We start from the raw sequence: 222909 nt of genomic DNA on the forward strand, positions 1-222909 counted from the left end.
TAGTGATGGGCACCCAGTCAGGTCCCCAGCACAGCTGCTGGCCATGCCATTGAGAAAAGTTGTTTGTTCTCTGATGTACAGCAAATTATTTGGGGGGGGCAGAGTGGTGTGGTGCCATTGGCAGTAGCTGAACCAGCACACACTAGCAAAAGACCTGATATGGTCAGTGAAAAATAAGCAGTGAGTAGTACTGAGCAGAAAATCTACTCTTTTAAGAGCTGTGTAAGGGAGGATATACTCCATACACGTACCGGGGAATGCCAGGCCGTGCTTCAATTGCACCATTTCAATAAGCTGTGTTCCATGTAAGTGCTTTATCTACATTCGGATGTTTTTTCTCTGTAGCTAATGGCCAACCCTGCTGCTGCCACATGCCAAAGGCATGACACTGTATGTGTAAACTCACTCATGATATCTTTACAGCGAGCACTCTGTAGATCTTAGTCTCTATATTACAATTCTACTACAAAGGAAACACGTGACTCATACAAGAGAGCTGCTTACTTTGCATATTGGATAGTAATTATATTGATTTGCATTGAGCTGTCCCTAAGCAGGTTTTCCCTAACACCTGAGATCCAAGTGTTTCAGCAAGACAGAGAAACAGAGAGAAGGTTAGCATTAAAGTGTCACAAACATCCTGCCTTACTCAGCACCTGACGAAACTCCCTAATTGCCATTTACACTTTTGGGGTGTATCAATCCTTTTACACAGCTCAGTGTCTAAGGACACATTACCATGGCATAAACAATCTGAGTAATTACAGGAGGATGCATTTTGCAACCAACGCCAAAGCTGATAGATCGGGATTTCTTTTACACAATGCAAAAAAGCTTAAATTACAGGACATGCAAAAAGTTTATGGACCAAAGTCTGCCCTTGGTTAGGCAACATGCAGCCATAATTGACAGTGGGAAAATGGGTGCATATGTGAGCTAGGATAGCATTAAGCCCTGTTTTAACTGACTAATGCAGTGGCCTCAGGCACTGGATCTCAAATGGTTGCTAGCAGAAGGCCAGCTCTGGTTTTGCTGTACAGTAAAATTATATGGTATTGACTCTTGCTTGTCGCTTCCAGCTGTTACATTGCCTGCAAAGACTTTCTTACACGTACCTATCAGCGTAATTTCTGTCTTCTTCAAAGACAATGCTAGAACACAGTCTCAAACAGTCCCCAGCAGAGGGGGAAGCATTTGTTCCTACTACACTCTAGGTACAGAGCATCCTACTCTCAAACATGCTAATGCTGCTGAGCCAGGAACCCCCAAGCTGATGCTCACCCAGCTTGGGAAAAATAAGGGCAGGGAATGATATTTCATTTGTGTCCTCCCTTGCCCACATTGCAAGCTTGGGAGGCTGGGGTTTGAGGAGTCATAGAGTAGGAGAAGGGCTGGAGGGACAGAGCTCCTAAATAGGGCAGGACTTCTGGAGGTGGATGAGGTGGAATTGGCATTGCGCCTGGGTGACAGCTTGGACCCTGTGGTTAAATGACTGCAAGTATATCACAGCAGGCAGAGATCACTTTGGATTCATCAACAGCACTTTCAACATGAGCTTGAAATGCAGGGAAAGGAATACATTTTATTTCCTTTGGATTAAAACAAAATGCCTGGTGAGCCCAGCAAGGCATCCTAAGCCCTGGCTGATGGATCTGGCAGTCCTTTAGATACCTCATGGTAGTGAATGACCTGAGACACCTCCTGTCTGGTGACAGAGTGACAGAGCACCTCCTGTCCACACGTCCTAGTCAGATAGGAGACCACCAGCCACGCATTCACATCCTCAGCAAAGTCCTCATTAAAGTGGACTCAAAGCATTCACTGAAGTTGCTAAGGAGAGGAAACAATCCAGTGTTCAGGGGCACCCGCTGGCAGGGCTTCATCTTGTGCACTGCTTAGGGAGAAGTGGAGAAGACCTCTCTCCCACTGCAGGATGGCAGCGAGGCCATCTCTCCTCTGATATACACACACAGAGGGATGCTGATGTGTTGGGTGGAAGCACCACATGTTGGTACATTTAGGACATACATCTGCAGCTGGCAGAATGACCCATGTGAAGAAGTAGACAGGCACCAGTGACTATAAAGCTGGGAAATACAGCTGGGAAGACAACACTGCTGAAATCAGTGACTGAAAAATAGTTAGATTAAGTGTGAGGGTCATTAAAGGTCATCATTAGCCCTAGTGTGGGGGTCATTAAAGGTCATCATTATCGCCTCCAGAGAATGAGAGGTCTGGTTCCTGGTGAACTTGGAGATTTTGCTTGTCAAGTGGTCTTCTACTGTTGCGACTAGTTGTCCTGTGATGGGTATGGGCATTGCCTGAGAGCAGCATGAGCACCCCTCCTCCTCTGACAGCAAAACTAGCTTGTTCCAAAGACATATTCAGCTGCCCCTCTTAGGTGTGAGTCAGAGAGGTCAAGCCCTGAGAGACAACTTTTAAAGCTGTTAAGATGTGTCTCAGCCATGTGTAACAGGTGACAGGGATGAATTACAGCACACCACAGTTTGGTGTGAAGCTCTGGGGCTTTCTCACATCAGATCAGTTTGTCAGGCAGCCATGCCTTGCAGGGGAAGACCTGTTGCACTGTGCTGGGAGGAATGTTTGAACCTATGTTTACTCAGCCATTGCCACTGTTAATTAATAATCTCTTTCAGGATACACCACAGGCTAATTTTTGAATAAGAGTAAACAACGAGATGTTCAGTCAATGAAAAACCATACTGCAGGGATACTACAGGTAAGATTTCAGAAGCTGTTCTCAGTCAAAAACCTAATCTGGTAAGAGCTGGAAGCATCACTCAGCTGAAGCATCCACAAAGGCAAAACAACCTCTGCTGTGCATTGGGGCATTTGTAGGGCAGAGAGGACTTGGCAGCATACAACAGCCAGGTATGTCCTCCTGGAGCAGTCCCCACACTCCCTTTAGCAGAGTGGTGGAGCTGTTGGGTCCCAAGGACAACCCCATTCCTGGGGGCTCAGCCACCAGGACTCAGGGCTGGCTCACGCATGGGGCAGCATGTTGAGGGGGCTCAGGGAGTCTCCCCACTATTTTACCCTGGAGCAGGTTTAAGCCAAAACACCAAATAGATCAGTTTTGAGAAATGCCTTATTTCTCACTAGAAAGCAACATTTTTAAAGATGACAAGGGAGTGCGGATGGCAGCATTCCTTCAGCATACATACAGCAGCTTCAACAAAGCAGACTACTGTTAATGGAAAATACCACAGTGCTGAGAATGAGTTTCCCCTCTGACCATCGAAAGGGCCATTAAACACCATCTGATGACATGTCCTGGCATTTCTCCTAGATACAAATCACAGTGGAGTTTAAAATTGCTTCACCTGGGCTGGGTGCCTCTCTCCCCTCAGGAGCAGGCATTGACGGCTTCTGCAGGGCACAATTTTCAAAGCATGCCTATGCCTGAATAAGCACATTGTACCATAGGCATTTCTTAGTCTTAGGTCTGCAAATAACTTGTAAGATAACTGGTGTTGTGTGAGGTATCAGAAGCAGCCATAGTTGTTGTTTTGTTGTTTGGGTTTTATTTATTTATTTAATAACAATATATTTGCACATATGCAAATGAAGAAGAAATGAAAAAGGATAAGCAAGCACTCAGAATGTCACCTAGTATCTATTGGGCTACAAGTGAACACCGTTCAAGATGGGCTAAGGAAATTTCCCCCCCCCTTAAAAGCTTCAAGTTATTTTTCAGCTTAGAAAGGGTGTGGGAAAATGGCCCTAGAGAGATAAAGTACCTCAAAGAGCTAAATCAGGGCTGCTGGGGCACAGCTGGTGATGCTTTAAAGCAAAAGGAGGAAGTGATTGAAGAGAGCTAAAAGCTGCCCAAAGGGAAAACCCTCACTATGGATTGTCATCTTCTGGTTTAAGTGTATGAACCAAAAGCTGCTATGCATTGAAGTGTCTGAAGCTCATGGTAGGTAAGGGTGTTTATGAAGATGTGTAGCCTAAGATTGTGGCTGTTTAATGAGGATGTAAGTGCCTAATTTTTTTATTATTTGGCACCAGTTGGTTGGTCTGAATCCATTGTATTATAGTAGAAGGGAATGAGGTGTTTACTCAAAGTGAGCATCCTCTTGAACTAGGGGAGAAGGGGAGGATATTTTACCTTGATCACAGCAGCAATGTTCGTAAACACGGGCTCATTGAGGATCTTTTTGCTGATTTTTATTGTAGAAATGATATTATTTTCCCTTTCTCTTCCCTAGTTGTGAGAAAACTTCTGTGAATGTTTTATGTACAATCAAAGCTTGCTCTGATAGTTGTGTAGTGGGCATGATGGATGCATATTAGTTAAGACTTGATTCTATCTGTAGGAGGGAAAAGTAGGGCAGTAGATATCTGAATGTAGTTATTGTTCATTACCAGTATAATGGTTTAGGAGGGATGGATCAGGCTTTTGTGCTTTGAGTGCTATTAAATAGAGAGCAGAATGCTTATCTTTCTGAAGAAAGCTTGTACTTCTTGTTGTGTGGAAAAAAAATTGATAAAATGTGGCTAACCATTGTTACATGATACAGACAAATAATGTTGGAGGAACTGAGGTACTGGGAGTTTTTGCTGCAGATGGATAGAGAATCATAGAATCATTTAGGTTAGAAAAGACTTTTAAGATAATCATGTCCAACTGTAAACCTAACACTGTCAAATCCACCACTATAGCATGTCCCTAAGCACCATGTCTACATGTCTTTTAAATGTCTCCAGGGAGGGGATTGAGTTCACCCTCAGTAAGTTTGCAGATGACACCAAGTTGGGTGGGAGTGTTGATCAGCTTGAGGGTAGGAAGGCTCTGCAGAGGGATTGTTGGGCTGCAAACAGTTGTATGAGATTCAACAAGGTGAAGCGTCAGGTCTTGCACTTGGCCTTGTGTGTCTGCACTTGTTCTACTAGCATCCACCCCTCAACAGCTCTTGTACCTGTAGGAGAGGGGAACATGGGAGGGACCTGAATGAGAAAAGCCATGAGGAAATGCCACCCAGAATTACCCTGATACAGGTGAATGTCTATTCTTTAGCTGCCTGTAGTCTTTGCTCAAGACAATCAACTAGAGCTGGCCCAGCCTGTTCCCAGCAGACCCAGCTCAAGCTGTGCCAGAAGAGGGGATCTGAGTCAAATGAGGGCTTTGTACATCCATAAAAAAAAATGGAAATTGGAGCAGCCTTGCAGTTTTATTGTGTGATAAAATGCTCAAATTGGGTGAAGCTTTCTCAGCTGTGAAGGAGTTAAGAGGAAGTGCTGGTTTCTCCAATGAATTGAAATTATTATGAGCCTTAACTGAGATTGCAATGTGGTCTTAAACCTGGTTTAAATGTTCTTTTCTTGGATGGACCTCTGGATGGCTTGTGTTGGGATTATGCCACTCAGGCTGATAGCTGGTAGGACAGCCTACAGGCAGACTGGGAACACTGCTGAATAACAGTTGACAGGAGGTTAGGCCAGGTCCTGACCAAACCACTTGAGGATCAGATAGTCACTTAGTGACACTACTGTTCTAAGCAAACTGCACATCAAGACAGATGTGCAGAAAAGATTACTGTAGCAAAGGTCTTGACATGCTGGAGGATCATAACCTTTTACTTATTACCCAAAAGTCTTTTCAGTAGAAATGTATATGGCATTACCGAAACAAAATGGGGTTGACAAATGCCGCATTAGGGTTAACTCAAGTTTGAGGCAATATGGTGTTTAATATAGCAAAAATCCCACCTGTTTTGCTTTGTGCCAAGCAGCAGAATTCTTGTCCTGGAAAGAAAGCTGAAGCACCACAAGTTTTGGCATTGTGCTGCCTAGCTTCAGGCATTTGAGCACCTTTGTGCAAAGGAAGGAAAGTTAGGCAGTTGAGAGGAACCACCACATAGCTTGGGAAGCCATCCATTGGAGAGGATGATGAGGTGAGGGTTACTTCAATGTGATGCTGAGATCCTCCAGCCTAGTGACAGGCAGCTCTGGTGCTATCTAGAAATTGCATAGTCCATATACTGCATATTGTAGAAATCTTAGCCCTGTATTAGTTTCCACAGGACCACACAGCAACCAGAAAAGCACTTATGAGTACCAGCAGTACCTGAAATGCTGACTCTGGGTTAGAATAGCACTGGAGTGTAAAACAGCTCCTGAGAATGCTTATAGACTAGCCACAGTATGAAGCCAAGCTCCCATTCATATCTCCTGTGGCACAAATACAAGTCATATTGATGGGACTTTCTTCATATCTGAAAGGTATCGATAATTTGTAGGGGCAGGGCAATTTTCAGTGGAGTGAGAGACGCCTGAGAGGCTGTTGAGTGCTGCTTCAGCCTGGGTAGGCTCTCCAGTCAAAAAGCTGGCTTTAATGATAAAAAAGCTGACTTTTTATACAAAACCAGTATAATTACAGAGCCCTATCAGTATATTGTATGTAAGACAGCAGCAGAGTAGCAGGTTCTCGGACATGCTTGGCACTGGGGCACCTTCACACAGTTTTTTGGCCTTCACAGTAACCAGAAGCTGTAACCAAAGATAGTCAGAACACTGTACACAAATACCAGAGTTCCAAGTTCCTTGGTGCTATTTCTCTGAGTCTGAAAGAGTTCTGGAGCAAATCAAGCAAAAATAAGGACAGGCATTTTAAATGGCTTTGGGGGCTTATTACTGCGGATGTTAACAAAAATTGGGTATCGAAATCCTAGCTCGTAAGGAGGAAAAAGGCTTCAACTGAGAATCTAACTATTCTGAATTTGAAACAATCAGCTACCTGATTGTTACCTTTATGTGGGAGAATGAGTTAGAAATACTAATTTTTAATGAAGTTGGACGTTCAGCTCCCAAATTTCATAGAATCATAGAATAGTTAGGGTTGGAAAGGACCTTAAGATCATCTACTTCCAACCCCCCCTGCCATGGGCAGGAACACCTCACACTAAACCATGACACCCAAGGCTCTGTCCAACCTGGCCTTGAACACCACCAGGGATGGAGAATTCACAACTTCCCTGGGCAACCTATTCCAGTGCCTCACCACCCTTACAGTAAAGAATTTCCTCCTTATATCCAATCTGAACTTCCCCTGTTTAAGTTTGAACCCATTACCCCTTGTCCTATCACTACAGTCCCCGATGAATAGTCCCTGCCCAGCATCCCTATAGGCCCCCTTCAGATACTGGAAGGCTGCTAGGAGGTCTCCATGCAGCCTTCTCTTCTCCAGATTTGCCCTTTAGCTCCTGAATACTCACACTTGTAAAGGCCTTCTCCCGTGATCTTTGAACAGGAAAATGTTTCCTGTAAAGGCTTGTATTTAGTCAGGTCTAGCAGAGTGATTCAGCCTTCTGTTATAAAACACAAGGACAGTTGTGATATTTATTCCTATGGTGAGGGGAACTGCTCTGGAGCAGTGTTTTATTTACATGGTGGTAAAAAGTCCAGTCTTTTTGCAACAGTAACCCATTTCAATCGGAAACTGTCATGTTGAATGCGTACAGTGTTTCATCTGCAAGTCAAATGCCCAAGGGAACTGTAATTTATTACTATTTTTTTTATTGGTAAGACACAAATCCTGAAGACACACTCCTATATTTACTGCTAATGAGCAGAAGCCTTGATGAAGGACACTGTGAGAGTGACTCAATGTTCCTCATCTGATGGAAGTAAATTTGTCTTGCAATGTAGATTATGCACCACATGAATGTACTTCACGTGCGTCAATAAACTTATGTTGGTATGGATTAGCCTCGAGTGGTTGGGTTGTATGCTGGGGCTGGTGGAACATAAACTGTGGCAGGGCCAACTTGCAGGGCTCAAGCCCCAGCTCACAGTCCACAGTATCACAGTATCACAGTATGCTGGAGATTGGAAGGGACCTCAAAAGATCATCTAGTCCAATCCCCCTGCCAGAGCAGGAACACCTAGATAACGTTACACAGGAATGTGTCCAGGCGGGCTTTGAATGTCTCCAGGGAAGGAGACTCCATAACCTCCCTGGACACCCTGTTCCAGTGTTCTGTCACCCTCACTGAGAAGAAGTTTCTTCTCAAGTTTAAGTGGAACCTCTTGTGTTCCAGTTTGTACCCATTACCCCTTGTCCTATCATTGTTTGCCACTGAGTAGAGCCTGGCTCCATCCTCGTGACACTCCCCCTTTATATATTTATAGACACTTATAAGGTCACCCCTCAGTCTCCTCTTCTCCAAACTATAAAGACCCAGCTCCCTCAGTCTTTCCTCATAAGGGAGATGCTCCACTCCCTTAATCATCTTGGTTGCCCTGCGCTGGACTCTCTCCAGCAGCTCCCTGTCCTTCTTGAACTGAGGGGCCCAGAACTGGACACAATATTCCAGATGGGGTCTCACCAGGGCAGAGTAGAGGGGAAGGAGGACCTCTCTCGACCTACTAACCACCGCCCTTCTAATACATCCCAGGATGCCATTGGCCTTCTTAGCCACAAGGGCACAGTGTTGGCTCATGGTCATCCTGTCGTCCACTAGGACCCCCAGGTCCCTCTCCCCTACACTGCTCTCTAGCAGGTCGTTCCCCAACCTATACTGGAACCTGGGGTTGTTCCTGCCCAGATGCAGGACTCTACACTTTCCCTTGTTATATTTCATCCCGTTATTCCCTGCCCAACTCTCCAGCCTGTCCAGGTCTCGCTGGATGGCAGCACAGCCTTCTGGCGTGTCAGCCACTCCTCCCAGCTTAGTGTCATCAGCAAACTTGCTGATAGTACACTCAATTCCCTCATCTAAATCATTGATGAATATATTAAATAATACTGGTCCCAGTACTGACCCTTGAGGCACTCCACTAGTTACAGTCCTCCAACTAGACTCAGCCCCATAGACTACAACTCTCTGGCTTCTCTCCTTCAGCCAGTTCGCAGTCCACCTCACTACCTGATCATCCAGACCACACTTCCTCAATTTAGCCGTGAGGATGCTGTGGGAGACTGTGTCAAAGGCTTTGCTGAAGTCAAGGTAGACCACATCCACCGCTCTGCCATCATCCATCCACCGTGTTATTTCCTCATAAAAGGCTAAGAGATTGGTCAAACATGATTTCCCCCTGGTGAAGCCATGTTGACTGCCCCTCATAACCCTCTTATCCTTGATATGCTTTAAGATGGCACCAAGGACAAGGTGTTCCATCACTTTCCCAGGGATGGAGGTGAGGCTGACTGGTCTATAGTTACCCGGGTCCTCCTTCTTGCCCTTTTTGAAGACTGGAGTGACATTTGCTTTCCTCCAGTCCTCAGGCACCTCTCCCGTTTCCCAAGACTTGGTAAAGATGATGGAGAGCGGTCTAGCAATGACTTCCGCCAGTTCCCTCAGCACCCGCGGGTGCATCCCATCTGGACCCATGGATTTATGGATGTCCAGATTGCTCAACTGATCTCTAACCCATTCCTCATCGACTAAGGCAAGTTGCTCGGTCGACCTGACTTCATCTAAGGTCTCAGGGGTACAGGGCTCTTCAGGACTGCCTGCAGCAGAGTAGACAGAGACAAAGAAGGCATTCAGTAACTCTGCCATCTCTGCATCTTCTGTCACCAGGGCACCCATCCCGTTCATCAGTGGGCCTACATTGCCTCTGGTGTTAGTTTTGTCTGCCATGTACTTGAAAAAGCTCTTTTTGCTGTCCTTGACCCTTCTTGCCAGGTTTAATTCTAAGGAAGCCTTAGTCCTCCTAGCTGCCTTCCTACATCCCCTAGCAGCAGCCTTATATTCCTCCCAAGTGGCCAGCCCCTCCTTCCATGACCTGTAAACTCTCCTCTTCCACTTGAGCATACCCAGCAATTCCCTATTTAGCCACGCAGGTCTCTTGGCCCTCTTCCTTGACTTCCTACGTGTCGGGATGCTCCGATCTTGAGCACGGAAAAAGCAGTCCTTGAATGTCAACCAACTATCTTGGGCCCCTTTACCTTCAAGCAGCCTTGCCCATGGGATTTCCCCTAGCAATTGCTTGAAAAGGCCAAAGTTTGCCCTGCTAAAGTCCAGGGCTGCAGTTCTACTTGGTATTCTACTAGTCCTACCACACAAGATCCTGAACTTCACCATCTCGTGGTCGCTGCAACCAAGGCAGCCCTCTACCCTTACTGCTTCAACCAGACCCTCCTTGTTAGTGAGGATGAGATCCAGCAGCGCTCCTCTCCTGGTTGGCTCATCCACCATTTGCAGGAGGAAGTTATCATCCATACACTGGAGGAACCTCCTGGACTGTGGCTCGGTTGCTGAGTGGTCCTTCCAGCAAACATCAGGGAAGTTAAAATCCCCCACGACGACCACGGCCTGTGACTGTGAGGCCGCTCTCAGCTGCCTGTAGAAGGCCTCGTCAACTTCCTCACCCTGATCTGGTGGTCTGTAACAGACACCTACAACAGTATCCCCCCTGCCAGCCTGCCGCTTAATTCTCACCCACAGACTCTCAACTCGCTCATCATCTGTCCCTGGACAGAACTCGGTGCATTGTAGTTGCTCCCGTACATAAACAGCAACCCCACCACCCTTCCTGGCTGGCCTGTCTTTCCTGAAAAGGACATAGCCCTCCATGACTATATTCCAGTCATGTGAGCTGTCCCACCACGTCTCTGTAATTGCCACCAGATCATAGTCTCCTGACTTAACACAGGTTTCCAACTCCTCCTGCTTATTTCCCATGCTGCGCGCATTGGTGTACAGACATTCCAGGGAGCGAGCTGAGCACACCGATTTCACCCTGAAAAAAAAAAAACCCAGCCATGCCCTGAAACAGTTACAGGTGTTCCAACTCTGCGCTGCTCCCTGTTGCATTACCACTCAACAGCAGCAATCCAGCATAGTTCAGAAACTCATGCAGGGTTCAAGTATAATCCTGTCTGGACCTTTGCCCAGTGCTGTTGGCTGAAAAGGGACAGTTATCACTACACTGAAGAGCAAGTATAGGTTAACTTGCTGATAGCCCACTCAAGGAACTACTGCAATGAGCCATCCTTGAACTACTGTCTTGACTTGTGCTATACGAAGACTTCCAGGAGAATATTCTAAGCCCTTCTGTGCTGTTGCAAACAACATCACTGTATTTATCAGACAACTGCAGTAAAGATCCAGATAGCTGCTCTTTTTTTTTTCCCTGGATAAAAGAGTGGTGGAGACTGTAAAAGACTTCGGAAGAGTTTCAGGACCCCAGTGACTCTGGGTTTAGAGTTTTTTTTTTGTGTGTGTGCTCTTCTCCTTTCTTTTCCTCTTACTTCAATTTATTCACAGCCAAACAAAAATGGCTTTCTTTTCCAGCTAGCCCCAGAATAAAGCACCACACTCTGGAATGATGGTTTTGTGTGTTTTGCTGGCTTTGGCTAGAGTTAATTTTCTTCATATTAGCTGGTATGGGGCTGTGTTCTGGATTTCTGCTGGAAACAGTGTAATCCAGGGATGTTTTAGTTGTTGCTGAGCAGGACTTACAGAGTCAAGGCCTTTTCTGCTCCTCATACCACTCCATCAGTGAGTTGGCTGGGGGTACACAAGGAGTTGGGAGGGGACACAGCCAGGACAGCTGACCCCAGCTGACCCAAGGGATATCCCAGAGCATATGGTGTCATGCTCAGCATAGAAACCTGGGGGAAGAAAGAAGGGTTTGATGGTGTTTGTCTTCCTAAGCAACCATTACATGTGATGAAGCCCTGCTTCCCTGGGGATGGATGAACACCTGGCTGCTGATGGGAAGCGGTGAATGAATTCCTTGCGTTGCTTTGCTTGTGTCCACAGCTTTTGCTTTACCTATTAAACTGTCTTTAACTCAACCCACAGGTTTTCTCACTTACTCTTCCGATTCTCTCTCCTATCCCACTGGGAGGGGCAGAGAGCGAGTGGCTGTGTGGGGCTGAGTTGCTGGCTGGGTTAAATCACAACAAGCGTGGAGGAGATCAAGGGTGAGACAAATATCTAAGAGTTTTCAGATTAATTATTCTTCAGTTAAGTAGCACTGATACCATGTATCTTCAAAAGTCATGTTTTACAGGCTGAATTTCTCTTTGTCCTAGGTGTGCAGTTCTTAACACTAGCACTATCTTTCAAATGTTACAAAGAAAATCCCTTTATTTGATTCAGCGAAAGAATCGATTGTGTGTATCTTTACATATTTGCAGAAGGGGCCTTTATTAAAGCCAAACTTCCATCTTCAGCCCTCAAAATAATTCTGGATTTATATGAGGCAGGCACACAAAGTGGGATCATCTGCAAGTGGTGGTGGGGAGGTGGGTGCCTGGGGAATTCACCTGTTACGGTTTTACAGGCAGGCTTATGACCATAAAAATTATTCCAACTGGAAAAGAGATTTTATTTTATGCACACACCATTAATAAGCATGTAATGCATCACAAGGGAATTTAAATGTTCCCGGGATATGGTATTGGGGCACAAGGAACAAATAGGCATAAGGAAGGGGTTTGGACAGTAGCCTGTTTTTTATTTATTTCTTCCCTCTTGCTACCTGAATTAGCACATGGGGTAATGAGGCTTTGTTGGAAAGGTGCACAGGTATTCTGTTACTCAGTGCTGAACGAGGTGTTCCTTATCCCTGATATCAGCATCAGTGTAACTGACTCTGTCATATACTGTTCCTTTGTATAAGCCTGTGTGGGGCTGATAGTATCCAAGTGCCAATGATCTCCTGTGTATTCTCACCGGATACGTAAGATATGAAAATGAAGATTTTTACCTCTCTTTAGGAGAGGCACAGAGGGTATGTTTGCAGAGTGCACTAAGGCGGTGCTATGCAGGACAAGAGTTAGCCCTGTGAGAGCCCAACAGGCTGGGCAGTGACACCACTGCTAGATTGCTTCTGCCCCCTGTCCCTAAAAGGTTGCATGACTTCACCATGGTTATCTCTGCATGGCTGTCACTTAGGTTGTAGATTTCAGCCTCTCTAAGGGCATCTACATAGAATCAACGAGGTTGGAAAAGACCTTTAAGATCAAGTACAACCACTGCCCCAGGACTGCCAAGACCACCACTAAACCATGTCACTGAGGGACTCATCTACACAGTTTCTGAACACTTCCAGGGATGGTGATTTCACCGCTGCCCTAGGCAGCCTGTTCCAATGCCTGAGCACCCTTTCAGTGAAGAAATTTTTCCTAGTATCCAATCTAAACCTCTCCTGTTGCATCTTGAGGCAGTTACCTCTTGTCCTATCACTTACCTGGGAGAAGAGACTGGCCACCTCCTTGCTCCATCCTCCTTGCATGTAGTTGTAGAGAGCAATAAGGTCCCCTTTGAGCCTCCTTTGCAGCTGAGCAGTAAGACTTAAAAATATTTAGAGGAAAGATTTCTGTTCTTCCACAACTTCTCGTATTTGTTTAAGGTAGAAAACCAGGCTACTTTCATTAGAGTAGATGAATCCGGGCTTCACCAGTTGGTATTGTAAGCAACTGAATTGAAATAGTTAACTTTTCCCTGGGACTTGCATGCTGTGGTTGACTCAAATGAAACCAGAGGAGCTGTCCACCTGCAACTGTAAGCTTCTAAACCTTGTTAGCTGGGTAGGACAGCAGATGCAGCTAGTAGGGGACAAGGAGGCAGGGACAGCCTCCACTAAGCAACTCCACAGAGCAGAAGGGGAACGCTGTGCCCTCAGTCTTCCTGACGCATTAGTGGGGACTTTGATTTATCATCCCAGTCAGTACTGGTGTGCTCTGGAAAGGCTGTCCGTGGTCTGCAAAAACCTGCTAAGCACACTGCTCTCAAGAAAGCAAGCCATGAAACAGCTCTGACCATCTTTGCACTGCTGGATGGCACACACTGATAAACTTGCCAGTGAAATTGGAGAGACTAATCTGACAGTAGCTGCTTGGAGGTGGAATGGAGGCTCAGAGCCTGTAAGAGAGGCCAGTAGTCTCAGCTCATCTACACAACTAATCTAAACAAGGTCTGAAGGATATGCTTGAGCACTGGGTGGTTATCTCAGCTCCTGGTAGAATCCTCTTAGACAACAGCTGGGCACCATTTGGGGGTACCATTTTACACACCAGGACTGGTCCAAACAAGTAGTACATGAGGCAACCAGATTCCTAGGAAAAAAACTACTCCCAGTCAGGTAGCAGAGCCTGGCCTTCATTAGTTTATTGATACAAATCTAGCCAGGGAGAGTTGCTTCTAACTTGCACAAAGATACTGGTTGTGTAAATCCATGACTCAGGCCATGCCATTAATGAACAGATAGAAAATGCTGTGCACCTATCTCTGTTCCTGCTTTGGCGGACTGTCATTAAACAGTGCTAGGCTCTGCTAATGGACTTGTGCTTTCTCCTGTTCACCTGACAGAACTGATAAGAGCAAATAGCAACACTGAGTGTTAGGAGCTATCTAGAAGGCTAATGAGTGATTAAGGAGAGGTCAATGTGGACAAATGGAGAACAACAGGAACTGGAAAACGTGAACCAGGGAGGGAAGCAAGGTCAAGGAATATGTTAGCAGAGAGGAAAGGTCACCAAACAGTTATAAACAAACCTGTTGCAGCCAGTTTTCTTCTAAGGGGTCATTAGGATGCCCAAAGGTGGATGGATATAGCACTTACCAAACAACCCGAGTCCCTTAAACCAATGGGCACATAGCACTGGTGCAATTTAAGTTCAGAACCCCAGTGCTTCACAATATCTAATCTGCTGCAAGTGGTAGGGGTTTTTCTTCAGGGTGTTTTGGTGGGTTTTGTTTAGTTGTTTGCTTGGGTTTTGCTGGTGCTTTGCTTTTCTGCACACACATCTAATCCTTGCTGTAACATAAGCATATATTGCAATTACGAAAGTGATCTTTTAATTTCCATTTTGATTACTCATTACTCCCTATCTTTTCCGGTTTTGGTGCTAACTTACCTGTACATAACAGCTGTAACGGAGGTGCCTTCTCTTTAGGCATAGACTCACCATTTACTTTTACTGTAAATAAATTGTTTGGCTGCCTGGCATTGGAACCAGGTGTTTTCATAAACACCCAAGCTGTAATGTGTTTCCAGCACATCTATATCCCAGTAGCTGCTTTATCTTCACTTACAATGTTCCGTTGGTTATTCAGGAATTACTCCCATCACCTAGAGCTCAGAAGACAGCGTAGGAAATTGTCCCATGCCCAGGCTCCCTTTGTCCTTCCTTACACTTGGCCTTCTTTTAAAAAAAATTCCAGCTCTTTCATTCATCTCTGTTCTCTTTGTACACCCCAGTCTTTTAATGCACTTGGTGCATTTATGGGAGGGAGGAGAGGGTGTGTGGGTGGAATTCCTCAGCCAAAGCTTATTCAACCTGTTTCGTACCTTTGTGCTTTATTTCATTTAGGATAAGGGTCAACAGTCAACCAGTGTTAAACGTCAGAGCCCATTAGTCAATGGGTAGCTTACACAGACAAGAATCTGCTATAAAACAAATCTCTTCACAGATAATCCATGTTTCACACATGCTTTTAAAGACCATCTATGCTTTCCTAGTAGCTCAAATGGGAATACAGAAGTCCCAACAGAGGGTATACTTATATAATCAGTATGTCAGGACTAATTTCCATGTATTCCTTTACTGCTGAATAAAATTCCTATTGCAAGGTATTAATATACAACTTTAAGCATGCACTCATGCCAGTATATTGGGATGCAGAGTTCATCACTATATGGACTGGAAAGCAGCACTGGACAGTGGTCACAAAGTCACCCATGTAAGGATGCCCACGTTCTGGTCTGTCCTGCTGTTACCCTCCTATATAATTCAAAGCTGAGCAAACTTTTCGGCATAGCTGCAAATTCTGCGAAACCGGTTTGAATCGCCTACTGCATAACCATAAAGTCTTTAACCACCCAGGACTACTCAAAGTCGCCTTTCTTTAAGCTTACCTTCACCTACCTCCCCTTCCCAATCTGTAGTTGGTATCTAATTCTCACTCACTCAGTGCATACATTACACTGTATGTAATAACTTTGCTCCCTTGTCACTTCCTGTAACACACACCCACTTTCTGGGTTGGAGTTAGCAACTAGGATGCTGGGGAGGAACTCTTCATCAGGGACTGTAGCAATAGGACAAGGGGTAATGGGTTTAAACTTAAACAGGTGAAGTTCAGGTTGGATATAAGGAAGAAGTTCTTTACTGTGAGGGTGGTGAAGTACTGGAACAGGTTGCCCAAAGACATGGTGAATGCTCCATCCCTGGTGGTGTTCAAGGCCAGGCTGGACAGAGCCTTGGGTGACATGGTCTAGTGTGAGATGTCCTTGCCCACAGCAGGAGGTTGGAAGTAGATGATCTTGAGGTCTTTTCCAACCCTAATAATTCTCTGATTCTAATTTTAAGTAATTGGGTGCCTATTGTGTAAACAACCACTCAGAAATTCTTTGCTGTCTCTAATTTATTTGCTGAAGATGATTCTGAGCTGAATCAAGGGAGAAAGAGAAAAATGGCCATCGCTTACACTACCTTAAGCACTGCCTGTGTTGCTCAGACAGCTGGGCTTCTATGAAATGTGTATGAACAAGCAGCATTTTAGCTTTCTACTTGTGATTTATTATTTCCTCACTCCTGTCCTGACCCTCAGCCTGGGCTACAGAAACTATGAGTTTCAGTGGCCTTGTTTCAATTTACAAAAATAACTACTGATAATCTTCCACTCTTCCCCACTGTCCCCTTCTTATTTCTCCTTCCTTGTGGATGTAGTAGAATTATGTAGCTGCTTTGCTTAACCAACCATCTTCTTTCTGGGAACTGTTTGATTCTCTAGGCTGTCAAATAACAGCCCCCTAGATAAGAAGTGAAGGGTAATACAACTATTACTACTTCAGGCTTAAGCATTGCCATTTTATTGTGAAGAGTTGCTTATCTTAACATACTTTAAGTATACTTTGGCAGAACTTCTGATGCAATAGATAACAGTAAACAAAGACCTAACTATTAACTGCTGGCGTCAAGAAATGCATTGAAGCTTCAGCAACTGTCTTCTGAAATACAGATGTGAAATCGTATTTCTGGCAAACCTCCTCAAATTAGTTAATTACCAAAGTTGAGAATGTGGGCTTACTTTGGAGAGGAAAATGCAGTCAGCCTGACTGTTAACACTTAACTCTGACCCATATGTGCTCAGCCTAAACCACTGCTGCTTTAGGATTTCAACACATGGGTTGCAATCATACCACCACTGACAGACTCCCATGGGATTAATATTTCACTAGAAGCTTCAATTTTGCTGCCTACATACAACATATGTAGTAAAATACATCTTGCACATGTAGCTTACTACAAACAATATTTGCAGTATGAATGTCCAAATAGTCTTTTTGTGACCATCTAACTGCCAGCATCATGCTGATGCTGTGACAGTTGTCTATTTGCCTGCAAAGCCTACACTTGACTTTCTTCAAAACATCTGGGCTCACGACCTAAACCTACATGTTTTCATACAAATGCACAGCTGTCCTTTATCAAGTGATAAAAGTAGGAAATACTCATACATTTGTGTTAAGGAATTCTGAATCAAGTTTAGCTGCACAAGGTTTTGCAACTCAGACTCAAAAATGATGGCGAGCCATTTGCGGTAGATATCAAAAGCACAACATATAACCTCTGAAAGCCAACAACAGTTTAGTATGTACAAGTGAAACTCCTTTGTAATACTTCCAAATAATTGGTTATACATGAAAAGGACACACCTGAATTTCCACTTTTCTGGAAGTGAAACATACCTTGATGTGTGTATGTGTATATGCATATATTAATCTCTTGTGCTGTTTGGAGGCTTTTTCCTTTCAACCCATTCCTTTCTTATTGAAAACTCCTATGTCTTGCTTGAAAACCAACAAAAACTCTTCCAGGTCTGTAAGAATGCTGTATTCTTCAAAAAAAGCAAGAGCTGATTGTCCCATTTGAAGTCAGGAAAACAGACACCTAAATACTGTTCTTGAGAATCTGCAACAAGAAGATGCTATCTCATCTGAGAGGTGCTTCAAAAAAATCCTCCACATACAAGCTGAATTAGAAAAATATTTTTATTTACAAGAGTAAATAATGTAGTGCAAGAAGAGTGGATTTAACCCTCAATAATGCATAGATTGGTGCAATTTATAACCTGTGATCTACATCATGTTGCAGAGGTGCAGGCATACCTGCTTTAAAGGTCAGGCCCTTCCTACAGCCACTTAATAGAAAATTTTAAATGAGACAGAAGGCATTTGCACTCCGTACTTGTTACCTATATATCCCATCTAAACTTTACCAAATAAACTGTCACTTAAATAGGTGTTTTTAAGAGTTACTGCAGAACATGAAATAAATTCTTGCCAATGTTATCAATGGAAGAATCCAAAAATAAACTGTTTACTCACTTTGTGAGGTGTCACCTGTTCACACTTAAATATTCTTCTATTTATTCACTAGGGAAGTTACTTTGTCTGATCAGTGGCTCTTGGCAGGGTCAGAAAGTGTTCTGTTGACCAGGGAACTGCTGAAACTCATGAAACTTTGCCTAAGGTTCAGCCAGCAAAACTCCTGTGTTATGATCATATTGCAAATCTTCCCATCTAAGAGTTGAGATGGAATATAAAATGCCAAAATCCGAATTGTTATCACTGCATGTACCGAAGCCTTGGCTGGTGTGCCGCAGGTGGCCACGTTTCACTTTTATGTGATTTTCATGCTTCCAACTTAGAAAAATCTTTAATTTCACTAGTATAATACACTTAAAAAAGCCAATTTCATAAGACATTAGATATGCAAGTAAAAATTCTTCATCAAAACTGGTGGGAGGTTTGCTCATTCTTTGATTAGGCAAAGACTTCGCAAGCTTTCTTCAAGTCCTCCAATGAAATACAGTATGATCATATACTGGGGACAGAAATAATTGCGTTATCTGTTTCGAGTGTTAAATTATAGGGATGGTTTTCCTCTATAGTGGAGAAATCATATCACTGAATTTCCCCACAGTTTTAACTGTTGGACTGCATTATTAATGCCACTAATAGGGTTGGTTGCCAGTTTTTAGATTTGTAGTTGTTCATATCCCATCTTCCCAATGGGACACCAACCTTAAGAAAACTACACTTCAGCTCGTAACAAGAGGATTCTGAGGGTTTGACTCCTGCTGTGCTAAATCATTTGAAAATGTAGATTCATCTTGCTGTATGAGTCTGGTGGCATCCTCATTGCTTCTCCCTGAGGAAGAAAGTTCATCTGATGATGGTTCTGCTCTTGCTCCAGGAGGATTATGGGCTTTGGAAAAACATCAAAAGAAATTACTAAAAAAGACCTCACTGCATCTAGGAAGTATATTTATAAATATTTAAATGTGTATATAAAAATCACATATAAGGATAATACACAATGGTTAGTAAATATTGAAGGAATAATAACTGTAACTTTAACTGTGTACTTTGTATATACGTAGTATGATTCCCAACTTCTATAAACTATAGCTGGTAAGAAATAAAGCAGGGTTTCATAATTAGTCAACATATTATTCACAGCTACATATCTTATGTGCTACAAAGGAATTATAGAACTTGAATAATCTTTTTACATTTAATGTTTTTTTTTGTTTGTTTGTTTTGGGGGTTATTTTAAATGCTATTCCCTACAGGTGTAGGTTCTCAACATGGAAAGTAACTTTTTCTATATTTTATTACCGAAATATGTCAGAAAGTAGTATTTTCTGAATAACCTTAAACTGCCTACTGGACCTAAGAAAATGCATTTAGTGGAAGAAATTATTTCCATAACTGGAAATACTCTTTTCACAACATCCCCATCAAGGTCCTGTCTTGCAATCTGAAGTGAAACACTTGGTTGAAGGTGGTAGTGCTTTTTAAATGATTACTTGTTATTTTTGTATGGGATGGTAGAGGTTTTTTCCCCTTTCCTGAGCAACACAGTTTTTTTTCTGATATCTCCTTCAATATGGTAAAAAAAAAATAATTGGAGTTTTAATAGACTGAAGCCTGGCATTTGGCTTTCTGTCCCTTAATATTCTTTGTCCCATCAGAAAAAAAACAGCATAAAGCAAAACTTTGTATTTTAGGACAGGAGGAGTCTGCAAGAGCTGACTGAATGTATCTACTGATTCTGTTACTGCTCTGAAGAGGCTGAACTGCCTCCTCCTAAGTTACTCCAATTTATCAGCTCTGTGTACCTCACTTTTTCCTCCCACCTTGTATCTGAATGGGTAGAGTTTATATGAAATAGGGACCACAGTCTCATTGCATATTGCAGACTGTACATGAAATCAGTCATGTAATTACACTAATGATACCGCATGCTGGGACATGGGAAATGATCTCTTATTTACAGTCACAATCTCTTGCAGTTAATGCTTTTATTAAGTCCCCTTTACCAAGGGATATGCTCCAGAAAGCAACAGCTTTAAGCATATGTCTCGCCTCATCCACCCCTTTTCAATAAGCAAAAGATGATTTGTGTGTCAAAAGTTGCTGTTCAGAGGTACCTCTACCAAATCTAGAACACCTCCTTTTATTTTAAAGATTTTACTGAAATACAAAGATAACTCCTCTTTCTTCAGTTTTACTATGACATAAAATTCAAATACTTACCAGATAAAGACTGAAAATACTGCACTGCAAATGCAACCAGAATTGATAAAAGAAAGGTTCCCATGAAGTAGACCTGTGACAATAAGATTAAAAACTTAATTACAGCAGTGCAAAACCAAGGTACTGCTCCAACTGAACTCTGCATGTACCAAAGGAGCAATACATACCAGAGTAGATTGTAAAATACTGTTCCAGAAAACTCTCACGTAAAAATAAAGCAATGCTAATGAGCACGGACTAATTGATTCTTGGTTACTATTATTCCAGCACCTACGAGAAGAAGATTGAAACAACTAATTAGTCCTTTACAATGGCGCTAGTCATCTGGGAATCCTCAGTGGGTTTGCAGCAAACCTCAGTAACCCAGGAAAACAAGCAGATATTATCATCACTAGCTCACAGATGGTGAAGTAAAAATTCATAGATACACCAGATAAACCTCATTGAGCACAGAATACCTTATCCTAGCAGTGTATTTTTTATTTTCTTGTTAGTCTACAATGGGTCTAAGCATTCAGGCTACCCTTGTCAAGCAGCCACAGTACAAAGCTGTACCAAAGACATTTACTTCTGAGTCAACAGCAGTAGGACTGAATTTAGGATTAGCTGTACAAAATTTAGTTGCCTATGCAGGACTGTGGTGTCTAAACCCCCTTTAGAGACAATGGAGTGCTACACAATGCAGTCAGAGCTCAAAGAGCACTTTAGCTGATCAACTAAAAGGTGTCTGTTCTGGGGTGAGCTGAGTGAGCAGCTTTCTCAGTTACGACTTTGCCTACTAAGGGTGTTTAGACAGCTAAATCACAGGCACCTATTTTACGCTACAATTGAATCTTTTCAACCAAGCTGAGGAGGGAGGGGTGAGGTGTCCATACAGACACATAATTTTTTTCATATAAAAATTGTATATAAAATATCAAACATATATTTTAATGTAAAATTCTGTGTTACATATTTTTATATATATAAGTATTTTTTTAAAAAAGTATGTGCCCTTCTGGACAAAAGTGTATGAGGATGGGAAAAGCCCGCAGCACTGTCCACTCTGGAATTACTCTCACTGCAAAGCAGATGGATTCAGTCCAAGTAAAGGCAGAATTGAGGCTCAATCTTACAATCCCAGATGGGCCAGCTGGTCCAGAAGCTCTAATTATCAGACTAGTAATTTCATGTGGAGTGGAGGTCATTTAGGGTACAAGTTCAGGCTAACTGCAGTGAAGAACAATTTCAGTGGGTTGGCAGGGAATCAACAAATGACATTTTGATGCTGATATCGTCTCCACTTTTTTTCTGATCACACAATACTCTGTAGCAAAACAGAAGATAACCACTTATGTTCGGTTCACAGCCTCACCTTCAGCTTTTCCTTCTTTAAATATCTGAGAGGCAATTCCACACATCCACCAAGTATCGTGTAAGTGTCCCATTCCCACTTTCTTTTCCAACACATGCTGCTCTACCCAGGTAAATGAAACCTAAGTTAAGTTCTGTACTGGAACCAGAGGTCTCTAGGTGATTTGTGCATGAACAGCGCTGGCATGTGCAGTTCAGGCAGCAGAATGTGAACCTTCTTCCCTATCTAATATTCTGTGCCACATCATCTGTGCAGGCTGGAATGTCTTTGCAGAATAAATATGAAGGACTGCTGTCATCCCAGTTACATACTTGTAAGATCTGTATTAAATTATGCTCTATTTAGCATTACAAGATTGTTTTGGACTGTATACAAATTGTCAGTGTTTAACTAAGGAACTCAAATATATATGTAATATTATATATTAAATACATTGGAAAAGACCTCCTGGATCATTAAATCCAGTCCCTGCTATTTCAGGTAATCACATATAATCTGGTCTCTTTAACAGGCATAAACTGAAATATTTCGGTAATTTAAACATTTCAAGCATGTTGACCTTAACCTGCCTTAAATCAGACAAGTGAACAAGGTTAATAATTACAGGAGTTGCTGTTCTCCACAGTAAATGCTACTCACATGGAAAACCAGAAGATGCTGATTAAAGGGAAAAAAGACTCACCTGTAATAAAGCTCCTGAAGAAGTGACATACTACTAGAATGCAATGCCTGATCAATTTCCAAGTGATCCAGAATGTAAGAAGGTATGGAGTTGCCCTCTTCTATGACCAGGGCCAAATTAAAGAAACCCTAACAATAAAAAAAACATACACACTTCTTAACCATTAAATTTTCATATATATATTTAAGGCCTACTGTAAGCATCAAGTATCTAAATAATGATAACTGTCTTCTATAAACTCATTTAGTCTAATGTGATCTTCACTGAGTAATTATGAAAGCCTTCTCTCCTAACCATAACTCAGGTAAATACTGAAAATGCAAAATAATTAGCATTCATTTGTTGTGACACTGTCTGCATAGAAGTCATCTGGAAAAAGATCTTTCTCATTTTAATTATTTTTTAAATGCAGCCACCATATCAAACTCTAATTTTTTATCTACTAGGGAAATACAGACTGAAAGTAGAAATGGATTCCTGTTTCATTCCTGTCCACCTAGCTCTATAGATAACAGCAATCTGAATAGTGAAATCGAGAGCATAAATTTTCTCCAGACAATCTAAATCCTTAATCTCGCAGTTTTGCTTGCCTGGACAAGTCTTAGGCATCTCTATGTCTCTTACAACCATGAAGGTGAGTACATGAGAAAGAATACAAAATTCCCCATCACTTTAGTTTTCATACTTTAAAAGTTCAGGCACCTCTTCTTTCCTTTGCTAGTTAACTTGTTACTGGTCTCCAGCCGGACATTGAGCCATTGGCCGCACACAAAGAGTTTTCGTCAATCGCTCAGTGTCCAGCTGGAGACCAGTAATGAGTGGTGTCCCTCAGGGATCAGTGTTGGGACAGGTCTTGTTCAACACCTCTGTGGCTGACATGGACAGCGGGATTGAGTGCACCCTCAGCAAGTTTGCCAATGACACCAAGCTGTGTGGTTCGGTTGATATGCTGGAGGGAAGGAATGCCATCCAGAGGGACCTTGACACACTTGTGAGGTGGGCTGATGCCAACCTCATGAAGTTTAACCATGCCAAGTGCAAGGTCCTACACCTGGGTCGGAGCAATCCCAGGCACAGCTGCAGGTTGGGCAGAGAAGAGATTCAGAGCAGCCCTGTGGAGAAGGACTTGGGGGTGTTGGTTGATGAGAAAATGAACATGGGCTGGCAGTGTGCACTTGCAGCCCAGAAAGCCAACTGTATCCTGGGCTGCATCAAAAGGAGTGTGACCAGCAGGTCGAAGGAGGTGATCCTGCCCCTCTACTCTGCTCTTGTGAGACCTCACCTGGAGTATTGTGTGCAGTTCTGGTGTCCTCAACATAAAAAGGACACGGAACTGTTGGAACAAGTCCAGAGAAGGGCCACGAGGATGATCAGGGGACTGGAGCACCTCCTGTATAAAGACAGGCTGAGAAAGTTGGGGCTGTTCAGCCTGGAGAAGAGAAGGCTGCATGGAGACCTCAGAGCAGCCTTCCAGTGTCTGAAGGGGGCCTATAGGGATGCTGGGGAGGGACTCTTCATTAGAGACTGTAGTGACAGGACAAGGGGAAGTTTAGATTGGATATAAGGAGGAAATTCTTTCCTGTTAGGGCGATGAGGCACTGGAGTAGGTTGCCCAGGGAGGTTGTGAATGCTCCATCCCTGGCGGTGTTCAAGGCCAGGGTGACATGGTTTAGTGTGAGGTGTCCCTGCTCATGGCAGGGGGGTTGGAACTAGATGATCTTAAGGTCCTTTCCAACCCTAACTATTCTATGATTCTATGATTCTAACAGTAATGTTTTGTGCCAGTATCCTCAAAACAGAACCCAACTATGCTACCTCTAATAAATTAACATACAAGATACTGTCTGAGGACATCTTCATAGGGACAGTGAGAACAGAATATTGCACCTAGGACACTTCAGGAAGATCTGAGGGCAGGAAATTCAGAGTTGAAACACTGCATGTGTTTGGCAACATGCTATGGGTGTTTCTTTGAGTTATAAAGCATTTTAAGATAGAATCATAGAATGATGAAGCTTTTGTTGGTGGAGTGAACAAAATTCACCCTAGGATTCACACAGTATACCAAGGGAAAGAAACCAGTAGTTTGCATCCTAAAATAGCAGAGGATATGACTGGAACATAACTCAGCAGTCTATTAATTGTTCCTCTTTGCAGCAGCAAAAATACCAAGGTCACAACAGAATCAATTGTGCCAAGGTAAGACAGCACTCAATTGAGCCATTAACTTCTAGCTTTCAAACCAGCCAAATTCTGTGACTGTCCATCTATGGTATGTTTACTTTCTGTTATCACGAAACAGCAATTACTGACTCGCATAGTATTCTGAAATAGTAATAACTTATTCTAGCAGGCTTCTTCAGTGCAGATGTAGCCAAGCAGAAAAAGCAGTCTCAGATAAATCCTCTATTGTTCTAAGCTCTGATGTATTATAAGCACATTATGACTGCAGACCCACCTGTGAATCTCCCTCTAGTGCAGCTTGTGCATACATCCGCATTGAGAGCTCAAGATCTTTAGACTGGTTCTGGTAACCGTAGTAGTAGAAATCACCCATCTTCAAATAAGCTGTGGAACAAACCAGTAGCAGATCACTGAGAGTAGTTGTGGAAATTTGGATTAGCCAACTATTAATGTGATGGAGAAGGTAATAGTAATTCTAGTCTTTCTGTCTAGTTGTCTCTGTGGCTACTTCACATCAGCCTGCCCATTGAAAATATATATTCCTGGATGAAACTTCTCACAATTTCTCTTTAATGAATGAATGATATTGCTATTTTCACAAAAAACGAGACTTTGCTAATGATAATTTTGTTAGTTTCAAACCCAACCCCACTCAGGACAACAGTAGGTACAGAATTATCCTGGTCTAGAAGAAAGCAGTGCCCAGCAAATATTTTACAAATATCTTTCTGAGATAATGTATGGCAATTAATGCTCCAAGAGGGTGGGCATTGAGCCAGACAAGAGCTAGCACGACACTGCACTATCTAGGCTGAAGGGTTTAAAATGATCCCCCCATGATCATGTGGATGCTTTCCTGACCTAAGCATTCCCCAAATGGTTTGAAACATTTTTATACCTTGCCTTGCGTATTTAGAAATCCCGCTTGTTTTTACAGTGGACCATAGCAGAGCTCTTCCAGGAAGCAAGTTGGTTACTGACCCAACAGCAGAGGCAGAATGGAAGGCCATGAACACTGTAGTGGATCGTCAAGGAGAGAGCTCCCTTCCACCATACCAACTGCATCATTTCAGCCCTGGCCTGGAGAGCTGCACTGATAAAAGTAGGCCTGGAAATTAATTCTGCCAGGGTTAGACTCTCTATCCCAGGCTCTGCACTGCGGATTTGATCCTCTGCTACCGCAGAGAGGAGTCACAGATAAAATTCCCCTTATATTACTCATGTGAGGAAGAGATAAAGTAATAAAATTCTATCCTTGTTGAACCCAGCAAGTGTTCGAATCAGTCTTACCCCATGAGTCTGAACTTCAGAAGGTCCTCTACTATTGTACCATTGGATTTGCCAAAAGGTCAGCCAAAGTGCACCTTGCCAAGGCATCTACAAACTCCTCACAAAAGCATGTGGTTTCAGGCTGTATCAATGTGATACTCAGTCTCGGCACTGCTGTGTACTTAAATTAGCAGCCTGAATTATTTTTACACTCTATTTTTCATGTGCTTTTTTTACAAAACACTTAAACCTTCTTTTTCTTTTTTTTTCTTTTTTTTAAACCAGAGAATCCTTCAGTTCCCCAAAACAAGCTGTGCCAATGCTGATAAACTCTGTACCTTAACAGAAAAACTCATAATAAATTAGATAAGGGGTACTTTAGCCTTCATTAGTTTCTCATGACTCAATTATGATATGGAAGTATATTTGCTTTTGGATTTTGCCTTTGATAAACTAACTTTTTTTTTTTCTTAAACCTTGAGTCAATTGCTCAGGCTCCTCAATATCCAGCCCATTCTCATGGCTTGGCTTTTTATTATGTCATTTTATTCATATTTTATCAATATAAAGGAAACTCTCAGAAAACCTGTGTGGAAACCCAACACTTGGAATACTTTTTCCCCCCCTGATATTCCTATCAAAACACTAAAAAGGAAATGTATGATAAGTAGAGATTTCTCTTCCCTTAACTTGTTCATTCACACAGAAATGATAACAAGCAAACAAACAAAAAAAAGGTAAAATTAATTCAGAAAGAATTCCTTATACATACCAAATGATGGTGCATTGACTTGAGAAACAGAGAAATTGTAGTATCTCCAAACACAATCAGTTGCTAGGTATTTCTTTGCTAGGTCCTGGAAAGAAAGTAATTGATCCATTCATATCACAGATAAGAGATTATAATCACATTATCATTGAGAAATGCTCCTTTTACTTGTGAAGACATTTACTTACTGGTCTTTCTTCACAGATGTGTGCTAAATTGGACTGTGACACTTCAATCCCAGTTTCAGCTGCTAAAATATAATGCAGCAAAGCTTCATGCCTAACGTTAGATAAAATAAATGAGTAAAAAACTTAACAAAAATATTTTTAGTTAAAGTTAAATAACCCCCACTAAATAAATTGATAAAAATCACTTAAGAGCAAAAATTTTGGTACAAGGTTTCAAAACAAGAGGCTGACAAGCCCATGCAACAGCTACACCTACTGGCAATGCATGGTGTAACAAACCGTTCTGGATCTCAGGGATTTGAAAAATTTCTTCCTTGCACTGATGCTAGGTTGGCTCCAGTGGGCATTTACTCTAAGTGCAAGATTGATGATAAAGTTGAATTGATATTAAAGGCCAATTACCTATTTAAATATTTCAGATAAAATATTCTTAAGACTCTTACCTCCTCCACTAAAAAAAATACATAATTAACTTAGATGCATACATATGTCAGTCACGCATCCAACTACTTTGAAATTCTTTTCCCTTTTCTTTCTATGACTGTAAAGCAAGTAATAAAACCTAATTTTGTATTTGCAGTATAGCAGTTCATTATTGCAGTACAGTGGTACACCACTGCTCATGTGTGCTCCAGAGGAGAGCATCTCTTTAACATTCTGTCCTGTATCTACTCAGTATTACGAAGACTAAACATCCAAAATTAAGAGGAAGTCTTTAAGATTGCAAGATGAAAAAAAAAAACAAAAACCACTTGGTGAACTAAAACTTCCTATTGAAGGGTCATGCTTCGAGTGATTCTCTCCACAAACTGGAAGCAAATACGGTTAAATACACATTTGACTTCACGAGTAGGTGCTTAAGCAAAGAAATTTCAAATGAAATTGCAAAAGCAATTACCCTTACAGAACTACAGGCAGCTGGGAAGTCAGTTCTTCTGATCCCTAAGTCTCAAAGGGCAATTCAGACAAATTTCTACATTTAAGGCCTTTAAATCAGCCACTGAGAATCAAACCACCAGGACTAACAGGTGTGTAGAACACATGGCTGCTGACACCAACAACCCAGGAATACATTGGCCTGCTTGGCGGTGTAATGATTTACATGTATGCAAGATATATGAAGAAATATTCAGGACCAAAGTTTTCAACATGAACATACTCCTATAACTAGAGATGACTAGGACCAGTATCTGTAACTACCCGTACACTCCTTATCACTGGCATCTTAAGTGAAACTCCAGCAGATTTTTCCTCCTAACTGCAGGGACCAGACATTCTGGGAACTTAATACCCTGTCACATGCACAGAACTTTAATGGGACTGTATGCGGTACATCAGAACATGCTACAAAAATATTAAAAGGAGTTGTTGACTGTTAAAAAGTGACGTCAAGTCTCAGTTACTCCAGAACAATCCACTGACAGTTTCTTGTAGACCTCCTAAGTTTGAAGCACTAATTGAGTACTAGCAGGGGAAGGCTGCAGGACTAAACAAGCTGTTGTCTTAATCACGTATGACAGTCTGATGCCTGCATATACAGTATCTGATACTCATGCCTACAGGTCACTGCAAAAATGGAGCATTAACCCGGAAGCTACTTTGAAACCTCTTTGTTGGCTCACTGGATATTGCAGCCTCCTACTATACTTTACAGAGAAGATAGTATTAACCATGTACAAAAAAACAACAAACACAATCCAGCAGCTTAAGTATTCACAACATGGTATTAGACAGAAGAGAGAAAGAAAAATATGTTTTTTGGAACAGAAGGAATGTTAAAAGTGAAAGGTGCTCCTCTGGCTAATCCAGTGCACATTACATGCTACGGTACTATGGGATGAAAATCACAGGCAGCAGATACACTACTTCCCTCTACAAATTCCCTCTTTTTCACTTGATTCTGAAAGAACTGTTGAATTATGCTTTGGGTCACTCCTCCTTCCTTTTATGTTAATGAGTGTTTTGCTGCTGATTTCAGTGGTGCTGCTATTTGTGCTTTTCTTTGAGGTAATGGCCCAATGTAAATTATTTTATCATGCTATAAAGTGAAAATAGAAAATGAACTTGAAGAGAACAGCAAACATACCATGAAAGTTCCAGATAAGCATTGAGAGCTTTTCTGATGACATGACCTAAGTAGCCATTCTTCTCTGCAATGTGTTTTGCCCAGCTATAGAAAAGAACAAACAACAAAAAATGAACAGCTGTGCTCCAGTAATGTTGTTCCAACTCACACTGACTCAATGAACACAAAAGGACATAGGATCACCTTCTGACTCCTTCCATAAGAGAAACTATGGGATTTCACAATAATTGCTTCATCAATCTTGCACCTGCTGACTGAATTGAGAACATTTTGTTCATTCATCTCCATGAGCATACCAGAGATACCCTATGGGTTTTTTTCCTTGGCAATATTATTTTTTTTTTTTTTTTAAGAAAACAAACCTAAGTAAGTAAGTGCTATAACTAATTACCTGCCTTTTTCTTGATGCAAAATGCCAGTTCTACCACATCATTAGCCTGGTATTTCTTGAAAATCAAATAAGCACGGCTTTGTTAGATACAACCTCTCAGAGCTGTTCTGGTAGAAGATAGTACTGGAAGTACTCAGCATTTCTCAAAATCTGCTGGTGATTTAAGTATTCATTAAATATTCATGTGGATCAAACTTTACTGTCGAAGAGCCTTTTGTCGAGGGGGTTAGCATCATGGAGTATAAGATATTTAGGCTATGGACTTAAAAATCATCAATAACCAAAATAATCCCACCAGAAATATATTCTCGTTTGACAAATGGCTTCATTCCTTACATTACAGCTTTTTCTGGATCTCTAGGAAAGTCTTCCATATTTCCTGTGATGTAATATAGAGAGCATCGTAAAGTCCCTTCTATATGTCCTCCTTGGGCAGCTTTATAGAAATAGTGTGCAGCAACTGTCTGTGAAGAAACAAGACACAATTATTAATGTTTATTGAGTTTCCTGGGACTCATTTAATGAAATTAACTACAAGAGGCAATTGGCTAATGAGGGCAAGCCAGTTTAACTACCTTTAACATACTTAGATGAAATAAACCCCATTTTTCTAGCTTTTTAACAGTTGAGGCTCAAGAACGTTTTTAAAATTGTAAATTCTGGTAATATATGGAATATCAAATAGAAAAGTGTCTAAATGCGTTAAACTAACACCTGGCAGCATACAAGTCTTGTGTGCACTGACAAAAGTAAAATTCGCTATTCACTAGTGGGAAGGTTAATAAGGGATCCTGGAGAACAGGACCTAATGCCTAAGTGAAGGCTGCAGGGCAGCAGCAATGCTCAGTATGACCAGCAGTGCACACAGTGCTCAAGCCTCTGAAACTGGTTCATAGAAGATAACACAAGCTGAGTAGGCAGGGCCAGAGCTGCAGAAGCGGGTGGGCTATGTGCCTCTCCATGTTTTACCCTCACAAACAGTAATCTGTAATATAAACCAAAGCAGCATGCAGCCTTAAACAATTTATTTCAGGAAACTTTCAACAATCCATATATGGGGGTTTTGTGAGTAAGCATGGGCTTCAGAGTATCCATCACAGCCGTAACAATGTACTTCTCCTTGCTTATGGCTTTGGTGAATAAAGAAACCAGGGCACTTTTAGGTGTATGCTTACAATCAGCCAACTCTGAAATGGGTATTTTTGTCCTTGGGGAAGGAAAATGTGTTTGCCAAATGCACACACTGGCAAGCACTGCTTCTGTTTGGCAGGCAGCAGAAATGCTCAGTCTGGAGTATATCCAGATCTCAGAACTCACTGGCCATACTGGAAACATCTTTTAGTTCCAAGTACAAGGTCTACTTGCATCTATTACAGCCTTCCTCATTACGTTTGTGCTGTTGGTTGTAAACTACCTAGTTAGTTGAATAAAGACAACCTAAGTAGACCTTTCTTATTAGAGGAAAATTAAATTTGCACATGTGAATGAGAAAATTTAATACAAGGGCTGCGCCACAGAATGACAAACCAAAATACTGCAGTTTCCCAGGACAGTATTAAATAGTTACATCTGCAAGTCTGGCTTGAAGGACTTTCACTTTTAAACCTGTACCTGCTTTGTTTCTAAATTAAGGAACAAACACACCCCTAAGTACGACCAAGATACTTGTGTAACATCTCTCTCTAAGCAGTCTGACTGAATTCCCCAGTAACAACCTAGTTTGTGATAAAAGGTATCAAAATCCAACTCAGAGCAAACACAGCAGTCTCAAGAACAAAGCAAAAAATTCTAAACTGGGTCCTAACATGGTAATGGTACTATTAAATATTTACTTACTTGATTTCTACCAGGTACTCCAGGGTAAATTCCATCTAAATAAAGGACTCCAAGGTTGTATGATGCATCTGGATTTCCCAATTCTTCAGCAACTAACCAGTGTTCAGCTGCTTTCCTGTAGTCTCTTTTAAAATTGTGGTAATACCATCCTAATCCATTCACTGCCTGGGGCAAGCCCTTAGGGAAGGAGAAGAGCGGTCTCAGGTCACACATTTGATTCTGCTTTGGGTCATTCTGCAATTCCAACCTGCTGCTCAACTTTGGGTGCTCTTGTGACCTTGCCTAGATTTTAGATGCCTGGATGCACAAGGATCCAGCCAAAATTACGCTGATCTGGGATTAAAAGATACAAAGGTTCACTGGCTTTTTTTCACTTTATTCTTCCTTGTGGCCTCATACTAAGAGCAAGGAATATGACTCCAGTGCTCTAGTGTTGTCTCAGTCTCAGCTGTGTCTGCAGCCAGATTTGTACTTGGTGACAAGAAAAAATCGTGAACTTTTAATCTGTTTTCTCTACAAAACCAAACCAGGACATCTGGTCTTGTGAACTCCTAGAACCTGGCTGACAGGATTAGCAATCAAAAACCTCTGCTTTTAAACTAGACTATTTCCATTAGAATGACTAGGAAGCAATGACCTAATGTATTCGAACAACACCATCCAGGTCTGCTTAAGAGAGTCCTACATGCTATTACTAAGTTGCATCTTTGCATCAGTAACTATGGATCAAGAGGAGAAAGTCTTCCTGGGACAGATTTTATTTTGGTTGCAATGAGTCACCATCTCCTTGCGTAAACTGGTGGGTCATATGGTGGCTGTAAGTCTGCCAGCAGTTCAAATTACTCTCTACCAATAAACACAAACATGCTATTTACTCCTATTTTATAATGTATGTTTAATAACAACCAAGAACCAGAACAATGACATAAGGTAAAAACTACATAAAAAATCTCAGTGCACAAATGTGAGTTACTTGCTTGCTACTGCTGGCTTCTCCACTAGTCTCCTTATGTAATCTCTATAGAAAGAATTGCATACTAGTGGCACTTACAAAGGCCTTGTGGAAAATTATTCCTTTCAGGTTTAAACCATTTTACTAACTTACCCATTAAAAAATGCAAAAGTAGTTAAGCTTTTCAATAATTATTATGTTATTTTTGTATAGAAAATTCGCACCAGAGCATAAAAACTGGGTTAAAGGAGAGTAATGAAATTGTTGTCTCTAGGATGCTTACTGGAATCTGTTCCTCAGATCCTGAGACAAAGGTATTTTGATCACACTGTGAAAGACAATCAATTTACTCAAGCTTTTTCCAAATGGGCAGTAGAACAGGTAGAATGATAGAACAGGCATAATTCTTTTCTGATGGTGGTCAGCAAGGAAGCCCATTTTCATTGTCAGTCTAAGAGCTAGGAAGGTATTCAAGGTCTAGGTGCTCTTTTATTTTTATACTAAGGAATAGATCATGGCTTGGGTAATCAGACTGTACTAGATCATTAAACAGATTGAGGCTCCTCTCCTCTGTGGTGCCCCTGCTATGGGAAAAACAGAACGCTTTGAGACATCCAGGTCTTCTCCCTGAAGTAGTGAAGAGCTGCTCAGGGAGAGCACATACAGTCTTTTTCCAATCACCAGCATTCCCTGGAGGGGTTTTAACTCTAAGCAGAGAGAACTGGCCATATAGCCATAAACAACCACAGCTCCAGGGGGTTGGACAGGAAGCCACCATTCTTCTGCATTCAGCTCTTGTGCTGAAGGAATGCATAATCACTTAGTGCACACTGTGGAAGTACAATCCAGAACTCAGTCTTCACTCCTTTTCATCCACTTTAAAACTTAAAGACACTGTAATTATAGCAAAGCCTGCTGGCATGGTTATTCAAAGACAGCAGTTCTCTCTACCTGGCTGTGGAGAGATCACCATGTCAAAATTTTAAGTCCTGGCAGGCACCCCTCTGAAAAACATACCCAGTACGGTCTGGAAAAAAATGCTTAGGAACATGAGGCAAAACCATACTCCTGGATCAACTATTCACTCTGTACAGTCACTTAACTATCATCAAATTCCAAAGATGTAAGTAGAAAGAAATTTTTTACTTCCATGGATATTTTGGCTGATTTTGAGTGGTCTAGTCTGCCAGTTTGGGGAAATAAAGGCTTTCACCATTCATGCTGAAGACACCAGGAGAAACAACCAGTATTTACACACAGTTATGGCAACAGGCATTTTATATAAATCAGAGTTAATTATTATTAGCATCTGGTATAGGACTTTTACAATAAAATATTTATTACATTTTACCTTGGCTGCTGCCTTCTTCATTAATTCCAAAGCAAGTTTTGTATTTTTTTTCACACCTTGGCCCTATGAAATGGATATGTGAAACAATTTATAAATACAGAAAATTTAGAGAAATTTACGAATACAGAATACCGGCTAGTGAAAATTCACATATACACATTGAAACTGCATTTTAAAATTGATACTGCTATTTACTATGTGTTATTCAGAATCTCAGTGATTCAGTCCAGGAAAAAATATTTCACCAGCTGATCCAATTGATTTTTATGGGTAAATAAAATCACAGATCTTTCACTTTCAGCAACTAAGGAAGAATAATTAGCATTCCAAGGTACATAGATTGCTCACAATTTGGCAATGAATAAGAGCTCTTATCTTTCCTGAAAAAGGATGACAGAGTGTCTCCAGAGGAAATACATAGATACATAGAATACCCATAAAAATTAATTCCAGACATGGAATTAATAGCTATGAGAGCTCAAAATTAACACAAGCAAAACTTAAGCAAGCACTTGGTAGAGAACAGCCTTCTACAGCCAAAAGATTGAGACGAAAACCTAACGGTTCTTCCCTAATATCTCTAATTTCCAGTACTGTTGAATGTGTTTTGGGTGATGCTGCTTAGCTGACTCAACTTACCTCACTCAGGTGGAGTTATGCCTGAGTTTAGCCAGTGCTGTCTACTGCTTCTAGCAGGGTACAACTAACTGTATGCAGAGGCTATTTAATTCCTACTCAAAAAAAAAAACAAACCCAAAATAACCAAAAAGTCCCAGAGGTCTAAAAAAGGCCAGTCTGAGAAAGGATCAAACTTTCACCTACACCTCTACCCCAAGGTCTATGCCCACTAGCAGGTTAGAATTTTTAGGTGACAAACCATTAGAAAAACTTAAGATCCACAATTTAGGTGGCATTTTGATCCTGCATCTGGGTAGAAACAAAGTGACTAAACTGCTTCAAACTTGCCATTTTTAAAAATGTTGTGCATATAGGATAAAAATTAATACTAGTTTCACAACCATTGATTTTCTAAAAAATCTAAAAGCATCTGTATACACTCTCACAATGAATCACTGCAGATAACTTACAAACATCCACGTCATAGGAATGATTTTTTTAAAGTGAGACTATGAAACATGACTTACCTTAAATAACACAATGGCATAATCATATATTAACACTGGATCTTCTGTTTCTATTGCACCCTTTGCATACCATTCTATTGCAGCTTCAGGATTCTTTGCCACTCCTTGTTGGCCCCAAAAAAGCATCTGAGCCAATCGTTGCTAGAAGAAAACAACATAAACTCTTATGTTACAAATGCTAGTATAGAATTGTAGGATCAGACTTGTAAAATCCATTTAAGCCTGCAAATGTGTGAAGAAACTAGGTATACATCTTCAACAGTTTGAAAACAGTTGGTTATCAGGAATATTTATAGGGCTTCCCAGTGGTGAAATGCAGTGATACTAAATCTACATCAAGGTTATTTTTTACAGCCGTCAGTACCACGGAAGTCTGGCTTGATTTAAGCAGAGAGGTAAGTGACAGAGGCAGACTTGATGTATGCAATGGCTCAGTATTACAACATATTGCTGCTGGTCTCAGATTAAGCAGGAATAACTGCACCATGTCAAACACAAAGCCAGGAAAAACAATCAGAGAAGGAGATTGCTAAGTCTTGAACAACAATTTCCTTTTGCCTTGCATCATCGGTGGTGAGGCACTTGAACAGGCTGCTGAAAGAAGTGGTAAATGCTCCATCCCTGATAGTGTTCAAGGGCAGGCTGGACAGAGCCTTGGGTGATATGGTCTAGGGTGAGGTGTCTCTGCCCATGGCAGTGGAGTTGGAACTGGATGATCTTAAGGTCCTTTCCAATCCTAACTATTCCATGATTGTTACAGCTTTTTGCATGGTCACTGGATATTATCAGACAGAAACATGGGAAATAGTTTAAGCTCATAAAAAGAAGCAATTTGGGGTGGAAGGAGAAAACGCCTGTCCACTCTCCTCCACAACTTTCCTACATAGTCTATATACTTACATGACGTGTGTATAAAACAAAGAAAGGGAAATGTATTACTTCATACCTGTGCAGCTGCGTTTCCTCTTGTTGCTTCATGTTTTAACCACATAAAGACATCACCGTTTTCTTTTGTTTGAGCTTTTAGCAGTTCATCATCCATGAGCCTTATCGTTTCAACAAATGCCTGAAGAGCAGATGAACAGAAAAAAAAATGATTACACAATGATTTCATATATCTGCCATGAAAAAGGTTATCTATTTCCTGTTTATCCCCCAAAATTTGAGATCAATTCTCAAAAATTCTCACCACCCCTCTACTGGCCAGTGCATTAAGACCCATCCTTTCATCCAGTGTAAAACCATTTACTGCTTCATTACAGCACAAAACTTGCAAGTCCACTCTACAGTGGAAAGATATGCCAAGGCATCAACAACTGAGCCCCCTTTCCCCACACCTTTGTAGTTTTAAATGCACTTAATAATGGCAAAGGAATGCTTTTAAGCTTTTTAAGACTTTTTTAGTTTCTATAGAAATCTCTCTTTAAAGATAAAAAAGGAAGCTGGCAGAAAGCTTGATGAAGACCTGCCCTACAGCACTCTTACCTAGGTGCTGCCTGCTGATTTTCAGTTCTTTAGTAAGAAAAATATCTCTGTTTTTGATAGAGTTGTGTTGCCTCCTGTTTAGCATTCTAAAATCATTTTACTGTAACTTTATCTCATCCGATAGCTATTTAACAGTTAAATCTTTCAATTAGATTATAGAAAAGTGTTAGTATGGAGAGGACAATTCCATCTTTTCCACAAACTTTATGATGTTTGGCTAAGGAAACAGCAGATCAGTTGCTTAGTAAACACAAACACATCCAATTATATTAATAATTAAAAATCTGAGCGAGGAATTAGAGCCCAAGAAAAAGACTTAGACTTTACTGAAAGACAGGCATGTGGGAATTTCTGGGGATTTGAGAGTAACTTTGATTTGTTTTCCCCCTTACTAAGGAACAGAGTAATGATACCTACTTACAATTTGGAGGATTTTGTAACACATAGAATCATAGAGTGGTTTGGATTGGAAGGGACCCTTAAAGATCATTTAGTCCAACACCCCTGCCATGGGCAGGGACATCAATCAGATGAGCTAGTATTTGTAAATCAAGGCAAAAAGGTTCTGGCCATGTAACTAATATACAAAGTCATTTGCACAGAAAATGAGCTCAGACACACTTTTAACTCTTTTACCTGTTCCCCTTTTATAGTGTGTTGATCCAATGATGTCTTTATTGCAATATTACTGTAATAAGCATATGACAGCTCCAAATCAAGTGGATAGTTATTAATGCCTTGGTAATGTTTATACCCAAGATTCATCACAGCAAGTCTCTCATTCCCCTGAGCACCAACCAAACTATACAGCAGTCCCTGGCAAAAATCAATAGACATAAACAAGAGTGAATTCAGTGCACATTTCACAAGTTTAGCACTTTGGTGGAGATTTACAGTAAACAGTGTTCATACCAGTAGCTGATAGACTAGCTATACAACGTAAACACAGTGTCCCAGTTTAAGCCACTCGCTCACTCCCTCTCTTCTTCCTCCCTCTTCTCCCAGAGGAATAGGGAGGAGAATTGAAAGAATGTAACTCCCACGGGTTGAGATAAGAACAGTCCAGTAACTAAGGTATAATGCAAATCACTACTGCTACCACCAATAATAACAATGATAAGGGAAATAACAAGGGAAGAGAATACAACCGCTCACCACCCGGTGACTGATACCCAGCCTGGCTTGAGCAGTGATCTAGCCCTTCCAGGTATCTGCCCCCAGTTTATATAGTGGGCATGATGTGTTGCAGTATGGAATACCTCTTTGGCTAGTTTGGGTCAGGTGTCCTGTCTCTGCTTCCTCCCGGCTTCCCCTCCTCCCTGGCAGAACATGAGACTCACAAAGTCCTCGGTCAGACTAAACATTACTTAGCAACAACTAAAAACATGGGTGCTATCAGCATTGTTCCCAGGCTGAAAGTCAAAAGCACAGCACTGCAGCAGCGACTAAGAAGGAGAAAAATGACTGCTACTGCTGAACCCAGGACACACAGGTACAGAAGCACAGTCCTACAGTAGTTAAAACATCTATAGAAGATGAAAATAGAAAGATTTGACAGAAAAACTAGATACTAAATACTTTTCGAGTATTGCACTTATTCTGCCACTGCTAAGTCTGCAGAAATTTTTAAAGCCACCTTATGATAGTGCTAATTATACTCAATATTAGACACTTTCTATACTCAGCAGTACCTTAACTAGTCTCACTGACGTCAGCCAGAGTTTTCTCACTGAATTCAGTGGAAACATCTGGAAGTTAACAAACAACACTTGAAAATCTTACCCTAAGGATCTGACAGGAATAGAAGGATGGGACTTGTGGCTGACAAGGTTTCAGCACAAAGCTCCCTTGAGATACCTGTTAATTAGTGCTAGACATAGTCTAGGTACCTGCACATTTGCCAAAATCATTTTCAGTGCTACTATTATTTTTCACCTGCACAGTAATAAAAACAGTGGTGTCCCACCTGTGCTGGATATTAAATTATCTTCTACAATATCTGAAGCAGATCCAATAACGGAATTACTTAGCCTCCAAAATTAGCATCAGCATTAGATATAATCCATAATTAGGGTATAAACCAGGCTTCTGTCTAAGGTTTCTTGTGTTTGAGAAAATATAGTGAGCTTGATCTCAGATTGGCCTCTCAGGGGTACTTCTGATTTAGTATCCTGTAACCAAATTAGGCAGATCTGCTATTCTTCATGAGCATTTTATATGATACCATTATATCACAATTAAATATCTGTTGGCAGTTTCAGTGTAGCCCTCTTCCAGTGATATACACACACCTTCCCTTTATTTGACCTTGCAATGGAATCATATGGAAACATTCTAGTTATTTCCAACCTGCCTAAAAGGTCTGGAGTTCACATGCTCTGCAGTCCATAAGCTGAAGCACAATCAGTTTTTCTCCAAACAAAAGTGTTTTACTTTGTTACCTTTAATCATTTGACCATTATATATATATTTGACCATTATATATATATATGTGACCATCAGTGCCACAGTTTTGCACACCGTAAAATGGGACTGCTTTCCTGACTCTACCATGCAATCTTTCCACTTTAGATTTGCCTGACATGAGACTATTTTCATACTCATCTACAGATATGGGTGACTCAAATTATACCTCATCCTACCTCCTCAGTGACTGGGAAAAGCAATATGTTCCATGCTGTTCACTTTACCACCATTTTTAGGTCTTACTAAAACATCGATTTCCTTTTTCTGCATCAGCAGGATAAGGATTCTCACCATCAGGACATCATAAAGACTTCACTGACATTGGGCTATTTAGAAGTAGTGGTATTGAGGAATCCCTTCAACCGCAGCCTGGATCTGGAAGCCATTACACAATTTTTAATTCAACTGATCATAAATTCATCCCATTTCTAAATTGCTTTTAGAAGTAATTAATTTCACAGACATAACCAAACATATTAAATATACTACCTTTGTGCGATCCACAGACACACCAAGTCCTGTTTCAAATATAACTGCAAGGAAATAGGAAGCCTTATGGTATCCACAACAACTGGACTCCACCAAGAGAGGGACAGAGGAGCCCATATTGCTCAGGCCATCAGTGCTGGACAGACCCTTTGAAACCTTATCAAATATCCTTCGACCAACTTCTAGAACTGTATCACTTCCATCTTCTAACACTAAAAATAAAACACAGGACACACAGTTACTGCAAGAGTTAAAATCCGGTACTGATTTCCCCTCCTTAATTTCTCAGGACTGAGGCAGATTCTGTTATTTCTTATGCTGAATGGTATTCTCAACGCAGACAACCAAAATTCCTAGAGATACAAGGTACTATTTAATAGTAGGAGTGAATAAAAGTCTAAAAGATCATCTCAAAGTAACCAACCACTAAAAACGTAAGGATATCTCTATTTCCTTCCATAGAATATGCCATACTTCATTTGCAGCACAACATATAAGCCACATTACACTCCATTACTCAGCTGATACCAAAAAAAATGTATAAGACATGAAATGAAGTCAAAGCATACTAACTTACATGAAATATATTGTGGAGTTTTTTAAAGGCAATAAAATAAAATATGATTACCATCTGGAGCACTGAAATCTGTGTCTTTTAATAGTTTGAGCAAAGTATGGTACTTTTCCCTGAGCTCTTTTCCCCACGTGAAGGCATCACATTTGGATTTTTCACCATATTTATGAACCAGCTTCAAATAATAGTTTTCACAGTAACCTGGAGAAAACAACATATTTAAGACATGAAAGCTGACTTGGCTGGTCTTTAAAACAAACTTCTGGCAGATAAAAAATGATGTTTCTAGGGTAAACTAAAAATTTAACTAAAAATTTCTAGCATAAACTAAGATAATTTATTGATAAAAGCTCATATAGCTAGCGCAGGCCACTTACAAATATGTATTCCTTCTACTCTCTTCCATACTCTAGTCACAATATATGCAATCAAATTCTAATTGGAAATATAAATTAGTTTTCAGCACACATTTAAGCTATGTTATTCTTTCACTGAAGTGACTGCTTTGATATAAACCTCTCAATTACTACCCATCAGGCAACTGTGGCAGAGACACTCTAGCAAAACCCAGCCATTCTGGGGAAAAGGTTTAAAATACATGTGCCTTTAGGGTTGTTTAGGATTGAAACTGAAGACGGGCAATCAAAGAGCTTACATGAAAGCTTGAAACTGTTTCTTTGTCCCTTTATGCAACTGTCTTGTTAGAGAAGAAATATGATTTAAGCTTGTATTCCATGGCATGAAAGACTTCGCAGGAACAAAACCACAGCTTTAGCTACCAGTAACAGGCCTAATCTTTTCAAACTGCTTTTTTTCTTGTTATAGCTGAATTTAAGTTTACTTTTGATGATTGTTATACAGATTCTGGCAAAAGGAAAGAAAACAGGTCTCCAAAGATAACAGTTTAAAATTTGTATGTCATAGATCAACACTCACAATTTCTTTGCGCTTTTTCACCCTGCTTTACAATATGTCTGTACGCATAAACTATTTCTTGAATGTCCATGCATCTCTCGTAGTAAAGTTCAATTTGTTCCACTGTTTCTTTGTCATGAAGAGGGTTAGAAATCTATAAAAAGGCAAATTATGGATAAATAGCATCCACAGTATCTATTGTTGTCAATGTTTAACTAGAAAGAAGTGTTACAAACAAAAACTAAAAGGAAACATTGTTTACTCCAATCAGCTTACCTAGCAAATCACATTAATGCGCCAGGCAACCTGATGTTGGCCACAAGAGGCTATGACTTTAAACATTCAGTGTAATCCAAAAAACCATGGATGAACTTCCAAAATTGACTAAGCCTGTGTGACCTTCACCACCTATTTCAATAAACCCACTAATTTATCAAGTGTGTTCAATATTGTATCATCAAAAACTCTGGGAAACAAAGCAATTCTACTTATATATAGATATATGAACATCGTTTTACACACTTCACAAAGTCTTATCTTTTAGCATGTGAAGAGGTAACTAACATTCTGAGATTTCAACAGAAAATTATCACATTTTAGTTCCCAAGTACTATTATGATTTATAGCAAGTTTATCACTTAGCAAGAGCTTCAGTTAAGAAAAAAAATACAATAAAAAGCACAGCCATAGCTGGCTGCTAACATTTAAACATTTCCAAATACTGCTTTCACTTACCTGTTCTGTTTCCAACACATTGAGACGATAGTACTTCACAGGTCCAAAGAATGCTTCAATACCATTTACATATCCACTACCTCCAAGAACAAAGTATCCAGCAGTGTCATCATAATAGAAATCTTCCCTAAAACTTGAAAACAATAAAGTTGGCAATCAAGAAGTACTATGAAAGATAAAAAGAAATATGTATCTCAAAATTTCCGTAACTGACAGCCTTAAGCTCATTGCCACTACCTTCTTTTCTCATCTGTTTTCTCTCAAAATCTACTCTGCAATTTGGTGTGGCAAGGTGTGGAGTAAATTTAACAAACCCTTTGTCTACAGACATACTAAACCAGCAAGGTGTTTTATTTTTCTGACCTGTAGGTATCTTCTGGTGTTTATACATCATTACACAACCTAAGAGATTTCAGTATCAGCTCTCCCTTGCACGTTTCTAGAATTGGCATATGAAAATTTAAGTTATTTGTCTCCTAGGGTTACTATCTACAAATTTACAATTTCTGGTTTGAAACCACAGCAGAGAAGGAAAAACACTGAAGTCTGGCCTGCAATTTACTGTAACTTACTTTCTATATTATAAGGTTTATCACGATTATTTGCACAAAAAAGAGTGAATCTTAAATTATAGTGAAATAAAACAATTAAATTAAAGAAATATTCAGTTCCTTAGAATGAAGGATAGAGCAAGAACATTTTTGGTAGAAATTTTGCTCTCTACCTAAGCAAATTAAGTAACAATTTCACCATTGAAATCGGAGCTCTCTCACAGCAACAGCAAAACTTCCCTTGACTTCAGTAAGGCCAAGACTTCGTTTGAAGATAGATCCTAATACCACTTACCTTACAATCAGACTTTAGTGAGGGTTATTAGATGCTAGGGTACTAGATCATGCAGCATGTTAATGAGCTCGTGGCATTAACAAAATTTTTTAGCTCATGCTCCATGTAAGCACAGTAAAATGCAAACTGTTTTTGAAAGCACAGAGTGGAAAAACACCCCACAGACATTTTGAAAATCATCTGGAATCTCAGTTACAAACTTGTGCTCTCCTTCTCCCATTTTCTGTATCTGAACACACACACAAATCTATTACTCAACAAAGGGGAAAATGCTGCTTACGTAAAAGACTGATGATGATGTCTTTTCAAATTCTTCCCAACACTGCTTACTTCTATCTAAAAGAACACAAAATATTAATTAAACAAGATATTACAAGATTTATTTATTAAGCCATTTCAACTCATAGCTCAGAAGATTACAGCTGCAGCTTGTTGCACCAAAGAGGAAGGTGTCACATACCCAATATACATCATAAGAGTTTAACGGAAAGCATTGGCACTAGTCTGTCATGGCCAACTGCAAGCAATCAAAAATAGCAAAAATAGCACAGATGGTGCCTACTTCAGTGTCCTGGGTTCAGCAGTAGCAGTCATTTTTCTCTGTCTTGGTAGCTGATGCAGTGCAGTGTTTTGACTTTTGGCCTCGGAACAGAGCTGATAACAATGATGTTTTGGTTTGGCCAAGGACTTTGTGAGCCTCATGCTCTGCCAGGGAGGAGGGGAAGCCAGGAGGAAGCAGAGACAGGACACCTGACCCAAACTGACCAAAGAGGTATTCCATACCACAGCACGTCATGCCCAGGAGGTAACTGGGAGTTAGCTGGAAGGGCTGGGAGATTGCAGGGTTGGAGGAGGTATCAGTCAGTGCTTGGTCGGGCTGGGGGGGGCGAGTTATCAGTTGGCTGGTGGTGAGATGATGTATTCTCTTCCCTTGTTATTTCCTTTATCATTATTATTATTGGTGGTAGCAGTAGTGATTTGTGTTATACCTTAGTTACTAAACTGTTCTTATCTCAAACCGTGGGAGTTGCATTCTTTTTGACTCTCCTCTCCGTCGCTCCGGGAGTAGGGGGAGGGCAAGAAGGGGGGGAAGTGAGTGAACGAGTTGCCTGGTTTGGTTTAAACCACGACATTCAGCTATTTCATTCCTGTGCTGAATTACAAGACATCTGTACTCTGCTGAAACTTTTATCCTTCCAAAGTGTGAAATGCTGTTTTGCTTTGATATAGCAGAGATGCTAAATCTCTCATCAAGAACTTGCAGCTTACTGGTGAAGAATGGCCGTAAAGCTAATGTAAGAGACCATGATTTAAAAAAATCTGGGTTCAACTCCTGCCTCTACAAATGTACTTTCAGTAGGCTTACAATGCCAGACTGGATAAAGGAATTCCGATGCTTGAGAAGGAAGATTAGATTTTTATACATGTTGGTATTGTAAAAAGTTGCCTAAGGACTCACAAAACAATCCTGCAAAATTGTCTCACATGCCTGGGTGTTTTTAGGGATTCATCTGCATCTTCAGATGCTCTTAAAATCTCATTAATTTCTCGATGCCTCAATTTCTCAACCTTCCCTAATTTATCTATTTTGTCTCAGATCATGCTGGACTAAATGTATCTAAATCAACAGAAGTGAAATACTCATGGAATGACTTAGGTTGGAAAAGACCTTTAAGTCCTGAGTCCAACTGTAAACCTAACACTGCTAAGTCCACCACTAAAGCACGTCCCTATGCATCACATCCGTGTCTTAAATACCTCCAGATATGGTGATTGAACAACTTCATTGGGCAGCCTGTATTCATGCTTGATAATCCTTCCAGAGAAGAATTTTATCCTAATATTCAATCTAAACTTTCCCTGGGGTAACGTGAGAGTGTTTCCTCTTGTCCCATCAGTTGTTATGTGGGAGAAGAGACCAACACTCACCTCACTACAACCTCCTTTCAGGTAGCTGTAGAGAGCAATAAGGACTCCTCCAAGCCTCCTTTTCTCCAGGTTAAACAACCCCAGTTCCCTCAGCCACTCCTCACAAGACTTGTGCTCCAGACCCTTCACCAGCTTCCTTGCTCTTTTGGACCCAAAGTGCCTAAACAAGGAGATTTTTCTGTACCTTTTGAGGATGTAGCATTTAAAAACTTATTCCAGGAAGATGTGTCATTAAGATGGAACTGAACCACAGCTTCACCTCTTCCAAGGAATGGCTCTAATTACTGAAATGTTCTCAAGTTTAGTCCTATTTCCTTTTTTTTTTTTCACAAGAGTGTCATTAAACTCTTCATGGCTCCCTTATTTTGTCCAGAAGTGGAATTTTTTTACCATATGTTTTATCTCACACCTGAATAAATTCACTCTGCTGTCTGATGGAAGAATATTTTTTCTTAATCTAATCATACAAGCAATACCCAAATTTCCAACACTCTATCAATACTGAAAGTAACTTTCACATTTGCACCTGAATCCATAGGGTCTTCCCTTTCCCATGAACTTAAATTATAACTACAATTTAAACAAGCAGAAAAAGACAGTGCTTTTCCCTGTTGCACTTTTCACCCCACTTTTCCCTTTAATAGTATATTTTATTAAAAGTAAACACATGTTTCTACCTTATTTTCTTGCAAGACAATCAACTGCTCACCATTTACATACTTAACAGTACTTAAAGGTGGGGTGCAAAGGAACAGCAGTAGCTTAGCCTGTACCTTGCTCTCTCAGTGCAGCATTGTTTCAGTCATTTACCTCATACTTTAAATTTGCTTAGCTGCTCTTGCCATTAATTAGCAATTTCTTTTTTCAATTCAGAATGTAATCTATTCCACCTTTTTCAAGGAAATGAATTTGAGAAAGAGAAGACAAAGGGGGTTGATTATTTTCACATCCTACGATCTTATAACAGCTGAAGGTTCAGACATGAAGGGATCTTGGGCAGGGATCCTGCATTTTCAGGGCTGCTTTTGGAAGGTTTTGTGAAAAAACAATTGCGATTTCTTAAAATGTAAATGCTGTATTTTATCTACTACAGAGGTATACTCCAATACTTTTTGCCTTTTAATGATAGTCAATCCTATGCCACTTTGTGAAATACACAAAACTTAGAAACTGCACATGCCTCCTGCTAGCTAACACATCTAGGCAAGAGGCATGCTATGGTACAGAAGCCCAGACTCTTGTATTTTAATATCAGAATGGTAGAAATGCCTAAGCCTCCAAGTGCAAAGTCCCTCAGAGCTATTCATACCATGCAACTTCAAGTAGATAGATAAGCGACCTGTGCCAGGAGTCCTGGTTGCATGCACAGTTAACAGTGTCTCTAGAGAACAACCATGAGCCAAGATAGCTACTCAGTATTTCTAGGCTTGGCTCTTATGCATTTGAGTGATTTCCTGAAGTTGGATGGTCTCAACAATTTCTAATTATAAATTTTCATTCTTTTGCTATGTAAGCATGTACAAATTACAGTATTTCAGCCTCAGCTATTAAGGGGTTTGTCAGAAGCATAATCAAATGAGACAAATCTCAGCCTTAATCCTGTAATTCAGTAGCATGCATACCTGTCCACCCTTAAAAGAGAGATCCAGTCGAAACCACTGCTTCAGAGGAAGACTGAAGCTAGTTTTCACTGCAAGGTCATCTCCTCTCATGAGGTGCATCTGAATATGCACATAACCTGACAGAGCAACAAAGGAAGAAAAAGTAAACAACCACCACAGAAATATGAAGATTAACAACAGGGTTCCTAAAGTATTATTTACAATGATTCTGTCTTCTTCATCCTCTTCATCACCAAGAGAGATCTGAGCACTCGCCAAGCCATCCATCAGCTCTCACAGAATCCCAGGGAAATGTGCTCCACGAGTCAGTTACACACATCTCGGATGCTAGTGCCCAGGATCCCACATGAAACCACAGACTCAAAAAAACTGTCTGAGGGCTAAACATACTAAACATAAGGGTGTCACAGTTGATCTCAAACACCAGAAAGCAGACATGACTTGCAGCAAACAGAAGAAGGGAACAGCAGATAGTAGTACCTGCTCAACACTCAACTGCTAGGATGTGAGAGTGCAATGATCACGAAGAAGATGACTATACCCTCCACTCTTGGACCTGCAGAACCTGGACATGGTCTGAGCTCTTGAGACCAGAAGAAGCTATCATGGTAATGTAGTCCAACACTGAGAATAAAACTGCCCCAAAACCTCTCCAAGGAAATCTCATATCAAGAGGACAACTTCCAGCTGAACTGCCATTTTTGTTTGTTCTTCAAAGCACCTATTATATAGTTTATAACAGATAAATTAATTAATCTAGATTGGTTATAAGACAGTGAAAATTGAAATAGCAAAAATAACAGAGAGGAAAAAAATTGCAAAGAAGGGAAGAGAAAAATGTAATGTCTTATAAAAAGCCAGGTATGCAATTTAAAAACTCTGCACACTTCCTTCCTCTCTGAGCCTGCCAGCAGCCCACAGCTGCTGAATTCCATTCTCTATCAGAGGTTAAAGAGCCGTCTTCTGGCAGGAATGTTCCTCTACTACAAGTGTTGCTAGACTAAGACAGTGCTCCCTCTTAACTTCTATTGGATCAGGGAAATAGACTGTGCTTCTTGAACACTGCCATACAGGAAAGGCCTTTTTCTGATGCTATTTCAGATTTTTAAAAATTTTCATGTAGTATGTTTATAAGACTCGAGAAGAATATTAAAATAATACTTCAGTAATAATAGCAAAGGTTGTTCATTGATATAAGACTGTTTAATCCCACTATATGTTCCTGACCTACAGGTCTATTCTCCTGACAAAGCAAACATTTTCTGTAGTTTGCCAAGACTAGAAGCTATGCCGCTGTTTCTCAGTTTTACCCTATTAATTTGGTAGCTACGTTTCTACTGAGACACTGTAGTCAAAAAGAAGAATTTTGCAAGGGATCAGTTTCACAAAATAGGTCTGATAACACATTTATAAATGTCATGTCTAGCCACCAATCTGTGAAGATTATATTAGACCCCTTCTGAAGGCTGTTAATAATATCCCTTACCTTCCTCATTTAGAAATACAGCAGGAGTACTGTACATTTCTTTTGGATCAATAAAATAGAGTATACCACACAGATCCTTTTCACAGTGGTGGAGTAAATACAGCCAGATAGAAAGAGTGAACCTGCATGAGCAAAAATAAACAAAAAATCCACTTTTAATGAGAAATCTCCCTCTATAATTTGAAAAGCATACATTTCACTTTAATTTAGCAAACCTGTTTCACACACATAATCTTCAGAACAGAACATATCCTCTTCAGTGAAAACTTTCAGAGCAACAGTACTTAAGGCTCTTGGATCTGTGATCTCCTTTTAACCACACACTTTTGTGGTAACAACATGAGAGAAGAGTACGGGAATGTTATCTGAATCAATTCCAAAATGCTGATTCAGAGCTACTGCCAGATCCCACATCAATAAAGGACTGGAAACACTACTGAGACAACTTGGAGGCAACCTCCCGCATGCAGGCTACAGTAGAAAATCCCCAAATGCATGGTTGTGTAGTCTTGATTGTCAAAGGCAGTAAAAACTAAGCTGCGTCTTCTATGCTAAATGCAAACTGTGAAAATGTGCTTGGAAGAAGTAGCTGAAAATGAATCCAGCGGCTGGGTAGTACAGATAGGTATGAATAGCTGTCACAAAGTTATCACAGGATAAATAAAGGTGGAACCTGTGCAAACTATGGAGAAGTGCAAAATAAAAGCCTGAAGACCCAACAATGTTATCTAGTTAGAAATTTCTGTGCAAAGCTGGCTGAGGCACTAAAAGCATAACTTATACTGCAGCATCTAATTCTAAGGAATTTCTCTGTGCCAGACTAAATCTGCTTCAGTGCTTTTAACAGAAACTTGACCACTTATTTCTATAACCTTTCCACAGCACTTAGGCAAGTGCTGAACATCAATAAAAACTATACCCCAGCATACAGTCAGTGAAGCAATATGACTATTACAATTTCTGATAAAAATAGTTCTCTTAGTGACTTTTAGAAGGAGATATGGTCACAAAGACTTGTATATTGATTGTTATGACCTACAGGCAAACGCTGTGTTTCCAGAAATACTGCTTATGCTTATATATCGCTCTTTTCGTCTTTCACCTCTGGCAATATAGCAAACTTTAAATGCCGCAGTCTATAGTTAATCTTCAATTGCTAGATTGCCAAGCTGAGCACAGAATTGTTCTGGACATTTCCTGGGACAGGTCTGGGACAATGCTGACTCATTTCACTTCTCCACTGCCACAGAATGCACTACAGTGCGAGCAGTCCCTTACAGTTCCAGTCCATTCTTGCTGCAGGCTGTCCACTGGTAGCTACTTCAAATGGCAGCTGTCTATCTCCAGTCCTCTTTCTTTACAAATCCCTGACTGAAGTCAAACAAGTAACTTCAGTTAGATCCACCTGCTTCTGTTGGCCTTTTGCTGCAACAGGGAACAACCACTCACATACAGAAAGCTGAGGGAAAACTCTCTTCCTCTTCTTACCAGAGCTACCCCAGGCTGTCACAACCACAGGTGACCACAACACAAAGGCAATACTGCATGTTAACACTGAAGACACCACCTGAAGGCAAGAGAGGGTGGAACCATGTGGAGCAGGTCAAGGCACACATAAATTCATGCCATGTATTCTCAACCACAGCTTGAGCACCTCAGGAGCAGAATGCAACTGTGCTGGTGAGCAAAGGGCAGTAGGTTGTGCAAACCAGGCTGTCACCTACCCTGAAGCAGCCAGGAGCTAAAAATTCCTCTGTACTTATGACTTCAGAACTATAGTTTGAGGGCTAGTAATTTGTATGCAACCTGCACTATCTGGCAAGTCTTCTTTGGCACTCTTCTTGTGGTCACAGGCCAAATACAAACCAGCAGGCAAGTTCCAGTTCCTGCGATCATTTCCTATTTCTGTGATAATGTTGCCGGGGTAACAGGATCTGGTGGAAGGGAGATATATTTATGTATCTCTATATATACTTTTTCCTCTAAAGTTGCAAAATATAACTGAAGAGTTGTGACAGTTCTGGGAAGACGAAGAAGAGTAGAAAAAGATAATCTTCACAGAATGATTCCTCTGTAACTGAATAGTGTGCAGGGGCTACAGGGTTTTACTCCTGTCCAACTAGGAGAGTTTACACAGTGATAGTGGAACGAAAGAGTGTAAGCTCAAGCTGTAAGACTTATCTAGGCAGGGGATTCTAGCACTAAGGGCTTGTCAGCTGCAACATAAACTGGAGTGTAAAATTATAGCGAAAAAGCTGCTCCACACTGCTTGCCCTTGCAAGAAACCACACTCTGTACTTGGCCTCAAAAGGATGTTTGAAATGCAGATCTCTCTGTAATGCAGAAAACCCCAGGCTAGCTAGTCATGAGAGAGCAATCTGACTACGACAGAACATCCGACTTACCCTTCTAAGTGTACCTAATCAGCTCAGTTTCACCTACTATTGGGACCCCTTACACAGCACTGCACTAGCACATACTTTAAGTATATTCCTGAGGTTCAGCTTGATCCTCTCCAAAACCAAAATCAGAGAACAGAAGGAACTGCCAACTAGTTTCCTCTTGTGCCTTTTCTCAAACTGGTAGGCAGTATTCCTTTAAATTGTGGTATAGCCTAAGAGTTTAAGTATGTTCTATAGCCTTCAATAATCAATTACAGCCTGCTTCAATTATTTGACTATACTTACATAGGATAATCAATCTGATGTTGTCTGACTGTCTCAAGTTCTTTGTTTTCAAACTGTTCAAATTTCTTTACAATTCCTGTTTTCTCCCCACTGGAAGCGTATATAAAGTTGAGAATCTGGACACCATCTGCAAAATACAATCCTTCTTAAATCTGCCAGACAACAAGCATTTATAACTAATTAATTAGCTCATACTCATACAGTCAAATATTTGAATCACATAACAGATTAAAATTAACATAAAACTTCAGTAAGTCCTTAAACACAACTTCACTCACTGCTATTAAATACAGTACAGTCTTGGACTGAATAACCTACAGAAAGTGAAGTCCATTTTCAGTTGGTATTAGGAGCAGGGAAAGAACAGACTCATTTAAATCTGAGACACTTAAAGAACCAGTTAGTAAGGAAGAAATCTTCATTTATGTTATTCACCTAAATCTCATTCTATCTTTGGTTACGTCTTCGTGACATTACTCCATAGCTCTTGGACTTTATCTCCATTTTCAGCTCTTCAGTTTATACTGTATGTATGTATAGATACCAATTCTGTTCTTAACTGATATGCATAATCCTGTAATAAATCTTATAAAGCTGCCCCTGCTAAGAAACAGGAAAAAGATTTTCAAGGCCATGACACATCATCAGATTTCCTATCTTATTTTAAAAACCAAATCCGAGTATAATGTTATTTCCTCCTGTTTCTTGTTAAACTGTTTTCATTTATAATACAATTTGATAACAGAGAAGATGCTTCACACTGTTGTCAGAGATCACATGCTGTCTCCAACAAGAAGCAACATCATTGCTTCCCTGTTTGTCTTCAGAGCATTTTACATGTTAAGGTAGCGAAAACAAATTACACAAATACCATCATGGGATTTCCTAGGAAAGACACCATTAGAAGTAAATGACCCAATTTCTTTCAGATTCTGTTTTCAATATATATTGAAGAAAAAATAAAGAATTGTCAGCAGGTGTAAAGCTAGAGACAGGCAGAGACAAAAATTATCAGAACTCAGAGAAAATCTAGAGAGTTGTGAGTTTCAGTTATTTATAGTTGGTAAGTCACATTATGTTATTTTAAACTATAAATTTTAAAATTAAAACTGCTTATACATAATGTTTTGGGGGAAAAATATGAGAGCTATAATTATTTTATTGCATTATAAAGTCTTAAGTATATGCTTCTAAGTGCATGGCCATAATCTTAAGCATCAGTAGACTACCTGTGTGAGAATTATGTATGCAAGAACTGACCTAAAGCAGTATGGACTGAACAATGCTCTCTGAAGACAAAGGAATGCTTTCCACTGGCAATCACTAGTTTTTAAATAACGCTGTTTGAATACATTAGAAAATAGAAGGCCATGCTGCTACAAATTTCCAAGCTGGCAGTGATGAAACAAGTCAGTCCTGAGGGACATGACAGCTTCAGTCATTTGCAACTCTCACCCCTCAGTTATGAGGTTTAAATGTTCAATGTTTGCCAAGTAAATCATCCTACATAACATTTACTATTTACTACTGGTATGTGCTTTTAACAGCTTACCAAGGATGTTATTTGGGTCCCATTAGTTTCCTGGGGGAAAAAAAGTGACATTATACCTACCACTTTCATGAGGGCACTGAGGTATCCTGTTTGCCTGGAGCATCCACAAATAGTCAGCACCCCACTGAAAGCAAACTTTGTGGTCCTTAAACGGGCGCTCAAAAGGTGGAACTGCTTCTAAGAAAGTGTAGTTCTTGGCAACTGCATCCTGGTAGTGTTCCTTCTGCTCAGTATCATAGCTGGTAACTGATTTGTGACTAATCCATGCGTATAATATCACACTGTGCACTATTATTGAGTTTCTGATGATATAGTCATCTCTGTAAACCATGATGCTCGGAAATTTCAAATGTACTTGTCGAGTTCTGCTGACATAAAGGTTCTTCTCATCTTTCCATCTCCTTCTATACACTGGTACACCAGTCCTGAACTCGGAAGAAGCTACTGCTTCTAAGTTGATAATACAAGGCTTAGAACACAAATACTGAACTGAAACTTCTGAACTGTTAAGAACCTTCCTTTCTAAAATGTTTAAATGAATAAAGTCCACATAACTCATGTTTGGTTCAAACTGAACTGCCGTTGTCCGCAATGTTTCCTTTCCAAAGGATAGCAGAAAATTCTGGAAAGAAAAACAAACACAAAACATGTTAACCAGAGAATCTAAGTTTACATGATTACTAATATACCTGCAGCAATAACAGAAGCACATGAAGCAATGCACAAGCAGAAGGTTTACATACCATGCATGAGCTCCAGAATATTAGGTTTCTTTCACACAGCAAGCAGATGTGCATTACTGGAGAGCTATCATCAAGGTTTTAATGGTAGCAACTCCCTTACATCAAATTCTCATAGTTACACATGCTTCTACAAACAAACTGTATTTACAGGGTGTATCCTTTCGCCCTTCCGCAAATGGAATCCGGTCTAAGATACTGACTTACACGTCATGCTATTGACACATGCTCCTAGAATCATCCCTAAAGAGTATATACTAAAAAGTACTGGCATTTATTCATTGTATTGTTGTCCACTAGTACTGCCACTACATGAAGTTTCTGTATCTTTTGTAAAAGTTAGCTAATTTTGTCACCTCTCATGCAGATACCTGTAGGACGTCGTAAGAACTAAGGCTTCCTGAGAATGAATTAATGTTCATGAAGTGTTAAGGAGATTATTATTGAAATGTTCTTATCCTGGAGACAGACTTACAAATCTGAGCAGCAAGACCAGCAGGCAGTTTTTGCCCAGCTTCTGCTCTCCGCAGCTACGTACATTATAATAAACTTTGTGAGTGTTTGGACATACACCAGGATCATCCTCCATGTTGAAGTTCTTGTACCTACGGCTTCAAACAGCTTCTTTTCTTCTTGCTCTGCAATCAGCATACGGCTTGATGCACTGCCAAGGATACTGAAGATTACTTAGCTTAGAGGGCAGTCACTAGGACCGCACTTCTGCCAGGTCCCCTGATCCATCTAAAACATTCAGAATTGCCTCTTAGGATTACCAGGAAAGCTGGTCATTAAGATTGCTTAAAATGAGAAGATATGTCTTTGGTAACTTTTAACTTTGCTAAGCTTAAACAAATTGAACTGAAATTTATCTTGGATTGATGGCTTTTCACTGTGATTCTTAAAAGCTTTGGCCAAGTTATTAGTGCATTTCTAATTATCAGCATTATGTGTCATGCACCTGGAGTACAAGACCTTCACTGTGATCCAATATGGGGATCAGTAAAAGTCCTTAATGATAAACTATTTTGCTTTTATTTAAGATAGGTTAACACTGCTTGAGAGCTGCACTCTAAAAACATAAAGCCAGCAAAACCTGTGAAGGTATAAATATGGATACTGAAAAACAATGCCTACTGAAAGGGCTAAAAAAGTAATCACAATTGGAAGTTGGTGTCCATTGGAAAAGTTACCACCATATCCTGTAACAAAACCACATACACTAACACTCATACAAAAGTTGATAAGAGAATCCTAATTTTAATATTAATTTTATTATCTTTCAGAGCTTGACTTGACAAAGATACTATTCTTTTATGCTTCCTACATAATGCTTCTTTGGTCCTAGATACCTCTAAAACCATCAAAAGTGCATAGCAGTAAAGACAAATTCTTGTAAATCTCTTCTACTTGGTAATTATCATTCGTATTCCTAACTTTTTTTTTTAATCTCACAATAAAGAGTACTTGCAAACAGCTTAATCCCTGTGATATGGAGCTGTGTCATGAGGAAGATGGTAATATGTTATGAAAGCAATGCCACATGGCTAGCACAAAATGTAGCAGTCTAGCAGGTAGACACTACAAAGCACCGTGGTACCACTGTGTGCCTACCACATACACATATTTACTGTCAAAATACACACAGGCAGCTCCCAGTTTTCTCAGGGGTTTATCCAATACAGCAATATGGGAGCTGACCTCCAGCAATGACAGCTTGGGTCTAGCACAGTTAACAAAGATACAGCAGTGTACGAATGTGGCCATGTGACTTCCAGTGAGTGGCAGAAAATTTGCGGTGGGGATCCCATGGTAGAAAGCTCTGCAATCCAAAGCCGGCTCCTTGTAGAAGCAACTCCATGATGCTCATAGAGCACTTAAGTGTGAGGTACCGTGACTGCTGATGCACAAGGTGAGCTTCAGCTCTGCTAGCCTTACTGCCTTTCCCTTAGTGCCCGTTCTGCTAAATGACTCCCATAGAGTTACTCAAGAAACTTTTCTTCCTATTCTTTGGTGCCTTGGGTATTAGTTGAGACACATGCTACAAAAATTTAAGAAGCATGTTTGGGTCTGCCATTACACCACACCTAACCTACCCTTCTGGAGGCTCATACTGCAAGGAGCATGGTGCAAAGACCCCTGAGCCATCCCACACCCTGCAGCAGAGACCACAGACCGTAACTTCTTCCAGACCACAGCTGTGTCTCCGTTACCACTTGGTTGCCTCTACACAGGGTCCCCAGAGCACTGCATAATGTGCATAGCACCTTCCCTCCGTTATCTCAGACAAGGTAGAGTTAATTGTGTATCATCTCCAACCACGAGAGCGAGGATGAAAGGATTACACAATAAGTGTGATTATGAGATTTAAATATAAAAGTTTCCCAGCACAGTAAAGAGGCCACGTATGCTGGATTCAAACTGTGACCATAAACTGGCAGAGCTCAATAAGAAAGGCTTCATTGTATGGGACAACTTAGCCACAAAAAATTTAAAAGTTCTTTTTTTTTCTTGATCTTTTTCTTAAAACCTGCTGAATCTGGAGGAGTTAGCACAAGTCACCCCATCAGACGCTGGGATGAGAATCATTGTGTGAGGCAATCACAACAACCAATAGGGAAGGGAAATTTTTCAGCAGTGTATTACATACAGAAATGATGAGAAACTGTTCCTTCACTTACTGGAAGTAAGATCTCAGCAGGACCCTCCCGGAGCTCACCCCTGCAGACATCCCACACAGCCCCTTGAAACTGCACCTGTTTGCACGAAGTCTGCAGATAACCAGAGCCCTTTCCCTGTGAACACCCACCATGCCACACTAGATCTTAAGATGCTTGAAAAGGAAACATGCCAAAAAGCTGCCCATCAGCATCAATACCCCCTACAGGCATAGAGAGTTTAACCGAGTTCGTGTTCAACAGCCTTAAGAGGAAAAAGCAGCTCAGTAGATGCTTCTAAAATGCATCTGTTTCTGTAAGCCAGAGCAGCCCCACAGTGACACGTGTAAGTAGATGTCAAAGACACCCCCCTTCTTTCAAACCCCAAATATCACGTCACTTCGGTAAAGCTTTCTAACACCTCGATTTAATGACCTCATGTCCCCCAGATCCATAACGCGGCATAACCGTGGGGCTGGAGGGGGTTAGCCGGGCCGGGCCAGGCCGGGCCGGGCCGGACAACCGCGAGGCTGGCTCCGAGCGGCAGCCTCGGCCCCCGCGCACCCCTGGGCACCGGCTCCGGCCCCGACCGACCACAACCTGCAGTCCCGCACCGCCCCCCCAATCGCGGAGCTCCACCGCGGAGCACCCACGTACCCCGCCCGCGGGGCTGGGCGCTCACCGCCAGCCGCCGCCCGACCCGGCCACTCGCCGCAGCCAGTCTTTGGCCGCGACGCGACGGGCCGGGCCAGGGCAGGTGCGGGGCCGGGCGCCACTCACCGTGAGGAACAGCAGGAGGAGCAGAAGGGAGCGGCAGCGGGGCACGGCGGGGCGCTCAGCCGGAGGGTCCATACCACCGCGGTGGCGGCGCTGCCCAGCCCGGGAGTCCGAGCCCGGCCACGCCGACAAGGACGCGGCAGGTCCGGTTTCCTGGAGGAGGGGCCACCGCAGCCAGGTGCCGAGGGCGTGGAGGGGCCGGGCCGGGCCGGGCTACACGCGGGGGCCGAGCTCTTTGCGGGGGCCGAGCTCTTTGTGGGGGCCGAGCTCCCCGGCCGTGCCGTGGGGCAGCGCAGAGGCGTGCGGACGCCGGTACAGCGGACAGTGCTGGTCGCCTGGCCCGTCGTGACACAACGAACAGCGGCGGGTGTGTCGCGGCGCCCTCTCCCCTCGCCGAGCTCCGCGGACACCGGGCTGTGCCCCGCCGGCCCGCACGGGGGCGCTGCCCGCCGCTGTTGCCGCGCCAGGCAGGGGAGGCGGAGCATCCGGTGCGTCCCGGAAGTAGGAGGCACATGGTTTCCGGGTTGTGCCCGCCGGCGATGGCGGGGCTGTACCGCACGGTCGGTATCTTCGGTGGTTTCGTGGCCGTGGTGGCGGCGGCTTTTTACCCTATCTACTTCCGGCCGCTGCTAATGCCGGAGGAGTACAGTGAGTGCCTGCGCGGCGGGAGGGGAGCGGGCCGTGAGCGGTTTGTGTCCCGCTGCGGGGCGGGACGGGAAGGGAGCGCGAGCGGGCCCGCCTGAGGGTGCCCCAGGGCTGCCGGAGGGTGAGAGTGGCCGAGAGGCTTCTGCTTGCCTGAGAGATACTTAAAAAGAAAAACAAACTCGTAGTACTCTTGTTTCAAGTTACAGGCCAGTACGTGCTCAAGGACACCCTTTAGCTGTTCACTGAAGCTGTTACGAGGGCGGAAAGGCAGTTAAAGGGTTCGATAAGGGGGCTGGAGCATCTCTCCTGTGGGCTGAAACGGAGGGAGTTGGGTTCGTTCAGCCTGGAGAGGAGACGGCTCAGGGGAGACCTTAGAGCCCAGAGTTCCCAGTGCCTCCGGGGGGCTTACAAAAAGGATGGGGACAGTGCCATAGGACAATTCATGATGGTTCTATATTTGGAGGGTAGATTCAAACTAGATACAAGGAATACGTTTTTTTACAATGAGGATGGTGAGGCATTGGAGCAGGTTGTAGATGCCCTATTCCTGGAAACAGTCAAGGTCAGATTGGACAACGCTCTTGAGCAACGTGAGAGATTTGAAGATGGCCCTGCTTATTTTGGGGGGAATGGACTAGATGACCTTTAAAGGTCTCTTCCAACCCAAACAGATCATTCTGTGACTCTTTTAAGTTGAGTTATGTTTTCCAGCTGCAATTTAAGTGTTTACCTTAAACAGTGCTAACAGTTTCTTTACCGGTTGCGATGGTTTGCTAGAGCTGCTCTCGGTCTGAAACTGGCTGTTGAGGAGAGCCCGCTTTCCTGCCAGTACCACACAAAACCCGCCAAAGCCCGTCCCTGGGCCCTGGGACGAGGGAGCTCTCGTAGTCGCCTGTAGGTTCGGGTGCGAAGCCCCGCGGCTGCCAGCGTTGGCTCCCTCCGCGCCGCGGGAACGGTAGGGGAAGCACCCGTGAGCTTGTGTTCAGTACCGCGGAAGGGAGCGGGTAAAGGTTCTGGGTAAAAGTTCTGCCTCATCCCCTTGCTTCAGCTTGTGCAAAAATCAGCAAGCTGTTGACGACAGCCTGAAGATATATGTGGTTAATCTCCTGAGACAACTGAAGCGATTTCTAGGAAGACGTAAAAAAAAGGAAAAGGTAACAAACTTACTGATCTTGGAGGGACTTTAGCCTTGCATCAAAGATGATTTAAAATTAAATTTGCAAGCAGATTTTTATTTAAGGAAGCTATGCCTGTGAAGTTGGAAACTGCCCACAAAGGTTTTCTACTCTGTGTTCCTATTGAAAAACCTTAATTTTTGCTTATGATGCACTTTTCAAGAATATAATACCAGAAGTGAGACTGCGTTAGGGGAAGGAGACAACTAGTAGATGACATCCTCTTTTGTACTTGTGTGTTATGTGAGCGTGTGTTCCCTTGTAGGTTAGGGTTTTTTTTTAGTCTTGGTTTAGCATATAAGTGATGCACAGTTAGCAAGTGCTTAAATTTTCTATTTAATACGCAAGTCTAAACTTACTGCTTGCTGCTCAAATTCTCCTTTGATCTGACCTTTACTTATTTCTTATGTGCTTTTCTTGATGCTTATCACAGTATCACAGTATGCTAGAGATTGGAAGGGACCTCGAAAGATCATCTAGTCCAATCCCCCTGCCGGAGCAGGAACACCTAGATAATGTTACACAGGAATGTGTCCAGGCGGGTTTTGAATGTCTCCAGGGAAGGAGACTTCCATTGCCTTGAGCTGTGGTGGATACTCAGTATTTCTGCATTTTGGAATGCTGGGTCTGAAGCTGGACATCATCATTAACATCACACAGTAATCTTGCAAAAGGCAAGAATTGATTTTAGTTCTCTGGAGCAACAGCTGGATCTGCCTCCCATGCCTGCCCCCCTTGCAAGTCGAATCAATTACTGTGATACGCCTGCTGGTTTCCAGTAGCATTAGGCTTGTACCTCGACAGCCTAATAACACATAGTGCCTGGCCATTCTCAGTGGGATAGGAGGCTGAAAGGTTTCAGTTTTAAGTTGAACTTAGTTCTGAGTTTCCCCTGAGAACGTGCACCCTATAGTTGTTTAAAGTTCAGTGGTCTGGGCAGAAGGCTAATTCAGAGCTTTGACTTCCTGCTTCAAAGTACCACAGGGGTGAAGTACTTAACTGGCAGGGAGGAAAAAAGGAGGTGCCTTTAGTAAAGGGAAATTACATAGTTTTTGCCATGTCTTGTCTTTCAGGTGGTTGAATCTTTAAAACAAAAAAGTCTGAGACAGGCCCATTGTAGGGAAAAATATCCCTCCAATACTTAAATTCACACAGTTTACGCGCAGTAATTTTGTAGATGCTGTCATGAAATCTGCTTGTGGTAAGATGCAAAATCTTTCAGGGCCTGAAAATGGGGGTCACTGATCTTGGAAAGAATAAATCTTGAGAGTTACCTTGAGCCTGTGAGCTCCTGAAAGTACTAGTCCTTATGTGATAAGATCATGACGTGTTTTTGCATCTTCTGTTGAACAGTAGTCATTACTTTAAGATCTTATTGTTTGTAATCTCTCAAAACAGACAAGCTGTTAGTTTCTCAGTGTATTAAGACTCCATTCCATTATGTAGGTGGATACTCAACAGACTTTTACTGTGTAGCATGTAGAATGAATAAAATGGGTGCACTCAAGATGTCTGGTATTCTCTTTCTTCTTAGTAGTGTCCTTTCTGTTCTGTTTTCCAGAGAAAGAACAGTCAATAAACCGAGCTGGGGTTGTTCAAGAGGATATTCAGCCTGCAGGTATACTTGATTCATGTGTTTGCATTGATTGTTTAAAAGACCTTCTTGAAGTAAGACTGGAATACTTACATGGATTTAAATAATACAGTAAAGAATATATTCAAAGAATATATATAATAAACTTGCCATGGATTTTTTTTTCAGGCTAATTCTTGAGTTGAAAAGTACAGATTAATGAAATTTGTTTTAAATTGGCTTAACAAGGCAAATAAGTTGCAGTAATTGCTATTTTCGCACTTTCTTCAATAGATGTCAATTTCCATACTAGAAATTAACTTCTGAACCAGAGCAACCAAGAACCGTGGTTGAGATGAGCTGTAGTTATAAAGAATACACTATTGTACCCTGGTTTGTGGAATACTGCTTTACAACTCGGCTGAAAAACAATTTATGAGCACTTTGAAGTACCTTCCAGCCTCATGGGTGGAGGGATGAGGCAGAAATCTACTACATACAAAGAAAATTTGGAATGCTAATAGCCTTTTGATCCCTGTTGCCCGTAGAAGGGCATATGAGGGGAATAAAATTAAAGTATGGCAGACTGTCCTTGGTAGTTCATTGTTTCATGGCTAATGGAACTGGCTATTCATTATGTAAGGTTAGCACATCTTGTTTAAAGACATGATGCGTCTTTAAACATGATGTGTCTTGTTTAAAGACATGATATGTCTTGATGAAATAGTTCATATCTGAGTATGTTAAAGGGTAATGTATTCCTGTTTTTAGAAAAGCCTGCCATCAGCATCAGGGGAAAACCAAATAGGATTAATGCCATGTCATTACTACACGTATCAGTTCAATCATTGGTGCAGGACTTATTTTCCAGGAAAGTGGTGAAATGCTGAAGAGGAGTAGGAAGGGTATTGCAAAATAGAAGTCAGGTAAACCTGCCTTTTTATTAAACATAAAAGAGGGCTGGACTGGCTCATTTATCCAAGATGCTGGTACTTGAGGACCAGTTCTCCTCATTATATCTTTTCCATCTAAATTTAGCTGCTGCTGAGAAGTTATGAGATCCACTAGATGAAAGTGAAATCTAGACAAGTTTAAGTACAAGGTGCAATTCTAGATGGTTGTTCCAGCAATATTAGAACACCTTACTTATGAATGTAATAAATTTTTCCATTATCTGAAGCTTAAGAGCAAGAGGAAGTTGCCTTTTAAAATATTTTTGCAAGCTTAAGCAGAGCTGTGAGTTCAGGGCAGAAATTATTTGGTTCCTTATTGTTTTGTACACCAGGCTGCAGTAGCAGACCAATTTTCTTCTATTTTTTTTTTCCTCCAACAGCCTGGTTATGAACTGCTGTTATTCTCATATTTGATTTGTAGGGTTAAAAGTATGGTCTGATCCATTTGGAAGAAAGTAATGTTGGCGGCTGGGTGTATTGCAAGGCAAAACTGAAGATGGACATCTTCAGCCATTTCTTCTTTCACTGAACTCTGTCTTTGGGTGTTGCTGGAGAAGAATTCTGAATATGTTGTGTGGGCACATGAGGAGCAACAAAGGCTACTGCTTGAAGTCCTAAGAGATAAACTCATGCTAGTTTTGACAGAGGATACTGGGACATAATGCACAGACTGTAGAGAGCTGTATGATTCTTGAGATTAGAAGTAAAATATTTGTTTCTGTGAGAAAAGGGAAGAGCATTTTTTTGTTAATATGTAGACACTTGTAGAATAAATTGTGACTAGAATAAATCATGCAGACACTGCAGTTTTCTCCCTAGTTTGAGAATTATTTTTTGTGGTTTTATTACGAAAACATGATAAAAGTATATACTGAGAGAGATCAGTGCAGAAAATGTAACAAGGTGAGTGTACATTTGTACATTAAAATTTCTTCCTTTTAAACCAGTGTGTATTTTTTTAATTTGTTTCTCAAGTAGGCGTGCAGGTTAACCTTGGCCAGGTGCTGCCCAGCCACTCTCTGGTTCCTTAGTAGGACAGGGGAGAAAATTGGATGAAAAAGCTTGTGGGTCCAGATAAACACATGTAGGTTGCTTACCAGTTACTGTTGCAGACAAAACAGACTCAACTTGGGGTAAATTAATGTAGTTTTAATGGCAATTAAAATAGATTTGGATAGTGAGAAACAAAATTTAAAATAGCACCTTCCCACTGCCTCTCTTTTTCCAGGATTGGCTTCGCTCCTAACTCCTCCGTTTCTTCCCTTCCTGGTCCCCTGAGCAGCTGATGGAGGGGGTAACTGTCAGTTCACAACAGTTCTGTTGCTTTTTCCTCCTCATGTTTTTCCCCTGCTCCTGCATAGGCTCTTCATGAGCTGCAATTCCTTCAAGAAATACCCAGCTGCTCCAGTGTGGTCTCCTCCTCAGGCCACAGTGTGGATAGCTGCTCCAACAAGGTCTTTTCCAGAGGCTACAGGGGAATACCTGCTCTGGTGCCTAGAGCACCTCCTTCCCCACCTTCTTTCCTGACTTTGTTCATACTGCTGTTTCTCACTTTTTCCCCCTCTTTCCTCTGCTTGTCTGATGTTCTCACAAAGGTGCCACCTGCTTGGCTGCTGGGCTGAGCTGTGTCATGCAGTGGGTTCTTTGAGGAGCCAGCTGGAGCTGTTTGTGTCCAGCGTGGGGCAACTCCTGCAGCCTGCCTTCCTTGTCACCAAAACCCTAACTGGTACACCTAATACAGGAGGTTAACACCAGATGTTTGGGTAAAAGAGCAGATACTTTAAAGAATCTCTTTTTAGAAACACTTTTCCACGGTGAGCATAATGATAGTTAGAACAGGCAAGCAAAGCATTGCCCCTACCAAAAATCCTTACCTAAATTCTATGTCTCTCTTAATAATTGGTTCTGAATAAACTATGTGTTTTCAGATTTCAGTGAAAATAAACAAGTCTATAATCTCTAGTTACAGTCTATAACCTAACCGGTATTGTTCTCAAGTACAGATGTAGCATGTGCATTAATTTGAGTATACTACCTTTTGATTTTTTTTTAGCACTTCATTATGTTATACAACATTTTAAGGAGCACTGCAAGATCGTATATGTTAGGAAGAATGTATGCCTTGTGAATGTTACTTATGAAGTCAGTAGTTTTTTTTTTTTGGACATCACGCATTTATTAAGGTGACAGATGAAAGACTGGATGTTCACAGTGTTCTCTGCTACTTGCGATTCTTTTTCTACCCGTCATTACTGTTCCCCTCCCACTCAAACATGCGTTTCTGCTTTGAGTTGATTTTTTTTTTTTTTTTTACCCCTCAGTCACCTGTTACCACTATGAGCGTTACAAGTTTTTTGTTTGCTTGCTGGAAAAATGAGATCAAACTTGATTTCTTTGAGTTCTCAGGTGATTTCACATGATGGCTGAAGCTGGAGGAAGTATACACATTCACTGTAGGGATAATGACAGATGTTTCACTGTATAGCACAGTCACAACTGCTAACACCGTCACAAAGCTAATTCAGTGTTTCCTGGGAAAAGAAGAAGCAATTAAATTGAGGAACAGACTGGTTTTTTAATCACTTAATTCTTTCTTCAATGAAACTATGGAAATGCGGGAGCCTTGGGTTCTGTTTTCTCAGACAAAACATAGAGATGCATCAGTTTCAGCAAAGTTGTCTAAAGTGTGTTTGCAGTGGAAATACAGTATTGCTTAAACTCGGGCTCTCCATCTATAACTGACTAGCTGCAAAACAAGGAGTTTCTGGAGAAACTGGGAATTGTTAAATAATGCTGCTTCTGTCACTTGGTGACGCATGCTTAAAAAACATACGTCATGGTAGTAGTGTGAAAGAAACCACTCTTCAGGATAAGTGATGTGACAGAGGCTATTAAACTACTGAGTTAGGAGATAAGATAATCTGTCTGTCGTTTGCTTTGTGAAGTTGAGCAATTTGCCAGGTCTGGATCTTGCCTAGAAAAATGTTGGATGGTTTCAGAACTGGTTGCTGCTGGCAGGTGCTGAGCCTTCTGCCTTCTTATTACTTAAACATTGCAAAACATTTGAGTACATGAACTCAGTAGTGTAGCATTTATAGAACCGTGCATGTTTGTCGGTCCTGATCTGTAATTCATTCCATGGCAAAAAAGCTTTTTAAGTTTTGTGATTTCCTGTACAGTATTTGCAACAGTGTGTTTTGCATCCTGAAGTGAACCTGAACTCTGGAAAGAATTGGTTTTAATGATCATCACTTCTTACTTGCTGTGTTCCACCTAGTAAAGTGGGCTGATTGCCCATGTCTTTAAACTGTTAGAGCAGTGAATGTGTTTTTCACATCTTTGACATTCTGTCTGGATAAAACTGTCAAGTCAACAAGGAACATACTGCAATAATTCTCCAGAACTATTTACACTGAAATTTTTTGTGATTGCCCTGGCATTTGCCAGCTGCCTGGAGACTTGCACAAGACTCAGATGGGAAGTTCTAATCCTGCAGCTGGCTTTCTGGGCTTCGTGACAATGCTTTGTTTTGCTCTTGGACACTGGAGGTAAGCCTCTCCTTCTCCTAGCTACCCAGTAACAGGTGAAGTTGTGCCCCGCAGGACTCTCCTTATCTTCCTCTGGAAGTAGGAGGTTTTGCTACTTCTGTAGCCTGCAACAGCTATCACTTTTCAGTGCTATCACACAAAGTTGTTAGATGTGTTTACAATGATGCATAATTCTATATAATTATTAGTCTGCCTTCTGCAGAGGAACCCATAGGGTCCATCTGTTCTGATTGTTCTGATGGAAAGGTTGAGACAAAACATTTGATAAAAATGCCTTTTTAGGATTTTTTAAAACAGCTTTTTGTAACTATTCTGTAATACAAATGCATTTTTTTCTTATTTATGCTAGTTGCAGTAAGAACAGCAAATACAACTTCAGCCTTTAGAGGACTGGAGGAAAGTTTTAACCAGTGCTTTGATGCCCCAACAGGGCATCATTGTACTAAGTTTAGGCCTGCTGTTGTATGCTGGTAAGTTATGAAATTACTAAAACTTGTGCCATGAAGAACAAGTCTGGCATTTTGGTCTAAACACAGCTTAGTTTCAGAGCATTACAGACTGTTGATGATGCAATGAAACCCTCAAGCACAAACACTTCAGAAGGAGTAAATATGGCAAAAGATACTGCAAGCTGCCAGATTATACATAGCAAGAAAAATGGGATTTTCTTGCTAAATATTGTGCATGTTTCATTGAGATTGTTCACACTGATGAGAGGACATTTTTTTCTGTCCTACTCAAAGCACATTGAAAAGACTCCAACAAACGTCATAATTGTTATTGTACATATGGCCTTCCACAAAATACAGTGAAGAAAAAGAAGCAGTGCTAGTGATTTGCGGTCTTCTAAACCAATGTAAGTCGTGTATTTTCCCCTCTTGCAGTCTAGCAATCATTAACTGCTCATTTTCTCAGTACTGTGTACAGTCCTTCTGACCTTTAGGTTAACATGCAGACACAGCAGTAAATGAAACACTGTATTGGCTTTTTCTTTGGTGCCAGGCTGCCCAAATAGTATGTTTGATAGTGGAAGGAAATTATTTTCTAGCTTCTGGGAAAGTGCTGCAGGTAGACAGTGTTTCTATGCGGACAGTGTATAATGGGAGAGAGCAAAACCAAAGTACAGGTCAAAGCATATTAAAGCTCTCATTTTTATGTATTAGCCTCTGATCCGAGGTGTATTTGTGAATATCACAGACTCTGTGGGCCTTGCAAGAAAAATGGTGCAGCGTTTAAGACACTGTCTTGGGAACAGGACGGTAGTCACTTCCCTGTTCTACCATGCTTCTATCTGATAGCAGGCAAGTAATGTGCCCTTTGAGCTTCAGTTCCGTATGTAAAATGGCAATCAGAGTACTCCCCTTACTTGCAAGGCATGATGAAGGTAAATACTGGGGGGGGGGGGATGTTTATGCTCTAGAAAACATTTGGTTCTTGTCTGAGGAGTTTTCTTCATGTTTAGGAAAAATAGGCCTGGATTTGTGTGAGAATCTTATTTTGGGTCCAAGAATTAAAAATGTTTTGAAGAATCTTTTTGAAAGGAAACAACTTCTGAAATTGCCCAGGATTTTACACTGCTGAAATATAGGCTGTGAATATGGGAATTTTATTTTTTGGGGAGTCAAACAGAAAACTCACCTGCTTTTCACAATACTGATGTTTTTCAGAAGATCTCCAAGTTGGAGTATAAGTTTCTACATGCAAATTGAAACACAACCCACTATGAATGTTACTACAGTTGCACAAAACCACAGAAAATTGGTCAGCTTCTGCTGCTGTTCCAGGTGCCTTAGCAATTTTTCGGCATTCAGCAGTTTTCAGTGTTTTGACTTGCTACTTCCCTTGTCTTCTGTAACAATGGGTCCCCTCTTCTGACCTTCGGATGCCTGAGAAATAGCTAAAAGTCTTCTAAGATTGCTGCAAGTACTGAGCAGGCGAAGATGAGTTGCAGTTAAAAGAGGTGAGGAAGATCTGAAGATACTCCAGGGAAGAGGGTATTGCCCCTGTAGCCCTGGAGGAATACCTTGGAGGTCAGGTGATAGTTATGAAGAGGAGACAGGGCATACTGGCCACTTGAATGGGCAGGAGCATGAGGGACATAGAACATAAATCCATTGGAATACAGCCTTCAGAGGCTCTGCTGCTCACAGAGCAATTTGGGATACTTCTTTCCCTCTTCCCTGTTTCCTCCACAGCAGATCACAGGTGAACATTTCTAAAGAAAGTTCCTAGCCAAGATGAGGTTATCATGAGCAGAGAAATTCATCTTAAGTAGGTAATTTCATCTAAGGAGAAATATAATTTCATCTAAGGAGAAATTATCTAACTTCCCTTCACTCTAGCCTACCTTGAGAGATCAGAAATGAGAATAACGAGTTGGAAGGGACCTTATGCTGAAAAGCGTCTTTCAGGTGACAGGGAAAGGTACCTCCTTTGCTGTCAACTTCTTCCTGTAATTTTGTACAGTGAATCTCAGCAATGCCAATCAGAGTAGAGGAGGAAGGTACTCCCATTGCCTCAGCAGAAATTCCTGTAGGAGGAGTCCTCTTCAGCCACCCATTCACTCCCAGAACTGGATGGGTCAGGCACATTTGAGGAATGTATTTATTTTTCCACCCTGGATGAAGAGGAAGGCACAGTGGATGTTAACCAGAAGCATTTGCTCCCTGGTCTATTACCTGTGACTTTTGGGGTGCCAGTGATTGTGGCAGAGCAGCTCTAGCCTTATTTCCTCCCATCTACAGATACAAGGAAGGTTCATACAAGAACTCTTGTGCCATTACTGGCTGACCAGCACCTCTAAGAGTCCTCTGAAGCGTGGAAAGCAGGTAATCCTAGTAACAGAATCTTCACTGTCTGCTTGTAGCTTCTTCTGAAATAAGCTCCATTCCCTTGTCCTTCTTATAGTCATCCTGTGAGTGGGTAACACAGGCATGCTGGATGTCACATATAACAAAGAATTTCCCATAGTTTTGTCCAAAATCCTGTGTCCCACATGAAAAACTTGTGGGGTATTACTTCTCCCTGCATTTTCTATGTGCTTTTAATATGGTTTATGTGATTTGGTGGCCTCTGCTGCCTGCTCCCTGCTACCTCTCTCTGCCTCTGGATCACAGCAGCAATGCCAGCAGCACCATTAGGTGAAGGAGCCTGTAATGAGCTGTGAGGATCTAAAGAAGTCACAGTGATCATCATCACAGTGATAAAGTAATGAAGGAAGGGCCACATCCACTTAAATTTTCAGAGGCTGGGCATCTGGGGAATTACTATATTTAGTACAATGTTGCTCCATATATATGCTATTGTAGGAAGTGACAGGGAGTTTTCAAAGAGGAGCTATATGTAGGAGAGGACCCAAGACATTCCTTGGGCAGGAATACCCTTGCCCTAAAGAAAGTGAAAGCTTAATGCCTCAAGTCTGCTCTGAATGTTAGAGATCTCGTCAGTGTGTTTCCACTGTGTTTGTATTTTGTTGATCACAAGGGTCACAAAGAATCTTTGCCAGGAAAATGTTAACTCTAATTGAATCCCCAATCCCAAATGTGAGGCAGAAGCAGTCTTTCCATTGTTCCTTCACAAATGCGCTATCTCAAAAGCAGTGGTATCACAAAATCACAGGCTCTAGACTGGAAATTACTGTTGTAGGTCATCTGGTCCATTTTGCTTCTGAAAGTGGGGCTAATTCCAGAATCTGATCAAGTTGCTAAGGATTTTTGTTTTAGGATTATGTGCTGTCTTGTAGCTAGTCCCTCAAGCTAGGATAAGTCAGCACAGGACATCATCACCTCCGGGAGCACTGCAAAATGACTGTGCATTTTGGTGCAAAGCTTGTCATACTGCACCAGGGACTATGGTGTTGATTGTCTCCAGACTTAACATCTCTGCCCTGGAGAAAAAACATCCTTGCAGTGATTAAAGAGTTCACATTTGTCCCTTTGCTGTGTGTAAGGTGGCATAATCAATGAATGCCAGATAAGCTTCTGTGCAGTCTTGAGGGGACAAATGGAGAGATCTACATGCCACTGACTGGATCTATCTATCTGGCCAGGAGGCTCCATTCAGCCTACAGTAGTTTTAGGGAAGTAGAGGGTCATGGTGAAGTTTGAGTCTTTACCTGAGTAGGGACCTGTCCAAGGAACACTCTCATTATGTGTTCATAGTGCAAAGAAAAGCTAAAGAGCTATATTTGCTTTTCCCACCATAGATGAGGGAGTGGTAACCAGCAGTTACTGCCTGGTGAGAGTACGGATAGAACAGGCTTTTGAAAAGATGCCAGGAGAGGTGAGGAGCTATTTTTGGGCAAACTGGCCAGCCATGCTCCCTTTTGAAGCCTCACTGGCAAGAGGCTTTTGGCAGCTGGAAGGTAGGCATGCAGTGGGGTACGAGTTATAATCACACCTCTCTTCACCCAGCAAAGCAAGAGCCACAGTCATGTTTGTGCAAACTCCTTTTACTCACCAGCAAAAGAATGGGGGCTTCTTACCCCAGTCCAGGACAAGAAGAGAACCATCCCCCCAAAAACACCTCGAACAGTCCAAACCATCTACTGATCTTCAGCCTAGGCAGTATTCCTGTTCCCCTAAAGGAGGGCTACTACTGTTTGGAAGTGCTCTACGCAAGCTCTTTCCAAACACTCCTCTCCCATTTCCCTCAGGCTGGAAGTCATTTTAGATTTGCCAGCTGGGACTTGGCCCTTGGGCTGATTCCAGCACCTGACCCTAGTTCTTTTGTCAGAGTGAGCTGGCTGATCCCTTGGGACATTACAGTGTGCCCTGACGCAGGTGGTGCTTGAAAAGGCACTGCCGGACTCTGCAAGGAGGTAGAAAGTGACAGCGTCAAAACTGAGTGGTGGCAAAGCAGGGATTTCCAGCTCCTTCTGATGTTTGTTTCCTGGTGAGTGAGTGGCATATTTAACAATATTCTTACTGCATGTGGTGGTAGCAAGAAGTGATATACTAGTTGCTTTGCCTATTTCTCTTGTTTTGAATTTTAGAATATCTGTGACTAAAGATAGTTACTCCTGTATCCCAGAAGACTCCCCAAAACAGCGACTAATAGCTGGATAATCACCCACTCTTAAGTGTCTGAATGTAGAATGAAACTTCTGGTTTAGTATTTTCTGTGCTGGTTATTTCCCAGTGAAAGCAAATTGCCTTTTGATATAGAATACATGGTTTGGTCTCTGGGGAGCCCTGTCTTTGTATTCTTCTTATGCATTATTATTTGAAACTGAAGATCTCAACCAGTAGCCTGAGTGAGCGCAGCTGAAGAATGCAGACTGTTCCCAGGAAAAAGGTTAAGGGGAAGAAAAATTGCATTCGGTTCTGTTATGTAACCAAGAAAATAAATTCTTTTGGAGAGGAATAGTGCTAGATATTCCTCCTCAAATGTATTGTAAATAACTAACGTAGTTAATTATAGAATTATTCACAACTGGGAACAGGGATGTTTGATTCACCTTGTTTTACAAAGAAAAAAATGGTCCTCAATCTGTCGAGTGCCAACAATTGGAGATTGTTTTTGAACACTGATAATGGAGCAGAGACTGAGGATATGAAGGATTGTCTCATGTACGTTTATGGGAACAGTAAAACAAAGACTAATGGTTTATCTGCTGTCATGGTCATAGCTTTTATTTGAAGTCTGGTTTATATTCAGAGCTCTCGCCAAACATTTGCTTTTGCCAGTTTCTGGATTATTTAACAGCTTGGATTGACAAAATAAGTTTTGGGCCTGTGATGTAAGTCAGATGCCTAAATTTGGCCTTGTATAGGGAAGAGTGAATTTTCCCAGCCTAACAAGCCAGAACTTGGCCTGTCGAAGGTGTCTGCTGTGAGGGACTACAGGATTAATGAAGTCTGACTCCTGCCTGTGGAAGCCGCTTTTGAGAGCGATCCTACTCAGTGGTTAGTAAAACAGTGCTGGCATCCTTTCAGTGTCTGTCTTCAGCAGGGTTGCCTCTTTCACAGCTACCTGTTATGGCTCTGTTTCCAGCAGCTTCCACCCAACCAGCTGGTCTCAGTGGGTCCCCCCAGCACAACGGGTTAGAAGCATTTGCTCTGTGGGTGGCTGCTTAGGTGGCTAAGCACCATGCATCCCCACAGGAGGGAGGAACCCTGAGCTGTTCTGAGGGGTGTTTCTCCAGGTGTCTCTTCATGTGTGGGCTGTTGTACACAAATTCACAAGCCCAGCACAGCTGGCACCTGTATTCTCAGTGTAAATGCTGTCCCCCCTCCATCACTCAGTGTTTTATAGGCTGGAGAACTGAAATACTCCTAAATTGTTCTACTGGTCCCATGCAGCTGATGAATTACTGAGGAAGCCTGTGCTTAGCTACAGGACTTCCAGCACACCTGCCCTTGAGGAATCCAGCTTACACTGCAAGCTGTTCTGGGCACAGCCCAGCTCTGACATCTCTGTGCTGTCCTGGGTGACACCTTGGCTGTCAGCTGTTTGCTTCCCTGCTGCCTAGTTGAGTATGCCAGTGCTGGTGTGCCTGGAGGGAATCTCCCAGCAGGCTTGTGATGCTGGGAGTACCTGGGGAGGTGGTCCTTGGGGTCTTTCCTTGCAGACACTTCAGGACACTGACTGTTTCTTCTATCCCAGTTGCTGGGTACCTGAGGTACTAGCTATCACATGCTTCATCTGAGAAATCTCTTGGCTGGTTTTGTGACCTCTCTAGGGATGTCAGCTAGAAATGCTGGATCCCAGTTTACCCTGCAGTTACGAGGCTGTACAAGCATTTGCTCCAAGACACTACTGTCCATTGTTTGTCCATTATAGTCTTTGACTCTAGTGATTTCATGAACATTTAAATATACTCTTAAGACAAATAACTCGGTCCAAAATACACTTCTGGGAGGAGGCTAAGCAAACCTTCTGTGATGATCTTCAGAGTAGTGATGTGCTTTATATGCTTTATACACATCACTTGGTATACCAGGAGGTCTAGACCTACTGACAATGATTTCTTTCCTTGCCTGCTATTTAAATGCAGTTACAGTTGCTTCTCAGATTTATCACCTGAGATGAAATAACCTCAGTGGTGATGCTGTTGTTTCTCCTCTGCAGTCTTTTCCCTGCAGTGGCTGGATTATTCTCACAGAGTTTGCTGGGTAACTAGAGTTGTAGCTCCTTAAGATAGATGGTCACACTTGTGCTTTGTCACCTGTGCTTCCTGAAGACAATGTTGGGCTCTCCTTGTTGAAAGTGACAATTCATCAATCTGCTGTGGTGTGACAGCAACTCCTCTGAACTTTCATGTGTGGGCCTTGGTAGACCTGTCCAGGCTCTGCTTACACTTTTCAAGACCCAGCAGTCCTTTGAGCAGGAAACTGGTGTGTCCTGTGGAAAATGCAGCTACTTGCATACTGAGTACGTGCCTACACAAACTGTCATAGGTTTGTTGGGGTCACATGGAGAGACCATGCCTGGGTGTCAGATCGCATGGTGAATCAGCTTGCAGCTATATTGGATTACTTGGTGGGCAGCTTGCTGCCAGGCTTTTTGTGGCCTTTCTGTTGTCTGCAGCTTGTCTCTAGGCACATCTGATCAGACCTGCAGCCAGAATGGGAGGTTGTGGAGCAGATGGATGTTACCGTACGAGTGCAGGTGCTGCCCTCAAAGAACATGGATGACAGTGAGGCATGTGCTCAAAGTGAGAAATGCAACAAGTCATCCTACCTGGGGTAGGGTAAAATGTCTCTTCAAGTCAACCCAAACTTCACATCTTCACTCTAGACTCAGTCTGCTCCCTTAAGGAACAGACCCACTTTGGAAGGATGGATGCACTGCATGCAATGATGGAAAATATAAGGTCAACAGGCCTATAGGGAATGTGACTTTCTATTTAGTAAACAAATACTTATTAAAAAAAAAATCCCGAAGAAGCCACGGTAACCTTATGATGACCTTACTGAGCTGCAGTACATACGGCTGCTTTGTGGCAAGGGTTCTGCAGGCTGCTATTTTATAGTATTAATGACCTTAGTGCACTTCAGAACAAAAGAAGGCATATTTATTTAATTTTTCATGGTTAACAAGACAGTGTTGCTGAACAGGCTGTCCTAGTATTGTCTTTGAAAATAATGTGTTTTTCTCTTTGGTTGTAAAGAACTCATAACCCTATTCCTGCCATGCTAAACTATCAGCCTCAGGCCCCAGTTCGGCAAAGCACGTATGTGCTTACTGAAATGCTACCATCAATGGCACTTGCACATCTGTTTAAAGTTAGAAATGAAAACTCGAGAATTCGACTGAATCAGGGCTTCGGTGGTAATGCTTTTAATTGTAGTGTAGTCCAATCTTTCCATTGACCAGTAGATGGGGAAAGTGAGCCTCCTTATAGTTACGGTCAAGATTTTTCTGAATGCAAAGTTAAACTGTAGCCCTCGTTGGCTCTTAGCTCAACAGTCTGGTTTGAAAGCGCTTTACCTTTGTACTGTAAGGGTAAATCACGTACTTTGACGCAATTGGACTATTTTCTTTACAAACATGTGTCGTAAACAATTGTTCTATTCCTTGAAATTCTGAGATTTAAAATTATGTTCCTTTCTTTACACAGGAATGGAAACAAATCTTTTGAAGGTTTTGCTGTGTGAAGATGTGGGAATGAGTGTTCCCTCCCCAAAACCAGCCAATAGTTAGGTGTTTACAACACTCACAGGGATGCAAATGATTCAAGTTTTAGTCTCTGGTAGTCTTCCATGTGCCTGTAGAGGGTACCAGTAACAAGATCACCTTACCTGCCTTCGGGTCATCTTCTCCAGTTCTCTCCTCCAAAAGCTGTTGTCACTTTTATATACTTATCAATGCACCAGACTTGTACAGACCACAGGAGTGACCATAGTCGCTGGCCACAGTTGCTTTCTGCCCACATTTCTGGCTTCCTGTTCACACTTCATGTGACATACTCATTCAAAGAGAAGCTGACTCTCAAAGTAAGTCAGTCCCTGCATACTGTCTGTTATAAAGAGTAAAAGCTTTTTCTTGAACACATAGGAATGTAGTTTCCCTTTAGACACAATCACACCTCTGCATGTTCTACATATTCCCTGACTGTGCTCTGCTTTGTCCTCATTCCTTGGAACTCGGCTTGGTAGTGTGAGCCCTGGAGTTGGTTGTGTTCTTGCAGGCAATATGGTGCAGGTACAAGAACTATTTGCTGCCTTACACTGGGTCAAACAACACCAGTGAAGATGGCCTTATGTAAGGTAGGAGCCTCTGCAGCTGCAGAGCCTGGTGACAGCAGGGACCTTCTGCTTGTCTTATAGATGAAATATCATTGTTTGGCTAGTTGGGTCTATCTTGCCCTTGTGGAAGCAGCTCCCACTGTTCAGCCTGGAAGAAAAGGTAATGATGTATCTATCCTAATTATATTAGCGTGGAGCAAGCTTCCTGAGATAGCTTGGTGTAAGGGTGAAGAAAACTGTATGTATATTAAATTGGATAGGTGAGGCAAATGCTTGTTAATATAAAATAAAACAGCTTGGCTAAAGATTATTAAAACAAAGCAACAACAAAACAGCCCAACAAACCCCACTCATCCTCCTCAAACTTTCAAAAGGCGGAAATGCAGTCCTACCTTCCGAGATATATATAGGGAGAGCCTCAGCTTCTGGGCTTTAACTAGTTTAGCACAGGGGTTTATGTGCCACCATCTGTCATTATCTGTTTGTGATATCCAAAACTTCACTGGGTGGGAGGAAGCATGGAGGAATTCCTGCCTGGATTAGCATGACTGTGCTTTTGCTTGAAGCCATTATGTAGTTAAAACCAAGATGGGTAATATTGAGTACAGAGGGGGACAAGGTTTAAGCTGGTGTAAACTGAGAGCAAGTCCTTTGCAGACAGCAAAAGTAACCAGACTCCACAGATGTCTAAACTGGTTAGATTCTGTCTCACCTTCTCCTAAAGTGCAGCATACAGAATATAGGCACTACCTTAACCTATTCCATACTTTGGAGGAGCAATTTGTATTACCTTTTCCTTGTGTCATTTAAAGAGTGCCGCAGTTTCTCCCTCTTTTGCAGACTTGTTAATGCCCTTGGACCTCATCTGTAACACCACCTCCTCCAAGGTGAACAGTCTGACTCAGACTGGGCTTCTCACAGCCAAATTCCTACAGCCTGCTGCAATCCTGCTGTCATGACTTTCCATTCAGTCTACTGACAGTCCTACAGCAAAAATTCCTTTTGCTCCTGCCACATCTACCTTTGCCTTTGAATGTTTTCATCGGCTTACTATGTTTTGAATGAAATTTAAATTCCTCAGTGCATTTTCAATCAGCATTTGCATTTTGTTCACTCTGCGTGTTGACCATCCAGCATCCTCTGAGTTCACCCTTGTCCTCACGGTCTTCCTATCTGTTTTCTTCATATCCTTCCCTGTTCCTGAAGAGATGTTATCCTAATAAGCTGAGCAGTGTTACTAGCTCTCAACCCCCCTACTTCCACACTCTACTTCTGACCTTCCCTCAAGAGCCAGTGATTTTTCTCTTAGTTTTCTGCTTTGTGGGTGGAAAGAACTTCTTTATAAGCTGCTCCTGGAGTAGGTATAAAGAGTGACTTAGACTGCCCAGGCTCCTCAGGAACATGGATTGTGACACAAATGCAGCGTGAGGCAGCTGGAAACACCTACAGCGTGCGGTGGTTTATACTAAGCCAGCTGTCAGTGACATGCTGGCCTCTGAGGAAAGCTGTGCGTGTTGTTAGCCAGAGGTATCTCAGGAGGATTGAGAGTCTGTCTGCTGTTTGGCTTCTCACAGACAGCAGATGTTCCACAAGAAGGTGAAACATGCAATAAATGACTGTATTTACTTGAAGCAAATCAGAGCTCAAGAAAAGACAGTGGTCCAGCCAAGTGTGTTTACTGCTGCAGGAATGCTTTTGTGCTGATGCAGCATCTGAACATTTTGAAAGCATTAACAAAGGTGGGCTAATGCCAGTGTTTGCAGACACATTTGTGGCAGGGTTTTACTGCCTGTTTTGGATACTGCCATCGATATAGCCTCCACTGACTTTTGTACTGCTATGGCTACTTGGCCAAGTATTTTCTTAGCTGCATAGATGGTTTCTGCAGCTGGTGCTGAGCTCATGTTGATGCAGCTACGTTGGTAACAGGACCTGAGCAGGCCACTGCATGGCTAGCTCAGGTGGGTACCTGTGAGCTGCAGTCACTTTAGCATAAAGATATGTTTGCCCTACTTTTAGGAGGAAAAAGAAAGTCTAAGACCTGGAATGAAGACAAAAGAGAAGTCACAAAGATGCATCTCTCCTTTCTGCAGCTTCTTCTGAGGGGAGGGAAATGGAAAAAGTCAAATACTGACTAGATTATCACTGGTGAAAATAGGTTCAGGCTAGGCTGTGTCATGTCTACCCGCTGAGTGAATGTTCAGCTTGTCTAGTACAGGGGAATGTTACGTGACCCAGAAGGGTCTCTTCATGTGCATGCATATTTCCCTCAGTGACGAACAGATTTCTGTTTGGATGCTGATTTTGAGATCCAGAGGTCACTTGTTAGTCTTCAGTGGCATACAGATGATATATCTTTAGCCAACAGAAGGGTGTTAATATAGGGATTTCATATTGTTTTTCTAGTAAAGAATGTCCTGCCAAATAAATATTACCTGGCTCTGGGTATGTGCCAGGGGTTAGGTGATGAGTGAGGAGCCAGCAGAACTGCCCCAAACAATTCCAGCAAAGCCCTAGAGACCAATAGCTCCAGGATGATTGGGGGTGGCTCTTCTTCCCAGATGTATCCCCAGGTAATTGTGGTTGATGGCTCCTCTGCGAAGGTCTGGTGGTGGTCCTCTACTTACTTTTCCACAACATGCAAAAGGGAGCTATCTCCGAAAAGTCTTGGAATGGCCAAACAGCCCATGTCATTCCAACTGGTGTACTTTATTTTCTGAGAAACTCACATTGTTCCCTTTGCTCAGCTTACTCCTGGTGGTTTTCTGCAGCCATTTCCCCCAAATGACCTTGCTTGAACCAAAGTAAAACAAAAGGCACTACCCACGTTCTGCTTTGAGCCCCTTAACTACAAAATGTTTTCAGTCTGTGGAGAGGGTTTTTTCCTCTCTCTTTTGTTCTCTCTGCTCCTTGGCTGCCCACAGTGACAGCTGTATCTGTTTGATTTGAGGAAAGCCTTCCATGTGCTGCAAGTGGCTCCTTCTGCTAATAATTTGTTCTCTGAGCCTATTGCTGCACAGTATAAATAAATCTCACTGTTTAGCACTTTCCCTTTTTGTTCTCCCTGCTGCTGGCAGTGCGTTGACCCACCCTGGGTTGGTTTTTTTTTCAGATTTATCTTTCTTTGCCCTTCCTATATGAGACAAAAATCAAAGTTTAAATTAACAAAGCTGTATTATTGGGGCATGGTTTTTTTTTTGGTTGTCTTGCATTGTACTGAAAGTTCTACATGAAACAGGAATTAAAATGCAGCTGACATCCTGGCACAATATTCAGTTTGGTCAGAGAGTAAGACTTCATCCCACTTCAAGAAGTCTAATGGTGTGTGCTGAATAGATGCAGTCTCTGTATAAAAAGCATTCAGCCATCCTGCCATGTAAACTCAGTCCTTTTATAAACTGTCTTAATTTGGGCCATTCCGCATGTGTATGCTGCTAGAATGGCCAGGATGTTTTGCACATCAGACCTAGCTTTGCAGTGGTGAATGTAGGTACTGGAAGTTCTCCAGGCATGGTAGTATGCATGCCCGGCAACCTCGAGCTCAAAGTAGGGTAAATATTTAGAGTGGCTGAGCCCAGTTTGGGCTCTGTGCTGTTTTAACTAAATTATTTCTGCCTAATTTAAAGCTGGCTTAAGCGTTTCTGCACCACACCAGAATCACTGCTGAGTACATGTACCCCTAATTGGGTATGATGAAGGCCACAGTCATGTTTTTCATGTTTCTAAGTCTGATGCTCAGAGCACTTAAGATTGTTTTTCCTGTGTGAATGTGATTGCATGTGCATTTTAATACAGGGAAAACCAGACTGTAATAGCCTAATGAAGTCCATGGGGTAGTTAAATTTGCCTACTTTCTCAGAAATCTTCATCATTCCTGTCTTCCTTAGGATGAATAAAAGGAATCTGTCAACCTAGACAGTATTCTTACTGTGTACATTTGAATCTTTTTATGGCATAAATAGGTTTCACGTAACTTAAATCAAGGTTTTTTTTGCTTCCTTTGCTCCTGATTTCTTCTAAGCAAAGGAGGACATCTCCATGCACAGGGTAAAAAAGGCTAAGAGAAACTAACCCTTTGCCATTTTCATTTTACAAATCATCTCTTGGGGTGGGGGGTAGAGGGGATGGAAGTGACAGACTTGAAGGAGGGGAAATTTGTCACCTTAACATTGCAAATGATGTGAAACCAGAATGTCCTCCCACCACAGCATGTGTTTGTGGTGGGTAGGTGGGGGAGATGCAAGGAAGAGGTGATGGTATAAAAATACCTTGTAAAAACAAATGTTTGGCTAGGGAAGAGAGTTTGTCACTTCAGTCAGACTAGAGGGGGAAACCAGACAGACCGGGGGTGGTTGGGGGGAAGAGCTTATGTCACTTCTGCAAGGTAAATAACTAGACAGTGTCGCAGAAATAGCAGTCAAATAATGAGCAGGAGAAGATCAGATATTAAACAAGTAGGTGGCCTAGAAAGTTAAGAGGAAGGAGTAAAAGCTATGGAGATCATAAGAAACAGTTAAACATGTGGCAGATACTGAGCAGAAGGGTGAAAACCCTGAGATACAGCACACAGACTTGCTGGTAGCCACTCTTCCTGTGCTTTCATGAGCTGAGAAGTGTGATTATTCTCATTTATCCTGATAATGATTCAGAACTGCCAAGTCGAATGCAGATCAGGGGCTCTATATGGTAACATGACTGCTAAATGCAGTAACGTACTGCTAGCATAGCTCTCCCTGCACGGGATGTTTCTTTCCATGTGCATATGGAACAGTTTGTACACTCCACAGGGTCCAGTACCATGCAAATGTGAGCAGACACCAACATGACCACCCACGATGGCAGCAAGGATGGAAAATGACAGTTTTCCTTGTCACGCTCAGGAGCACTTTGTATGCTGTGGTGTGAGACTGACATCTCCACATTTTGGGAGCTGTCGGGTGCGGGAGCCGATGGGAGGGAGGGTCAGGAGGCAGGACTGTGCAGTTCATGTTGGTGGTAGCAGCTGTCTGCACTGGGAGGGAAGTCTCCTTCCTATGTGTGATATTTATAGTTTTTATTTGGCTTTAATTGACTTCTGCAGTGCTCAAGAAGGCACCTAGCCCAAGGATGAGTGAGTGTGTGTGACAGAAAAAGAGAGAAGAGGTAGGGAGAGAGTAGGCTGGTGAGGTGCCCTTTACATCCAGTAATCTGTTATCCAGACATATATCACCCTGTTATACAGACAGCTTCAGAAGCCACTTTCTTTCCCACTTCTCATTCCCCTGTTGCTTTAATCTCTCGACATTTGAAAGTGGCTTGGATGGATCTCTCCATGGAGAACTTTGCTCAATCAGACAAAACCTGCCCACCTGCTTCCTCTTATTTCACTAGGAAGTGTGCCATTCTCCTGCCTTGGTGGAAACTTTTGGTGATGGCTTATTCTCCATACCCCATGGTGTAGGATCTGCAGGATATGTCAGCTGAGGTGGGGTGAGCAAAGCTCTGGTGCTGTGCAGCAGAGGTCTGTACCTCTTGCAAGGACCTAATGGCAACTCACCCCCTCTACTAACAGACTGGCTGGTGAGGCTTCAGAGGGGGACAGGACTGTGTTTAGTGCAGGACAGGTTTCAAGAGTGGCATATGCTATGGCATATGCTCGTTGGTGCCTGATTTCCAGTCAAGGATGGAAAAAGATCATCTCTTCTCCTCCTCTGACCTAAAGCATGTTGCTGAGGTCTGTTGCACAGGGTGGAACTTTCCTCTAGTAGGTGTTCGTACAAATTCAGCTGTATCTGGCTATCTTCATTTACTGGTGTGCAGTCATTTCATACTTGAATTTTACAGAACAGCAACGGGTATTTTTCCCCTTCAAAAAATTTCAAAGAAAATGCACTAACAAAACATTGTTAGAGAAACTTTGCACACTCCAGTCAGCAAACTGAAACCTGGAATACCTTTTGAGACCCTGTCTGTGCAGCTGTGTTGTTGCTTTGTCCTCAGGGCTGGCTTGGGGTAGCCGTGGGGATTAGTAGTCTGAGTTCCCTGACTTACATGCATGTAATATTAATGAAATATTTTGGTGGATATCTAGCTTTTACATTTCAGATTTGTTTCGTTGCACCAGTTGGTGGATTGAAACTGCCATCACAGCAGCTGCCTGAATATCATGTAACGCAACATGCCTTGATGCCTTGTCATATTTCAGTGTTTGCTCACAGCATGAACAGTCCCAAGCATTGTGTTGGGTTTTTTATGAAGGACCAGAGTTAGTGAAATAGAGGGGATCTTTTTTCCTGCTGTTTCTCACAAACCCTCAATTCTCATGCCTTTCCACTACACCTTCCTCCCACCAATTTAGTGATCACCATTTTTTACTAGATTTCTGGCAAGAAATGCAATATAGAAAGCCTAAGTAGGTGCTTCTGCATATGTCTTACTGAATATACTGAGGTCTTCCTTAATATAGTGAGCATATAATGCTATAGTAACTGAAGACTGGATGTTACAATAGTGAAAGCCTAGAGTTGTACAGTCAAGAACCTTTTTATGGAGATGTTAAAAGTAAAACCTAAAACTTTTCATGCAAATTCAGTACTTGTGATGAAATTCTGAGGAGAGTTTCTTATGTGTAACATGCAATTTCTGATAAAAGGGGATAGAAGTTCATTGCAGGGTGTCCAATAACCTGGTTCTTCGGTGATCTCTGAGATGTACAAGACCAAGTTCTAAGTCCTCAGAATGAATTAGAAAAAAATAGGAGTATGAATTAATCTCTCCAGTACTGTAGATAACTATCCTAACTTTTGAGTGTCTTAGCTTTCGCGGAGGGTGCAAGAACTCTCTCAGTCTTTGTTCAATTCTAAAATTCTTTTTTTTTTTTTTTTGTTAAAAAAAACCAACAAACTAAACCAAACAAACTCTGGGTTTAAAAGTTTAAGTTTTTGCAAATTAGAAACCTTGTTATTCACACAGCTAGAATAATAAAAGTTGTAGGTGTCTTGTGAACATGAGGCAAAGAAGAAAATGTGTTATTTCATTGGCTCTGCGTGAGAGCAAAGTCTGGGCTTCATTTAAAAGTAAAATGTAAATATATTTTTGCTAACTTTGGCTTGTGACGGATCAAGATTTGACATATTCTCATTTTTCCTTGGGAGCTGTTAAAGGATACAGACCAACTTGAGCGCAATCTACCTTTGACAGATGACAGCAGGATTTCATGAACAATTTCTGTCTCAAGGCAACCACCCCTTCTCCAGAACCAGCAAGTGGCAATAGCATTTTAACGGAAGGATGTCAGAGAGCAGCTTGCTTTTCTCACTTGTCATCGTTATTTGTTTCTCTCCTGGCCGAACCACCAGAAGCAGGTTAAGGATGACACAAATGAGCAACAAATCACGGGGTGGAGGACAGAGCATGTGACAATGCCCTGGCTGTGGTGCAAACATTTGAGCTACGTTTCAAAAGCCTGGATTTGTGTTCAGTAGAGTTCACGAGTGAAAAATAAGAGTCTTTGACGATAACAATCAACAAGCTCAATCTCATTAGCATCTACCCTTCAGAGAAGAGGCTGGAGCGGATCCCATCAAGCTGTGATTTGGTTCAGTGCACTAGGGAAGGTTCCTAGAAGCATTCCCCCAGCTTCTTCACACTGTGCACTGAGGGGAAAAAAACAACATTTGGCAATTTGTTGTCAATATTTGTATAACTCCTGATGCCACTAAAACTGCATATGCAGGCTTTAAACTAACAAAAACAAAGCCATGGCCAAGCTGGAGAGCTGGATTTGTTTCCATGCGCAATTAGGTTTATTTGTTTAGGTCTCATTTTATTTGCTTTCAGATGACTCAGATGATAGGAGTATTGCAATCCTTTCAAAGGGAAGTAGTGTTCTGTGTATTTTGGGCATTGGGCTAAGCCAAATGTGGAAAAAATTGGCTGCTCAATAGTATTTTCCTATCCAGAGGTTTTTCAAACTTTTGAGAGGAACTGAAGGAATGTCCCTTCCATGCCAGGCCTCCCCCCTGTCCCCCACCCCCTTCACAGTGTCTCTCCACATTATTGTAAAAGAGCACAGGAATTTTTAAACACTCCTCTGTTGTGCAACTGTTAGCAACTGCTCTTATTAATTACCTTACTATTATGCTGCATGCTTAAATTCTCGCTGGTGTCATCCATAGCGTGCTGCTGAGAGTGCCTTTTAACCCATTCCAATAAGAATATGTGGATGGTGCACTGCTCAGGATCTCCCATCCTGCTAGACCAGCTCTGAGGTTGCTGAAAATTATTTCCTGCATACATGAAGGATATTTACGTTTTGGCAAGTAGCCACGTTTTCTGCTGGGAGTTAGTCACTAACGGCAGATTATTTTCCAATGGACATGCTTGCACGCTATCGGTGTTAAGAGAATTGTCTCCAGTCTCAGTGCCATGGTGATCCTTTATCCTCCACCTTCAACCTGCAAAAAACAAAATAGGTTTTTTTCTTGTCTCTTCTTCTGTCTTACATCAGTAGGAAGCAGTGGCATTTAATTGGTGCTTTAGGCACCACTGTGTTTTGGGGGGCACTTTTTTGTTGTCTTTGTTTTCTTCTTCTGATCATTTTCCTTCTAGAAATGCCTCCTTGGGTTATGTTTCAGAAAGTGTAGACAATAAGAATAAATCCACATTTATTCCTATTTCCATGAAATAAAAAGGTTAAAGGATTTTCTGCACTCACCAGAAGTATGCGTCTGATTTATGGCCTTCCTTATTGCTCTTCCCACTCACAGTCATAAAAGAAATACAGTAACAAAGGCTAATAGACAATCTATTTTAAAGTTTGTCCTGATAAAACCAAACTGGAACTTTATTCAGTCTTAAATGTCAATTCTAAAATTTGGAATGTTTTTCTAATCAAGAACAATAAATGTAGAAAGTGTTTCTGTGGAATGGAGCTGCGACTCAGCACACTGTTGGCCTGGTGCTGCACACACACTTCAGAGGCAGATGGAGTCTGCACAACACTTAGTCCTCCCTGTGCAGTAGCTTGCTCTGTGAGACTGCTTGGCCCCAGGAGGGACTGAACAATGCTTAGGATATGTGATTTGTTGTTTTATTTTGCTTTTAAGAGGATAGGAACCCAAAATATACATATGAAAAATGACCAAATTGAGATGGGATGTAAATCTTCAAATGCAGTAAAGAAAAGAAAAATGCTATACATTTCCAAGCCTGTGCTAAAAACTAGAAGTAATAAGGTTAGAAAATGGATTGGATGGTGTCTAGAGACCTGTTCCATGCCTATGATGCTTTGTTTCTCTCCCTTTAGCTGTGGAGAACTGAGACTGTCAAAATAGATAAAACCCATATAGTGGCGTTACTTAAACAGGGTATCACTTTATAATACCTTCAGGGCATGTCAACATTGTGCCTGGAAAGTCTTCAGCTACTCTCACAATGCAGTCCAGTGCTCAGGCTGCAAATCTCCTGCCCTTTCTCTGCATGCAGCATTTTGCTATGTGCAATTCTTCAGGTCTAATCCAAAACTGAATGGAAGAACTATGGACTTCACTGGGAGCTGGGAGAGGGGGCTACATCAGGACCCGTCAGGGCTCATATTCTATGGGCTAGTGTTAAATATTCTATTCAGTTTCATTATCAAAGTATGCTGTTGATGCAGGACACTTAATTTGACTTCTGTTGACTTGTAAACATAAAATTAAATTTTTTACACTGCAAATGTGGAGCCATTCCAGATGCAGATGCTTCAAGTGCACAGGAAAACATAAAAACAGTACACTATATTATAGCTCCCTCATCATATAAGATAATTCCTACATTAAACTGATTTTTACCATGTATGGGCTCCTTTAGTTGCCATGTACAACTATCTGGTAAGACAGAGACTTTTTTTGGCATGTTATATGTACCTTTTGCTACATAAGGTAGCAGCTGGCTAGGTTGTGATTTCAGCTTAAGATGTTTTTACCCCTTCCTTCCTGCAGATGTGTAGTTGTGTGTAGGCACATACTTGCTGATGTCTGGCTCGTAATTCAAATATTGAGACTTGTGGCCTTACCAGCATTTCCTGATGTGCATTACAGGTGAGCCTGCAGGGGGAAGGAGACCCTGAGGAAGAAAATTAAGAGAAAAGGACTTTAAGATCTAAAAGCATCAGCCTTGAAGCTACAAGGCAGAGTCAGGACATGGAAGGAAGGCAGACTGAACTTTCTCTTCCAGGTGATAAGGGACCTGAAAAGTTTAGGACTAATTAAATCTTATGGCAGTGACAAGCACAGGTAAGATAGTGTACACATTAGGTTTCTGTTATCCTATCCCTCTGTTCTTTTCACTAAGACAGTGAGACAAGTCTGTATCTAAATGCATGCTCCTGTTCAATTTCAGAGTACAATAACTCATCTTGAAATATTTCTGGTGAGGTATAAGTAAATCTCATAGTCTGGATGATACGTGTATGCTTTTTCATAGTATTTTCAAGTATTACTTTTTAGCTGAGGTGGCTACCAGCCATGAAGGAGTAACTTAGGCCACTTGAATGTTAAACATATCTTAATCAGTAACGACAGCACCAAATGCTGGGAAGCATGAGGGGGAAAAAGAACGGGGGAGGGTGAACCACCAGTGGTGCTCTGAGGACTGAGTGTGGTAGTAGCCAGGAAGAGCATACTCTGCCCTGCTATCCTCTGACACTGGGTTTTTCTCCATATCTGAGGCTTGTTGCACATAATTTGACTAAGTAAAACAGAGGAGAGACTTCAGACTGTTTGGACCTACAGGTGCTGCTGTCAAAAAACACTTTTATCCTCCACACATGCAGATCAAGCCATCATCCAAATATCAATTATTTTGATAACCTATTTGATTGCTTCTTTGTGATGTTTCTACCGATACTCTTTATTACCTTATCCTGTTAATTTTGAACAGGGCTTTCAACCTGGCTATGATTAATAACCCTTATGTATATTATGATTAATAAATCATTATTTATATTATGATACACGTTTACTTACTCACTGCTGGATTTCAAAAAGTTGAAGTTGCTGTTTTTTAACTATACTCTTCAACAAAGTAACACGTATCAGGCATCTTCATTCCAGCAAATTTTTCTGTGTGGCTTTTCTTGTTATTATTCACTTCCTTATATGTATATCTATAGCTATGTGGTCACTCACCAGCAGATGGGAGCTCCCTCTGCTTGTGCTCTGAGCTGTGCCTGTAGTTAGCAAGGTGCAGAGCCCAACTCATAAACTTGCAGCTGTGGCTTAACACTTCTCCAGCGTGGCTACATAGCTTTCAGTCAGCAGAAACATCTGTCTGCAGTGTACTTTGTAAATAAACTCAGAGTGAGTCGGTGTAGTGGCTTCCTAGACAGAGGAGTATTAGTATACAATTAAGTAGTACTTGAAAGTAATGTGTTTCTGCCACAGGTAGCACAGGTTTGAGTCAGAAGTCCAGTAGAGCTAAGTGATGTCATGTATGCAGCTCAAGTGAACAAGATCACATTTGCAGCATTGAACAGTAAGGCACAAGTGAAGGTAAAACTGCAGGTTGTGAGACCACAGGGTTGCAATCTCAGACAAACCTTCATATACAGATGAGGAAAAAACGGCACCATGCAGGACAAGAAATCTTCTGACCCTTCTGAGCTGACATGCAAAGCAGAATTGCTGGAGAAAGCTGATTCATGATATTTGCCCTTTCTTCCCTCCATGACTCTACTATCACTCAGAAGAGTGGGGCAGCAGACTAAAATTGTGAAGGTAAATGGCACCATGACACCTGCCAGCCATGTGCAGAAAAGCCAGTGTGCCAGAGAGAAACACAGGTCTGTGGTACAAAACATGCTTATATGAGGGGGTGAATCTGGGGAGTATGAAACTGTGCCACTATTTGACCATGCAGGGCTGAGCTCTCACTTCCATATGAAAGGGGAAAATCCTTGTGATTGCATGTTAAGGCAAAAATCCATCATTTCCACCTTGCTTTCATTCACCTCTTGCTAGCTTTATGACTAAGAGTCTCTCTGTTGTGTCTCGTGCTTCCTCTGTCTCACGCTTTATTTCTTCTCCCCAAGCATCCCATTGAGGCACTGTGCAGAGTCTGCACACCCCTGCCAGCAGCTGTGGTACTCCTTGGGAGCATGTGCTGTGTCTCTTGCCTGCCCTTTGCACAGCCATCTGTAAATATCATCCAAGCCCACTCCTGTACCTGCTTTAATCGCCTGTGTGCTTGCTGAGGGCCCGGCTTTGCAGGGGAGCACGTGTGACAGCTTTGCATTGCTTTTAGGACTCAGATGTTCCCTCACAGTCTCAGTATTTGTCAAGGGGACAATCATCTCAAGAAGTGCTATTGCAGATTGACCCTTTACTGCAGGGTCTGTATGGGTTCAACACCTGCTGATCACATGTAGGGATGCTGGCCCAGGAGCAGTGGACCATGACCACTAGAACAGCCATTTCCAGCAAACCATAGTTGAGCAGCCACTCTTCAGTCACCCTTACCATCCCACAGATTTCCAGTTAAAAGCAAAAACTGAGCTGTCTGCAATGAAATGTACCACTTGCATAGCAATTGCTGCACTTAAGGACATTCACAGAAGTAAATGAAAGCCATGCTGGTGGCTGTTGCCCCTTTACAGCAGCTTCAAGAGCTCTTTCTGTTTTCCTCAGCTAAAATCATGCCAGGATGCTTTTGTTGCCTGACAGGCTGCTGGCAAGAGCCCTCCTTTTGGATACTGCTGATGGTGGTCCTGCTTACCACTGCTGGGCCTGGCAGCTGGGGTCTGCCCTACTGCCTCAGCCAGGAGCAAGCACCCGGGGCAGCCCTGGCTCCAGTCATCAGGCACCTTCCTATGGACAGGCTACATGGGGCAGGGCATGGCTCTGGGGAACTGGTGACCAACCCTGCTGTGGTGACACTGGGGAAGGGACTGATGGCCCCCCCAGGGGAGAATGAAATGGGGCCCTGGGCAGGGTGGGGAGCCCCAGGGGGCTGGCAGGGCCCCAAGGGACGCTGTGGCTTTCCGGTGCCAGCGTCACCCTGTGCAGGAGCCGGCAGGCACAGCACGTGCAGGCCGTGGGGCTGAGGGTGAGCACACCTGCCTGCTTCACGCCAAAGCTGCCCCAGGGCCTCCTCCAAGTCGTAGACCTCAGACTTAATCAAATACCGGGTTTTAATGCTTCTGCCAGAAGAGGGTGACTGCTGGATCTGGCTTTTTTCCTGGATAGCTAGAGAAGCCTTAGTAATGCTGATGTCTCCTGGGTGTAGCCAGACAAAACTATCATCGGGCTAGGCAGTAAACAAAGCCATTTGTTAAAGGTGAGTGCAAAACCTCAGCACCAGCCTGGCCTTCCGTCTGTAACCAAAATGTTTATCCCATTTGAATTCAAGTCTCCCTGCAAACTGGAGTAAGTTTATGCCTCAGCAGAGCACTTTCAAATGGAAACCAAAGGAGAACATCAAGCACTCAGCATCTGAAAAGTCACCTCACAGAGAGGCAGACACCTGTAAATGGGTAAAAGGGTCCCAGTGCTAAGGTTAGTTTCCAACAGATAACGAGGAACTGGGAGTGACCTGCTGCTTAACAACCGCTAAGGAAAAGATGGCATGATAGGAGAGGCTTCAGTTTATTTCAGAGGCCTGACTTTTGCCTCCGTGCTCATGGCAGTATTCTTCATTTGTGCAATGTTTCCCACAGCAATTGTTTCAACAGCAACAATGCTGTTAAGGAAGAAACGATACTGTTGATGAATTATTTGGTGTTAGCTTTCCAGTCAGAAAAGTGAAAGGAGATGTATTTGTCATACTGAGGTGATGTCACTTTGGGAAGGGAATAACGTTTTTGGACTACAAGATAATTAATGTCTGCTACCCCTGAGGGTTTGATTAAACTATCAAGTACCAAGTGACATCTTTGCCACATGACACTTCTTTGGAAACCGTAAGCACCAGAACAGCATTTCAGTGTATACTTTGGCTAACATGGAGACATTGTTCCTCCCCAGGGCTGAATTTGTCATGACTCCTGGGTGGTGAGGGACCTTTGGTCTCTTGAAATAGGTTGTTTCCTTTTTTGGAGAGACAAGAAGACACAAGCTAGGGATTAATAAATATTCTGCATTCCACAATCAGCATCATGGAAGAAACTCTATTAAATACTTTTTTTTGCTGTAGGTGTTTTAAACACAGATAACTAATGCTGGCACCAGTAAAGTTCCATGTACTGAAGGAAGTGCACTGATAAAGAGTGACAAACACCCACCTTATACCAAAGGGATGGTGAAGGAAGACAGAAACGTCAGCAAAAAGGGGAAGGACTACAGGTGAAAGAAAAAAAGAAGTCACACTAATATGGGAGAAAAGCAGACAAAGCAATTGTTAGGAAATTAATCAGGGAATTATCCCAACATACTGGAAATCTCTCTGTTCCACAGGCAAATGGGCCCTGCTGTGGTAGATAACACTGTCCTAACTTCTTACACTTCACTTCTAATAGGTAAAATCTGTCCCGATCCTCAAATATCTTCAGCTACCTTGTCCAAGTTTGTGCAAGTGCTGTGCAAGAAAAACCCATGCACGCTAGCTCTGATAGAGCAGGGAATATAGCAGGTGAAAAAAGAAAGCTAATTGTCATGGTTTAAAACCAGGCAGAGGGCTCGTTCATTCACTCTCCCCCTTCTTTCCCTCCCCCTACTCCTGGAGGGACGCAGACGAGAATCGAAAAGAATGCAACTCCCACGGGTTGAGATAAGAACAGTTTAGTAACTAAGGTATAACACAAATCACTACTGCTACCACCAATGATAATAATGATAAAGGAAATAACAAGGGAAGAGAATACATCATCTCACCACCAGCCAACTGATAACTCGCCCCCCGCAGCCCGACCAAGCACCGACCGATACCTCCTCCAACCCTGCAGTCTCCCAGCCCTTCCGGCTAACTCCCAGTTACCTCCTGGGCATGACGTGCTGTGGTATGGAATACCTCTTTGGTCAGTTTGGGTCAGGTGTCCTGTCTCTGCTTCCTCCTGGCTTCCCCTCCTCCCTGGCAGAGCATGAGGCTCACAAAGTCCTTGGCCAAACCAAAACATCGTTGTTATCAGCTCTGTTCCGGAGCTGAAAGTCAAAACTGCACCAGCTACCAAGAAGGAGAAACATGACGGCTACTGCTGAACCCAGGACACTAATTAAAACTATATATTAGAAAGTTGTTGCAATCCCATCATGGAGATTGATACAAAATTAATTTTCATTTAAAAATAAAGGGCAAACAGGTGTTTTTTATATTACTATTTTTTTCTTCCTTATAAGAAAGATACCACAAAATTTTATAATGTTCAGCTGTCTTCCCATACAATGAGCTTATTTCCTGCTCTGTAGCTTCATGACTTTTAAGGGCACCACAGGCATGATGCTTTGTTGCTCTGTAAGTTTCCCAATTGGAAGTAAGTTTGTTGAGTAAGTGAAACAATAGACATGAAAATAGTAAAGGAAGGAACATCCCCATAACTTGACTAAACTTATTGCATTCCAAGCAGGGTGAAGTGAGCAAAAAAAACCCAAACAAAATCCAATTTGAAATATTTTGTTGGACTTTGTTTTAAAACTTTCTGTGAAAAGATTCAATAGATTTTTATTTTTTTTATCCTCAACTTGTTTTGGGTGAAGCTGAGTTTTCAGGATCCAGACCTTCTACTGGCTGTAATATTTGGTTGTTGTTAGAAAACATCAGGTTCAGATTCCTGAGACTGTTTAATTCACCTGTATCAGGCAAAATGCCAGAGAAACAATTTGGGCATGCAGGGCCCAAACAGAAAGTCTTTAAAATGTTGCCCCATCATTCAGAACCTAAAGATCAAGATTTATTTCCTTCTTTTTCACATGCTGCAGCAGAAATTGTCTCCAATTTCAGTGATCTTGAATAGAAATCATTTTGCTGGCATAATGTGGAAACCAGAGAAAATACGAAATAAAAGGTGTTGAGTCAAAAGCTATAGTTAACTGACCAAGGTATTACAAAGTTGTTGTTAATGCTCTCCACTTTTATTTAAGTTCTATTAAATAATTATGTAACCTGATGCCTTTGTTTTATTTGTTTTATGGATTTGTGTGTTTCTTAACGTGCTAGGGCATGGGATTGGAAAATCTCATGGAATTTCTCATGGCTTCAAGGAAGGAAGTAATTCTTTTCTGGAGTCAAGTTCCATGTGTGACAGAAAATATTTGTATATTTTGTGAACTTACTTGTGTTGAAAAAGAAATGTATGAACTGCAGTGGTTTTAGCTAGAGATATGAACTCACACCATTAGTACCACGAACAGCAGTGAGCACCCTCCATCTTTGTTCAGCTGTCCCTGTACTTTATGTCCCTGCGCCAGTCACTTTGCCACTATATTGCATTATTCTGTAGAAACCTGATTCATAGGTCTTGGAACAGCTTCCTGAAGCAGCAATTTCTGGTAGGTCCCGGAAGACTTCAGGAAATAGAATAAAGTTCGAAGTCCCACCATTTTTTGGAGGTAGGCAGAATATAATAATATTTCTGGACTTTTTACACTTTTAAACAAAGGCTAAACATCAAGTTCAGTGTTGGCAGAAGTTCCTGCTGAGGTCTGGCAAAGATAGCTGTGATTGAAATAAGTTTTTTATGCCATACCTGTGGAGACTCAGCAACACATAAGAGGAAGTGATGGCACTGCTTTGGTGGCAGTGGTGCCCTATCTCATTCAGACAACAAGAAAACCCTTGTGGCACCTGTGGAAGGAAAATTAAAGCTCACCTGAGGAAGCACAGGTTTTCACTTTCTCTTATGACTGCTACCAGATAGAGGTGAATTGTTTGGGGAATTTGAAAGTGTAACTTGGATGCAAGACATCAAAAAGAGCAGGGAGGCATTTATGTTCACACATGACAACCTAGTCCTGTTATTTCTGTGAGTGACTTATCATGGCTTTTCCTAAAGAAAAGAGAACAGTAATTTGATTTTTGGAGACTGATTTCTGTTAAGGAGCTAAGGGATGGCAGTTTCCACCTCTGGGTATCTTATCACTAGGAAGAAGAATGTGTTAATATGCAAAGCTGTGTAGGAGTCTCTGTGATTCTCTCTAGGCAGCCTGTTAGAGAGCAGTGAAATGTTTTGGATTATTAGAGTTCTTGAAGTATGAAGGAATTATGTGAAGTAGTGAGATTTCAGTTTTATACTTTCCCTATAAACTGTATGCTTACCTTAGTAAAGCAGAAGTGAAATGCATGTTGCCAGAATATTTAAGAGCTCTGAACTTCACAGAATCAACCAGGTATTTGTTCTACACATATAGTAGACCTGAGGTGTGTCTGTGTGTCTGCTTTTGCACTGTTGAAAACATTCCCAGACTTCACAAACAGAGACTATCACCTGGTCAGTAATGTTCTCAAAGGAGGGTAGACAGTGGGATCTGAAGCTGCACAGTCTGGTTGCTATGAACTGTTACTGCTGGCAACCCTTTATGTGAGATTTATAGGTGAATGTCCTACCCACAGTTTTGGGAATTCATTTTTCTCATTCTTTATTAATAAACTGTCTTACTTTTGCTGAAGAAATTTATAGCAATATGGATTGTTATTGTTGGTACATTGAAGAACATGTAGACTTTTGAAAAAAACCCACATCTTTTATTAAGTGATGAAGAAGAGAGTGTATGTAGAGCTGGGGTGGAAGGTAAGGCTGCAAAGTATATCACATATGGGTGTTTTTTTTTATTATTGGTGAGACTTCTTGTGCCCTTTGCTGAAATATTTCCTGCTGGACACTTAAATGGAAGTGTTGTGGTCTAAATGCACCTTGTGTCTGAGTGGATCTGGCAATTCCTATGTTAAACGTTAAACCATTTCTACAATACACAAATAAAGGAGCAGTAGATTATAGAGTGCTATTAAAATTATATGAATTTCTTTCCATAATCCTTTAAAGGTGTGGAAATGAGGTTAAAGATATTCACAGAGTTCATGGTTTATTTCATCCTGATTTGTTGGATTATATTGGAAAGACAAGTTACCAAGTCAGTGTTCTAATCATTTTTTTTCCTTAGCTGTTGATAATTCCTTGATCATGTTGCTTTTGGAAACCTTTATGCTTTACTCACAGTCTGGAAGTCATTCTCAGTTTCCAAACTTTGGTCTCAGACCATCTTGCTTCTGTAAAGTGGTACCTTGCTTCAATTTGCTTCTCAGACTGATAGGTTATGTGGAAGTTCCCCTCACGTGGCATCTCACCACTGCCCTAATGTGTCCGTATTCTTGGACCGACCACCACATTGCAATATAAGAAATGGTAGAACCATTACTGAAGCGCTTAAGCAGTGCATATTGAAATACTAAATATGCTGAAGAAAGCATTTCAGCTCCTTTTTTAAAGATCTGGAATAAGAAGCAGCCATCTCCTGCTAGTACTACAATTAGGCAGGATCATAACATATTCTAAGACTAGATTTTTCAGTTGACTTGAAGTGGCTTGTGTTAGTACTTAATTTTTAAACAGTTTGGTTTAGTCTGTTTTGCTTTGTTAGTATCTTGCAACAAAGTATACTAAGTGTTCATCACAGAGCAACTAGAGATCTGGGACAGAGGGTCAGGAGGAACAGATGTGGCTTTGTAGTTGCAGGTTAGAAGTTCATTCAAGTGGGAGGGAAAATAGCTATGTGTCTCAATGGGAAACAGCAAAATAGGAAAGGGGCAGCAAGTCATACATGTCTCCAGAATACCTTGCATCTATAGGATGCAGCTTTCTCTGAAGGGTGGCTTTTCTGCTATTCTGAATTTCCAAAAGGCGCAGAAAGCATTAATCTGAAACATGAAACCAGGCCCAAGGTCCTAAGCCACACTAAAATAGCAGTGTTGTTTCATTTTCCAGCTGAGTAATTACTCCTCGGAGCCAGGGAGAAGGAGGGGCTTGGAATGCCCCTTGGAAATGACTTCCCCCACACACACCTCCACATTTTTTTGAAGACTTTCCATGCAGTGAAGTCAGTGCTTAATTCTGAGGAGCACACAAATGGTGATTAGTATACAGTATGCAAGAGGAGTACCTCTTCAGAACTGCTGGGGTCTGCTTAAAATAAAATAGAAGCAAAAGGGGAAAAGACATTTTAGATTCCAGGTTGCCAAATCACAGAGACACATTCAAGGTCCATTACAGTTGTTCTGTATCAACAGAATGGGACAGAAACACAGGCTGTTGCTCTTTATGTTACTATTCTTAGAATGGTCCATGTCAAAAGTGATAGGGTACTCTCCAAAACCAGGAAATATTAAATTTCATGATATCCACCACAAAATTGAGAAGTATTTAAGGTACTCAGCTGAGAAACACACTTTCATAATATTGTCCTTTGGCCTCTCTGTTCTTGACCACCTTCTTTCCACAAGAGTAAAAAAAAGCGTTCCTTTTCCTTCAACTTCTCCCTTGTTTATCTTCCTATTCTATAGTTACCATCACTCTTTTATCTGACTGCCTATGTTCCTGGCTTTTTTTTCTCCTCAATATAGAACTTACCTATTATAGAATCATAGAATCATAGAATGGTTTTGGTTGGAAGGGACCTTAAAGATCATCTAGTTCTAAGCCCCTGCCAAGGGCAGGGACACCTCCCACTAGACCAGGTTGCTCAAAGCCCCATCCAACCTGTCCTTAAACAGTTCCAGGGATGGGGCAGCCACAGCTTCTCAGGGCAACCTGTGCCAGTGTCTCACCACCCTCACAGTAAAGAACATCTTCCTAATATCTCGTACCCTCTTTCAGATAGAAGCCATTCTGTTTTGTCCTATCACTAGAGCTCCTTGTAAAAAGTCCTTCTCCAGCTTTCCTGTAGGACCCCTTTGGGTATTGAAAGGCTCCTCTAAGGTGTCCTTGGAGCTTTCTCTTCTCCAGGCTGAACAACCCCAAGTCTGGCTGTCTTCGTAGGAAAGGTGTTCCAGCCCTCGGATCATCTTTGTGGCCTCCTATGGACTCTCTCCAAAACGTCCATATCCCTCTTGTGTAGGGGACCCAGAGCTTAATTCCAGGTGGGGTCTCATGAGAGCAGAGGGAGAGAATCACCTCCCTTGACCTGCTGATCATGCTTCTTGTGATGCAGCCTGGGATACAGTTGGCTTTCTGGGCTGTGAGCATACACTGCTTTAAGGAAGACATTGCAGGTACCACAGGCAGGGTCACCTCTTTCTGCATCCAGCACTTGGTGGCTTATTGCATCCCTGCATATGGTTCTGTATGGGAGTATCAGGCTTATCTGTTGGTGGTAGCTTGAGTGGCAGTAAAGACGGTCTCTATTCTGTGTCCTGATGTGAACTCTGACTGCGAGGACTCCAGAAAGCTGGCAGTTGTATGCTGTTGGCACTTTCTGGTTACTCTGTTTTTAATAGTTTTGACCAGAAATGAGATGGCAATTGCAGAGATCTTCAGAGGATAGTGTTTCCTTCCTGAGGAGTGGAAAACCCACTTATTTTTCAGGGAGCATGATAGGTGGATCTCTCTGACTGAGGCACCGGCTATTTTCATCTTTGGCAGACAAATGTCTTCTGCAATGTTACCGATACAGAAAACCACAGAACTGTTTCATAGTTTATGACTCAGATTTTTTACCACTTTTCTTGAGCTTTGCCATGTGGATATGGGATGGAATCATCCAGAAGTGATGAAACAGGTAATGGTATCTGTTGGAAGATGAAGCATTTTTTCCTGTTCAGGTTAACTTGATCTTACCAGTCCTGTATATTGATGATTCTTTATAGATTCCAGGGATCTGACTTCTTAATCAAATTGCCTGGCTTGATGAGCTGTTTTGCGTAGTGAACAACTATCCTGGTTGTAATTGTGCTACACTTTTGAAAGAGTGATTTCTGTCTGTCTGATTCACTGAACCATCTCTCTACCACTGATGAGCTTCCTATCAGTGTGGGCAGTTTGGAATGTGTATGTTGATGACAGCTAACATCAGGTAGTTGGGCTGCTGGTTAAGGTATTAATGAATATTTCTGCTCTCCTAAGGTGAGTGAACTTTCCAGAGAGGAGGTTCTCTTTAGAAACAGACCTGTTTGGTAAGAAAGCTCCAAAGCACTGAGAGAGCAGTGGTGAAAGGAGAAACTTGGGCTTGATAATGTCCTGATCAAACCAGAAAAGTGGTATGCTGGTTTCACTCCATCAGCCACTTCTAAGTGTCCGATCCTATGCATAAGATTTGTAGAGCATGTACCTGTTGAGCCTGCATGCTTTCTCTGACCACTTTCAGTGAAAACCTTGCAGATATTGCTTCCTATTAGTCTTCTGTCCAGTAGAAGATTCTGGTCTAAAATGGCTGTGCAGCCACCCTCTATTTTCTATTTGCTCATTCTACGAATTGTTCTCACAGACAAAAGAGCTCTGTAGACTCAAGAAACATCTGTAATTGTGTCCTGGACAAGGCTGGCTAGTCCTTACCCAACACTCAACCTGCCAACATATCTAAGCTGTTAGTGTAATAATAAGGAATTAGTTCTTGTGCTTTATATACTAAAGCTTAGCTTTAGGTTTTGGAGAGTGGGTTGCTGTATTTGTTGGGGGGGGGTGGTTCTTTTTATTTTTTTCAAGAGCTGTGACTATTTTTGTAATGTCTGAAACTAATTTCTGTTTCTCATCATTCATAATCAATTCCAGTCCTATCAAATATTTTACAAAATGGTAGCTGCGCATTTTTTCCTACATCAACCATTAGGACTAAAAATTAAATACATATAATAGGGCCAGAATCTTAAGCCTGTGAATATCACAGTTTACAGCATCTGAAAGTTCTTGTTCTTTTTACTGACTGTATTCTCAACTACTGTTCTATTCAAGTTTCGCCAAAGCCATGTTGTTCTTGTTCTAGTTCCCATTAACAAAGCACATAGCTTTTCATTTACATTCTTGGCCTCATTTATGAAGATAATGCAAAGTTACAAAACAAATATAAGTAGTGAAGAACCTCTAGTTGAATGTCAAGTTCCACGGTAGGATACATGCTTTGGGAGTCCCGTGTAGGCAGCTTATCTGACAATCAACCAGTTCTTTTATGACTCATTTCAAACTACTGGAAAAGGTAGTAATGAGAAGCATTTCCCAAGCGATGTGAGAAAACTAATGTTTCACCGACCAAAAATCTCTGAACACTTGTTACTCAGTACCCGCAAGCAGAGGAATGTGGCCTCTAAAATATGTGTGCCTCAGAAAGGAGTCAAATGGTATTCTGGGACAGCAAACTCTTAAGACTCTGTAGGTGTAGTTTTTGACTCTTCCTGAAGAAGTTCAAGATACACTAGTTGTGAAGCCTACCTTCTCTCTTGCTTTTCCTTCTTCTGTCACCTTTTTGTGTATATAAACAAGGAATGCTGTTAGTACTGCTTCCAGAGGCAGCTCTTAGGCAAGTGAAGGAATGCCCAGTACAAACTAGTTTGCTTACCTCCAGCATGGGCTTGTAGGCGTGGGAAAAATATATGAATGGGAAATGCCATCCTGAATCTTATACCCTATTTTATTGTATTTTTGAATGTTTATGTATGAGCCTTTAAACATCATTATTGTGAGCAATGGAGTCAGAGAGTTGTTCCTTCTTATGGCATAATTCTCTTTGTCACTACTGTGCATATTACCTTCTAAAACTGGACTTAATCTGTGGCTTGGATTTGTGGGAGCTGCTTTTCTTGGCTTTGTTATGTAACCACATTTACTACTGTGCCAAATAGCCTGCTTGTTTCAATAGGATGATAATTGGTGAGAGCAGGAGGGAGGAAAGAGAGGGGCTGAAGTGCCACGTCTGCTTGGCTCTGCAGATATGGCACCTTATACCCACAAAGCATTTGCAAATGTATAGCCAGCAGTGTAGGTGGAAGTTGCACAGCATACTTTAGAAATTACTTCTTCTCAAAGCTTCAGAAATCTTGTGGGCTCAAAATCTTCATCAGCATACTGATGTTTTATAAGTTACCATCTGTCAGCTGAGACGTGGTAAATCCAATGTGAATGTTTTTAGCCCACAGAGAATGTAAGGCAAGTTGACATTGCTTTGTCTGGGGGGAAAGATGGCTAAACTAAGCCACACTACCCTGTGTTTGGCCAAATTAAAAGTGTGCAGCCAGGTATTTCCTGGGGCTCAGCTGATTTATAGTAACTTGACCCATGCTTGTGAGTCCTTCTGCACCTTCATCTGCAGCCAAATGATGTTCAGAAACCGAAATTTGGAGAGACAGCTAAATACAGACATTTTTTAATTTAGTTCAACTGCTTTGGCACCAGAAAGTGTTTCAGAATTTGCTTTGGCCAGATGCATGGAAAGAATGCTTCCCTGACAATGTAACACTGATTATTTTATGGATTTCTACACTTTGATGTAGCAAGCATACAGGAGGTACCCCCAAAAAGTCTTTCCAGTGATCTTGTGGAGAAAGATTTCAGAGAATAACTCAAGAAAATGGAGTTATGTGCTTATTTTTTGTTACCACTGGCTACTCTTTAAAAACTGCAGCGGGGATTAATGAGTTACAAGTGTACAACTCATACTACACATAGCGTTACTAAGTACAGTACTGTCTTACAGGATGTAAGGTTTGAATATCACTCTTGGGCCTTGAATACATTGTAGTTTGAAATGAACAGGAATTACCATTTCATCATGTATCAATTGACATTTTCCTTCGACAATTCAACTTGTATTCGATTGCCATATTCTTAAGGCTAGAAGGGACATTATGTTCTCCTATGCTTCTTCCACGTGACATAGCTTGCAAACACTAATTTTACAACTCCCTATTGAAAAAAGCCTAGAACCCAAGCAAGCTTGACACTGCAAGTTTGTAAAAATCCATTTTTAAGAAGAGTCAGTTGGAAAGCTCAGGCTGCACACTAACTTTAGAGGAAAGTTAATCTCATTTAGATCTGAGCTTTGTGCTTGGCCTTGACTCAATTTTTTCCAAGTAAAAGTAGTATCTGGCAAAAATACCCCAACCCCCTCACTTATTGGGTAATTTAGTTCACTAGTCATTTAAAGAACTGTAAGATATACCTGGGAGACTTCATTCCTTTGGAAGGATGCAGAGTACCTCGGATGCACAATAGCCCCTGCTACAGTGTGAAGTGCAACAGCATTATTTTGAAAAAGCAACTGATTATAAAAACTTCTGATCAAAATCAAGATACAAATAGTCCTCATCTATTCCATCTTCACTGAGGCAATGACCTATTTGGAAGAAAAAAGTTTGGATTTCACTTCTATTTTTTATTTAATGACTAAGTGTAGACACTGAAGAAGGGAATTGCCTGTTTTTACTAGCTGATTCCCTTTCCTTCCTCCTTGGCTCATGTGTCTCTCTGGTGAGTAATGGGGAGGTTGCTTCTCTGGAACACAAGGGGAAAGTTTCAGTAAATTGCAAAAGCATGTTTGTTACTTGGAAGTCTTTTGGCACATTTTTGAGCAAAGTTCATGGAAACCTTAAAACTATTCTGAAGAGAGATTTAGAGGCTACGTTATCAAAAAATAAGCACCAACGCACAGGGACCTGCTTATGTAGAGTTCATTGCAAGATCAAGAATCTAAGCTGTTGTGCAGTCAAACAGGTGTGCAGATGAGGCAGTTTCCCTGTCATGGTAATATACAACTCTCAAATATGCATGGCTGACTTAAGTACCTGATTTTATCTGAGAATTAAACTTTTCCCTAACTTCTTTCCCTGACCCTTCTCTTTTCCATGTACGTAAGATAAAAGTTCGCCCCACAGAGCAATCTAGACTCTAAAATGTTCTGCCCTCAGAGACAGCATGATGTGAAGCAAGATTAGTAATAAGCTAATATTGGAGACTGATATGTTCTTACAGAACCTTGATCTCAGAAGGACTTGTAAGTCCTCCCACCAGTAACTTGGGTTTTATTTTCTCATTTTAAGAAACCCATCAGAACCAGGGATTTTTAGGGGAAATAAACAGATCTGCAAGATGGCAAAGGGGGCTTTGAAAGGGAGAAGATGGATGTCCTCTGGCAGGCTTTGAGCTCTAGAAGAATATGCTTGCACTAGTGTTTGGCTGCCTGGATTACATTTACACCTGCAACTGCTCATGTGCTCTCTGGTTTATATGTCTGCCTTCTGGCTTTAGTAATCATATTAAAAAAAGATTTTTCTTTCCTTAAAATGACCATTAAAAATGGATATTGCACTTGTGAAAGGTGTTAACTGGGCATGCTGGGACACCTGGGACACATACATAGCACAGGAATAGTTTTTGCGTTTCACTACCACTATCTTTCCAACTCAACCAGGAGAAAACAGCTCTAATAGGAAAAGGAAGCTTCATTTTCCATAGCCCTTTATGTCTTGGCTTACCCAACAAGGAAGTCATATTAACGTCTTCTCTGATGATGACTTATATGATGCAAATAATAGACCTTTGCTGAAAATGGAACTGAAACATCTTCATTTCATACAACACATAAAATAGATACGGGTTATCATTGGCAAGGTTTTAATTAGAGGCCTGATAAGAAAACTAGTTCATATGTCAGCATCATTTTCCTGAGCTTCTCATAGTTCTTTGAACTTGTGCATTTTTACCATTCCTGTACCCACCTTGGAGAAATTTGCAGCGTGTCCCACAGGTGTGTGTCTGCATGTTTGCAATTGACTTTAAAATACCTGCCAGTATGGCTGTTGTCAGGAATTTGCTCTGCCTTCCTTTGTGCTCTTTTTGCATACTCACATGACCTGCAACATCCTGGGAGGTTTTCTCTTTCCCCCATGATTCACCTAAATTCTTTCATATTTACATGTCATGTCAGATGTATCTACATGGCATTTGACTTCTGCAATACACTGTTTTAAAAGGCAGACACACACATACTCAAATGGACAGGGAAGCTGTTGAAAACTCAGTAGATGTGACTTAAATGTCCTGTACTGGGAGAGTATAAGAACATAAACAACAATCCAGTATCTGAAATAAATTATATTAGCAAATGAAAGCCAAGGGGAGAGCTGACATAAGCAATCTGCCTCACATACAAAGTGTTAAGTTTCTAGAAATGCCCCATACGTCCTGACTATAACTACCTAACTCTGAAAACATTCATACACATGATCTGAAACAACAATTCATAAGAGTAACAACTCTGACACTGGGTGTTGCCTTAGAATTAATGACTGTCCACGATTAATGGCCCTCAACTGCGTTTGAGCCATCAGCTCCTCCCAGCTAGTCATTAATCCCTAAAAGCAATTCTCAAACTTCAGTTGTCCATTTGGTATTGGACAAGCTGAAAATACATTGTCTTCAAACATTGAAAAAGCTTGCAGCAACATAAACTTTCTCTACTGCTTGCTTGAGGTTTGTGCTAGGGAAATTTCTATGTTGGGTTTGGTCCTAAATTATGTCTTCTACATGCCTTTTGGTTCCCACAATTAATTGCAGCACAGCACCATAGGGAAAGAGAACTTCCATATGTTGTAGTAATGAGAAGCCTCTAAGAAATGTGACTAATAGAGGCAATGTGCAGCTTAAGCTGTGAATTAATAATTTATGTGAATTGCAAACAGGACTTTGCATATGGTGCATGTATGATTACAGTTGAAGCTGTTCATGCAAATAAAAGGATCTACAAAGTAGTTGCACAACTCAAGACCCAATTCACTTCAAGACCAGGTCATAGTAACTCTTATGACCTGGAAAATGCAGGGCTTGGACACTCACAATATATATTTAATTTGGGGCTGTGACTTTGGCTTTGAAGTGAGATTCTGATCTGAAGAGAAACGCCTCTAAAAAAATGGCATGCTCATTTCATAAAATCTTCTTCCTACCCCTGTACTGCAAATCATCCTTGCTAAGCTTGGGGACATAAATCCTGAGCTGAAAAGCAACAGTAAGTAATGCAGGAAGTGACAGGATTGGCATTGGAGCCGGGAGTGAGATGGAAGGAGTCACCCACATAGTTCCTTGCTTTACAACAGGAATGAGTTAAAAGCTGGGATTTCCATGTCATGGAAAATATTGTCAATTTGCAAATTGCTCTCCTTCAGCATGAAAACAGTCTGAAACGTCCTGTGGAATGGAAATTCTGTTGAAATATTCTGTAAAAAATGTGTCACAGTACAAACAGAAGACCTCCCAATCCATGAACCAAGACTAAGACACAGCTGTCCATATATAAACTAAACGACAAGAAACAGCTCATAGAATATCAAAGGTATTGTACAACATTACATGTCCTGTGAGACAGCATTGCTACACTACTGCATGAGATGTCAATAATAATATTTTAAAACCCCCTAAAAAGAAATGACTTTTCATGACAGATTTCATTTTTAAATGTTCATAGATTGTCTGGTTTTGGTTTCAGGGCAGTTTGAAGTCTTGTCAAAATCAAGTTATTTTAGCTTCGGATTAAAAAAAAAACATTCCTTTTTAATCTCTTTAAGACCAGTGCTTAGAAAAGATAAAGGCACGTGCAGAGTTGCAGTGCTAGCACCTCACACAAACCAGTGCACCAATGTTACTGAACAAAGTGCCATGTATCTGTTTTGAATTAGCTCCTGTCGGGGCGTCCATCATAATGGTGTCTGCAAGTCTGAGAATGTAATGCTACTCACTTTGCAGCCAACCTCTAACTACTAATAAGGGTTAGAGAGAAAGTTTCCTTGGAGGCGGTTCATCCCCTAATTACTTGCACAGATTTTCTAAAGCCCTTCTCAGATGAAGTTGGCATTAAGGCCTGTCAGAGACAAAGGTTTAGACCACAAGGACAACAGCAGCTCCTGTGCTCCCACAGCCATGGCTTCCAATGCCCCAGGGCCCAAAGGAGCTGGGGGGGCACTGGAGATGGATAGTGCTGTTTGTAGAGGTAGGCTTCAGTCAGGGCCAGCTGCCAGCATAGGCAAAGCAGAGCATTATTAAGGGTGACAGATGTCGGGGGCAGCCAAAGGCTCTGCAGCTTGCTTGGTCTGTTGGAGGTCCTGCTCCTTGGCTTGTCACTATGGTCTTTGGAAGGGATGACCAGCAGGGCAGGAGCTGTTGATCTTAAGGCCTCTTCCAACAGCAGGATGACTAATGAGGGCTCTCCCCTCAGTCTTTGTCTTACCTCTGCCTTTTGCCCTCCCTTCCAATGACAGAAAGAGTCTGACCTCTTACCCACAGGGAGGCAAAATGCATTTTTATCTGCTGTACTGAGAATCTGTGAGTCCCTAATGATGCAGCGACCTGTAATTCCCTTGCCTGAAGAACAGGGACTGTGGGGTAGCAAGTTTGTGAACAGGGAATTTGTGAGATGCAATTTTTTTTTCAGTGAGAGGTTTAACAATAACCATACCTGTCAGGAGACTGGGAGTATACCGAATATGGCCAAGTGTGTTTGTGCTGGGGTAGACAGTCCAAGAGTCCTTTGAGCGAACTGAATATGGCCAAGCTCTGACAGGAAAGCTCTGGCCCTTGCTAACACAGGGTGTCTTAGCTTGGACATGGCTATCTGTGGCTTGCAGACCACAGCTGGCTCACAGCTGGCCAGGCTGGAGTCCAGCTATTTACCTTGGCCATGAGTCTAGCAGATCTCTGGGACAGTTAAACAAAAGGCTGGTGAATGCTGGGTGGCAAAACCTGCTTTGGACATCTTTTGTTTCTACTCTTTTATCATGCCTACAGCCTGGGCTTTTTCCTCCCCTGTCACCAGGGCATTTACAGTTGGACCTGCAGATCACATAGATCCTAAGTAAGACATAGTCGAACAAATGAACCTCCTAACTTCACTTTGGGTTTTGCTACTGCCTTTTAAACATGGTATTTCAAAGTTTTTCACAAAGATGATAAAGAAAGTCTATAGAGGTGTCATTGTATCTGTTTTACAAATGATGAAACTGAAAGACACAAATGTTTGATAACAGACCCAAGACATCAGAATGCGCGTGAGTGTGAGAATACAGATATCATTGCACCAGAGTTTGGGTCCTAACCAGAGGATCATAGGGCAATGCTATAACCACTTCAGGCTGAGATATTAATTTATTTCTGTTTGCATATCAGACATGTCACTATTGTGATAGACAGTGGGACTACTGTGATAGTATTGTAGTTTAACTGTAATATTACAGTTAATTAGTGAAAAGGTAGTGTTCTAGAGATCTGAATGTCAGATCATGGCTTTGTACACATTTTGGTTAATAGGGTGGTGGCAGTGGTTGAGAATTGGCAGTGTCAGGCCAAGAAAGTGATGGGGAACTTTTTAAAAGGTGAATGCTTGCACTGGCAGTAAAAGTATATAAGATAAACAATAAAAAATCCTCTACCGTGAGGGAATGTATCGATTCCCAAAGATCTTTTTTTAAATACTCTCGGTGTGAGCATAGTTAAATAAAGTAACTGGCAGCAACATTCACAGCAGTTCTAATTAATCTGAAGTCAGCTCAATCTAAACAACAAAAAGTATTTGCAATCAATCTTTGCAGTGTTCAGAAGGATCTGGTAGACTCTCCCTTCTGCAGTATTCTCATCTGAGTACCAGGCCAGAAACAGTTGTGAGCTCCCTAGCAAGAGCTATGTTTTCTGTAATAACACATCATGAACATAGAAAATTACAAGATGACATGAAAGATTACAAAGTAGCATAAAATTATTTCTTTCTTGCACTTGGACGTGCAGTCAGTATATCAAGGCCAATGTGAAACAGGTGCAAGAGGGGTGAAATTGTCTTTTCAAGGTGTACAGGAAGTAGAGTGTATGCTCAAGCAACATCACTTTCGTGGTGTTGGTGGTCTGGGATTGCTGCACGAGCCCGGGGCATGATGCCATCCTGACGTGCTGCCCGTGTGAGATGAGTCAGAAATAGATAGAAGCCCTATTGCTGGAAGTGATTTTATTCAGGTTCAACTGGCCTATGTGTGGCTGTGCAATAAGGAAGTTGTGGCTGGAAAATTTCAACTAAGAACTGCTTTCCAGTGGAGAAATGAAGCTTTTAGCTAGGTATTGTAGAAACAGCAGGGTGCAAAAAACTTGACCTGAAACTGCTCAGCACTGATGCAGGACCAGGTATCCATACACCGTCCCGACAGGTCACTGTTAACCTTATGTGAAGTTGATTTTACATTGCTCCCAGGTGCTTATTGCGGTCTCTCACATCTCTGACTGAAAGCTCTGCTTAACAGCTTTGATCCAACAGTGTACAAATCCAGCAGAACTGCTTTGAGGATCTGAAGTAGTAGCTGCCCAGGCCTGGTCCTGCCCACTCACTAGACTCTCTTGGAGCATGCTACACTGTTCCCCATGGTGGTGCAGAGATGTGTCCAGGACAGCCAGAGGAAGAGGCTGGACCTGACCTACCCCCAGGGGGTAAGAGGGAGTGGGTATCTGACAAGAGAGCACAAACAGCTGCACGCTTTTGATGCCTGCAAACCCAGGCAGAGGGTCACAGAACCACCGATGTTTGTGCCGGAGGTGGGAAGGTGCCTCTCCATGTGTGTGCCCCAGCATAGCACAGCAGACACACATCACAAGCCACCCCTGCATGGGAGAGCAAAACCGGGACCCACCCCTGCTGCTGTGTGGGCTGCCCGTGCTCAGATGAAAGCAAGGTCAAGTAGCCAAATTAAGTTTGGCAAAATATTTGAAGTTCAGAAAAGCTTGCTTGATTGCAGTGAAGCCTATTCAGCTCTGAAATCAGCTATTCTTCCTCTACAAAAGATTGCTGAGTGTGCAAAGGTAGAAGGGACGAGATTGAGAGAGCACCATATGCTATATGAACAAAGTTATGACACTTTCTTAGACAAGGCTGGTGTTGGCCAGCACTTCTTTCTTGGAAAGCAAGAAATACAGTCCTTCCTCAGCTTGGCCAATTATGAGGAGGGCTATTGGAAAACCCCTACTGGAGAAGGTCCAGTGAAAGATCATGAATTTGATGAAGGGACTGGAGAATCTCTCCTATGAGAAAAGGCTGAGAGAGCTGGAACTGTCGTGTCAGGGTACGTGCCTTGGTATTGCCTCTCAGTTTAGATCAAAACAAAAGAAGAAGCAGCTATGTAAGTGGAAAAAATGTTTCTTGTGTGGCTACTCAGAACTGACTCAGCCTGCGAGACATGGGACTGCTGCCTCTGGAAAGGGACTTCTGAACCATTTTGAGATAGGGGCTAGCATGAAGTGACATAAAGGGCATTTTTGACTTCTCTGAGATGGATCACTCTGAGGTTATCTTTTGTTTTGTTTAAAGATATCTGAGGATATCTTTTGTTTTGTTTTTTGTTGACAATTCAAACAGTAGCTGTGACTGTGGTAGTTCCATGTCTACTTCCCCTCCCTTTAAATAACTGGTTAGAAAGAGACCTTTTGCAAAGTAACTGCTTTTGGTTGCATGGCTTGCCTTGTTATTTCCTTAGTATTGAAAAATCTCTTGCCCTAAATGAAATATTTTCTTACAATGAAGTGGAAGCTTATTTTACCAGAATATTATGTTCCTCCTGACTGTGACTTATCTATACATGACGCATAAACCCTCACATTTCTTTTCATTATGAATGAGCATTTTTTCTGGTTTTTATGTTATTTCATTTTCTGTGGAATCAATAACAAACATTTTCTGTCACTGTGCATCACTAGAGATGATGCTTCAGTTAAACAATAACTACATAGAGCCTTGGCTATGGAAGCTTCTTTCTTAGAACTAAGAGGAGCATGGAAATTAAGGACATGCTGTATGCCATTGATGGCTCCTGTTTTTCCTCCTGTGTGTTTGTTTTAGAGGAATTGTGTATAAAGCTCACTGCACTCAAAACCAACAAAGATGGTCTAGCGTGTATGTTTTCAATGCTATTTTAAACATGTGGTTATGGCTCTGACAGACACGGTTTCACCAGCCGCACCCTTCTCCTTTTCCCAGCTTCCTCAAACGGTTCCTCAGTGCCTGAGCAGATTCACTCCACGTGGAACAGTTGTGCAATCTTACATCATCCCTCACTCTCCACCTCCCCATTTCCCTTACCCACCAAGACAAGAGTTGCTCCAATACATTCAAGACTTAACCAGAGCATTTTTTAATCAAAGGTCCTCAAGTAGGCATTGCTATTATCTATTTACATGCTTTCTACCTATCAAATGACCTACAGTTTCATCTCTACCATGTCTGAATTTCACATTGGATAGATTTTCAGCAATACTTTTATCACTGGAAAAGATCATTGAAGGAGACAAAGCTTTGTGGGATTATTTCCTCATATGATACTTCATTTATCAGGTAGATAGTCCTTGATGATCCTTTACTTCGAATTGGAATTACCATTTCATGTATTTTAGCCACAATATGTTGAAATAAATAGTAAAAAACATTATTCTGATGGAACACTATATAGGTAAACAATTTATTTTTGCAATGTCCTGTAGAGAATTAAGAAGAAAATTAAGACGTTTACCAGTGGAGTATTAGTGTAGCTCTGCAGAAATTGCAGAATGGGCTGAAGATAGGAGTAAATTACAGGTATGAATACAGAGAGCTTTCACTGTTAGTTTCAATTATTACTGACATTTTCTGAAGTACCATAGCGTGAGGTGTCCCTGCCCATGGCAGGGGGGTTGAAACTAGATGATCTAAAGGTCCTTTCCAACCCTAACCATTCTATGATTCTATGATCATTATACCTGCTCATTAATACATGTGTTTTAATACACATTCCTGTGGCACAAGGAAGTAATTCTTCTTCATGGATGAGGAGTTGAGAAACAGAAATGAAGCAATTTATACAAAGTCACACAGGAAACGTGTGGCTAACCCTGTGTCTCTTCAATGTCAGTCTGGTGGTGCTACCACAGCAGCAGCTCTCTGCTTGCCAAAAAAATAAGTACGAGTTGTGCTGCAGCCCTGCATTCAATATTGTAACAAATCAAGATGATTATTAACTTTTAATATATTATGAATGATGCAATACATAGCCCTATACGTAGTAGTTATGAATCCTAATTTACTTTATCAGTTATGTTATTGCAAATTGCTGCTGCTGTAAACACGGGATTTTGCAGCAAAGTCTACAGACACTGACATACCATTATGGCAAGAAGTGAATGAATGGTACTTGTTCTACTTTATCCGATTCATTTCCCTCCTACCACCACAAAGCAGAAAACTGCTTAACTCCAACCTAACTCTAGACACCAGCTCTAGTTACTGTCACTGTTTTGTGACCGCCTGCTTCTGCACAGAGTCCAGACTACCTCTACCCACAATACCTCATATTTCTGTAACACCCTTGAATATGTTTCAGAAATATCTTGATGGAACATAGATGGTGACTGCTATTAAATGATGATTTTCAATGGCTTTGGACAGACTATGTTGCTAAATTCAGTTGAGAAAATATAGCTGCATATAAAACTTTTTTAGATTTAGCATCTATCATTGATATTATGTGGAAGTGCTTGTATAACAAGGACATAGACTACTCTGCAACTTGTGTGGGTCCCTTGATGTATGTCCTTTCTGTGGCAACTGTAAGACCATTATGTACAAGTGTATTGAGCTCACCATATGGCAGTCCCTCTTACAGCTCCTCTAAAACCTCTTAATCAGGTTTTAGTTTCAGTTTTCCCCTTGCCTTTCTATTTACCTGCCCAACCCACCAGGCTGTAGGATACATAAACACAACTTCTTCTTCAGAAGTTCCGGCTGTGTTAATAAGCACTCACCTGGTATTCTCTACAGTAAGATGATGGTCCATGCAAATCAGGTTTAAGATGCTTGCACAAGCATCCTGTATTAGCTTTCATGCACAAAGTGAATATTCATACTGATCCTTGAAATTCATTAGTCACCCCAAATAATTTCACATCTGGGAAAAAAAGCTGCACAATTCAGCAGTGAGGCATCCAATCTGAGTGATGCTAAGTGGACAATTTCTTCCTTTTTGATTCATTAGTTACCTTCTTGAAGAATTCTTGGTGTAAATATATAGGAATAGGGAACCAGTGAAAAAAGAAAAAACAGAGGCTTGGTAAGCTTGAAAAGTGAGGCTATCAGCAAAGAGACATATTGTAAGACAAGTAATCAGGAGGTACATGGGAAAAATACTAAGTAAGCAAATAATGGTCAGTGCTTAAAGGGTTAGCAGCATGGGTGTCCAGCACAGGTAAGCAAGGCTGGAGAAAGAATTTGGGTCCTGGAGCAACTTTTTCATGCTATGTTGTTGCTCAGAGTTAGTGCTGGGGAAGTCCCTTTTCCTTCCAAGCTCCACTAGAGAGCCAAGAAAGTACTTGCTACACAGGCACAAGGGAAACAAAACTAAAATTTGCGAACTATCAGATTTGCACTGGAAGCTTTGGTAATAACAATGATAATTCTAATAAAGTGAATGATATTTCCCCTGTATTCTTAAGGAGGTTCCAGAAAAACGTGTTGATAAGTAATGATTCAACACTGGATTCCTAATCTGTGCTTCTATTAGTTGTTGATAATTAGCATCAGAAATATGTTCTTATCTACTAGCCACAAATCCCATCTTCTCTTCCTCCTCTTTTGGGTGTGTGTTCATGAGGTTTGACTAACCTTGTTAAATAATGCAAGGTAAAATTGCAGTGTTCAATTTCATGACAAAAAGAGGGGAGAAGCTGTGGTTAGAGTTAGTCTGAAGTAAAATCCTATCACAGCTGAACAGTTTTCAGCTTAGGTAAGTAGCCAAGCAAAGACTGAGTAAGCTCCTTATTTGAAACACAGGTCTTTCTTCTCTGATCAGACTACTTCTGCTAGTCTTATACAGCAATAATCTTCTCTTCGTTATTTTGATGGCCCTGAATTTGTTTTGAGCATTTCCATGGTATGTTTTGCCTTCAGAAATACTACTCGCTTTCAAGATTTCAGTTAAATACCTGATTTCTTATCTTGCTTAGGTAGTTAGTTTATTTCTTAGATATCTCTGTTTACTTAAAGAGAAAAGAGGTTACAGTTTTCATGTGAGTTACCTAGCTGAGTGAGGACCTAACTCTGGAGTAAAATACTTCAGCTGGATTCTGTTAGTGGCCTTGTACAGATACATACAGGTGCTGAAATGAGAGTACATTTCTGCTAATTTCATGGAATAGATGATCAGAGCTAACGCAAGTGACCACTTGACAGTGGTCTAAAGGTATGACATCTATTTTGTTCAAAGTTAAAAAGAGAAATGAAAATTATCTACACCTTTCTAAACAGAAAAAGTATCAGAACACCAAGACAGAATTGGAAGTTAATTTTTGCTTTTATCTTGATGCTAAGTTCTTAAAATTTACTGATGGAAGAATCCAAAGATCAGGCAACTCCTGACTAAGAAGAGACCAAAGTCTAGTTCTTGAGTACAAGCATCTGGGTGTTGGAGTAATTTGAATTTTCCATTACCTCTGACTAGGCTGAGGCTTAAACTCCCACAAAGGAGCACGAGTGGTAAGATTACCTGGACTTGATTTGTCCATTTGTTTAATAAAATGCTAAAGAGGCATAGGGAACATGGATCAGATTCAGGGCTTGCTTGTCCTTACTTTGGAGGCTCTTCATCTGGAGCTGCCAGCCCAGAATCATCTGCATATAATAGAGGAAGAATGAGAAGCGCTAAAATGGAGCCAAAAAACTGAATAGCTGACTTTACAGCAAAGAAAGACATGTAAAAGTAAGTTTGAACCTGTAGCCTAAGTATTAATATTTTTTGCCCAACCCAAGGATACGATTAGAATGGTGAGATCTCTACGAAGTCTTCCAAAAAATTTGGTGAACAGGTTGTGATCAGCCACATTGTTAGAGGGAAATTATGCAATGTACCAAAACCTCAGGAGACCTGTGTAAATTTACTGATAGCTCCTTGCCTGTACAAGGCCAAATAAAGCCCCAGCATGTTCTCAAATCCTTGAAATCTGTCTTTTCCACTGAAAATGAAATAACCCTAAGTATAAGCCTATTGGCTAGTCAAGGACTTAAAAACTGTCTTTTCAAGAGTGATTGGGTCAAGCAGATTCTGTATTTCATCACAGGGGCAGGACAGGATCTAACCAGGATCTGACCCTCAGCAGTTAAAAAAAGGATGCTGTAGAGGCATTGCAAGCAAGACTGAATGCCAGTAGGAGATGAAGGATGACATGATAAGGGAAGCAAAGACGTATTTACATTTTTCACTCTTGAAAGTGGAAAAAAAAAAAAGAAAAAAGGGTGGTGGCGGCAGTGGGAAGCAATTTGGTATCTCTACAGGTCATCATGTGAACAAAAGATGCATCTAGCATTTCAGTTGGTGCTATGATAACTGATGACTCTATGTGGGGGTACATTACTATATACCTCATTTCCAAATTACCTAGCTTATTCAAGCAAATCTCTCCAAAACGTATCAATTAGATTAGCTCAGTGCATCCATCAACAGCATTCAAACTGTGCTGAGTTAAGGTTTTGTGGTGTCGTCTTTGCAGTATTGTTGCTCTTATAAAAATTCTTTCTGTGGTCCTTTCATATTTCCAAAATCGGCTGCATCCCAATTCTTCCAGCAGTGGACATTTTGGGTAGTTAGGGATAACTATTTCCAAAACCACATTTAATTTATTTATTACCTCATCCCAAAACTTATTTTACCCTAGGGCACAACCAAACATATGTAAATAATTATCTTGAGAATGTCCACAGCTCTAGTAAGTATGATCTTTTTCTTTAATCCCACTATTTTTCATTCTTTCTGGTGTCTGTTGAGTCCTGCAGAGACATTTCTTCTGGATAGATTCAGCTCTGAGTCCACGTGCAAATTCATTTATGTTTCAGAATATTGATTCATCTTTAGCTGTTCAAGTAATGATCTAGATCTTGGTCTATGAACTCTTACGCGCCTGTCAAACATTTTAGGGATATCAAAAAAGAAAGTAAAAAATGAAGGCACTGAGGCCCAGATTAAGTCAATTTAAATTCCACTATGCCTCCATGGCTGGTGATTCCTCTTGGCTACATATGGTTGAAGATGCAGGGCCAGCCAGGAGGAAACATTAGGCAAGAGGAGTAAATTGGAATTTAGCCAGTACAAATCAGATCTTGTGTCTCTGATTTTGATTAAAAAAAAAACCCACAAAACCTCTGAATTCCTCAGGACAGCGAGCTGTCTTACAAGCCTGAAGTTTGTTTAAATGCAGCTATTTTCATGGTATTCCTTCCAAAAGAGGGAAAGAATAAATATGAAATGTTTACTGAACTACAATGGAGCCATAGGAAGAATAAAGTCAGGCCATTCTGATTTGAAATATTTTTGTTTGAATTACTCTGATGTTTGACGTTCTGTGATGTCCCGAGTGAGTCCCGATTCTAAGGCTGTGATAAGAAGTGTTATAAAACCTCAACAAATAAACAACACAGAACCCCACAACAAAATCCTACAGTAGAGTTTGGAGAAACTTTCAGGCAGATGGGTGCTAAATCTCAGGCATTCAGATTTTCTGTTGTTCATTGCCACAGAATAGACTCTTCAAACTTCCTCTCAAGTCAGGGGAGTTGAACATTAAAAGTATGCTGGCCCCTGTTCAATGCAGTGTAAAGAACCAAACCTGTTCAGTCTAAATATTACAAGCAGCTTAATTCTCATGGAGACAAGTTCCACCTATGCTAATTTATCTATCTTATCAGGAAGCTTGGTAAATTAGCCCCAAGCAGCCATCACCAGACCATCTAAAAATTGGATATGCATAATGTAGAAAAGGTACTAAGTACTTTCAGGTCTCATTTACTTTGCTGAAGATGTGGGAGCTCAATATATTTCATATTCAGGCTCTTGACTAGGTGTAAAATCCTAATATCAGTGGAGGCAATAGCAAAGCTTCCCTGAGTTCAGTGCTGCAAGATTACCCTGACTGGGCTAATAAGAGACAGGTACTTCTTCAACACAAGAGCAGCTTCACTGCAGCAGTGTACCTGACAACAGAAGGTGACTATACAGCTGAAATGTAGGTAGCTCCTGGTAGTATTGCCATGTGGGAGCGAGTTCCCATTGGAACCATTTGTTTCAATCCTGTAAACAAGGTGATTTAATATCTGCCACTTTACATTTGTAAACTCCCCTTAGTTTTACCATAACTATAAAAAGGAATAATTTAGATGTCTGCTTTTATTATTAACTCAAATGGCAGCAGTATGCTTGGTTCCATAAAAGACTTAGGAGTCAGCATGCCCCCAGAAATATTAATCTCACAAACATGGGAAAATCACATTTAATGGAAGACATAGGAAAAAAAAAGCTTTCATAACTGATGCTTTCATAACTTTCATAACTAACTTTGATCCTGAGTTTCTGCTTATTGTGTTTGCTGGACTTTTGGGGGACAATTGTCTTCAGGAATGTGAACTACATTTGAGAGGTTTTATAAACAAAAGTATTCTGCATGGCCTTGCTCTGTGTGTGCGTGTCATTTATTGTATTTGTTGTCCATTGAAGCTAACGAGCCTATCCACAAGAGTAAACATCAGATGATAAAATTTTCCCCATTTAGACCCTAACTCACATCTCAAGATGTGTGACCAAATGTCGGACATTCCACTCAGAAGTCCAGATGAGCTCATCTCAGATAACTCACTGTGTTTCCATCTGGTTCAGATTTGAAGAAAACTATTTAGTTGGAAGAAGAAAAATACATTTTGTATCATTTTAATGCTGAACAGATTTAGTGACATACTTGCTTATTTAATCTACAGCATTGGAGAGTCTAATGAACTGAGTAAGATACATATCTTGGCTCCAGTTCTGTTCTAAGATACACCAGAGAAGCCCCAATTGACTTAAATGGAATAGCATCTTTGTTAATGAGTGCAAAATGTATTCCAATGAAAAAAAGTGTACAAGCATGGTACAAATTTAAGTATTTCAAGCTATTGGAAATTACTTAACAGTTCATCTGTATTTATGTCTTATGTGTGTGTTTTTAGAGGAACAATACTGTTTAGTCAATAAAATAGTCTGGGTTTTTTCAACCGAGGAATTCGAGCTTGTAACTCCCACTCCCAATAGCTGGAGAAATAATAGGTATGTGAATCTTCCAAATTCTGATGGGAGAGTGAAATCTGGTGTTATGCTGCACATCACACACTGCCGCTGTGTGAGCCAGACAGGTTACCTTTGATATAATACACCCCGGGCCTGGGGGATGCCAAGCACCTATTAAAGCATTCATGGCCATACACTATGTTTCAGGAAAATGGGTTTTCTCAGGACTGTTCAGATAAGCTTCCTTTCTGTTGTACACAGAGGGAAAAGTGACATTAAAAAGAGGTCTCTCCATAGCCCAACTTGAATAGGGAAATTCTGGTGACCTTATCCAGAGAAACTACCAGATACCAGCAAATGCCATAATCCTGCTTAAACTGGCATTGCCACTGGAATAAAAAAATCTCGTTCTGTCCACTGCAGCTGCTCATTCATTCCCAGTTCTGCTCCATCCTTTTTTCCTGTTGCACGTGCCTGCGAGGTCTCATGGTGAATAAGATTAAGGGAGACGCTTGGATAAAGCTGTCCTGTTGTTTGTGTGGGAAGAGACCATATAGACAAGAGATGAAGGTGGGAAAGAGAAGTATAAACTGTGTCAAGGGTGAGATCCATATTGTTGGTGGCAGTTCCATTTCATGCTGGTTAAAGTATTTCACAGTACACTTGAGGGTATGTTTTCAAGTCTGAATAAGAACTCATTGCTTCTGGCCCAAGTTTTACCTCTAGTTCAGTTGTTTGAATGTATTTTTTTTCCATGCTAAGCAATGCATATGTAAACCTACAAGTTCTACTGCTGAAAAATACAAGGGTTCAGAAAAAAGTGAGTCCAAGTTTTGTTTATGTGTTGGGTTTGTTGTACAGTTCAGGTTTCTTAAATGTTGTGCTGTCAGTTTATTTTGCTACACTTGCGTTGTCGTTAGAGTTGTGAGATAAAAGACTTGATTCTGAAGTGTCAAGACTGAAGTGCTGTTTTCAGTGCAACTGATGAAAGAAAAAATGAGAGGGCTGCTTCTTTTCCAAAACGATGCTACAATAATGAGTTGTACAGAGAGTGTTATTTGGGACTCAACTGTAAAACATCAGGAGTCTTCTGACAAATCTTTTTTTTTGTCAGAAAATGTCATTTGGTGGCAGCATTCAAACACTGAAATGTCAGCTCACCAAAATTTGGCAAAATCTCTTCTCCAGATGATATATGGAGGGAAGGAGAGACCAAGCTAAGAGAAAGAACTTGGCTTTCTCCCAGGTGTGGAAAACCAACTTTCCAACCTCAATCCAGTTAGTGAAAGCTCTCCAGAGGGTTCTCACCCTTTCCTGGGTAGTGCAGCTACTATGAAACTTCTCTGGGGTCCTTGTCACAGAGATGTGCTTTGTTTTCAGTGGAAAGGTCGCGGATTGCATTCGCATGCATACAGAAACAAATGTTGAAACAGTTTCATGAAGCAGAATTCCAGTTTTCCAGCCAGCCTTCCTTGCTATGCTTTATCATCAGCTGAACTTGGTAAAAAAGGAAGTAAAAAGTAGCCTTCTCTAAAAAGAAACAGACTCAAGGGAACATATTTGAAGCAGACATAAATGCCAAATTTCCATTGCCATAAAATGATTAAGAATGACTGAGTGGCTGAGAAGTTCTGTCCCCTTCATCATGGACAATCTGAACGTGGGAAATTATCTTATAAAGATGCCAGAGCATTTAACTGCCTCTTTATATGTTATATAAAGGCTGAAGTGTGCATTGTGCCATGTACACTGATTACAGCAATGGCACAGACAGGAAGTCAATCCAGAAGGCAGAAGCAGAGGAGATGCATTTGCTGAGCTCTTTTCAATGAAAGAAGTGGGCACAGAGATTCATGGGTGTTAATGTGATCTTCTCTTTTATGGCATGCTGACAGTCGCTGTTAATATTTACTTGGATATTTTTGGAGACTTGGGCAAAGAAGGAAAGGGAGTTAACTCTCCTTCTTTTTCCCTTTCCATTTAGCTGCAGCAAGTTCTTGTGAAGATTCCTTCACTGCCTCATTCTGAATCTTTTTCAGTTTTAACTGTCCATTTGGTAGAAGAGGAAAAAAGTGATTTTGTTATTCTTACTTAAAACTGATTCCTAGTTTCCTGGGACAACACAAGACAGAGGAGAAGGAGGAGGGAAAGCAGTACATCAAAACAGCAGCAAAGTTCTCATTTTATTTCTTCTAAACTTGCTTGGAGAAAATAAAAACATAGCAGAAACCCTTATCAGCCACTCTGGAGACCTGGCAAATTTACACTAGTGCTGGGCTGTCAAAGGCAAGCACTCTTGTTTATCTTGCTGGTTGCAGGATTGTAGCAGTGATGCAAAAGAAACAGTTTAAGACAGACTAAATAGATGGCAAGAATAGGGAAAAATTAACTGAACTGGAGAAGAAAAAGGAGATAGCAGGGAGAGGCCAGGAACAGGAGCCTGAGCCTTATAGGCTGGATATCACTCAGAAGTTAACAAAAGCTAGTAAAAATAGGGTTATCTTTTGGATCCTTCCCACTGACTGTTTGTCCATGCCATATCTAAGCATTAGGAGAACTAAAGTCCAACAATGCCATAAGTAGTTCTGAAGTCCCAGCAGACAGTGGGCATTTTGTGCCACAAAGTTGCTCACTCTTCCAGCCCTCCTGGCATCAAATTATGGACTGAAAGTGGAAATAAGCAAAAAAAGATTACCCTTTTGTTGGTTGCCAACTAAATAAAATTTCCTGCTCATCAGTTTTGGGCTGTTCCTCTCGTTTCCAAGATGTAATCCCACTCTGCTGCACTTCATTCAGCAAGCATTTTCTTCTGAACTCCTTAAACCTTTCTCCCTATAATCTGTACTGACTTTATAAACTCTTCCATGTAACAGGCACAGGGAAAAATTTTATCTGGACATGCAAGTTATCTTGTCAGTTTTGGATTAGTGGTTTTGGTCCAGTGACTTAGCCACTGTTAGTTTCTTTTAAAAATAAACTATTATTTTACAATTTCTTTTAATTCACTAAGCAAAAATTGTTCTACAGTTGGAAAAATGTCATCACCGTATTTCCTCTTTTTGCTTCTGTAAACTGCAGCACTAGAAGAAGGGGGAAGGGAGGAAATTTTTATTAGCTGTTTAAATGGTGGTCCAAACACAGACTAGCAAGTCTTCTGTTAAGAAACTACATTTTTCAAAGTTGTCTCAAGTTCTTCAGACATTAATGCTTGGGTTTATTACACTGTTTGCTTCAGTATCAATTAACTCTGAAATGAAAATAGTCACCCTCCAGTGCATATTGCCTGTTCATAGTGCAAAGAACTACTCTGGTACAAATGATATTTCATTCTAGTATTTTGCAAGCTGCACATTTATTAATTCATCTGCTGTTTCACGTAGCTGATGGAGAAGCTAACATAAAAAATGGCCCAAAGAAAGATAACATAAGAAGATGGAAGGAAAAGACAGTAGTCCTTTCAGATTCAGTTTTGCGTGCTAGAACTTCAAGCATTTAGGGGTCCTGTGACTCTTGAGTCATGCCTGTGTTCTCCGAGATACACTGGCATCCCTTCCAGCTCCACTTCTCTGCATTATTCTCCAGTTGAGTTACTCATATTAACACCACATTTCAAAACCCCACTTTCTTCCTCTACTGAGTGCTACCATGTGTATCGCCAATAAAACTTCATTAGTATAGCTGCAATGCCATGAGGTGGTCTCATGACTGGAATGTGGGCATCTGTGGCAGCAGCTTGGTCTGGGTAGGTTGACTGAAGTGAGTAGGTGCTGCACAGCACAGCAGGCACAGCCTGGTCTGCTACCAACAAAGAGGTGTTCTGAGCACTGAGCCTTACCTGAATATGCAGCTCACATCTGTGGAATTCTGAAAGAGGAGCCAGTGAGTACCTTTCACAGAACACCTGGTCACTGCATGCAACTGCCTGGGACATCTATTTGGTTGTATTAAGAAAAAGAAAAAGAATCTTGTGTGGCTTCAATTTGGATTTGCTAAGCATCTGATGCCGAACTCTGAAAGAGTCTCTAAAAATAAGAACCAGCTTTTAAATATGGAAAGGCTTGCACTTGGGGGGATGACTTTAAGTCATCCTATTTTAAACAGGAGCTCAGTCTAACAGAGGAAGAGGAGTGCTCTATGATTTTGTTACCGAATGCAACCAGAACATGGCATGAAATGATTAAAGGAGAACAGCGAGACAGTTCTCTAAAGCCTAAAGCAGTTCTAGGCATAGTTACTTAGGAACAGAAACTTAACATGGTAACTCTTAATAAAAATTGGGAACTGCTTTAGATCTACTGTTGCTTTAGATCTACTGCTGCTTTGTCCATGCACAGCATAAAGGAAAAGTACATGGAAACTGCTTAGATCTAACTGCTTTAGATCTACTGCTGCTTTGTCCATGCACAGCATAAAGGAGAAGTACATGGAAAAAAGACTAAGTTAAAACTCAACATATACAGGTGATGGATGGAAGTCAAAAAGAATAAATAGACAGTTTGTTGTTCAAGAAAGACACAGTTCTGGCTTGTGTTCACAATGGAGCAGGAATATACATTCTCTTGGCTGGACAGCAAACAGTGTCACACTGTACCATTAGCTACGCCATGCAGGACTGTGTAAATGCCTTCAGCACATCATGCCATTCACTGGAATTGAAGCACGAGTCTGATGCTGCTCAGTGTAAGAGAGGAAATGTTTGAAAAGTAACTTTCAGTTCAACAGACCTGATTACCTCAAGGTGTATTTACTATCCTGTCACTGCAAAATACCTACCTGTGTATTTACCTGGCTAGATCTCTTACTGCCTTTCTGCTCTCTTATTTCACCAGTAAAGGTGGAAGGGAAGGAGAGAAAGGGAAAAAAACACAAACCAGAAAAAAAATGAGAACCCAAAAACTGTTGCAGAAGGGAGATTATTTTTAAATGTTTTCTATGAAAATATTAACATATTTTCCTGGCTTTAGTGAGCGCATGAAACAGACCTTCTATGTTCTGGTGCTTCCTACACTAGTCAAGGGGAAGTATGGGTGGCTTTTTTTGCTTCTGGGTTTTTTATTTTTTTTGACAGGATTGTTCATTCCTCATCTTTCCATTTGAACTTCCCATGAAGAAACCTTAATATTTCCATGCAACTCCATAGTAACTAACACGTAAAATAGTAAAACCTCAACACTGACCTCACTGCTTGCTCTCTGCCCTCCAAAACTCCCAATGATATAAAGGATTCTAAGAAAACAAAGTGGGGTGTGCAGGCATGGTCCAAGAGAGGGATTAGCTCCATAAAGACATAAATCCAGGAAAGAGGCTGACCAAACGAAGGTCCAGCGGAGGAGCTGTCTCCCAGTGGCTGCTGTATCCATGCTGTTGTGAACACTACACTCTAATAACAGTACTATCTAACTTCCACTTTTTGTGTTTTCTTTGGAGAGAAAAACTGCCAAAAGGAAATTCTTTTGCCTATGGCCAAGTAATGTTATTCAAAATTCCTGCATTAGATGGGGGTTGCTAAAATCCCTTTGGAATCTCCCTTGTGCAGTGTTTCTGTACAAATACAGCATGGCACTATGTTAAATCACCACAGCTGAATGATCTCTGCAATCCATGGCACAAGGAAAACAGATTGATCATATGGATTGAATCACAATAGGAAAGACTAATACAGAATATATTTTCTTTAATTAGGAAATCTTTCTGTCTCAGGTGCTCAAAAAGTGAAGTTAATTCATGTAAACATTTTACATCTGGGTAGACTTAAAAATGCATCAGCACAGAATATGTTAAAGTTGTAGCTTCCATGGGGAAATTCTATCACTCTTAAGGGCCAAACACTGAAGCCCATAGGATTTTCCTCTGTAGAATCAGAATTGAAACAAAACAGCCCCCATCTCTCCCCTTGACAATTGACAACAGGCACTAGAGCTCCATACAGGAAAACAGAAAATGAGCACTAATGAACTTTGAAGTGAACTTGCCAAGTTTCAATACTGTCTTCAGTTAAATCTCTTCTAAGATTTTTTTCCAAGGTATTCACAGGAAATAAATAGCTTATGAAAACAGGAGTGTAATTTCAGTGGAACCATTGACATACCCAAGAGCCCAAGTCAAAACTTGTTCATATGAGTGAGAGTCTCCATAGCCATTGACAGAATAGCACATGTTTCATCAATTTGGGGGTTAGTCTGGCAAAAAGATGTGGGTACAGTTATGTGCTGTGCCCTGACTGCCTCTGAAAGTCTTCAGTACTTTTAGAGTACCTATTCAGTTTCTTTGGATGCCATGCAGAGATGACAGAGACAACTCTGAACCTTCTCATATCGAGATAATTTCCAAAGCCAAGTTTCAGATACTAAAAGATAGTCTCTGAATGAGCAATCCTTGTTTCTGGAAGCAGGATAATCTCACTAGCAAGGTGCAGGTTGCTTTCCTGCAAGGCTGACTTGCTAAGCAAGCATGGCTGTTTTTTTCCCAGTGCCTGCTTTGCTGCTACATGCTTAAGCTGAGTAGATTTATATGTCCCTGCACTGGGCTACTTAGTTGTAACTACTGGGTCTCAGTTCTTTGGGTGTAAAATGAAAGCAGTAACAGCCTCCTCCTGCCTTGCGCTCATGTAAATGGAAAAATGGTAGAAGACAGAAAAGCATGTGGGTGTTTCTTGTAAAGGTTACTAGGCGTGTATCTCAGTATCTCTTTTTCTGGCAACTTTGTGAATTTTGAACCTTACTGATGCCAACTGGCCAGGCGATTGTCATCATTTTATCCACAGTCCCACTTCTAGCCTGTTTCCCTCTTGTTAGTCACATCCAGGTTTGGAGAGCGCAACAGTCCAGAGGGATGGTGAGAAACAGGAGAAAGAAAGTCATCACAGAGCTGATGCTGGGCCTCTGTGAGCTACAGAAGGCCTGAAATGCAGCGGAAAGCTGGCTGGGTCAGAAGCTTTCCAGCCACTTCCTTTTTCTACTGCTACCACAGCAGGATGTGTGATGGGAGGCACCCGATGTTAAGACCTATCCTGAAACTCAGATGATTATCCCTTGACCACTTAATATGTTTCTACTAGTAGATCATCCTGTCAGTGCCACTCAGAGTAGTCATACTAGATGGCAGAATGTCACTGAGTAGCCTGCTAAGTTAGAAGACTGGATACACACGACTGTTTTTGTATGTGAACAGAGAAATATGCTGCCCTGCAAGGTAAGGAGGAAAAAAAATCCTGAGGTTGTTAAAGGTGCAGGCAAAACTCCTCTCGGTATCCTCTCTTCCCTTGTGTGGGTAAGATATCTCACATATATGTTCCACATGTTACTGGCTCATTTTCCTTCTCTTACTATGATCTCTTTTAAAGCAGAATTTTGGTCTTTAAAAGCAAGCCCCTGCCCTCTCACATTTAGGAAAAGTAAACAACTTCTCTAAAATCTGTCTGAATTTCTCTGCAGTGGGTTTGTGGAGTTTATATCACAGATCTGACAGTCATAGTGAAAGAGGAATATGACCTACTCTGCATATGAACCAGGAAGTCTACTCTTTTATGTAGTTAGTGAATTTCACATGAAAGATCTGAACAGCTTCCTTTTTCCACTTCAAGTTAAAAATAACAGAGCCCAGCCCAAAAGCCAGATGGATACAGAGGGACGTGGATAAAGTAGGAGACTGTCAATCCTGTGGCTCAGGAGGTCAAAGCACTGTAAGAACTTCACATGCTGATACTGTAAACCAGACCAAATGTAAGTCTTGCAAGTGCTTGACATGATACTTTTAAACATAATCTTAAAACCTTCTGCAATGTTACTCTGCCTCTCTGTCCTAATATTAGCTTTTTTAGCAATGTATTTTCCAGAAAAGTGGACTTGATGTAGGAATTGTTAATTAAATAATCTCTGTCTGGTGTTATAAAGAAACAGAACTATGTAATTTTTATTGATATCAGTTACATTTTGCTTGCCCTTCATGCCTAGTTTTGAGAGATCTCATATTGGAAGGTGAAGAGATTGTGTTTTTAGTCTGTATTTCTAGCTATCTTCTCCCTGTTGAGCCATATGGCTACAGTTTTGGGCTCCAAACTGGAGTCTGAATGTCTCTCTGGATATGTTTAAATTGTACAGTAGGTGCAAGCTGTGAAGCACCTCAAGGTGGCTGTTTTCTAGTTGTTGCTCCAGCATGTGGCTGAAGTGTGTGTTGGCTCTCACCTGCTCATAAATCCCTCCTATTGGAGGGGGGTGACAGCATCTGAGTCTCACTGAACTGTGACCTGGCATGTGGGTGTGTGGGTCAGTGTGCTTTTTGCACACATGAGTTGGGCAACCAATAGCTCATATTTGTGGGTCTTTGATGATGACTGATAATCTCATTGATTATTTTCTGCCTTTTAGCAGGAGAGTAGAGGTAAGTGGAGGGATTCAGTATATAAAACACCAACCTGAAAAGACAAGCAATTGAGTTGGCCAAGAGTTTTTACAGCTGGCATTGCTTCAGCAGCTTCTAGGCGAGTGCAGTTGTTTTTATCATTCAAGAATGATCTCAAAAACATGGAGAGAACACAAAGAGGATCCACCGCAAGGGTTAAAGAAATGGCAGATGTACAAAGACTCGAAGGAGCTCAACCTATGTATTGGGAGGGTGATAAAGTCAAGGGAGAGTCTGCAAGTCACACTCACTGGGGAAGAAACAATTCGATGATAAAAGGCTTTCCAATCCAATAAACAAAAGTACAGAACCTAGAAGATGTGATCTGAGGCCTCTGCTAAAAGCCCAACAGAAAAGAAAGTCTTTCCCAATAGCTCCACTTTGGTCCAGCTGAGATGATCATGGAGAGAACTGTTCCTTCTGCTGACTCCAGTGCAGGCAGTGCTTCCAGCCTGACAAATTATGGCCATGGCCCTGATTTGGCCCAGTGGTGATGACACACTACTGCACTGAAGAGATGCATTAGAGAAGAAGCAGGCAAGAAAATGTCTACATAGCTGGCAGGTCACCTGTGAATTGCTGAGGGATTCTTAAGAAGTCTGGATTGATTTTAGTATCATGGACTGGCCCTGGTAAAGCAGTCTTTTTAACATGTATTAGGATTGAACAAACAGGGGCAAAAAAAGCAAGGACTAAAAAGGGAAACAAATTTTATTTTGTTCCCTGGAGAAATAACTTTTTCTTCTGTCTTTCTTTTTTGGATGTTCTGATTATTGAATTTGGCAACCTAGGGTCAGAGGCAGAGACACTAAATCCCATGATACAGCTTGCTCCGACAGATAGATGTCTGACAAATTCTGAGCAATAAGGAAATTATTTCTGCTCTCATCATTCAGAAGCACCATTCCAGGTAACAGAGGGTTAGAAAATCTCAAATCTCTAACCAAACTTAGAGTAAAATGCTAAAGAATTTTCTGTCACATACCACTTGAAACTGAACACAGATCCCACCATCAAAAGTAGCATTGATCAAAGCTCAGGCAGCAGACTCCCAGTGACCACAGGAAGTGCTGGACTTACTAAACTGGCTGAAATTTGCTAGCCACAGGATGCAGTCAGAGGAACAAAGTGATCTGACTGCAAAAAGGGACAAGTAACCTTAGGATGAATAAGGCGAGGGGAGTTATTTTCTAAAATGGTAAAATATTAATGCTACTTGTCAATTGGTAAGATGTTATCTGGAAACTGTTCACTCATGTTTGAGAATTCAAACTTGTGCATGGGTAGAGCAGGCACCTGGACAAAACGGGGAAAACTGCTCTTGTAGAGCAGGCATGAAGGAGCTTGTCTTGTTTATCATAGCAAAAGAAAGGCTGGGAAGTGATACAATTGCTTTCTGGAAAAACGTCAGAGGGCTGAGCACCACAAGAGGAGAAAGGTGTGAACCAATAGCAGGAGACAGAAGATCAGTAGGGAGATAGATGGATGGATAAATGGATAGATAGATGGATGGACAGATAGATAGTCACACTCAAAGTGACTCTTCCCTGTAGCAGTCATCTCAGAAGCTCAAAAAGTTGGAAGCTGACATGAGAAAAATTTCAAATCGAGATGAAAACTTTACTTGTGATTGTAACTGTAACAATTTACCAGTTTGTAATATTCTGTCTCAGTGGAAACTTTGAACTGAAAATGCCACATTTTCTCTGAAAGATATATTTTTGTTCATTCATAGTGCTACTCTTGAATCAAGAACTGATTCATGGAAATCATACAAATCTTATTTTGCTGTGTGTCAACTAGATAATGCCCACAGTGCCTAAAACCTTTTTGCTGTCACCCTCGTTATTTACTTTAGAGCTCCTTTTAAACAGCAAGAACACTGTAAATCAGTTGCAATAAAAATAAAAATTGGGATCTATGATTTAGCACTTCTGTGAAACAAAAATCCATTGTTTTATATGTCTTTAATCTGTCTTCTTTAATGGTTTTATTTCACACATGGTGATAGCTCTGCAAAAGGCTGTTGTTAGCTCACAATAATAGACAGCCTCTAGGTTAACTTCTGGAAGTAACTTTGAAAACTAGTTTTCAGGCAATGCTCCAAGAAAAAGAGGCACATGTTGAGGAACTGACATAACTTTTTAACACCACAACCAGCATATTACTTCAGGCAAACCCAGCCAAAACAAGCTGCCAAAATCAATATTGATCTAGTCTTTCATCCAATCAACAAATGCCAGTGTTTATAAAATAGAACTTTTCTTGGTTAAAGTTCAAAGCTAAACGCCAAGGATTTTCAAAACTATTAAAATGAGAGGATTTAGGTTTCCAGAAACTCTGGCGTGCTCTCAGCCTCAGTGGGTATTCTGAGCCATCAGAAATTATCCCCCAAACCTCCACAGTTTTTATATAGAAACTAATGGTGGACTGACAGCAAGGAGAACGTGAGTGTATGTGCACGTGCATACACACACATATGTACACAAAAAGGTGCTTTACAAATCTTATGTCAAAAAAATGGCACTTCAGATTTTTCTGGATCACTGAACTTTCGTTGCAGACTAAGTTATGCAGTACGATTCAGTGGTACTTGCAGGTTCTCCTGTATGTTGATAAAATGTCTGCTCTTCCAATCCAGCAAAATAAAAACTGTGTTGGGTTCAAACTTCCAGGAGCCTGGGTTTTATAATCATAAATCCATTGAATCATTGCATAGGCATGAGATTTATTTAACCTTTTCCTTAAGATGTTTCTTTAACAAAGCCTGTCAAATATCCTGAATTTTCCATAGTAATAATATGTCCAGGGCTATGCAAACCTAGAAGAGGAAATGCTTATCTCTCTTAATGTTTATCTCTCTTAGCAAGAGATTTTCACAATTCCTGTCAAGGACTATATTCCAGAGTCTGGGCTTCATTTTGGAAGACACCCTGTAAGAGCTTTAGCTAGGTATCATGTAGATGGGTATGCCATATGGCAAAAAGCCAAATTTCCAACAAATCTTCAGCAAACTCGGTAAGTGGGAGCTGCAGTTTTGAGAGTCTCGAGTAATCATCTGTGTTCTAAATAGCACTGTCAAGGTGTTCTTCAAATATTACTGCATACTGCTGTCTAGCTCTGGCAGGCCATTTAGGTAATGATGTAGCCTCTTGCTTAGATACTGAATGATAAAATTGGGTTTATTTTCATGGCCTTTAAATTCCTCAAGCCATAGTGTAGGCTGATTTTTAACAGGCTTATATGGTACTCTGAGGCTGTTGCTCTGCTTTTCCCTTAGATTTAGGACTTTTGGTTTCCTAGCTTGAGGGTGAAGTGGTTGGAACTGATCATAATTTCAGTCTCTAAAGCATTGTAGCAGTTCCTCTTTGTGCTTCTGAATACTTAAATAGACACAACAGACAACAGTGGCTCGAATTTCCACCTACTGTGTTACATGCTAATCCTGGCTGTGGCAGGGGACCATTTTCATACTGTCTTCTTAAAACTCAGGGGTATGTTTTTGTAAACAGGAATGCTCTGATTAGGACAAAATGAATGCAAATTGCATTCGTTTCACTTTGCTTTTTTGAAGTATGCTCCCTAAAACATAACATGGTGGATTATATAGTCTAGTATCTGGTAATCAGGTTGCAAGATGAAAAAACTAGTATATTACAGAGTGGGAATCTGGTACATAAATACAAAAAGGATATTGTCTTTTTAGGTATTCTGAGAGTCCTTCTTCTATGCAGAAAAAGTAAGGATTTGTGCTGTTTACTTGTGAACATTCATAGAGAATAGGTCTAGTTCTTCCAGAAATTGTGCATTATTGTGGTCTTAAGCTATACCATGTTTTAACTTCTGGGTTTCATAGTTCTAGCATAGAATCTGTGGTAGGATGTACATTTCATGCAGCTAGTGTCACAGTTTACAAAAAAACCAACCCACTAAACCCAAATCCCAACACATTTTCTCAGAGAAACCCCCTTGCTCATAGGTGCTGGGTTATTATCAAATTTTTAAATGTAGTTTCAGAATGAGCATCCCACTCAGATGTTACCAGGCCAAGAAATACCTACTTACCTTTAGCCTTTACTTGCAGGTCAATCATGTTTTCTGTATTAGGAGTAACCTGTTCTAGGTTTAGGGCAAGCAAAGATAAGGACCTCTTACTCCTCCCCACCAGGAGAGCTAGTCCTCTGTTCAACAGTGTAGGTGCTTTGTATCAACCTCAATCCGGAACTGATCCCACAAAACCATGAAAAGATCCCAGCAGCACCTCCGATATACCAAGACCAAGTATTCAGTGGGGTAGGGGCAAACAGGCTCCTGCTCTGAACTGGTCAGAAGGGCCATTTCACAGCAAGAGAAGGCTCTCACAGCCAGCTTGGTGGATAGGGGCCAATCAAGTCTTCTGCTGTGGTTACATGTGCTGCCTGAAGATGGAATGGTTTGCATTGTGGTAGCCTCACCTAGAAGTTTCACACACTTGAAAATGATGAGAAGATGCTGCTTTCATGTCTCAGCCCTTACGGTTGTAAGGTTCCATAAGCCAGTCGGACCTGTGGGGCCTAGGAAGCAGTGGTAGGCTGGGTACATACCAGAGCCTGGCTACACCTACCAGGGGAGGAGTTTCACATTTATCTGCTAATAACCTATTATGAATTTTGGCTACCTGTTCTTATTTAGTTCAGGGCTTTTTTAAAGGGCTCCTACATAGCTTCCCTGTGATGAATTTCACTGTGATTTCTAAGACTGCACTGGGTTAACTTGTTCAGCATTTTTGCATCAACTGTGTCTGTACAGCAAAACCAGAAAACCCTACCCTCCTCAGCCTTTGTTTTTTGAAAATCCTTCTGGATCTTGCCTAGAAGTAGATGCACTGTTCACGTGTTTTCTCCTCTCAGACATGGAAGGCTGTTGTGGAGCGGCCATCCAGTGATATATTTTGTTTTCAGGGAGATGTTTAAAAGTATTTGGAATCTATTGCCAGTAAATATTCATAATATTCCCTGCAGAAAAACGTGTTCCCAGAAGTTGCCATAGGTGACATGGAAGTTCAGGAATGATAAATGTTTCTTTTTGCTGACGCGTTCACATTTTCTTCTTGCTGCTGACATTTAGACAAAGTTTTCTGCTGACATTAGAAAAAAAATAAATTAATTTCCCTGTCCAGACGTTACTGGCCAAAACATCACTTCTGTGCTTGCTTTTACATTCTTAAGTTCCCACTTGTCCTAAATGAATTCTTTTTTATTGATCTAATGATTACTAGGTTCAAATTCTCCATGATTATTCTTTCACTTTATGCTTTATATCTGTAGCTGTAGTAGGAAAGCTCAGCTGCTTCATTTTAATACTTTTAGTAATCTTCCTTTCTGTCTGCTTACCCTCACACTTACACTAGACTCTAGGTTAGTTAATGGCAGGTGGCTGCACAAATTCATATGGGTTTTTTTTCCCCATCTCTTCTGCAATCTGAATTAGCGATACTTTCCTTTGCACACAGCTCTAGAAAGTGCATCTACTCCATCTGTTTGGTGCCTTTGTTTATGTGTTGGTTTACAGCAATATGGTTGTAATTTCTTCACTGCTTGTATTATCAGAGTGTCTTATTACAGAGGAGTCTCTATTTCCCTGATCACATCTAGCATTGTCTGTCCATCAGGTTCTGGACTTGGCTTCTCTTTTAACTCTATACACAATGTTCCTCAGTTCTGTACAAAGTCAACTCAGGCCAAAACTGGAGGTTGCAGTGGTCGCAAATTAATATGTTTTGAAATGGCCTTACCTTCTAGAACTAACATCCAGTGCAATCCTTATTAGTTCCAGATTTGCACAGATTTTTAAACGCTGCTAATTCAAAACTTTTGAATTTACTTTTATTACACTCAGACAATTAAAAGCAGGCTGCACAACAAGAACAAATCTGGAACTTGTTATGACACCATTGTTGTTGTAACAGTTCTGGCAGTTTGTATTTTGAAGTGAGAAAATTGAAAGTTATTCTGAACAAAACCAATGCCTGTGAATGCTAAACTTTTAAACTCAATTTCACTGCCTTCGTTTTTTCCACCATGGAAAAATATTTCCTAAAGAAAAAACATGACAAAAAAGTAATTTCTTGAGTGTCATTATCTGTCCAGCAATCAGTAAGTAAGCAAGAAGGGCACAAGTCTGCAATAACACAGGAAAATTAAAACAAAATATGCATGCGAAATCCTAGCAGATCTGAAAAGTTAAACCAGTCTTACCTCAAATGCCAAAACAGCTGGGGAGAGGCAATGAAAACGTTCTGCAGAAAAACCTATTTGCACCTTTGTAAGTTGGAAAGATTTGTTCCATTTATTGCTGCCAAGGGAGGGAGAAGAGAGGGCACATGAGAGTTTTGCAGGAAGCATGCTTGTGATACTCCTCTAGTTTATCACTTAAAATGACAGGAACCTCTACGGGACTGTTCCTGATGTGCAAATCTCTTATGGTGGTAATACAGACCAAGAATAATACCTTGTTTTGGGTTTGTAACTTCATTCCCTACAGAAAAGTCCCTTCATTCCACAGCATGGACATCTGCTGGTTTCTGGATTCCCTGGATCTGCACCAGTAAAGTAACACTTTGCCTTGGAGCCAGATTGCCCATATCCATGCTTGAACCTTTGCAAATTCAGCTGCAGTCTGTACCAGTAAAATTGCTTAGCAGTAAGAGGACCCACATTATGCTTCATGTCTTGATATGCCAAACACTGTAATATCCTTTATTCTACTGACAATACAGGGATGGGAGGCATCATATGTAATGAACACACACTTGCCAAGAATATTGAAATATTAGAGAGGCAGAAAAAATAAGTCCCCTAATTTTAAGCCCCATCAGCTCACAGTGCCAAGTATCTTTCTCCCATATGATGCTGTTCTCTACCATAACGCACAAAAGAAGTAATATTCTACAGTGTCTTGTTTACAGCCTTGAGACCTTAAATACCTGCAAGTTAAAGGCCCTATTCCTTAAGGCTTTGTTGGAGGCTGAGATAGAGAGCTGAAAGCACATACAACATGTTAAAACTATAATACAGGAAAGACTCTTCTTTCCCCCCACAATTCCTTTTAAAATAAAATGAACAAGAATTTCTAGCAGAAAAAAGTCATCCAAAAACTTCCTCATCTTGCTTTGCTGTTCAAGCTACTCCTAGTACCCATGAGAATGAAGCAATGCAAATGAGAACTGGTTCAGCTTCATGGAGGTATAATACTTGATACACTACATTTCCCTTATAACTTGACACCTTGCATTAGGTGACAGAGAGGACTATACAAATAACAGGAAGTTTCCTGTTAAACCAGGAAGATATTTTTAATTTATTTTTTTCTCAGAAGCTCTTCAGAGAGATATGGTAGTTACAAAGCAGTGATGCTTTGCTCTGTTTTTCATCTGACCCAGCACAATGGCTGCAGGGGTTTCCTGCTTTGGAAACCAGAGCACCCCAGAACCATCTAAAAATATACATTGTTAACTGCAGAAGGTAGACAAAACCAGCATTAAAACTAAGGCAACGCTAAATGTTCAGGCAAGTGCCAGCTTCGGAGCCTTCTGAAACTGCATTTAGGTGTATCCTTAAATGATGGTCTAATGCCAAGCTCAGACAGGTACCACTGGGGACATGCTTTCCTTCCCGACACAATTCTATATTGTTCAGACACAGGAGCACAGGAAGTTTAAGAATTAGAAAGCTATGGACTGTTCCTTATGCAGCAACATTAACCATTTTCCTTTCATGAGTGAGTAGGTGCTTGTTTGTCAGCCTTAAAGGGGATATTTTACAAAACAACCCACAAAGGACAGCATCAAAAATTGCTGGGCAGAGAGACTTTACCCAAGTTGAAGAGGAAACAAAATTCACTATTCTTAATTTACAGCTGTTGTTCAGCTTTGTTCAGCATCTTGTTTCAGTGTAAAGAATACAGAAAACCAAGGAACCTGGATATGATCCTTTCATGCAATAAAATTCCTCATATTTTAAACATAAAGAGGATGTACCTTGTCAGCAGAGCCTTACCTTTCCCTTTGTTAGGGTAACCCTGCTACATTTTGAGGGAGTCTCACCAACTGAATCAATTAAATCTTTCTTGGGATTCAAATACCAACATTTGCACTGGAAGCAGCCAAGTCCCAGAATACCTGAAGGGATGAAATTTTGGCATTTTGAAATTTGTTTATACGAGTATTAGAGGAGAAAAAAAAACGCTGAGAAATTTCCCATTGAGCAGGCAAAGTGAAAGAAAAAAAATCATTCTAGAAATACCAACCCACATAATTTCCAGGGTGAAAGGTACTCTCTAGGGACCACAGCTCTGAGAAAGAAGCTGCTAGTGAGGGTAGGGAATAGTGAAATCAACGAGAATCATGCCAGAATCTGCCATGGCTTTGACACTCCAGGCAGACTTGGGGAGCCTAGAAAGCCAGCTGGACTGGAAGCCTGGAAACCCTGGGACCCCCGGCCTAGGTCAGTCAGAATTAGCAGTGAGCCTCTGTAGCCACCTCTGTGGCAGGTTGCCTGGCCAGGAGGCAAATTTTGGCTTGAGCTGAGGTTGCAAGCTGACTGCTACAGAGATGAATGCCAAAATAAAGCTAAAGCCAGAGCTTCCAAGGCTTCCTTGCCCTTGGCTCCAGTAGGATCCAATCCCTCCTCCCCCCTGCCAGCCCCTGGCCCCAGGATTGCTTATGCAGTAGGCACAGTAAATGTGTCTCTAAAATGCCAGAAGAGACAGTTGCTGTCACGCCATCATTCCTATGATTTTAACCCTACACAATAGAATAAAAACTCTTCCTGCCCATCTTAATTACCTTGCTGAGGACAAGGCTGGGATTTTCTTTCTCATAACTGGGTCATAGTACATTAACAAGTATCTATGCATCATGTGTCAGCTGGAAGGAAACTAGTAGAATAACAGTGTAAGAGCTTGCCTGAACCAGAAACCTCAATGGGTCATTTTGCTTTTGTTTTTACTACCCTATAATTTATTTTTTTTTCAATGTCACTGTTCAAAGGACGCACTTAAAGCAGGTCTACACTTTGACCTGGGAACTGAGTACAAACCAAGAGTGACTGTACTCCCGAATCTAAACTGAGAAGTTGGCACACATCTAGTTTTTTAAGATGAGACACTTGTATCCTTACAGTGAGACAACGAAAGCTGTACATCAAAACCATTATGAAACATCACACTGAAATACAGTGATCTGATTTAAGACCCAGATTAGCATAAATAGAAAACAGATGCTAAAATTGTATTTTTGTGGATCTTGATTGAAGGCTAAGCCTGTACGCTTATCTCTGAAAGTAGCCAGTATCAGTTTTTCTGAAGGTGTAATACTCTGCTTCTAATTTCATACTTTGGTAAATAAGAGAAATTTTGTCTTCACTGAGCAGTGATCAGCCTGTGAAGCAGGACTAATGCTTCTAGAGTCTCCCCCCAGCTGGTACTGTAACAGTGGAGGCAGCTGCAAAGATATTACATAATGTAACATCCATCAGTTTATTGACTGATCTTTATTCCTCCAGTACTGTATATGAACAGATATGCAAAAAAACATTGTCCTAACAAACAGAATAAATAATTAGTAGGCAATAGGAAGAGCTGAAGTTCACATGCAACCAGAGTTCTTTTTCCCCTTTCCATAAGATACATCTTAACATGGACACTGCCACCCCCACCCCCCCCTCCCCCACCCCAAGTCTCTCTCCCCCTTTCCCTGTACTCTTATAAAGCACAAAGCAGTGGGAAAACACTGTGGCTGCTTCTTGTTGACTATTGTATATTTTTGTGATAAAATGGTTTGCGGGACTATCAGGATGAACTCCAGCTGACTGCTTCCAGTCCAGCAATATTCCATATAGCCAGGAACTAACCCTTGAAGCATTTCCTTCTTTCCTTGGGCTCTGCAGTGAGGAACACTGGCTAGTTATCTGTACATCTTGAGTGTTTCTCTGTATTTCTTTAAAGCAAGACAAAGAGGCATTCAATAGGAATTTGCCTGCATTATATAGCTTCTACTTCTGTTTTCGCCATTACCATGTATCAGCTCTGTTCTTGTTCCCAAGCCAAGTTCTTTTCATATTTTCCAGATCATTCAAGTGCCTGCACCCAGTGCCCCAGCAAGGTTTAATGAACAAGTCAGTGTTACTTTTTAAGCACGCAATTATTTTTGATTCATCTCTTTTCAGATCTGTAAGGGAAACAGAGAATTAAAGAAACTAATAGAAATGAGTTCTTGCTGCCACTACCATGAGCTGGCTCTGAGCCAGAGCCTGTCTAACACTTGCAGGAACCATGAGCATGAGATGAAGGAAGATGATGGCTTTTCTGTACAGTGATTAACAATGATGGTCCACTTCCACTCTTCTCATGGAAAGAAGTCAGACAGTTCTTGCAGAAGTGCTAAACTCAAGAATATTCCGGGTCAGCCTGCAACAGGGAACCAAGATATCCTCAGACATAATTAGCTCATCCAAACTTTCCCCCACTACCAAACATGTAAAAAGTTCATAGATGGGGCTATGTTTGGTTGTCTGGTACCAACGATTGTTCTGTTGCCATCTGAAGTAGCTCAGAACAGGATTAGGTATTTTGGATGAAGATTTGGGCAGCAAAGTCCATACATTTCAAGGTTGTTTTCCATTTCTGCTGGTCTGGAATACCTACAGAGATGAAGTTTCTGCATGCCATGTCCTACCATTGTCAGTCTTTAGGAGAAAATATCTCTGTCCCTTTCATAAGAAAAGCAGAAGCTGGTTGTGTCCACTAAGTTCTGACTGAACAGTGTAACTTTTGTTGTTTCCTTTCCAGCTATGGTTTTGGTCATCTCTGTCATCTTAGCCTACAAGAATTAGGTTTTTTACCGGTATCATTGACAACTTCTTATGTCTTGCAATGGTGTACTGGAGCATGTGACCTAGCAGCAACAACCTCTGACATGACCATATCTGTAGTGGCCATGGAGGATAGGGAAGTAATTGCATGCTGTAACCTGTAAGCAACTTCAGCATCCAATAGGTGTTCTTTGGTCTTCCCTTATCTAGGGATGACACAGCAAAACCAGGATCCTAATTTTAGTCTAGTCTCCTCAGTGTAGCTTTTGTCACTTTTCTACTTGCTTACAATGACAGAAAATAATCCTTGTGTTTTGGTTTTACATCTGGAATCTGACTCTGGACATGAAGTGAATTTATCAGCGCAACTGCTATCCTTGTGCTCCTGATGACTAATATGTCAAAAGAAATGCTGATGCTAATAACACTGCATCTTCTCACACAGAATTTATGCAAGAGCTCTTTATCATTGTGTTTGCTTGCACTTGAACTTCTTCCTAGAGGATGCTAGTATGAATATTGTATCTCTTCAGGCAGTGTTGATATTAAGGCTGCTATTGGAAAATGAGTCAGCACTTTCAAAAACTGCAGTCTTGAGTTGCCGGATGCTTAACCCTCTGAGAACACTTTTGTATTGATAGCCAAGGACTCCTGGAGGTTGGGCTGGACCAGCTGGGATTGGTAGTACTTGAGATGCTGATCTAGTTTGCAACTTTTATTTCACCCTAATAGTTTCCAGTACTGCCTGTACTGTGAATGGGTGCAGATGAGCTGATAAAACACAGATTTAAACACATCTGAGAGAATTTGAGTTAAACTATAATTAAACTTGCTTTTGGATCTATTCCTTCTAATATTTTCAGAAAAGCTGTGAGCATTTCTGGCTCAGCTGGTGAAGGAAACATCCTCTCTGCTACAGGCAATCCTTAAATGCAGCCAGCTGGAGTCCCAGTCCTCCATTGCAGAGCTTGACCTGAAGATGAGGAACACACCTAGATCCTAAAGTTTTATCTTCTTCATTTGGCATTGATTTCTATTGGCATCACAAGTCCCTGATTTCATTATCATGAAAAGGCCTTTATCACACAAAACCGTGATCATAGCTCCAACCAGCACTGCATATTTTGAACTTGCATAAAGCACAGTATCTTACCAGACCTTCCACTTGCTGTCTGAAAGCATCTCCTGACATTGCCTACTTTAAGGACAGGAGCCATTGCAAGTATTTCTCTGGACTGACTGTAACAGAATAAAAAAACAGTGCAACAACTTTCTAGGAAGGGGCTTTTTTTAAAATGAAAACAAAGCCTATTGACTGGAAATGATCTGAATGTGTTTCTAGCCACTGCCAGGTCTCTTGGCAGCATGAGTTGCCAGCTTTCCTTTCCTGTTTTTTTTTCCCCTGATAACATATGTAAACAATCAGTAGTACACTTCAGAAGACTTACGTAGGACCTGTGCATAATGTGCACACGTATACAGGATGGCGAAATCTGCTCTATCAGAGGTAGGATTCATTCTGTCATAGGGCAAATTTGCATTTGTAGGATGGTAGAACAGCATGATGGTAATGGAACTTCTTGCAATTCGGGGAAACAGATGCTGAGCACGGGGTCAGATGACTGCAAGCCTCTCTGCCCAAGGCACAGCATGCCATGAAGATTGCATAGTCCTGGCTTCCCACACTCAGCCCACAGTTCATTCCCATTTGCCCCTCTTAGGCTGATGGAAGCAAAGAGGTCATTACTTCAAAAGCCAAAGTTTTGGAGAGTTTAATAGGGTCTTCACATTTTCCTCCTCCTGGCACATGAAGCCATTTGATAAAGTTGTGAGGGAACCCTGAAGCTGCTAAGTGCTAGTGAACTTCATGATGAAGATCATCATTGCTCACAGCTATTGTTTCAGGCGTCAGTAATATTTCTTCAGAGGGACTTAGTTCTAAATGAAAACTGAAACTGTGATACAATCAAATTAATCTCAAGGGGCTTTGGCTCTAAACTAGCAAAAGAAATTATACATATATTGCCAGGTAGGTCTTTCCCGTCTTCTCATCTTAAATCCTCCATCAGTTCTAGACACACTCTTAACTTGAAGTCTTTTAGACATCTTTGTGACTGCCAGACTAGCCATTTGGACCAGGGAAGGAACATGATATAAAAAGACAGAAGAGGCTGTAGAAATTACTGGTGAAAAACAGAAAAAAAAAAAAAAAAGTTTTAAAAATATGGGCAAAAGGACGCCTCAAATCCTATCCTTTTGAAATGAAATCTCAGGAATCAGGGAACAATGAAACTTGAGTTGGGTAATTAAGCCTTCTGATCTGCAAGCTGTGATCTGGGAGGCTCCAGGGCAGTCCAAGGTAGTACCAGGTTTGATCACTGAAAGACTTCAGTGGCATTGGGGAGTGTGCACAAAAATATGTTGTGTTGCTTTTCTTGTTTCCTCCACCAGTGTAAACAACACAGACGAGTGTCCTTAGAGACCCTGACCTGGTGGATTATCATTGATATTAAAGGAATTGTAAATGACACTATCAAATCAACCCCTGGCTCAAACAGATGACTCTTCATTATTTTGAGCAGTATTTAAACAGAAGTGAACACTACCATTTTGACACAGTAGGAAGTTCGTTAAGTACCCAGAAAAACCTCATTCGCTCAATTTATTGAGCAGAAAAATACATTGCATTATTACATGTAATGTGCCAGAATACTTGACACTGTCAAACATGTCAAACAGAACGAGCAAGGTGAGCACGTGGCAAAGTGATAGGCATGTTGTAAGTCATGGACAAAATGTACAGTACCACACAAAAGCAACATGTGAGTCAACTACTTCACCATTCCAGCACTTCTGTATTACAGACTGGAAAATAGAGGAATAAAGAAAAGGCTTGAGCACCCAGAGGACGTGCCATGTGTTCTTCTCTCTAAGGAGCTTTGAAAATATTTCACCCCCTAGCTGCAGGGCACACCTACTTTGTAGCTGACTGTAGGCAGCAGATGTCATGTCCACAAGGCCATGCTGCCCCCTATTCAAGTGCACTTTTCCTGGTCATTATATTTTTTCATGAATTGTAAGGCCAAGCTATCCACATGCACCCCTTCACTCTTATTTTAAAACCTAGCAAGCAGTCAGATTGCTGCTCAGCAACTCAGCAACTGCTGTTCTCAGTGGCCCACTATGCTCTATAAGGTAAGCACAAGGAAAAATCTCTAAAAGCTGGGCTGTTTCTATTTCATTTCTTCAGACTGACTCATACTCTCCAATCCCTTGTCCTTAGGGAAGATACAAGGAAATGATGTAATTCTTTTTTTTTTTTTTTTTTTGTATTTGTTTTTTCTTACATGCTTTGGACTTTCGGCATCATCTGCACTGGGACTGTTTTTTAATTAATCTGTTTGGACTGCACTAAAGTGAAAGCCTTTGCTGTCTGTCTCTGTGTACTGACTTCTAATAGGGATGTAATAGTTGAGGATAAGAAGTATTGATCTCCATGACTTAGGGGATGACCCATTAACAATTACTTAGGAGTTCTGCAAGCTTTCTTTAGAGATCAAATTTAAAAGGCTGACCAAATATAAATTTTAAAAGTCTGATATAATTTTAAAACCCATCTGTTTCAGAGATGCAATTGTGTTAACTCCTGCAGCTCTAAACTTGTCATAAACCTGGGGTGGAAGGGAAGATACTTCACATTTTTGTGTTAAATTGAGAGAAGAAAATCAGAACCCTCTAGGTGATGTTAAAAATCTGAATGCCAGTTTTACAATGAGCTCCTGGTGTTTTATCAGACTGAACTGAAACCTTATCTCTGAACACCTCTATAGACCACCTCCAGTCCAGATTAAAAACTAAATCTGACGCTATCCCCTACTGCCTAAGAGGAAACTTTTCGTTTTGCAAAAAAATTAGGTGGAAAACTTAAAAAAATATTTTCTGATCAGGAAACAAATACATTTGTGTTGTTCTAGGGCCGTAACCAGAAAAGGAGGTAAGGTGTGCTGAGACAGAGGATGTCCAGGAGGTGGAAAATGTAGGTTTGAGTCCTCTCCGACTCAGAAAGGAGCTGAGCGTGGCTGTCTCTGGAAGCTTCCTAAACTAGAATGACATTTCAAGGCATAATTGCAAAAGGCATTCTAGATGCAGGTTTTAATTAGCGTGTGTTGCGCCTGGAGTCTGGAGCCACAGCTGACTGACAACATTGTAGCTCCCCAGGGAGCAACATGTCCCAGCTCTCTGGGCAAACTTAGCCTCTCATCTGGGGATAGGAAAATTACAGTCTGAGACACTATCCTCAAATATCATTGGCAGGAATCTGGACCAAGTTGCATACTGCACAGGAGCGGATGGCAGACTTTTACAAAGAGAAATCTTTCCTGCTCCTGCCACTCATACCAAATTCAGCCCTCATGAGAGCCCCGGTGCTGTTGCACTGACACCGGTTTATCTGTTGGGTGTTGACAGCAGTAAGCTGCAAGTAGACAGACACAGCTCTGAATATGTGCAAATAAATGCACAACTGCAGGTGCCAAAGGAGCCTCCAGGTCAGAATAGGAGGCTTCCAGTGAGCTCAAGCATGTCCATGGCAGCAGAGCCCATCTGCCTGAATTTCCTGCAGTGCCCAAGTTTTTAGGTGCCACCATTCCCTTTGGCAGATAGCAAAGCAACCTGGAAGGCAGATTTTGGGTATGATTCACAAGTGTAAACATGGGTGCTCTCTATTAAGCTTAAGCAGAAGCTGTAGTTCTAACAGCACACAGTATGAACTTGTTGTGGTTTAAACCCAGCCACACAGCTCAGCTCATTTACTCACTCCCCCACCTCCCCCCCCCCACACTTTTTGCCCTCACCCTGCTCCCAGAGGGATGGGAAGGAGAATCAAAAGAATGGAACTCCCACAGGTTGAGATAAGAACAGTTTAGTAACTAAGGTGTAACACAAATCATTACTGCTACTGCCAATAATAATGACAAAGGAAATAACAAGGGAAGAGAATACAACACCTCAGCACCAGCCGACTCATAACTTGTCCCCCCAGCCCAACCACGCATCGACCAATACCTCGTCCAACCCTGCAGTCCCTAGCCCTTCTGGGTAACTCTCCGTTACATCCTGGGCATGACATGCTGTGGTATGGAATACCTCTTTGGTCTGTTTGGGTCAGGTGTCCTGTCTCTGCTTCCTCCCGGCTTCCCCTCCTCCCTGGCAGAGCATGAGGCTCACGAAGTCCTTGGCCAGACCAAACATTTGAGCAGTAACTAAAAACATCAGTGTTATCAGCACCGTTCCCAGGCTGAAAGTCAAAAACACAGGGCTGCACCACCTACTAAGGAGAAAAAAAAATGACTGCTACTGCTGAAACCAGGACAGAACTTCAGGACATAACTATTTTAAGTGACCAAATCCCTTCATGGGTCATACCCCAGTGGAAGAAATTCAAGAGTATTAGAGCAAAGCAAATAGAGTACACTACTGTAGGAACTCTCCTTCTTAGCAGTCAATTGCTTTTTCACCATCCACTTTTCATTCCTTTCTGTTGGCTTTCTGGAAACATGCATTCACTCAAAATGTGCCTGATTATTTGTTGAGAACAAATGTGAAAATCATATATACAGGAATTAACTGAAACTAGATTTTGTACTTGTACCAAAATCTAATTTGGTTTCTAGCAGCTGCACTAGAAGCTTGCCTGAACTCTGGCAACCCAGCCAAGGAACTGAAATTACACAAACGAATGTGACTAATCAAAATTAAAACATTCAGTGCAAAAAGTTATCCAGAAGGAGTAAATAAAATTCAGAGCAGCGTTTTAAGACCAAGGTACTGATTCATTAAAATAAATAAATTAGGAATCAGAAAGGTAAATTGTTAAGTGTCGAACTCTTTCTTCTGCTCTTCGAAGCCTTAATACTCCTTTACTCAGGTGGCAAACTTTGAATAGTAATGACTTGACAAAAGCTGAAAATCATCGACAAAGTCAGGATTAGCATTCGGGACTTCTGACCTCTGATCTCATGCTCAATACATCACATGTTGCATTTCCAATGTTACCTGTAATTAACTCTGGTAGAAGGGATTAAGAACAAATGGAAGGTGACTACTTTTTTCACACTTCAGATCTGATTCTTTCCAGATTTTGACAGAGGTGCTTTCAGTTATTTTTTTCCTTGAGAAATGTAGAAGCAGAAGAAGAGAGGTAGCTTTTCATGGAGCTTTAGAATGTATCAACTTGCTTTTCAAGAATAACTATCAAGGTAAATGAGCTGGAAAGAAAAAGTTCTCTTGTTCAGATGCTGAAATATATTTATGTACGGTACTCATTCCTTAAAACAGAAGTGGAAAGAGAAGTCTAAGCAAAACCAAACTTTGTGTGTGGGTGAAGTTTTAAGTATCAGCTGCTTAAAGATTCCAAATACCATAATTTTGAGTTACTACATCTGTGTCCTTTTTCCTGCAGACTGCCCAAAGTTTGTCAGCTAGGCGATGTGAACAATATTGTGAAATTTTCCAACTGAAATGGCAGAAATTACTTATTTATTTTAATATTCAATACTTAAATGAAAGAATTTTCAAGCACTTTGCTTTAATTGAAGCTGAGATGACTCCAGACTTCTGTTCTTCCCTTTATGCTTTATGCATTCTCATGAAATCCCATATGGCGCAGGACCTTCTTCAAACACAGACAATTAGACTCTTTTCGTGATTTGGCAAACCCATCATTTTCTTTTTGAAAATTGAAGTAAAACTTCCTCAGTTTACATCAGTTATTTCATCATGCAGCTTGCAAACCAGCTTTTGATATTGTTTATGTGAGGACCACAATTATTATCACTTGATAAAATAAAACCCGCTAGTCTGAGTTGCATGTAAAGTATGTATAAGTATTTCTCTGCTTGCATAATGAGCCAGCATAGCTGGTTTTGGTCTTTGCATCATTAAACACAGAGAACTTACCAGAGGTTGCTGGCCAGAAAAGCATACAAGCAGATATATGACTATTAGCATGCAAAATTGCTGGCTGTGCATCCAGCAGGAAAACATGCAGTGTCTTCCCAAAGCCACAAAAACATGTATGGTTGCCTATACATTAGCATTTTGATTCAGAGCAGTAATGCAGTTTTCAAACAAATCCCACCCCTGACCATCCTAATTTCTGGGCATTAGCTCAATACACACAGCAGTTTTGGTGCACAGAAGCCCTGAATTCCCTTTACAGGGAACTAACCCAAAAGCAGTGCACATGGAAGGCACTCCAGACTCCAGTGGGGATGTAAGAGTCCAAACCAAGCAGTGGGCCTTTGGGAAGCTCTAATCCACTTGCATGGTGAGAAGAGCCAGTCCAAGGGGTGAAGTTAAAGGTAGCCTGAAGTTCAAATCCTTGAAGGGCTTATAACGAATGTGCTGTTTCTCAGCACTAACTACTTCAATATGCTGATCTATTTCTGTTATGATGAATTACTCACTAATGTAGACATAACCAGCCCATGAAACATACCCCAAAAACCCCAACCAAGCAACCAAAGAGGTATCAAATAGATTTTTGCATAATATCTTGAGAAGTATCTCTACATGTTTTTTTATCATGCTGGTAGTTCCTATAGAGCTCTTATCACATTCTCCTGTGACATAAAAAGTACAGCTAAAATTTTACAGATGAAGGAAGATACCTTTGCTTTAAATTAACTTACAGTTCTGATGGAAAAATCCTGATATGGTAGATCTGAAAATGCGGTATCAATTTTGGTCTGCTATCCATGAACTGGACAGATGAAATAATAAACATTGTCTGATTCTTAAACTACTGTACAAAGGGGGATTTCTGGTGAGACAGACATGATTGTGGTTTCATTTTACAACTGCTAAAGCATGTGTAGGTTCTTTCAAAATTATAACACACAGTCACTCACTAGCAAAAATATCACAAGAATATAAGTTCTATTCTACACTACATACTATTCCTACAGATAAAGACAAACTGATCACTGTTCAAAAAAATGGGGATTGTGAAGATGCCATGGGTCATGATCAAATTAAGTTTGTTGTGCAGAAAAAGCTGGTTTTTTTACCTAAGCAGTAACTAGAAGAGTAATTTCTCAAGACTGAAAGTAACTGCCAACCTAACAGAGCACATGGAAGCATTTTATTTTAAACCTGAATGATAACTGGGATTTTTTAAAGAAGACTTTATTAAATTCAAAACTCCTGTCACCAGGACAGGAGCCTTCCTTTGGTTAGAAAGAAAGTTTAAGATGATGACAGCAGCATGCTGAAAAGCAAATACAGGTTAAATTGAGCTCACCCACTTCCAACTTTGGCAATGCAGCATTTACTCCCTTCTCGGCTCCTGGTGGATATTGTTTCTTGAAATGAACAACGGTGTTTCTATTTTTCTGTCTCAGTTTTTATAGTGCACATTGCTGACCTTTCAGAAAGTACCAAGAATTCCCAGAAAATCTGTAAATGTTAATGTTCTTTCCCAAGCAATATTCTCTCCCGCATGTCTACTTTACTGTGCTATTTCCAGAAAAAGCTGCTACCTGGAGTGAAACTGTTGGGTGATGACCCTGTGTTCACCCTGTATAAGTTTCAGTAGATTGTAATTTGAAGTAGCTTGAGCTGGACCTCTGGACTGAAAGGCCATGAGCCATGTGAGGACATTTGTGGAGCTCCTTCCAGTTTAGTTGTTTTGTAACAAAATTCAGCTCTTGCATTTCCAGACCACACTTCACCATGAACTAGCACCACAAGTGGGGTATGAAAAGGTACCATGGTACCCTGAACTCTTGGATGTCCCTCTCAGAACTCCCACCATATGGCCAAGTAGATAGTGGTAAAAGACAAAAATCCTAGCGATGCTACTTTGGTCTGAGATATTGGTGATACTCTGGTTTCCCCTGTCCTGTGTACTCTCATAGCTGATGCAATAAAGTATAAGGGAAAGGAGAAGATGAGCCAGCTCATGGCTTCTTTCTGGTAGCATTTGTTTTTTCTCCCTGTTGTTCAGAGCAACAGTAAGACACACCATCCTCCTGGCTCCTTCTGCTTCTCTGTGAAACAGAGGGTGAGGATGTCAACTGTCCAGTTCGCAGCATCACATGGTCCCTGGTGTGGGACCTGGCATCTTCCAGTTACCCTGTACTTCGTGTTAGTGAAAGCAGTGGCTAAAGTAAGCATGTCTGTATCTCAGGCGGTGAGAGCAAATATTAGAAAACTCTTACTTTGTTTTCTTGAGTCTTGCTATTACAACTATATTCTTTGAAAAAGCAGTGCAGAGGTGTCAAATATGACAATGATGATTTATTTTTATGACCCCTTCTGCAGTGATTAGCATATTTTTCTTTTTATTTCTGTCCTCCTGCTGTAGGCTTGCTCCCTCATTCCCATTTAATTCTCCTCCTTCCCTCTTTTCTCCCCCTTATTTTGTCTCCCTCAGGTTCTTTCATTGTCACATTGTGCTCCTTCAAATGCCACACACATTTTGTCAATGGAGCCTCTGTAGTAGCTGGAAACTGAGAAGACCCTGTACTGCTGCTTGCCAGGCAGCAGGGGAGCAGGGTTTTCTAAGTTTCCAGCTGCTTTTGAAGCAGCACTGATTGGTTTCTCTCGCTGCTGCAGAAAAGGCTGGCACACGGGAGCAACAAATTCAGCATGTCCTTCTGGACTATTTTCAATAGACCCGCAAGTGCCAGAACAGAGACTGGGAGCAATTTGATGCTGTCTGCTCAGCCATCCCTCTCTCTATTCACTGAAGAAACAGTCTCTCCCTTTGCCTTTCCACTTCTTTTTCCTTCATTTCTATGATTTTGCTCTCTGACGCATCTCTTTCTAGTCCACTACTCCAGCTTAGTTAGAGATTAAGAAAGAGGACCTTAGAGACACCATTTTCTTTTGTGCTACTTTTGCAGCAGTATTTAAGCTGAGCAAGCACAGTTCTGTCACTCAGTGATAAGCTGCTCAGCCATTAACACAGTGCAGTGGTTTAAAAGGTGCAAGTAGAACAGAGTAATGTCAGCTACTCTTGTATGTCCAACATAAGACAAAACAAAAGCTTACTAAGTTTATTAAATCAAGACAACACTCAATAATCCCTTCAGAAGATTTCTATAACAATGAAGAGTAACACCATAAACAATGGGAACAAATATATTTATACATTAAAAGTTCTGAATATCTTTTTCTCCCTCCTGAAGTTTTAAGCATGTTCAATATTCTTGGGGAACCTCCTGCGTTATATGCTTAGGAAACACTACTGTGAAGACTTATTCAATCAGGCAAATTCAAGGGGCAAAAATACAATGTTGTAAGTGGGCAGAGGAAGCAGTAAGAAGGGATGGAGGACAAAAGCAACAGAAGTCCACAATAACCATATATGTGCCCTAGGCCAGCTGCAAATCACTAAAATATTGCTTTCATAAAGCTACATAATTGTATTTTAGGAATCCATTATTTCCAAATGGTCATTTATTTGGCATTAGAAACTGGCAGATGTTACTGCAGAAGCAATTCAGAGAAAATACTTGGAAGAAGACAGGTTAGTACATCTGTAAATGAGTTCAAGCTAGATACATTAAGAAACTGAATATAAGTGGTTTAGGGGTAAAAATCAGGCCAAGGCTCCTCAACCAGGCCATAAATCTGAAGTTACAGCGGTTAATCCCAGATCAGAAATGTCACCACCTCTTGATGCAATGTGCTCAACTGGTACAGCTCAAGGTAATTGCTCAATTTCTTCAAAAGGTAAAACCTTGCCTCTGTGCAATTTGGGGTTGACCAAATACGACTTTTCTCACATGGTTGTCATTGAGGCAGCATAAAGAATAAAGCTGGCATAAACAGCCAATATGTGTATGTATTATGTGCTCTGGCTGATGCAAGATATGTTTCATTGTGCCTGATGTGGACTGAATTTGTACTGCCCAGAGATCTGGTAACTCACAGAACTGGTCTTTGCAAAAACACATTTACCTCAGAGACAAAGGGTGATGTTGATGAAGTAAAGAGGCATTATAAAAAGTAAAACTGTTACTCTGGCCTAGGTTTCCCAACAGCTCATCTCCCACCTAAGTACCTAAACAAAAAGTTTCCAGTGCAGCCTCTGGACGTCGTGTGGTTTCAACTTTAGATTCCTAAGATTTATGCCTAATTGGTCCAGACACTATAAAAATTCATTTCAACTAGGCAATTTGTTCACAAACTGGCAGATTTACAAAGCAGAAGAATACAATTTATCCAGGGCACCATTTCTTTTAAGAATGACAGATTATGTTTGATGAGGAGGGAGTATTCCATCAACAAGAGCATGCTTTATCAGGAACATGCCATGGAACTACAATTAACATAGTTGTTCCACTGCTCATGCAGTAAAGGCTTTATTTTTATCAGGAAAATTAATTTTATTAGGCAGAATGTATCTATTCTTGTATTTTACTTTTGTGAGTGAACACAGGACTTGTAAAAAATCTCCTGAATATAGAAGTCCTTTATTTATCTGCAGAACACATGAAACCAGTCCTAAATTTCCCCAGCATCATTTGAAGAGCATGTCTGAACTGTGTCCAGAAAGATGACTGAGAAACCCAGCCTATTCCCCATGCTAATCTAGTCACTGGCTGTCAGAACAAAGCCTCAAACACAGGTGCAAGCACCAAAAGGGATGATTTTCACAATGTAGCACGAGTCTATTACAGACTAGAGACACAGGACAACATACCACTTCTCTTGGAATAATTTCAGGAATGACTTTCAGTCCCTACGTGTTTGAAGACAGATTTACATCAATTACCTAGGGGTTAAAGGATCTTTATCATTTCATTTTACTACTAGTGTCCTGACAGAGCCACTTTGCCAGCTTCCCATCGCCTGCCTTCCCCTCTCCTAAATTAGAAACATCAAGTAATTTACACTTCACATACATTTTAGGACATATCTAAACTAAACACTGACTACTCTTCTGCAAGTTTTTGCTTCAAACTCAGTTCTACAACACTTGACTGTTAAAAAAGAAAAAAAATCCTTTTAGTTCTGATCTGGCACTGAAAGGCTGCCTAACTGCAGGTCAAACCTGTGTAGATAAGGTCTGTGTGAATGCTCAGGGCTAGTGCCCTCCAAGTACAAATGTGTAACTGAGCCTGGTGATGTTTTCCAAGGGAACATGCAAAGGCTGCTTTACATGTCCCTGCAGGCTCCAGAACCAGCTCTGCGGCTCTGGCTGCTGGTGCGTCCTTGTGCCAGCAAGGCAAGGGAGGTGGAGCCGGGAAGGCATGTGGGTGCAGCTACCTGGAGGTCTCTTCTTCCATGTTATGTTTCAGGCAAAGTATCTGAGAAAGCTGTCAAATATTACATGGACTGGAGAGGCTTTATGCAAAAATGCCCAGAGTGGAGCTTAGTAAAAAGCAACTGAGGATAGGACCTAACAAGATTGGGTTTACTTGCGCCAAAACCACTAATTACCAGATGAAATGTCAAAGATTATGTATGTGGAGATTATGTATGCAGAAGGGCTGTGACAGACACTGCAGCTATGTGGGGCAGGGAGTATAGCAGTCCTTCATGTATTTTTGCTAGTACACATGGCTTCTAGCTATTTGGCAGTGAGCCTCCCATAAAAAATGTTCTGGGTCCAGCTCCACCTGCCCTTTTCATAGCTTTCCAGGGCTGCTACCCATTTCTCTCACCCGATGCTGGCACTGCTGCCTATTTTAACAGTGCTGATGCTGAGACAAAACTAATAAACTCAGCTGAATTCTGCTGAGTTTGTCCCGAGCAATGCATATGTCTCTGCACTGAGCTCCATTGCTCCCCTGGTTCCATTTTGATGCAGCACTGAAACACTGGACTTAGCTCTGCAGCAGGCTAACCCAGATCAAAAAGAAAACTTGCACTTTACCTCTGTGCCTTAATATACAGCAAGGAGAGACATCTCCAGTTCTAGGCATGGAAGGTGTCATGTCTGTGTACGCATGTTCAGCCAAGGGTGCAGGACAGCACTAGTGGAAGGTTTGAAGTACCCTGCAGTAATGCCTGACATGTCACATTGGTGGTGTTGAAGAGGCTGTTCTTAGCAGAAGAAATTAATTACTCACTAGTTGTTTGGGATGAAGAGATGCTAAAACTGCTCATTTGGTTTCAATAACACAGTGACACAGTTGTACTCATCCTGTTTCCAGGAACTGTTCAGTTTATGTCAGTCGGGGCTCTCTGCACCTCACTCCAGCACATGGCATAAGCCCTGTAAAAAGAGATAACGCTCAGACAAGCTGGGATAAGTGGCAGAGATCATCTTGCTGATGTTACAGAACAGTATATCCAAGTGTTTAACATTAATAATCTGAGCCTTTGCCATTTAACTATCTTGTAGAGAGTACTCTGAAAATAGGAGAAGAGGAAACAGAAACTGAGGCACCCTTTTAGCGATGCTATGTCAATTATAAATACAATGATCACTAGGTTTGGGCTTATTGGTGACAGTTTTTCTTCCCTGCAATTTGTGTTATGGCCTGAAATCACAAAGCTGTGATCCCTGAGAATCTCCTTTGTAATGCATATCAACTTTTCGTTGTGCTCCTTTGTTCCCAATGTGACGGAGCATTGTGGTGCCTGTGTCCAGGGAGCAGGTTTGCTTTATTGTTCTTGTAAATATGTACTGCTGGGCGCAGCTCAGTGGAAGGCATTGAGTTTGTGCATGACTGACGCCGACCCGGACAACTGCTCTGACCCCCAGCAGATGGTGGTGCAGGGACTGCAATGATCTGGAAGTAATAGCATGTGCCATTTCTTTTTGTCTGGAATAGACAGCCAGACCCTGCATTTCCCTCCCCTGAGCAGCAACAGCTGTATATACAGTACGAGCTGGCGAAACCCTAACTGTCACTCCAGTCTTCCTCCTCTGCCATTAATCAGAAAACCTTGGGTGCTGAGATTTCATTGAGATTAAACACTATATGAACACCACATGACTCTTTCCAATGTTAATAAAACTGTGTGCATTGGGGCACAGATCAGTTGCTTTCCTAGAGAAAAATGAGTAATACTTAAAAATACACCACCCCCAATGTTACACTAGGTAGTGGTAGATTCGCTGTTTTTTAACCTCTACACAGAAAAGGCCAGGGTACAGGAATCAGTATTAACTAAGAATTTTAATGTTTAGACTACAAATAGCCTTTACTGTAGCTTTAGTAAGTTTTCATTGTCATTCATATTTGTTTTTATCAGGGACAAAACCAAGTGTTTCTTTGGCAGGAAGGTATAAAATGGGTGAAAGTCCACAAGTGATGTTTTTTTTTTTTTCAAGGCCATGGGAAATTTATTGCTTCAGAATTATAGCAGAGCAGTTAGTATTTAATTTTGTAAGTGAGAGGCCAGATTCTTTATAAGTCATTGTATATGGGGCATCTCATCAGAGGTCAAAAATGACAAATTATTTTGTGTTGGAGTTAATAATCATCCAATGTATGTTTGGCCTGTGCTACCAATTGCCATTAAATTGTCCTGATGGTCCAGAAGGGAACTTCCTTGGGATGGAGGGAGTAACTGATCCCTGTCCCTCCTCTCCCAACCCTAGCTGAGAAAGATATCAAAGAAAGGGGCTGAAAACCAGCTGCGCTCTGAACATTGTATTTCTGGCTGCTATAATGCTTCTGCGAGGCTTTCAGCCAGCAGGTCAAAGAAAGGCAAACCTGCAGTGCTCGAAATGAGGAACAATGGTACAGCAGGAATAATGGCAAGGAAATGCATTTCTTTTTCCACAAAACCTCTTTAGGCTTTTCCTCCACTCTATATTGGCATAAACACCTCTTGAAAATTTCACACACAAGACCCTCAATCTATAAACCCACATCCAAACTGCTAGACCATTCTCCTGAGACAGCAGACACCTTTACATTGCTTCATTCAGAGCAATCTCCTTTCTGTGCAGGGGAAACCTGACCTCAGTTTGCCCCTCTCACACTCCCCATGTTAATGAAATATTCTGGGGAGACCTGAAGTCTCCCAGGTTGCAGCACCTTGACACTGCTGTAACGTTACAGTCAACCTCTGCTGCTGGGCCACTGACTGAGATATGTATTTCTCATTACCTTTCATTCATCCTAGACTTGAGAAATGACCTCACCGAGTTTGCTGAGACCAGCTTCAGTTTGAAGCCACCATCTTCTTAAGAAAAAACAATGTTAGAAACTCCCTGTTCACCTCCAGTGTGAAACCACCTTGGGCTCATCACCCATCGGGGTGGGCCAAAGGAGAAATGATTGAATCTTTTTATATGACTTATAATGAAAATCAGTGTTCAGTTGGAATTCCTTCCAGACTTTCCTGATGTTGTTTCTAGTCACACCACCTCAAATAACAAACACTTAAGCAAAAGTATCTTTACTTTTTGACTAATCCCATTAGCTTTAACGAGTCTAATTGCATGAGTAAAATTATGCATGTACTTATCTCCTGGCAAGGTCAGTGCCAGTAATGAGCAGAAAAACAAACTGATAATGAAGCCATGAGTAATAACAATGGCTAGATAGCTAGATTTCTAGAAAAAAAAACCTGCTGTCTGGAACATTAAAAATGAAACACCACTTGTTAAGATTAAAGAAGAGAGAGTAAATTCTGAACCCAGAGTGACAATAAACAAAATTATACAGAAATTCTTTAATTAATTAGCATCCCTGACATGTCTTCAGTGACCTCCATAACATCTATAAGCTCATTACCTTAGTTATAACTTATCTGTTCAACCATTCATTTATACAAAGCTCATCCAAGCACTAATGAACTTTAGTGACATTAAAAGGTCACGTGTAATGCCCTAAAAGGAAAAAATTCAAAAGATTATTTTATTCACAAGTGTCAGCCACCCTGGATCTGAGCAATGAAATATTCTTAGGCGATTTGCAGGAATTTATTTTCATCAATTTCTGTCTGAAATAGTCTTTCTTTTTTCAGGTGAGTATTACGGAAATGAGCTACAGAACAGCAGAGGTTCAAAATGAGAGTTAGACTAAGTCCACAACAACTAGAATTTGTGCAACTGTTCTGGACAAAAGAAGTCATCCAAATAGATACCAACATGGCAGTATTACAAGATTATTTTTTAGGATTACGTGTTCTTTGACCATGCCTTCAGACTGTTTTAAAAAATACTGTGTTTCAGGAATGCATAACTTCCTCAATGTTTTATATAAAGAAACAGCCCCAAACCAAGTATTATCTTCACAGCCTGAGGCCATGGACAGTCTCTGTAAGCCACTGAACAGACAAAAATAGTTTAACTTCTTCACACAGGACCAGCACAAGACTTAGCCATCACTAAATTCTCCAAATAGTTTATGCAGTACCTAGCTTTATACTCATTGTGAAGCAATTAGTTTCCTAACTCCTCTCTTGCCATAACTAGGAAAATTCCTGTGTGCACATATTTCTATGCAAAATTACAGGTTAAGATTTCTGTCTATGCTTCCTCCCATTTGACATAGCGTGTGGTTATGACTGGGACGTAGACTTTCTTAGAACATAGTAAAAGGTTTATAATGTCAAATAGATTTTTAGTGATGGTTTTATCAAGGGGTTCTGTGCAGTTTGTCGTTTTCTTTTAGAGTAGGCCGCTGAGCTCTTTTTGGACCTTGTTAGTCTGAAATTCCCTTAAGCACTGTATCCAGCAGAAAAATGTGTATAATCAAGAGTGTGGGTTTCTCTCATGTTTTGTCAAACAAAATGAATTTCATTCCTTGAGGGCTTTTCCAAAAACACAATTTACCTGCAGGTAAAGGTGAAGCATGTCAGCATACATTTTCTCAAAGAGCCTCATGAAGGGGAGAGCAGACTAGCTAAAAAAAATCAGTCACTGAATTACAGTCTTGGGTGTAAGATGTCTCTGGCAGTTTAGATGGGAAGCTAATATATGTCATGAAAATAACAGAACTGCAACAGAACCTCTGGTTACAAAGTTTTTCTGCACAAAGACATGTTTTCATATTGATTCAGAATTGTAGCATTGCAAAATAAAACATCTGGAGCCATAGCCTAATCTCTGAATCTTCCTTTTCCTTTGTTCATTATTTGTGATAATTCATAGTCTAACTGACTAGTTAAATCTTTCCTGTCCTCTTGATGTCAGTGGGATGCAACTAATTTCCCTTGGCAAACACTGCTCAGAGTCAGTCCTACCAGGAGCAGACAGACTGAAAAGGAGCTGTATTTTGGAAGCAGGGAGATTTTTACAGTTTCTCTTGCTGCACTCCCTGTCAGTAATGACTCTGTAATCTTGGTTTAATCTCAGAACTGGTTTGGTGGGTACACACACTGAGCACGGCACAAGGTCAGGGCAGCGCAAGAGTCATGCTTCTGGCAGCACCAAGGTGTGCTCTGGTGAGCCTCCGCTCTGCTGGTGCCTGTGCCTGTGAATGCAGGGCTGGAGGTGCCTGGTGGTAGTGGGCAGGATCTGCCAACTCTGCCAACATTCTACTCTCCAGATGATTCACAGATTCACTGAAGTCTGGTGGCACCGGCAGAGGCACCCTGAGGATGGGGTGGGCACAACCCACTGCTACAGAGTACAGCTGCGTGTGGAGAGCAAGGCTAAGGGAGTAACACAGTGCCACATGTAACTGGTGGGCAGGCAACGTGCAAAAGAGGAGGAGCACTGTGCAAGAGGTTGAGAGACAGGCTCTTTGAAAAGCCCAGTAAAACTAAGAGAGATGCAGGATACTTTATGCACAAACAGAAAAAGACCTTCACCTAATGGAAAATAAGTACAGATACTTTTATGGGGTAGGGTGAGGAGCAAAAATTTAATGCAGTGCAAATTGTCTTAACAGTGTGTTTTAGAAAAGTATTTAAAAATAAGAGGTTACAGAAGTCAGTCATTAACCTGTTCACACTGCTAACCTACATAACCACATGATGTTATTACTGTTAACCTCATTTTCCCTCCTCCTCTTCCTTCCTATTGTTTGCTATACTCACTTATTGCATCTTGCCTTTACATTATAAAATGCTCTGTGAAGGGACTGTACTTGTTTGCAAGGCAACACCAGTGAGGCTCAAGCCTGACCGTACCTTTTGGGAACTACCTTACTAAGGCATACCTATACCTCAACCAGCATTAAAATACAGATTCAGACCTTCCTTTTGCGCTACCGTCCTCTCTGAGGTAATGACACAGAAGCAAAAACTACTGAACAGTACTCCTGCTGCAGACTAACTAGCCCATCCTTTTTTCCTATCATCCTCAAGACAACATTGCAAATCCTCTGAGCTATGCTGAACAACAGCATCCATTTCAAACAGCAGAGGCACTTCTGACATCAAGCTGCCCAGCTAGCAGCTTAAGCGATAACTTTTGTTGGCATGTGCACCACAGTTCAGATGTAAGGTATGTTCTGTGGGCAACTGCCTGTTTATTTTCTTTCCTAGACACGCGGTTAAACCACATTGTACATCCTGTGCTTATAAAATTCCAGCAGGCTTGTATCACAGTACCTACAACTAGAATGTGTGATTTACAGCACCAGATACAAACTGAAACATCTCAAGATAAACCTGTTGCTTATAGTGAAGATTCAGGTAACTGTGTGGTTCCACTACTTACAATGCTGTTTAAAGTCATTGGATTTTACAAGACACAATATTAATTATTTTTTATAAGAAGACAGACTCAAAAGAGAAGGGTACTCTTGGTCACCTTGTGTGTCTCTTACATGGCTGTGCTATGCGCATAAAAGACAGGGTGCTCCTACACAAATGGCTGCAGATCTGTTGTTTTCCCATTTTTGTCCAAGCCAGCGAGGCAGGAGACAGCTGCCAAACAAGGAGCCATCCAGCATGTTAACTCATGCTGTGCCCAAACGAATGAGCTTAAGGGAAGCCCAGAGCTGAGGCTGAGCTGGAGAAAGTTTGGTCTGGACTGGTTGAACAAGCTGTTGAAATCTGCCTGGTGATCACACCTCGCACCCAGTGCTCCTGCTCCTGTCTGCCCTTTTGCTGTAGAGTTCTGCTGTAGTTGCTCAAACATTGCTGGCAAGCAACCCCTTCAGTACCATTGGCAAGACAAAACTCCAGGACAAAAGATCTCCTCCTTGCCCACACAAAGGGCCTGATCCCTACCGTCGGCTCTTGCCAGGGTCCCTGTCTTTTCTCCTCTTTCTACCCAAAGATCCTTAGAAGACTGATGTGCAGACCTGGCCCTGTCCACATCTGCATGTATTGGTGAATCCAAAGAAGTAGGAGGTGATCCTGTCCCTCAGTTTATGAGAGTAAACTGGATTTCCTTCTTTAACAGCCTTCCATTTTTGAAGGCAGCTAATGACTCTGAGCACCCAGCTGGAGCCACCCAGCAAGGCGTCTGCTGGGAAGAGTGAAGCCCAACACCTGTTGAAATTACACCCTTCAAAGGAGCCTCCAAGCTGTGCTTCTCCAAACCACCTCTGAAGTGATGGGCCTGATTCAGAACCCTTCCACCAACCTCAGGAGGTCTTACATCAAACTACTGATTTGCATAGCAAACGCAACATTTTAAAAGCAGCAAACCTTGTATGTAAATGTGTTTTCCAGCTCTGGAAGTGCTTACATTCATTACAGACCAGAAAGCAGGGCTTAGTTCCCCAGGGTACCAGATGCTTTCAGTTTCCAATAAAGTCAACAGGAATTGCTCACACTTTACTATGTGAAATACAAACATAGCAGCAAGAAGATAAATTAATGCATGAACAATATTAAAAAAACCCACTGTGGTTTTATTATCTTTCCTTCCACTGGCTACTCATACAATTTCAGGCTATTGTTTTTTGTTTGACTAGTATTCCTGGCCTTCTGAACTACAGACTGTTTATCATCAAAAAGAAAAAAAAAGAAAAATCAGTGGTTATTTGCTTTATAATGTACTTTTGCTGGTGATGGAAAAGACTACAATAATTTCTGTAATTATTAATTCTTTGAAATAATATACCTGCTCCAGTATCCAATTAATCTGGTTACCAAAATGCCTTCTTTGTAAAATATTAAAAGTCTAGACACTGCAGATTATTGTGTGCTGTATTTTTAGATTTTCCAGTTTGATTCAAAACACACTAAAAGAGGGGCCCCATCAAATGACCATCTAGAGACAGTCCATGGCAAATATCCAGAAACCATTCTTAATGGAAAGGAGTGAGCATGAGCTGAGATCATTCTTCAGCCTTGGGAGGGGAAAAAAAAAAAAAAAAAGAGAAGATGTTTTTAGGAAGAGATTTCCAAATAGATTATGAGCCAGTCTCTGCAAACAATACAGAGGATTTCCAGTATGCATTGTGCTTTTGCCGAGAACTGCACCTATGAGGGAGCCAACCAAAGTCCTTTCAAACCTAATGAGGAGGTGGAAATCATGATGGGGAAAGTCCCTTAATGAGAGCAAACAATAGCTATTTGTACAGTGAGTAGAATTACAGCAAACTGTTGCCAAGTAATCTCTTAAAACATGATTTTACTCATCTGAGACATCATTCATTGAATTAATATTAGCAGTGGAGAATGTATGCAGGAGAGAAACCCAAAATCACATTTATGAGATTACTAAAATGTTATCTTTCTCTCTAATTTGGGAGACAGCAGAGGTACAGAGGTGCAGTAATAAAAATTATGTGGGTTTTGGAATCTCAGCAGATCTTTAAATCAACACTGCATTTGTGCTTGAAGTTGGATTGACGTTATACTAAAGACAGAGAAGAAGTTGAACAGACAGGGCAGAATCCTTAAAGTATTAATTTTCCAACACAGTCTTCTAATGGACAAACAGCCCCCTCACCTTGAAAACATGTTGTTAAAACAAATAAAAAATGGGGGTCTTCTTTTGCTATGTCAAAACACTGGAACACATCTGTAGATACCTTCTGTTCCCGTGCCTCAGCAGCTGATCTGCGAGGTCACCACAAGGTTTGCTGCATCGGTTGAAGTCTTAGCAGACTCAACAACTTGTGTTTGCTAAACAAATGCTTCTTGTGCTTTTGGCTGCAGACTACAAGAGGTATTATGAAAACAGGCTTCTCGTTTGGAACCGATTTTTAAAAGGTGATGGAACATTTCAGTGTAAGAAATCCATTAGTGCTAATGCCTGTGCCTCCACATCTCAGCCTCCTACTCCAGCGTTTTTGTTCGCTATTTGGAAATCAATTTATTTTCAGTTTCCCACTGTTTTCTGTATGGAGTCATGTACGAATTAATTTTTAACCTCGATAAACAGGAAGTGCTTAGTCCGTACTGCCTTGCAGAGCCACCAGACACAACACGACAGGTTTCCTCCAGTCGGTGCGGCCTGGCTTTCTCTGACTATGGCAGGGAAGTGAAGCTGCTCGATGGTCATCAGCTTGGGGTTTTGACTCAAGCGATTCGTCTAAGCAGGCACTGACAAAACTTCCACAGAAGATCCCATTTGAACTCCTGAGAGATTTTATACGAGGAAAACGAACGTCTTCGTCTCCCCCACACACCACGGCGCCTGTCGGCACAGCCCAGTTACGCGGCAGGAGCTTCTCCGCGGACCGCCAGCCGCGCATGTGCGGCGCCCACAGGCAGCACGAGGCAAGCGGCCCCACACGCGCTTCCCGCGGGGTGGGGGTGGCGGAGGGAAGAGCGGCGAGCTCCCCTCACCGGCACCGGGGCACCTCTGTTCCATCCCCCGCCGCCCCTCCTCGCCAGCGGGGTAAGCCGCAGGAGCCAGACGCGCGAGCGGGCAGAAGGAATCCCTCAATCTCCCGTCTTCACCCCCCGCCCCGCGCGCTCTGCTGTCGCGAGAGCTGCCGCTCTCACCGCTCTGCCCGCCGGCCAGCGGCGCGCGGCTCTCGCGAGAGCCGCTCGGTTCCCACGCCTCGGCTGTTGTGTCTGAGGGGAGAGCCCAGGCGCGGAGTGGGCGGTGCGCGCCGCCTCCTTCCCCCGCCCCGCGCGTGGCTCACGGGCCCGCGCACGCGCGCTCCGGGCGCGGGGAGGGGGGGCTCTCTCGCGAGAGTAGGAGTTTTGGCGAGAGTTTGTGGAAGATGGCGCCTGTTGTGACAGGGTGAGTGCGGGGGGTTCGCGGCGCCGCGCCGGCAGCCGGCTGATTCTGGGGGTGGCGGCGCACCGGTTGCTCCACGGCCGCCCGTCGGCGCCTCGGCCGCCGCTCGGGGGAAGCCAGGGCTGCCCTTCGGATGGCCCTGGGGCAGGCCCCGGGGAGCAAACCCCGGGGGGCTGGGATCCCGCCGGGTGGGCACACGGGAGGAGGCCCCCCGCGCCTCGGGTGACAGGCCGTGAGCGGCCTGGGCTCCCGTCCGGAGGCACCCTGGTGGGGAGGGCTCGGCAGGGCTCGGTGCTTCCCCTGCTCCGCTTCCCTCCGGCACGAGCACAGCGGTCGGAACTCCGTGCGGGGTCAGTGCTCCTCCTGGCTGCTCCGGACGGGTCCCTCTCTGAGGGCTTCCCGGGGAGCAGCGGAGACCAGCGAGGACGGACCCGGGGCGGGCACATGCCGTTCCCCCTTCTTTGCTATCCCAGTTCAACCTGCCGTAGAAGGGGGACTCCCGGGCTCCCTCGGCCGCATACTGGGGAGCTCTCGGACAAAGGCTTTTGCTCCTGCAGTTTGGAGAAGTTGAGCGCAGCCTTTCTGCCCTGCCTTAGCCCCTTCGTACGGCGGGGGCTAGATGGAGGCCCCCGGCCCGGCCCGGGAGCGGGGTGGCTCTGACACCGCCGAGCGCCGAGGTGGAGCGCTCCCGGTCGCGTAGAGCGCGGTCAGGCTTTCTGCCGCTGCTAGCAGGACACCGGTTCCTGCAGACTGGGGGAGTAAGGCTCCCTTTCTCTCTCCTCCCCGTGCACCATTCCCAAGGCTTTAGGGAATTCTAGCTGCCTTTCTCCAAATATTGCGTTGCAGCGAAGGGTAGCAGCCCCCCCACCCCGCTACGCCACGCTGGAGTGTAATGAATGATAGTCGCCATCCCTTTCAGCCACACTGGGTAGTACTTAATCATGGCTAGCCAGCTGCAGCGTGTGTCACTGTACTAAGTGACACCCTGTTAGCCACCTACAGCTGATGAATAATAACAGATCCACTGCTGGTATACACAATGCAGTCTCACCTGCAGTGTTACATTGCATATTGTCATCCTCACCACGTCTTGAATTCTGCTGCTTACTGTAAGTGCCGTGTCCTTAATTTTGGACTAGACTAAGCATATGTGACCTCCCTCTATGTGATGAGGGAAGGGACAGTCAAGAGATGAACGGGCTGTTTCTGTACCCCACCTGTTTGTGCAAATGAAACCCTAAGTGGTGAAAGTACTGCCTGCCCTTCTGCAACGTGGACCTTATTTTGTGATTTCACAGTGTGTCTGTGACCTTCTGTCTTCCCTGTGGGATTACATTGTCTACAGCATTGGCTCTGTGGTTAGAGAGCAACAGCCTGCTTGGGGGTGGGGTGGAGTTGGTGGTTGATGCTTTTGTTCTCATGGAGAAGGTAGCATTATGGTATTTTGTTGTTTTGTTTGGCTGCAGTAGTGTTTCCAATTCTTCACTCTTGTTTGTCGAAAACTAAACTGAAGTTTTTGCTTGATTTCTCTCCTGATAAAGGCGGCTTGTGGCTGATACACATTTTCCCAATTAAATGTTCTTCGGGCAAGCTAGTCTTACTTTGTTGTGGTTCCTGGAGTGTACTGTTTTAGAGGTTAGAGTTGAAAGAAGGGAGCAAACGCGTTTAAAGTTTGCTGCAAGTTTTAGTCTGTGCTCTAGTTAGTCTTTCCACGTTTCTGTTACTGCATTCATCTGAGTATTTGGGTTCTGTTTCCTTTTGTTTATTGATTATTACAATAATAATCAGTTTGTCAGGAGTGTTCTCATGTTTGTGATGTTACTTTTATTCTTCTCTGAGATCTGTTACAGTGTTGACAGTAACAACTGTAGATTATTTATTCATTAGGAAAAACAGCATTTTACCATGATTGGAAAAAAAAAGGTGTGTATTTTAGGTTTTTAATGTTGAATTTATTGTTCAAAACCTGTAAGTCGAATAATTCTCTGAAAAAGTAGTCTTGTTTTCTTACTGTTAAATATTTTTAACATTGGTAAAATGAAGTCTGTTAAATTTAGTTAATATTACAGTTAGATTACATTGAGGAGTCTGATTTTTTTTTTTTTATGTTCTGTGTTTGGAGTGTGGCTCTGATGCTGGGCTGTCTGTCTGTGTTAATATTAAAAATTGATGTTACTTCAGTAGCTGATTTTTTTTTTTTTTTTTTGAAATAGTAAAGGCAGTTTTCTTTATGTAAAAGCTGAATTGCACAGGAATAAAAGTTCCTGAAATTAAAAAGCTTAACTGAAGAATGTAGTATGCAAATACCATGTTGTATTTTAAGGGACAGTTTGCAGTTCTTAGGGGTGCTCAAACTTTGAGGTAAAGCATATGGTGTTTCTGCAGTCAGTGTAAGCTGAACGTAAAAGTACTACGATTTTTTTTCTGCATAAACTTTGTGCCTAAGCCTACCTGATAGTACATAGGTTTATGCTGTGTTGAAACGGAATAGTAGGAATTTACTGCAGTTATTCTGGGGGGCAGTCAAACTACATTTCCAATTTCTTGTTTGTAGCATGTGGCATACTCCTGCTACTTGCATCACACCCATATACATGGTGTGACAGAACCTGTATTGCACAGGAGCAGAGCTATAATGAGAAAGTACACAGAAACATCAAATAACTGAAAATGATTCACTAACTATTTGAACCATTATTTAAAATGAAACGGGTAATTTATGGCTGGAATAATAGGATAGTATTTTGGGGTTTTGTGGATAGTATAGTAATGTATGTGGATAGTATAGTATAAAATATATATGTATAATATATATTAATATTAGAATTAATGTATAATACTAATTATATCATATACATTATATATAATATACATATATATGTGTTATATGTATAGTATAGTTATGTGGATAGTATAGTATAATATAGTATATATGTAGATAGGATAGTATTTTGGTTTTTCTTGTGAATGATTTAGGAAAGCATCACTGTAAGATGACAAAAATAATGAAAAGGGTTTTTAATTAGAGAAGCATTTACATGAGTGCAAAACATTTTGTTTTGAATAATTACTGATACTACAGAAATGCATATAGGCCTCAGTTAGTTTGTAACTTTCTGTGCTACACCTAACACAACCATATGACACAGTTTCTATTCCAAAGAACTGAATTTTGTGTCACTTTACAGTGACATAAAATATGGAATAGTGTCTCTGTAGCCTGAGATGACTTGATCTTTAAAGTACTAGAAAGTAACGCAAGAAGCTATTGAAAAAAAAAAAACCCAAAACCAAAAAACCAGCAACCAAACCACCTTTGCAATTCCTGTGCCACCATACAAGTGATCAAAATTTTAGAAAAGATAGATAAAAATGAGAACTGCTAGGCATTGTTTTGAATGCTTGATTGCCAGTGAAAACCTCTGTCACCACAGTATAAAGGATAGTATTGGGATTATTTTTCAGGCAGGTTGAGAAGCCTTGAAAAAGACAAAATAACTGAGTGGGGTTGTCACTGCTAAGATGTTTTCCATAGGCACTGTAAAGTAGACAGTTGTTTTAGTAACACTTTTTAAAATATCAGACTATTTGAATTATGTGTCTGAATTAGTCATCCCACAGCTCTGTGGTTAAGAGGTGTTTCCTGACCCGGAATATTTAACAATATAAGGGTAAGACACAGGAGAATATCTGGCATCAGTGCAGTGAATTTTAGCATAGTGGTCTAGGTGTGCCAGCCATCTGGTCGGTTTGTTTGTCTGTTTGTTTTTAGTGAGCCCTATGGAAACATTTGTAGGTGTGTTTTGGAAGAATAAGGTGCTGCTTTGTGGAGAAGTTCAGAAATGAAAATATAACAGTTGATTGAAATATGAACCTCATCTATGTCCTGATTAGTAATCTTGGGATGAGGGCATTGACCAGTAAGTGTCTTGAATTAGAGAGTGAAGCAGATGCTGCTCAGGAGATGGGGGATGTAGGGGAGACTTGTTTGATCTGACCTTAGGCTATAAAAGCTATCTAGAGAGTAGCATTCAGAATGAACAGAACAAGGTCAGCTCTGGTTTTTGAAACATGAACGAGGATGCTTTGCTAGTTCTGATGTAAACTGCTATGGTCACAGGATAAGATTTAAGCTACTAAAAGGCTTATATTAGTGATGTGGTGGGCATTCCCAGGATATGAAAACTGGGTTAATTCTAGGACTGATACAGAACCATAGTGTGAGGGCTGATGCATCGTTTAGAGTCCCAAAGGTTAGTGACTCGCAGTAGCGGAAAGCGAACTGAAGCAATGAAAGAGTAAGACCTGTGTTTTGTCTGCACTGAGCTGATAGTGAGGTATCTATATGGAGAAAGACACAAGCTGGGGTATTAGCTTGGACAAACACAGGAGATATGAAGTAGAAAGTATATTGTGATTAATGGCAGGGAGTTAATAGTTTGATTTCAGTCCTGGCCCAGGATAAAGGGAATGAGAATAGAAAGGGGTGCAAGACAGGAATCGATTAAATGATTCATAAAATAGCACAGGTGAATGTGGAGGCTTCTTAAGGAGGATGCACTGAAAGAACAATTAGAATGATAAGGGGATGAATCATGAGACCAACGTGCCAAGGAAACCAGGGAGAATATTTCTGAAAAAGGAACACTGCTGGTAGTCTTGTGTGATTGACAGATCTAGGAAGATGAGAATTACCTGTTGATTGTGAGCCTCATTGGAGGGTTAGGCTGCAAGATGTTAGTGAGAATGGTTTCAGTGCTGCTCAAGATGTAGAAACAGGATTATATAGACTGTAGGAGTAGAATTCAAGGGAAGATCATGGGATCTTCAGGCTACAGTTTTTACTGTCACTGGAGGTTTAAACATAGAGCTTATTAAGATTTGAGTAATAGCATAACTACAGCTATTGTATAGTGTGTATGCACATGATGAGTGTTAAAGGTTGGGAAAAACTCATTTACAATCAAACGAGTAGATGGTTTTGCGTGACTAACATTTAAATCATTATCGGAGAGCATGTCAGTGTTTTGAGTCTGGCTACTGGGAAATCTTTCTGGACAGTATATCTGAAGAAGTCTTCTGAGATGCTTGCAAATATTCTTTAACCTTTTGCAGTTTCAGTAGCTGCAATTTTATGAAGTTAAGCTCTTGGTTTTAATTTTATTTACTGTTATTGTTTAGTCATTGTACTGAGTAGCTCTTTGTAATTTCTGACTTATTCTGGTTGATAGTAGCACAAGGAAACTTTGAAAATAATCTTTTTATAGCTTGATTTCTCCAGGAAAGATCTGTAGACTGTTTTATTAGGCATAGTACATGTGCTTTTTTTAATGCTAGTTAAAAGGCAGTACCCTTTGCTGATATCTCTTTGCAGTCATAATTCTTTTAAGCATGCTATTCTGTTCTATGAATTGCATAAATGATCACTAGTTTGTGAATGGGAGTTTCTTTGACTTGCTAATTTCTGCTTTGCAGTAATAATTGATTCTATGGTTGTTTTTCAGTATTTTGAGCTTAAGCAATTTCTCTCTTTACAAGTAGCTATAGGGTACTTTAGCTTCTCTTCACATTCTTTTTAAAGTCCTTGTAAAAGACCTGTGGTGCCTTCATGGGCAAAGATTTTGAAGCAAGTTTTTATAGTTAGTAACTCATTTTTGGTGAAGGGTACAGTTAAGGTGTGATATGTACCTGTTTTTTGCAGTCTTGGGGTTTGGATAAAATTGAGGAGAAAAATTGTAATTTTGAGCTTGTAAAATATTTAATACAAACGAGTGTTCTCTCTTACACAATACAAAATAATAGTTTCACATTTAGAGAGTGAATCATGGCAGCAGAATTTTAAAGTTTCAGGACATAGAATCATAGAATAGTTAGGGTTGGAAAGGACCTTAAGATCATCCAGACATCTTTTCTATGTTTGTCATACTTGCCATTCGAAATAGTTTGGACGTTAATTGCAAGCACAGTATTAACTGACCTAAATGGCACTGTAATATGCTGAATCACTGCTTCCCAAGAACATTCACAGGCAAGGTGTACTTTTAAGTGGATGTTATTTTTTTTTTGTGTTATTGCAGTACTTTAAAAATCTCAGCAATTGCAATGTCTGTCTGCTTTTACAGAATTGCTCGGTTTTCCCTGTGTATTTAGGTGAAGACAGGAAAATGGTGAACATCACGAGCTGTATTGTCAGATGAAATCTTATTTCTGTTGACAAAACTATATGCCTTTTAAGTCTACAGTATTTCAAGGCAGGTTTATAATTATAGGTGCAAAATTATGTTCTTGATCTTACTGAACTTTCACTATTTTTATGTGGCAATGCTTACAATGTTCTAATATGATACACTTGAACATAATTGCAATAATTAATCATTAAGATCATATGAGGTAAAGAAATACTATGGAATTATGGTTATTTCTTTTCAGTGTAAAAACTCAGAAGAGGAAACAGCCAATACATTTCTTTGAAGAGAAAATTATTAATAGAAAACAGCAATTTCCATATAATTAGATTCTGAGTCTTGCAAAAGTAAGCGCTAAACCTAGAGTTTGACATTACCTCATTTCCTTGGGTTCTATTGATGTTGTGGTTCTCTTTACTTGTAATTCGTGTGTGTCTGTGTATTTTGTGGTTGCTACCTTTTGTAAAAAAGATGTTAAGTACCCTTTCCAACCTAAAGAAACTCTTTCACTGTCTATTTCGATGTGACATCACTGGCCACTTTTCAGAACCCATGTATACTATTTAAAATAACTTCATTTTCTGAAAAATACTTAATACTCCTCAACTGGAGTTTAGTTAGCCAGATAGTGATATATAGCCATGTGGCTTTACGCTCTTCAGTTTGTAACTTGTAAGTTACATATCTGCAGTGGTAAACTTTTTTAGCAAGAAAAAGAAGGTATGGCTTTTGGTATGGAAAGTGTGAGAAATCTGTGGATTAACGTCGCAGTTTTGCATCCTCAGAATAGACAGAGGCTATAACTTTACAAGGATAATACTGGTTTTGTGTTCCATTTAATATTTTGTGTAATTTTTGAAAAGAGATTGATATATATAAACTCTTACCATAAGATACAGTTATTGAAATCTTTCCCTATTTTGATTAATCAGATTATTCAATGAATGGCATGCTGCTGGGGCACAATGTGTTATTTCTAAAGCAATCTGAACATTTCAGTCACTGCATGTTTCTTCAGTGAGTTTATGAGGCTCTTTTTTGGATCTGTCTTTTGTGTAGGTATATCTTTGAAAACATTCTTGTTGAATTTAAGTATATATTTCTGTAATTTATTTAAATAAATTTGTTTTTGTTGCCTCACTTGGAAAACATGAAGGCATTAAGGTAGTTGTGCATATACACACAACCATAACTTCTCCTCATTTGTTTCTTATTCAGGAGCAAGAGCTCTCCCCTTTTCGTTGTAATTATATGACTAATTTTATGAAGTGCCATTTAATAAGTATATTCAAAATCCTGAACAGTTGTAATGGGCAACAGTCTGTATTGGCAAGTGGTCATTTTTGACTGCTCTGTGTGAGATTACACGTTAATTTTTCTGCTTCTGGTAGGCGAGATTCAAGGGTATACATTGCAATGGGTCGTAGTCTTTTTGCTGTAAATCTAAGTATTTGTAGTTATTTGGGTAGCAGATTTAGCACAATTTTCCCTTTAAGAGTACAGGCACAAGCAGATGCTTCCCAGTATGTGTAAGGAAAAAATGTCTTTCTGTTGGTATTCTTGATAACACTGCTTAGTCTGTAAAACATTTCATCCGTACTCTGTTTTTTTCAAACCTGTACTTGTGGCATGTTTCCAGTGTGTGGTGCTTTGAGAGATTACCAGGAAACTTGGTATCAGAATGAAACTTGATCAGGCGGCCATGAAATTCAGACATGGTGCAGAGTGAAAAATACTCAAGGCAATATTCTGCTTTCCTTTTCCTGGTAACACTTATTTTGACTCTAAAATTTAATTTTGTCTGGGAGCAGTGGCAGAGGGTCTTGCAGGTGGTGTTTCTTCTGCAAATTGCAGATTGGGAGCTGCCAGTGTAGAAAATAAGGTTAAATTTGTTTGCTCACTAGAAGAATTTGTGAAATGGAGCTTTTATCTGATTTTGATATGGTGCGGGGGGCTCTCTGATAATGGTTTAGTGCTTTTACCAGTGCTCTTACACAAAGAGAACTTCAAAACAAAGGTCTAGAGAATCATTCTGAATTTATGCCATTGTGGAAGAGTCCTAAGGCCTGGCATAATGGAATAAATAATAATTAAACTTACTCAGTTATTTTGTTGTTGTTGTTCCAGCCATCTGCGTAAAAGCCCTTCATGTCCTGAACGTGAAAAAACAAGCCAAAACCCCAATGACTTTCCAAGGTCAAACATAGAGTCCATGGATAGGTGGGAATAGAATTAGTTTCCTGATTCGGTTCTTGTTGCTCTGTGTGGTTATGGGTCGTTTGCTTGTGCAGTTTGCTGCAGGTGGAATTGTGTCTTCTCTCCCTACTGTGACTGTGAAAGATGGTCAGAAGATACCTGATTTTGTTAGGTTTTTAATCAGTGTAACAAAAAGATATGGTAAGGAAGACTGAGAGTGACTGTATTCATGATTCATGTGTTTTGCTAATGGTGAGGGCTATTAGAATAGATGCTAAAGAGGTGCTGCTCTTATATATAGTTGAGACATAAAAGCAGTGAGTAGGGCATGACCAGTGGGTAACTGTGGCTTGAAGAAAAATGAAGCGGCGCTGCAATGTGCTGTAGCCATGTGTTTATACTACTGAAGAAATTATCCTGTATAGGTATTTATTTTTAAAATTCAGAATGTTCTACTGCTTTCCAGATCAGTCAGCCAGCTCTGGCTTCAGTAGTGAGTGTAAGAACTCAGAAAAGAAAAGCTTTAGGGAAAGACTGGTGTTACTCTGCATGTGTGTGTGTGTTTCTTTTCGTGCTGGCTTAGTTTTGTAGTAGATACATAGTGATGACTAGTAAAATCCTTAATAATGTAATATCTTCCAGAAGTGAGTGGGATACAGCAAAAAACTTTGCCAGTGCTGAGTCCTATGGTGTTATGATTTTTCTTGTGTGGTTTTTATTTGTTCATTTGTTTTCCTAATGCATTCCATTTCTTTTTATTAGTGCGTGGTTGGTATTATTTTTGGCTTTTGTTTGCTTGTGTGTTACAAATCTCTTATTAATAAGTTATGCAGAATAGTTAATCAAAATAAGTATTTGGCATCAGGCTTCCTCTTTGGAAGAGGGTTGTAGCACGCTTGATGCATTGTGACAAATGTGGCAGAGATGATACTAGCTTTGATTCCTAATCATGATGTAAAGGCTTGAGAGATCTTCATATAAGCACTAAATTTACGAGAGTGGCTTCCAGAAGTAATTGTTCTGCTGCTGATTATGAAGGCGAATGTGCCTCTTGGTTCATCTGCTAGAGTGACTCTCATAACTGACTCTTGGCTGTTGCACCTTACTGCTGTATGGTACTTAGCAGTAGACTGGTTAGACCTGTCAGTTTGCGTAGTCACGAAAGTCACATTGCATCAGTTCAGTTTTGAAACTTTATCTTTTTCAGTTAGAATGGCTTTTAAACCCAAAAGCAACAGACCTATATTTGCTAGGAATTATTAGGCAGTGATGAGTATTACATTTGTAGAGATAAGAGACTTCTTCACTTACTGGAGTTTTTCGTCTGTGCTTCTTGCGCATAGGATTCAAATTGTGGATATTGTTTAAGGTCCATTCTTAACACAGATTTTATGGTGGCACTTTTGAGACTTGCTCTGTTGTGTTCGATATTCTCCTATTTAATGCCCTGATTTTAGGCAGTTTCTTTCAGTAATACTTTCTTTTTCAGAATGGAAAATACTTCTGTACCAGTGTCCAAATTGTTTTCCTAATTAATAGTTTTTCCTTTGTGTTTTGACATTAGTTGAAAAATGTGTATAGACACTGCTTGAAATTCCTTTCCTCTGATTCTAGTTTAGATCTGGTCAGTTCTGCTTCTTCTTGTTATATATAAAGCATATTGAAGTAAAGTCGAGGTTTTTTGTTTTACATAGTTGCTTTCAGCCTTGCTCTTCCCTGAACTGTGTGAACAGCCTTCAATTAGTTTTGCTTCTACACCTCTTCATGGGGTAGTATACTGGAATACTTTGTCCCCTTTTTTTCATTGAAGTTTCTGTATAAGCCCTATTCTTTGTTCCTGGGCAGCCTGTGTTCACTTACCTTTGCCCAGAGCAGTACTTCCAGAGTACTTCCTGACAGTGTTGCGCCTTGCTTTGGGTCTGTTGTGTTCTCTTTTCTCTCCCCACCCTATGGCCCCCCCTCCCTGGTTTTTGCTATTACTAACCCTGTCAAGCTTGTGTTGTACTTAAAGCATCACCAGCATTGTCTACAGAATGGTGAAGTCACTGTTACTACTCGCCCAATGTCATAATCTAACAACTGTATGTTTTAGGTCAAGTCCAAACCCTATTCCTTACTTTTTGGAGCTTGGCCATATTGGTGTCTTTGATTGTGAGAGAGGGTGTCTAATAAGCACTGGTATGCCGCTTGTCTCCTGGCTAAAGAACAGGTGAGGATTTGAGATAAAGTAGAATCTAAAGAATTCAAAAACCGCAGGTATCTTGTGTAACAAAAGACAACACATTGATACAGAGGGATGAGGAAAATTAAGTTATATGGGGAAAGCCAAAGAAAGATCCTAACTGTTAATAATGTGAAGGCAGGAAATGTATTTTATGAGGGGTAGGAAGAAAACATAGTAGAGGATCATTTATTTTAGAGGAGTTCTGTTGGTTCTCTTCTCTTTTTTGATGTGTTTCTGTCCTTTTCATCATCTCAGAAGTATATGGGAAACTTATTATTTTGTTATCCTTTTGCTGCTTCAAGAGGGATGGATAAAATAGAATCCTGAATGAATTCAGGGACTGCAATCTGTTCTTATGGCTTTGTGGAGAGTATCTTGAAAGCAGTGAAGAAACAGAACACTTTGTTCTTACTAACATGGTGTATTTCTAAAGCAGCAGAACTGGGAGAAAGGATTGGTTTTGGAGTGATGAAAGCAAAGAAAGTAAAGCTGAGACCAAGTTTTGAAAGCCGAGTTCTGTAAATAAGCATTGCCCAAAAAAGGGGGTGTGTGTATACACATAAACATTAGGTTGTTTGTGATACAGCTTTTGTTTTACAACGTATTATTTACTATACATAAAGTTTCTCCTAACGTAAGATGGGTTAAAAGAGCATATGTAACTTTCTGCATAAAATTGTAACTTCTCTTTTTGCCTTGTTCAGTGGTTGAATTTGCTTTTCTTAATACCATTTCAGAACCTTAAAGAAATAGTATTCATATTGCGGTATTTTATTATAGGTTAAAAATTACCAGTTTGTTTGTGGTTTTCTCCTGTGTTTGTTGTTCTCATCAGAGGAGGCATCTTTAGTATTGTAGATCTTGCGGTATACTTGTCATGACCTTGTTTGCTATTGGTGTGCCACAAAAAATACATATTAAGAAGTTTAACGTAAAGATATTCTAGAAGTAGGTATGTAACACAGCACTTTTTCTTTCAAAAGGAGTGAGCCTCATTTCACTCTCAGTGATTAAGCAGCTTTGGCTAAAGCATTCCTCTCCCCTTCATTGTGCAACATAATTTAAAAAGTCAAATAGGGATGTCCTTTGGATATCAGAATTGACTAACAGTTTTAGCTGTCAAGGCTCAAATGTGTGCAACCTTTCTCCTTCGGTAAACGGAACCTTCAAACATTCAGTCTTGCAACACTGGACCATAGTTGGAGAAGCAGGAAGCAAACACTTAGGCCTTGTCCCAGATCTCCATTGCTCCTTTTGTCTGTGGCCTCTTCCTTTTTTCAGCTGCTTTGTTAATTTCTGCCTTGGAAGCCAAAAGTAACTTCATGCTGTTCTCCTGAGACTTGAGTCATTCATCAGCTTCTTCTTTGCCAAATGATCTATAATGGAATCCACTACATTTTCCTTCTGCCTGAGGCCTTTATCGCATTGTCTACTTGCTTTTGACTTTCTGTTGCAGTCCTCTTGATTCCTTATTCTGTCCATTTTATGCAGTGTCTACGGTTAATTGTAGCTGTTAGAAGCATCATTTTGGGGACTCAGAGTATATTAGGTTTTGGCACAGTATCATTCCCGTAAGTACCCTCTATTCAGCTATAACTCATGCTGCTTGTAAACATCATTTATTGGGTGGCATGCAGGTTCAGGGAGCCTTTTTTACAGAGAGGATGGACTATGTTGGTTTTCATTACAAAACCAGTCAGGGCAACTGGAGCTCTTGGGGCCTCTCTCTGCTCCTTGTGTATTGTGAAGAGTGGTGCCCTCATGGTGAATATGTTAGGTTTGTCCCAAGCTGTGCTCGGGAAGATCGATGAGATCTTCTAACTATTAGAAGTAGCGTAGTTGAGCAGCTGTTGGGTGCCTGTTGTGGCATTGTGTGTGTTGTTGATGAAGATCTTTCCTAAGGGACCTTGTGTAGTTGTCAGTCTTTGGGGAAAACTGGAAAATCCTTTCCTTGGGGAAAAATAAAAACCTTAAATAAACCAAACAAATAATCGCCACACCCCCCAAAAAAATTTTGGTCTTACTCTGTTCTCAAAAGTTGGAAACATCTGGTAGCAGGGCTGTATTGCATGTTACCAAAGTAAAACTGGTTGGGACTCTCACATGTAGAAGCTCAGTTTTCTAAAAGCAAAGAGATGACTAGTAGAGATTCACTCTGCTTTCCCTTAGTGTTTCTAGTTAGTTTTATTAATAAGCATTTGCATGATCATACTGCACTTGACAGCTGTACATATGTTCCATGTGCACCTTCAGACAGCTGTGGTGTTATGTTGCAGTGTTCAGTTCAGGGTGAGTGACTGCGGCTTCTGAGCTGCAGGCTTTTCAGATGTCACTCCAGTATGACACTGGCTTTGCTCATGTGTTAAAACTGAATTTTAGTTCAGGGGTGCGGTGAACCTTTGAGGCTGATCGTACTGATTATGCCAGGCTGCTTTGGATTCCCTTGTCCATCTAGCGTAGTCCCGTTAGATAGCAGAACTCTCCCTTTTTGTCTCTTCACTGCGCCATCTGTCTCCAAAGCACATAGTATGTGTCCTTTACTGTCTTCAGTATACTTGGACCATGAGGGGTCCAGTTATTAATAAAAGCTGTGTTCATTCCTGGCATCAACATAGGGCTCAGAAATCCCCTGAACTGAAAAGTCATACACAGGAGAATGTTCAGGGGAAGTACCATTTAAGCTTGTTAGGGTCTTACTCTTCTTCAGCTGTCTGCTAATTCTGTTGTTGGAGATTTGCAGATGGATTGCTGGAGGCTTGGCCTGAGTAAGAATAATGCCTGCATCCACTACAGTGGGAGCAGAAGGCTCTGTACTTCTGCGTGGACCGTCTTATCTGACCTTCCTCCTCATGGCCTCACTCACTTTGCAGCAGCAAAAGCTAGTGGAGGGGAGTGGATGGGCAGTAATCGGGGGTTGGGGAAGGGAACGAATTCTCTAAATACAAAAGTAGATAATATGTGTATGGAGGCACCCTAATCTTTTGTCTCTTGATTCTCTCAAATTTTGTACTACTAAAGAAACTTTGTCAGAAGAAATTTTTGAGTTAGGAAAATCAGATTTGTCTATTTCAGTATGGAATTTTTTGTCTGATTCTTTAGATTATTTTTTGTTAAGGTTAAGAAAATATTGAATGGCTTTTCTGTTTTACACATTTTCTTGCATTTAGATGTAGGGAAGTTGGTCTTTCACCCCCCCAAGGGAGTTTCCTGTGTATATGGAAAAAATACAGAAGTGAAAAATACCTCAGGCTTCCAAACCTGCCACTCACATTTCACTTCTCCCACTACCGTTCTTGTCATAGAAACAGTTCAGCAGTTCTTCCTCTGTCCCCATAGCGATATCATTTGTTTAAAGAGCTAGACGCCACCATAGCTAATACTGTAGGTAACTTGCCACACAAAGTTATTGCAACAACCTGTGAAACACTGGGGAAAAAAAAAAAACAAGTTGCAAAGGGATTTACTTTTCTAGTGTTTATCTTTAAATTGCAGAATATTTTATTAGGCTTTTCTTCGGGCTAGTAAATATAACATAATTTGATACCTCTTCCAACAGGTTTAGAGTCATAAATAAATTCAGTACTCAACTCATAGTTGTGGGGGGCTTTTTGTTTGGTTGGTTATGTTTTTTTTTTTAAATCCACTTAAGGCAGGTGCCCTAAAATTGTGTATGACTCAACAGTTAAATGGCATTCTTATCATTAGAAATTCTGGAGACCCTCTGCTTACAATCTGACTGCAGATTAAACAGTTTGTTTCTATATTTCTTATGCCTATGTGAACAGAATGTAGATATCAGATTTAAAAGACTTGCAAGATGAAATGCTGGTATTTATTCTGTATGTGTGAATGCTGTTTTGACAGTATTTAAACTTTCCCATAACCTTATAAGATAATGAAAGCACTTTCAAATTGGTGTTCTGAATTTTCTTCATTTGTTTAGACTGCATTTTGCATATGCTGTTGTCAAGTAACAGGACTTCTTTTTGGTCTCCAAGTTGTTCTATAAATGGCTGGACTAAAGAACTTGTGCTTCCTATACATTTGTGCCCTGTGTGTTGAGGAAAGTTTCTTGGACAGTATCAGGGGTTCCTTCATCCCTAATGAGCAAAGTGTATTTGTAGTATCCCTAAGGCATACGCTTACTGTCTATTCAAATAGTATATGTAGAGTGACCAGCTCTGAAACAGTGTGCAGGTTCCAGGTTCTGCTTGTCATTTTCAGTGACATCAGTGTTTTGGAAATGCCTATCGAGCTTCCAGATTTCATAAAACTCATAGCAAGTTAATTGTTAAAACTTTAACTTTTCTTCTTTTTAAACTTAGTTAGAATTGATGTATGGATTCCAAAGTTACTGCAGAGATGCTTAATCAGTTTTGTAGCATAGGCTTCATTTTTTTGTAAACTGCAAAATTAAAGCAATGAAGGAATATTAGCTGTTAATGGAGTACTGGGCCTGCTCTGTGGACATGTTAGCATGTCCCTGTTTTCCAGAATGCATTAAGGCCATGGAAGAAAAGCTACCATCTCTCTACAATGCTGAATTCAAAGCTGTAACTTCTAATATAGGTCATCCCCCAATTTTCTGCAGGATGAGACTTTTTTGTTCATTTATCTTGACTGCACAGGCATCTGCATGTTTTAATTTGGGGGTTCAGCTTATCTATCTGATTGCTGAACTGTAATGATCACATATGTCCATGATTTTCCCATTTTTCTTGGAGAGCTCAGTCTGCCTGTTTGAAGCAGCAGTAGGCAGGAATTGTGGGAAGCAAATCTCCCTACTGATTAGCCTATTCCGTATACTTCACAGCAAGTAGCCATGTGTTGGCCATCTCTTTTAAACCGGTCAAGATATGAGTGAGGCATGTTTGTAGCTGCTGACTGAAATGACTTCCAAACATTAGTTGTTTAGTACTTCAAAATAGTTTTGACAATTTACTTTCCCTTCTGGCCTGAATGTACTCGAAAGGATGAGCAGTGTTTTGAAAAGAGCTTGGGCTCAGAGCTCAGTAGTTCGGAGCCTTCGCAACACTGCTTAGGCACGCTTATCATCCAGTAAAATCCTTACACAAAAATTTATGCCAGCGCAGGCATTATTCTTGGAAATGAGTATTGTAGCAGTCCCAGGTTCAAAATCATGCAGAAGTTAAGTGCTGTTGGGTAAAATATTCTTTTAAATACTAGTTCTTAAACACTTTGAATACCTAGGTCAAGTAGAATTTGTCTCAGAAACGTTTTTGTTTTCAAGTTGGCTTCATAGTTTATAGTGTACCTCATTAAGATGCAGGGAGAAGTTTTACCAGTAATTTGCATCTGTATGGAGTTTAAACTTGACAAACCTGAAAAGCAAGCTTACTTGAATTAAGTATGATTCACACAATTTCCATTAAAAAAAAATGGACAATAATAATTGCTTTGCATTTATACTCTACAGATTTTTTTTTTCTTATGAAAAATGCCCTGTAAAAGCTATTTAGGCACAATAGGAACGTGCGAAGTACGTAAGAGAACTGTGATATTATAGTACCAGGAGAAAGTATGACAAGGTGTTAGCCTGCTGTCATCCTAGGCATGTAGTTTAATCTTTTCATATGGTTGTTGTAAGTGTATTATGATAAGAAGGAGTAAAGGTATATTTTTGTAGTGTCTGTTTGATTATCTTGTTCAGGGATCACTGACCCATTTACCACAACAGTTATTAAAAGCATTTATCATATTTGATCATAGGCTTTGTGGAGATTATATTTCTCTAGCAATTTGTTTCTAAATATTCGGGTTTTGTAATTAAAAATAGCACTAATTGAAAGCAAGGTCTAGCTTACATAATTTTAACAGAAATACCCTTCTTGCTGTACCCTGTTTTTCTCTTTTCAGTAGTCAAGTATTTGTTAAATTGGCATGTGAACTTCTGAGACTTTCATATGTGGGAATGCTCTGTTCATTATTGCAGGGGCTGTAGCTGGAGAATAAATAAATCTCTTGGAAACATAGAACTATGAATCAGTTCACCAACAGTAATTCCAGTGTTTTTAAATATTATAAAACATGTATGTTTTTATTAAAACAGAGGTTTATAAATGGCACAGGGAGTATCACCTGGTTTTGCTGTCTAGTTATGTGGCTTTAAACCTTTAAGACTAATATGTGTGTATAAATGCTTCCCAGTTGGAGACCTTTAGCACAACCACATTGAAAAAGATTCACAGTGAAGAATGGTCTCCAAATGATTTAGTTGTCCTAGAAAGCTGAAAAACAGCCTTCTAATTCTCCCTCTTTTCTGGGATCTGTGTTTATTGCTGCTGTTTTTATATTCATGGGATGATGTATTTGTAAGCTTAATTATGAAGCAGTATACTTGAGATTGATTAATTCTAGGATACTGACAGCTCATTTTGCAACTGCACCCAGTTAATGTTAATTTAACCGCATAATTCTTGGGTGATGCAATAATAAAACATCTGAAATCTAGGAAACCCTGTAATTTTGTAAACCAGGTTGGTGCCAAATACAGCTTTGTTAAAAAGTATATGTATTCACAGGTTTTGTGTCATCATTTTGATCTACTGAAGAGATGAATTTTATTGGCCAATTTGCAAATTACTATTTGCATGGAAACCTGCTTATGATCTGATAACCTATTCTTTGCTTACATACTGGTATCACTTGTGATACCAGTCACAACTGAATCTGATTATTTAAAGAGCTATTGCTCGTATGATAGGTATCTAGAATCTGTGAATGAGACACAGTTGCATAGCAATAAACTTACATAAACTCTAGCAGTTTCCTTTTAACATATATACAGAGCTGATTCCATTTTGCATTTTGAAGGATTTTAAGTATGGAAGTTGGAGGAAGAAAGGGAACAAAAGGAGAGGGTACAGACTTATTACAGTGTTTTATTATTATTGTGTTTACAAAAACACAATTATTATGTTTACAAAAAATTATTCTACAGTATAAAAAGTTGTCTCAATTGACTGAGTTGCTGGAGAAAGGAGATGATAGGGAATCATCCCCACTTCCTAAAGGTGTTTTGTAGAAGTATAAAAATGCAGTAAAGATTTTTAAAGATGGCTCTTGAAACTTCTGCTTTGGTGGGCTGAGCCCTGTATATACCATTGCATTACTGTGCATACTATTACATTATTTAAAATACATTGAAATGGGTCTAAAGTGAAGCTATGGATGTATCAGCTTTCTAATAGTGCTTTGACACCAAAGTGGGAGGTCACATTCACCTTTTGATTGTGTTGTGGTCGTGCTGGCACTCACTGGATTCATGACTGAATCAGTAAAATTCACTTTCCTTCCTTTCTTTCACCCCTCTCCTTTTCTAAAATACAGGTTTTGTTCTGGGTTAGTGGTTTCAATCTGTCTGTGGAAAGGTCTGACAAGGGCTGGAGTAGGGGGTGTAAGGGTAGGTCAGGGTAGCCAAGGGAAACTGCCCGGCACCCTGTGTTTGGTGGTGGCAAATCAGCTCAGCTGCCTGTGCAGCCACACTCCAGCTGTGAACTGGGGCAGCTGGGGCACAGACACATTGGCTTACCCTGACCTAGCAGAGAGATGGGAAAGACATTTGAGACAGTGGTGACTTGAACTGTTGCAGCAAAACTTGCCAGTCAGTCTGCTTAAACCTTAGAGATATTAGTATACTTAGCTGTCATTTTTCATTAAGCTCTGTCTGCATTTGGGTGAGAGTCTTAGAACTATCCTAAGCTAAACTTTGAGTAAGGATGTTAGTCTGCAGTAAGATCTGTTAATTATGCTTAAGACTTAGGTTTTCCAGTCATTTTCCTTACAGAATTTCTCTGTGTTTTATTTTCTTACATATAGTTCTTTCCCATGAGAGTTACAGACTTGGTAGAAAGTAACCGAAAACAAGTTTAGCTGCTCCTTCTATGTAATCTCTTTTGGCTTCTGTTAAAGTTGAATTTGCTGAGGTGACCAAACAGCTTTCTGCAACCAAACCCACTGGTTTCCTTTTGTCTCCTGCTTCCTAGTGTATTAGTGGTGTGACAGATAGATGGACTGAGTTGGCTCCCTCTGAAGGTCTGAGCTCTGCAGGTAGTGGGTGCAGGAGAAGCTGGTTGGGGCACTTGGGACAGGACATTAAGACCCTTAGAGACATATTAGTATGTTCTCCTTGTTTTCATGCTGGTAGGAAGCAGTCACTCCTGTGTTTGTGGATATAGAGCAAGGAAAAATGCATGGAAGAGTGATTAACCTGTTACTTTATTAGAGTAGTGGTTAGAAATTTTAAGCTGTCCAATGACCATCCCTGTCAAGAACCTGTTACCTCTTTAAGGGATCTTCAAAATAAGTACGTATTTGCCTTTATGGTTAGTGAGGTTAGGCTGGCTTTTTGAGTCTTCCTCCTTTGCAGTTCAGTATGGTTCTTTACCACTTCCTTGCAAAATCATTCACAATTTCTGCTTCTCTTATGTATTTTTGGCATTACGGCGAACGGTGGTAATTCAAAGGAAGCCATGAACCTGAAGTTTTTGTCCTTTCTTATTCAGTGTTTTTAAGTTGCCTTCTGCACAGAAGATGAATGCTTGTCTTACAGTGAAGGATGGAAGGTATACTTAAAGGGGGAAACTGTTCTCTGAACAGCAGAACATTGAAAGCAATATTGAGCAAATCCGCAGGTACTACAGTATAGGAGGCCTCCTATATTGGCAGGAAAGTAGGTGAAAAAGTCTTCCCTTATGTCTGATTTGTGACTTTTGTCAAATAAGCAGGCAAGAGAGGTAACAATCAGTATGTTTATTAAAGTTGATGCCTAATACAACTAAAAAAAAAAAGAATCTTATTTGCAGTAATTGGCAGATGGTAAACTAAAAAGCACTGCTTTAGTACTCAGTAACTCTGTTCTTACCTTATTTAGAAATCTAATTTCTTAAAAGGTAGCTGCTTGGCTTTTAAAGGCTTGCTGGTACTAAAATTATATTTAAGGGGGACATAGAACCACTTAGGAAATAAAAGTCAAGTTTACTTGTGAAATAATCTATTCACAGGTGATGTGCAAGGTAAGATCCAGGGGAACATTTACTGTGCTAGATGGTCAAGAAGAATCCAAATAACCATACGCTGAGCAAAGTAGTTTTTGGTGACAGTTGTGAATGTGGGATGTTAACACATGGAGATGTGCTTCAAACTGCTTTTTTTTGTGTGAGCAGTTTACCATTGTTTTAGTAGCCAATTTTGTGAAATACGTGCAGTTGTTTTCCTAACAAGTCTTTTTTGATTTGAGCGGCTGAAGATAAAACTAATGAGCCTTATGTTGCATATTCCCTATGCAGTTACAATAGCTGAGCCAAATTATATTGTGTTTTAGGGACTGAGATCCTGTTGGCATGCTGGTTTTTCAAGCTGATAACACTATCAGTTGCTAAGGTAAGTGTGTGCAAATCTGCAGTTTTCATTGGAGCCAAAGTTATTAGGGAGTTAATAAAGAAGGAATAACAGCATGTGAATATAAATGAATATTATACATGGAGTAATTTTTTATGATGTTTCTCACATTCTACACCATTCCAACATTTTAATGGCAACTTAACAGTTGATATATCTAAGTTCTTTAATATATCTTTGCTGCAAGTATCTGCAGCAAAAAGCAAAAGCAGGGAAAACACATCTGCAGATATATGTTTAGGCACTTTCTTGTTCTTAAATAAACTGTCATTACTGACTTTGTTGCCTTACTTGGTGTGTCAGAGTTGTGTGAGTTCTGTCTGGATTAAAATTATGGCCTTTTTGGACTACACCTTTGATTCTTAGCGTCATGAGCAAGTGTAGTGTTTTACTGGATGACGTTTTTTCACAAAGGTAGGTAGACTACTGTAAAGTGAATTTGGTTACTTTCTGTAAGTTGTTCAGAAGTGAGCCTATTTACGGATACTGCAAGCTGTATTTAAATTGCAGTTGTGGTTCTGTGATTTTCTTTTTATGGGGATTGGAAAAGAGAGAGGACAATAATGAAAGCGATGTGGGAGGATGAAAGCGGGTCAGAAAAGGGAGAGGGAGTTTCTGATTGAACCGGTGACTTCCAGTGAGAGGGCGTGACTAAATGAAGCAGAGCTTTTTCTATTGTATTTATGTCAGTATTATTTGATATAGTGCCAAAAGTGTATATAGGGCTGTACAGTAGAAGACTTGTTTCAAATGCGTAACATGTTCCCTGTGCTGGAGGACTTAAAGAATTTAAGTGTAGGCTGGAGCAGTGCAGGAACATGCAGTACAAAGATGTGATACTGCATGGTTGGTGGCATTCACCCTGGAGCAGGTGGGTCTTTTTTTTTTTTTCCTTATTGTTTCTCTTGAAGGGAGGGAATGTTTTGTGTATGGATGGAAAGCTTTCTGGTTTTGTGATTTTAGGGGCTGCTGTGCCCCCTACTTCCACAGAGCCACAGTGCAGTTGGACCACCCATCATTTGCTCTTTGCAGAGGAGAAAAGGGCTTAAGGAGTAGGAGAAATGCTAGCATTGTTCATGTCCCTTAGACAGTCTCAACTGGTGAGGTTGTAATTAACTTTACCTCATTTTGTCGAATGGATTAGAAAGAACATACATTGGGTCAGTGGTATTTCAAAGCAGATTGGCTGAGGTTGGCTCTTTGTACATTATGTGTGGATATGAAAACTGTATTTATTTAAAAAAATGGGTTAGCTTTTAGTTCAACTCCTAATCTTCAGGACAGAGTCTTCACAGCAATATTTATTACAGTAGACAGCCTGATGAGAATCAGGGCCTAAATGATGCTGGCAGACAAAAGTGAGAGTGAGCTGATGACTGCATGTGACTCTGTTAGTGCATGTGTTCATCCTGAATGATGAACCGGCCTGTGGCATGATGGGTGATCTGGAAACTGTCATTTTGCTGACTTCATCAGCAATAAAGGATCATGCTTGCGCACAGTTGTACCTAGAGGGAGCAACAAGGGAGATCAGTGTGATTTCTGCAGCAGTTTCTGTACCTCAGGTGTGTGATATTATAGAATGAATAAGAGCCTCTGAAATGCATCATTTACCTGTGTATTGCATTACATATGTCCTACATATGTCACTACATAAATCACAGTATGTCCACAGCAGAAAAACCCCCACTCCCAAGACAGATACGTCACTGCAATGTAATGGATCTGCATAATCTTCATTGTCATGTTGACCTTTCTTAGAATTGAATAACCGCCACAGCCGTATTTTTATTGAGGAAGTAGCACAGCAACAACTTATGTGGTTGTGCTAAGTGAAAGGAAATAGTAAAAGACTATAAAATGTTTCGGGTATGATTAGTCTAAGGATTTAAAAAACTCCTTTCTCCAAGATGCCACACAGGTAAAGCCACAGTAGTTAGTGGCGCTCACAGTGTAGGCCAGGTTGTATTAGGCTGTATGGCATTAAGTTACAACAAAATGTAAAAAGCGGTGGAAGGCAAATTGAAAATATGTGTGGAAGGTGGAGCAGAGTAGCCTGAGGAAAGTGCATCTGCTCACACGTTTCTGAGGAATGAAGGTTGTGTGGAATCGTAGGCTGTGGAGTATAGAGTGAGAGGATTGCTTCATCACTTGTCCTTTTTTTTGACAATATGAGCTTGTTTATTTGCCTTTTAGTTTGTGTTTCCAGTGTGGTGATGGATGGATAAGAAAGAAGGTACATTGGGTCAGTGGTATTTCAAAGCAGATTGGCTGAGATTGGCTCTTTGTACATTATGTGTGGATATGAAAACTGTATTTATTTAAAAAAAAAGGGTTAGTTTTTAGTTCCTTATTTTCAGGATAAAGTCTTCATAACAATGGATGTTACGGGTAGTACAGCCGTCTTTGCTGTCCTTAATGATATGACCTTTGTTTTGGAGAAGATAAAGTTTTCCTTCTAAAGGTCCTTATTTAGCAATTTGTATGGTTCATTTATTCAGTATTCACATCCATGGAAAAGATAAATGTGACATATTCTTTGAGCACAAGTAATATTAATGACTTGCTTTTAGTTCCATCCTGACTGAATTCATAGATCCAATTACTTGTGTTCTGCATTAATAACTTAAAAATTGTGTCCTGTAGGTGTTTTGGTTTTTTTTTTAACGTGTTAAACCTGTAAAAACATCACTTCTTTGAGCTGTGCATTTTTATCATTGGTAAATCATAAGGGTGCCCTGTTTTGAGCTTAATTTAAAAAATAAAGGATAGCACTGTAGAATAAATTGCACTTACAGAAACTAAATGCACCGGCTATCTCCAACAGCCAACAAACACTAAAAGTGATGTGAATCGACAGCTATATTTAATATGGATTTCATAGCCAATTGTAACAGAAACCACTGTGTGAAATTTTATGGTCTTTTTTATATGCCGGCTCATGCCAGATCATAAAGGGGCATTTTTTAAAAGGAATCCTCTTTCTGTCTGTAAACTCAGCAAATGGGATCATGTTTCTTAGTGATAGATGATCTTTTCCCTTGGAGTTGTATTCTAAAAAGTTTGTAAGAGAATATGGTTGTGTAGGTGAATGCACAGAAATGTTTTCAGTATTTGCATGTTGTCTTCACAGAAATCTGTGCACAGAAAAATAAACCTACATGAACAGCAAATCCCTTTGTTTTAAAACAGGCATCTGCTGCTTTGCTTTTACAGTTGATGTATTGTGGTGTTCTAAACGTTGAAGTATGCAAAACCCAAGTCTGATACGGAGTAGCTGAGTCTTGCCACATAGGTTGCGGTATACTGCGTAACCTATATGAAACATTTTTAACAAATGGAAGATTAAGGGATGGCTCTTGGGGAGTGTTCAGTGTGTCCTGTGCATGGACACTGTTGTATGTTATTGACTTTGATAATTTTAAGCATGTTTGAAGTCCATGAGTGCAAGCTTTCCTTAGTGCCTTTTCAGTTCCTCGCTCATTTGTCTGTACTAAGCAAATTGAAGCTGGAAATGGGCATAGGATAGAGGATTAGAAGAGAGAGGGAAAATAGAGTCCCAGCATGCTACCTGAATCCATCTCTTTCAACTTTCGTAGATGATGCCTCTGCTAATGGCTGAAAAAGAATATTTTATATTAATCCTCAAACTTTAAATGTAAACCTAGAAAACCTAGTTTCCTAAGTGAAACCTAGATTTCACTTTCCTTTATCTTAGATACAACCTCAGTAGACCAGATAAACCTAGAGAGGTCATGTACCGGTGATCTTGTAGTACACCACATTTAATGTGTTTGTAGTAACTGATCACATAGCAACTTGAAATTAATTGTTTGAAAAGTATTTTTGTTTCTTATGGTGGAAGCAGTAGGTCCTGTTATGATGAGGATTGTCTTGTCTTAAAAGCTGAATGTACGTTTGAAAAACTTTGTAGTTTTTCAGGTATGTAGCAGTTGTTTTAAAGTTGAGGGAGAATAAGAAGAAGTAGCTGTAAATTACTTGCCTTATTTTTATTTCTTTCTTTAGAAGGCTTTCTTCTCAATATTCAACTGCAAGCTCTTCACGTTCATTCACAGGTTCCAAACTATGTAAGAGGTGTAGGAGAAGGTTGCATCTGACAGTTCACTGTTTTTAGAACTGGGATTAAGTGTAGCACAGAGGTTTCTTTTGGTACTCTCCTAACTATGATAAGCCTGTAGTAGTTGAAGTGGCAGTATTTCTTCCTCCCCAATCCTGTCATACATAATGGCTTTTGGGATACCAGGTATTTGGTAGATATTAGAAATGTTGGAACTGAACTTCAGCCTCTCACCAATCTTCATTGTCACTTCATATTGTTGGAGAGCAGAGCTTGGAATTTCTTATGTTTTCTCTTTCTGAATCACACAATGTATTCTGAAACTTCTCTGGAGATTATATAAAAATCTGAAATTCTTTTCATTAGACCCCTCCTGTTTAGCATTGTTTCCCTCAGACCTCCTTTGAGGAAGTAAAAACTTTCTTTAGTCAATCTATTCTGTATTTAATTTATTATTCTTAATAGTGTCTGTCCTCTAGTAAGCCTATGTGAAGCACATTGTACTTGTCTCAAAACCCATTTATTTGACAGCTTTGTTTAAGACAAGTAGAACTTGCCACTTTGTCAGTCTCTGAGTCTTATATTGCCCTGGAGAAGTGATTGCCACATCTTATTTCTGACAATGTTGGGAGGTTTGTGGTTTAGGAGAAGGAGCTGGAAGGATTCAACTGAACAGGGTAACTTCCTTCCAAGGACATTGTCTTCTGAGCACTTGTCTGGGGATTGTTTCCAGAATCGATGCTGAGGTATTACAGTCATCCCTTGTAGCTTATTAAAGAGTTCCTATAACGTGTTCTGCAGCAAATGCTGTGATGTGTGCCTTTGCTAAATCAGTCAAAAGCACCAGCAGGTGTCCAGTTGGAAATGATTTGACGGTGGGATGTTTGGGAGTTAAATGTTTCCATTGAACAGGTAGTCTGCCTTTTCAAAATCTGGCACTTGCTTCCCATGTAGATAGCATCAGTTTTTTTTCAGTTTTCTCACTGTATTGGGTCTGGCTGGTATGGAGCTAATTTTCTTCATAACAGCTGGTCTGATGCTGTGTTCTTTGTGATTAAAACAGTGTTGATAACACACTAATGTTTTAGCTTTGGCTGAACAGTGTTTGCATAATGTCAAGGTTTCTCACTGTGTCCTGTCTGCATCCCCCCCACGGTGAATGGGGATGCACAAGATGTTGGGAGGGTACACCACCAGGCAGATGACCCAAACTATCCAAAGAGATATTCCATGGCATATAGTGTCAGTGATAAAATGGAGAGGAGGGGGGTTTAGCAAGGTTAACCCAGCGTTTGCTTTGGAACTGGCTGGGTATCTGTTTACCCTTGTGAGGTGGTGAGTGATTGGCTTGTTTTTATTTTGTTTCTCTCTTCTTCCACTTCTCTTTTGTTAAACAATTTTTATCTAGACCTACAAGTTTCTTGTTTTCCACTCATGCTTTTCACCTGTCCTATGGCAGGGCAGAGTAAGCAGCATTGTGGCTCTTAGCTGCCTACGGAGCTTAGCCCCCAACACCCATGCTGACCTCTTCATGTTTATGTAAGGAAAAAAGAAGAAAAAGAGTTCTCAACACATGGCTATTTCCTATGTTTCTGGATTCTTCAGGGTAAGGCAAGTATTTTGCTTTTATTTTCAGTGTTGAAATTTTCAAAATATCGTGAAAACTGTCACAAAAAAAAAAGGAAGACAGTAACTGTAGTATATTTTTACTAGTCTTTGTATATTCTAGAGTTAAATCAGAATGCTTTGTCTTGCCACAGGCTTTTCTGGTGCCTCATCTTCCATAGTGTTCTCAGGCCCATTCTTCTCACCTAGCAAGTCTTAATTTGCCACTCATGTCTTCCCATTCTCAGTCCTCATTCTTCCTGCTATTCCCCCCACATGGGCCTCTCCATCATGCTTGCTTTCTGCTCAGCTGTTATTCCTGCTGCATTCAAATTTGACAACTCTCATGTTTTTGCCTCTCTGGAGAGCATTATTTACAGAAAGATCCATGCTGTTCCTACTAGATGCCAAGAATTGTGTCAGTCTATAGGCCAACTGAAGATAGAATTCTTAAGGCAAATGACTGAAGTTTGCCTCTATTTGAATCTTGTTGAAGTATTTTTTAAGGCTTCTGTGTTCGGTAAATAAAGGTGAATGGAATTTATGAGGGACTGTGAAGAGGATGTTCTTGGCTGAAGGCCAATAATGGAAGAATTTGAACTTCATCTTCCACTCAGGAAGATGCTAGAGCAGTTTAGTAACTACAGATATTCAAAGTTGAGGATGGGATAGCATGTGATTTTTTATTTATAATTTTTTTTCATTGCAAATGGCACATCTCTGGTTAATTTTTATTTTTCCTTCCAAAATTGACTTGAAATGTAGAACCATTGGAAAAAAAAAAGCGCAGTTCAGCCCTTACAATTATGCTTATCTCTAGAAAGTAAGACTGTATAACAGGAAAAAAGTTTGATACTTTTAGTAAAGACAAGTAAGTTATAGATTGTGCTACATTGTAGATGCTGGAAGCAATGGACATTCACATTCCTGCCGCCATAGAAAACTATAATATAGTACCTATTGTGCCTGAGTGAGGAATTCCTAACAGGATTTGGTATTCTGATATTTTATGAAAATATTTGAAACACTCTGTATGTTGTGTCATGCTTTTACCTAGCCTGAGAATATTAAAAGCTAGAGCAAAACTAGTTAGTGTACTTGGAAGATTAATGTTAGTGCTCTTGTTCATTTCCATAGTTACTTGATGTCAGTAGAGAGGTAAAAAGAGTAAGTTTACTTCCCATTCTCTGAATGGGGAAAAGAAGTTTGAATAAAAGTTTGAACGGCAAAGTGAAATGAAAAGGGTGGGCTTGAAAAGAAGACTGATTTGGGACATGATGTGAGAGAAAAGTTATGCCTACAGTGCAAAATGGGGAAGTGAAATTAATATATGCAAGGCATCAGAAAACAAAATACATGAACATAATGGAATAAAAACTACTAGCTAGAGAAAATACTGGGAAAAGAATTACTTGAACAAGTAAAACTTGCTGCTACAGCAGGTGATTATGGTGTGACTAATGCTCAGTCAGGTTTGCAGTGCAGTGTGATAGGGAAATACTAATAAAATAGAGTTTGTCCTGAACTGAATTAGCAAGGTTTTTTTGTTTTGTGAATTAAAATGGCAACTTGATTGTATATCCAGAGTTCCAGTACAGTGCACCTGAAACAGTGCTGACTCTTGGATAGTAAAATAAAAAAAGGAACTTTGTGAGCATTCAGATATAATGATGCATAATTTATAATTAGGATTTAAAATTATATATATTTAGCTTGTTTAATAACCACTGTAAGAATAGAACTGTGATACATTACTGTATCCTTTTGTTATCCATCAATCTGCAAATTTTCAAGATGTAAACAAAGAAGAGGTCTAGAAATAGTAAATATCAAGAGAAATTCCAGAACAGTGAAATTCAGGGAAAACCTATGCAAGGAAAATAATGCAGTCTCTGTCATCTCTCACAGGTAACCTTTAAATGTCTGAATTGGCCTGTTTTTCAACATGCCAGTGAAACACAAAAGTTTGAAATAACAGCAGTCATCACTTGTACAATGTCTGTCATTTAGTACAAAACCATAGATAATGTGTTTCTTGCACTTTCAGTTGAGCTGTCCTAACATCAGAAAAAGCAAAAGGCCTCAGTCTTTTCTTCTGCAGCATCGTTACTGATAGTTTTTTTACTTCAGATTGTGTTGTCAGTAGAGGTATCTCTATCCAGTTTGCAAACATAAGGAATGAATAAACCAGGTGAACTATTAAATGGTTCGTTTTTTCATGTGTTGTTTGTATGTCTTGAGTTTTGCAACATGACTAAAAATCTGGCATCCTGAATGCAATTGCTGCTACGGAATATACCTGATTTGTAGAAGTATTACAGTGGACTGTGCCTTCTAGTCATCAGTGATGGAAGTTTAAGAATGTAAAAGAGGCTAAATGTAAACAGGGTTGATTTGTTGTTTTTTTTTTCCCTCCTGGTAACTTCTTTGCTGCTGATAGGGAATGGTTTAGGTTTTCCTGAGAATGAGGTTATAAAAAATCGGTCATTATGCTTAGTAGAAGCTAATGGAGTTCTGTGCCAGACTTCTGTTTAATCTTTTGAGTCCATTTGTGCTTTAGCCTTCACAATATCCTCTAGCAATATGTTTCACAACTTAGTTATAACCAGGTTTGTAGAGCAAGGGAAAAGAGTTTTATTCTAAAATGAAATTTTCAGATATTAGGTCTATTTTCCAGTTCCGGTGTTTGCAAGGCAGAGAACAGCCATCTCTTTTTCACATTTTGCATATTTTATATTAGTTTCCTACATCTTTGTCACTTTTCTCTTGTGTGCTCACTTTCACTAAAAGCTGAAGTGTTTTAGCCAATTGCATATGAAAACTGTTGATCATCCATATTGACTGTTGTGGTGTGTTTTATTACTCTCTGTAATTTTTTTCCCCTGTGTTTTCAGTTAACAGCAGGCAGTTTTCAGGACTGTGTTTGTGGCAGAATAATTCTGTGACATAGTAATGTTTGTGTTTCCTATTCCTTTCTTAATCTTTCTTGAATTCTAACTTGTTTAGCTGTTGCTATTGAGCTACGGGGATTTGTTTTTTTTACTGGATGTGTAAGAATGCAATGTCAACCAACCTTACTCATGTACTTATTGGATACTTATTTAAATAATTTGATTTATAGCATTCCTGTACAAAGTCACATTCTTTTTTACTAAAATAGAGTTTCCCTTATGAAGACGTCTAGTGATGGAAGTGGTTTGTGGGTCAGTTAAGAGTTCTTAGTTCTGAGGAATGTTTATGGGATCTTTGAAATTATTTTGAGGTGGTACAGGAAAGTGCTGTTCAGTGACATGAAGGCTAGGGTACATAACCATCAATTGGGCATCAAAATAACATTACTGAGGAAAAAGTAGCTGAATTTAATTCAGAGATAGTAAAAAATTGGACTTTCGGTAAATATGACTGTGTAATTTATTCCTGCTTTGCTCCTCCCCCTAATGTCTTCCAATACTAAAAGGGGGCGTACAAGAAATCCGAAGAGGGACTTTTTACATGGGTGTGTAGTGATAGGACAAGGGGGAATAGCTCTAAGATGGCAGAGAGCAGATACAAATTAGATGTTAGGAATAAATTCTTTACTATGAGAGTGGTGAGACACTGGCACAGGTTGGTCAGAGAAGTTGTAGGTGCCACATGCCTGGAAGTGCTCATGGCCAGGTTGAATGGGGCTTGGAGCAACCTCGTCTAGAGGGATGTGTCCCTGCCCATGGCAGAGGGGTTGGAATGAGATGATCTTTTGGGTCCCTTCCAACCCAAACCATTCTATGATTTTATGAATAATAAAAGATCTACCAAATCTAGTTTGCATAATGTCTTGGAAGGTTCATGTTGCTAAAGGTACCTTTTGTACAGGTTCGCAAGTTGATTACAGTGACATCACTAACTTTATTTTGAATGGAGGAGGCTAGGGAAAATTGGCATGTTGAAGTATAAAGGTGGTGCACTGAGCATCAGATGATCAGGGTTTACCCTGTGCATCTCCAAAATGACTCAGTGCTTCAGCTCTGTCTCTGAAGAATGGGGATTTTGGTGTTCTTTCCTGTGTGGTATATTCAGGATTTGACTAAAGGAAGATAGGGTGTTTATTTCTCTAAGTAATGGCTTCTTTTTTGTGTGTAGATGCCTCTATTATTAGTAAAGTTTTTTAGGCAGCAGTAACTGTACATGCAAGGGGAGCAAATCATCTATGCTCAGAGTTCTGCATGGCTAGAGTAGCCTTATGGGAGTGTAAGATTTTGTCTGGGTGTTTTTTTTTCTGTGTTAATGTGGTTTCTGATGTACTAGTGTCCTCATCTTGGATGGGATCTCTTGGCCATGGTACAAGCAAATGTGGTGTGTGGTGTGTACAGTGTCTCCTTTGCTCCAAAATAGGCACATCTTAATTTTTTTCTTGGTGAATTAAAATGTGGAGAGGGATTGAAACAAAGACTCTAGTTCTACTCCAGATCAGGCAGCTAATCTATAGGGATGTTGTAAATTATTGCTTAAAGATAATCTGTTGTCTAGTCAGTGAGTCACAGACAGGTGAATCCTCTGCCAGATTTAATGATCCTAGGTCTTCAGGGGAGAACAGTGAGGTGGGATGCACACACAAACTCATGTTGTTATCTGGGGAAAACCAGAGTCACAGGGTGTGCTTGGGAGATGACACTGGGTTGATCCTGGAAAGATAAGCAGATAGGCTTTGGGATATAACTTTCTGGCTGCCAAATGGCAAAGCTGTTTCAGTTTTCTTGTGGCCTTTCTGCATTGCAAATATGATAATGCAGTGATACATACCACAGTGGAAAACAGAAATGAAGTACCTGTCCCATAGACCTCAAAATTGAAAAAACATGAAAATGAATCTTGCAGCAAAAATTTTGGTTTCATTGTTTCATTTGAAGTTAAAATAAAGCCGAACAAGTGAACAGTATGCTAACAATAAGTACAATGTGAAAGGAGCTTCTGTCTGGTTGGAAATGTAAATTTTCATTTCATCATTTAAACTGAAAAGAAATAATTTGATTTCATCTTGCTTATCCATTTCTTCTGCATAGGAAAGACTGCCAGTATTTTAGAAGATTAATTTCTCAAGTTGTGAAAAATAACTTCAGAATTTGCTGAATGTTCTTGTCACTCTTTTCAGTGTTGTTCTGCTCAACTGCATAGTGCCGCTAGCTTTGCATTTTTACTTTGGGCATTTCTGGAGTTACTCACATGAAATTGGAATACATCAAATCATTCCACCACCAGTTGCTGTAGAGTTCAGGACAGATCCTCAGCATCAACAGTGGAATTTCTCATCACATCATTTAATGATGAAGTACTTCTTGTCCTAGAGAGCCTCCAACACTGTTGTAGGGCAATATTAGGAGAGGGGAGGGTTTTCACTATCCTGGAAGTGTAAAGGCAAAGATATGACCACTTACAAAAGAGTTTGCCAAGTCATAGAGATGTTTATGAACATCGGCAGCAGAAGCAGAGTCTTTTATGCCTCAGCTTATTTTTAGATAGAAAGGTGTTAAGCTAAATCTACCTCTATGTTTTGTCCTTTCCCTTTTTTCTTTTGTGTTTTTTTTGTTGTTGTTGTTGTTGTTTTTTAACTTCCCCCTTTTCCTTATTTAGCTGTGGTTGTACTTCCGTGCCAGGTTGGTGTACATTGCAGCATACAGCCTTTCTTTTTTTCAGGTTTTTTACCTGGTCATTTTCCTTTAATCTGAGGGTGTTTTTGTTAATGAAAATGTTTCTGTCCTGTGTAAACTCAGTGTCTTCTATAAATAAATACTTTTGTGGAAAGTCTTAACTGCGTGGAAGGAGCACCCTCTCTGTCACGAGCAGTGTTAAAGCTCTGCCTCAGAACACATTATGCCTTATGGCTAAAAAACCAAGTGTATGACAGGGTATTTCTGGATCATGCTTGGGTACATTCCACGAGGGAGATTTTCCTTAACAATTTTGTATCAGCACATATGAAATATGTTGTCATCCTTTTTGTGAGAAGTCACTAAGGACAAGCAAATTTATGAGGAATTGTCCTCATGGGAAGCATTCACTATGATTTGTCAGCTTGGAGATAAGTCTGTTGATTTCTGTATGGTGGTAATAATTGGTTTTTGTTGGCACTTCTGGTCAGTGCTGTGCCAAAGATCCCTTGGCTATTTACATAACTGTGATATCTGAACTTTTCAAAACTGATTCAGAGAGGAAGTAAATGTGACTTTAGGAAAGAAGGTCATCCAGTGTTCCAGATAAAGAAACCCCCCTCTGCTATTGTGGACAAAGCTATTGCTAGGAGGTGGTTGATACTTTAATAGTAACCTTTCCAGGAAATTACAATGAAAAGACATCAAATTTCAATACATTTTCAAAAATTGTAAAATTGGGATAGTATTTCACTGTAAAATTATGACTAAGCACTTTTAAATTAGCATCTTCTTTTTTTTTTCCAGGAAATTTGGAGAGCGACCTCAACCGAAACGGCTCACCAGGTAAGCATCAAAGAAAGTCTGTTTTTAACAGTTTTCTAAAGTTACCCATTTCATTCTCAGAAGGATTTCTAAGTTTAAAAATTTTGGCTTGCTAATAACACTTTTTAGTGCCAAAATTCGGTTGTTGTGTTACTGGTGTCACGCAGCAGGTAGAAGCAAAATGAACACAGTACTGTCAAGGAGTGATCTTAACCAGTTTTTGATGAAACCTGAACAGTCGGAGAAAGCATCAGTTAGTACCATCAAGTCAGACCATTCTGGAAAGTGTTTAGAGTGATTGAAGTACAGTGCCTGATTTGCTCCTGGTCTGCCTGGAAGTATTTACACCAGAATCTGTCAGGTAGTCACCATTGTTGTAGCACAGTCTGTGCGAATGTTTATTACTCGGTGCCACAAACTGCCGACCTAAAGTAGCCACTGAATTTATAATCCACTGCCTGCTTGAAGTACGACAGGTGTGCAATTTTTCAATAGTTCTGTGTGGTAACAGTGCTGTATAAAGACATCACTCTGGCCTGCTTGTATTTTGAATGAAATTATGATGCCTCATGTAAAGCTCAGGGTGGAGAGGAGCATTTACATTTTGTGTTGGGTCCATCTGTTTCATCATGTGCCTGGATAAGCTTCAATGTTAGCTTGTGTATTGTTAAACTTCATTTCAATGCAAAATTTATCTGTACTGACTTATAAGTAATTGAACAAACATTCCTATTTCCCATTGGCCTACCTATTTTCAGGGATATTTAAGGATACTAAATTTTAAATAATGAACTGGTTTCTGTCTTCAGCAGTAGCATCTTAGTATCACTGTGAAGTTACTGACAGAATTTATCTTCTATGATTTAAAAAGAACAACAGAAATAATGACTGTTCAGTGTAAGGTCTTTTAAATAAGTTTTCTATAACTGTAGTGACTCTAAATTTCATGTGCAGGATTTTAACTACTAGATACGCCAGGTACTCTTTCCTGTGAGTAGGCAGCTGGGAACTGCTAGCCATCCTTCAGTGGCTTGTAAACCTTTTCTGTATTGTTAGAGGCTGGAAACAAACAATGCTGAAATGGAAAAACCTTAAGACATTTTTAAGAGTGTGATTGGTTTACATAATGCTACAAAAATGTGTCTATAAACCCTTAAAGGTGTTTAGTTCAATTACTGGGAAATTATTCTGCCTTCTTGCATAAAGGCAGTCCTGTTTGTCTAATAATCTATCATCATGCAAGTTCCAGCAGAACAGCACTATTTTGTTCATACTGTGCTAGTTGGTTTTAGATGTAAACTGTGAGAGTGCTACATTCATAGAGAGTTTTAAGATTTAATAAAAGACGAATGTTTTGTAAGAATTACAATGGTTACGTATTTTCTTTATCAGTGGGAGGGGTCCGAGGGGAACATTCCTAATTCTTGTAGAAGCTTGGATTGTACAAGTCCACTGTAACAACAGACCACTAGAAAAGGCAGAATTTCATCCTCATACAGTGCTAAATAAACATTAACTAGCACCTAGTGTTTGTGTGCATGTGTTGCTGGTGTTTTTTTAAATGATAGTCAAGTCAAAAGATTTTAGTATGACAGATGTTCTTAATTTAGTATGACACTGTTCTTAATAGTATTTTGAATTGTCAGATAACAAGTTTTTAAACCACTTACATCCAACTAATAATATAATGAAATGTATAATAATGATTTCACAATGAATTATGCGTTCTGGTTTAAAAGGTATTCTTAAACAGTGGTTGTACATGAAAGTAAGCCTGCATGCTTCAAGATAGATCTTCCATTTGTGCTTTCATGGATAAACATCGATTTTTACCAATGTCAAATACACATAGATCAAGTTAGTCCAAATTAAAAACAGAAATTCAGGTCTTTGCTCTTGTATCTTGCTGTTTACAGAGATAATTTCACACACTGGTCCCTATCTTATGCAGACATGACAAATGCAAGAATTTACAAAACATCATTAACAAAGCTGGATTGTTGTTGTCCAACACCCCCCACCTACTTGCATTCATTCCCCTGTGAAACTGTCTGTGGGGATTTCTTTTGGAAAAGGCCTTGTAAACAAAATACTGTTTCCATCCAAAATATTCTATCTTTTTTTTTTTCACTGGAAATGTTTGGTTTTCTGGATCTCTCAAAGAGAACTCAACAGTTGGGTACAGTTTGGAAAAACAAACCGGCCCAAAACAAAACAAAAAAACTCAACAACAAAAAAACCCCAAACAAAACAACAACAAAAAACCCCTTTCCTCTGTTGAGTTTCATCTCTTCATATAACTTCCTTAAAATTCATGATTTGTTTCTCTGATTGATGACTTTGAAGACGAGCACATTGGTGGGCATTCAACCCACAAAAGCTCCTCCAGTGACTTAAAAGTGTTCCTGTCAGCACTCCGACACAGCTAAACCCCAGGGTGTTGAATTTGGCATGCTGCTTAATGAACAGTTAGATTATTATACAGAAGAATGATAGGGTGTATTGTTCTCTTACTTCTCTCAAGGAATCACTGTTAGTGTGTTTAAGGTAATTACAGCTTTTATATAACGTCTGTCAGTACAGTGATGTTGAACGATAGAAAATCTAATTCATTTTTTTTTTTTTACCCAGTTGTATGCAGGAAGTAGAGACTTCCTCTAGAAAACCAGATGAAATGATAAGCTGGAGAATCTTTTTTTTTTTTATTTTACTATCTAAGTTGGTTAAGGAGACAATATTCAATTAATAATCTGTGTTCTAATCAAGTATTTGTGGCATGGACTTTAAATGTGGTGTAGTCATTGGCATTGATACAATTTTACATCACAAGCATCTGTTCTGGAAAATGTAGTACTTGTAAAAATGACCACAGACCCTTACTGCTAGCTTCATGCAAGAGAGTTGCTGCTTTTTGCTATGTAGTTGTCTTAAAAACCAAAGCAAACTCATCTTGGTGCTATTAATGGTCGCCTTTTGTGAACTTCAGGTGTTGGGGTTTTTTGTCCTAAAACTTTCTTTGGATGATTATAGCTATAAACAAAACAAATGAATTTTCAAAGCTTATTTTGTCTTTTATTTTTAGGGAAGCAATGCGAAATTACCTGAAGGAGCGGGGTGATCAAACAGTGCTAATACTCCATGCAAAAGTTGCGCAGAAGTCGTATGGAAATGAAAAAAGGTAAGTTTCTATTCTTTCCTGGCTTCCTCTAGAGTTCCCAGCTAGGGAAGCTGTAGCATATGGTCTGGTGCATAGTAGGTGTAGAATTCCTCAGATCATACTATAACTTGAAGAAGTGTAAGCCAAAATGTGTTCCTGAGATCATCTGATTATGTAACAAAAGCTGCAAACCTTTGGCAATTTTATGTGGTGATGCCTCTTCTACCAACAGGTTCTTTATCTGTGCGTGAAGTTTTTCTTACATTGAATTAAAATGGCTCTAATTTTAAATCTTCCATTTTAAGTTTGGAGTAAGCAGGGTGATCAGTGATGGCTATTTGTAGGGGAGGTTTTTCTTGAGTAATTTCAAATTAATATGAAAGGGAAATTACCAGCCTCAGTAAGATATTCTTCTGAATCAGATCTGTTATTGCTTTAAAATAATAACAGGTCAATCATAACCATATTTATGGTTCTTTAACATTCTCTTGTAAAAATAAGTACAGTACAACTTACAATAATAGGTAGTTCTGTAAAGGACAGAATCTGTAAACGTGAAGTTGGATGCTTTTTAGGTAAAGGTGAATTTCCTGCAGTCTTCTCTATGTGATATTTTTATTTAATGACTAGTAGAAGCAAATAGGACGGTCCTTCAGATGCAGATTTCTAGTCCTCATGGTAAAACATAATTTTAAGTATAAACTGTATTTTTCTACCTTCAACTTCACTAAAATAAGAAGTGCAGTATTTGGTTAGTTTTCAGATACTTTTAATAGTAAAACATTTTTTCGTCACAAAAGGCCATGTATTTAGTACATTAATGGTTTTGAAGTTTTAACCTTTACTTTTACACTCACTCATGTCCTGTTACTTCGTTATGTTTTTTCACAGTTTTCTGAGTTTTGAGATTTTAGCATACTTAAACATGAAAGTGTTAGAAAACAGGAATATTAGAATTAAGCCCGCGAAGTTCTCAGTTCGTTGCTGCCAATCTAAATCACACTTCCTGATGTCTGTGAATCGTAGGTGCAGACTATATTTTCAGCTGTTCTTCAGTATTCTGTGCCTGACTGCTTGTTGTTTCAATATGTGTGGTCCTTTCTGTTAGCCCTTTCTTTTGGGCAGGGTCCAGGTTCTGCAGCTCCATGGAACTGTTAATTCAAAGTGCTTTTTAGATCTTTGTGCAATTCTTGATGAGAATCAAATGGGAAGTCAGCAAAACAGGAAGGAGGAAAGGCATGGAAGCAGACAAGTGTGCTGCATATCTGCTCTGTAACTATACAGGCTTCTTGCTCACTGCCAAACGTAAATGCAGAAGTGTTGCAATGCAAGGCCCTACTAATAGTAAATGATAACTTTAACCCTTTGCAGCCCACAAGTTTTATCATGTCAGTATAGAGGTCTCTGATCGTTATCTTGTCGGATTGTGTTGTCATTCAAGAGTTGAATAGTTGACTCATTACTGCAGATGAGTAAAGCATGTTACTCCCAAAAAGTGGGGAGTGTGCCTGCAGATAAGACAGTGATTTTCTAAACAGTGTATCTGTAACTTCAGTTAGTTTGTTCTCCAGGGGCTGCAGCAGTTCATGAGTTCAGAAACATTTTGCAGAGTTTTCCTGTGTATCATTATTTTGGAGAGCAGGTTGCATTGAAAGAAGGAGAAAATAAAAGATAAAGTAGTAATTTTGATTATTCAAAGTTCCGTTACAGTTTGGAAAACTTAAATAAGTGTTCTGAAGAATACTGAGCAAAGCTTCAAATTGTCATTTGCTAAAAGTTTCTGAAAGTGCCTATGTGTAATTGGTAGAATTGCCATAAATACATGTTGCCCTCAATATACGTGTATATTTCACTTGATTCTGTTAAAAATCACTTTGGCGTGTATGTTACCAAAGTACTAGTAATGCTCAATAAACTAGTTATTGGTTTCCCACTGCTTGAAACGATTGCTAACTGACAGTAGGCATTCTTTTACCACTTAGATTTTAGGAGGTGCATTACAGTGGCCTATCACAGCACAGCTGCATTAGTTCATGAAAGGTATCTCAGATTCACCTCTTTAAAAATGGGAGCATGTCAAATGTATCTAGAGAGTTTCAGAACTCAATAGATGACTAGGAATGAAAATGTTTGGATGTTTGTCATAGTGAACTGATTGCCATTCTGGTATGGGTGTGAAATGAAAGTTGGGAATACATACTAGGCTTTCATTATCCTGTTTAAATATTTTAGTTTTTCTTACGATTTAACACACCATTTAAACTGTCTCTGCTGCTGTTCTGCTACTTCCCAGACTGTTAGCATCAGTAATGATGGCATGGATATAATCTGGTTAAATTTTGATCCTTGAAGAATAAGTTAAATTACACTATCTTTGTAACTGAGAAGTCACATTACAAAAGGAATTGTTTCTGAAATTTGTCTTAAATTTCTTAAATTTAAAATATTTCTTACATTTAAGTTCTATGTCTTTCAACATAAAACCTAAAAAAAAACCTAAACAAGCTTCCACCTTTTGGTCTAGTCTTTAAACCTTGTTTGTTGTGAGGTCATGGAAAATATTTATCATTAGTAAATGTTGCATGGCATAATTAAAAGGTTAGCACAATAACTACCTTTCAGTGTTCTGGTGAGGCTTAATAGATGGTGAAATACTCTGTTGAAAACTCAGGGTACATGGCGCAGTCTCATGTAGTGTGGTCTGGTATAAATAGGCCTTACAGAAACGCAATTCCAGGTTGTTGCCATGTGGATGGAGACTTTATGGATTAATTTGAGAGTGTTCTTGGTACTTGCCTGTAAATAACAGTAATGAAAGGATGTCCACTTTCTTCAAGTGGACCACTGTTACTAGCCTTGCTTTTCCTAAAGTTAGTGTTGTTTAGTCTGACAAAGAAGCCAGGAGGTGAGAAGCTCAGGGGTGGACTTCAGTTGAGTTTAAGACTTTTTGCCTAATGTTTCCTGTTGGATGGCTGTCATCTTTCAAAAACATTCAGCTGATACTCAGGTGATGTTTAGTGGTAAGTGTGGATGTTTGTCTGGTGCTTCTTACACTATTTTCATGTTTACCTTTCACTGAGACTTCTCTCTTCGGAGTCTGAACAGTGTGAACACTCAACATTAAGGTCCTGTGTTGTTTCGCTGCATGTTCAGCATGGAATTGCCACTCTGCTCACAGCATAGAAAAGAGGTATTAAGAGAATAAACCCAGTGAGGAAATTGCCTCCTACATGCTTTTCCAGCATTATTTCTTGTACTGAATATTCTCAGCAAGCTCGGAAGAACCAGACACAGCTGCCTTTCCTTCCAGCATGATTTTCTTTTTACTATAGGTCAAATTAATACTTCAGAAGAATTTTTACCTCCTACTTAGTCTTATTTTAGTTTTGTGGTGAAAGGAGAGGTAGGCCCTGTAAATCAAAAGTTTAAGGAAGAGTATTTTCATTTGTTCAGCTGAACATTGTCCTACTTTATTTCCCATCAGTAGTGCTGGAAACTGCTGAAATTATTTTAGGGAGGTGATTTTCTTTTTCTTATTTGCTCATTGTAGTTATCTGAAAGCCAGCTTCTCACATAAACATTTACATTCCTATTTACATCAGAAATATTAATGAGTGAACCGGTTTACAGCAGTCATTTTATACATATCAAAGATAACTTTCTTTAATCATCTGTGAAAATCAGAAATACTCATGGTTTACTCACACTATGTTGGATAGGAAAATTATAATTAATCTCTTCTATACATGAGTTTCTGGGTTTGTAAATACAAAGGAAAAAGCCCCCAGACTGTACTTGCCTATATCTGAAGGTTAGGAGACTGCACATAAGGAACCCCATTCCAGTTGTGGATGTCCAGACTCTTTCTTTCTTGTTTGGTAGTTTAAACCAAACATAAAATTGTCTCAGCTTAAAAAGTTTCTGTCTTTGTTCAGTAAACTGTAGTTTTCCAAAGTTTTTCTCTGTGTTCTAATTTAAAAAGAGCGCTTTAATTGTTGTGGCTTGTTTTCTTTCAGTGGGTTAAAACTCGTTTCTCCTGGGTCTTCATTGCCACCTAGTGGCCATAGCTATTCAAAGGATTTGGTTTAGAGTAAAGCTGTAATGAAAAATTATATGAAAAAGTTTGAGGGTTGTTTTTTCTTTTTCCTTCTGTTCTAACATTAAGAAAAATACAAAAGAGTACATGAGGAAGAAAGGTAAATGTGTGATGTTGGCTTTATGGTGTTACACCTACTTGGAAGACAAGGGGTATGGATTCTTTTTTGCAAAGTATTGCTCCATTAATAAAGGTTGATATTAATTTTTAGTCTGTATATAATTTCTTACTGGAAGTAGCTTATACCTGTTGAGAAGAGAATTAGTGCGTTGCATCTATTAACACTGAAAGGATCTTGCTTTGTCACTGGAGTTCACAAGCTGACTAGCTATATGGTGTGCTTTTTGTGGCAATATGGGTTTGTTTCCAAAAGATCTTTTACTTGAAACTTCCTCTCCAAATAGTTGGGAGTTCGTTCATAACCCCCATTTTAAAAGTAGTATTCACAGAGGACCACCATCATGTTTCCCCTATCTGGGATGGCACAGTAAAGCAGGCCTCCTAAGCAGCGCTTGGGCATGATCACTGCCCTTGCTTGACCCCTTACCAGTCTAATAAACATGTGAGTACTTCTTACACTCTTGCTTGCTTCCCACCTGCACATATATATATCTGTGTATTTTTTCAAATGTGATCACAGGTGTCCGCAGTAGACATTTTCTCAGCCTGATGCTAAAGCAGTTATTTCTTACTTTGTTTCAGTTTTCTACTAAAACATGCTGAAAGTTGCAGCAACCAGGTGACAATTATGGTATTTACATCTAGATGCGGGGCGATAAAGGGCATATAGATTAGATTGGTCCTGTAGAAAGTAACGAGCACCTTGTATTTTAATATGAATCTTTTATTCTTGACCATTGTCGTTGCACTGTCTCCCTCACCAGTAAGTGCTCTTAAGATCATTTTTCCTTTAGAGAAGCATTGGGGAAAATGAGGTCATGTCATCTCTGAAATAAATGCAATTGAAAAGTAGGAAATGCATTCTTGTTTTTGAGATCAAAAAATTGTAGTAGGAACGGGAGGATTTAGTTGGCACATAAAAGAAAGCCATATTGTACTTAAATACACTCCTGCTCAATCATTCAGCATCTTCATGAGGAAAGCTGAAACAGCAGAGGTCAGGTAGTGGAAGATGAGGTGCAAAAGGCATAAGAGCAAGCAAGAAAGGGATATACCGTGTGTGCTGTTTCATAGCATGTATTACTGCTTACTCCTTCTATTCATGGCCATTTAAAAATTTCAGAACTTTATTCTTACAGCAATGAAAGTTAAAACAGTCCGTTACTGTAGAGTAATTGAAAGAGCCTGGTCACCTGTGCCTTGGTGAAAGGCTCCACAGTGGGCTGTTGCTGCCCCAGAGAGGTGCCTCTGATCATGATAGGATGAGGGGTAATGGTTTTAAACTAAAAGAGGGGAGATTCAGGCTGTATGTGAGGAAGAACTTTTTTACAGTGAGGGTGGTGAAACCCTGACACAGGTTGCCCAGGGAGCTGGTGTATGCCTCGTCCCTTGAGATACTCAAGGCCAGGCTGGACGTGGTTCTGAGCAACCTGATCTAGTTGAGGATATCCCTGCTCATTGAAGGGGGATTGGACTAGATGACCTTTGAAGATCCCTTCCAACCCGAGCTGTTCCATGATTCTATGAAGATGTAACATGTATTCCATTTAAAGACTGCAAAGCGATTTATGCTTTGAAACAGACTCCCTCCTTCCTAATGATGAAACACCAAGTGTTTAGGAATTGTTGTCAGCAGTTGTCCATTAAATCAGTTTGTGGAATTGTTCTGTGTGAATCATGTTATGCACTTATAAAAGCAAAACACTGTTATCACTTTCAACTTTTTACTTTCTTTCAGAATTTCTTCTTTCTAAGGGTAGAAATTATTTTATAGAAATGCAGAATGTTACATTGCATATATTGAACTGGAAAGATACTCAGTAACTGCATCTCATGCTGATTTTCTTTGCTTTTTTTAATATATTTTATTTGTGTTTTAGAGAATCTTCAGGCAAATGAAGGGCATGTATGTATAAACTGGAATGCAAAGGGTAGCTGGCCTGAGTAGCTTTGGGTACACAACACTGTTGGTATCAAGAATTTTCTTGAAAGCTATGTGTAATCTTATAACGTGCTCTTCATTTTCAGGTTCTTTTGTCCTCCTCCGTGTGTGTATCTTATGGGCAGTGGATGGAAGAAAAAAAAAGAGCAAATGGAACGGGATGGTTGCACTGAGCAAGAGTCACAACCTTGCGCCTTCATTGGAATAGGAAACAGTGACCAAGAAATGCAACAGCTGAACTTGGAAGGAAAGGTAGAAGAAACATAATAAACCACTCGGATTACTGCAAAAGATATTGTAGCTATATGGTGCATATTTCAAGGAATACTCTTGCTTAATTTTGACAACTTTGTACACAGTAGCAGCTACTACATAAGTGGTTTAAAAAAATCTGTCAAAAATATGTAGGACAATTAATTAGGTAGATTTGGTTCATGGGATCATAGCAGGGTACTAACCTTTAATGCGTAGGTTTGTTGATTCAGTCGGTAAACTGTTAGATTATTTGATAGGCATCAGTGATTAACTCAAGTAAGGTTTTTGGCCCAAACTCTCTGTCCTTCTCTCTGGCTTACGTGAATGGATAATCTTAACAAAGAAGTATTTGAACACCATCTGCTGCCAGAAGTGACCTTTAAGTCACTTTGCATAAAAATACAATTCAAATGACATCTCAATAAATTTAGTAAGATCGTTTTGGGGTTTCTTTTTAGTGATACAAATTACTATTAAAAAATTTTACGATATTTGTGATGATTTAAACAGTTGGAATAGAACTGGCAACGTGTTAATGCTCATTTTAGCTGGTTGTTTTGTTAAGCAGTATTTTATAGCTATCTAGTATTTCCAGCCCAGTCTACTTAGAAATGCTTCATGTGTTGCTGAATAGAGAAAAGAATAAAAGTTCTTTTTGACATTTTTTTTCCTTTCTTTTTTTTTTTTTTTTTTTTTTGGAGCTCCTGTTGTCAGCTAGCATATAGCACCTAGCCACATTTCACATTTCAAACCGCAGTCATCTCCCAGCCTTTCAAGAAAAAATTGGCTGAACACTTCTTCTGCACAGGCAGCCTCTTGTGCATGCCCACTGCACTACCTGTATAGCTCTATGATAGCTCTACTCAAATGTAATTTTTAGTAGTGCTCTTAATCAGAGATGGATTTGACACAGCTATAGTATCTGATCATCTGGTTTCTAGTTCTGATAAGAGTCTTTAGGAAAAGGCACTAAAGTTGGGTGCTAAACTTCACAACGCTAAACAGTAGTCATAAAAGATACCCATATCGAAGAGATGGAAAAAACAGTTTCTGATCTAGTTTAGAAACTATTGCATCAGTTTTCCTATTTTGTTCATAATTAAATATATGTACTTTCTTAAACTGGGTTGACTTGAAAAAACAACAGTATGTTTTCACCTACAGAATTATTGCACTGCCAAAACATTATACATATCAGACTCAGACAAGAGAAAGCACTTCATGTTATCAGTAAAAATGTTCTATGGCAATAGTGATGACATCGGTGTGTTCCTCAGTAAACGGATCAAAGTCATCTCCAAACCTTCTAAAAAGAAACAGTCACTGAAAAATGCAGACTGTAAGTATTTTACACTTCTTTATGCAGCAATTCATTTTGCCTCCTGCTGATTTTTTCTTAGGTGCTCTTATGACTACAAAGTAAATACAATTTTCAATTTCTGTTTTTCTGATGTATTTCAGACTACACTGAGTTTTATATGGTCACAGATAATTATTTAGTAAATATAAAATGTCCACCAAAAAAACTATTCTTAGGAGTGAATCCTGGTAGACAAATGCATAAAGAATGCTCTACCTTAGCTTTCTAAGTTGTTAGATCTCTTAAGCTGCCTGATGTAGTGCTTAGGATGGTCTGAGCAGCTTCAAAGAGATAGCTTTCAGATTGTAATAAATGAATAGCATCACATTAGCCAAACTGCACTTCATCGTATCACAGCCACCTTCTTACTATCTCATGCCATTTGCATGTTGTTTTTATTTTTAATATGTTTTGCATGGTTCTTTTATGTAATTGGTCAAGAGAAAATCTGGTGATATTTCATCCAGATTTATTTGCTTACTGTGCTTTTTCAAGTAAAGATATCTCTGGTGCTAATGTATAACTGGGAGCAATTTTGCTTTTCCCTGAGTTTTTGCCTCCATACCACTGGAGCACCTCAAGAGATACCCTTTTTGTTTTTTTTTTTTTTTTTTTTTCCTCTCTCTCTTCACTAGTGCTTTAAAAGGCTCTTCCATCTGTGTTGGCCTGGAACCCATTTCACCTATGGAATGTGGATCTCGGGGCACTAGCTTGCCACATGACTAAAGGCAATCTGTTGCTGTGCAGTTCACGCCCATGGGTTCAGAGTATGCACTGTTGACTTTGTTCAGACAGCTGGTTTTGATGGACAGTGAATATGAACCAAGCATTCTTTGATAGTAGATATTAACCAAGTAGAAGAAACATGCCTGTTTCATAGCGAAATGCTAGTTGCAGATTTTTTCAGGGGAGTGGATTTAGCATTTCTCTGTTTCTTGAATGATAAGTAAGTTCAGATATGAGAAAATGTCAAGTTGCATGCTTATTAAAATTTTACATAGTTATGTCTGTCTTCCTTTCAGTTGATTGTGATTCCTATGAATAATTTCTTTATACTTCATGTATACTCTGAATGATCGCTGAAAGTTGGAGTACTTCACAAGGGCAACTTAATGCTTAAGCTCAAATAATCAGTTGTTGGAGAACTAGGAACAGGAGGAGTTTTCAGCTGGCAAGCACTGGCCTGTTTGGCTAAGTGGCAAAATTCTGTGGAGTAGCATGCCTTTGGAGAACAGCCCACTGTATGTTCCCCACTTGTAATTTTGTGATTTTTTTTTTTTTTAATCTCTCATGAATATAAATATTTTCTAAATTTACCAATGGTTGAGAAGTATTTCTTAATTTCATCAGTTTATTTTACTGTATTTGTGAGGTTTTGTCACTTTTTTATGTACTAATGAAGTAATTTTATAATCTCAAGTCTGTATGTGTTCCTTGCAGTATGTATTGCGTCAGGGACAAAAGTGGCACTATTTAATAGACTTCGATCCCAAACAGTTAGCACCAGATATTTGCACGTAGAAGGTGGTAATTTCCATGCCAGTTCACAGCAGTGGGGAGCATTTTACATTCACCTCTGTAAGTAAAAATGAAGCAATATATATTTTTACCTCCCTCCCTCCATCCCCACAAATAAAGGTTCTGCATTTTTTTCCTGCATATTAATTGCTCATATGTGGATTTGTTTGTTACTGACTGTATATTTGATGTAATAGTGGGATGTTAAATGTTCCTCCTATTGGAGTAAACAGTGGATAAAACAAATAATGTGAAAATTCCTGTTTCATGCAGTGGATGATGATGAATCAGAAGGAGAAGAATTCACAGTGAGAGATGGCTATATACATTATGGGCAGACTGTCAAACTTGTATGCTCAGTCACTGGCATGGCACTCCCAAGACTGGTACAGTTTAATTTCTCCAATGCTGTAATTAATCTGTAGATTGCATAGAGTGTGTAATTGCATAGTTGAGCTTGTGTTGTTTACAATATTTGGCTTTATTTTTCCTTTTAGTAATATATGTTTTATATGGAAAATGGCATTCAATTTAATGAAAGTGTATTTTTGTATCTGCAGATTAATTCTGTAAGCAAAGAACAGCTTGTAACGTAAGTGTAGGGAACTTCTCAGAATTCAAACCTGCCAAACTAGGTTAGTTTGCAAGCTGTCCTTAAGAATATGTCTATTTTAAAATAGTAATGTAAGCCCCAGTGTAGCAAAACAGTTTAAATATTGATATAAAATAGCTGAATAAAGTCTTTGCAGCCAGCAGTGCTATTCCATTTGTTGAGTTCAGCACAGCTTTAAAAATGCTCTTCCAACTTGAATCTGAAACCACTTCTGTGTACTTCTAAGGATATGTAATGATATCAATATCAGCTTGCAAAAGCATTTTGGACATTTATTAATACTGTCCGTTTTAAATACGGAACATTGAAAATGCCTTTGTAATTACTTTTTTTAGAAAGAGACAATTTCAGCCCTTGTCTTTGTCACAGATGCAAAATTGATTATAACCAGTTATGGTTTGTGAACCTAACAAATCATTGCTGTAATGGTTTTTATAAATAAATTTAAGTATAATTACAGATTTATTTTTTACCTCCTGTTTATGCACTTAATATTAGCCTAAGTGGAATTTTATGTGACTGATACTAAACAATGCTTCATATGCAGTCCTCTGTGAAATTGTGGTTTGCAAGCCCATTATGAACTTCATACGAGGCTTTGCTAATTCCACTTTTAACTAGAAACGATTTTTAGAATGTGCCAATGTAAAACCAACCTTCCCTGCAGGCAGGTTTTTGTTCCCCTTTCCAGACTTATTTTACTAGGACTGTGTATGAAATTCTCTCCTAATATCAAATTTAGCTAAAAAAAAGAGTAAAACTGCTCAGAGTAAGTAGTATAAAATGATCACTTGAATAGTTGTTTTATTGATCACATTATTTGACAGAAAAATCCAGACCTGGTTACTATTGATCTGGTTCAGTGCACATGACACTTACTAAGAGGATCTCACTTTATCTGGGGGCTTCATGATAATATTTTCTTACTGCTGAAAGGAGATGCCATCATTTATGATTCCAGAAACCTTATTTTAGGTAGAAATAGATTAAAACAAATTAGGCTAAAGGTTCCTGTTTTGTTTGCTATTGGGAACATTCGTCTTGCGCTTTACAAGATTGATTGAGGGTAATGTGATTAAAAGGTAACTTGCAGACATTTTATAGGTTAATGCAAAGAACTTTGAAGAAACAAGTTAACCTTGAAACTTATATTGCTAATAATGCCATTTATTATCATTAGAAATTCCAGAGGACATGGCTGGCTTTCTGATTGTCGGCTTAGAAATCTTCAAGCACTTTGGCTGCTGCTTCTGCTGATGTTGCATAAAATGAAGTATTAAACCTTTTTCTAGAAGTTGAGTTTAAATTCCAAGATACAGACTTCCACTGTCTGTAAGGGAATAACTTTTTTAATTTTTAAAAATAAATTAGTGTAACAGCTCTGAATTAAATCAGCAGCTACTTTTTCACTGAGCTGTCAGATGTGAGGAACAGTTGTTCTTTGCAGTTGTCTTTAAGTAATAACGACCACCTATTGTTAAGATATACTGTGATTGTTATGTTTGCAAAACTGTACTTAAGGACATCTCAATACCTGCAAAGTAAATATTTATTTTCAGCTGTTCTCATTCAGCAACTAGTCTGCCACAGAATGTTATGGATGCTATCAGTGATGGAAGATTCTGTAGAAGTCTGTTAATGCTTGACCTACTGCTTGTTTGTACCATGAAATGGAACAAAAGTAGATTTTGCTGAAGCATCAAGTTTTTTCCCTACTCTTACTCAAAAAAAGATATATATGCAGGCAGCACACTGAAGATGTAGTATTGAGTGTCACTTCAGTGTTGTGTTCTTACTTCAAAAGCATTGAGAATGATGAATCTAATGTTGTATTAAAACAGGAGGCGTGGAAAATTTAAAAAAAATACTAACAGTACATATGTAATCTCCAATGGAATGAAGTGCAGAAATTGATCTAAATATGTGTGTACAATTTTCCTTCACAGATAATTCGAAAAGTAGATAAACAAACAGCGTTACTGGATGCAGATGATCCAGTATCGCAGCTCCATAAATGTGCGTTTTACCTTAAAGACACCGAGAGAATGTATTTGTGCCTTTCCCAGGAGAGAATAATCCAATTTCAAGTGAGTTGTTTAAAACGGGGTTGAGCTTGGAAAGATCTGTAGTTCCTATCCTTCTTACACATTTCTCTTGCAAGCAGTTTTCAGTGCTTTTTTTTTTTTTTACATGATCATAGCAAAATGAAGAGTCCACATAAGAATACAGCTTTGATCTTCTTTTCATCTAAACTGGTAAATTCATGCTAGTTGAAGTTTATCTGACATTTTGAAGCATGAAAGTTATGGTTACATATGTAGATATTCTTATAGCTTAATGGAAGAAAACAGAATTTAGGTATTAAAATTAGAATTTTTGAGTCCCATTTTTTTCTGTACCTGTGTTTAACCTATACACAATTTTCTTACTGGTTGCTAGGTGATGGAATTAGTCAGAAAGGTGTTGTTGCTATAAAAAACACTTTGTCAATGTATTTTCCATGTATGCATGTATACTAATTTAGTACTATTTACAGGGAGACAGTGGAAGTTTGACTAATTTGCAAGGTTGTCAGTTCAGCTTCTCTCCCATGTCTGCACAAACACTGAAATATGAATCTATGATTCTATAAGATTGTGTTATCTATCATTTTGTGGATGTTGAAGAGCTCTCTAAAAAGAAAAACAAAATCTTGGCCTTATGTAAATCATAACTAATGGAAACTTATTAGACTTGGAGTCTGTAGGTGTTTTAGTCACTTTGCATTATTAAAGGAAGCTCTATTTTAAATAGCTGCTTGTAGTTGGTATAGTTTGTTGGTTATTGGCTGTTGAATAATGTTAACACTTTGAAAGCTGAACTGAAATAAAACCCAATAATAAACAGAAGGTTGGAAACGTGACAGTATCACAGGTGAGAGTTACAGTGTTCTCACAAGCTTTAGTTTTCTACTACTTTTGCTGAAATGTATGCGACTGTTTCTTTAGGTCATTTTGTTGCAAGAAATATGTAAGGAAACATGTTTTTGGAATAGACATTGTTACTTGCTGAGTTGGTTTTTAGCTCTGTGACTTGACTAATGAGTCTACAGGTCATATTGAAAACTTTTCTTTCTTTCTAAGGCCACTCCATGCCCAAAAGAACCAAATAAAGAAATGATTAATGACGGAGCTTCTTGGACAATCATTAGCACAGATAAAGCAGAATACACATTTTATGAGGGGATGGGACCGGTCCATGCTCCTGTGACACCTGTGCCTGTTGTAGAAAGTCTTCAGGTAAGTTGGTTGGTTTTTATTTTAATTTTTTTTTTTTAATAAACTCTCTTATGTGAGATTATTTTTGTCATGCAGATTTAACCTGCATGGTACCATTGTGGAATACTGTAGGAAAGCATTCTTACTTGCTTTATAAATAGGAAACTTACTTTTATGTTGCAACAAGTTTTCTTACCTACATTTCAGAATACATGAGCCTGTCCATCATAGGAATAATATTGTTCTATACATTAAGTATTTTATTTCTTAGAGTACTTTGGTAGTAATATCCTTAGGACTTCTACTTTTGTTTGATCATTTAGAAATTGATTTTGGCTCTTAAATCAACCAACTATAGATCAGACAGAGCCAGACAGATACCTTGTTAAGAAAATAAGCTCTCCTAACACGTTCTCCGAAAGATTGTTTGTTCTTTGTTTTCAAAGCCTTATTGACTCCTGTTCTGAGTAGCCACTATCAAAACTTGTAAGCTCTTTCAGGATATCAAATTAATTGGCAGTATCTTTTAGATGTGTTACTTCTTTTACAGCTCAGTTGTGTAGGTATTTCTTTCAGTTTTATCCAGGTGACAGAAACAACACTCTTTACAGCTCCTATATGCCTGTGAATAATTTTTCTTGTTTTGGTTTTCTTCCTTAGAAGGGGGTGTATATTTTTTTTAATACTTTTTTACGTTGGATTTTCTAATTTTTTCTATTCAATTCCTTTCCAGTTGAATGGTGGTGGGGATGTAGCAATGTTGGAACTTACAGGACAGAACTTCACTCCAAATTTACGTGTCTGGTTTGGGGATGTGGAAGCAGAAACCATGTACAGGTACAGTATTTTCTACTACTTTTATGGTGACTGCATTTTACTGGATGCTTTGAAGAACATATATTCACATGTACACACTGAAGCATATACTTTGTGCCCTGCAGAGAGGGATCTGGGAGTGCTGGTTGACAGCAGGCTCAATATGAGTCAGCAGTGTGCCCTTGCAGCCAAGAGGTCAAACTGCATCCAGCTGGTCAGAAGAGGTGATTATTCCACTGTATTTAGCATTGGTGCCACCTCACCTTGGGCACTGTGTGCAGTCCTTGGCCCCACAGTTTAAGAAGGTTATGGAGGTAATTAAATGTGTCCAGGGGAGGGCAACAAAGCTGGTAGGATGTAGGCTGGAGGGAATGTCCTGTGAGGAGCAGGTAAGGACTCTGGGCTTGTCTAGTTTGGTGAAAAGAAGGCTGATGGGTGACCTCCTCTCTCTCTCTAGCTTCCTGAGGAGAGAAGGTGGAGAAGGAAGTGCTGAGCTCTTCTCCCTGGTATCATGTGCCATAATGCATAGGAACAGTTCAAAGCTGTGTCAGTTGGGGTTTAGACTGGACTTTAGGGTACTTTACTGAGAAGGCAATCAAACACTGGAACAGGCTTCCTTGAGAGGTGGTTGGTTCCCCATGCCAGTCAGCATTTGAGGCATTTGAAAAACACTCTTAATAATTTGCTGTAACTTTTGGTCAGCTCTGAAGTGGTCAGGCTGTTGAACTAGATCTGTTGTAAGACCCATCCAGCTGAACTGTTCTGATCTGTTCTATTCTCTAAGCTTAAGTTTTATTGTGCTCAGTTGACCCTCTTTTTTTCCAGGTGTGCAGAGAGTATGCTGTGTGTTGTTCCAGACATTTCTGCATTTCGAGAGGGCTGGAGGTGGGTCCGTCAGCCAGTCCAGGTTCCAGTAACTTTGGTCCGTAACGATGGCATAATTTACTCCACCAGCCTTACCTTTACGTACACACCGGAACCAGGGCCACGACCACACTGCAGTGCTGCTGGAGCAATCCTCAGAGCCAACTCAAGCCTCATGGCTTCCAGTGAAACAAATACAAACAGCGAGGGAAGTTACACAAACGTCAGCACAAATCCAACCAATGTCACATCATCTACAGCAACTGTAGTTTCCTAACTACTGTCGTTTGTCTGGACTTTAACTGACTTTTGAGTGCTACATTCAAGAGAACTGAACAATTTTTGTGGTTTCATGGGAAAACACCTTTCCATTTTAGGTGATGTTATTTGAACCTTGTTACCTGCAAGTGCTGATCTTAAATACAGAAGCCACAATAAAAAAAAAAAAACAAAACCAAACACCACAACCAACACCGGAAACATAAGAACTTTATTGAAAATCTATTTTTCAGCTGTGTTTTTTTTTTAATGGGCAAGAAACAAAAAATGTGGCTGGGATACATGTTGAGCAAACTAGAAAACATGAACACAACATAGTTTTTATGGACCAAGGAACTTGTATAAGCTTTAGTATAAAAGGTACATTTTCACCATACCTTTTTTGTATCACAACATATAGTACACTTTTGTTACCAAATAGTTTATATTTTTTTTTCCTCTGAGCTTTTGCTCTGAAGTATATTCAGGTTCCAAGCCTGACCATGCTTGTATAATCTAATTACCATACTCTTCCAGTTTTAAAAAAATATATATATTTTTGGTCTGTGGCTGGAACTGTTCCTTTTTTTAAACTGAAGTCTTGTGACTTTTTATGAACTGAAATTGTTTTTTATTTCAGCAAGTAGAACCTTGTAAAGGCCAGCATATTTTTTTTAAGATTATATGAAGTCTGTGCAAAAGCTTTAAAAAATGCCTCTGCCTTGCCTGCAATACATGCAATGTATGTTAACTTTAGTGCTCTGTTTTCAGTCATTGTTAATAGTTATTTCTGTTTTCCTTTTTTAAATGTGTATTTATAGTCATAATTCGTGAGGTTCTAACATTACATGAGTTTTTTTAAAGTGGCATCTCAAGCAGTCATATTAATGATTGTTCATGTCACAGGCATACGTTGGTGTTTTTGAAGGGTTGTTACTGGGTTGCTTCCCCTCTTCCTTGCTCAGTCATAGTACATCTGAAAATGTTTCAGGATCTGTTCAGGTTTTTCTAATCTTGTACATAATTTGTATTAAGTGTAAGTTAAATGTTTTATTTCAAAAGTGGAATGTTCCCAATAACTTCATTTGGCAGCATGTCTTCTGTCTTGTTGGCATGTAACTAAAGTACCATGAGAAATATGTGCTACAAATGGGATTGGTAGGTGATGCCCTTCATCGTTTGAGAATCACAACAAGCATGTTTTTCTTCATACTCTTCAGTAAATTAGGCCAGATTTTGGTGTAACACTTGTATTGAGAACGTGCTTTCATTGTGAAGTGATCATACCATAATAACTAGAAGTAAATTTTATTACTTAGATATGGGCAAATAGAAAACCATAAAAGCACTATGAAGATGTTAACTCCTTCCATCCTTATTTCCTGTGGGTTTCTCTTTCCCTGCCAACAGCTTATGCAGCATTCAAGTCTTCTCTCCATCATAAATTCAAGGCTCATTTGCACTTTGACTTTGTTGGTTGTTGCATTTGTTTTTCATTTTGACTTTGCCATGTTTTTGTCCCTCCTTGTAGACCTGCCTGCCTCATTTGTATTTCAAAGTATACCCCCATAGTTCATTTGTAGTCACAGAACTAGGGATAGACTCATAGGACAAGTTCTGATAGTGTGATCTTCCTTTTTAAAAGCCAAAATACAAATTTTGTGCTGTGTTCAGCCTTTTCCATACCCTGAAGCAAGAGTCACAGCTGCTGTGTAAATGTGAACCTGTGGCTTCCTACAGTGTGTTGCTTACAAGCCTATCTGTTGACCATTTCATAGGGTTTTTATTTCTGACTGCTTATTCCAGTTTCAACACCCACCACCATTTTAAAGCATTGTCTCTGCACCATATTTGTGTACTCTGTGCTCCGTTCTACTTGTTTGCTTTAGTGCTCTGTTGTATACGTGAAACAATGTGGTTAAAGGAAGAAATCGATTATAAAGCATATTTAGCTAATAGTAAAATTGGTGCCACTGTCCTTTGAAAATGTGCTTGTATTCTACCACAGGCCTTCATATTTGCTATTCTGTCTGACAAAATTTCTTCCCCTGACGTAGTCGCAATGCTGGTTCTTAGCACTAGTGAATACTGCCTCACCTCATCTCCGTTTCAGTGACCAAGGGCAGAATTCATTGTGGCCTTATCTCTGTTTTAAACTGTTTACTTGCAAATCTGTTTACCTTTGTGAGTGCTATAAAACTTTGTTTTAATTGTGTTGTAGCAGGAATCATTTCACAGTGTTTTTGTTAGAAGCACAGAAGTATCTTACAATACGGCTTAATTCAAGAGCCACAGATTTTCATCACTGGTTAGAATTAAACTAAGCGATAAATATATATCAGATTCAGAGGGTATTCAAGAAGAAACCACAATATACACACGGTAGACAAACCATAACAAGCCTTTCAACCTTCAAAGGCTATTTAAAATAGCTTTTCAGAACTTGACACATGCTTTTATACTCATTATTTTAAAATTTTTACATATAAATGCAATACTTTTTATATTCAGTTTCTGTACTTACAGCAGTTTTGCCCAGTAGATGCAATATTCCTTGACTTGTAAAGAACCTAATGACTTAGCCTAATATTTGGTGTTCTACACACTACAGCGAAGTGGGTGAAAAAAAGAGACTATTAAAGTTCTGCTTACAAGATCATTTTAAACCCCATTTTACCTGTGGGCTTGTGGCTCTGTTGTTGCCAGTAGTTATTCAGTAGTACAGAAATGGTCTTCCAGGTCCTTACTGTTGTTAAGATGTCTGGTAGTTCAGATATATTATCTTCCTGAACTTTTTCCTGTGGGGTGATATTGTTACATTTATTGGCCTTGTGAGCTGTTAATCAATTTTCATGCTATTAACAATATCTCAAGATTTTGATAAAACTACGTTTAGAATGTTTCAGTATGAAACTATTATAACTGTTCAAGTCTAGCTGTGTTAAGTCTGCTGTTAATTCTATATACATAGAAATTGAGTCTGTGTTCAGAATGTTGTTTAGTTCCAACTATAGGAAGAAAAAGCATAAAAAGCATATTAAGTGCTCAAATTTAGCAATGCCTTTTTCTTACTTTCTTTTGTTTGGAACTGCATTTCAGAATTCAACACTAGCATAGTCTTTAATAAACTGCTGCTGATGTTTTTCCTAATTATTTGCCCGAGGGCATCCCACGACTGTGTAATAATGGTATTCTGTACTTCTTTTCATTGCACAGACTTGTAAGATGAGAATGATTACCTGAAAAGACATGAACTCAAGACATAAATCAGAGAATTCCCCATATACAAAATCTTAATGCCAAGTGAAGCAAATTATCTATTGGAAGTAAGCTACCCACTTGTTGATTGAATGACTCCATTGAGGTGTCCATCTTGAAACTAAGATGCTCTTCAATTATTAACCATATTATTTACTTTCTTTCAAAAGCAGCTGTGTTTATGAGTACTGAACAAATGTGTATACTTTCCTGTGCCAGACTTTTGACTTTGTTTTCAAGCACTGTACTGTGGGATTGAGTGGCAGCTTTGTTAGAAAAAGAAGTATATTAGGGTTTCTACTTAACCCTTTTAGGACTGAACGACTTCTTCCCTTTAAATGCTGTAAATTAAATGAGCAGTTCTAACTTTGTAAACGTGCTGTGTTCAGCACTGCATTTGCCCCATCTGGAGGTGCTATGCTAATGACTTATTTCTAAATCCTGTAGCATGTGTATACATTCAGTCTTAAAAGGGTTATTTTTACAAACTGTGCACCTGTAAAGTTTCTTAGCAATAAGGTAGAAAAACGAGCAAGTTTTTACCATAATTTTGTAGAATTAATTGCTCAGTTCCATATTTCATCCAGAAAAACCCTGCAATATGGGCAGTTTTGAGGATTAAATAAAAGTGAAATGTAAACCACATAGAAGTGTTTTTGTCAAGTGTACTCTGTGTGTGTGTATGTGTATATACTATTGGGTTTCATTTTTTTTCCCTACAGAGAAAATGCCATGTTACTGTTGATGTGACAAACGTAATTGAACATCTGTATAGTGATTTAAAAGTAGTTATGATATGATCAGGGGTTGAAGCTTGCCACATTTTTGTGGATTTTTTCAATGTTAACCAAGGAATATGGTTTTTATTTTCTTACTTGTGTGAACAAACAGTGAGGCAGTCTATGGAGCCAGAGCACCACAAAAGAAAACCAAGCCAGGAGTGGGAAAGTCATCACTAGTTGTGAGGCTATGCACACTGTACTCCACTCAAATGGGGTATGGAATGTCCACCCAAAAATCTAAATTGGTTTCATTATTGCTTGTATTATTGCTGGAGTTAGATAAGAAACTGTTTATTTCCATAATGTAACAAAAAAAAACACAACAAAACAACTGAAAACCAAACCAGTAAGTGGTTCACTTTTTTTATGTTATTTATTAAGTAAGAAAAAAAAACAACTGTTTAATTGTTTAACTTTAGCTACTTTATTATTGTAACTAGTATACCTGACTTGTTTTCATCCTTTCCTTAGCTGCAGGCTGTCTGTTATTTCTTTCAGTAGGCCAATAATTAGAAATTTAGCAAGCTAGTTTGTTTCTTTGACAGAATACTCTAGTAGGCCCCTAAGGATCTTGAAATTATGCACTCTTTTAGTTTGCAAGCACAGGTGACACAGTCACTTGAAAACAGTTTCTGAGATGGAACGTGGACACAGCAGAGAGAGAATCTGGAATGGCAAAACAAAAACCTACCAGTACTAGTTTTGTGTTAAACTAATCCAAAAATCACTGGTTTATCCATAAGACTGAAGGGTCCAGAAGTGGTTGTTCAGGAAGTGTGGCGAGAGCAAGAGAGGTGTCTTTGGAAAACATAGATCATTTGACTAAAAGAAGCATATTACAGATTTTTATTGAGACATCTGCAGAGGTGAATGCCATTGTTATTAGGATACATAAAGTAGCCATAAACAAAACTCTGGTAGAGCTTCTGCTGTTTGAAACAGGGACAGTATGGGCAGATTACATCTTAAAATTATTTTGCAAGGACTCTTGCAGTCTGTTTCAGGAATGATAAATCGATTCTTCTAGAACAGAATAGGAATTGGATCTGAGGTTTTGGCAGAACGGTCATTTGCTGAACTTTGGTGTTGGTACATAAGAAACTACATGGGATGGTGCTGGTCTTAGGTGAAGAACTACGGATAGAAAAAAATCTCTTAATCTAAACCTTGACAATTAGCTATGTAAACAGTCTTGATAATAAATACTGTTAAAATCCACAGTAGAGGATTAAAAGGAGAATGGTGTGAAATTATTTGGCTATGGGAGAGGATTCATTTGGAGGATTACATGCAATATATGCTATTTCAGGAGCATTCAGAATTACAGAACTGGAACAGGTAGTTTACATTTCTCAGTGCCCTGTGTAGATTGGAATTGCGTGATTCTGAGAAGGATAGAAACCACCTGTATGTGCTCAGTTAGTGTCCATAAAGGATATTTAGTTCTGATACCCAGTAGCACATTCTTAGTGTGAGGCCAAAAGCATTGAGAATTAGCCCATATTACTTACTTTCTCAAGTATTTATCAATACTTTTGTATTGAATATCAGCATTAATTATGCTAAAGATAAATAAGTTGAGGAAATCTTCAGCAAACTTACAAGCTAACTGCTGTCTGAAGAATATCTGATAAAGCCACCTGAATTTGACAGCTTTCAGATCCTGCATCGTCTTCAAGTAAGGAAAACGATGGTTAAAAGCTTGCTGTCGCCTTTTCCATGCGCTATTGCCTTTGTATTCTTGTCTCCGTTCCCTTACTTTTCATGTAAGGGAACTTTTCTTCATCCTTAATTAGTTTCTAGTTTTTCTCTGAATTTGTAAATTTTGCTGCACAATTTAGGAGAAGGGAGTCGGTGTTACCTAAGGTGAACTATTAACTTGTGAGACTAAGTGCTGTCATCTCTGCTGTTTCTACTGTTGTGCTGTGGGATGGGGGAGAAAGAAATGTTTGGGTTTTTTTAAGCTGCTTGTAGATCAGTTGAATGGAAGTTTCTGCAGACCTGGCCTTAGTGATGTGCAGGTCTTCATCTGAAGATAACACATGTAATTTGGAACTATACAAAGGTGCCTGTGAGTCTTCATTTGAATGTAGAAATTCTTTGCTTATTACCCACCTTTTAATTATATTTCTTGTCATGTTGCCCCCTCACCTGTGTTCATTAAAACCTTAAAATCATCTCTGCTTTTAACTAAAATACCATTGCTGTACTTGCTGATTTGTTCACTGGGAAATTTGTCCTTTTCCACCTCTGCAAATTCTCACAGACATGTTTCTCAAGCAAGATGGGACCTTGTACCATTTGAGCTAATTCTGTGCCCTGCCTCCATCTCTTACTTTCTACTTCAGCTTTTCCTGGGTGACTTGACTTTGAGGCCTTTGACATACAAATAAATAATAGCAGCTGCATTCATTTGTTCATTGCTATACCCGTACTTTAAGATATATATAATAAATTGTTCTCCATTGGCCATCCTGTACAGAAGGAAGGATTTCATTACAGAAACCACAGCCTTACAGACCATATCATTAGCATATTTTTAAAACCTTCATAGTTCTGCTTCAAGAATACAAATATATAAAAGGTAGAAGCACCGAGCTGTACATAGTGTGTTTTCTGCCTGGGAATTGTCTAATAACCAACTGGTCACAAACATTTAAGTAGTCCTTAAAAGCTCCGAGTGAGTTTAATTCTGGTTTGAGCCTAGTGACTTTTTTTTTTGAGAGAGTCGATGTGTTCTGGTGTTTCTTCTTGATTTTGACAATTCTGATGAATTCTATGTAAAATGTTTAGAACTAATCCAGCCAAGGTATCTGTGCTTTGAAATGGGATGTGATCCTGAGATCCACACTGCTGTCTTCATTACACATGGCAAACATGACAGCAGTTACTTCAAACTTGGATTTTTGGTCTTCATCTGGATAACTTTGTGTGATACTTCTGTATGTGTGTGTGGTTGCACTGTTAGTTCAGTGTGAACTCTAAATATTTCTTGACCTGCGTAGGCATGTCTCATGCAGCACCATAGAAATACACACAGAAGCTGCAGACTCAAATGGTCAGTTTGTATATCTTGTTAGCTTCCATCTTTTATTTTTATCCCCAATAATCTGTTACTGTGATGTCTTAAATTATGTCTTTTCTCTACTCTTTTAGTTTTTTCTGTTTTGGTTTATTTTGGTTTTCTTTTCAATTAGGTGTGCTTCAAATTCCATTTCAGTTCTCTCACTGCCAACAGTCTTGCTTTGTGGAAATTGGCAAAGGGCAAATAGAGGATTCATGGTAATGTACTGCCCTAAATAACATAATTGGGAATTCACAAAAAATGTGAGAGATTCAGCAACATTATTAGATTTTAACATGTAAGAAATCATTAGGTTAAGAAATGCTATACCTGATTCTTTAGATGTATTCGTATCTGGTCCCAATGAAAGGTATTTCTGTGCTTTGCCTTTGAAAGCAAGAATTTTAAATTTCTGATGCTGTTTAACTTAGTTCTGTGGAGTTCTTTGCAACACTGAAAAAATAAGCACCTTGACATATAGACAAGTCAACTGCAAATTTACCTCTTGAAGTCAATGCAGTTTCTGCCAAAGCATCTACTTTCTTCTTTTGAGGGAAAAAAGTCAGCAGTCGCATTGTTTCTTCAGCCTGATCAGGTTTTATGGGTGGTAGAGCCTGATTTGTGTGACAATTTAAGTGGTGTGATCAAGTATAGTTGCTAAGGTGGCATAGTCTTGTAGCCTGCAGCAATACAAAGCAGAATATCTTGCAAAACAATTAAAAACCACAAAAAAAATCTTTTGTTGACAAAGTAGGCAACTAGAACAAAATCCCAGTTGAAGAAGGAATTTAGTTTCTTTTTTTTTCCAAATGAAAACACCTTGTGGCAGTGCTGTGCAGATCACTGCTTAGTTAGTGCAAATTTCAGAAGAGTTCCTAGCAAATTAAATAATTTCTGAAGGGCCTGATGTGGATTAACCTCTTTGTGGGCATGTGTATCTGTTTTGACAGTCCTTTTGCTGCTCCATACTGCTTTTTACAGCATGCCATGGTTTAAGGAGCTGTCAGGGTTTTGGACTCTGCTTGATGTGATGACCTCAGTTGTGAGACTGATGTTTATGTCATTTTCCCAGTTCCTTACATTCAGAAAGTTTTAGACTTCTAAATCAATTCCTGGTGAAGGGTTTTACCTTGGAGGTTCAATAGACATAGAAATGGAGCAACAGTCTGAAAAAAAAAAAAGTTTATTATTTATTTAATTTACAAGTAATGTGAATAAGGAAAATACTTTTTCTGATTTTGGCAGTATAAATGCAATCAGTGACTGTTTAAGCTTTCAAATACATCTGCACTTTCTACCTGCTGGTTCATTATGCAAGTTAATTTTATGCTACTTAGTCAAAGAAAAAAAGTTACATGATTTTTGTATGTGTTGGTTTATAGTCTACCTTCAGATACTTTGACTCTTGAGCTATCATGAGCCAAGTGTGTTTCATCCTAAAAATTTATGATCTGAGTGTCTTTATATCCTGGACTACTTTAAAATTCAGAGATTTAACTCTGATGGGGGCATCATTCCATCCCAACACACCCAGTCAGCTGCCAGCACCTATAATAAATGCTTGGAGCAATGTAGAGATATCCCAGCCGCTCCAGCCAATGAGCCGGCTTCATTTGGAACTCGGCTCAGATGCCTCTATACAAACGCCCGTAGCATGGGGAACAAACAAGAGGAATTAGAGATGTGTGCACGTCTATGGGGGTATGATATAATAGGCATCACAGAAACATGGTGGGATGGCTCCTATGACTGGAGTGTTGGAATGGAAGGTTACAGGCTCTTTAGAAAAGACAGGCCTGGCAGGCGGGGAGGGGGAGCTGCCCCTTGTGTTAGGGATAGGCTGGAGAGTATGGAACTCTGTCTGGGGACAGGTGATCAACAGAGTTTGTGGGTCAGGGTTAAAGGGACTATAGCTATGGGAGACATTACTGTGGGGATCTGTTACAGACCGCCTGATCAAGGACAACCTGCAGATGAAGCACTCTATAGACAGATAGGAAAAGCCTCACGCTCACAGGCCCTTGTTCTCATGGGTGACTTCAACCACCCTGGCATCTGTTGGAAGGAGGGTACGGCCCGGCACAAGCAATCCAGGAGGTTCCTCGATTGTGTGGAAGACAACTTCCTCCTGCAAGTAATAGAGGAGCCGACAAGGAGAGGTGCCGTGCTTGACCTCGTGCTCACCAACAGGGAAGGACTCGTTGGAAATGTGACGCTCCAGGGCAGCCTTGGTTGCAGCGATCACGAGATGGTTGAGTTTGAGATCCTCAGGACAGGTAGAAGAGCGTGCAGCAAGCTCACTGCCCTGGACTTCAAGAGAGCAGACTTTGGCCTCTTCAGCAACCTGCTTAGGAAGGTTCCATGGGATACAGCCCTAGAGGGCAGGGGGGCCCAAGACTGTTGGTTGATATTCAAGGATCACCTGCTACAAGCTCAGGAGTGTCGCATCCCAACCAGAAGGAAGCGCAGCAGGAGGGCCAGGAGACCTCCTTGGATGGATAAGGAGCTGCTGAGGAAAATTTAAATGGAAATGAGAAAAGAGGCTTATAAAAGGTGGAAGCAAGGACAGGCAGCCTGGGAAAAGTACAGGGGTGTTGTCTGGGAAGCTAGGGACCAGGTTAGGGAAGCTAAGGCCTAGTTAGAATTAAACTTGGCTAGGGGTGTTAAGGATAACAGGAAGGGATTCTATAGGTATGCAGCAAATAAAAGACAGATTTGGAAGAACGTAGGCCCCCTCCAGAAGCTATCAGGAGAACTGGCTACCCTGGATTTGGAGAAAACTGAGGTTCTGAATGACTTCTTTGCCTCAGTCTTCACTGCCAAAGGCTCTGACTGCACCACCCAAGTCTTGGAAGGCAGACGCAGGGACTGTGAGAATGAAGACCTCGTGCCCACTGTAGGAGAGGATCTGGTTCGAGACCATCTTAAAAATCTGAACGTGCACAAGTCCATGGGTCCTGATGAGATCCATCTGCGGGTCCTGAAGGAGCTGGCCTTCATATTTGAGAAATCGTGGCAGTCAGGTGAAGCTCCCGATGACTGGAAAAAGGGAAATATAACCCCCATTTTCAGGAAGGGGAAAATGGATGACCTGGGGAATTACAGAGCAGTCAGTCTCACCTCTGTGCCTGGGAAAATCTTGGAGCAGATTCTCCTGGAAGGCATGCTAAGGCACATGAAAATCAACAAGGTGCTTGGTGACAGCCAGCATGGCTTCACTAAGGGGAAATCCTGCCTGACCAATTTGGTGGCCTTCTATGATGGGGCTACGGAACTGATGGACAGGGGTAGAGCAGTTGATGTCATCTACCTGGACTTGTGTAAAGCATTCAACACTGTCCCACACGACATCCTTGTCTCTAAATTGGAGAGACATCAATTTGATGGATGGACCACTTGGTGGATAAAGAACTGGCTGGATGGCCACACACAAAGAGTTGTGGTCAATGGCTCAATGTCCAGCTGGAGACCAGTAACAAGTGGTGTCCCTCAGGGATCGGTGTTGAGACCGGTCTTGTTCAACACCTCTGTGGCTGACATGGACAGTGGGATTGAGTGTGCCCTCAGCAAGTTTGCCGATGACACCAAGCTGTGTGGTTCGGTTGATATGCTGGAGGGAAGGAATGCCATCCAGAGGGACCTTGACATGCTTGTGAGTGGGCTGATGCCAACCTCATGAAGTTTAACCATGCCAAGTGCAAGGTCCTACACCTGGGTCGGAGCAATCCCAGGCACAGCTACAGGTTGGGCAGAGAAGAGATTCAGAGCAGCCCTACTAAGAAGGACTTGGGGGTGCTGGTCGATGAGAAAATGAACATGAGCCGCGTTCAATGTGCGCTCGCAGCCCAGGAAGCCAACCGTATCCTGGGCTGCATCAAAAGGAGCGTGACCAGCAGGTCGAAGGAGGTGATCCTGCCCCTTTACTCTGCTCTTGTGAGACCTCACCTGGAGTATTGTGTGCAGTTCTGGTGTCCTCAACATAAAAAGGACATGGAACTGTTGGAACAAGTCCAGAGAAGGGCCACGAGGATGATCAGGGGGCTGGAGCACCTCCCGTATGAAGACAGGCTGAGGAAGTTGGGGCTGTTCAGCCTGGAGAAGAGAAGGCTGCGTGGAGACCTCATAGCAGCCTTCCAGTATCTGAAGGGGGCCTATAGGGATGCTTGGGAGGGACTCTTCATTAGGGACTGTAGTGATAGGGCAAGGGGCAACGGGTTCAAACTTAAACAGGGGAAGTTTAGATTGGATATAAGGAGGAAATTCTTTCCTGTTAGGGTGGTGAGGCACTGGAATGGGTTGCCCAGGGAGGTTGTGAATGCTCCACCCCTGGCAGTGTTCAAGGCCAGGTTGGACGAGGCCTTGGGTGATATGGTTTAGTGTGAGATGTCCCTGCCCATGGCAGGGGGGTTGGAACTTGATGATCTTAAGGTCCTTTACAGCCCTAACCTATGATTCTATGATTCTGAATATAGGCAGAGTTTTGCTCTTCATCTGTCAGGATCTGAGAAAAAAGTATTAACCAGTTTCAGATATTACAATCTATCTTCTCTTTCTCTTACCTGTACTTTCATGCTGTTTTAACAAGTGAATTATTTGCAGCTGTTCATATTAGAGTGAACACAAACAATGTTGATGTTTATCTTGTTGTTCAGTTAATTTGATATATATGGAAGCATTTCTTTTAAAAGTGATGGCTTGTTTTTTTTTTCTCTAGCTAGCCAGCTAGTGAAGTATTCTCTGCATAAGAACTATGGCATGTTCAATGCAAATTGGACACTTCTCATTTTTCTGATGCAGGAAATTCACAGTCCCAATGCAGTAATATCCTGATGCAAAGGACATTTGCCCAGGTTTGAGATGAGGGTGAAAAAAAGAGTTTAGACCGTAAGTAAAATGTAAGTCCTGTCAAATTATTACATAAGATGGAAGAAGAGAGCTAACAGCAAAGGTAAATGCCAGCTTTTAAGCAAGGCTGCTGGAAATTTCAGGGCTGATGGGAGTTATGAATCATGTAATGTATGCAGCCATTATGAAAGTCAGAGTATGACTTGTCATATAGGCCAAGAGGAGATGCTGTTAGGGGTTTGTTCCAGTGGCCAACAGTGCTGCTGACTCAGAAGGAGGAATGATGACACATGAAACCCTTCTGCTGAGTACCAGCTAAGGTGTCTCCTTGATGACCAGGACTTATGAATCATTTTATTCTAAAACCTAACAGTGTAAAATGGGAAAAATCAAGAGATGAAAGGTAACAGCAGTGCAGTCAGCTGTTGTACTTGAGCTGTCTTTCTCCAGCAATTCATTTATTGTCATTGGTAAACAGCCAAGAGCTCAGGTACAAAATATCAAACCATATATACGATACCTACTAGGACAGCTTGGGCGTGTGTGCTGTCCAAGTTGAAATCGTCTTGAATTTACGTAATCTTAATCAATTTGATGTATTTCAGAGCCACATAGAGCAAGTTTTTTAAGAAGCAGAAAAGGGTAAAAAAATAAAAAAATAAAATCTGGTCAAGTTACTTGCTTTGCATGCAGAGCTGGGACATGAGTAACTGTCTTGCATCCCACTGAAGTACAGTAACAGTTTCTCTAGAGTTTTCTAATCTGTTTTCCCTGGTTTTCCAGTTAAGAATAGCTTATAGCCACTGATAAAACCCCTCCCCAGAGAGGTTATAAAGTCTGTTTTCCATGTAACCTTTCAGTGGGTTCGTTTCACCTTGAATAGGGCAAGCTGAGGCTGAAATCCTTTTTCTGAACCAAGAACAGAAAGAACTAAAACTTGCTTCCTTCTCATCTTAAATCAGAAATTCTGTCTTGGATTAGAGAAGCTTTCTCCCTGCCAACAAGGGTTCACTCAGTGTGCCTCATCTCCATCAAAAGTTCTTTGAGCAGATAGCATTATAGGAAAGCTCCTGATGAACTCTCACATCATTGAACTTCTCGGCTGAAGTTAAACTGCAGAGTTCTTCAAGGAGTGAATTATAGCCCTGAGACAGAGTAATATGAATGATTTGGTGAGCACAAATGAAAAGCCAAGTGATGCTAACTGAGCTGTCACCTTCAGTACTCTAGGTGCTTGTTAAGGGTCTAGGCACAGCAGACCATAAACAAAAATGGAAGGGATAAGAATGGATTTGTGTTCAAGGGAAACTGGGAGCTACTGGAATTTAAACCATAGCTGCTGTCCAGAAAACTCCCTCTGGCTGATGAGAAATATGCCAGTGTGCTGGGTTTTTACTTGCCTAGCCATCTAAATCAGTCAGCTGAATCAGCTGAGCTTTTGAATGGAATGATGCAGAAATCTCAACTGACAGGCAGAGCTAAAATTTCAATTCATTAGAAAGGTGAAAGAAGAATTGTTGCCTTGTAACTGCTACAAACCCTCCAGCACCTTACTACAACACTAAAACTGTTCTATCTGCTAAAAATAACCTGAAAAAAAAATAATAAACGCCTGCACTTTGGGCCTCATGGAGACTCTACATCAGTGGCCTTCTGAGCCCCACACCACCCCAGAAATCAGCGTTTGTGGTCAGAAGTCCCACTGGATACACCTGAGTATAGGATTCTGGGCTGATGTATTTAAGACCAGTAGGAAAAAACACTTAAAACTAAATATACAATCTCATATACCCATGGGAAAGGGAAGTTGTGCTTATTCTGACATCATTACCCACATAAACTCTCATGGATGACAACAGGTTCTGCAAATGTAAGCCCAAAATTGTTCGTAACAGCTGCTGTTTGGGAACAAACAGGATTAGGTGGGACTGAGCCCAGGCTGGGTTTGAAGCAGAAGTAGCTAATTGAGTATAAGGGGTTTCCATGTCATCAGCAGTACCTCAGGTATTCTGCACCTTTGTTTAGACCATTTCTTGCAAGATTTATCCCTTCCTGAAGATTTCTGTTGCAGGTCCACTTACCCAGGCCGAAAGACATTTAAATGTCTATATTTTAAACTAATTTCCTCTTACTTCAGTACAGACACAATCTATGTACTCATTTGGTGGCCTGAAAGTTCTGCTCCTGTTTCACCAGGTGCCAAAAGCTTTAATCCACTCTCACCCTGCTGCACCTCCTTTAACAATAGTATGTGTTGCCAGTCCTTGAAATGTACTCCGAAAAGTGAGATCTAGAAGATCTATTTGTGTTGGTGACCCGTGTGTGAGAACATTAGATCTGGCACACTTCATAGGGACAATGGGAATTGCTAGAATGAAGAGATCAGTCGGGAGGTGAAAGAGAAAGGTTCATATTAAAGCTAGGAAACAAAGTAAAGGGAAGTCAAGGCAAATGTGAAATTTTGCAGTACAAAAAAGAAAACAAGGAAAAGTGGATATAGTTACTTGATTGTGTAACTGAAAAGCAGGTGTTCCCAAGTGTCCGTTCTTCAGAAGCCCTGGTGACTGCTGTCTGAGATAACTGATTGCACAGGTGGAGGGAGTCTCACAGACCGAGAAATGTACTCAAAAGCACTTGTACAAATATGTTCCTCCAGAGAGGACCAAGGACAGATGTATGTAAATAACAATTCTTGGCTCGGAAGCAGAGCCTGAAGTTGCACAGATGGCTGCATTTGAGTCCACAGGCGCATGGAAATAATAGCAAAGTTCTTCAGTTTGTTTTATGTAGTGGTAGATTAGAAAGCATTATTCAAGCTAAATTTGGAGAAAGAGCAGAGGCAACATGAATCAGTAATAAAATTGCATTTTGGTAAGTTTATAATAATTTAGAAACATGTTGCTCTTGGTAAGAGTCAGGAGAATAATTGAATGTACAAGGCATTGCAGCCTAAGCAGACATGTAGATCTGGAAATTATTGTCTAGAAAAGCCAGCTGGTAGCACTGGGATACACAACAGACTGCTGCTGTCAGTCAGCAGAACGAGGACACAGGACCTATAGCTAGAGTGAGCTGGAGGTGGGGCAGGAGAGACAATAGCTGTTTCCTCCTAGCAGAGAGTACCACTCTTTAAGTTCATTTACAGGATGCTAGTGAAAAGTAGCATCCTGTTTCAGTTACCGGTAACTAATAAATGCAAGCACCACAGTTTGAGGGGGAGGAGGGTGTTGGTTGTGGGGTTTTTTTGGTTTCTTTTTTAAATAATCCCTTGCTTACATAGGTACTTGTTTTCCTACTCACCTGACCACAGCTGGGTTTTATGGTTTCTGAAATCTTTGTCACTTCTAGCTCAGCCTGATGGAATATAGGATCCTTATAGGATACCTCCTGCTATGCCAGTGGTGGCAGAGATGAGATCTGGGTTGGCTGGTGGACAAGACGTGGAGATCTTAGTAGGATGCACAGTGAATGCACAGTGTTCTGAGGTATTAGGCTTTGGGGACAGAGGGAAATAGTGTTATATTCCCTTAACTCATCAGCTAGATGAGAGCAATGTTCCGCACATGAGCAGTACAGTGCGTGCAGCAGATCCTCCATGGTCCTGAGAGCACTTCTCCATCTGGCTTCTTGGGTTGGGGCATCCTGCTGAGACCCCAGATCCATTTGCCTGGTCTGTATTGCTATCAAGAATCTCTTCAGCAGCAAAACCCTGCGCAAAGCCTGTGGAAAAGAAATTCTTTCTAGGATAATTTTTTCCTTTCAAATCTCCACTTTCACCCTTGCTTAAAAGCACACCCTTGTGTGCTTTTGTGCACAAAGTGAAGTTGGGTTTTCCTTCCATCTTGCTGCCTAGGCAAAATTTTGTCTGCCCCCATGTGTCTCCTCCACATACAGGGCACAGCTGCTCTTTCTTTCTCTCAAAAGGGATCAAGATAAAGGGAGCACTCTTGAAAGTCCAAACCCAGAAGCAATGATTCTTTCTCTCCACAGATCAGATCACATCATCCTTTCCTCCTCCTTTATAATTTTTCCCTGACTCTACAAGGCCAAAACATTTCCTGTTCACCTTCCTCCCCTTCTATTCCTATCCCAGCCCTATATTTGGGCTCTGCAGAGCCACGTTTCGGCTGCAAGTGCATCAAATTCACCTTTTTCTTCAGTCACCGTCTTTCTAAATATTTGCTCCTCTACTTACCTTATTAATCTCTTTCAAATCTCACAAGCAATACAGGACAAAGCTGTGCACCTGCAGCTTGCTCTCTGCCTCTACACAGCCTCTGTAATTGTAGGCTTGTCAGTCTTGGCTTCAGTGTGTAGCAAAGAAAGTCTCTGTGGGTTTTAATGGATATTTGACAAATTAGTGCAGCAGAGGAGTGAGGTTGGATGTTAATAAAGATTTGATGTCTTGTGGAAAACACTGCTTTTCAATGAGCATTCTTTGAATTTTGACCAGCTTTTAGTTTTCACTAAAAAGGAAGGAAATAAATGCAACAGAAAAAAAAATGCTTGAAAAATATCAGGGAACATACAGCTATGCCTGACAATCTTTCCTGGACTGTATTGTTTTGCTTCAGTCACTTGATGCTATTTAAACAGGTTTCTATCCAATAAACATAGGGGCACTGAGAGATGTTTTCTGGATCCTTTTCCTAGATCTGCATTCCAAAAGAAGTGAGGACTTTGATACTAGCAGGACTTTCTTCTGGTTAAAAATCCACTGTGAGAACCTGTCTCATAGCTGAAAATTTGCTTTGGTCACTATTGCTTTTTTCTTAACTCAGTTGAACACTGACCCCATCTGGACCACCGATAAAAAGCTCCTTGTCTTTAAGACATGGCAGCCTCCTCATCCTGTGATGACCTTTGCCCTTCCCCATCAGATAAACAGAGGTGTGTTAAATTAGCACCCTAGGAAGCTACAAGGGGTTGGGGTTTTGGCAGAAGCAGCAGCTGTGCCCTCTCTGACACAATGCATTGACTTCAGGCCATAACCACGGTGTTATTTTTCCTACCTGCAAGTGGACTGTGGCAGGACCATCTTTTGGGAAAACACCAGAAAAAGGAACTCCAAAGATAGAAAGACAGAGTGTCTTAGATGACATTACTATGCTTATATTCCTTTATGGTAATAGCAAGTCTGGCACGGTAATGCTGCCAGATGCCTCTCACAGGGATGTGGACTCAGTTTTGAGCTGTTTCAGAGCAGGAAGCAGCTCTGGTTACTCTGCATCAGCCCCAGTTTAGTTATGAAGTCCTGAAGATCTCGGAGTTAGAAGGCCCGTAGCAAGCTTGAAAGATCCAAGGCATCATTCTCAGCTGGCTAGCCAGTTCTCCCTTGGCTGTTGTCATCTGATTATTGTGGTTGGCCTCATGCTTTCAGTTGCATGTGTCATTCTTCACTTGGTTGTAAATGAGGCCTCTTGCTAGTTGCTAAATGTTCCCAGAACACGGCCCTGAACCACTGTCCATTCAATTAAAAAATGGGCTCTGAGAGCAAGCCAGGAGCACGAGCAGCACCTCATCTCTATGGGTTCTGTAGGTGTCATGCTTGTTTTGTAACACTGGTGTTTGTACAACGTTCACAGGAGCTACTTGTCCACAGTTTTAAATCAAACTCTCATTATAAGTTGTATTTCTTTGTTCTGTCAGGAGATATATTTAAATTTTTTAATAAGTGCCAAAATAGCAGGAAGTCAATTAAATGGTGTTTACCCCATAGGGGATGATTCCTACTTGATGTTTGCTACCTGCTGATGCTAATGAAGATGTTTTGTTCTTGTCCTCAGTACAGTGGACAAGTGACACCTCACTAGCTTGAAATCAGTGCTTTTTGGACGCAACTGGGAGCGGAAGCCAAAGAAAACTTTTCATGCCATAATTATCTGTAGAGATGCAGACAAATAACTCCTAGCAGGGATGATTTGCTATTAGGCAAGCAAAGCAGGAGCTTTACAATTCATAAACATTTCCTTTGCATGTTTGTCACTTTGGTAGGTACCCAAGGCAGCCTAACAAGTATTGCAGGAAAAAAATAAAAAGGTTGTGCTCGAAATGGGTCTTTTTATAAAGCACTTGCACAGAAGTTCTGGCATCTCTAAGGCACACGTTTCTATGTTGTGGATGTAACTGATGAGAGAAAAGCTGAGGAAAGAAAGCTGGAGCTGTATAAAAGAAATGAAAAATGCATATAGAAAAACAGGTAGGAAAACTGAGGTCAGAGGGTGAGCAAACTGCTGACCTACATACACCTGTGATTTGGTTGGTCTGTGCCATATTCTGAATGGAAGAACAAGACATCTGTAAAAAAACCAACCCTCTCTAACACTGTCTCCTGTGCTGTAATAAAAAGATTGCAGCCTCTCCTTTCATATAATCCTTACTCAAAGCCATTACATTTTATCTTTCTTCAATTTCTTCTTGCGAATAGGCATCTTTTGCCACCAGGATCATGAAGTTTATCTCAACATCCATTAAGTTTAGACTAAGTTAAAAAAAAAAGAGGCATTGTCATCAAAGTCCTGAGAAATGGAGGAGGGTGTAAGTACAGTCCTTGAATCCGAAGACACTCTTAGTTTGCACATTTCAATTGTATAAAAGTGCATCATCTATGAAAAAATGGGTACCTGAGAAAATAAAGTAGGTGAGTAGCTATTAGAGTCCTCTCAACACCTACATGTGTACTTCTGAGATTAATGCTTCATGAGGAAACAAAATAAAAATAAAACCTGTATTCACCATTGCAATTGTAACATTAGAAGCTGGTTTGGCTGCAGTCATTAAATGGCTGTCACATTCTGGTCTGAGCACTGTGTGAGTATATCTGAGTGTAGATTAGCTCTGATACAGAAACATGAGCAATGTTATATCCTGTGCTACACAGTTGTTCATCCAGATTTTCCCAGCAGCCACTATCTGTAGAAGGCAGCTGCCCTCAGATGAGCCCTGTGCCCTAGCACGGTTGTGCACATGGTCTGAGCAAGTGCCTGCTTTAAGGGAAAACCTGCTGAATGCTGTTAGAAGCTAATGTGTGTTTATTTGTTGGGCTTTGGCTGCAGTGTGTCTGTATTGTATTGTAGTATTTCAGTATCGTCAGACCCTGAAATAATCTGTTCCATGCCAGAAGAGTGTCATGATGAGCGATGATGCGTAAATGCAGGTGGCACCATCTCTGGGCTTGGAGGCAGGAGGAGCAGGCAGGAGCTGGGGCAGGTTTACCACCTTTCCAAAAAGGGCTTGACAGCATCACAAAAGAGGTCACAACACTTCTAAGGGTGTGTAAACTTTCAGTGGCTGCAGCTCCAAACCCACATGCTACTTATCATTCAGAGCACCTGCATTTTGCCTTGGCAGCAATCAAATATATCCTTGATTTTCACCCTTCCCACCAAGTGCTCTGTTTAGCAATATTTTAAGCATCTGCTTTAAAGTGACCTTAATAATAGAGGCTGAAAGCAACAATGACAGGGTAGAAAAGGAGGACTTGGACGTTATTTTGTGCTATGGTTTTGTCTTACGAACTAGTGCATACCACTTGTTTGAGCATGCCAGAAGCTGGTGTTCA

The 222909-nt window shown here is 40.4% G+C and overlaps 3 protein-coding genes and 1 long non-coding RNA gene across 12 annotated transcripts; 2 read left to right on the forward strand and 2 right to left on the reverse strand.

Moving 5' to 3' along the window:
* Positions 1-17961: 17961 nt before the first annotated feature.
* SEL1L3 (SEL1L family member 3) lies at positions 17962-55948 on the reverse strand. Its single transcript, XM_062636525.1, has 24 exons — positions 55700-55948; positions 51586-52147; positions 49974-50100; positions 47287-47408; positions 45801-45916; positions 42530-42585; positions 41404-41536; positions 40690-40822; positions 39808-39954; positions 39180-39391; positions 36861-37040; positions 35686-35805; positions 34740-34880; positions 33595-33657; positions 31292-31468; positions 29792-29919; positions 29065-29148; positions 26979-27069; positions 26794-26878; positions 25027-25136; positions 22569-22696; positions 20700-20802; positions 20533-20605; positions 17962-19198 (listed from the first exon to the last, which is right to left on the reverse strand). Exons 1-24 carry the CDS (start codon positions 55769-55771, stop codon positions 19032-19034), a joined length of 3330 nt encoding a protein of 1109 aa, XP_062492509.1. The 5' UTR covers positions 55772-55948; the 3' UTR covers positions 17962-19031.
* A 237-nt stretch (positions 55949-56185) lies between these two features.
* On the forward strand, positions 56186-66430 carry SMIM20 (small integral membrane protein 20). 4 transcript variants are annotated; one of them, XM_062636526.1, is made up of 4 exons: positions 56186-56344; positions 59078-59134; positions 59861-60015; positions 60464-60985. In XM_062636526.1, the coding sequence occupies exons 1-3, from the start codon at positions 56209-56211 to the stop codon at positions 59977-59979; spliced, it is 312 nt and encodes a 103-aa protein (XP_062492510.1). In that variant the 5' UTR covers positions 56186-56208; the 3' UTR covers positions 59980-60015; positions 60464-60985. The 4 variants fall into 4 exon arrangements, with proteins under 4 accessions (XP_062492510.1, XP_062492512.1, XP_062492514.1 ...); XM_062636528.1 differs by lacking the exons at positions 59861-60015; positions 60464-60985 and adding an exon at positions 66335-66430 and having other exon boundaries at positions 56190-56344; XM_062636530.1 differs by lacking the exon at positions 59861-60015 and having other exon boundaries at positions 56195-56344; positions 60423-60985.
* A 421-nt stretch (positions 66431-66851) lies between these two features.
* RBPJ (recombination signal binding protein for immunoglobulin kappa J region) lies at positions 66852-207307 on the forward strand. 6 transcript variants are annotated; one of them, XM_062636535.1, is made up of 12 exons: positions 66852-68483; positions 172935-172993; positions 185126-185164; positions 188226-188321; positions 194545-194710; positions 195878-196052; positions 197514-197651; positions 197865-197977; positions 200151-200291; positions 201327-201482; positions 202195-202298; positions 203103-207307. In XM_062636535.1, the coding sequence occupies exons 4-12, from the start codon at positions 188233-188235 to the stop codon at positions 203416-203418; spliced, it is 1398 nt and encodes a 465-aa protein (XP_062492519.1). In that variant the 5' UTR covers positions 66852-68483; positions 172935-172993; positions 185126-185164; positions 188226-188232; the 3' UTR covers positions 203419-207307. The 6 variants fall into 6 exon arrangements, with proteins under 6 accessions (XP_062492519.1, XP_062492516.1, XP_062492515.1 ...); XM_062636534.1 differs by lacking the exon at positions 66852-68483 and adding an exon at positions 152945-152989; XM_062636532.1 differs by lacking the exon at positions 172935-172993.
* On the reverse strand, positions 81106-84052 carry LOC134172924 (uncharacterized). Its single transcript, XR_009968061.1, has 2 exons — positions 83932-84052; positions 81106-81216 (listed from the first exon to the last, which is right to left on the reverse strand). It is a non-coding gene; the product is annotated as an uncharacterized LOC134172924 (long non-coding RNA).
* Positions 207308-222909: the final 15602 nt, after the last annotated feature.

The sequence above is a fragment of the Pezoporus occidentalis genome, unplaced genomic scaffold, assembly GCF_034315485.1.
Source record: "Pezoporus occidentalis ecotype Australia unplaced genomic scaffold, CSIRO_AGI_Poc_V1 ctg48, whole genome shotgun sequence".
Taxonomy (NCBI): Eukaryota; Metazoa; Chordata; class Aves; order Psittaciformes; family Psittacidae; genus Pezoporus; species Pezoporus occidentalis.

Coding starts and splice junctions, on each gene's coding strand:
- RBPJ (XM_062636531.1), top strand. CDS start 152,970: ATGGCGCCTGTTGTGACAGG. Junction 185,165..188,225: donor CAACCGAAACGGCTCACCAG/GTAAGCATCAAA, acceptor TTTTATTTTTAG/GGAAGCAATGCGAAATTACC. Junction 196,053..197,513: donor GTCACTGAAAAATGCAGACT/GTAAGTATTTTA, acceptor TGTTCCTTGCAG/TATGTATTGCGTCAGGGACA.
- SEL1L3 (XM_062636525.1), bottom strand. CDS start 55,771: ATGGACCCTCCGGCTGAGCGCCCCGCCGTGCCCCGCTGCCGCTCCCTT. Junction 25,137..26,793: donor AGTCAATGCACCATCATTTG/GTATGTATAAGG, acceptor TTTGTTCCACAG/CTTATTTGAAGATGGGTGAT. Junction 22,697..25,026: donor CACTAGAGGGAGATTCACAG/GTGGGTCTGCAG, acceptor TTTTATTGTTAG/GGTTTCTTTAATTTGGCCCT.
- SMIM20 (XM_062636526.1), top strand. CDS start 56,209: ATGGTTTCCGGGTTGTGCCCGCCGGCGATGGCGGGGCTGTACCGCACG. Junction 56,345..59,077: donor GCTAATGCCGGAGGAGTACA/GTGAGTGCCTGC, acceptor TCTGTTTTCCAG/AGAAAGAACAGTCAATAAAC. Junction 59,135..59,860: donor AGAGGATATTCAGCCTGCAG/GTATACTTGATT, acceptor TCCTGTTTTTAG/AAAAGCCTGCCATCAGCATC.